Source organism: Nelumbo nucifera, chromosome 2 (assembly GCF_055504915.1).
Source record: "Nelumbo nucifera cultivar China Antique chromosome 2, China Antique-T2T, whole genome shotgun sequence".
NCBI lineage: Eukaryota > Viridiplantae > Streptophyta > Magnoliopsida > Proteales > Nelumbonaceae > Nelumbo > Nelumbo nucifera.
Genome location: NC_142650.1, coordinates 6,827,229 through 7,111,457, shown reverse-complemented (window position 1 = coordinate 7,111,457; position 284,229 = coordinate 6,827,229). Strand labels below are relative to the sequence as shown.

Genomic DNA, 284,229 nt, shown 5'->3' with positions numbered 1-284,229 from the left:
CTCAACCCTAATAAAAAGCCCGAAGCCCGAGCCCGAGCCCGAAGCCCGACCTAATAAAAAAAATTAGAAATTTTCCCTATTCAATAATCAATATAAATCAGAATTTATTCACATTAAAAAATATATATAAATTCAAAATTTATTTATATTAAAAAAAGAATATAAAGAAGGGAAAGAGGATGTGGAGAAGAAGGTTGGAAAAAGAAGGGAAGGAGGTGAAAAAAAGAGAGGTATTCAACTAGGGTTTTTAGGTTTAGTTATAGGTCGGGCCGAGCTATTTTGGCAAATCTCGAGCCCGGCTCGAATTTATTACGAGTCGGGCTTTTTGGCCCGAGGTTAAGCCCGCGGGCCTATATGCCTGTCCGGGGGTCGGGCTGGCCCGTCGGGCCACCCGGCTCATGAATAGGTCTAACATCTGCCCCGTCTTGTGCTTCACTGCTTCAACCGGAGATCGCATCCGGGCCCCTGATAGAGCACAACATATGTGAAAGTGAAACTCCTTCAAATCGGATCCAGGAATGATCCATCTGGGCCCATATGCTTATATTGAATGCATGGTTTTAAAAAACGATCTGGAAACGGAATCATTCCAGCTACCAATCTTTGGGTCGATGGTTCGATCGTTTGGTTCAAATAGATGATCCTTTCTGACAAAAAATAAAAATGGCCAAAACTGTTAAGCAAGCTAATGGGTTGACGGTTCAATCGTTCAGATCAATAGATTGTTAATTTTTTCAACGATTTTTTGCCAAAGACCAGATTTGGACTAAAATGGAACTGGTTGTCTGAACAATTCCCGAGACGAAATCCAACTATTCAGGTCAACAATAGTTCGAGAACCATGATTGAATGTATGATATTATGAGAATAGCTTTCATACAAAATATCATTTTATGTTTATTTTAAATGAAAACAAATATGTATACTGATGGTGCGCGATTTAGATACTCGTAGCTAGAAGATAATCCGAACTCCAGTTGGGCAACGAGCTGGACCAATCTGCAAAATAGTAGATTAGAGAACCTGGGGTAGCTGACCCAGCGAGGTCGCTCCAATGCTTAAGTCAGTACTTATACTATGAATGTGAGCTGAATCTTGAGTGCTTGAATGGTAGTGAGTAAAATAATCACGCATACCTTTGGCCTGAGATTTCATGTCCTTATATACTGGAGTAGTCGTGGGCCTTACGAAAGAGCTCTGTGAATTCTGGGCTATGCAGATAGGGTTTGTTCCATTTTTGAAGGAGAGCAATATGTTGATAAGGTTTATCGTTTACCTCCGATTCAGACGGAGCTAGGACGAGTCTCATCGTGATCTCGAGAAATTCGAGGTCTGTTGGAGAGGCCTTTGGAATCGATTATGTGGCGTTTCAGTTCTTTAACTCCGAACTGGCACTTCGATTCTTTATTCGTGAACTGTATGGGGTGTCGAGGTGGTGTTTTAGGCCGAGGTGGCTGGATACTCGAGCTTCGAATGTTGCGAAGTGGGTTCGTTTGGATGAGTTGTCATCCCTCGAGCAAATCGCGTCTACGTGTCCCCTTCTTACTAGGTTGTGCCAAATCATCCCTTATCAATTGCCCCCCACTCCTCGTGTCAGGGGTCCTAACCAGGTGTGGGGAGTTCATGACGAGTCCAAGTGGATTTGGCACGAAGTCTAGACGATTCGGAGCGCGAACCGTTGGTTGGGCCAGTTCAATCATTTGGCTCAACCACAAAATGACCCAGGTCGCGTCTCGGGCACGTGCGGACGTCACACTATTTATAAACTCCACGGATGCCAAAGGGCGCGCTCAATCGATTTCGTCTTCGGGTAGTGTGCAACCGGTTTTCATGGGAGCCGTCGGATCGTACAGGTCTCAACCGTTGATTGCCGAATGTGGTGGACTATAAATAGAGCTCCGAAGGGCCCATTACCTTTGCCATAAATCATGTAACTAAGCTCTCCTGAGATCGCGTCGAAGTCCTTCAGCTCGCCATTTTTTCCTTTGTGTCTGAGGTCGTTATCGTCTTTTTGGTGAGTTCATCTTCTTTCACTAGTTGTTCCCTTTTCCTTTTCTTGTCCACTATGTCTAGTGCTAGCACATATAGGCTACTTAGCGGTTATAGTGAGCTTGAGGGTGCCAAGGTGCGGTCCTCGGCTCCCGCCGGTGAGGCCAACTCTTCACTAGAGAGCTCCTCTTTACACCTTTTAGGGGAAACACCTTTACTTGACGTCAAGCCATCTTGGCGTGGGGAACCTGAACCTCAGGTAGAGAAAATTACCTCCGGAGAGGGGGTCCCATCTACTTCTCGAGGTCGGGATCCGAACAACATCGGCCCTTCCACGATGACCTCGGACAGATTGTTGTCCTTGATAGCCCGTTACCGTCTCCCCGACACTCTTGTCTTCAGTATTCCTCTGGGTCATTACCCTTGGGTTCACAGTCATCACGAGCTCGCGGTTTTTGAGGAGCAGCTCGTAGTTGGGTTGCGCTTCCCGCTCCACCCTTTAATCGTAGAAATCATTAAGTTCTTTAACATCACTATTGACCAGCTAGACCCGAACTCCATCCATACCATTGTTGGCACGATCTCACTTTCCCACGAGTATAACTGACGTCTTACCCTAGACATCTTTAGCTCGATTTGCTATATCAAGAAGAACTCTTCTTGCATGCGCGGGGACACCCGACAAAGCTATTATGTCTCCCCTCGCCCCGGGTTCAAGGTTCTGTTCGGTAACCCGAACAAAGTATCGACGTAGAAGAGGAGGTACTTCTTTGTTCGGAATCCTGAAGGATGACCATTCCCGACTCACTAGCGAGTGGCCATTAAGGACCCCGGGGTGAGGCTAGATGCTGAGACTAGGGCGGTCATCAACTCTTGAAGGGACCTCGGCCTTGCAATGAAAGATTTCCTGGCTGAGGAAAAGCTTGTGTGAGTTGGGCTGAGTCCTCCTGGTAGGCCTCCACCTCGGCACACACATTACTTCTCCTTTTTTTCTTTTCACACTTACTTCAGTTCGTAGATAACTTTATTTCTTCTCTCTTATAGAAGCTATGACGGGTGTTGACGCGGCTAACCTTCTGATGAGTGTTTAGAAGGGAAAGAAGAGAAAGGCCTCGAAGATGTCATGTCGAGAGGAGGCCGATTCTTCAATTCCTGCTGAACACGAGGTCGTAGCGCCAGAGCCGATCTCTATCGAGCTCCCGGGGGAGGAGGTTCACCCCCAGCCTCTGGTTGTTGACCTGGATGAGGAACAGTGTTATGGTCACACCATCCAGCGACGCACCGCGGCGCAGTCATAGGCAACAGTACGCACAGCAGCAGGCACCGCTTGGCAGCAGACACCGTGCACACACCCAGCACCGCATGACAGCGGCACCATGGCGCGCAGCACGCACCGCGCACACGCCCGGTACCGCACGACAGCGGCACCATGAGGCGCGCGCACGCATGGCAGCGGCACCCTGAGGCGCGCGCACGCACTGCGCGGCAGTCATAGGCAGCAGCACGCACCGCGCGTCAGCAGCACCATGAGCCGCGCGCATGCACCCGGTAGCAACAGCAGAGCGGGGCCCACACGACAGCTCATAGGGGTGGGCCCACCCTTATTTGGACACGTCAACTCGCCGCCAGCTTAATCTTATCCCTTATCCCTTATCTTATTCCTATCTTATTTTATCTTTTTAAGTAAGAGTTATGAGTTTTAGTTTAAGTAGGAAATTAGGAGTTTTAGTTTGAGTTGGATTACCGTAGCCTAGCTGAATCCAACAAGGAATTCTCTTTTGTAATCTCCTATTTAAGGAGCTACGAATTGAAATAAATCATTTAGTTTTCCAGTCAAGAAACGAGTGAGGAGAGTTTGGGTGGTCTCTTGGACAAATCACCCCAAGGGAGAGTTCGGGTGGTCTCTTGGACAAATCACCCATTAGATAAGCAAAATAGGGTCTATGCGCAAGGGAAGGCGCAAGGGAAAGCAGGGCTTTCGCACCGTGGACCGACCCGTGACGGGATCCTACGCACGGGACCGTAACAAATTGGTTTCAGAGCCAAACGTCATCGGCGATATGGAGCAGCTGCCTTCCAAGGTCCACGAACTGGAACGAACTTGCAAAAACTAGCATGGAGGTTCGTGAAGTCAGGGAAGACGTCCGGGAGATGCGACGCCTACTGGAAGCATTCCTCTCCAACAAGAGTTCTGTGGGAATCGCCAACACAAACAGTCGTCGTCCGGACTGAGCAGAGTCATTCAGCGAACAACAGATCGCTGCCCCTACAGCCGCAACTACTCCCAAGGACTAGCGCGCGGAGGATGAAACTGTAAAGTCTCCTCCTTTGGTCGGGGACAATGTCACGTACATTATAGTAGAACCTGCAGAAGGCGCTCCTAGAGTTATGGTTGCAGCACCACAGTATGGTAACTATGCAGGAAGCCAAGAAACAGGAGTGCACGAGAGATGTAAGGTGGAAGGGTAGGATATAGAGGTGACACACTCTCAAGCTTATACTGATGGCATGGATTTTGTGTTCATAGACAACCCTATGTCTCGCAATATTGAGGAAAATATATATGGGGGAGGCCGAGAGGATATGCTAAAACGCATGGGTCCCTTCAGTAAGGCTGCTCTTTAGGTTCCTTTCTGTAAGGATACCCGGTGCGTTCCTGTGAACCACAACATAGCACACCGGGGCCGTGGTCCAGTACGCGATTTTTGTTGTGTGGATCTTCCACAAAACTACTTCAAACTATATGACCCAGGAGGTAGAGAACACTTCAATGTCCTTTGCGGCTGGCCTGAGTGCAGGAGAGCGTGTAGTCACTATAAGTCAGGGCTACGCCTGGGAGTGGGAAACAAAAGAAGGTGGCTAGGGTCTGCATCAAATAATCCAGCGTGATGCACTGTGAGACGGGGCAGTTCCTGTTGTTCATACTGTTGGTGGACTGAGAAATTTTGTGCAGCCGTTTGATCCATTCACAGAATCCCAAGCCATGTATCTAGAACACGAGCTTGAGGACAAGCTCGTAGTCCGGGAGGGGTGTAATGTTATGGTCACACCATCCGGCGATGCACTGCGACACAGTCATAGGCAGCAACACGCATAGTAGGCCACACAGCAGCAGGCACCGCCGCACGACAGCACGCACCGTGCACACACCCAGCACCACACGACAGCGGCACCATGGCGCGCAACACGCACCGCCAGGCAACAACGTGCACCGCACGCACTGCACGGCAGCACGCACCGCGCACACGCCCGGTACCGCACGACAGCAGCACCATGAGGCACGCGCATGCATGGCAGCGGCACCTTGAGGCGCGCACGCACTGCGCGGCAGTCATAGGCAGCAGCACGCACTGCGCATCAGCGGCACCATGAGCCGCGCACACGCACCCGGCAGCAATAGCAGAGCGAGGCCCACACGACAGCTCATAGGGGTGGGCCCACCCTTATCTGGACACATCAACTCGCCGCCAGCTTAATCTTATCCCTTATCCCTTATCTTATTTTATCTTCTTAAGTAAGAGTTGTGAGTTTTAGTTTAAGTAGGAAATTAGGAGTTTTAGTTTGAGTTGGAATACCCTAGCCTAGCCGAATCCAACAAGGAATTCTCTTTTGTAATCTCCTATTTAAGGAGCTACGAATTGAAATAAAGCATTCAGTTTTCCAGTCAAGAAACAAGTGAGGAGAGTTTGGGTGGTCTCTTGGACAAATCACCCCAAGGGAGAGTTCGGGTGGTCTCTTGGACAAATCACCCACTAGATAAGCAAAATAGGGTCTGTGCGCAAGGCCAAAGGCAAGGGAAGATCAGGGGTTCCTGCCGTGGAACGACCCGTGACGCGATCCTATGCTCGGGCCCATAACAACCAGGATGAGGGGGCCCCACCTCGCGAGCCCGAGGGTACTTTGGTGCCCGAGCCTCAGCCCCCCTCAGTGAAGGAGAGCATAACGACTTTGCGGCTCGGGCTTCTTAAGAGCAAGGATGTCGTGTTTCCTACGGAGGTCGCGGAGTGGGATGACATGCTAACGAGTCAGCTCAGAGGGAGAGTGACTAGCTACTGTATGGTGGTAAGTAACCTGCCCCTTTGTTTACTTTCTTATTCTTCTGTAAATGGTACTTACACTTTCTTTCTATTTATTAGGTGAACTCCGCTATCCACTCACTCGTCTACCAGTTTGAGATCCGCTTAAAGTGAGCTTGGGAGGCCGAAGAAAATGCTCAAAAGCTTTACCGCGAGTTGGAATTAATTCGGGGTGAAGTTCTTATAGCCAAGAAGGGAGCTCGGTTCCAGGAGGAGCTGATCCTTGTGCTGATGGAGGAGAAGAAGAATCTCAAAGGGGAGAAGGAAGCTCTCCTCTGGGAGAACAAGAACCTCGAGGCGATGATCAAGGAGCGCACCGAGATCTTTGACACCGCCATCCAGGAGGCGTAGATTCAAGAGAGAGATCGCGCCGTCAAGGAGTTCAAGGAGTCCCCAGAGTTTCATGACCTTCAGGTCGAGTATGGCTTTGGCTCGTACCGGTCGGGCTTCAAGCTCTGCAAGTGGCTGATGCGATAGAAGTTTCTCAAGCTCAACTTCAGATCTATCTCTATGTCCACCGTCACTCTTGAGATGGCGAAGGAGGCTGACGAGGAACCTGACTCCTTCGAGGGAGAAAGTGATGATGAAATTCTCGAGGCGAGGCTGTCAGGGGAGGCAGGCCGAGATGATGTGGAGGAGGACCACATGGAAACCGACCTACCTACTAGAGGGGATTCCGACAGATCTGATGCTTAGACATGCCTCTTTTCTTGGACCCCCTATATATGATATATATCCCAGGCCTCTGAGCTCGGTTGTTGTTGCTGTTTTTTTTTTTGTACTCGGAACTTTTGTTAATGAAACACGATATTTCGAAAAGTCTCATGTGTGTGAGTACAACAAAATCTTTTTTGAGTATAATTTTTTTTTAAGTGTTGGTTATCCTGAAGTGCTGAGCTAACGAGCTAGACTCCAATTAGGAGTAACCTCATATCGTTGTATGCCAAGGTGGACGGACACTGTAGGGTACATACCCGACCTATCTACGCGCGGGCTACTCACTTGCCTAAGTGTAGGCTATCCCTTAGTGCCGAGCTAACGAGCTGGACTCCAGGTGGAATTAACCTGACGTTGTTGTACGCCGAGGTGGATAGACACCATAGGGTTTGCACCCGAGCTATCTATGCCTCATAGGCGACTAGGACTTGTCTGCCTATGCCGAAGAGGCGACTAAGACTTGTTTGCCTATGCCAAAGAGGCGACTAGGACTTATCGTAGTGTCGAGGTATTTTGTCAGTTCGGCGCCATAGCCCTTTGGCTCTTGGGTGTGACTCGCAGTCCTCTCTCTGGTCGGTTGTCTTTTTCGACCAGTTCGGTGTTCACATAGACTTAGAGAAATTTTGCCTTGGAGTCATGGGTTCATACGTAGTACCTTATTAGGTTATCGATATTCAATGCTCGAGGTACCTGCTTCCCTTCCAAAGTCTCGAGCTCATATGTGCCTTCCCCATATACCCGCTTTACATGGTACGGACCTTCCCAATTCAATCCGAGCTTACCTACACCAGGCTTAGGTACCATAACTTTCCGAAGGACCAGATCGCCGACACGGAATTGTCATTTTCTGACCCGGGCGTTATAGTACCGAGCTACTCTTTGTTGGTAGGCTGCGGTCCGAATGTAGGTCAGGTTTCGTACCTTAGGTCCAGGTTGGTACGGAGCTCGTCATCGTTCACTTCCCCATGCAAGCCTCCAATCGTAATGTGGGTACCTCAATTTCCGTGGGATCAATGCTTATGTGCCATAAGTGAGGTTGAAAGGGGTATCACCTGTTGCGGTCTTAATAGTAGTTCGGTAGGCCCAAAGGACACTAGGTAGCTCGTCCACCCACAATCCCTTGGCTTGAGCTAAACGAGCTTTCAATCCACGAAGTATCGCCCTATTAGTTACTTCTGCTTGCCTGTTTGCTTGGGGGTGTGCCACCGAGGTAAAGTTTTGTTGAATCCCCATCTTGGCACACCAGTTTTGAAACTTAACATCCTCGAACTGCTTCCCATTGTTGGATATCAGCACTCGGGGTAGTCCGAAGCGACATACTATGCTTTTCTCGAAGAAATTTTGTATATTGCAGGTTGTGATCGTTACCAAGGGTTCGGCTTCCACCCACTTCGTAAAATAATCTACTGCTACAACCAAGAAACTCCTCTTCCCTGTTGCTGGTGGGAAAAAATGAATGATGTCGATTCCCCATTGCACAAGGGGCCACGGGATGGTGAGGTATTTCATATCAGTAGTAGGTTAGTGGTGGATGTTGGTATGCCTCTAGCACTTATCACACTTTTTGACGAGTTCGAGTGCATCTGCCTTCATCGTGGGCCAATAATAGCTTTGTCTTAACACTTTCTGTGCGAAGGCTCTGCCCCCCAAGTGTCCATCGCACAAGCCTTCATGGGTGTTGCGAAGCACATGCTCAGCTTCTGAGGGTCGCAAGCAACGTAGGTAAGGGAACGTGAATGATCTTCTGTACAATTGTCCATCTATGAGGACATACTTGACTAACTGGCGCACTACCCTTTGAGCTGCATTGCATTCCGTAGGTAGGGTCCCGTGTAAAAGATAACTTGTAAGTGGTTCGATCCAGCTCGATTCTGCTTGTGATACGGGAGTGACCTCTTCTGCTCCCCCAAGAATGCTGGGCCGAGGTAAGTCCTCTATGTACACAATTTGCATGGTGTTGCTGCTCGTGCTAGCTAGTCGTGACAAGGCGTCGACCTCAGCGTTCTCAAACCTTGGAATTTGTCTGATAAAACAGGAGACGAAGCTGTGTAGAATCTCTCTGACTTTGGCCTAGTAAGCTGCCATAGTGGGGTCACGGGCTTCGTACTCACTAGTGACTTGGTTAACCACTAGTCGTGAATCGATGCATACGATGAGGTGCTTTGCTTTCATTTCCCTTGCTAAGGTTAGCCCGACGACCAGCGCTTCATATTTTGTCTCATTCTTCGACGCCTCAAATCTGAACCGGAGAGCATACTCCAGCTTCACCTCGCTTGGTCTGTACAGTATCAGTCCTGCACTGTTTCCCTACTAGTTGGATGAGGCGTCGACGTGGAGGATTCAGGGCTCCTCGTTCCAGGTCGGTTCCACTCTGACTGGGACTGGCACCGCACTGGTTAATGCTCCCGACGTGTGAGAGAGCTCGGTCAACTCGAGGGTCGTTGTGCTGAACGTGCACTCTACTAGAAAATCAGCCAAGACCTGAGCTTTGACTACCGGTCGTGGCTCATACTGGATATCATATTCGCTCAGCTCGATGGACCACTTCATTAATCTTCTAGACACCTCGAGCTTGAGCAGAATCTGCCTCAAGGGTTTGTTTGTGAGAACGACGATAGTATGGGCTTGTAAGTACGGGTGAAGTTTTCGGGCTGCTATGATTAGTGCGTATGCTAGGTTCTCGATCTTCGGATATCTAGTTTATGCGTCCTGCAAAATTTTGCTAACATAGTAGATGGGTCATTGGACCCGATATACTTCTTTGATCAGTACCGAACTAACCACTTCACCGCTCGTAGAGAGGTATAGCTTTAACACATCCCCTTCTTCGAGTCGAATTAAAACTGGGGCGGTACCTAAGTATCTTTTCAGCTCGTCAAAAGCAAGCTGGCATTCTTTAGTCCATTCAAAGTCCTTGCTCTTTTTTATAGCTTTAAAAAAGGGTAAGAATCGGTCTGCCGATTTAGACATGAAACGACTCAGGGCGGCTATCCGGCACGTCAGCCTCTGGACCTCTTTTATTTTCTGAGGTGGTCTCATATCTAAAATCACTTTTATTTTGTCCGGGTTGGCATCGATGCCGCGTCGATTGACTATATAGCCTAGAAATTTACCCGAAGTGACTCCAAAGACGCATTTATTCGGATTCAACTTCATGTTATATCTTCGTTAAATTTGAAAAACAATTTTTAAATCATTCAACAAAGAATTGAAAACTAGGTCTTCACGACCATGTCATCATCATAACATTCTACTTTATTGCCGATTAACGGCTCAAAAATCTTATTTACAAGGCGTTGGAATGTTGCCCCAACATTTTTCAATCCGAAGGGCATGACCTTGTAACAATATAACCCGAGCTCAGTTATGAAGCGGTCTTTTCCTCGTCAATGGAATCCATCATAATCTGGTTATAATCGGAATAGGCATCCAGGAAGCTCAGCAACTCAAGCCCTGAGGTCGCGTCCACCAAGCGGTCGATCTTGGGCAGCGGGAAACAGTCTTTCGGGCAGACTCTGTTCAGGTCGGTGTAGTCGATGCACATGTGCCATTTGCCATTGGCTTTTTTCACCAGAACTGGGTTAGCCACCCAACTCGGGTAATGGACTTCCCTGATGAAGTTTGCCGCGAGGAGCTTCCCAACCTCTTCATCGACTTCCCTCTAACGTTTCGGGGCGAGGTTTCGTTTCTTCTGCCTTACTGGACTGACTAAAGGGTCGGTATTAAGTTTGTGAGTTGTAATTTTTGGATCAATCCCGTGCATCTCTGCTGTGGACCGAGCAAAAATATCTAAATTTTCAAGTAAGAAACTTACTACCTAGGTTCAAAGTGGTTCGCTGATCGAGGCACCGATCCGAAGAGTTTTGGCTGGTTTGACGACAGAGACAGGTATGTGGACCGTCTCTTCTTTCGGGACAGCTCGTTCGTCGGTATACTCCACTGGTCGCTTGAGCTCGACATCCTCTACTAGCTTTGCTTTCCCTTTTAAGGCAGCCACGTAGCACTTGCGAGATTCGAGTTGGTCACATCGCACGACTCCCACTCTATAATCAGTTGGGAATTTTATCGTTAAGTAGTAAATGGATACTATCGCGCGTAAAACATGCATGATAGGCCAACCTACTATGGCATTGTGGGGGGAGGGTGTCGCAATTACCAGGAACGTGTGCTCGAATCGCATGATGTTTGGCCACGTGCCGGCTTCCACGGGTACTGTAATTTGACCAAGAGGTCTGACCTCCTCGTTGTTGAACCCTAGCAGAGGCGTATCTACCGGTTTTAGGTCGCTCTACTATAACTGTAGTTTGTCGAAAGTCTCCTTAAAGAGTATATTTGCTAAGTTGCTTGAGTCCACCAAGATGCATTTTACCTCGAAGTCGTCAATCCTTAGCTTCACACTAAGGCATCATCGTGAGGGTACTGGATCCCGCGCATATCGTCCTCAGTGAAGTATATCAGTTCTTCGAGCCGAGATTAGTTTGGCGGGTTTTCCTCTTTGTTCTCCAATTCGTGGACCGAGGTCCTCCCGGCTGCTGATGTACATCCGGCAATGATGGACCTGCTGGTGATCATGTTAATTACCCCGCAGACTAGTCTTTCCTCTGGCAACTATCGCAGTGGTTGCTCATTCTACCTGCTGACCTTGGGGCCATTCTCCTCTGGTCCCCCTGTCGATCTCTGCTGATCTGCTTGTACCCTCGCTTCTCGCAATATGAAGTTCTTCAGGTACCCGCAGCGGTTAAGTTCCTCGATCTCATCGCGGATATTCCTGCAATTCTCCGTGTTGTGTCCATGATCTCGATGGAAATAGCAGTAAACATTCAGGTTTCTTGTTGTCGGGTCTCCCCTTAACTTAGGAGGCCATTTGACGAAGGAGGAATCCTTAATAGCCATTAAGATCTCTCTTCGCTTAGCATTCAAAGGCGTATAACTCGTTTTCTCCACAGGCGGGGTCCTAGAGCGTCGACCTGACTTGCGGGTGCGCGAGGGGGACCGACTTCTTGACTTGCTTCTTCCCCTGCTCGGGGACTTGCTTTTCTTTCTTTTTTGCTCACCATTGCTCCTTCCTTCATTTTCTCTCTTCCTCTTTTCCGACGATAGGTTGTCTATCTTTTGGTTGATCTCCTCCTTGGTACCGATGAACTGATCTACCAACTTGAGGAATTCGCTGGATCGAGGTCCGGTATCTGCAAGCAAGTATTGTAGAAGCGCTTTATATAGTTTCTGATTGATTCTCCTTCCCTCTAAACCATGTTCAGGAGGCTTTATTGCAACTTCGGGCACTTCTTGCTGGTAATGAAGTGCGTAGTAAACAGGTCGACAAATTGGGACCAACTTTTGATGGAGCCCGGCGTGAGGTTCCGATACCAAGTTCGGACTACCCCCCTGAATGTAGTGGAGAAGGCTACACACATGCAGGAATCGTCAGCCCTAGCTAAGTGCATCTGAGATTGGAAGGAATCCACAAGATCGTTGGGGTCAAACGACTCGTCATACTTGTCTAACGGGGGTACCTTGAAATCTTTTGGCATCAGAGTTGCCAAGAGCTCGAGAGACAGAGGAGATGACCGGCAAAGTAATGGAGGCGCAGTCTTCGTAGCCGCCGAGCTCACTTCTTCCCTTTCTTTGGCTTGCTCTGCTTGCTGGCCTGGCTTCGCCGACAGATTATTTCTGGCCGAGGAGCGGCGTGTCGTGCGACGTCATTGCTGCTGTTTCTTCACCGGCTTGGCATTGGTATTGTTGATTTCGGTCTGGTCTGTTATTTCGGTATCACCACGGACATTGTCGCGAGGTAGATCCTGGTTCCTTCTTGGTAGGTTTCTTGTTTGTGGGGTTTGCATTAGCTATCGCGAGGGACGGAGGGGTCCTGCCTCGAGTTTGCACGTCAAACTCCGGGTTGGTTATTATCTCCTCACGAGCCGTCATTTTCCTATTGGGAGTGCCGAGGTGGATTGGCACTATCGAGCTAACTATCCCTGGACCTGTTTCTAAAATTTCCTTCCGAGGCCGGAGGAGTGTGGTGACCGTCTCTCCTCCCACGGGGTGAAACTTGACCCCTAGGAGGAATCAGTACTTGCGAGGTCCTCTCACCCTGATGGAGGGATCGGTTGACGTTCTGGCTGGTTCCAGGCCAATTCGGGTTTTGGCCTTGACGCAGCTTTGGGTGCCAGAGTGGAATCGGTTGCTGGTTCAGCTGCAGTGGTGGGAACTGTTGCTGGTACAGATAGTACTACTGATACTGTTGGAATTGTTGGACTTGTTGCATCTGGATCTATATTGTCTGGATGCACTGAACGGGGCCATGGAATTGGGAGTGCCCGATTCCAAGAGGGGCCAAACATGGCTCAGAGAAAGTCACGCCCACTGGGGGAAGCGGAATGCTCACTTCTATAGTGCCCTGTGGTACGAACAGTGACAGGACTCCTGACACTGTAAGAGGAATAGTAAACTGGCCAATGCATACCGTAGGGCCTTGGGAGAAGGTTGATTGCTGATCTTGCCCCTGGTAACGTTCATCTCGATACCTTTTTCGGTGTTGCTGGAAGAGTCCATTGGGATAAATAAAACTGCAACTAAAGTTGGGATGACCTTTCGATTGGTTCCCACAGACGACGCCAATTGATGGTGTGCGATCTAGATACTCCTAGCTAGAAGACGATCCGAACTCCAGTTGGGCGGCGAGTTTGACCAATCTATAGAATAGTAGATCAGAGAACCCGGGGTAGCTGATCCGGTGAGGTCGCTCCGATGCTTAAGTCAGTACTTATACTATGAATGCGACCCAAATCTTGAGTGCTTGAATGCTAGTGAGTAAAATAATCACGCATACCTTTGGCCGGAGGTTTCATGTCGTTATATACTAGAGTAGTCGTGGGCCTTATGAAAGAGCTTTGGGATCTCCGAGCTGTGCAGATAAGGTTTGCTCCATTTTTTAAAGAGAGCAATATGTTGATAAGGTTTATCATTTACCTCCGATTCAGGCAGAGCTAGGACGAGTCTCATCGTGATCCCGAGAAATTCGGGGTCTGTTGGAGAGGCCTTTGGAATCGATTATGTAGCGTTTTGGTTCTTTAGCTCTGAACTGGCACTTTGATTCTTAATTCCCGAACTGTATTAGGTGTCATGGTGTCTCTATGTCGAGGTAGTGTTTTAGGCCGAGGTGGCTGGATACTCGAGCTATGTTGCGAAATGGGTTCATTTGGCTAACTTATCATCCCTCGAGCATATAACATCTACGTATCCCCTTCTTACTAAGTCGTGGCAAATCATCCTTCATCATATACCATGCCTAACTAACACAAAAAAGCCTAGAATTACCTTACCCAATTTCAATGGCATGGCTGTTATCTATTAATAATACCAAGCATCACTCAAATATATTGGACAAATTAACAAATTGGAAAGACAAGCATCAATTTGGTTCACCTGCAACTTTTAGGGGGGTTTTAACTTTTAACTTTGTTTCAACTGCTTTCAATAAGCTACGTGGCCTCTAAAGCTCTATGTTACCTATTAATCCCCTGTTCATTTGTTGGTATTTAGCGGGGGGCCGGCAAGTCAGAATTAGTAAATTGACCACAATATTCATGCTCATTTGCCACTATATTGGATGCCATGATAATTTAGGATACGTGTGAGGTGGGTAAATAATTTTTCTTTTTTTGGTAAATAGGTGGGTAGACTACTTAGTGCATTCTCTTCTCACCTCTCTTTTTATATAACTTGTAGCGTATAGAATGCTGGAAACTTGCTTATCTATGCATGTTTTTACGAGAGAGAAACACATGCTGAGCAATCATACTTATCTAGATAAGCAAAAATAAATGGAACTTAAGGTTGTATTTGGAAACGATGCAAATAGAGTGTAAACTCTGGTTCAGGGTAAATTTGTACTTGGTCTGCATGTATTTTGCAATATTACATTTATGCATTGACAAATGACAGATTAATACATATTTTCATTGATAATAAGATATAAAAGTACACAAATAGAAAAGAATTAAATTTGAATTCAAGTGGGCTTGTGATAAAAAAAAGCATATGCTTTATTGGAATTCATATTTGCATCCGTTACGGTTAAAAGTCTGTTTTGGTAAGAAGATAAATTTGTCTGTGCAAAACTAACTCAACTTTACAATTTATATGAACTGTTTTACACTCTACATATTTGCATTCACACTTATTTGCATCGTTTCCAAACACAGCCTAAATAATTAACATGCTCAAATGTGCATTACTTTTGGGCATTTGGTAGAGGATCCCACCCTGATTTACCACCAACATTTATGGGTGCAAATGGGTTATCCCAATTTGAAGAATTTACATTGTGTTTGTTCAGGGCTTTTGAGTGAAGCATATTCAAATATTGACAAATTCTCAACTCTAACCAATCCAAATTGGACGACCCTATCAACATTTTGATTCAAATTACTTCTATTATGATTTATAGTTTGTTCGTTTTAAACATATTTGCCTATCTCTACAATATAAACATCCCAACATAACATGATCTATAATTATACACACCGCAAACATGTTTTGTACTTGTATATTGTCATTGATGGGCATAAAAAAATATATTGTCATTGATGGGTCATATTGTGGAGATGACAATTATGTTTGAGGTGTGGCTATAGACCATGTTGGAAGCAATATGTGATAGTAGATTGGTTTCCCGCTAAATAGGTAACCCACACATTTAAATTATATGGTTATATAGGGGTAGAGCCAAGTATAGTAAAGTATTAAACTTCAGATCTAGTACCCACAAGATCTCTACATAATAACATACAATTATAGGAGATATTCGTTATCTGGGGATGTGATGTCATGTGGGTAGGAAATTCATATTGATAGATCCTTGGCCCCAAACCTTTTGTTAAAACCATTATTTTATATAGTTAGTAAAGTGGAGGCAGGGTCGAAATAAAAGTGGGTCCTCTCCCCACACCACCCCCCTAAAAAGTACTTCAAATTCTTACTAAAATGTTAGATCAGTCTCTAAAAGAAACCAAAATATTATTTTTTGCTTATATTCCTAAAAAGAGCTGTAATAGACCCAAACCTTCTTGCTCCATCTCTATCTAAACCCAACCACCTTTACTCCTTATCTCATTTTCTTGTTTAGCTTTAACGCCCCCTCTCATTTTCTTGTTACTGACCGACTTTAGAGGTGAATTCTCTTCTTGAACTTGTGCGTCTTTTTCTTGTCATCCTCTGTAATTCAACACTCGGTTCTGCAATTCACAACCTTTTCTGTGGCTGGAATCTCCTTCCCCGATCCTTCTCTAGCACGGGGTTTTATTCTAGTTGAAATGATGCAAGCTAGAAAGTGCATGAGTGGTCATTGATGTTTCACATCTAACGATTTCATTAAGCAATAATTGATATGAACAAAGTCTAAGGACCATTTAATAACAGCTGAAGTGACTGAACTGAACTGAATGATACTTGTTGCCTTGTCCTTATATTCAGTCACTTCAGCCATTATCAATCGGCTAATTTGTCGGTATCAGTGTTTCTAGATCGTTGAGGAAATAGCAGTTGAGCAAGCAAAAGGAAAATAAATGGACTGACAAGATATTAAAAAACTTGAAGTAAACTCAAAGAAGTGATTGAATCACAGAAAATAGGGTAAATTTCATATTAGTAGCATGTATCTTGTGTCTAGTGTCACTTTGGCATCCGAATTTTAAAACATGTTAATTCCGTATTTGAACTTTTAAAAATGTCCTTAATTTAGGGGCAGACCAATTTTTGGTTTATTCCTGTTTGGTTCATGGAAGATCTATCGGAGTGTCAAAAAGATACGAGAAGTCCATTTTGGGCTGATTTTGGGAAGTTTTAAGTGAAGCTTTTTACATCTTTCATGTTTTATTCTCGTACGAAAAGACATATATCTGTCAAACTAGTTTCAGGCTGCTTAGATCTTCATGTAAAACTCAATGCAGTCAAAACTACCGGAAGATCTTTTGACATATAAAAGGATGCAAATGTCCTTCATGTGTCATATGATTTTTTTTATCAACCATATAAATGCCTAAATCCAAATGTCCGTTGTTTACCATTGCTTTTTTCAATCTTTGATTGTTGAGGAAGTAGATGAAAAATGCCTTATTTCAAGGATACTTTTAACATTTTCAAAAGTTAAAGTTTTAGGTCACACTTTTTCAAAAGTTTTGAGAGTTCAGGTCTGTCCGGATTGACAAGTTTTGATTCCGGTACAGGGCAATTTACCCCAAATTACAGGGCAATTTACCCCAAAAATAATAATACTCAATAGCGAGGAATTAAAACAATAGATAGAAGATTGGAGTTAATAGCTACAGTGGGTTCCTTTTCAACACACGAAATGTATAGAATTATTATTTGCTAGTTCGATAATGAATGACAATGACAAATGAGCAATCAGAGTTCATAATCTCACCGAATTAGAGAAGATCCCTGTTGTATTCTTAAGAAACACAGCAACACAATTCCATGCAACTTATTACATCAGCTGATGATGATTCAGCAGAACAGTGTGAGCTGAGTCGTTGCTATGTGGGTCCTCTTTCCTGCATATGAAAACCACACGCTGGATCGTAGTGGTTGCATTGCTTAATAAGAATCATTCAAAGAAAATTTAATTAGGTGATGGGTTTCAATCTCAACGACAATTTGGTGAGAGAAGCAGCTCAACTCTTTTCTTTAGCCCGAAGAGACGACCAAATTAAGCAACAGACCAATGGCACCAAGCAAACAGGGTTGCTCTCTCACCTAATGATTTGTTTCAAGGATATACACATTTTCTTTTTGGTCCGTCGGTACCAATCGCAGGTCCAATAGCTCCTGCTCTTTGTAAAATACCTCCAACGGAATCTCTTTCACGTTTCAAATATAAAATAAAATGTTCTGTTTTATGAGGTTGGAAGTCGCCAACTCCTTGTTACAATAGCTTACAAGGAGTTGAGCGACGAGATTATAATTAGTGGGAGCTGCGCTCGACAGTGCACCGCCGGAGAATTTCGATCGGTTCCGGTTTTGGTTCTTGTTTGGTTTTAGAGTGATGGGTTCGTTGGACAGATCGAAGAGGAGAGTTCAGTTATGGAAGAAGGCCGTCTTCCATTTCTTGTTGTGTTTCGTTATGGGTTTCTTCATGGGTTTTGCTCCCATTGGCAAGAATTCCAGCTCCTGGGGTCGCACTGCGTCGAATTTGCAGTCACGGGAGATTAGAGAGTTTTCGCCTCAGCCTGTAGAAACGTTACACCAACTGTCAAAGGTAGCGAATTTAAAAAGTAGTCTAATAGCAGAAACTCCGGTGGCGGTTCCGGCTGGTTCTTCCGGTGATTCAGAGGGAACATCTCTACTGGAAGAAGACGAAGCAGAGTTGATCCCCAGAAAGCAATTGATCCTAATAACCCCCACTCGATCAAACGATCCTACTCAAGGCGTGTTCCTGATGAAAATGGCTAACACATTGAAGCTGGTTCCTCCACCCCTTCTATGGATCGTCGTGGAGGGTCAGTCGGATTCTTCCGAATTCTCGGAAATGTTGAGAAAAACTGGAATCATGTACCGGCATTTGGTGTTCAAGGAGAATTTCACAGACCCAGAAGCCGAGCTGGATCATCAGATGAATGTTGCGCTTAATCACATCGAGCACCACCGGCTCAACGGGATCGTTCACTTCGCGGAAGCTTCAAACGTTTACGATCTTGATTTCTTCGAAGAGATCAGAGGACTCGAGTATGAAACTCCATACTTGTTGTCACCATTATTTTTCTGCAAAATAATTCATGCCACTCCGTTTTAGTTTAGTTCCAATTATTCTTGCCAAACACAGAGTCCGAAACTACAGTCAGTAAGTGTACTCCTACAGCCCTACTCCAACTTGAAGTGGGTTCTAAAGTCTAAACTCTAAACCCAATTGAATATGGGCTTGGATTAAAGCCCACGTTTCTTTGACAGTCTAAATCCATACATTCAATCCATCAACTAAACTTTTCTAGGTTGGTGGATACTGGATAGTGAATATAATATTGGATTAGGTTGGCTGATGCTAGAGTAGGTGAGTTGGTGTAGTTGGAGAGTATTAGCGATTTGAGTAAATATTATATGACTCCTCTTTATAAAGTTAGTGAGGGCATGTGCATGACAAAGCCTCCATAAAGTGAAGAACACCATCAATTAATTAGAAATCTCTACACTTGCATATTGCTGCTTGAATTAATAGCAAGAAATTGAGTGCAGGGTTTTTGGGACGTGGCCAGTGGCTTTGATTTCTGCAAATAGAAACAGGGTGGTGATCGAAGGACCTGTTTGTGACTTCTCCCAAGTTATAGGTTGGCATCTAAGGAGCGAGAACAACCAGATGGACACGACGCCTTCAATTCATATGTCAAGCTTCGCATTTAACAGCTCAATACTCTGGGATCCTGAGAGATGGGGCCGCCCATCTTCCGTTCAAGATAGCTCACAGGTTAGTAGCTTAACATTATATAATACATTTCTGAGTATATAGAACATTAATGGTTCTTGTGTGATGTGTGATTTGATTCAATCTTCACGTCAGTAGTACTCTGGGCCCCTTGAATCAAGTATTAGTTATGCTTTGAATTAATCATGCAAACCTACCCAAGGTTTGGCCAACTAATCAGCCATTAATTCCACTCGGCAATATTAGTGACATGTGCCCTTGCTGATTAGTAATTCACTATTTATGAGATGACCCATATTTTAACACAAGGTTCCAGTCCTATCAAATTCTGTCAATGGTCCACTGTCATCTGACTCAACTCAAAAGAACCGATTATGCCTGTAACATTTAGGTTTGAATATGCATCTTAATTTAATTGAAATTGTATATACCCTTTTGGGTCTAGATCAGAACTGAATGGTTTTTAGTAGTTAAAAAACCATTTACAACCAAACTCTCACTGTCAAGTATTTAATCACAGTACGTGTTGTTTCTTAAATGATAAAATCCGTGTTAAATTTAATAAAATCTTGTGTCAAATGCCCAATGCTCTTTTCTTATTTTGCTTTACTTATTAGTTGATAAAATGTTAATAGATGCAGAACTCGGTCAAGTTTGTTCAACAAGTGGTTAGTGAGGACGAGAGCAAGCTGAAGGGAATCCCGCAAGAAGATTGCTCCAAAATCATGCTTTGGCATCTCTACATACCATCTCGCATGATACCATTTCAACGCTCTCCTTCTCCTGTCGTTCAACCAGGAGGTACTCGTAGATAGCAACTCCAAAGAAAAGAACAAACAGGTGGAATGCATATAATTTTGATGTTTGAGTTTTCCCCAAATCTCGATTTTCTTTATATTTTTTTGATAATATAATTATACGTATATTAATTTGTAGAGTTCAGTATTTTTTATTCTGTAAACATTTATTTTATTAGTCTTATTATTGTTCTATGGAGAAATTCCATGCAATGGACGTATTTGATATTGGAAACGGAAGCTTCTTACTTCTTAGCTTCATGCCTGGTTAAAGCAGCCTAATGATCTAAAATTTCTACTGATCCGAGAAACGGAAGTTTTCCTTTCAAAAAAAAAAAAAAAAGAACTGAAGCCCTCTTATTCACAACTCAACAAGATAATAAGAAACAAGAAACCAAAACGGAGAACAAGGAAAAAACAAAGAAAAAGGAGAAGATGGCAGATACAAGATGCTCCTCAGAAAACGAGGCGCCCATGTCTCTTCCCCACATCTACAGTTCTCTGCATGAGCTCTAATCAAAGCCCATGATCATGTCGGATGCAAAGCTCTTGATATAAGAAGGTACACGCTTGGCCGATGATTCCTTGGGTTTCCGTGTCTTTGGTGGGGATGGCGATTTGTATGGGAGGATGACCGATTCTCTCTGTGCGTTGGTCAGGTTGCGGAACCTCTCTTCGCTCACATCGAATGCCGCGGCTAGCTCACTGCTGCTCATGGTCTGGAGGATAGAGCTCGCCCCCACCAAGAACTGGGGTCTGTTCTTTCGGGCCGATGTGGTGAATCCAAAGAATTCCATGGGTCCCATCTTGGATGCAATCTGGCAGAATGGGAAGTACCTGGGAACCCAGAATACGTCGCCCTCACTCACATCTGCGTTCATCGCCGAGGTCCCGTTCGGGAAAACAACCTCAATCGAACCGGTTCCACTCAACACTACCCCGTACTCTGTCGCCGTCGGATTGACGTGTGGCGCCATCATCGATCCCTAGAAATCGAACGGAAAGATGGAAAATGTCAAAACTTTTTCCATTAGTGATGTTAATTAGGAGTGAGCGCAGAGCTTATTACCGCAGAGAGGTTAACGAGATAGACGCCAATGCCGGAGTTGCTAAGGGGGGTGTAGTCGTCCTCGTCAAGAGCAATACTCCATCCATAGTCGTTCTTGAAATCAGGTTGCCTGTCGTAAAGGTTGTAGGAATCAGGCGATCGGACGGCTTTATTTGGAGTTGCAACCTTCTTCTCCATCCCCAGAACAGACGTCAAGAGCTTCCTCCACGTCCATGTCTCCTCCTCGACCTGCTCTTCTTGGTCGGCGTCATCGTCTTCTCCCATTCTCTTTTGTTGCTCTAGTCTCTCTTGTTGTTTCAGTTTCATGATCGAGGCCCATCTGCTGGTGTCTTGGGTGTCCTGCACGTATATGATCGGCCCTCCTTGTTGTCTGGTCATGAGTTCTTTCAATTCGCTCGAGGAGACCTGGCATAATCATGGCGTCAGTGTTATTGACCATTTATTTTTCGATGGATGAATGTTGATATAATTATATATCGCCGTAAACTTACGTTAAATGCAGTTGCAAGAGTCCTGGGATCAAACCCTGAGAGTACTGATGCGGGATAGGATCCTCCACCAATGAAGAACGACTGCAAAGAGAAACAACCTTGAGAAGTATTTATTTTACAGTTTACAGAATCACAGAGAGAGAGAGAGAGAGAGAGAGACCTGGAAGGGACCACGTCCAATACTCTCTGTTGAGTCAATGCTGCAAATGATCTCGAGATTCTGTCTATCGTGGACATTCACCATGTAGAAAGCTGAACCAGCAGGGATTCTGTAAATATCCCCATGCTTCAGTTCCCTTTCCACCAATTCATCCTTGTAGACCGATCCAATCTTTGCATTGCCTGCATTAAAAATATCAAATTAAGAAGCAGGGAAGATAAAAACAAGAAACATTGGAGATGATTTCTGCCAACAAAAAGTCTTGGGTACCTCTGCGAACGAAGAAGATCAAACCGGAATCAATGTACTGAGGGACGAAAAGAGTCTTTGGTTCCATGGTGATGAAGCCAATGTGCATTGGGTTCTCCACACCCTTTATTCTGAACCCTCTCACAACTCTCATCTCCCCAGCTTCAGTCTTGACAACTTGCTTAGAGTGCTGCAACAAGAATATTTCTCTTCTCTCTTCTCTTCTTTCATCTTCTCCTCCTCCTCCTCCTCCTGTGTGTCCCATAACCGTGGGAACTGAGAACAGCACCAGCAGTAGCAGCAATAACGTTGCTTCGCGTTTCATTATGGCCATAATTCCTTCTCTTTTCCCCTTCCCCTATCCTCCTTGTGGTTTTCTGTCTGTCACTGTGTGGAATGCTCGTTGCAGGGAAAGATGGGAGTTTATGAAGGGGAGGGTGGGGGATCTGTTGAAACACGTGTCAGTCATGCAGCGTTTGCAGTTTTGCTGGCTGTGTTCATCTCGTGCCACCTATGAGATTTTGATAAAGCTTCGATTCTCTCGTATTACGAGGAGACTAGTCTTCAAAACTCTCCTCTTTATGGCGAAGAACCGGGATTGTAGCAGTCGAAATTGTAAGGCTTTTAAGTTCTTCGGTTTTCCATTGCCCACGTTGCAGACTGAAAGGAGAAACAACGCTCCATCGTTGCGTAGTTGTACCACCACATGGCATTGGCAAAAGCAGTGCTATCAACGCGGAGGCCCATCGGTCGTTCAGAACAACACATAGAAGGCAGAGAATTCGAGAAACTTAACTGAACACATGTGAATCCGACGATGAGCATCTGCTGTGGAATCATGGCGTCGAAAAAAAAAATCAGGATGGAAGAACTGTTTTTTTATCGGTCTTCTTGGATTTCTCGGTCAAACCATGAGTCGAACAGTTAGTTCATGGAGAATTTGCCTGATAACGAGGTTATTACTTGGCGATGCGATCATCGGAACCTTGCCGGAAGACGTGCCGCGCGCCAAGAGGTTTGACCGGTTTTCTTGACGCATCAAATGGAGGGAGAGTTGAGTGAATACAAATTGCCAAATTCAGTTAATCAAACAGTTGCTGTTGTATCTGGAAGACTGGTGTAGAGCTACAAATGGATTGCATTTAGTCCGACTCGATTGATTCATTTCAAGCCCGATTCGGACATTCAACCATAATCGGTTTAATATGATCCGTTTATTAATTAGTTTAACTTCGGACTTATATAATATTATTTTAAGGATAGCGTTGAATTTTAAATTCAGATAAATTTATTTTTCAGTAAATTATATGTGACAATCACCTCTGAAATTTTTACTTTGGGTGTGTTTGGTTGCTGTGCAATTTTATTTAAATTATTAATAAAATATAACATGATAGTGCAAATGAAAAGAATGTAAATTCTATGTTAATTTTGTTTTGGTTTTTTTTTTTATATAAAATAAAGTAAATTTTGAAATAAAAATAAGGGAAAATTCTCGATCAATACCCTGTATTTTAGCTCGAGTGATGATTTGGTATTCAAACTTTAAAATGTGATAATCCAGTACTCGAATTTTCAAAATGTGACAATCCAGTACTTAAAATTTCAAAATGTGACAATTCAATAGTTATCGTTAACCAGTCCATTAATCAGTCGTTAAGTGACATCTGAAAAGTCAAAATTGTCCTTTAAATGCCATCTAATTCTCTTTATCAACCATCCAAACCTTGACAAAAAATTGAACAGTCCCAAATCCTAGCCTCTTCTATTCAAAAAAGTTGGTGATTGTTTAGAAGAATCTAGAATTTGGAACTGTTCATTTTATTGTCAATGTTTGGATGGTTGATAAAGAGAATTATATGGCATTCTTAGGGTATTTTTGACTTTTCAATATCACTTAATGGACTGGATTGTCATATTTTAAAAATTTGGGTATTGGATTATCACATTTTAAAGTTTGGATACCAAATTACACTCAAGGCAAAATATAGCATACTGATCGGAAAATTTCCCTAAAAATAAATCATAATTTTCATCTAAATCATTTGCATTATCATAATCGGCATTACAATCAAATATAACCTTTAATTTAGGTCAATTTAAAAAAAATATAAATATAAATATAAATATATACAGTACTGTATTCTACATGCTGGATATGGGGAGGTCCGGTACTGTATTCTACATCCTGGATAGGGGGAGGTCTTGTAGGGGTGCTTACTAAGGCCGAGTGGGCATCCCACAATCGCCCCTGATCACATCATCTTCGTGCCTTGGGAACATCTACGCATGTCAAATACCGAAGATGTTCACAATGCATGGAGGGATGTAGGGCGTTTGTGGTGTGCGTCCGGTTAGGAACCCGTCGAAACTCATGCCTACCGGGGTGTAGGCCGGACCTGGACAGACCTTAATACTGTTGATACCTTATAAAATCTTGGCCCAGACCGGCCCTATTCATGGCCATTTCTATTTCCAATGAGTCCGGATCTCTTGCCCATGAGAATCTTGTTCACTTCTATCTATAATATATTATCCCATGAATTAGGAACAGATTTCCTTGTATAATACTATACAAAGAATGAGATGTTCTCTATGTGTGACTATAATAAATATAGACATAATTTATATGAACAAGAGATCCGGACTCATTTCCAATACCCCCTAACCCTTAAATAGAACAAAATGGCAAAACAGGATTAATCGACCCAGGGACAAGGCATAGACAATGATGATTTTATACGCAACCAAACAAGAGCCTATGCTACTTTTTGATCCATGGTTCCTGACGTTTCATATACAAATATTATTTAAATATGTTCTATACTTTGGTCTCGTATTTGTGTTAATGACAATTTTGCACTTTAATCAAGTGATGTATATGAAATTGCAACCATCCATATAAAAAAGTGCATCATTATTCCACTTACAATAACGGTTGGAATTCTTGTTAGGAACAAATAACCTTAAGTTCTTATCAAAGATATTAGTATGAGAGGTCCAGCTGGCAATTGAACTTGTGTTCAAATGGCTACCACACCATTTATGTGAAGCTAGTTAATTAGGGCTGAACATTCGGTTAAAAATAAATGGAATAAATTGAAATTTTAAAATCAAAACAAAAAGATGAAAAGCAAACTGAAATCGAATTATAAGAAAATCGAAATAATCAAAATCGAAAATTTCAGTTATTTCGATTAAAAACCGAATTTAATTATAATATTATATATTATAACCTATAATATATAATATATGTTATAATATATATTATGAAATTGAATTTCATTATAATACATTATATATAATATATTAATATATAAATATAGAGCATATTATATATTATATGTTATATATTACATATTATATAATGAATTTAGATTAATTTGGTTTTTCCGGTTAACTGAATTTCTAACTCTAAAAACCGAAACCGAAATTCCTAAAAATTGAGCTAACTGAACCGAATTACCTAAAAATCGAAAAAATCGAACCAAAAAACTGAAACCAAAATTTTTTATTTTAATCGAATAATAGTAACCCTAGAGTTAACTTCTTGAGGAGAGATTAGGATTTAGGTGTGGTCATTTCCAACAGCTTGGCCTTAAGAAATTTTTGGGTTTGGGCCTATTTTTTGTGTTCAAGTATTGTCTTACTTGTAATATGTTATTTATATATTTATAAATATTTTATAATATATATGTCCAATATAATAAAATATTATATATTTTTTATTAAATTTAGGTGGTTTTTGGTAGCGTGTATATATCGTGGACAGGATCACAGTGAAATATGGCGTTCTGCTACGCGTGGACGGTCCTTGTCCATAAAATAGCGTGGATAGGGATGAGCTACTACATCTCAATTTATCGTCCATAGTATTTTCTCGTGGATGGTCCACACTATGGTGTGGACAATTTGTGGGAAGGTTTCAATGTAACGCATCCAGTTACTCTCATTTTATTTTATCTTTTAATAATTTTTCAATAAAATAATAATTTTTAATGTTAATTCTAGCACAAGTCCGACGCTTCTCCTTTTTAACTCTTTTTCATTATTTAAATATTAATTTTTTAATATTTTTATTAATAAAACAATATTTAAAATATTATTTTTTATTTTTTTGAAATGCAATTATTGTCTACATATTGATGCCTTTTTTCAATTTATTTATCATGTAAAATGCAAAAATTAGACATTTATGATCGACTGTGTAGATCTTTCATAAAATGTATATGAGATGCATGGAATCAAAAAGTGTGGTGTGGACTGGTCCGATCTATACAATCTATTCACAGTTCATAACAATTGTGAACTATGGTGTAGTGTGAATTAGCATTGCCATAGAGTGTAGTATGGACCACACCATACCGACCAATTTCCCTGCCATAGGGTGTGGTATAAACCACACCACACCCCTTTAATTGGTGACAAGCCCAACTCGGGCTTGGGCTTACATTTCAGATTCAGGTCCAAGCTACAACCCTTATGACCTAGCCCATCATGACCCCTAGACCCTAGGGAACATTGCGGTTAGTTTTCATACTTTTCAAACAGGTGAAGAGGGCCTTGAAACTAATGTAATGCCTCATACTTTTCATTTTCAAACATGCTACACAGGTATGCATACAACTAATCGAAATTAGCCGGTGAGCTTTTAACTAGATTTTCAGTCAATTTTTTTTTTCTTTTTTTTTTATTTCCTTGCTTGACATGGCAATTTGTCTGGTTATTAAAACAAGTCCTTATAACTTTCAGTCTTTCAACATCCGTTGCTTAGTGCAAAGATAAGACATTGTGTGAGAACAAAATTCGGATTTGCTCCTCACAAAATCAATTCTCACACTGACCTCACAGATGTTGCAGCCACACAAGAACATCTCCTAGTTGTATGTTTTTTTAATTCATGGGGAGATGTTTCCGATGCATGGCTGAAAGGACTGTAAAGTGGGTGTGGTGACCAATTTTGTTCCTGAGAAAACACTAATATATGTGAAAAATGCCAAAGGTCAGGTCCATTATCTAATCCTCCAAAGATCCTGCCCTTTTAGCCTTGATTGCTGTCATTTCGCTGAATTGGATAAAAAACAGTGTTCATAAAAGAAATGTTTGAGTAGATTTGTTGATTTCGGAGGTGTTCTGTAGTGTGGATGAGAAATTGGTGGGTGTGGATTGATCCACACCACACCCTGTGGCAAGGACCAATCCACACCACACCATAGTCCACAACTGTTCTGAACTGTGGATAGATTGTGTGGACCAGACTAGTCCACACCCACAGTAGCGCTTTATAGGTGTGGTGTGGACTAATCCACACCACCTTCTTTAATATGATGTATACATGCTATTGAATGCCTCCTTCATTAATATGGTGTGGTCAACTTGGGCAATAAGTCTTCTCACAAGCAATACCATAAAACATGAATTTTACCTCTTGTTATGAATGTAAATTATAAGGCTTTGCTTATTGGTGCAAATATAAAGGAGGGCAAATGGAATTGGTGCAAATTCTGATTTACTTTTGTTTCAGAATGAAGCTCTGGTTTGGAGACTTGATTTTAGCCAAAAGGCAGAGAAAAGTGCAAACTCCACTTTATGGATACTAATATACCATGAATCATAGCATAAAAAAGTTTGGACAATGGGCATGTCACAATAGAGAAAATCTATGATGCAGAAAAGATATGGTATGGAAAGAGTTTTGATCAATCAAAACCCATCCAAGAATTTTGATAAATAACACCTAATTGGCTACCATATTTATGATTCCAGTTGACTGATAAGTTTTTCAGATATCATATCTTTTTCATATCATTGTCGAACCCAACGAATTGAATTTGAATAATCATTAATGAAATTGAATTCGAATTCAAATTCAGACAATTTATCTAACTTTTGCAAACCTACCTCCAATTGGATGCTTTAGACCTTGTTTTGATTAACTTTCCAGGATGAAAACAACAGATGCATTTTGCTGGAATTCCTAATAATTAGTTCAGTGGCATATTCATTTACACATGCAAGACTATGGAGAGAAATAATAAATTAAAGTGTCATTTTATTGTTTTTTTTTTCAAAACAAAAGCAACTGCAACATAGACAAAATCAATATGTTTTTTGCTGATATGTATGGCAGTTCTTATTTTGCTTTGAACAATAAAATCATATACATTGACAAACACCCCCCAAAAATTTTGAGAGAGTTATTTTCATTGTACCAAAAAAGGAACTTCGGATGGTTATATGCATGTGAACCAAAGTAAAAATTGGCATTGTAAAGATGACAATAGATAATACTGTGACGGGTTTGGATATGATATGGAAAATATATGATATAAATGTGATAGCCAATTAGGTGTTATTTATCAAAAATTCATGGGTGGGTTTTGATTGGTAAAACTCTTCCCATACCATATCTTTTCCGCATCATAGATTTTCCTCAATTCATTATATTTGGATATATATGAATATGCTCCTATCCGATCCAGTATTTTCATATTATCAATAACCTAGGTGGTCTAACCATTTGAATCATCACTTGCCTTTAACGTTGGTTTGGGTTAGCCTCAAACCCGCCAATTGGTTAATAACTATTGACTTGATAAAAAATCGTTGACTTGGGCAATTGATCCACCAAACCATTTGGCCCAAGCAATGGGTCATAGGTCACAAATTACTATATACATAGGATGATAGAAAGCTTCTCATGGCCATAACTTTGCACTTAGGGGGCGCTCGTTTTTAGGATTTTGAGAGGGAGAAAGTTGGTCAAACCCATATTTTGCATATAATTATATTATATGCAAAATATAATTATATATAAATGCATATGCTTGTATAGTTATATATGTATGTATGCACATAATTTGTTTTTTTGCTAAATTATCATAGTAACATGCATATAAGTAAATTAATTTTGTTCATGAAATACAGTATCAAAGTCATTTTTAATTCATTTTACTAATGGTATATAATATTTTGATAATCTTTATTCAATATCCATTTGTGATCCCAATTCAATTCAAACCCGATATAAATCAAACAGATAAAATCTAATTCGAATTCGAACAAAAAAAAAATCAAGTTTGAATCTATGATATGGGCTTTCTGCATGCATGTGGCAGGTTTTAGACCGTTTGTCAATACACTTTCCTCACTTCCTGGGCATTTTGTTTCCTTTGCTTTGGAAGTTCCTTTCAAAAGAAGATGATGGATTTGGTTGACAATCTTCCTGGAACATAACCAACTGTAATGTTTTCTCTATATGCGTAATGCTAACAAGAAGATCCAAAATGGGAGCTACAAAGTGATGGTCCTCGTCTTCTTGGGCCCCCACTAGAGCCCATCCTTTGCCTCCGGCAGCCTTATTTTGTTAGTTGGTAAACAGTCTTATATGCCTAGATACATTATTGAGGAGATGTATGTGGCCATAACACTGTTCTGTTGTTATTTGGGCAGTCTGAACCAGAAGGGGAATCAGGAGATTTTTTTTGGGGGAGGAGAGATCGTAATTTGCAAAGGAATTGTAGCTTGTAGGACCCACCGAAGAAAGGACACCTTCTGCCCCTTCTTGGAACAAGCAATGTACCACAGCTTCCCAACCAAGTAGTCTGGTTGAACCAGTATCACATCTCCCAAGATTAATAAAGTTTTAGTGTAATTTTCAATATTTGATATTTAAGCTCTGTTTGTTTGCCAGGCAAATCCAAACTGATGGCAAAATCTGTACCTGTTTGGATTTGCGTGCATTTGCTTGTGACAATAATTTGCATCCCTATTCAATGCAAAGTTTGCACTTCTTTGTCTCATTTGTAATTATCGATAATGCAAATCTTATGTACCAATGGACTGATGCACAATTTGCACCTTCTTTCTATCTTTGTTTTTACACATATAATTTACTTTCCATTTTACTCCTCCGGCTCAATTTGGAAGGGTACAAATATAAATATGTACCATATAAATACATATAAAATAATATAAAATATAAGGTTTTACACTAATTATTTATATTTATACTCCTTCCAAACTGAGCTTCCCAGACAAACAACTTTCTTCCTATCTTGGTTTCTTCTCTTACAAACCAAGGGCCACATCAGGTTTCCATTTTACTCCTAGACAAACAAAACAAAGTAAAACCAGGCCATATGCATTCTCATGCATCTGTGCTCCACAAACAAATGGAACCTTAATTCCAGTTTCCAGAGTGCTGAAAAGGAAATATATAGATAAAAAAAAATTATATGATGTGAAGTAAAAAATGGAGAAGAAATAGGAAAAGTTATAGTTGTTTAAATGAGGTATTATTAAAAAAATGAGGTATTATTAAAAACAAATAAAGATGAAAATGAGATAAAAAATAGGAAAGGTAAAAAGAATTTCAATTACACAAGGTTGAAGTTCAAGTACAAGAGTGAGTGGAAATTAAATGCATCCATTGATTAAATATGGACAAGACAGATGATGGAAATTAAAAAAAAAAAAGCATATCATGTGATAGTTTTTAATTTTAATAAAGGCTGATGTGTAAATGTTTAAATGGGGTCGTAGGGAATTGCTATGACCATAATTTCTTTTGAAACACTCAAACACCAAACAACTAATCACTATATATTGATTAAGTTGTGGTATTTTATTTAATTAATGTAGACCGAAAGAACTTTCTCTTCCTGTTTTCAAGGTTACCCAGTCAAGTTTGAAGTGAAATATTTTGCCAAACTAGTCTCATGATTCAAAAGGTGGCTTATGCTGAGTGGACAATTTTGGGTTAAGACAAGGTTCCTAAATCATCCTATTGGTTTGTACTAGTCTATTCTTTTTGCTTATTTGGTTTAAATAAAAATCAGAATTAGAATTAGAATTAGTTGGAATGAGATTATCGATCATTTCTAAAAGAGGGGAGGAAATGATTATTTCCTCAAATAGAAGAATACCATTCCACCAGAAATGAGAATAGAATTCCAATTCAATTAAATCAAATGGTTGAATCAGATTTTAAATCCCTATTTCTACAAATCAAATTGCTCGAAAATTCTCATCATTTATTTATTATTTTTTTTTTCTACTTAGATCACAAGAATTGATGAACTAGCTAGTGGAAAACTAGTAAAGTCAAATGATCCAATGTGCGTTGTGGTTCAATCTTAATAAATTGCTTGCAAAATGCCAATTCCTCCATCTCTGTAGTCCATAGTCCATATACAAAAAGATGCTTCTTTAAGCTATCCTTTCACGTGGATCAAAAAGTTGTAAGCATTTCTTTTTGTCCTACTGCCACCAAATGACCATATATATATATGGTAATGCTGATTGCTTCAGCCGTAGTTAAAGTTTATGCGTTTTTAAAGTGGTTTTCAAGATGGGACACTGGTGTTATACAATATGAATATTTCCAATTTCATTTTTTAGCAGAATAAATGAAAATTACCTTGCTTAACTTGTGATTTATGGAATCAAATTTGGAATACTTTTCATTCCTAAAACCGATATTCCCCTTGTGATGCTTTTGAAATTATGAAACTGATTTTAATGCGTAGTTCAAAAAATTTATTGAGATACAAATATGTACAGTATAAATCTATACAAATTAATATAAAATATAAGGTTTTACGCTCTATATATTTGTGTTTGTACTCATTCCAAATGGAGCTTATAGGGAAGTCTAGGGCTTACAAAAATGAACATTCTCTCCCCTAAATTTATGGGCTCTTTTTTTGGTAAGTTTCACCCTTCAAATTCTCTCCGCTAAATTTGAAGTGATACACGCAATCAACATTTTAAAAAATGACTCAGAAACGGAACTGTTATGATCATCGGTTTTTGGGTTGGCGGCCCGATTATCCGGTTCAAATGAATAGCCTATTCTGACAAATAAATAAATAAATTAATTAAAAATAAGAAACGGTAAAAAAAATTGTTAAACGGGTCAACAGGTTATTGACTTTTTTAATAATTTTTTACCAAAAACCAGATTTTGAATAAAACAGAACCGATTGTTTGGATGGTTCCTAGGCCGAACGGTCCATCCGTTTGGATCAACAGCCGTTCGAAAACCTTGTACACAATTGATACTGGCTATGGTTACCCCGTGAGGGTACACAATTGATAGTGGATAAACACAATTGATAGTGGTTATGTAACTACCCCGTGAGGGTAGGTACTGGTAATGGTGAGAACCCAATTGAATGTGATGCATCAAAAGAAAACGATAACCATCCCAAATTCCCAATCAGAAGTTTAAAGATCGTCAAGAACAAATAAAGGTTATCATTCCCGTTATTTGTTATTCTGATTTGTCTTGGTTTTTTGCTTGGTTATAGGGCTTGTGGCTCGTTGTATAATTTTTGAGGGTCAGATCTTATACCCCTTTTTATGATCTTTAATAAAACCATTTTATTTTCTTTTTTCTTAAAAAAATCATTTATTCATATAGGAGGAAAATTCACCAAATTATATAGGATTAAAAATGCTACAAAGGTTATTTTGAAAAATTGTTTCATTTGTCCACCTAACATTTCTTAGGAAAATGATATAGATGAATGCATTTGCCCAATACAAGATAACACTTCTCCCGGTAAATGCATTTACTTAATAAACAACTTCACTACAAAAGAACGGGACTTAACTATGAAATAATCCCATTCAAGAATGCAATTACGGTCTTGCCAATTTAGGCTGCTAATGAAATTAGGAATCCTTTAAGGGAGTGTTCGACCACATGAATGATTTTATTTTTAAAAATAAAAACAATTGCCACAACAATAAAATTGTATTATTTTTGCTAATGTGACAGTTATTTTTATTTTCATAAACAAAACCAATATTTTGCTGATATATCAATTATTTCTGTTTTCAAAAATAAAACCAACCATATTTTCCAACACCCTTGAATTGGTCATGGAATCACTTTCTTGGTTCTTTACCGGCAACAAGTTCCCGATTTTGGACCACACGGCATAGTTTCTGTAATGGGCCAACAACTCATGAGACTTGGCCCAGGCCCAAAGCCTAACATGTGGGGCCCAGATTGCGGATTCTGTACGTCTGTAACCGCATTAACAGTTCATTAAAAGATGAATATGATGATTGTTCATTGATGACAAGATGTGATGACATTAATAATTTTGATTTTACCACCCCAAACATGCCCCAGTGTGAAATCTGAACTTCAGTTTTTTTTAACCGACGAATGAAGTTGAGATTTTTTGGCGTGTTTCATCCGCTATTTGCTTCCTTTCTTTGTAGAGACTGGAGAGAAAAAAAATAGGAATGATTTCTTCTTTTTAGTTATTTAAAAAAAAAAAAGTCTGAGGATAAGGATTCGGTCGTATTAAGTAAACCCCCGAAGAGACAGCGTAGTTTTGTTGTCCAAAAAATAAGTTCTAGTTCAACGGGACCCACTTGCCATCTGGGAAAATTCAGCTGTTATTCTCCAATTTCTTATCGTTGAAATTTCCTTCGCAAGATCTGCTTCTTCTTCTACTCTCTCAACACAACAGCGGTGCGTTCCAATCTTTCTCTTGTTGTTCTGTGGAGAGGAAGAGATACAGGGAGGGAAGAGGACGAGAAGATGTATTACAGAGATCTAGCAATTTTCATAAACAGGTATACTTGTTTATCTTTTGCTTTGAATTTTAATTCCAGTTTTCTTTTATTTTTTTCTTGGGATTTATTTTCTTCCCCTTTTCGTGGGTTTTAGTGCAATTCTTTTCTCCTTGTTTTCTTACACTCTCTTTTGTGGGTAGATGTTTAAAGTTTTCTTTCCTTCGAAGATCTTGCCATTTCTGCTTTTAGGTATTGAATTGGTTGGTTGGATTAGAGCAAAGTTTTGTCTGCCTCTGTTTCTCCGGTCCGACATTTGTTTCCAAATTGATTGTTTCATTAAATTTTCCATGTTCTAATTATAGTAGATTTGTTTTCCGTTTTGTTTTCTAACAGCATTTCTGTCTTTATTTGTTTTAGAGTCATTTTCTTTCACTTAGATCATAAATGATGTCTTATTGTAGTTGGGCTCGTGATATTTATTAGAAAGATGGTTCCTTTGAACTGATTCGGACAAGGAGATGGGGAAGAAAGGTAACTGGTTTGTTGCACTGAAGAAAGCTTTCAGCCCTGAACCCAAGGAGAAGAAAGATCAGGTATGGTGGTTTCCATTTCTTTCCTAGTTTTTGCTTATTGGGTTTCCTCTAATTTTGAATAGCGTTCTGATTGAAGTCATTAAACCATCTTTCTGTTTCTATTCCTCATGTTCTCATCCAGAAAACTAGTAAATCTAAGAAGAAATGGTTCAAGAAAGAGAAACACTCGGATCCCTCTTCCTCCGCAGTTGAAGCTACTGCGGCGCCTCCTCTGCCTCAATGTCCTACTCCCCCTCCCCCTCCCCCTCCTCCTGAGGAAGTAAAACTAACCGAAGCAGAGAATGAACAGAGCAAGCACGCATACTCTGTTGCACTTGCCACTGCTGTGGCCGCTGAGGCTGCCGTTGCTGCTGCTCAGGCCGCTGCAGAAGTTGTTCGCCTCACAGCGGTGACACGGTTCTCTGGCAAATCAAAGGAGGAAGTGGCGGCTATCAAGATTCAAACGGCATTCCGAGGATACCTGGTACTGGCGCAGTTTCTGTGAACTCAAAGTGTCCTTTTCCGTTCCTATTTCTTTCATTTGTCTAAGGATTTGTTATTATTATTATTATTATTATTATTATTATTATTATTATTATTGTACATTCTCCCACAGGGATTCGTCCAAAAGGTCTCTTAATTTGTTTTTGAGATCTTGAACAGTCTACTTTTTAATCATCCTTTCAAAGAGATCAATATATTACACGAAACTACATATGCTTGTTTTGTAAACTCATGAAGGTTTCATAAATTTTGTTTGGATTTGCTTGCTAAGTTGCTATGGCTTAGTTTGGAAGGAGTACATTACAAATACATACAAAATAATAGAAAATATAAGATTTTGTACTCTACAAATTTGTATTTGTACTCCTTCCAAACTGAGCCTATATGTACTATGAATCACAATCGGTTGTTGTTCTTGTACTTAAATTTTAGACCAATCTAAAGCATCTCCTAGGTGTTTGTGGAAGTGCTCGTGAAAGATTAGGAACTTACTCTCCTCTGGTATTTTGTCAGCTATATTCAAGCGAAATTAAGATCCCTTCATTGTATCAGCTATCATTGATATAAATTTTGTTCTTTTTGTGGATATGTCTAACAATATGCCAGCTATTTTGTGCACTAAGCATTCATGCCTTGGATTTTTCTTCTTAAAGACAGAGGGGGTGGGGATAGAATGCAAGGGAAAGGAAATTATTTCTTTGTTCTTTATTTTATTTTTTATTTTATGTTGATATCAAGTGTATTGTTTAATGTCTCAATGGGGTTGTTTTTTGTTACTTTTCCAGGCAAGGAGAACATTGAGGGCCTTGAGAGGGCTTGTTAGGTTGAAAACATTGATAAATGGAAATGCAGTTAAACGTCAAGTTGCAACCACTCTACAATGCATGCAGACCTTAGCCCGTGTTCAATCTCAAATCCGTTCAAGGAGGATTAGGATGTTGGAAGAGAACCAGGCTCACCAGCACCAACTCCAGCAGAAACGTGAAAAGGAGCTTGCGAATTTGAGAGCCTCTGTATGTACCATTTTTTTCTTTTCCTTTTTATTCTTCAGATACTTTTGGTTGTGTGTCTCTTCTAATCTTCTTGTCTAAGGGATTCTGGTCAGATTATTTTTAGGAAATAAAGTATTAGCAATGTGGCAAAAACATTTTTGGGGCGGGGGCTCTTCAATTGCTTCTGATTTGGAAACCATTTAAAACTTTTCTTTACCTAGATATTTTTCCCACATCTGCATTGAATGCTAGGCACCTGCTTGGTGATAGGGGTGTCAATTGGACTGGATTGGGTCCAATCCGATCCAGTCCAGTGTGAGTCCATTATAAATGGACCAGGTCCAATCCAATCCAATGAATGTTTTGGACCAATTTGGACTGGTCCAATTCAATGTCTGGACCGTCCAATCTGTTCAAATTCATTTTGATCTAGATTGGTTTCAACCCAAACCCGGTCTATTGACACTTATATTCTTATCTTACATCAATGGACCAGATATTGGCTTAATCCAACCCAATCCAATATCAATTTGTTATGGATGGACCATGTCCAATCCAATCTAATAAATATTTTGGACCGGATTGGTCCAATCCAACATGTCTTGTTGGTCCGTCCAATCTGTCCAAATTGATTTTGGACTGGACGGGGCCCAATCCAAAATTGGTCCATTGACACCCTTACTTGGTAATGACACTTTTATTGGGACTATTAGTGTTTTAGGCTTGGTTGCTCTTTAGATAAAGAAGTATCAACTTACATCCATTCAACTTTTGGAACTTTACAGCTGAAGATGGTTTTCATTTCTCTATCACCCTCTTTGTTGCAGATTTTAACCCATGATACTCAGATACTTGTACATGCCTAGCGTACCAGTATCATATCCAATGCTTATCAGATATGATACTGGATACTGAATGAATACTTTTGGATGTACTCTATAGCATTAAAATTTTTAAAATATGTAAAATGGTATGTTTTAGCAAATTATACTATAAGAGTATCAGCACATGTTAGAAAATTAGTCAAATTTGGCAAGACATAAGTATCGAGAAATGGATTTTAGCTTTAAAAACTAGATATAAATGCATGATATCAACATATTACATAGGATACATGCATCTTTATCTCTGTCCAAGATTTTAGGAAATGGAGAGTTGTCTCCCTATTTCCTGTATCCATATGTGGTCTGTACCCATATCTAGGCATTAGAGGTTTTAACCCGACCTATGCCAAATGGCAAGAAAAGTATTAGGAGCTGTTTGATGACATCTGAAATGGTTGTTTGATTACACGGGGGCTTGTAGGTGAATTGTTAAAAGTGGTTAGTATGAATAATTTTCCAGCATTACTGCTATTCTTTGTACTCCCACACCTACCTGTTTTGATGGTGGGTGTTGCATAGACATGGACATGGCCACACGGGAGTTGGAAGATGATGCTGGTACAAGAGTATGACTTGGCATGACAAGAAAACATGGACTGACAGACACATTTATAGAAAAGTATATAATATTAAAATAGTTTTTTTTTTTTTTTTAATTCTGATATTGCATACTTAAAAAATGGGCTTACAGTATTGTTTTTGTTACCAAAAACATTTAATATGAAAATAATGTTCATCTTGTACATTAGATGTTTATTTATGTCAAATAAGCCAGGGGATAAAGTGGAAACTTTACATGGAAGTAACCCTGAAGAATCCCTGGAGTGTCAGAATCCGGAGCATATTTGACACAGAAACATCGTCCATGAAACACTGTTTGCATGTATTGCAATAAAACTTTTTACTGTTATTCATAAAAGACAGCTAAAATGGCTGAATTAAATGACTTATTTCTTTGTCTTTTAGTGACCAGTTAATGGCTGGAACTGAAGTTAGGTTGATTACATTACTTTTAAATATTTCTTATTTAATTATTTTATCCACTAAAAGAGAGAACAATAATCATTCAGTTCAGCCACTTCAGCCATTATGAAATGATCCTTACTTTCACCTTCAGTTATATTTAATTTGTAGAATATTCAATTGTTGTGGTTAAGACAACTAGACACGTGGATGATTCAGAGGGTTCCTTATCAGTTGGAATGGTGGATGTCTGACAGATCCAGTGGCACCTCATCAGATGGAGGGTCTGGATCTACCAGACTTCCCACCATGTGAGCAAAGCTCCCTGTATGGATATAGCTTTTTATGTTTTTATTAGGTTTGCTTTCTCAAGAGATATTCATTTGTGAATTTCTATTTACCTTGGGTCCCATGTTTAGGCATTTCTATATTATATAGCTGTAGATTCATGAATGTTATTAGAACAGACATAAAACAGATGCCAGGAAGCTCTTGTTTGCTATGTAACTTACTGCTTCTATGGTAAATTCTTGTCAATCTAATTTTCATGTACTTCTCTGTACTCTGCAACAGATGGGAGAGGATTGGGATGACAGCCTGCAATCCAAGGAACAAATCGAATCAAACTTATTGAGCAAGCAAGTGGCTGCTATGAGAAGAGAAAGATCCCTTGCTTATGCATTCTCTCACCAGGTAAGCTCTACCTATGTTTTCTTACTCTTGTTCTCCAAGTGTAGGTTTCATATCTCTGATTTCTCATCTTGTCTAAACATTGTTTGAAATGATAAACAAGAGTTGGGATTTGGGAAACTTGGTGAACATGTGATGTTTGTGATTTAGCATGGGTTAAAGGGTGCCAAGGCCTGGTTGAGTTTTCTCTAAATTTTTATGATATAGTATTGGCTTCATTGAGTCATAAAATCTTTTATGGAAAAAGGAGTATAGACCAAAAAGGACTTGAATTCTTGAAGTTTGTCAAATTTCTTAACATTCAGTCATGTCTCTTGCATGGCATATTTTACCTGTAAGAAGAGCAAGCTTATTTGCCCAGTTCATAATTTAACAATGGGCAGACCAAAAATATGGGTAACAAATGATTTAAGCACTCATAATTTAATAATGGATATGGCACTAAACATAACTGAATGGGGGAAACAGGATTCATGTAGCCCACCACATATAGCTGGGATAAGACACAGATGATGATAATGATGAATCAAATTCTCTGTTTCACAAACTTCAGAGTTACTATATCATATGTATAACCCAGTATGGTGTCTCTGCAGCAAACATGGAAGAATTCTTCAAGATCTGTAAATCCAACATTCATGGACCCAAACAATCCTCACTGGGGATGGAGTTGGTTAGAACGATGGATGGCAGCCCGACCATGGGAGGTTCGAAGCATGGCAGAAAAAGAACTGAACGACCATGCATCTGTAAAAAGTGCAAGCCACAGTGCTGGAGGAGAAATAAGTAAAGCTTATGCTCGTCGTGACCTTAATGCTGAAAAGTCTTCACCAAAAGCCCCAAAACCAATCCGCCCTGCCAGCCGACAATCCCCATCAACTCCCCCTTCCAAAGCACCATCTTCATCTTCAGTAGCTGGGAAACTGAAGAAAGCAAGCCCAAGGGGAAATTTGTTTGGCCAGGATGATGACTCAAGGAGCATGCTCAGCATACAGTCAGAGAGGCATCGGCGGCACAGTATTGCAGGCTCATCAGTGAGAGATGATGAGAGCCTGGCAAGCTCTCCATCTGTCCCAAGCTACATGGCACTCACTGAGTCTGCCAAGGCTAAGACCCGGTTGCAGAGCCCATTGGGGCTAGAGAAGAATGGAACAGGAACCCCAGAGAAGGGATCAGCTGGGTCTGTGAAGAAGCGGCTGTCTTTCCCAGCTTCCCCGGCAGGGGTGAGGCGACATTCAGGTCCACCCAGGGTAGACAGCAACTCCATTAAAGACATTGGTGTACCTGCAGAAAATAGTGTGAGCAATGGAGGGAGCAGATAGTGCTTGTTCAATGGGAGAACATAAGACAAGACGTGTACGTTCATGGGTTAGGAAGGGGTCCCAAGAAGAGGAAAAATAGGAAGTGTAATTGGCTATGGATATGTACTACTTTAGAGCTCATATTTATTGTGTAGTTGGGTCTGGTTTGGGTGAAAAACTGAAAACTAGTCTCCCTCTACTGGAGTCTGTCTATGACTAGTTAATCTCTTTTCAGAGGTTTCGTCCTTGTTTTTGTTCTGTTTCCCTCATTATGTTGTTTGTGTTCCCTTGACACTTGGACGGGAACCCAATTCTTTGTATTGATTGTGACTCCAGACAAACGGCTGTGGTTTTGTTCCTTCGTTTTTCTCCATGTTCTTATTCGCTTGCTTGAAATCTTGAATAGAAGGAATCCATTTGTTGTAACAGTATGTAACTATGTATAGTATTACCCTGCATGGCTGATGGGTTTGTTGACCTGCGTCCTTTTTTCTTATTGCAGAACTTTAAATCCTTTTTATCTTAATCAATTTGCAATCAATTCAAATAGCCCACCCAGGGCAAAAAAAAAAAAAGGGGGACGATATCGACAATAGCCTGGGTCAAAATGGCTTCTTTTTTCTTAAAAATTCTCTCCATCATCTTTCCTCCTTAGGCTGTGTTTGGAAACGATGCAAGTAAGTGTGAATGCAAATATCTAGAGTGTAAAAAGGGTTCATATAAATTGTAAAGTTGGGTTAGTTTTGCATTGACAAATTTGTCTTTTTACTAAATAGATTTTTAACTGTAATGGATGCAAACACTAACTCCAATAAAGCATATGACTTTTTTTTTATTAAAAACCCACTTGAATACAAATTTAGGGTCCGTTTGGTTTGCAGGAATAGGGGTCTGGGATTGGAATCAGAACAGGCTATTCCGATTCCAACTGTTTGGTTGGGCGGAATCAGAATCCCATTCCCATTCCTACTGGAATGGCATTCCCCCATTTGAGGGAATGGCCATTCCTTGCTCCTCCCTTGGGAATGAAATCCCATTCCTATTGATTTTAATTCCCGTTTTCATTCTTGTCTGAACCAAACAGACTATGGGAATGGACCATTCCGATTTAGATTCCGATTCCGATTCCAATTTCAATTCTGACTATGAACCAAACAGACTCTTACTTCTTTTTTATTGATGTACTTTTACATCTTATTATCAATGTAAATATGCATTGGAAAATGTATTTCTTGTTATTTGTCGGTGCATAAATATAATGTTGCCAAACACACTCAAAAACTCAAAAACAAACCATAGTGCAAATTTACCCTGAACTAGCATTTTATACTCTATTTGCATCGTTTACAAACGCAGCCTTATGGTCTTATATTGGTTTTCTTTGTTCTTTTAACTGAATAAGGGTGTTTAAATTCAGTTATCAAAAATAAAATCGAACCAAATTAAATAAATCAATTCGGTTTGATTACTTTGATTTTTGGTTTGGTTTAATTTAAGAAAAAAAAACATTTGAGTTGAACCAAAAACTGAATTAATCAAAATATATATATATATATTTAATTACAAATATTAATATTAATATTAACATTGATAGCATATAAACGTTGGTTGTATTCGTGAACCATATAAAACATGAATGCAGTTATTATTCTGTAAATAACTAACTATTTAATGATGATCATGCGATCAAAATTGAATAGTCTTATGAGCACTAAAATTGATCTCACATCAAAGTTAGATAATGAAAATACATATACACATGAATCATAAAATTAATGCTCACAGATCAAGGTTCAAACTTTCAATGAACCACAAATAGAAACAACCTCTTTCACATTTTTTGCTCAAGAAAATGGTATTGAGGGAGAGAATTGGGAGGGAGGGGATAGGATTTTTAGACATGGAATATACGTCAGCCGGCCCGGCCAACAAAAAGCCAAACCACCCAGAAATTAGTGGATTGGGCCGGGTTAGAAATTTAAAGATAATAAAATTTTAGAATAATCACAAAAGATATTGGCAGAGTTTTGTTTTGATTTTTTTTGGGAAAAGTACGGAAACACACGATTTAGAATTCTAAATTCCAACACTGGCCCTCTCCCCCTATAAACCAAATCCTGCCTATGACTGGACTGGTATGCGACCATGCGTTATGCAAAGGTAGCAAGTCAGCGGGTGACCCGATATTCTCTTTGAGGGGTGGGAATAGTGAGCAAGGTTTTGGGGAAATTTTTTTGTAGTGGAAGAAAACGGATAATCAGAAGGTATTGCTCAATCGCGGTTGCTTAACGGTTAGTTAGTTCTAAAAACTGAACCCTAGATGAGATGACAGAATCACCGATCAAATCATCCCCCATTGACATTCCTGAAATCCCAGTTGAGATCGTGAGCGAAGAAGAAATGGCTCTCATCGAAGCTGCCTTGGCTGCTACTCGTTCTTCTCTCTCCTCCTCAGTTGCCCCGTCCTGCCCTTCTCGACTTTCTCTCTTATCTACAATTTCCTCCAGTCAATTCCAAAGTAATGCAAAATCAACTGAAACCATCACGTTTCATTCCAAAAGGCCATTATCAGGGTGTTCAGAGACCCAAACTATTAACGACGTCGAAGATTTGGGAAATTTAGGGCGTGCCCAGAAGAAAGTCAAGGTACCCAAATCGTTGTTATATCGATTTCGGAGGAAAAAGGGACTGGCGGTTACCGATATAACTTCCACGGTACGAATTTTTCCGCCACTTGTTTTCTCTTCTTTTTTGTTATTAACAGTTTAATTTGATTGAGATTCTTCTGTTAAGTAATGGACAGAAATTAAATTGATTGAACTGAAGTAATTTTATTTGTTTTTCCTTTTCCTGTTGCAAAATTTGGTATATAACTTAATGAAATGTGAAATGTCTTTTATCTCTTTGTTTGGGTCTATAGCATTCGTTGACGGTGATGGTATAGCATCTCCTATAGCTGCATATATTAGGTTTCCTTATTCATATTGTTTGTTGCCTCATGGAAACACCAAAGGTACGCGGGAAAACAAAACTTGAATGTTTGAAATGGCCACTATATTGACTGAACATAGTAAACTATAATGGGAACTTTGGGTTCAGATTTGCATTCATTCAGGACTTTCAAGTGCATATGATATCATTCTCCAGACAGGTGTTGGCCAAGCTTTAGATGAAGACACTTTATTTAATCGTATCCCATCTTTCCTTATTATTTCCTGGTCTTGAAGCATTTGTAAAGCTTGAAAAGTTTGGCATTTCTGTTCCTTCATTATCCTTTTTAAATATCTTTTGCACTGTTTTGGTCGATACAATGTACTTTTTTATTGTTTAGAAAAGTTAGCATAGGTGGTAGCATAAATTTAATTTTACAATTTCATTCAGTTCAATTAAAATTGATTTAATCAAGCTTCAATTTTCCTTTCTTGCTTATTTATGATAGTAGGAGTGGTGTGAAAAACAAATGGAATTTTCTCTCCTCCGTGGCAAGCCCAAAAAAACTAAAGCTATGGAAGCAGGCACTGCTCGACACGAGAAACTAGAAGAAGAGGTAAGCTTTCAAACTTAAAATAGAATAAAAATTTGTCTTGTGTTTGCACTACTCCATTGCCATTTTTCTCTCAGTTGTTTATCAGAAACTCATACTTATAAATCTTCAAGTCCTTTCCATCCCTAGCTTTAGAAATCGAGAAATTGATGGTACTATTTCTGTCATTCTGTGTGCTTCTTTTTCCATTCATCGCTAAATCTGATATGAGGAAACTTCATGGAAAATGCCATGTAAGTTAATAAATTTTCTCATTCAGGACAAGTATGCCATTCATCGAAATTACATGGGTTTCTGATTGATTAAAGTTTTTCAAGTATCATACATTTCTGGTATCATAGAAATTGTCTTTTTTTTTTCTTTTGCTAAGGTGTCATAAAAAGTGTAGTTCACCTTCACTTTTATGTTATTCCTTCATTGATGTCAGGTCATTGTGCAAATCAGTGAATTTTGTATTTTGGAGAAATGTAATCAAATCAAATATATAATTATAATTAGGAGCATAAGGGATGCATAAGTTTAGGGAGAGCAATTCCAAATATTGCCACCAATATTACAGAGCAATTCCAAATATTAGAACTATTCATAACACTAAAACCGACTAGTTAGTATGATACAGTATTGTTTGGTTATGCTTTCATAGGTATGCTGCACAGAGTATCTAAATGATTCTAAAATCTTATTTAGATTCCGAGTACAAGTAGAAGTGATCACAGACACATATTCAATTATTGATGTTACATATTATTAAACTTTCTTAATTACCGGTACCTTTACTTTTTTTTTATCAGTAACAGTAATTTTATTAAAAATATATGGAAATTACAACCAGATTGGAGGGGTAAGACATCTTAACCCTCACTTACAGACATCTTAACCCTCACATGACAAAACACCGTTACCTTTACTTTCAAAACATAAAATGCACATTTTCTTTCTTATATTTGCAAATGCTGTTGCTTATATTTGATCTTATATATAAGATGTAATATGTGATCCTAATATTGTCATGTGATAGGACAGGTTATTAAAAAAGTAAAAATTCATGTGAAGTCTGTTGAAGATATTTGGGCTTTGAAGCTCATGAACTTTATTGTTGGGGCAAATCAATTATTTTTTGAAGGAATGACCCGTGAGCTGCCGCTGTAAGTTGGGTACCATTGTGGTAATTTCTATTTTCATCCTTGGCTTTTGCTAGTAGAACTATTATCCAGTTGTTGCATGCCAATGCCCTTTTTGTGCATCAGTAATTGGATGAGGATTCAGTTGGGTATGGAATGGAATGTATTGCATCTGTATATCCGGTTGATCTTTATCTGTTGCTAATACGCATTTTTCCTTTATATTAGATTCTTTTCAGAAACGGACTTGGATAATGGATGATATGCAACATAAAGACCATCTAAACAACTCTAAAATTTCATTCATGTAAAATCAGTTTGGACCCTGTATCAACTGCTTTCTACTATGATCATATAACAAATGAACTAGGAGAAAAGAATATGGATTGATGAATATTGAGAGTCTGCTTTATTTCTCTGTTCCATTGCACTTAGAGGATGCCTCAGGCAATCCAAGCCAACCCAACTTTAACATGAATGTGCAAAATTTTTTAATATTATTACTACGACTACCATTGTAACAACAGTTTCTATTCTAGTTTGGTGGCGGCATGGTGCTAGTACTTCTTTTAAGTATATAACATGAGATCACTGGGCTGAGAATCTACTGCTGATTCTTTTGGTGGATTTGATTACAACTCAGTTTTTCAGGTTGTGCTTAAGTTGGATGCCAACCCCATCCAACTTGTCAGAGTTGCATCCTAGTTGGTGGGTAATCATTTGACTGGGTTGAGTTTCGTTGAGGGAGAGTATTGCCTAGGTGTGATGCATTAAATGGTTGGTTCCATTGTGTTCCTTCAAGCAAAGTAATCTTTTACTTGCACTACAAGTGCCCTTGTCTTCCCTGACAAAGTGAAAGGATGGGATTGGAAATTCCTTTGAAGTCAGCAGGTGAACCATATTGATAAATCATTCTAGGTGATTGATGGGTTCTAACTGCATGTTTTGTGCAAAATGGTGTTCAAGTTTCTTCCATTGCTTCAATAAGAATAATGGACCTTGGATTTTAACTTGCATTAATGCCAGATTTGGAACATTCTTGATGACTTTGTACTTGGCATTTCTACTGACAAGATTGATTACCCATTTAACATTTCAGGATAGGTTTTCTAGAAGGTGTGTGGACAGTCGGGGTAATTGATGAAATCCGAATGCCTTCAACCGGGAATATTAGAAATCCTTTATTAGTGGACACTAAAACTCGTTCTCAAGCTACACTTCCATCAGAAGCACAGAAGAGGAATGGAAGGTATGCACCTTTTTACCTTCTTTTTTATATACTTTTTTCCCCTCTTGGATGTGGATAGCATTTTTATCTTGAAAAATTGCTTGCTAATTTACTAGGATAATTTTTTTTTAATGAAGCAATCTCTAGTTTTTTGCTTTATTAGAAGCTGTTTATATCATAAGGATGACTTGGAAATTGATGAATTATGAAGTGTAATATTTTTCTGGCAGGCTTCAGTTAATGTGCTATAAGTATTTATGGGACAATGTAGTGAGCGATAATTTTCCCTCCGACCATTTCTTTGATTTCTTTCGGTTGAATCCTGAAATTACCTTATCCAAAGAAATTAAAGAGCAGACTGCTAGCTCGGGTTTCCCTGCACAGGTAAAGGATTTTCCCATCACCGATCAACGGTCTATTTCCATGCATTACAAGTTGGTCCTTTTCTTCATGTATCTGATACACACACACACACACACTTGGAGCCATTGTTGCTTGGACTCTCCTCAATGGATGATGCTTCCATGTTTGACACATGTCAGAGTCCAACAGCATGGATTCTTGAGGACAGTTGTATGTAATATTTCCTTTTTTTATCTCCTAAATTATTTGACATAAAAGATGATATACAATATAGATGCCACTTTTCATATCGAACTTTACTTGGTAACAAAGAAAAACATTTTAGACCCCTTTTTTATGGGATTTTTTTATTTATTTTATTTTTTATAAAAAATGAACTATTTTAATAGTATATACTTTTCCATGGACGTTCCAATGGGTCCATGTTTTCTCATCTTGTTGACTCAGACTCTTGGGCATGTGTTGGATTTGGACTCCTGTGTCTGGATCCATGCAACACTGACTGGAGCTTTTTTTTTTGATTGGAGCATAATTTTGAAAAGCTCAATATTTTAGTTGGCTGTAACTAAGAAGCTTATAAGATTCTTGAGCATTAATGTAATGGTAAAATCTCGTGTTGGCAAGCATGAGAATGTGGGTTTGAGTCTGAGGGCATCCACTTTATGCCAAAAAAAGCCAAAGGTTAGGACTGTACCCAGTTTACCCCTCTCAAGTCCCCAGATAGATGGGATGAACATTGGGTAGTGGCCTTTTTTAATTCTTTGTTTTATATCTTTTAAATTCTTGAGCATTGGTATGACCAATTTGATCTCCATAGTTGGCCTGGGCAGTGTCATTTTTGGGTTATGGTTGATCCAAGAGACAAAATGAATGAATTACATGGACCAATACATAAGTGCCAATCTACTTGACATCAAGTTGGTCATAAGACATCCCTTGTATTGAGGAGGTGTGGGTCTCCAAGTCGTGTGCACCCTGTTACTAACCCATTGACTGGGTCTATAGTGTTAGCACCTGGCCCCCTATGGGGGATAAAAGCTGCATCACCAATACCCCCCCCCCCCCCCCCCCCCGCAAAAAAAAATAGAAGCATGTCGGTGGCAGACTAATATAACTTCAACAGTTTTATACTCATCTTTCTCCCTTTTTTATTCTTTTGCATGTACAGACCCTCGAAGAAATAATGGTGTACTTCAGGAATACATGCTGTTCACTTCCTCCAGCTAATGACCAGCTTCTGTTGAGGTGATAAAAATGTTTAAGACTTGTGACAATTTCTAACTAATTGCACGTCCTTTGCACCAAAATAGTGCATGGGGAATGGCACTATATGTGGATGCATGTTTTATAGCTTGCAGAATTGGATGCTTTAAAGGTTTCCACATATTTTCCGCATCATCTTTTTATAGTGAGATTCAGCCCAACGATCTTGGCAAGCAGCCCAAAGAGTTCTGTTCATGGGTCGTATCGTATGGGTATCGGTGTACCCAGATACATTTAGATACACCGATACACAGTTTTTTTAAACATTTAAAACATCCCAGTCCTCTTCCCCAACCCCCTGATCATTATAAAATAAAAAAGAAAAAGAAGAAAAATAAAAAAAAAGGTGAGTATTGGCCATATCAATATGCACTGATACCCATGTTTGGGTATTGGGCTATCAATGTTTTAGTCCTTGGATGGATCAATGGCATAGAGCTGATTTGGATGTGTATTATAAGATGGTCTATCCAGAAGGTAATCAGATTGCCAAATCAAGGGGTTTAGTGACTTGGTCTCCTGGCTGGCTGGCTACACCAAAAATCCATGTGGCTTAAAAAGGGTGTCCCTACTGAGATTATTTTTTGACTTGCCTCCTTAAGACCTTTGCTTTGTAATACACCAATGAGAATAATTTGTCAAATACTGGTATAGGTAAAATGTAAGCATTGAACCACTCCTATCCGGGTATATCTCCCATGTTACAAATTGACCATTCAAGTGAATATAACCATCTGAATATTTCAGTGGATTTTGGATGGTTATGAACATTTCAGTGGTTTTTTTCCCCAGGGTACTGTTAACTGTATGTTCCCTTCCCATGCATAAGATGAATGCTTACGTACAGTCTTTCCTTTAATGTAAAACCAGTTTTTGATTGGTGCAGATATGAATTCCAAGGAGACAATTCATTGATTGGTGAAGATGAATTCATGTACAATCCCGAGTGGGTGAAGAGTCAGATTCAGTGCTGTCTTGAGTTCTGGTCAGGAGAGAGAGAAGCCAGGTATGTTCTGGTTGAGGAGCGTTGGAAGTGTCGGTTTTGTAAATTTTCTTCCATGTGTCCTGCAAAAAGCACCTCTGATACTGTAGTGAACTAGAAAGCAAGCGGCGGCATTCTCTTCTCGTCTTGGTTCAATAAGCTTCCATGGTCTTAGCTCTACTCATCACCAGGCAAATAAAACTGCTGTGTGCTGGTAGGAGGCATGGCCAATTGCTTTTTCATTGAGGGTTGGTGAAGCAGATGGTGATGGATGGGGGCCTCCTGGAAGGACGAAGCTTTCTGTAAGAATAAATGATATTGTTGTATGAAGAATTTGAAAGCTCTTTTTAATCATGTATGTATAATCCTGTTCTGTTCACGTATGCTGGTGCAGACCTCTTTATGATTATGTTATTTATTAGGAATTCGATTTCAATGAAGAATGACATATAAGTAAACGGGTAAAACATACTAACTTAAATTTTGAACTAGTGCATCGGCATCGCATGGATGGCATTCTGTCGAGGCTTTAAACTCCAGAATCAAGTTGCAGTTTGAAGATGGATTAGAGAGGGGAATCGTTTTTAGAAGTAGAAGGCGATTCTGCCTCTCCCTTACTTTTTCTTTGTTGAGCATTTTTAAACTGCTTCAAGCAACACTGAATGCTAGAGTGCAAAACCTTGTATTTTGTATGTATTTGTACTCCTTCCAAATTGAACTGTAAGAGCAAATTTTGAAAAAAAAAAACCCATCATTGATATTTTTGCAATAAAAATGTTTTTACCCTTTTGCCTATGTGGTGCTTAAGCTAAAACCAAATGACAATATAAAATATGCAAAGAACCTGGAGTTATTTTAATGAATTTTAAAGCATGGTTGTCTGAAAAACGATATAATCTCGGTCCTTCAAAACAATGTCATTTTTATGTGTAAATTGCAATTCGTAATTTGTGTATAAAAAGAGTTGCATGGTATTTTCCTTTCCTTCTCTCCCCTCTTATTCTTTGTAAGCTATATTGTCTCATATGATTGAAAGTCGGATTTGAGCATTTTCGATGTGAGGTGAGGTCTTTTGGACCTTGAAATAAGCCAATCACCAAATGATGGTGGCTAACTGGCTCAGGATCAAATCCTATAGAAAAAAAGTCATTCAAGTAGGGCTTCAAATAGTATTGTGCGAATTTGAGTTCCATTAAAGAAGGTGATCCAATATAAATATATATTTAAAATTTACATACTATCTATCTGTGAAATTGGTTTTAATGTTGCATTTTTATTATTCATTAGAACAAAATTCATACAAGTTATTTTTAATTCATTTCGTTTGTAAAATATAATATTAAAGTCATTTATTAGTTCATTTTATTAATTTTATTAATAGGGTAAAATGGTAAATCCCTTGAACCTTTTCTGGGTTTTCCAAAAAGGCCTTAAACCTCCCATGAACTTTGATTTGCCCAAACCTCCTTTCACTTTTGGGGATAAAGGGACTTATAGACTCCACCTGTTAAACTTTAACCTTTAATTTTAAAGCTATTAGCAACTATTGATGTCATGGATTTAAACATATTATAATACTAATTTTGCCCTTATATAAAAATCATCGAATGTTTGATGACTGAAATACCCGGAGAAGTACAGGGGATGCATCCTGACTGTGAATTGATGCTAAATTCACGGGCAGGATATGATTTATAGGGGGGCAGAGGGCTAATAGTAGGGGGGCTGGAATTCAGAATTCTGCATCGTGTGTTTTTGTACTTCTCCCTAGCCTCTATTCCAAAAAAAAAACCTTAAATCTTTAGGCTATGCTTGAAAGGAGTACAAATACAAATATGTAAAGTGTAAAATCTTGTATTTTGTATTATTTTATTTGTATTTATACTGTACATATTTACATTTATACTCCTTCCAAACTGAGCCTTAACAAAAAAAACCCCTTAAACCTCTCTTTACCTCTTCATTTTACATTATTCTTTCTTATTTCTTATGAAAGGAATGGAAGGATTTGTTTAATCTACCTAAAACGGGTTTGTTTTTGTGGTAAAAAAAGTCAAATACTAAAATATATTTTACTCATATTAACAGTGCAAGGGTAAAGCTGAAATTAGCAAAATCTACTAACTTGATTACCGATTATTAATTGGGACAAAATCATAGACCAAGAACAGTCATGATTAATAGTTGTGCCAATCAGGTCTGACCCGATTAGACTCGACTATACTAATAGCTATAATTGTTTAAATAAATAGCAACCTAAAATTGGTTTTGGATAATATAATTTCAATAAATATGATAATAAAATAATAAATTATTCATATATTAATGAATCAAGTTTTTTAATCAAAGTTTATCTTATATATTACCTCTCGAATTTTACTTTTACACATAAAATATAAATACAATAAAAATATAAAAATTAGGAAACCTTTATATATTATTTACAAAATAATGGATTTGGGTCTGAGCTGAGCTGATTAGAACAAGTGAAAACCATAACCGATCCAATTATTAACTGGGACAAAATCACAGAACTAAAACCACTATAATCAGTTTGGTCAAGCTGGGTCTGTCAAATAGAATGTAATCAGAACTGACCGTTGACAGCCCTACTTAAATGTGATAGAAGGATATCTAGTATGTGTTTGGTTCCGTGGGCGTTTATAGATATACTATTTATTTGTACTTTTTCGTTTTAAACATTTATTTATATTTTTTCACTTTAAATGTTTTTTTACTTTAAACATTTCATGTTTTTTACCTAAAACATTTCATGTTTTTGTTGTTTGGTTGGGTTTTACTTTAAATATTTTTTATTCTCTACCTCATATTAATACCCATTAAAGTATGCCACATTAGCATTTGGTTTCAAGAAATGCTAGGGCATTGGGGGAAACAAGAATTTGACATTTTCCCAAATGCTCCATGCACAAAAATCAAAGCGTTTCAATTTTGTACCGTTTATTTGATAAATGGTGAAACCAAACAGTTGTTTCACTTCGCTTCATCTGCAATAAATGTCAATGCTTATGTGGTGCTGATGTAGTGGTGTTTTTTCAATAAATGCCCACGAAACCAAACACAACCCTAATTTTTAATTAATTCCATTACATTAGATCAAACTTGAATTTGAATATATATGGATTTGACTGTAATGCTGGAAAGACATGATATTAGAAGAAATTGTAACCAATCAATGAGCATCATAAAAATAGTAACCAATCAGATGAATCTTCATCAAATTTGCAAGGGTTGTGATTGGTTAAAGTCTTTTTGATATCATGTCTTTCCAATATCATAAGATTTTTCTCATATTGTATGTGAATCTGATTCTTTTGGGACGATGATAGAACTAAAGGCTGTGTTTGGAAATGATGCAAATAAATGCGAATGCAAATATATGGAGTGTAAAACGGTTCATATAAATTGTAAAATTAGGTTGGTTTTGCACTGACAAATTTACCTTCTTACCAAATAGAATTTTAACTACAATGGATGCAAACATGAATCATAATAAAACATACACTTTTTTTCTTAATCAAAAGCCCACTTGAATGCAAATTTACTTATTTTTTATTGATGTACTTTTAATCTTATTATCAATGTAAATATGCATTGATCTATCATTTGTCAATACATAAATATAATGTTACCAGACACTAAAAATAAACCAAAATACAAATTTACCCTGAATTAGGATTTACACTCATCCCGAAACGCAGCCAAAATGTTTTCTCAGAACCTCCCCATAGTCCCCATATCACAGGCGTGCAGAAGTCTTTTGTGTACGCGGGGTCGGAGGCCGCAGAAGTCTCTGGATTTTCGGGTCGGAGGTCCAGATTCCTGAACCGGATACCGATTTTTCTATGGGCTTTTAGTTTTAGGCTTTAATTTACCCAGAAGGCAAGAACCGAGACCGTAAGGAGAGATTGATTTTACCAAACTAAAACAGAGATTGTTCCATCATCAACTTCACTCACATCTCTAGCGTGAAATGGTGAGTTCACTCTCTTCTTTTGCGTTTTTCTTTTCTTCAATGTTGTATGTTCTGTCAATTTCATCTATCAGAAAAAAGTCGTATCGATTCTGGGTTCTTGTACTTAACTGTTTCATCTCCGTTTTGTTGAGTTTGATTCGTCTTAGAGGGTAGGTCATCTACCAGCGATCATTCCTATTCCTAGAAGGGGAAAAATTTAACCTTTATCACCTGTTTATCTATTTGCGGTGATGATTTCCGGGATGAGTGTTGAGTATTCTTTTGTTTAGGGTTTTTTTTCCCTGACTATTTACTAGCGGAGGCTCGATGACATTGAGTTAGGTTTTCATTAGTTTTAACGTAGCTATTCATTTTGTTTCGTTTGTGAAATTTATACACATGCTCACATAAAGATAGATGGGCACAAACACAAGAGACACGCACGCTTGACAGCTTTAAATGATTTTTTTTTGGGTGCAGAAAGTGCTTCTAAACAATGTGTTTTAACCGAATGGAATTTGTGCAAATTTGTGGGCTGTCGCTGAAAGATTGACAGTATGTTATACATGAAGCTTCTGTTTCTAAATATTTTTAAGTTCTTTATGAGGCTTGATATGGAATGAGATTTGAACACCTTGGAAAAAACATCCCATGGTTGAAATTTGGATGTTGAAATACATTACTGACAAAATTAGGGAGGATAAAATTAGAAATGAACCTATGATTGGAACCTAAGGTTGTTCTAATAAATTGTTTTGTCAGCTATTCTGATGAAATTGATGAGAATAAATGATTTGGTGCACCTTAAAAGCTTTAAAACGGTGAGGGAAGTCCAAAGGACATTGGCTGAAAGTAATGAAAATACTTGAGGACTTATGTATCTAGAAAGGATGAGCTGGCAAAGTAGACTTTGTCAGTTAACATGGTTCAGATGGTTTATCCTTCATCTGTCTTGAAAGCTGGCTTCTTTCCTATCTACTTTGATTGATTGAGAATTTTTGCTAATAAATTTCTTGCAGTAGTTTTGTATAATAATCACCCTTCTTAAGAGAGAGTAGATATCTATCCAATCTTCTTAAGTTGGTAACCTCTTGGTCATTAGGACCATATGAACCTTGTTCCTTTAATGGAAAATCTACTAGCCCCATTTCTCTAGTCAATGTTTTTCATACTTGTTGATGGTGCTATCATTCTCCAACATCTGTTAAGAATCTTTTCCAAAGCCTTTATAACATTATTTGTTTGCTCATTTCTATTTCATCAGAAAATATTTTATTTTTTGATCAGTATCAGAAAGCATTTTATTTTCAGTGGTTCATTCAGAAATATTACTAGTAGATGATATCTGATAATTAAATATCATTTTTTGTCATAGTACTTGTCAACTGATTTACTTGACAAAATGAATAGGGAAGGGGACTAACTTTAATCTAGGATAGATAGTACAGCATTCCTCTTCTCAAGGTAAGCATTGACACTGCAGTAATTTTAACGAGAATAATGTTGATTCATGTGAATCAGGCTTCACCATTTCTAGCTGGACTTGCAGTAGCTGCTGCTGCTCTTGCAGGAAGATATGGAATCCAAGCTTGGCAAGCTTTCAAGGCACGTCCACCCACACCAAGGATTCGTAAATTTTATGATGGTGGTTTCCAACCTACCATGACAAAAAGGGAAGCAGCTCTTATTCTTGGCCTGAGGTAAATAATTGGTTATTTTGAAGTGTAGTAGAGCAGTGTTTTAAAAGTGTAATGGCCATTTTGTGCCTGAGATGCAAGGTGAGGCGTGTGCCTTTTTGAATCAAGGCACAAAATTAAAAAACTCAAAAATTGCAAAAAAATGTAAAATTTCAATAATAAATTAAGAAATTGTTAAAAAAAGTATTAATTAAAAAACTGAAACCTTAATTTAAACTGAATGTTTTAAAATGCTATTAACTCAAATTATAATACATAAATATAACATATAAAACATATTTAAAATGTAAAAAGCAAAAATAATAACCAATCGAGGGCTGGCTCGTTGGTGTGTTAGCTGGGTTGTCCCAGCATTGATGCGGAATCAAATCCTGCAATCAGCACTTTGGGAAAAAAAGGGGGGTAAAGGGGGAAGGTATTGTTGATTAATCAAAAAAAAAGAAGCAAAAATAAAGTAAAAAATAGCATACAAAACATATTCAAGCATGCCAAACTTTTAATTTCTTTATTTCTCTCCCAATTGCATTATTTCAAATAGATAATGTGATTTTAAACATCTTTCATTCTTAATTCTACAAGCAACCTTTGTACCAAGCCCCTTGAGGCAAGCCCAAACAAGTCCATTTTAAGTTCTTAAATTCTTAATCCCTACAAAAAAATGGCTTTATAATTTTAATTATCTTCTAATATATATCTTTTATTAGGTTATAAATAGAAAAACAGTACAAATTTCGAAAAGGTGCACGTTCTGGCTGAAGTGCGAGACACACTAGGTGCACACCTAGGTACACCAGGTGCGTACCTTTTGAAAGTGCTGTGCCTGGGGCCTAGGTGAGGCACATACCTTAAAATGTGCCTTGCCTGAGTGCCTAGCGCATTTTAAATCACTGTAATAGAGTGAAGATTTAAATTCAATTATACCAGTATGAAAAAAACAAGATCCTTGGGTACAAATGACAAAACAAAAGGCTATGTTCTGTGGAAGCTTCCCTAGTTCACTCAATTAGGGAACTTTTTCTCCAGAAATACATACGTCGCATGTCTGTAATCTGTATAGTTCTTGATAACATTCACCAACTTGGTGGATTCACCTAACCTTGAATAGTCATCTTTTGCCTAACTAATTTAATTATTCTCTATTGTTAGTAAACAACATAGTTTTCGAGGCGCCAAGATGAACCTAGGTGACAGGAGGTGCCTTGTTGCCTAGTTGCATAGGAATGGATTTTTTTTTTAAATAAGAAACATGAATCCTAAGGTAGTTCCCTGGGTTCCATAGAGACCGGAAACCATCATTCATTAATAATTATCTATAATCTTCATAACAAATATAAACTTTCGTATTAAAGTATAAAAATCAACATACACATGAGAAGAAAAAGAAGAAACAATAGGAAATTCATAAAATATAGGGGCTGAGACCCTCTTTTTGTCCTAGGAAAAGAAGAAGAATATGTTGATTGGATAAAATTTCAAGTTCTTCCTTGCGTATTGATTCAGGTTTTAAAGTCTTTGAGGGGTCAAGACAGCATACACCGATACATGTGTCAGTTGAACCCTAGTAAATGAGAAAATAATAAAAAGAAGCTAGCATGTAAACATACAAAATGGATATTTTAGTTTAGAAATGCCTATTTTGTTATTATAATCTCAAAGATATGAAAGTATTTCATTGTGCCGTATACAAATTAGCTTGGTGATTAAGTGAGGCAACTCTCCATGGGCATGTTGTTGCTAGGTGTTGCCTTGACTACGATGGTAAACAGGTGGTAATTTACAAATTACATAGGGCAAAACATGTCAACAGAAAATCATTGGGTATCTTTTTGTAGCTACTAACTACTTGATTTTTTTTTTCATGAAGTGGCTGCTCTGAGACTTCAACATTCTCATGCTTTCCAATCTGAGGTTTTATAATTATACCAAGCAATGGTCCATATTACGAAATTAGCACAACTCCAAATAACCAGTTCAATGCTTTCTTATTTAAATATCCTTGTGAAGAGGGAAATTCATCCAACAGAGGGAGCATTTGATGAATTGGGTGGACAAAAATGCCCAGTGAAGGATTAGCATGCTCACCTATGTGGTGAAGGTTTGAAAATTCTTATATATTCAAGTGGTAGCTCTTTTTTTTTCTTTATTTTTGGTATTCCAGTGTTTGGGTCAGTCTGTCAGTACGAGTTAGCGGGATTCACGGGTAGGGAACCACGGAGAGCCTGCAATTCTTTGGGTTTGATCCCATGCCTCCTCTTTTGGAGTGGTGTTGAGTGACCATCTCAACCATTGGATCATCAACATTTAAATGTTAGGTCAATTGATTATAAAAAAACTCTGCCAGTAAGCCTGCCTTACAGCACTGGTCCGAAGCCTGGATAGAGAAGGGTTGCATCAGAATGGTGGACGGCACAAAAACTTTTCCAAATTCTCATGATCACGGATGTCAACTCTTTGCAAGGCAGCTTTCTGAGTAGGTAAATAGAAAAAGTTCTTATTTTTTTGAAAGGGAAAGTAAGAAATTTATTGATAACAGATGAAAATATTACAACAGCTTCCCGGTGGATCTCACCAGGGAGAAAGCCAGCTTACAAATTCCATGCAGATTGAGAGCAAAGCAGCTGAAAAAGTTCTTTTACCCGGAAAAAAAAAACAAAAAGAAGTTCCATCAACACTTTTATCAACTTTTCATTAAATTTGCCTCGGATTCAAATAAATGGTACGTAGTAGCAGCGTGGATGTCAGCATGTTAGCATACTGACATGTCAGCATGTTATCCATGATTTTGAGAAATGGAGAGGTGTTTATATGTCAGTATCCTCATCTGCATCCCTATCGAATGTAATAAAACAAACTCCTATATTACTTCACCCGTTTTGTGCTTCAAAATGGTCAAACACTCGAACCATACTGTGTAGATATGGCAGTTATTCGTTATGTAAAATTTTCAGCTCGTTTCAGTCTATTTCTGACTCTTAACACATCCGACCATTGCACCTTACAGCAGAAGAATATAACCAACTTTTGCACGCGTGTGTGGGTGCATGTTTTATTTATTTATTTGTATGCCATGACAGGGAAAACGCAACTCCAGAAAAAGTGAAGGAGGCACACAGAAAAGTGATGGTTGCAAATCACCCAGATGCAGGCGGTAGTCATTACCTCGCTTCTAAAATTAATGAAGCAAAAGATGTAATGCTGGGAAAGACAAAGGGAAGTGGTTCTGCATTCTGATAAACTGGAAAATCCATACTGCAAGACCCTTTTGAAAGCTTGGATTATGTCCTCTGTGAAATTTGCAAATTAACGTGGTGGCTTCTTACGCTTGGGGAATTTTTTTGGTCATGGCATTAAGAAATTCACAACTCTTCATTGGAGGAATACCATTTATATTTGGTTTGGGGGAAGATTTTGATGGAATGGGATGGGATGAGAAATAGAAAATGGGTGTAAAATTTTTACGTTCTATTGTTTGGTTGTAAAAGACAAGTAGTGGGAGCATCAGCGCCAATAGCATTACTAATTAAATGAATAATTAATTAACATTTTATTTTAATTTTTATTAGTGAATAATTTGCTATTATCTAATAATTAATTATTAATATATTATATTAATAATTTACTTTTAATTTGTTAACTAATTAATTTAAACATTTTAGTTTTTATTAAATAATTAATAATTTATTAATGGGTCACTGTCTAATATTAATTCTTAAAAAATACAATGGAAATCTTTTTTTTAATGTTAAATAAGTTTCACTCACTTTTTCCACTTTTTTCACACCAAAATAATACTGATTTCACTTCCAAAGAATTGAGAGCTGCAATCCCACTTTTTTTTCTATCTCATCTTAAGGCATGTTACAAATCAAACATTGGAAATGAATAATATTCAATAATATTCCCTTTTCTTTCCACAATCCAAATGCAATTTGGCTTGGATTTTCGTAAAGAAATGCCAAGAGATAATACAGTGTGTGCAACTGGATCAAAATATTGATACACTTGATACTGTCAAGTGGGTATGAGACTATCATATGGATGATACTCATTTGTTTTTGTTTTTTCTTTTTATGGGTATTAAAGAGATGGTGACAGTCCTAAAATTTTGAAACCCCCAAACCTTTTCTGTATTGGTGTATTGTGTTGATGCCAAGGTTCAGATACGGGGTAGGTATGGAAATTGGGTGTCTTGTCTTTTTAATGTGTATCGGACCTGTATTGGACTGTATTGGGGGTGTATCGAGGGCGTATCTGGGGTGTATTAGTAGTGTATCGACAAAAAAATATGGTTAAAAACTGAAAAAATAAAAGGGGAAAGCAAGCTTCATTTTCTTGAAATAAGCCTTCTTTCACCATCAAATGACTTTAAAACTCCAAATCTCATTATTAGAGTGCTAGATTTGCTAAAATTTGCAAGAAACAAGTGTGAATGGTTACTTTTTTTGAAGATTTTTCAAATTTTGAAAAAATATGGCAAAAATAGATGTGTTTTTTTTTTTAATTTTTTTTATAATATCTTGTGATCTCTTTTCTTTTTCTTGAATGTTTAAATTTATGTTGATCTACAATTCTTACATTCAAAATCACATTTTTTTTTTTTGTTTTGTCAGTAGATTTATGGAAATTTCATGAAGATATTTGGGGAAAAAATAAATTAACAAAAAATTTGAAAATGTAATTTTTTTTCTTCCTATCAAGACTAAATATTTTTTAGATCTATGGATGATATATCATATCTATAGAGCAACTGAAATTTCTTATTTAATAACTATTTATTTTTATTTTTATATTATTAGAATTAAAAAATAAATAAATAATTAATTATATTTTATCATTTGATCACAATGATTGAATATATTATAATTCTATGGATCATCTATCATATCCACAAAGCAATTGAAATTTCTTCTTTAATAACTATTTTTTGAATATATTATATAATGTTTATTTATTTTTTATAGTTTTTGGAAATAAATAATAAATAAAAATTATTTAAATAATAAATAATTATTAATTATATTTTCACTAAAGTTGAGCCAATGTATGTTTTATGGTTGGATAAGAGAGTTGGGTTTTCCCATTCCATAAAATATTAAAACTTAAGAATTATAATTTATAAATTATAGTTAACCATGGGATTTTTAATGAAATTATAATTAACTAGAATATATTTCTTCATAAACCATTAATATCTTTTTTTTTTTTTTGGTTAATCACCCATAACTTTCCCTTTTACCCTCTTTTTTCCCCAAAGTACTGGGTTGCGGGACTTGATTCCAAGTCAATGCTGGAACAATCCAGCTAACACACCAATGAGCCAGCCCTTGATTGATTGTATCTATGCGTATCTTAGTTGATGCAAATACACCCCATATTTTGAACCTTGGTTTATCTCCTGGGCTGCTACGCCATATTGCATAAAACATTCGGCCGATTATTAGCACGCCAATTTTATGTTGTGAGCACTGCGTAGCGCTTCATCTTGATCATTCCTAGAAGCAAACTGCCTATTCTCTCTTTTTAGAACATAATGCTGCATTAGTAGAAATGGGAAATGTGGACAAATTGACACATTAAGATATTACGTATTTTGGATGTAACAAGTTGTCGGCTTTTTCTGTGATTTTGATTTGTAGGCATGGATCTGTGCCGCTTTAATGATCGATCGAGCCATTTAAAGTATGGATGTTCTGTTGAAGTATGCCGTTATTGAACAACTGACACTGTAATGCTGTATTTTAAACTTTATTAGAAGTCTCAAATTCCCTCTATTTGAATAATGCCAAAGTTCAAAATCAGACACAACTAGTATATCAAAATTATTTCTGTACAAAAAAAACAAGATTTCATGGACTATTAGCAAAATCATGAACAATTATATTATAATTTAAAAAAATGAAATTTGATTCATAGCAGCAGCATCAGCAGAAGTTCCAAACTATATCAATTTAATCTAATAATATAATCAGTTCAAAGTTTTTTTTTTCCTTTTTTTGGTAAACTCAGTATATGAAAATTTCTCAAATGATTATCAGCTTTTGCAATTAAACCCCATCAAATGAACATCAATCTATAGTTATATTAAGTGCACACTTGCCTTTGTTTCAGATTATAAAAATTAAATCCAAATACCATAAATCATATCTGGTTTAGTACTTATGCATGTGCTCTTATACTATGTGCAACGCGTGTGCCTTGGTGCTTGTATTAGAACAAGAAAAAGTGTTAATATCAAAATACACTATGGAGATAATGCCATCTACCGAGAAATTGTTATTCCTTTTCTCCTAAAAAGGATGGCCAGAAAGTGCCTGTTTCTTTATTCCTTCAACTCTTTTAATAGTTTTTTATAAAAATTCTCTATTTCCTTACATTTTCCAAATAACAAAATTTGTCCTTTTCTACATGACAAAACGTCTGTCAATATCAAAATTCCAAACCATTATTACAATTGAAAGTACATTAAATAATGTTAATCCTTTTTTCTTTCTATTATGTAACCTCTTTGTTTTCTTGCAGATACCATCTGATAAAATCTCAAGTAGGGATAATATGTAAATTACATGATCAATGATGCATTATTTAGTAGAAAAGACTTATGCCGTAAGAGAAGGCATGGGAATAGGAATCTTTTCTTATTCTCTGATAACTGAATTCCCCATTTTTTTTCTTTTTCTTTTTTTTTTTTCAACCCATAGGAACCTCATTTAGTACTACGATTATATGTCAGGTAGAGTAGCAAACAATGGAGAGAAACGAAGATATGGAAGCATTTATTTTTATCCTATAATAATTTTGCAAAACGTACACATCTATAAGATAGGAGGATTTGTAGTTCCTAACAAAATTCCCCCACTTCCCTTGACACCTTTCTATCCATATCTGCAAAATCCAAAGAAAAAGTGGTTCCAATTGCTGAGATAACGTCACTGATACAGGACCTTAAGCAGGCAGCACAAAACCAATTGATCAACACCCAGACGTTATATAAACTTGGCAACTCAATAAAATTCCAATGGTCCTGATACAGTGGTAGATGGGTCTATCTCAATGCGAGTTGCCTTCCCCTCGGAAAGGAGCTGTGGTAGCGTGTTGGCTTCCTTGGCTGCAACTCCCTCTCCAGTCCATAAAGTGACATGGGGCCATTGGTTTTTCGACGTTATCTTCTCACCATTAACAAAGCCAAGGTGAGCTTCGAATGCAGCCAATTTATCAGAAAAGAGAAGTGCAGTCAGATCAACAGGGACATTTTGGTGGAGGAACACGCCATAACTGGCAACAGCAGTGACACCATGGCTCCTCTTATGAGCAAGAGTCACATGAGCCTTCTTGAGGGAGTTCTCCAAATCTTTATCCTTGAGAAAACCTTCCACCTGGGGATACTGCTCCTTTATCTACATAGAGATGAGGACAAGAGAAAAAATTGCAGTTATTTTTTGATATTCCCATTAGAACTGGGAAGCAGTCACCACATACACCTGCCATGTAAATGATACTAGGTCGGAAAACCTAACGCTAATTTGAACACCCCATGAAGGCAATGGACATAAGTACTAAGGTCTGACCATAAGAACTAAGCCAATGCAACTTTTATATCTCTGATTCCAAAGGGGCGCGGGGGCTGTGGAGTTGAAGGATTTCAGACCAATAAGCTTAATTTGTAGTCCTTACAAATTATTAGCCAAGGTATCATCGAAAAAACTCAGAAAAATGTTGCATGAGGTTGTAGGAGAAAACCAGATGTCTTTTGTGGAAGGTAGACAGATTTTGGACAGAGTTCTAGTGGCAAGTGAATGTATTGACTCTAGGTTGAGGAGTGGAAAGGCAGGTTTGGTTTGCAACATAGACATTGAGAAGGCCTATGATCACGTAGAGTGGAGGCTTTTAGAAGAAATTCAAAGACTAATAGGATTTGGTGAGAAGTGGAGAAGCTGGATGTTTCCTTGTGTATCTTCAGTCTCATTATCAATACTTTTAAATGGGATATCATTGGAATTTTTCCACTTTCTCCCATGCTTTTTGTATTGGTAATGGAGATGCTGAACATGCTGTTGGAGAAAAGTGTTCAGTTGGGTCTGATAGAAGGGTTTCAAGGTGGGTGGAGATGGTCCTTGTAGCTGATGACACTTTGATTTTCCTAGATGCATCGGTCGAGCAGGTTTTAAACTTGAGAGCAATTCTGGCCAACTTTGAACTGTTAACAGGTCTAAAAGTGAATCTGTCCAAGAGCATGATGATTAGAGTTGGGGAAGTTGTGAGGGAGGTGTTAGTAGAATGTGCTGAAGCCTTTGAATGCAGAATAGGGGAGCTTCCATTTACTTATCTGGGTCTGCCGATTGGTGGAGTTTCGAACTCAAGTGTCGTTTGAAATCAAATTGTGGAGATTGAAAAAAGATTGGATGGTTGGAAAACCAAATATCTTTCTTTAGGGGGGAGAATAACTTTAATCGGAAGTGTTCTCTCAAATTTACCAACCTACCACATGTCCTTACTGAGGATTCCACCTTGGGTGGCTGAAAGGGTAGAAAAGCTTATGAGGGATTTCTTATGGAGAGGTGTGGGAGGGGATAAGAAGTTTCACCTGGTAAAATGGGAGAAAGTATGTAGGCTAAAGAAGAAGGGAGGTTTGGGGTTCAGAAGAATGAGGGTCTTCAATAAGACCTTGGTGGGTAAGTGGTTGTGGAGGTAGGAAAATTCACTGTGGAGAAGGGTGGTGGTGGGGAAATATGGGGTAGTGAGATTTGGGTGGGAGTCAAGGGAGGTGAGGGCTTCTTATGAGGTGAGTTTATGGAAAGGGATCATGAAGTTCAACCAGGAATTCAAAAATCTGACAAGCTTTCTAGTAGGAGACGGATCAAGGAATCAGGTTTTGGGAGGATGATTGGAGTGGGATAGGCAAATTGAATGAGCTGTGCCCAAGGCTAGATAGGCTGGCTGAACCTGAAGTTTCTATCAGCCTGTGTTATGAAAGGAGAGGAGATCAACTGGTCTGGTGCCCAAAATTCAGAAGACCTTTATTAGATAGAGAGGTTGAAGAATGCAATACATTATTGGAGAAATTGGAGGAGGTGAGAGTTTCATCAGCTCAGTCAAGGGGTGAATTGGAGTATGGGGAAATCGGATCCCTCCCAGGGTTGAAGCATTTGTATGGTTGGTGGCGATGGATAGTATCTTGACTGCGGATCATCTGAAATCCAGGGGTTTCAACTTGGCTAATATGTGCTTCACGTGCAAAGAGAAAGAGGAAGATGTTAGCCATTTATTTTTCTCATGCAAGATCTCTGGATTTTTGTGGAAGCTGTTTGCTGCCATGTTTGGAGTAAGAGACTATAGTCCAGTTTCTCCTGCTGAGATCTTTTCTTCATGGCCAAAGATAAAAGGAAGCAAGAAAGCAAAGGTGGTATGCAGCTGCATTCCATTTGCAATCTGCTGGAATATATGGAAGTAAAGCAAAGGTGATATGGAGCTGCATTCCATTTATAACCGCACAGTGTGGATAAAATTGTGGAAGCTGTCAGCAAATCTGTTGCAGATTGGGTATTAATATTACCAGAATTTAGACAAATCACAAGGGAGGATCTTGGGGTTTCAAATTTGTAATGTGGAAAATATCGGTTGAAGGCTTATTGTAGTTTTTTTATGCTGTCGTAAGTGGTGAATGGTGATACCTTATCACCTTTTGGGATGTTTATTTTTCTTTCTTTAATGAAATTTTATTTTACCTTCAAAAAAAAATCAGTCACAGACAGGTTAAATAAATTTGATGCTGCTCTCCCCAAGTTTATCTCAGCTCCTTAAGGCCTTGTTTAGTATCATTGCAATTTTCTCAAGAAACCGCCACGCCTTGGAATTTGTTAAAGTACCCCAGGTTCTATGCATATTTTATAATATTATTTGGTTCTAACTAGACACCATTAGGTGCAGCATAGGCAAAAAGGAGAAAACATTTTCTCCATTGCAAGAAATATCAAAATGACATTTTCTCTAGAAGTTGTTTTCAGTTTTCACATAACCCAAGGTAGGGGTGTTACTTGAAACAGTTTGAAAATGCTTAAAAAAACTCAATCAAACATGAAAAAGTAGAAAGGACAAAATGCCTATATGGCGCTGACATGGAGGAAACGACAATGATAGCAAATACATACTAGATTTCAGATGTAAGCATCCTTCAAAGAATTCAACTAATGGATATGTAATCAGTGAATGTCAACCTGAGAAAAAAAAATCAAGCCTTAATACAATGATGGGTACTGGGTATGTGTCCATCAGTAGGGTCTTCGAAGGACACTTGTGTCATTAATCAAGGTGCCATTTTTTGTTTTTGCTTCCCCCAACACACAGACATAAGAAAAAGATGGTTCAAGTTCAAACTTGGAACTTTCCAATATTGAGGCCCAGACCCAGAACCTAGTTCATATATATATATATATATGGATTTGGACAGAAAGGCCATTGTAAAGGCTTTGGTTATGAGTCTAAAGTTGCAGTAACCCCTAGTAGGTCCAGATAAGCAGCTTGTGGGGCTAGGCCGTTGATGCTCCTAAGATGAACTAGTAAACAAACAGTTGAACACCTTCCAGAAAAATGCAAAGAACAAAAGGTTCAGTTTTATGGCTTTAGCCTATTTATAAGAACATATAGAAAAGGAATAGTTACCTTATCCAGAAGGCTCCTGATTTCTGTAACAGGTAGAGTGACAGCTGCAAAGACAATTGTCCCAAACTTTCTCTTCTCGGTAATCGGTGTTGTACAATCACCTCCTGCAACAGCTTTTAATTGCTCCAGTGCTTGCTTGACAGCATAATCAAATGGAACCTGGAAAGGGACAACCCATGCAGGAGGTACACAATCAATGATAACAATGTACTGGCACTAGAAAAAACCATAATGTTGAAACCATTTGGTTGGAACGATGTGGTTTACTTTCTTTTCTATCCTGTCCACAGAAAGGGGGGGGGGGGGGGGGGGGGGGGCAGGGGAGGGGGTGGAGATGGGAGAGGTTGTCATAACTAGAAACAGATTAGGAGTAACTACTACAGTAATTATATCTCCGCCAGTTGATTACCAATTGATGGAACTGAACATACTCCACACAACATAGCAATTAATAAGATCAGCAAAATAAAACCACAAAGAAACTAAATATGGATACTTACCTGAACAGAACTAAGATAATTTGCATTTCCAATCAGGCTTTCTCTTAATTGCTTCTCCCAGTTAGCCCACGCCATTGCATATGGTCCTCTAGTGGAATCCAATCTAAGTTCAAGAATTTTAAGAATAGTAAATGTAATTGTCAAATGGATAACAATAAGGGCCTCTACGAAATTAGACTTAAAATCTTGGTATTAACAAGACAACAACATTTTATATTTTACTTTGTTGATAGTGTTTCATCACAATGAGTGCGCAAACTTAATATAAACTTCTAATTCTAAATTACAACCAATCCACATCAAGAGAAGGAAATTGTTAGATTTGAAATGGCTTGCTACACCCAAGGTTTGATAATAAGCATTGCTGAGTTTTAAAACTCATCAGTTTTCTTGGTCCATGACATCCCTTATCACCCCAAGTTATGAGGCACATGGTGCAGAGCTTTTTTATGTGCTTGTGTATCTAGTAGAATATAGAAGTAAACTAAAACATATCAACCCGCCAGGTAATCACAAGTTACAGATAAAAATAAGCTTTTGTATTTTGGTAGATTGATCTAAAGACAGGAAGACTGTTTTTTGCCCTGCTAATTACTAAACCTGTTGAATTACCTTCCATGCTTGAATATATGAAGCCTGTAAAGAGTCAACCCATCCTCTAATATTGATTTAACAGGATTAGGTAAAGGACTCCTGCAAATGTAAATGCATATGCAATCAAAAGGGGGAAAGTGATTAAAATGAAAGAAAGATTAATGACAACAATACGAAGTAATTGCATGTTCACAAGATGACTCTAAAATGTAAGGCAAATATGAAGCAAAATACTTCTCAGGAAAAGTTACATTTGATAGTTTTCTTAGTAACTTTAGAGGGAAACTGGACTTGCATCAAAATTGAGCTGCAACTACCATAATTTCATTATCTGAAAGGAAAATGTGAAGTTGTGAAATATAGATATGAAATAGGAAACTATCATTAAGGATTTTTGGAGTAAAACTACAAGTTATAAATGGTTTGTTTATGTTAGCCAAATACAGCATGGGCACAACAGGATATGGTATTGGATACAAAATTTACACTTAAAATTGAAGTATCCAACATGATGCAACACCCTTATAATGATATCTGGATATTATAGTGGTTTATTGATACGAGAAAGACATCAAGTCCTCTTGCTGTTGGATAAATGCATCTGTAGGCAAGTTTCTGGATGATTTAGATTTAAAAGGTGAAAGGCAAAAGTTTACTCACCCACAAGCCTTCTGAAATTAAAAGGACAGCCAGTGCATGAGGCTCACATCAATGCAGGGTCTGGGGAGGGACAGATTTATGCAGCCTTACCCCTGCACATGCAAAGAGGCTGTTTCCAAGATTTGAACCTTGGTCACCCAGGTTGCAATGGAGCAACCCAACCGTTGTGCCAAGGCCCACCCTCACATTGCTTCTGAAATTATAAATTTGAAATCCATAAATATGATCCCTAGAGATACACATAACTTTCACTGGAGAATGGAACCGGTCAGTTGTACAAAACCCCAGTCCTACCTCTCACAATTCATACATTTGAAAAATATCAAGTTTTTTTTTTTTCTTTTTCTATTACAACCCTTTTTGCTTTCTAAGCATTTGAATAAATTGATTTTAGTAAATCAGTAAGTTTGGGTACATGGAGGGAGATGCAAATCATGCCCCTTATGGGAGGAATGACAATCTCTGCTTGGTTCATTAACAAAGAAAAATCCCTATAAATCTATAGAATGAGTGTCATCAGAAAAATCTTGACAACAAAGACTGCTCAAGTATCCATTATCAAGTATATAAGAAGTCTACTAACCTATCTGCCTTGAGCAACGGCATCTTGACAAGTGCACCAAACCGATGAACCAAATTACTCTCAAATTCTTTACGATTCTAGAAAAGCAGTACAACAAGGAAGAAGATGAGAAAATGCTTAAATATATTTAACAAACACTCCATTGATAGCAAAATTATCATACCTTGCCCTCATAAAGGTGGTAAAACTTTAGCAGTACATAACCGGCATTTGGAGATGCATTGTCAAGATTTCCCTTTAATATGAACAATAATAAATTATATAAGCAAAATGGATGGATTGGGCCTTATTTACACTACCACCCCCTATATGAGAAATAACTAATAAGCTTGCTGGAAAGGAATTTTATTATCTGTTAATAAAATTTGTAAAGTACCTCATTTCATATTTCTTATGCATCAATACTTTAATGCTAAATATATTATGATAGCCTATGCTATATGAGCATTATCAACCTAACCAAATAAAGTAATTAGATATAGGCAAACAAGAAGGCTAGCATCAGAGTACTAATGCAGTGAGGCAATGACTAATCTTCTGGTCTCTCTAGGCAATATGGTGACTGGTCAAGTCAGTCAAAAAAGATATGTTCTAAATTTAAGATATGGATGCAGTTTCATAGTTTCATGTATAAACTAATAAAGATTACAAAGTATGCAATAAAGAGATAGAAAAACATAGAATATCAAGTATACAATCTTGGCTAGCATAAAAATAAAGGCTAAATAACTTGATAGATTTGGTCACCTTGTTTGTAGCAACTCATACAAGCAGACAACAGAGTTACAAATAACACTTTCATCATCATCATCATCATCATCCGAGCCTTATCCCAGCTATACAGGGTTGGCTACATGAATCCTGTTTCACCATTCCATTCTGTTTAATGCCACATTCATTGTTAAATTATTAGCACTTAAATCATTTCTTACTACTTTGATTCATTTCTGTTTAATGTCATATCCATTGTTAAATTATTAGCATTTCAATAATTTCTTACTACTTTGATCCATGCCCTTTTTGGTCCACCCCTACCCCTTCTAGTCCCTTCAACTTGCAAAAGATCACTTCTTATTAGTGGTGTCAAAGGTCTTCTATGCACATGACCAATCCATCTTAGTGATGACATATCCCCCATTAGTGTACAGTAATATAACTTAAAATAAGGAAGGCCATTACAACATAACAGAACAAAGTATGACATAACATAAATGGGCTGAAGTCCATACTTATTAAGTCCCACAACAGTCCCCCTCAAGCTGAGTATAGATGTCCATCATTCCCAACTTACATACTAATTCTCCAAATCTAGTTCTACCAAGATCCTTAGTAAAGACATCAGCAACTTGTCTTGCAAAGAGAATATAAGGACTACATAGTTCTGCAGACACAACCCTTTCTCTCACAAAGTGTCTACAATTTTGATGTGTTTGGTCCTATCATGCTGGATAGGATTGTTAGCAATGTTTGCTGCAGCTTGGTTATCGTAATAGATATTCAAAGGACCAGACATGACAATTCTCAGTTCATTTGGGAGTATCTTGATCCAAAGAAGTTCAGAAACTCCATGTGCCATGGTTCGGTATTCCGCTTCATCACTTGACCGATCCACCATGGTTTGTTTCTTGTTTCTCCAAGTTACTAAATTACAACCTACAAATGTGCAACATCCAATTGTAGATCTCCTATCACCAACAAACTCAGCCCAATAAGCATCAGTATAGGCTTCTACTTGGATATGTCTTCAAGTACCTCAAAATTCTTTCCATTGCCTTCATGTGTGAAGCTCGAGGAGAATGTATAAATTGGCTCATAACATGGACAACATATGCAATATCAGGTCTAGTGAGAGACAGAGAAGTTTACCCACAAGTCATTGGTATCTTTCCTTGTTTGGGTAAAGTTCCTCATCATTTTCCTGTAATTAGACTTGTTCACGGGCCGGGCTTCAGGCCCAACTTTACACTGCCTCAGGCTCGGGCTTCGGGCCAGGCCCATTAGAATTTTGACAAAAGCCAAGTCCGAGCCCGGCCCATGAACAGGTCTACTTGTAATCAATGGTTTTGCTCTATAGGGGTTTCAATAGGCCTATTTTCCAATTTCATTGTCTCCTTTAGGAGATATTTTTTTAGCCCCAAATTTTACTCTCAATCGAGGGTGACCATCATAAATTTTATTAAAATAATGATCAAGATAAAACCTATGAGGGAGGACATAAAAACCTTACCCCTCAAGAAAATCTGTACATCAAGTTTTCGGCTTATAAATATATACAACCACAATAAACAGATCCAAAAATGAGGAAAAATAAAAAAAAAAGCTCAAATATGAGGGAGACCATAACTATCGTCATAAAAAATCCTATGAACATGAGAGGGTATGGATAGAAGGGCATCATAAATCACTGAGGGTTGCTAATCAGATTAGCAAAGGCATCGACTAGTTGAACCTTCCCTGAACACATGCTGAATGATAAAGTCCATGTCTTCCAATGTCCCAAAAAGCTCATTCTCCCAATACTAGAGATAATGAGGCATAGAAGACTTGAGATTGACCATATTAACCAAAATCTACAAGTCCGAAAAGATGTGAACACGTCGATAACCTAGAGACCTTACCAGCATTATACCACCATGAAGAGCCAGGGATGCAACATACAAATTATAGTTCTCACCATAAAAATTTGCAAAAGCAGAAATGAAATCACCACTCTTTGCCCGAACTACACCTCCTCCTCCACAGACCCCGGGATTCCCATGAGAAGCACCGTTAACATTTAATTTTACATAGCCAAGATAAGGGGGCTGAACACAAACCAAACTGTACCTCACCGACTGAACTTGGAGAATAGGAAGATGAAGGCAACTAAGGGAGAGCCTTTGGTTATTAGACACCATCTTCCAAACTTTAGATGTGAAAGGAATCTCTCTAAGCCAAAGGATTATTCTTTGAATAACTGTATAGGAGCAGACAAATCTCCCTTCCCATCGATGCCTATTGCGTTCCTTCCATAACTCTCAAACAATAAACAATGGTCAAAGACCAACAAATGAGATCGTATTGGGAGATCCAAGGCATACTTTGACAAATATAAATTCCTTCCTTAGACCCGTCCACCTCTATACCTAGGAAGTACCTTAGAGATCCCAAGTCCTTTTATCTCAAATTCCGAGGCCAAAAACTATTTAAGCCTTTTGATTTTCTCTATACCTAAAAAGTACCTTAGAGATCCTAAGTCCTATATCTCAAATTTTGAGGCCAAAAACTATTTAAACCTTTTGATTTCCTCTAAATCATTTCCTATAACTATCATATCAACATACACAATTAGTGCCCAAGGAGAAAAAACAGCTCAATGATGCTTGCTAAGCTGACATGAATTACACTCAAAACTAGTGTTGGATGAAAGCGGAGGAACCATGACATGAAGACTCTACACTGAAGGATGACCTATCCGGCAATGAAGTTGAAAAGGAGACACATCAAAAGTAGAAGACTGAAGGGTAGTATGTCCTAAGCCACCTTGTAAATAGTAAAAGCCACCCGATTCAACTCCACCAATCTGCCTTTTTGTCTTTAAGTCCTGAAACACACAATAAGAAGGAAAAAGGTAACAAAACAATTAAGTGACTTTGTAAGCTTACTCATAGACATAAGATTGAAAGGGAATTGAGGAACATAAAGAACAAATGGTAATGAAAGTTGGGATGTTGGGTTAACATGTCTTATGCTAGATGTAGAGAAAATGGTTGACCATCTTGTGGTCCTCACCTGCTCATATGTTTTTCTTGTTTATAGTGCTGTTAGAATCTTTTTTTCTGTTGTTTCTTGTGACAGGGGCATTCCTGTCATTGTACACTTAATGTTGAAAACCTTATATTTTAAACATCATTTCGAGCGGTAGACTAAGCTAGCCGAACCCTCACAATCTTTTCTATTCTCTCTTCCTCTTCTTCTCTTCTCCTCTCTTTTCATCCTCTTCTCTTCTTTTCCTTTTTCTCCTCTTCATTTTCTGGTTTATTCTTCTTACTAGACAGCTCTGAACCTTCTTGGTTTCAGACAACTTGGTACCAGAGCAGGCCTGGACCTGGCTTGAGCTCTTATGTAGGTGTTGACTGGCCGACTACATGAGAGTTGTTCTAGGGCTGGAAGTTTCAGATTGAGTCGCCTGGTTCTTGGAGGTCATTGGAGATCGTAGAAGGTGCCCAAGATTCAAATCTCTTGGAGAGTTGTCTGGTGACCAGGAAGAACCGGAGAAAACAGGTTGGTTTCTGATTTAGAGCTTAAGTCAGAGATTGAGAGTTGTGACCAGTAGTGTCTGGGTTGTTTTTTGTTGTTCTGGACTGTTAAAAGTGTCCGAAAATTCTTTGAACTAGTACAGCTATTCGGCTGTTCTTTTAGATTGCTTTAGCCCAGAAATTTCTGGGTTGTTTCCATACTTTTTTGGACTGTCAAGTGGCTGAAATATCTCTGGAATCAGTACTTCTGGTTAATGTTTTTCTTGGACTGTTTTTGGGCACCTGTACGGACTGTTCTCTGGGCTGTTTTTATTTTTGACAGTGTGGTCTCCTCTACTGCCCACCTTGTGTTTGTAAAAAGGTCCCTTTACCAGTACGAACTGTTCTCTGCTTCTGAATGGGTACTGTTGGTCAGTACCTGGAATTTCTGCTTAGAAGAGGAGTTTGAGCAATGCTGTACCCCTCATTCAGTGTTCATTTTTGGACCACTTCAGCATGGAAATGGCTGGAAATGAGAACAAACCAAATGGAGATGGACTTGTTGGAGATGTAAACTCTACTGATAACAGTTCATTTCAGATTACTACAGTCAAGTTTGATGGATCAAACTATTTGGAATGGGCCCAATCAGCTGTGATGGCCATTGGAGGGAGGGAAAAACTAGGGTATGTGACGGGAGACACAAAGAAACCAGCATAGGAGGACCCTTCCCTTGCTAAAGGGGTTCAAGAAAACTATATGGTTATGACTTGGTTATGCAATTCCATGCAGCTTCATATCAGTAGAAACTATCTTTGGGCAAAGACAGCCAAGGAGATTTTGGACAATATGAAGGAAACCTATTCTCACCCCCTTAATGGTTCTAGAGCCTATGAACTGAAAATGGAAGTGAAGAACCTTAAATAGGGGGAGAAACCTGTGTCAGTATATTTCTCCACCTTGAAATCATTGTGGTATGAGATTGATCATCTTGAGACTATTGAGTGGGAGAGCCAAAAGGATCCTGCTACATACAGGAAATTGGTTGAGAAAAATAGAGTGTTTGAATTCCTGGCAAGGCTGAACTCTGACTATGATATTGTAAGACATCTTCTCACTAGAGAGTGTGACTCTTTATCTCAAGCCTACTCTCTGGTACACAATGAGGATAGTAGAAAGAAAGTTATGTTGCAGATCCCATCTGTGGAATCAGCTTTAGCAGCTATAAAACCAAAGATTGGAAGTGATAAGAAGAGAAGAGGATGAGAAGGGAGGAGAAGAGATGAAGAGGGAGAGAGAATAGAAAAGAATGTGAGGGTTCGGCTAGCTTAGTCTACCACCCCAAATGATGTTTAAAATATAAGGTTTTCAACATTAAGTGTACAATGACAAGAATGCCCCTGCCACTAGAAACAACAGAAAAAAAGATTCTGACAGTCTTCTAACAGCACTATAGACAAGAAAAACATACGAGTAGGTGGGGACCACAAGCTAGTCAACCATTTTCTCTACACTCCCCCTCAAGTTGGGAAAATATATTGATCATTCCCAACTTGCTTAAATCTGACTCAAGCTTGATTTTGTTGACTGCCTTGGTGAAGACATTGGCAAGTTGCATATTAGTGGCAACATAAGGAAGGCACACTTCTTGAGAGGCAACTTTCTCTCGGATGAAATGTATGTCCACTTCAATGTGTTTGGTTCTATCATGCTGTATTGGGTTGTGAGCAATGTTAATGGCCGCCTGATTATCACAATACAACATCAAGGGTCTTTCAAACTCAATTCCCAATTTTGTAAGGAGAGATTTCAGCCATAATATTTCAGCAACACCATTAGCCATAGACCTGTATTCAGCTTCAGCACTGGACTGAGCAACAACATTTTGCTTCTTGCTCCTCCATGAAACTAAATTTCCTCCAACAAAGGCATAATACCCAAAAGTAGATCTCCTACCATCAATACAACATGCCCAATCTACATCAGTGTATACTTCAATCTTCATATGACCACTGCTTTTAAAAGGTATACCTCAGCCTGGACACCTCTTCAAGTAGGCTAAAATTCTCTCAACAACAAGAAGGTGTGAGGTCTTGGGAGAGTGCATGTACTGACACACAACACTTGCAACATATGAAATGTCAGGGCGAGTCAGACATAGGTAGAGAAGTCTTCCTACAAGCCGTTGATACAAACCTTTATCTTCTAGAGGCTCACCATCCTCAGCATTAATCTTATGATTTTGCTCAATGGGAGTATCAGCAGGCTTAGCTCCTAGTTTTCTTGTCTCTTCCAAGAGATCAAGAACATACTTCCTCTGGGAAATAAAAGTGCCATGCTTGGACCTTGCCACTTCTATCCCAAGGAAATACTTCAACTCACCCAGGTTCTTTACTTCAAATTCTTGATTCAGCAGCTGTTTAAGAGAGTTGATCTCATCAATATCACTTCCTGTCACCACAATGTCATCCACATATACAGCTAAGAGAGTTAAAGAAGATTCTTTCTTCTTAAAGAACAAAGTGTGGTCAGATTTGGATTGGACATAGCCAAATCTTTCCAAAGCAAGTCTGAATCTATCAAACCATGCCCTTGGTGATTGCTTTAGACCATACAAAGCTTTCTTCAACTTGCAAACTTTCTTACCAGCCTTTTCACCATAGAAACCAGGAGGTAACTCTATATACACCTCCTCCTGCAAGTCACCATTTAGAAATGCATTCTTGACATCCATCTGAAACAGAGGCCAAGAGAAGTTAGCAGCAAGAGACAGTAAAACCCTGATGGTATTCATTTTTGCAATTGGTGCGAAAGTCTCCAAGTAGTCAATACCATAAGTTTGAGTGTATCCCTTAGCCACCAGTCTAGCTTTATACCTTTCAACTATACCATCAGCATTATACTTCACTATGAATATCCACCTACACCCAACAAGCTTCTCTCTTGGTTAATCAACTAGTTCCCAAGTATCATTCTTTATAAGGGCATCCATCTTAGCCTTCATTGCATCCTTCTACTCAGGGACAATAAGGGCCTCTTGAACTGTTCTAGGAATGGGAATGGCATCAATGGAGACTAAAAATGACTTATATGATGATGAAATGTAATCATAAGAAAGGAAATGAGAGATACAATGGGCAGAGGATGAGGTACACTGACGTTTCCCCTTACGTACTGCAATCAAAAGGTCAAGGTCATCTGAAGATGCAGAGGTATAGTAGTGGAAGGGGGGATGCCATTAGTAGTAGGAGGTAAGGAGGAAGCAATACCTGAATCTGATGTTATAGAAGAGATAGGAACTGGCCTGGACTGGTCATTACTAGAACCAACTTTCCACCACCATCTTCTGTGAAACACCCTTAATTCTTTACACTTTTGACAACTCCCTTCAATACATTCCTCACCACTTGCAGGAATGTGCAAAGGAACATCTCGAGCAAATACACCCTTCTCACCACTCTCCCCCTGAGGTGAAACCCTAGGGTAATAAGGAACATCTTCAAAGAAGGTGACATCCATGGATACAAATCTGGTTCTCGAGACTGGGTCATAGCAACAATACCCCCTTTGATTTTGTGCATACCCTAAGAAAATACATTTGGCAGCCTTTGAATCAAATTTTGAACAAGTAGGCCCAAGGATTTGGACAAAACAAGTGTAACCAAAGGTTTTTGGAAGAATAGAGAACTGCTCCTTATCAGGATACAACAAGTTAAAAGGAGCTTTCGTGTCCAAGACCCGTGAAGGAATCCTGTTAATCAGATAAACAACAGTAAGAATGGCATCCCCCAGAAACGAATAGGAACATTAGTATTCAGCATGATGCTTCTTGCAATTTCAAGGATGTGTCTGTTTTTTCTCTCAGCTACACCATTCTGCTAAGGTGTATGAGACAAGTGCTCTGATGAATCACTCCATGTTCAAGGATATAAGAGGATAGGGGTTTTGCAAAATGTTCTTTGGCATTATCAAATATGAGATTTTTTATTTTAACCCCAAAATGAGTCAGGATCATTTCATGAAAAATGCGGGTCAAAGTGGGAACCTTATCCCGAGAGCGCATGAGGTAAACCCATGAAAATCGAGAGTGGTCATCAACAAACAATAGACAGTATTTGTACCCATCCATAGCAGGAAGATGATAAGGTCCCCAAACATTAGTATGCACAATTTCAAAAAGAGCAGAACTTCTTTTATTACTTTGTGAATAAGTTGATCTACAATGCTTTTCCAACTCACAACACTCACACTTCAGACTGGACACTTGGATTGACTCAAAAAAATTAGGAAAAAGACTCCTTAAAGACCCAAAAGAAAGATGACCCAATCGATTATGCCAAAGCATAATCTGACTCACAGACTATGACACAAAAGACTTCCCATCTTCTTTCCTCTTCCCAAGTGGATGTTCAAGCAAGTAGATCCCATTCGTCTCACGACCAATCCCAATCACCTTCCTTGTAGCCAGATCCTGGAAAACATAATGATCAGGGAAAAAGGTTACTGAACAGTTCTGGTGTTTAGTGATAATACTAACAGAAAGTAGATTAGTGCTTAGTTTAGGAACATGCAAAAACTGAAATAGGGACAAGAGAGCCATTAGCAATAGACATTTTGTCTCTTCCAGAGGACAGGCAATAGGTGTGAAATAATGAAGATAAACTGGTCATATGATCAGATGCACCTGAATCAATAATCCAAAAATGGCTAGTGTTACCTGGGGTAGAGGCATGATAGGCAGAGGCCCTAGTACCTGATTGGGCAAAAGCAGAGGTGGAAGTAGTATGAGACTGTCCAGAGCCACCAACTTCACTCTCCAGCCGAGGCCCTTTTCTCCTCTTCATTTTCTGGTGTATTCTTCTTACTAGACAGGTCTGAACCTTCTTGGTTTCAGACAACTCTAGATGCTGAGGATTTATATCCATTAGAAAGAGTGATAAGCAGGAGAAGACAAAGGAGTTATGTGAGAAAAGTGGATGAAGTACCTTATATGTGAGTGATAGCTCCTAAGTCAATGACCCATGGGGATGATGAGGTAGAAAGAAGGAAAGTGGAGTCAATGCCTGATGTCTGGGCAAGAATAGCAGTGGAAGAAGATGAAGGGGAAAACAATCGATTATACTCTTCATTAAAAATAATTATCATCACCCCTTTTGGCTGATTACTCTTCCTTAGAAATAGTCATTGTCCCCCCTTCTAGCTAATTGTTTGTAGCAATGATCTGTGATTGGGATTGAGACATATTATCCTAATAGGTGACTTGGTTGGCATAACTTCCTGGTTTCTTCAACAAATGGCAATACTCATATGTCCCTCACGATGGTAGTGTGAGCAAAACCGAACCCCATACAAATCTCTATAGTAGCCAATTGTACATCCTTCCAATCCACAATGAGTGCAAAACTTAACATTACCACTCCTGCCTCGTCCACAGCCACCTCTACCAGCTGGAAATCTAGGAGGACCACAACCACCATTTCCACGTCCTCCTCCATAAGTACCACAACCACGTCCACTACTTCTAGATACAACAACTGTTGCTTGATCAAATGATTGGGTGGATTCAGATAGCTTGGCCCTTTGAAGTCTAGAACATACATCCTCCAAGTCAGGTAACTCTGGACTTCCCAAAACCTAAGCTCTCACTGATTCATACTCAGGTTTGATCCATGAAAGAAACTTAGCTACATATAATTCTTTTCTCTACTCCTGCATAACTGTAACATCACTGGTGATAAGTTGGTATATATTGAGCTCCTCACTTCTTCCCAAATCTGTTTTGAAGTATCAAGAGTGCTGCTGATTTTTGTTTCCATGGAATTCCACAGCCAAGTTTTAATTTGTGCATCTTCCTGTAACCACTCCAAATACTTGGAATTACAGTCCTGGGTTTCTTATCAATAAGATACTTCAATTTCCCAATAGCTGTGAGTGACACTTGTACAGTTTTTGTCCAAACAGCATAGTTTGCACTTCCATTCAACTTGATAGTAGTCAACATAAAGGTTGTGGGGGCCATAACACTTGATTTTACCTCCATTCTATCTCACTTTTCTAAGAAGGATGAGATCACCACTAGATTTTACCAACCTGATCACTCTCACAGTCACAAATCACATGTCGTGTCACTATTAAACACTTCACAGCATCAATCACCTTTCTAAATCATCACAGCATCAGTCACTAGTCCAAAAAAATCACTCTGCAGCATTCCATCTTGGTTTTGACCCACTAGAAGGACACACACTTCACTATTCACCTATCACAACAGCTGTGATGGTTAAAACCATCTTTAATCACCAAGAAAACTTTCTAAATCTGGTCTGATCCCCTGTAGCAGTGAGTACCAGTCCCCAAAAAGAAACCCTAGGTAGATCGACTATGAAAAGAATCCCTAACAGACCTCTTTCACGTTTCCTGCTCTGATACCATGTAAGATATGGTATTACAGAGGCACTAAACAACAAGGAACAGTGCTGAAAAGAGAAAGAAAGAAAGAGAGAAGAGAAGAGAAGAGAACCACCAAACTGTTTTGAGAGAGATTAGAATGTCTTAATCTCCTCTTAACGGCCCAGCTTTATGTTAACTTTAAATTATGGATAGACTTAAAAGTATGTCCTTCTTTATGAAAAACAGTGGACCCTAAGATAGAATTACTTAACTACCCTAATGCCCATGTATACCCAAAATAATGTTCTTTCAGTACTTTCAAACCAAACACAGCCTTAGAAGATAGACTATTAAATAGGTTGTGAGCTCCTTAATGATTGATTGGAATGTAGGGATAATTACTATACCCCTAAATATTTTATTGTATAACTATTTTATCCACTAAACGACAAAGCAATAAACCATTTAGTTCTATTGCTATGTATTAATTCACACATTGTACCATTTATATTCATTCAGCCTACCACCTACTCATACATTTTATATTTATATGCATTAGTAAATTAGTAATCCATCTTTATATAAAACCTTTGTCAAATAAGAACAAAGAATGTAAAATAGAGATACTCAAATGCAGGTAAATTAGGTGTGCATATACACCACTGAGCCACTTATACAATTACATGTATGAACTTTCAAAATCACATTTAACAGATTGCATAAATAAAATTGGGCCAGGCTGAGCTTGACCACGCTCTGAGGTACCTAACCCAAGAATGATCTGCCCTTGTCATGGTTTACAATGGGCTTGGGTGAGACCAAACCTTTATGCAAAAATTTAGGACCAGGAAGGGTGGCCATAAATCCATGATTACCCCTATTTGGTTGTTTATTTCTGCAGCTATTGAACAGGATCATCTTTCTATCCAACAATAATTCATAGATACACATTTTTCATAAGAGCCACTCAACATACACCATATGATTTTTTGTAGTGGGATTTATTTATTTCTTTCTCTTCATTTCATTTATCAATACAACTTATCCTTATAAAAACATGCCATGAATATGAAAATATATATGACACATATGTATTAATCTACTCTTGCAGGTTGCAAGTTATACTTGATAGTAGATATTGATAACACATAGAGCTTTCATTAACATATTAATAGCTAATAGAAACCAATAAACCATGAAATCAAATGGGTGCCTCAGAATGTTATAAGACATTAAAAGGTCATTTGATTGTAAAATATTTATTACAAAAACATTTATTGTGTACAAGTGCTTACTAAAGTTTAAGATTACAAAAGCGGAAAAAAGTTGAGATAAATACATACTGGATGATTAACTCTTTGAAGTACACGGAACATGAAAACAGCTAGTGCATCAAGTGAATAGGGATTTGAATAATTTCCTGCATGTTTCAAATAAAAAGGAACAGAAACATTTAAGAAAAAAACCCAACAGAGAATAAACATTGAATCAGTTGTACAATCTAGGTAATTTGGGTTTGTTGCTTCTCAGTGTTTTGGAAATAGTTTTGCTACTCAGGGGGTTCCAGTCATTTTTGAAAATGAGAAGGTCAGTGATGTATTCTTCTACTCCACTAATAATACTGAAACCATAGCCTGCACTGCAACTACAGTTTAGAATAAAGAACTGGCAAAGTAAGGGGGCATTCTACAACATGAATGTTTTGTTAGGGGTGTCCATGAAAAACCAAAAAACCGAACCACAAAATGCGGTTAACCGAACCGATAGGTTCGGTTTTGGTTTGGAATTTTTGAAAAACCGAAGGACCGGTTCGGTTTTTGGCTAACCTACAAAAAAATTGGCGGTTAACCGAATTGACCGGTATATATATTTTATGTATATTTTATATATATTTTTAATATATGCCACATATTTTCTATATATTATATAAACATATTCATTATATATAAATAAATACTTATATTATATTTATAAATATATTATATATTTTAAAAATATTTATAATATATTATGTTTCATTTATTATTTATAATATAATATTATACTGTCGGTAAATTAAGAAAGTTTGGATTTGATTGATTAGAGATTTGAATAAATTTAGGAAAGTCATATCCTAGGATTAAGGGAAAGATTTAGTCAATCCCTGATTGCGAGAGATTCTAGGGGTTTGTCTTTCCTATCTTTTCTTATTTAAGTTGTATGCTCAATATGTTAGTTGAAAAACAGCCCACTTGATGTATGGAACTGTTTGATATTAGATGCAAACCAGAAAATGAACAAACAAGAGAGGAAGAGAAGAGAGAGCTGGTGGCAATGAGTGTTAGAGAGTAAGAGGTTCGAACTTAACCCATCTCTAACACTCTAAACATCTTATTAATAAGTTAATCTTTTACAAACAGAGAGGCCCTTGAGTGAGTAGGAAAATACAAAAAACAGACTATTACAGAGTATGGGCCCAGAATAAGGCCCACAACAGAGAGAAACATAGCATAACATAAAATGACAGTCTATGGGCCATTCGGCCCATCTTCTCTACACTCCCCCTCAAGCTGAGCATAGATGTTAATCATGCCCAGCTTGCCAGTGTCATGTTGAAGCCTTGCCTTGGAAATGCCCTTGGTGAGAAAATCTGCCAATTGTCCTTCAGAAGTAATGAATGGAAGACACACTTCACCGGAGGAGACTCTTTCACGAATAAAGTGTCTATCAACCTCAATATGTTTGGTTCTATCATGTTGTACCGGGTTGTGAGCAATGTTGATGGCAGCCTGATTATCACAGTACAACATCATGGGTTTGTCATGATCTACCCCAAGTTCTTCCATTAAGGACCTTAGCCGCAACAATTCCGAGACTCCATGTGCCATGGCTCTATATTCTGCTTCTGCGGAGGATCGAGCTACAATTGTTTGTTTCTTACTCCTCCAAGAGACAACATTACCAGCCACCAGACTGCAATACCCTGAAGTAGATCTTCTATCATCAATATTTCCAGCCCAATCAGCATCAGTATAGGCTTCAAGTTTCAGATGACCATGTTTGGCAAATAGAATTCCTTTTCCTGGAGAGCCTTTCAGATAGCACAAAATCCGTTCTGCTGCTGCCATATGGGTATCTCTAGGAGCATGCATGAACTGGCTAATGCAACTGACAGCATACGCAATATCTGGCCTAGTCATGCACAGGTACAAAAGCTTCCCAAGAAGTCTCTGGAAGACCCCTTTGTCTTCCAACAAAGTTCCATCCGAAGCTGAAAGTTTGTGACTCATATCAATAGGAGTTGCAGCTGGTCTTGCACCCAATTTGCCAGTTTCAGACAACAAATCAAGGACATATTTCCTCTGGGAAATAAGAATCCCATCCCTGGATCTGGCAACTTCTATGCCAAGGAAATATCTCAACTCCCCCAGATCCTTAATCTCAAATTCTGTACGGAGGAAAGACTTAAGGCCCAAAATGCCTGAGGCATCATCACCAGTCACTATAATGTCATCAACATATACAATGAGATGCACTGCTAGAGACCCACTTTTCTTCACAAAAAGAGTATGATCTGACTGTGTCTGAACATAGCCAAATTTAACAAGTGCAGCTCTAAATCTCTCAAACCAGGCTCTAGGAGATTGTTTTAGGCCATAAAGAGATTTCTTCAGTTTACATACCTTTCCTTGCATATCTTTCCCATACATTCCTGGAGGAAGACACATGTAGACCTCCTCATGTAAGTCACCATTCAGAAATGCATTCTTTACATCTAACTGATAGAGAGGCCAATCAAAGTGAGCTGCCAGAGACAAAAGAACCCTCACAGATGTCATCTTAGCAACAGGGGCAAAAGTTTCCAGATAGTCAATCCCATATGTCTGTGTGTAGCCCTTTGCAACAAGTCTGGCCTTGTACCTCTCAATAGTCCCATCTGCCCTGTATTTAATGGTAAAAACCCACTTGCATCCAACTGGATCCTTCCCTTTAGGCAAATCCACCACCTCCCAAGTACCATTTTCATGTAGAGCATCCATTTCAGCCTGCATGGCATCTCTCCATTCTGGAATCCCAAGAGCTTCTGATACAGACCTAGGAATGGGGTTAGAAGCAACTGAAGAGAGGTAGGCACAATATGAAGGGGAAAGTAGGTCGTAAGAAAGGTGTTTGGAAATGCAGTGTGCAGTACACTTCCGCTTTCCTTTCCTAACAGCAATGGGGACATCAAGATCTGGGAAGGAGGATTCCAAGGGAGCTGAAGCAATACCTGTTATCTCATCTGTGATTGGGAGGGTATGAGCCTCATTTGTTGTAAGGGAAACCACTTGCTCATTCCTGGATCTCTGCCTTTGATACACTTTGGGATTATGGGTAGGACGAGGAGGTAAAGAGATAGGAGCACTAAGACAAGAAGAATGAAGTGGCTGATCCTCCTTTGATTCATTTTGGGAGGATACAGATTTGTCAAGAGACTGAACTGGGACAGGAAGGGGAAGAGCAAAAACTTGTGACAGACTCTCCCCCTGTTGACAATGTCCTTCCTGAGAGGAACCATAAAAAGGAAAAAGTTCATCAAAGGTAACACCCATAGAGACATGTCTGGTGCCAGTCTTTGGATCAAAACAACAATAACCCTTTTGTGTGGGGGAGTAACCAAGGAAGATGCATTTGTGGGCTTTTGGTTCAAACTTGTGTCTCTGCACACTTGGAATGTGTACATAACAGGTACAACCAAACACACGAAGAGGAATTGGGAAGAGATCCTTATCTGGATGAAGAAGACTGAAGGGGGATTTAAACCCTAAAACCCTGGATGGCATACGGTTTATTAGATAGGTAGCAATAAGTACAACATCACCCCAAAATCTTGTGGGAACATGTGAGGCAAATAAAAGGCTCCTTGCAACCTCAACAATATGTCTATTTTTCCTCTCAGCAACTCCATTTTGTTCAGGGGTTCTAACACAGGAGCTTTGATGAATAACCCCCATGTCAGAGAGATACAAGGATAAGCTCTTCTCAAAATACTCTTTTGCATTGTCGGATCTGAAAACCTTAATTCTGGTACCAAATTGAGTTAAAACAAGCTCATGAAATTGCCTCACAAGTCTCGGGACTTCGTCTCGGGATTTCATTAAGTATATCCAAGTGAATCTAGAAAAGTCATCAATAAACAGGATAAAGTATTTGTAGCCCCCCATAGAGGGTAAGTGGTAAGGCCCCCACACATCAGAGTGTACAATATGAAAAAGAAAAGAGGATCTTTTATTGCTCACAGGGTAATTTTTTTTACAATGCTTTGACAACTGACATGACTCACAATTGAGACTGGACACACTGACTCCCTTAAACAGTTTGGGAAACAAATGACTTAAAGCAGAAAAAGGTAAATGACCCAACCGACAATGACTCAACATAATTTGACTGACAGACTCTGAAGAAGTAGAACCAAAAGCAACATTCTTGGGATGATCAAAGCATTGGCCAGGGGTGTCAAGCAAGTATATTCCATTCGCTTCATGGCCACTCCCAATCACCTTCCGAGACTTCAGGTCCTGAAACACACAGTGAGAAGGGAAAAAGGTTACACAACAATCCAATGACTTGGTCAAGCTACTTACAGATAACAAGTTGGTATTTAACTTAGGTACATGAAGAGTGGAAGATAAAAGTAAAGAGTCTGTAGGCTTGACAGTTCCCTTGCCAGAAATGGGGGCAAGAGAACCATCAGCTAAGGTGATTTTGTCACGACCAGGAAGCAAATCATATGACACAAACAAAGTGGAATGGTTGGTCATGTGATCAGAAGCACCTGAGTCAATGATCCAAGGGGTCTTGGGATTACCTGAGGTAGATGCATGGTTAGCAGAAGCCCTTATACCTGAGTGAGCAAATGCAGTGGTGGCTGGACTTCCAGAAGGGTTGGATGATGAAGTTACACCTTCAAGCTAGCTGATCATCCTTCCAAACTTCTCATATTCAGCTTTCATGGCTGCCAATTGTGCACTTGCAGACTCAAACTTTGTATCTGTACTTGTGGCAGTATGTGCACTTCCTGTCTTTCTATTGTCATTCTTCTTCTGAAATCGGATAGGAACAAGACTGGGATGCAATTTCCAGCACTTGTCCTTGGTGTGTTTCGGCTTCTTGCAATATTCACACACCACCTCCTTTCCTGTGCCATTGGGAGCTCCTGTAACCCCTTTGGGTTTGATTCCCATATTTGCAAAATGATCATTGATACTGACCCCTTGAACCTGCACTTTCCTCCTACTTTCCTCACTGCTGACCAAAGCATATGCTTGAGACAATGAAACATCTTCCTTGGACAGGATGTTTTGCTTTGTAATGTCATATTCAGAATTGAGCCCTGTCAAGAACTCAAAGACCCTATTCCTTTCAACCAATTTCCTATATGTTTCAGCATCCTTAGGGGTATCCCATGTCACGACCTCTATCAAATCAATTTCTTGCCATATAGATTTTAGGGCTGAGAAGTATGCTGCAAGTGACTTCTCCCCCTGTCTTAGAATCTTCACATCACTTCTCAGTTTGTAAGCTCTGGCAACATTCAACTTCTGGGAGTAAGTTTCTGCAACACTATCCCAGATTTCTTTAGCCGAGTTCATCCACAAGTAATGTTGGCTAATCTGTGGCTGCATTGAGTTCACAAGCCACCCAATCACTGTGTAATTCTCCTGCACCCATTTCTCATAAGAGGGATCCTCCTCTGGGGGAGCTTTCTTGCTCCCAGAGATAAACCCCCACTTTCCTCTACTGCAAATATGAATTTTTACGGATTGTGACCAGGCCAAATAATTGGTTCCATCCAATTTAACTGTAGTTACAGCCAACAAGGAATCAGTTGTAGTTCCCAAATTATGTCCATATTCAGCAGTGCTCTTGTTCTCAATTTCTGAGAAGTCCATTATGTAACAGCTTCAATTAGGGTTTTGGCAGGCCTTTAAAAGTGATCTGATTTCAAAGAACTCAGATTGAGTTGAAATAGTAGCAAACAAAACCACTCACAAACTCAGTTCAGAACTGACAGCCGTGAGAACCAAGTTCGGTGGCAGCACTTTCAAAGGGGAGAAACCCTGATTCAGCCTTCAAGGAACAATCAGTAGGCCTCCAAACAATATGTATTCTTGGTTCCCAACAATAATTTCCCAAGGAGAACAAAGAAAACAGTCCACAGTACCTAAGAGGACCTTTTACAAACACTATGTATGCAACGGTCAACACTTCACTGTTAACAAGCAGAAATCGCTTCAAGAACACTTTGTCTAAGTCCAAGAAGCAACTGAACTAAGTAGAGGCTTGTACCACTTAATTTAGATCAGTTTTTTTTTAGCAGTTTGGAAGCCCAATAACAGCCGAGCCACACTTCCAGAATAACCCAGAAATCAGTCCAGCAACAGTGGGCCGAATGGAGGTGTTTTGAATGCTTTAACAGTCCTCCCAGATAACAAAAAATAACTCAGCAAAGAACTGAGAAAAGACTTACAGCAAGAGAGTCTCTGGTTTCAACTATAAACCAGGCCGAACACTTGTTCTCTGAGATAATTTCGAAAGTCCTTTTCTCTGATTTCAAATCAGGCCAAACAACTTGCTCTCTGATTCTTCCTGGTCACCGAACCCTTCTCCAAGTGTATAGAAACTTGGGCACCCTCCAATGACCTCCAAGAACCAGGCGGATGACTGTAAACTTTCAGCCCTAGAACCTCCTCATGTAGTTGGCTGAACTAGAACCACATGAGGGACACGCCAAGCAATGACCCGCTCTGATACCAAGTTGAAAAACAGCCCACTTGATGTATGGAACTGTTTGATATTAGATGCAAACCAGAAAATGAACAAACAAGAGAGGAAGAGAAGAGAGAGCTGGCGGCAATGAGTGTTAGAGAGTAAGAGGTTCGAACTTAACCCATCTCTAACACTCTAAACATCTTATTAATAAGTTAATCTTTTACAAATTACAGAGAGGCCCTTGAGTGAGCAAGAAAATACAAAAAACAGACTATTACAGAGTATGGGCCCAGAATAAGGCCCACAACAGAGAGAAACATAACATAACATAAAATGACAGTCTATGGGCCATTCGGCCCATTCTCTACAATGTTTTTGTATGAATAAAGAAAATTTTCTTCTGTTTCTCTCCCTCTATATTTCGCTACATGGTATCAGAGCCTTAGGGTTCGATCATGAATTTTAAGGCCGCCATGGTTGGCTCTAGTTCAGCCTCTTCGGATGCTACCAGCAGTATGACGTCTTCGAAGGGAGGTGTTCAGCCAGCGACTATCTCTTTCTGAGAATTCTCTTCAAATTACCATTCACAAATTGAATGGAAAAAATTATCTTGAATGGTCTCAGTCCGTGCGGTTGGTAATCAACGGCAAAGGGAAACTCGGCTATTTGAACGGTGAAGTGAAACCGCTAGCCACTAATGATCCAAAGTACAGGCAGTGGCGTTCCAAAAATTCGATGGTTATCGCCTGGTTGATCAACTCTATGGATCCGGTGGTTGGAAACCATTCATGTTCCTGCCGACGGCTCGCGATGTGTGGGAAGCAATTAGGGAAACCTATTCAGATTTGGACAATCATTCACAATTGTTCGAATTGAATACCCAAATGTAGAAGATGCAGCAAGGTGAATGTGAAGTAACAACTTATTATAATGAGATGATGGTTGTTTGGCAGGAGTTGGATTTATTTGAAGAAGAAGAATGGGAAAGTCCGAGTGGCAGTGCTCGATACAAAAAGAAGATAGAAAGAGGCCGGGTATTTGTTTTCTTGGCTGGTTTGAATAAAGAACTCGATGAGGTTCGGGGACGTATCTTAGGGCGAAAGCCCTTGTCGACTATAAGAGAAGTTTTTTCTGAAGTGCGTAGAGAAGAAGCACGGTGGCAAGTGATGTTGAAGAATGTTAGTGAAACAAAAACAGAGAATGAGGGGTCTGCTCTTGTGGCCCGAGGTGCAGACTTAGAAGGAGATAGACGAGGAGGAAAGCAGAGGCCTTGGTGTGACCATTGTAGAAAGTCGTGGCATACTCGGGAAGCCTGCTGGAAGTTGCATGGGAAACCGGCGGGTTGGAAGAAAAAACCAGGTAGTGACAACAAGTCGGGGGGAGATGTCTGCGCATTTCAAGTGAGCAATTCGGATCCAGGCAGCAATCATCCTCAAAATCTCTTCCTTTCACAAAGGAACAAATAGAGCACTTACATAAAATGTTTCCGTCTCAATCTTTAGGAAATTCTAACCCATCTTGTTCTCTAGCTCAGTCAGGTAATTTTTTCACTGCAGCCATTGCTTGTACCAAGTCTAATGGCTCCTGGATATTAGATTCAGGTGCCACTGATCATATGACCAGCACTTCACAATTCTTTTCTTCATATACACCCTGTGCAGGGAACCAAAAGGTTAAAATTGCAGATGGTTCCTTTGCTACTGTTGCTAGGAAAGAAACAATGTCTATTTCTCCTTCTCTAAACCTTAAAGATGTTCTGCATGTTCCTAACCTATCATACAATCTCTTGTCTGTCAGTAAACTAAGCCTTGATCATAATTGTCGAATTAATTTTTGGTCTTCTCGTTGTGAAATTCAGGATTTAACCTCGGGGGAGATGATTGGGGGTGCTAAACAGGATGGTGGCCTCTACCTCTTTAATAAAGGATCAACCTTTGGAAGGCAAGACCGACAGACTTGTTTCAATTTTGTTTCTGTTTCTAGTGACAGTGAAATTTTGTTATGACAATCGATTAGGACATCCTAGCTTTCAATATTTAAAGCATTTATTTCCCAAGTTATTCATGAATAAAAATTATTCAGTTTTCCAGTGTGAATCTTGTGAATTAGCAAAACATCATCATGCTGTTTTTCCGTCTCAACCATATAAACAAAGTCAAAACCATTTAGCATGATTCACAGTGATGTTTAGGGTCCTTCTAGAGTGACAACTCTTTCTGGAAAACGTTGGTTCATTACTTTTATTGATGATCATACTAGGGTCACTTGGGTTTTCCTTTTAAAAGAGAAATCTGATGCTGAAATTATGTTCAAAAATTTCTATAACATGGTTCAAACACAATTTCAGACTCAGATTAAAATTTTTCGAAGTGATAATGGAAAGGAATTTTTTAACAATGTGTTAGGAAATTTTTTTGCTGAAAAAGGAATTGTACACCAAAGTTCGTGTAATAATACACCTCAACAAAACAGGGTGGCTGAAAGGAAAAACAAACATCTCCTTGAAGTTGTTAGAGCTCTAAGTTTTAAAACTAAGGTTCCTAAGTATCTTTGGGGAGAAGCCGTTTTAACAACCACTTATTTGATTAATAGATTGCCTACATGAATTTTGGATTTTAAAACACTCATACAGGTTTTTAATGACTGTTTTCCAAACTCTTGGCTAGTGACAAACATTCCTTTAAAAAATTTTGGAAGTGTGGCTTTTGTTCATAACCATGATCCTAAATGTTCAAAAATTGATCCAAAAGCACATAAATGTATTTTTGTAGGCTATCCCACTAATCAGAGAGGTTACAAATGCTTTGATCCAGTTTTGAAAAAGATGTTTGTGTCTATGCATGTCACCTTCTTTAAAGGAACCTCGTACTACAGCAACTCCCATCTTCAGGGGGAGAGCAACACTAGTAAAGATGGTTTTTTAGATGGTTCTGATTTAATGTTTGAATTTGTCCATAATGATGTTCCTCACAACTGATCACTGAAAGAAAGTGAAGCAGAAAATACAAAATTAGTGGAAACAAATGAATTAAATATTGAAAATGTTGAGTTTACCAATGAACAATGCCATCTCAAAATGAAAAAGCTAAAACAACAGAGATGCGTGCGAAACGGTATAAAGGCCTTGTATATTCAAAGGAATATCTAGCACAGAAAAGGAGAGGCACTATTCCACAACATCAACAAGAATCTAATCAGAGGTTGAATCGTGATGATTCTTCAAAAGTTCTTGAAAATATTCCTCCAGGTAATTTTGAGTCAAACTCTTCTAGTCAGCTTGATCTTCCCATTGCTCTTAGGAAAGGTGTTAGGTTTTGTACAAAACATCCTCTGTCAAATTTTGTATCTTACAAAAACATTTCACCTTCATATTGTGCCTTTATTTCACAAGTGTCTAGTGTATCCATTCCTAACAGTATCCAGGAGGCTCTAAATGTTCCTGAGTGGAAAGAAGCTATTTTTGAGGAGATGAGAGCTTTGGAAAAGTGGATTTGCCGGATGGGAAGACAGTTGTTGGTTGTAAATGGGTGTTTACTCTGAAGTACAACTCAGATGGATCCTTGGAGAGATACAAAGCTCGCCTAGTAACTAAAGGCTTTACTTAGACATATGGAGTGGACTACTCTGAGAACTTTTCTCCAGTGGCGAAGCTAAATACAGTTCGAGTACTCTTATCTGTTGCAGCTAATCTTGATTGGCCACTGAGTTAGCTGGATGTAAAGAATGCCTTTTTGAATATAGACTTGGAGGAAGAAGTATATATGGAGCCTCCACCTAGTTTCACTGAGAAGTTTGGAACTAAGGTATGCAAGCTAAAAAAGTCTCTATATGGACTTAAACAGTCTCCCACAGCCTGGTTTGAAAGATTCACAAGGTTCGTTAAAAGTCAAGGCTATGGTCAAGGACAATCTGATCATACTCTTTTCACAAAGAGATCCATCAAAGACAAGGTCTCGGTTTTGATTATCTACGTAGATGACATAATCTTGACTGGAGATGATATTGAAGAGATGAGCAGACTGAAGCAGAGCTTAGCCAAGGAATTCAAGATTAAAGACTTGGGCCAGCTAAGGTACTTTTTTGGAATGGAAGTGGCAAGATCAAAGAAGGGCATTGTGGTTTCGCAACGAAAGTATATTCTAGATCTCTTGAAAGAAACTGGAATGAGTGGTTGCAAACCTTCAGACACTCCGATAGAAGTTAATGCTAAGCTTGGAGAAGTTAAAGATGGGGTTCCAGTAGACACGGGTAGATACCAAAGGCTGGTTGGAAGATTGATTTACTTGTTGCATACACGTCCTGATGTTGCCTTCGCTGTATGCATGGTGAGTCAATTTATCCACTCTCCGTACGAAGAACATCTTGAAGCTGTGTATCAAATTCTTAGGTATCTAAAAGGCACACCAGGAAAAGGACTTTTCTTCAAGAAAAATGAGAAGAGAGGGGTTGAGGTGTATACAGATGCGGATTGGGCAGGTTCGATTATTGATAGAAGGTCAACTTCGGGGTACTGCACGTTTCTTTGGGGCAATTTAGTTACTTGGAGGAGCAAGAAGCAAAGTGTAGTTGCTAGAAGTAGTGCTAAGGCTGAATTCAGATCAATGGCTCAAGGAGTGTGTGAGGTTCTTTGGCTAAAGAGGGTTCTAGCAGATCTTAAGAGACCAATGAGTTTTCCTATGAAATTGTATTGTGATAACAAGGCAGATATCAACATTGCTCATAATCCGGTTCTACATGACAGAACGAAACATGTTGAGATTGACAGACACTTTATAAAGGAGAAGCTTGAAGAAGGAATAATTTGCACTCTGTTTGTACCAACCACGCAGCAAGTTGCAGATGTTTTGACTAAGGGCTTGTCGAGACAGCCATTTGAGCTTCAAGTTAGCAAGTTGGGCATGATAGATATCTTTGCACCAACTTGAGGGGGAGTGTCGGAAAATTAAGAAAGTTTGGATTTGATTGATTAGAGATTTGAATAAATTTAGGAAAGTCATATCCTAGGATTAAGGGAAAGATTTAGTCAACCCCTGATTGTGAGAGATTCTAGGGGTTTGTCTTTCCTATCTTTTCTTATTTAAGTTGTATGCTCAATATGTTTTTGTATGAATAACGAAAATCTTCTTCTGTTTCTCTCCCTCTATATTTTTCTACATATACATATAATTATATAATATATATTATAAATATAAAAAACCAAAAAATCGAAGAACCAAGGTTAACCGGTGGTACCAGTTCAGTTTCGGCTTGGAGAAATGGAAAAACCGGTACCACCGGTTCGGTTTGCAAAATATGCCCATGGTTCAGTTTGAACTGTGGACACCCCTAGTTTTTGTTTTCATTGGTTTTTGGAATTGCCACATCATTTGTTTCCTTCACCTTCTGCACCTACTTCAATCGAAGGTAATTCTTCTAGAGTTATTACCGAGGAAAAGATGTGGCAACTAGTATCTTCAGCCATTTCTTTAGCTTTCTCTACTATTGGTCTATCTGGTGAGTCTTCTCTTTATTGTCTACACCTAGTCATCTGTGGGTAATTGACTTTGGTGCCTCCAATCATATGATGTTGGCATACTTTGGTCAGTATTTTAAACCTAAATCCTTGAATAGACATATCATTACAGCCAATGATGAGAAACTTGAGATTCTTGGTTACAATGACTTGAATTTACATCTCCTTCTTCTCAGTTTTCTCTTCCTAAAACCCTTTTTGTCCCAAAACTTACTACTAATTTGATTTCTGTTGGTCAGTTCATAGAGGATGGTAATATGGCTTTTTTTCTCATGATGGATGTTTTATCTAAGACTAGCAAACTGGGATGATGAAGGGGAAGGGGCGTAGACTAGGTTGGCTATTCGCTTTGGAGTTTGAGAAATCAAGACTTCACTTACTTCTTCATGTTTACTTTCTACTACTCCTAATAGTGAACTTGTTTGTAGAAATAACGAGTTTTATGTTTGGCATAGGTGCCTAGGTCACCCTTATGTTAAAAGACTTGAATCTTTATTTCATCCTGGTTGTTTGTCTTCTACAAATACTTATTTGGCCAATATTAATAAATCTTGCATTACATGTGGTGTGAGTAAGTGTCATGCTTTACCTTTTCCATCTGTTGCTGCACATTCTTCTATTCCTTTTAAGTTAATTTACAGTAATGTTTGGTCGTCTCCTGTACCCTCAAGTTTGGGATACCGATACTTTGTTATATTTGTCTTCCTTGAAAATGTTTCTTTCTTTGTTGATACTGTTAAACTTCCTGCACTTTCTTCGTCGACCCTTTTGCAATCTCTTCGCCAGTATGCAAGGAAGTGAATGGTTGCTCCAACACCTACTCCTCTGGTCCCTTCTCCACCAGCTCAAGGTTCTTCTCCTCCTCTTGATACTGTAAGGATTGCTACATAGCCTCCCTCCTCTGCTTGTGTTTTATTCTCTTCTACTCCTCTACATTGTTCTTCTCGTATTTCTAGACCCCCTGACCACAATGGTTTTCCCTCCGAGATTCAAGCACTTACAAAGAATGATACTTGGGATCTTGTTACAATGCCCCCATATGGCTTAATTATTAGCAGCTTATGGGTTTTTCCATCAAGCTGAAGTCAAATGGTAGTCTTGACAGATACAAAGCCTGCCTACTTGCACAGGGGTACAAGTAGGAGTATGGGATTGATTATGGGGAAACATTTACACCAGTTGCAAGGATGAATACAATATACTTAATCTTGGCTATCTTAGTAGCAAAACAATGGGACATCCATCAAATGGGTGTCAAGAATGCTTCCTACATGGTCACTTTAAGGAAACTGTGTTTATGAGACCTCCGTCTATATATTGTGATGATCCTACTTTGGTTTGTCGTCTTAAGAGGTTTCTTTATGGACTCAAACAGGAACCTTGGGATTGGTTTGATAGGTTCCGTTCTGTCATTACTCATTATAGAGGTTGGATTAATACAAAGCCCCTCTAATTATTTTCTCTTCATTCTAAAGTAGACTTAGGGAATCACTCTTCTTCTTCTTCTATATGTTGATGATATACTCATTCCAGGCGGTAACCATGATGGTATTACTCAACTCAAGAATCTCTTGAGTCAATTGTTCAAGATGAAGGATCTTAGTCCTTTGACCTACTTTTTAGGGCTAGAAGTTACTCGTTACTATCAAGGATATTTTGTAAATCAGAAAAAAAACTATGCTATGGACTTGATTCAGTTGGCTTGCTTCACCTATGAAAAATAAGTGGATACTCCTCTTGAGATATACCTCAAACTATCTAAGGATGATGGTGATCCTCTTCATGATGCTACCCTATATTGACAACTTGTTGGTAGTTTGATCCATCTCGTCATGACAAGGCCTGGTATCTCTTATGCAATTCAAGTTGTCAGCCAATTTATCTCTTCTCCTAGACAACCACACATGTCAGAAGTCCTCCAGATTATTTGATATGTCAGGGGTACTCTATCTCATGGACTTCTTTTCTTATCATCATCATCTCTGAATTTGGTAGCTTATGCTAATGTAGGCTGGGCTGGATGCCCAGACACTAGAAGATCCACCATGGGTTGGTGTGTATGCTTGGGTAACTTTCTTATTTCCTAGAAGTGCAAGAAACAATAGACTGTTTCCAAGTCCTCCACCAAGTCAAAGTATTGAGCTATGTCATTAGTTTGTAATGAAATTGTGTGTCCTCGGGCTCTCCTCAGTGACATACTGACATTCACATTCAGATTCCTTTTCTTATTCCCATCCATGCAGATAATGTCAATGCCATAAAGATCACCTCTAATCTTGTCTTTCATGATGCACTAAACACATAGAAGTTGATTGCCATTACATCAGGAGATTAGTATCTTGCTAGCATTATTACTCTTCCCCACATTTCGTCTGGTCTTCAACTTGCTAATATTTTCATGAAGGCTATGACCTGTCCTTGCCATAAGTTCTTAGTTGACAAATTGATGCTTCTACCTTGACATCAATTTGAGAGGGGTGTAGAGATACTATGGCTTGACTTGGGTGGGATCACCAATTTATCTTGTAACTTATGTACAATATCATTTGTTCATTCTTTGTTTACATAGTCTTTCCTTTTGTGTTTAAGAAGGGCACTGTTGAGCAAGGGCAAGAGAAGAGAGGAGGAAGAGAGGAAGAGAAGAGAGGAAGAGAAGAGAGGAGAGGTGAGAGGACTGAAAGCCCCAAAAGAATACTGCAGGCGTGTGCAGTAGTTATTATTTATACTAGTCAGGTCGTACAACATAAAATATGGGAAAATTACAACAGTACCCTTGCGGTACTAAACCTGTGTACAACAACATCTGTCAACACTCCCCCTCAAGTTGGAGCATAGATATCAATCATGCCCAACTTGTCACAGAGATCATGATGTCTGGAGTGGTTTAGCCCTTTTGTAAAGATGTCTGCAAGTTGGTTCTCAAAGCTGACATAGGGAGTACATACTTCACCTATGATGACTTTCTCTCTGATAAAATGCTTGTCAACTTCGATGTGTTTTGTTCTATCATGTAGCACTGGATTGGCAGCAATGCTTATAGCTGCTTTGTTAGCACAGAATAGAGTCATAGGTTTGTCCACTAGGAAACCCAACTCACTCAACAGATTCTTTATCCACATACCTTCAGCTACTCCGTGGGCCATAGCATGATATTCAGCTTCAGCACTGGATCTAGCCACCACGTTTTGCTTTTTATTCCTCCATGTAACAAGGTTCCCTCCTATAAAGGTGCAGTAGCCACTAGTAGACTTTCTGTCACTTTGAGATCCAACCCAATATGCATCTGTATAAACTTCAACTTTCAAATGCTCGTGCCTTTGAAGTAACAAGGCAGCACCTGGAAACTTCTTTAGATATCGGAGGATTCTCTCAGCTGCTTCAAGATGAGAGGACCTAGGTGCATGCATGAACTGACTGAGGACACCAACAACATATGCAATGTCTGGACGAGTCATAGAAAGGTATAACAATCTCCCTACAAGACTCTGAAACTGTTTCACATCCTTGAGAGGTTCACCTTGGCTGTCACCTAATTTATGGTTGGGGTCAATGGGAGAGTCAACTGGCTTCACCCCCATCTTTCCAGTGTCCTGAAGTAAATCTAGGACATATTTCCTTTGAGAAATGAAGATACCCCTTTTTGATCGGGCAACTTCAATTCCAAGGAAGTATCTGGCAAGTCCTAGATCCTTCACTTCAAACTGAGTGGCAAGAAAACCCTTCAACCTCTGAATTTCATCCTTCCAGTCACCAGTAACAATTATGTCATCTACATATACTATTAAGGCAGCAATTTTACCTTCTCCTCTTTTCACAAACAGTGTGTGATCTGATTGACATTGCTTGTATCCTTTCTGCTGAACCGCAACATGGAATCTGCTGAACCAAGCTCTTGGTGATTGTTTCAGCCCGTATAAAGACTTCTTCAATTTGCACACTTTCTGTTCATTGCCTTAAGCCAGAAAACCAGGGGGTTGAATCATGTAAACTTCCTCTTCAAGGTCGCCATTCAAGAATGCATTCTTGATGTCAAGCTGATGTAGATCCCAATCCAGATTAGCAGCAAAAGAGAAAAGAACTCTAATGGAGTTCATCTTGGCAACAGGGGCAAAAGTTTCTGCATAATCAACTCCATACACTTGAGTAAACCCCTTTGCCACTAAGCGAGCTTTATACCTCTCCACCATCCCATAAGCCCTATGCTTGATAGTGAACACCCATTTACATCCAACTGGAACCTTTCCCTTAGGAATATCAACAAGTTCCCATGTGCCATTTTTATGAAGGGCATTAATTTCTTCCTTCATGGCATTTGTCCATTCAGGTACAGAAAGAGCATCTGCCACATTCTTGGGGATAGGGACACTGTCAAGGTCATTAGCAACAGAGGAATCATTTTCAATAGAATCAGGAACATCATTGGGAGCCAAGTTACCTGAGTGGTATGATCCTCCCCCGAGGAGTTTGGTGGCACTAGAGGTATAGCTTCCGGATTCTCCACAGCTCTTGAATTTGGTTGGCCTTTGCGACGACGAGAAAAAACACGAAAAGGCGGAGGATCAGGAAGAGAAGGGAGCTGAACCAGTTTCTCCTCATGCCTACACTCCCCCTGAGGAGAAACAGGAAAAAAAGGCTCATCTTCAAAGAAAGAAACATCCATGGAGACAGAATTTTTGAGAAACAGGATCAAAACAACGGTACCCCTTTTGAGTGAAGGAGTAACCAAGAAATATGCAAGGGATAGCACAAGAATCCAATTTCCCACGGGTGGGAGAGATTTTGGACAAAGCACCAACAACCAAATACACGAGGAGGAATAGAAAGAAGGGGAGCTTTAGGAAAGAGAAGCTGATGTGGGGCTTTGTACTCTAACCAACGAGAGGGCATACGGTTTATGAGGTAAGTAGAACAAAGAACAACTTCAAGCCAAAAACGTTTGGGGACATTCATATGAAGTAGTAAACCCCGAGCCACTTCAAGGAGATGTCGGTTCTTCCGCTCGGCCACACCATTTTGTTGTGGTGTGCGGATAGAAGAGCTACGGTGAAGTGAACCATGCGAAGCAAAGAACTCCGTGAGATCACTATGAAAAAATTCTTTTGCATTGTCTGACTGAAAAATTTGGATTTCAGTCTGAAATTGAGTGAAGACCATCCGTTGGAAGTCTTGAATAATTTTTGGTACTTCCTCCCTGGTTCGCATCGGATATACCCAAGTATATCTAGAATAATCATCAATGAGGGTTATTGAGCAAAAGAAGAAGAAAAAGAAGAAGAGAAGAGGTTGTAGACTTAAGGCCTCGAAAGAACTGCTTCATGCGAGTGAAGCATTAGTATTTATACCATACTGGCCGTACAACACAAGAGGCCTACAAAATTACAAAAATACCCCTACGAGCACTAAACCTGCGTACAATACATATAATACACCTGAAACACTCCCCCTCAAGTTGGGGCATAGATATCAATCATGCCCAACTTGTCACAGAGACCTTGGTGTCTGGAATGGTTTAGCCCTTTTGTAAAGATGTCTGCTAGTTGGTCTTCAGAGCTGATGTATAGAGTGCATACTTCGCCTATGATGATTTTCTCTCTGATAAAGTGCTTGTCAACTTCAATGTGCTTTGTTCTATCATGTAGTACCAGGTTGGCAGCGATACTTATAGCTGCCTTGTTTTCACAGAGTAGAGTCATGGGTTTGTCAACTGGGAAACCCAACTCTCCCAATAGATTCTTTATCCACATACCTTCGGATACTCTGTGTGCCATTGCACGGTACTCAGCTTCAGCACTGGATCTAGCTACCACGGTTTGCTTCTTACTCCTCCAAGTAACAAGGTTCCTTCCTACAAAGGTGCAGTAACCACTAGTAGACCTTCTGTCACTTTGAGATCCAGCCCAATCCGCATCAGTGTAAATTTCAACTCTCAAATGTCCATGTTTCTGGAATAATAAGCCAACACCCGGGAACTTCTTAAGGTATTCTCTCCGCTGCTTCAAGATGAGTGGACCTAGGTGCATGCATGAACTGGCTGAGGACACCAACAACATATGCTATGTCTGGACAAGTCATAGAGAGGTACAACAATCTTCCTACAAGCCTCTGAAATTGCTTCACATCCTTAAGAGGTTCACCTTGGCTGTTACTTAACTTATGGTTGGGGTCAATGGGAGAGTCAGCTGGTTTAACCCCAATCCTTCCAATGTCCTTAAGCAAGTCTAGGACATATTTCCTTTGGGAGATGAAGATACCCTTTTTTGATCGGGCAACCTCAATTCCAAGGAAGTATTTGGCGGGTCCTAGATCTTTCACTTCGAACTGAGTGGCAAGGAAGCCCTTCAAACTTTGAATTTCATCCTTCTAGTCACCAGTAACAATTATGTCATCCACATATACTATTAGGGCAGCCATTTTACCTTCTACCCTTTTTACAAACAGTGTGTGATCTGACTGACATTGCTTGTATCCCCTCTGCTGAACTGCAGTATGAAATCTGCTAAACCAAGCTCTTGGTGATTGCTTCAGTCCATATAAAGACTTCTTTAACTTGCACACTTTCTGTTCACTTCCTTGAGCCAAAAAACCGGGGGGTTGAACCATATAAACTTCCTCTTCCAGGTCACCATTCAAGAAGGCATTCTTGATGTCGAGCTGATGTAGATCCCAATTCAGATTAGCAGCGAGAGAAAAGTACTCTAATAGAGTTCATTTTGGCAACAGGGGCAAAGGTTTCTACATAATCAACTCCATATACTTGAGTAAAACCCTTTGCCACTAAACGAGCTTTATACCTCTCCACAGTTCCATCAGCCCCATGCTTAACAGTGAACACCCATTTACATCCAACTGGATCCTTCCCTTAGGGAGATCAACAAGTTCCCACGTGCCATTCTTATGAAGAGCATCAATTTCTTCCTTCATGGCATTTGTCCATTCTGGTACTGAGAGAGCTTCTGCCACATTCTTGGGAATAGGGATACTATCAATGGAGGTAGGGAAGGCACGAAATGAAGGTGAGATGTTCTCATAGGAAACAAAGTTGGAAATGGGGTGTTTAGTGGTGCACAACCTAACACCTTTCCTGTGGGCAATTGGAAGGTCAAGATCATTAGCAACAGGGAGGTCAAGACCATCATTGGGAATCAAGTTACCTGAGTGAGTATGATCTTCCCCCGAGGAGTTTGATGGCACTTAAGGTACAACTTCTGGATTCTCCACAACACTTGAACTTGGTTGGCCTTTATGACGACGAGAAAAAACACGGAAAGGTGGAGGATCAGGAAGAGAAGAGGGAGAAGGATGTAATCTGAAGTGCTATACTCGAAGTAGCAAGGAAGAAAAGAGAATGACAGAAAAGAAGAGAATGTCGAACTGTACTAGCCAGTCGACCAGTTCTTTATTTATAGATGAATATAGTACAAGGTACAAGAAATTACTGGGATGCCCCTGATTAGTGATGGGACACCCAGATGACTTAAACATTAAACAGGATTAGGCCCATTAACACAAGCCCAGTTACAAGATAAGTTAAACATAAGAATGGGCTAATAAGAACTCTTATCAGCCGAACATAACTCTAATATTCTAACACTCCCCCTCAAGCTAAGCATAGATATCAATCATGTTTAGCTTGCCAAGTATGTCCCTGAACTTCGTTGATGCCAGTCCTTTAGTTAATACATCTGCAATCTGCATCTCTGATGGAGTATAAGGCACACAGAGTTCTCCTGAAATAATTCTCTCTCTGACAAAGTGTCGATCAATTTCAATATGTTTTGTCCTGTCATGCTGCACAGGATTGTTGGCAATGTTGATAGCAGCTTTATTATCACAATACAGCTTGAGAGGACCCTCTGTCTTGATACCAAGCTCATTAAGGAGAGTCCTGAGCCATAAGAGTTCAGCAACCCCGTGTGCCATAGCTCGGTATTCTGTTTCTGCACTTGATCTAGCCAAACATTCTGCTTCTTACTACGCCATGTGACTAGGTTTCCTCCCAAGAATGTATAGTAACCTGAGGTTGATTTTCTGTCTCCAACAGACCCAGCCCAATCAGCATCAGTGTAGGCTTCAATTTCAAGTCTGCTGTTTTTTCTGAATAAAATTCCTTTCCCTGGGCAAGTCTTCAAGTATCTAAGGATTCTTTCCACTGCTCTCATATGAGGGGTCTTTGGTGAGTGCATGAATTGACTGACAACATGCACTGCATAGGCAATGTCTGGCCGAGTAAGGGACAAGTATATCAGTTTTCCTACCAACTTTTGGTACCTTTCCTTATCACAGTATTCCTCACCCATTGATTCTTGTAATCCATGGCTTGGTTCTATTGGAGTGTCTGCTGGCCTGCACCCCATCATGCCTGTTTCCTCTAGGAGATCTAGCACATACTTTCTTTGACATATGTAGATTCCTTCTCTTGATCTAGCAACTTCAATTCCAAGAAAGTATCTCAGATTTCCCAGGTCTTTGATCTCAAATTCTGAAGCTAAGAACTCCTTCAGCCTCTTCATCTCTCTCACATCATTTCCAGTAATCACCATATCATCCACATACACAATGAGTGCTGTAAGTTTGTCATCCTGTCTCCTTGTAAACAATGTATGATCTGCACTGCTCTGAGTGTACCCTACTTTCTTCATGGCCAAACAAAGTCTCTCAAACCATGCCCGGGGAGATTGCTTCAAACCATATAATGCTTTCCTTAGTTTACATACCTTCTTTCCAACATCATATCCAGGTGGGGGTTCCATGAATACCTCTTCATGAAGATCACCATTTAGGAAGGCATTCTTCACATCCAGCTGATGAAGTTCCCAAGAGAATTTTGCTGCTAGTGACAGTAGAACCCTGATTGTGTTGAGCTTTGCTACTGGGGCAAAGGTTTCTTTGTAGTCAATTCCTTCCTTTTGTGTAAACCCCTTTGCCACGAGTTTGGCCTTGTACCTCTCAACTGACCCATCTTCCCTGTGCTTTACTGTGAATACCCACTTGCACCCAACAGTGCCTTTCCCTTCTGGCAGGTCCACCAATTCCCATGTCCTTGCTTTCATTAGGGCTTTCATCTCCTCATTCATGGCTTCTTTCCACCTTGGATCAGATGCCGCCTCTGAATACCTGGAAGGGACACATACAGAGGAAAGGGCAGACACAAAGGAATGATAGGCAGGGGATAAGTGTGAGTAAAAAACATAATCGGCTATGGGATGCCGAGTGGTACAAGAACGAACAGGCTTACGGAGAGCAATAGGAAGATCCAAATCTGAATTGAGTGAATCAGAATTACCTTGGATTGCAGAGACAGATTGATCTGAGTTCAACTGGTTGCAATCATGAGGTTGAGGGGCCTTCTTCCTTCTACTGTATGTAAGTATCTCTTTCTCTTGTTTACTGGAACCTTCAGAAGTATCAGCCGAATCTGGAGAAGCAACTGGCACAGTGGAAGTCTCACTAGGTTGACCCGGAATGTTATAGCTAGTAGTAGTGGAAGGTGCTGAAATGGGAACAAAAAAGAAGGGAGAATGAGAATCCTCTTCCAACCCACTACTCTCCCCCTGAAGAGGATTCTGAGAAGACCCGAAATAGGGTTGAAACTCAAAAAAGACTACATCCCTGGTGACATATTTTTTCTTGGAGACAGGATCATAACACTTATACCCCTTCTGCGTAGGAGAGTACCCCAAAAATATTCCCTTTGTAGCCTTAGGATCCAGCTTGGTCTTCTTTGGATCTTTCACATGTATGAAGCATGTACAACCAAAAACCCGCGGGGGAAGAGGAAATTCTGGAAGAGTGGGACACAAAACAGAGAAAGGGGTCTTCATACCCCTCAGTACATTGTGCTGGAAAAGAAGGGCTCGAGCTGTCTCCAATAGATGTCTGTTCTTGCGCTCAGCAACCCCATTTTGCTGAGGGGTGTAAGCACACGATGATTGATGTAACATGCCTGCATCTTCCATGAATGAGTTCAGGGATCTTTCAAAGTATTCAGCTGCATTGTCTGAACGGAATTGCTTGATCTTTTTATCAAATTGTGTTTCAACCATCTTGCAAAACATCATAGTTATCCGGGGAACTTCTTCACGTCCTTTCAACAGATAAATCCAAGTGCACCGAGAATAATTGTCAATAAAACTGATGAAGTAACGGAAGCCATCAATGGAAACAATGGGTGAAGGACCCCAAACATCAGAATGAACCAAGTCAAAAGGGGCTTGAATTTCATTACTAGAAATTGGATACATTGATCTACATTGTTTTGACATTTGACACACATCACAAATTAAACTCTGACTCGAAATGCCCTTACATAATTCGGGAAACAACATTGTTAAGGAAGAAAAGGACAAATGACCTAGCCTAGCATGCCACAAGTGCAGCCTAGCTATTGACTCCACACTCTCCGGACTAGTAGTAGAAGCTTGCATGGCTGAGCTGACATCTTCATCAAAGTAGTAGAGGCCCCCATACTCATGACCACTCCCAATCGTTCTCCTCGTCAATCTGTCCTGGAAGACACAATGAGAAGGAAAGAAAGTTATACTGCAGTTCAAGTTTTTTGTAAGCTTTGAAACAGACAACAGATTTGAAGTAAGACTAGGAACATGTAGGACTGATTTAAGAGAGAGATCCTTGCTTAGGTCAACCACCCCCTTTCCAGAGATGGTGGAGAGGGACCCATCAGCTACTCTCATCTTATCCTGGCCAGACAACAAATGATATGTGGAGAATAAGGAGGACATATGTGTCATATGGTCAGTGGCTCCGGAATCAATCACCCAAGAGGTAGAATTAATGGAACTAGATGCACTAAATGCAGAGGCTGTACCTGATTTGGCAAGAGAGGTGGAAGCTAAAGAATTGTTCTTCAGACGGGCTAATGCCCGACTGAGAACCTCTACCTCACTAGCTGTGAAGCCCAAAGTACTTGGTCCAGAGGAGTCGGCAGCCTGCCTTGCGGTGGAAGATGACACTGTCTGAATACTCTGTGAGTTGTCACTACTGTTGTTGGTGGCAAGATTCCCACTTGCTGTGTGGCCCTTCTGTTGCCTCTTGTCCTTTCTCAGAGCAGCTGGCTTCAGATGAGGGTACAGGACCCAACATTTCTCCTTTGTGTGTTTCTCACCACCACAATGTGTACACTTGAGGGACTTCTTGTCTGAAAATCTATTCCCCTTAGTGGAGACTAAGGCTGAATGTTCTCCAGGTTGTTCTGTTGACTGTGTCTGGGAGTCAATTTGCATCTCCTTTCTCCTTACTTTTTCATTCCTCACCAGGTAGTAGACATGGTGAAGCTTAGGTAATTCATCTCTCCCTAGAATCTGTGACCTTATACCTTCATATACAGGGTCAAGACCCGCCAGAAACTTGAAGGCTCTGCCCTCCTCAATCTGCTTATCATGCCTCCCCTTATCATTAGCATTTTCCCAATCCAAAATCAAATGGTGGTCAAGCTCTTCCCAGAGGCCTTCCAGTGTTGCAAAGTAGGTTGCCACGGACATGTCTCCTTGCCTTAGGGCTGCAATGTCTTGGTTCAGCCTGTAAATTCTAGCATTGTTCTTTTTCTGGCCATATGTCTTAGATACTTTCTCCCAAATTTTAGCAGCTGTGGGGAAGTGATGAACAGTTCTGGCCACCCTAGGAGTCATAGAGGCCAGCAACCAAGACATGACTGTGGCATTTTCCTTACGCCACACGGTGTATTCAGGACTGCCAATTTCTGGTTGTTTCTTGTCTCCATCCAAATAGCCTGTGAGGTCACGAGAGGTAATGAACAGCATTGCTTAGACAGACCACTCTCTGAAGTTATACTCATCTAGCAGCACACTTGTAATCTGCAAGCTGTGCAGATTAGGGTTTTCCAGGTTTGAGGACCTTGTAACAAGTCTGTTATCTCTAGAGGAAACTTCACCGGATAGTGAGGACATCTTGACTTCAGTCCAAGAGTTGTTCACAGTGCTGTAGGTGATTCTGTTTAGGACTGGCCGAAGTGGTCACAGTGTTCACCGTGCTGGTAGAAGTGTTCACAGTTCGGGTACTATGCAGTGCTGTTTAGGACTGGCCGAAGTAGCAAGTACAGGGCTGTAACTGAACCAGTTCACAATGCTAGTAACTGAAGTTACTTCAGTTAGGGCTTGTTGTGCAACTTGAAGTAACTGTGCAGTGCAGTAACTGAAGTTCACAAAGTAGGACTGATAACCGACCTGAAGAGAATCTGTAACTGAAGTTACCACAGTTCTACCCAAGTCTTGCTGGGGCACGAAGCTGCAACTGTAGAGAAGGCTAAGTCTTTACCACTTGTTCTGCGCAAGTCTTGCTGGAGCACGAAGCTGCAACTGTAGAGGAAGCTCTCCCTCTTTCGGCTAGTGCTAGGACTGCTGAAAACAGTCCTCAACTAGGTCTGTCCTATACAGACCTCTCTTAGTAGCCCAATAGCTACTATTTGCTGGAGATAATCTAGTAGGACATCTACTTCTGGGTCTTACTTCTCTTGAGTCCTACAACCAAGAGAAACCCTAGGTTCGAACTTGCTTTACTCTCTTACACTCCTAGGTCTTCACTGCAGCAACCCAGAAAAGGAAAAGAGAAGATGAAAAGACAGCAAGAGAAGAGAGTGCGCCTGCTGAAACCAGGAAGGAGCTAATGCTCTGATACCATGTAATCTGAAGTGCTATACTCGAAGTAGCAAGGAAGAAAAGAGAATGACAGAAAAGAAGAGAATGTCGAACTGTACTAGCCAGTCGACCAGTTCTTTATTTATAGATGAATATAGTACAAGGTACAAGAAATTACTGGGATGCCCCTGATTAGTGATGGGACACCCAGATGACTTAAACATTAAACAGGATTAGGCCCATTAACACAAGCCCAGTTACAAGATAAGTTAAACATAAGAATGGGCTAATAAGAACTCTTATCAGCCGAACATAACTCTAATATTCTAACAAAGGAGAAGGATTAGGAAGAGGAGGAAGCTGAACCAGTTTCTCCTCATGCCTACACTCCCCCTGAGGAGAAACAGGAAAGAAGGGCTCATCTTCAAAGAAGGTAACATCCATGGAGACATAGAATCTCCGAGAAACATGATCAAAGCAACGATACCCTTTCTGAGAGAATGAGTAGCCAAGAAATATGCATGGGATAGCACGAGAGTCCAATTTCCCCCGGGTGGGAGATAGGTTTTGGACAAAGCACCGACAACCAAAAACACGAGGAGGGATAGAAAGAAGAGGGGCCTTAGGAAAGAGAAGCTGATGTGGGGCTTTGTACTCTAACCAATGAGAGGGCATTCGGTTAATGAGGTATGTAGAACAAAGGACAACCTCAAGCCAAAATCGTTTGGGAACATTCATGTGGAGTAGTAAACCCCGTGCCACTTCAAGGAGGTGTCAGTTCTTCCGTTCAGCCACACCATTTTGTTGTGGCGTATGGGCACAAGAGCTCCGATGAAGAGAGCCATGTGAAGCAAAGAATTTCGTGAGGTCACTATGAAAAAACTCTTTTGCATTGTCTGATTGAAATATTTGAATCTCGGTCTGAAATTGGGTGAAGACCATCTGCTGAAAATCTTGGATAATTTTTGGTACTTCCTCACGGGTTCGCATTGGATATACCCAAGTGTATCTGGAATAAGTCAATGAAGGTAATGAAGTACTTGTAGCCACTCTCAGAAGGTAAAGTAACAGGGCCCCACACATCAGAATGCACAATGTGAAAAGGAAACTCAGATTTACTATTTCTTTGAGGAAATTGAGTTCTACAATGCTTGCTTAACTGACACGTTTGACAAGAAAAATTAGAAGCAGACACTGACTTACACAGTTATGGGAAAACAACTTTCAAGGTCTCAAAAGACAAATGACCCAGACGACAGTGCCACAAATACATTTTACTCTTTTTGAACTGACTCATAGATTCTGTAACATGAAGGCCAGCCGTATTCTCCAGCATGTAGAGTCCATCAACCATACGTCCCCTACCAATCGTCCTCCCCGAGGCCAGATCCTGAATCACACAATAGATAGGGAAAAAAGTCTCAGAACATTTTAAGGAATTTGTAACACTACTGATTGAGAACAAATTCATAGGGAATTTTGGAACATGAAGAACATCAGAAAGAGTAAGGCCGAGGGGAAGAGAGAGAGTTCCTTGACCAGCTATGGAAGTGTATGATCCATCAGCTAGTCTCACTTTATCTCTTCTGGAAAGAGGGTGATAAGTTTGAAAGTAAGAGGACATACCAGTCATGTGTTTTGACGCTCCATAATCAATGATCCATGGAGAGTCAAGGTTGTGAGAAGCAACATGGAAAGCTGTGGTGGTGGGAGGAGCATCCATCTGGCGAATTGCTCTACCATAAAGCTCCAAATGGTCACGGAAGGAGTTTACAATATCCTCCCTTGGGTCAAATCTAGAGTAGCTATGTTGGCCATGTGGTGTTTGAGTCACAGTAGAAGTGGAGGACTGATTCTCCCGAGTAACCATGTTGGCCATGTGGTGTTTCTTGGTACCTTGTTGCCCAGACCCTCTAATTACATCTGAGCCTTGCTTCTTAGGAAGATCCTGAGCCCACTTTGGTTTCCCATGGAGATCCCAACAAGTATCTTTGGTGTGCCGAGGCCTCTGACAATTAGTGCACCACAAATTTTCCTTATTCATGATTCTAGGTTTAGAAGTACTCAAAACCAAAGGCACACTGCCTTATAGAGCTGCTACAGTCCACAACTAGGCACTTGCTGATTTTTGGTTTCACAGAGAACCAAACACAAACACTGCAGCTGCAGTACTAGATTGTATGACCTACCCTTTGTAGGAGTCCACAAAACAATATACGAACACTGCACTTGCAGTGTAACCAGCTGCAGTACTAGATTGTATGACCTACCCTTTGTAGGAGTCCACAGAACAATATCGGCTGATATCCACTTTCCAAGGCAGCCGAACAGTCACTTAGGGTTTAGGGGTCAACAACAGTCCCTTAGAGAGCTGAATAGAGCAACACACAATCGGAGGAGGGGAAAACTTCAGTTCAGTACCCAGATTTTTAGGACATTAACAGTCCATCGAAAGAGTGCAAGAAGAGAACCATAAACAAAAAAACTTCAGTTCAGTACCCAGGTCACCCGAACTATGAATAGGCAGTACACTCATGGACCCAATCTTCTCTGCAGGCCAGAACCCTTCTTCGTACATCTGGGATGGTTTTCTACAGTCTTCTTAGCCGAGCAACCCCAGAAAACATGTAGCAGAACCCTTTTCTGCGCTAGGAAGTTGAACAGTCAGCTTTCTTGTAGTAGAACCCAACTCGGCAGTGGAGACAAACAATCAGCTTTCTTCCTTGTCTTCGAGCATCAGGACTGTAGCCTCTACGCAGCAGTGGAGAGAGACCTCAGCTGGTTGTTTTCCAGGCCTAGTCGGTCCTGCTCTGATACCATATTGAGCAAAAGAAGAAGAAGAAGAAGAAGAAGAAGAAGAAAGGAAGAAGAAGAAGAAGAAGAAGAAGAAGAAGAAAGGAAGAAGAAGAAGAAGAAGAGAGAAGAGGCTGCAGACTTAAGGCCTCAAAAGAACTGCTTCATGCGAGTGAAGCATTAGTATTTATACCATACTGGCCGTACAACACAAGAGGCCTACAAAATTACAAAAATACCCCTGCGGGCACTAAACCTGCGTACAGTACATATAATACACCTGACAACAAGGTTAATGAAATACTTGTAGCCACTCTCAGATGGTAAAGTAACAGGGTCCCATACATCAGAATGAACAATGTGAAAAGGAAATTCAGATTTACTATTTTTCTGAAGAAAATGAGTTCTACAATGTTTACTTAACTGACACGTTTGACAAGAAAAATCGGAAATAGACATTGACTTAAACAATTTTGGGAATACAACTTTCAAAGACTCAAAAGACAAATGACCAAGACGACAATGCCATAAATAAACTTTACTCTTACAGGACCGACTCATAGACTCTGTAGCATGAAGACCAACCTTATTCTCCAGCATGTAAAGTCCATCAACCATACATCCCCTACCAATCGTCCTCCCCGAGGCAAGATCCTGAATCACACAATGAGAAGGGAAAAAAGTCACGGAGCAATTTAAGGAATTAGTAACACTACTAACAGAGAACAAATTAATAGGAAATTTTGGAACATGAAGGACATCAGAAAGGGTAAGACCAAGAGGAAGAGAGAGGGTTCCTTGACCAGCTATGGAAGAGTATGATCCATCAGCTAGTCTCACCTTGTCTCTTCCAGAAAGGTGATAGGTTTGAAAGTAAGAGGGCGTACCAGTCATGTGTTTTGATGCTCCAGAATCAATGATCCATGGAGAGTCAGGGTTGTGAGAAGCAACATGGAAAGCTGTGGCAGGGTTACCTGATGTAGATGCAAATGAGGTTGAGGGAGGAGCATCCATTTGACGAATTGCTCTACCATAGAGCTCTAAATGGTCACGAAAGGAATTCATAATATCCTCCCTCGGGTCAGATTCAGTGAGATGTGTCCGAGTCACAGTAGAAATGGGGGGCTGATTCTCCCGAGTAACCATGTTGGCCATGTGGTATTTCTTTGTACCTTGCTGTCCGGACCTCTTATTCACATCTGAGCCTTGCTTCTTAGTCAGATCTTGAGCCCATTTTGGTTTCCCATGAAGATCCCAACAGGTATCTTTGGTGTGTCGGGGTTTCTGGCAATGGGTGCACCACAATTTTTCCTTATCTTCTGTTTTTTTCTGGAGATCTCCTTTCTTGGAAGAATATCCCACACTAGTAGAGACACCCCCTTTTGCTGCCAACACAACTGCATCCCCACCAGGGCTGTTCATCAAATTCCTTCTGCTCTCTTCAGATTGTACAAGAGCATAGACTTCCTGAATTGATGGGAGATCCTTAGAGCTGAGAATCTGTACTCTGATAGATTCATACATAGGATTCAGACCATGTAAGAAGGCAAACACTCTTTGCTGGGAGACAAGTTTCTTGTACATTTTGGCATCCTCATCACACTTCCAATCCACATTTTGGTAATGGTCCAACTCCTTCCAGACAGAAGTCAAGTCAGAGTAATATACTGATAAACATCTCTCACCCTGTCTACAAGTAGATGATGCTGCCTGCAGTTGATAGATCTTGGCATAGTGTTGCAATTCTGAATATGTGGACTTTGCTTGTTCCCAGATCTCATTTGCAGTTTCAGCCCACATGAAATTCTTCCTTATTTGAGGTTGCATGGAGACCAAGAGCCAAGACATAACCATATTGTTCTCCTGACTCCATCTATCATATTCAGCATTCCCAGAGGGTGGTTCTTTGATTCTCCCATTAATATAACCTATCTTCCCCCTTGCAGCGATGTATAACTTGATCCCTCTTGACCACTCTAAGTAATTTAAACCATCAAGAGGGACAACAGCCATAGGAAAGGATAGGTCACCCCCACCCATTCCATTCAGCATTGAGGAAACTCCAGATGTGGCTGAATCTTCACTACCCATGCTTTCAGGTTTAAGAAAAAAACAGCAACCAAAGGAGTACTGCCATACAGAGCTGTTACAGAAACAGGTCCTTATGACCTTCAGTCCACAAAAGAAAGAACACTTGCTATTCCAGCACACAAACAGGTCCTTCTGACCTACGGTTTCACTGGGAGCCAAGACTGAACACTGCTGTTGCAGTACTTGAACAGGTCTGTATGACCTATGGTTTTGTAGGAATCCAAAAAACCAACACTGCAGTTGCAGTACATAACCAGGTCTGTATGACCTACGATTTTACAGAGGTCATATGACCCCCCAACAGAATGGAAAATACAAGGTGAAGTTCACCACACACTTAATCGGCAGACCTGGTACAGTGCCAACTTCAGGGCAGCCGAACAGTCAATGAGATCAAAGAAAAAATAGGGCTACTTCAGTCCATCAACAGGGTAGCCGAACAGCAGTAACACAAAAAAGGACACACCACAGTCGGATCTTAGGGCATTAACAGTCCATCAAAAAGGTGCAAAGTAATACAAAAAAAATCAGTTGAATACCAGGGCACCCGAACAGTAGATGAACAGTACCTTCTTGAACATCAGATGATAGCCTCTCTGTAGACTAGAACTTCCTCTACGAACATCAGATGATAGCCTCTCTACAGTCGAACAGACAATGGATACAACTTTTGGGCTGGAAGATGAAAAGTCTCTATAACTAGAACCCTTTTCTGCACTGGAAGATGAAAAGTCAGGCAGGCATCTTCTTGCATAAGGTCGAACTGAACACAACAGATTTGCAGTTCGATGGATACAGCTCTGGGATATGAAGAGACTAACTGCTCGACATTGAACACAACAGATTTGCTTGGCACCACCCTTCAGGCCTGGACGACTTGCTTTGATACCATGTTGAGCAAGAGCAAGAGAAGAGAGGAGGAAGAGAGGAAGAGAAGAGAGGAGAGGCGAGAGGACTGAAAGCCCCAAAAGAATACTGCAGGCGTGTGCAGTAGTTATTATTTATACTAGTCAGGTCATACAACATAAAATATGGGGAAATTACAACAGTACCCTTGCGGTACTAAACCTGTGTACAACAACATCTGTCAACAGGCACAATGGCCCTTCTCCTTTATGTAATCCTCTGATATATAATACAAATCATTTTGGGTGTTTGACATGCTTGACATACCCGTTTCAAATTTCCTTGTCTCTTTTGAACTAACTCTGACAAGGTTTTGCATCGGTTGGAGGAGACCACTATCACTCCATCGACCTCATTTGCGTCTTCATTAGGTAACCAAGATGCCTTCCATGTATCATCTATTTCCACTGAGACTCACTGGATCATTGACTCAGGGGGCTAAAACCACATGACTAGTAAGCCCAACTTGTTTTCCACTTTTAACTTTTCTAGAAGGGACAAAGTGAGACTAGTTGATGGTTCTTTCTCCACCATTACTGGTCAAGGATATATTTCTCTCCCTGTAAGTCTTAATTTATCACCTATTCTTCATGTTCCTAAATTACCTATTAATCCCATACCTATTAGTAGTATTACAAACTCCTTAAATTGTTATGTAACTTTCTACCCTCACGTGTTTTTTAGGATTCAACTTCTAGGAGGACGATTGGTAGAGGGTTCATAGTTGATGTTTTATACACATTTGAAAGTGGAGATGGTGCAACATTGTCTAAGTTTGTTGGGTTTGTTAGTTAGTCAATGAGTCCTTGTAATAAAGATGATGTTTATGTTTGGCACCAGTGTCTTAGTCACTTGCCTTTTGAGTCATTAGAAGTTTGTTTCCAAACTTGTTTAAATTTGTTAATGTGTCATCTTTTCAGTGTCAATATGTCAATTGAGTAAGCATTGTAGATCCAATTTTTTGCCAAGTAATAAAAGAGCATCTTCTCCTTTCTAATTATTCAATTGATGTTTGGGGCCCTGTTTTCCTTTTAACTGATGTGGCTACAGATATTTTATTAGCTTTATTGATGATTTTTCTTGGTATACCTGAATTTATCCATTCCGGTCTAGAAAGGAGGTTCCAAAAATTATACAAAATTTTCACCGTATGTTTTTCAAGTGATTTCATATTGAGATAAAAAATTTTCAATTAGATAATGCTAAGAAGTATTTGAAGGGTGATCTTCAGGAATTTTTTGCCTCTTGTGGTTCTCTTCATTGAAGCTCATGTCCAAATACACCGCAAAAAAATGGCGTTGCAAAAGGAAAGAACTATCATCTTCTTGAATTTTCTTGCAATTTTCTTATTCATATGAATGCCCTAAAATTAGTTCTGGATAGATGCCACTCACTACCACTTATTTGATCAACAGGATGCTTTCTCGCCTCCAACAATACTAGGCCCAACATTAGGTGTTACTCCCTCGGTTCCCCTTGTTCTCTATTCCTCTTTGATGCTCAATCATTGAAGATCATGTTCTCTTCATTGATGCTCAATCTATTCCTTCTGTGCTCGTTGGGTATCTGTCCTCAAAGAAGGGATATAAGTGTTTTGACCTTAAGTCCCAATGCTATTTTGTTCCCATAGATGTATCATTTTCTAAAAGTGAATCGTTCTTTCATCCCTCTCCTCAGGGGGAGAATACTATACTTGAGGATAAGTAGGTTCAGATTACTTAGATGTCTCTCCCTATATTTATTCCTACTCCTGTTCCTACTTCTTGACCTACTCAGGCTCTTATCGTGACTGTTTCTGTCACCATTGGGACCATCGAAGCTTGCAAGATTTGGAAAAACCAGACCATGCAACCAAAACCAACAAGATCTTAGGAGGTAAATTCACAAGGAACTGTCATTCCTGTTGACTATCCCCACTAATGTTTTTTCTAGTGGTGTTCCTATTGCTATTGATGACCTTGATGCTCCTATTGCTATCTATAAGGATGTTTGTTGATATACCACAAAACACTCAATCGCACATTTTACTTCTTGCAGCCACTTGTCTCCTTTTTGTGTTTTTCTTATAGCCATTTCCCATGTCTCTTTTCCTAAGAATGTCATAGAAGCCTTGGTTTCACCTGAATGGACAAATGTTACGAGGGAGGAAATCTAGTCCCCTTACAAAAATGGAACATGGGAGTTAGTTGATTTTCCTTATGAGAAAGAGTTAGTTGGGTGTAAGTGGGTATTCACAGTTAAGCATGCACAGATGGTTTAAAGGAGAGATACAAGGCAAGGCTGGTAGGTAGCAAAAAGATTCAGACAAGTTTACAGGGTGGATTATGCTAAAATGTTTGCCCCAGTTGAAACTGAATTAAATAAGAGTTCTCTTATCCCTAACCCCCAAACTTAATTGGGATTTTCATCAACTTGATGTTAAAAATGCATTCTTGAACAAGGACTTGGAGGAAGAGGTATACAAGATTCAACCTCCAGGATTTTGTGTATAAGGAAATGAACAAAAGGTTTGTAAATGAAGAAGTCCTTGTACAGGCTGAAGCAATCTCCTAGAGATTGGTTTAGTAGATTTAATAGAGTTGTCCAACAGATGGGCTTCAAGCATTGCCAATTAGATCATCACTAGCAATTGGGAGTTAGAGACAATGAAGCTGAAGAAATTTTTGGCTTCTTAGTTTGATTTGAAGGATTTGGGCTCTTCCTGGTACTTTCTAGAATTGAGGTTTCCCACTCCAATGAAGGCATCTTAATCTCCCAAAGGAAGTATATCCTAGATCTACTGTAGGATTCTGGTATGTTGGGAGCCAAGCTAGCTGACACCCCCATTGAACAAAATCATAAGTTGGGAGATAGTGATGGGGAAGCTCTTTTAGATATTAAGCAGTACCAATGAATGGTTAGAAGGTTTTATACTTGTCCATGCCTAGGCCAGATATTGTCCATGTTGTAAGTGTTGTAAGCCAACATATGCATGCCCCAAAAAGAACCCATCTCTTGGTAGTAGAAAGGGTTCTTTGGTAGTTGAAGAAACATCTAGGAATATGAAAGTTGAAGTTCACACTAATGCAGATTGGGCCAGATCCGCGTATGATTGTATGTCTACCTCAAGATATTGTACTTTTGTTGGGGGTAACTTAGTGACATGGAGAAGAAAAAAACAGTATTGTGGCCAGATATGGTGTTGAAGCTGAGTATCGTGTCAAGGCACATAGTGTATCCAAGGTGTTGTGGATCAAGAACCTGCTTGAAGAGTTGGGGTTTAATGTGGAAGGACCTATGGCTCTCTACTATGATAACAAGACAGCTATATAGCTGCAAATTCTTGTTTTACATGATAGGACAAAGCACATAGATATCGACAAAAAATTTTATAAGAGGATTGAAAAGGAAGAAGTGTATACCCCTATGTAAGCTCTAAAGACCAATTAGCTAATTTTCTTACTAAAGGTGTGAATTCTCTGTGCCAAAATGACTTATGTAACATGTTGGAAATGATTGACCTCTACGACCCAACTTGAGGGGGATTGTTGAAGTGTTTGAATATGTAGGCACAAGGGCATTTATGTCCTTTCTTATATATTATGTCACCCTAATAATATAATAAAAGAAGTGGGTTCCACTAGAACTACATTATTGGAGTTTTCTCTCACACTTGGTTGTCTCTTTCTCTTCTTCTTCTTCTTCTTCTTCTTCTTCTTCTCTTCACTTCTTTTCTTCTTCACTTTTGCAGGTCTGAATCCATGTTTTATAGTTTCAGTGCTCCCATTCATCATTGGGGGGGATGCAGTCCATACAGCTGTATTTCTCATAAATAGAATTCCCTCTCAAATTCTGAGGTTTAAAACTCCTTTCAGCCTCTTATATCCCAATGATGACCATTTTGGTGTTCCTCTATGTGTTTTTGGCTACACACGTTTTGTTCATATTCTTAGTCACCTCAAGTCGAAGTTTGATCCCAAGGTTGTGAAATGCATTAATAAAAAAATAATACTATTGCTATGACCATGTAACTAGAAATAGATATGTACCTAATAGGGGTGCAACTCGGGTTGGCCTAAGTTAGCATTTTACACTACCTCCTGCTTGGGCCTTCAGGCTAGGCCCATTTGAATTTTGACAAAAGCCCAAACCTAGCTCACCCAAGTTGCATCCCTAGTGTCTATGGATGTATCCTTTTTTGAATCTACTCATTATTCCTAGGGGGAAAGAGGAGTGAGAGTGGTCTTAATAGTCTCAATATACCCTTTCCTACTAAGAAAAGGAAAGGTATGTCTACTCCCATCTCATTGCAGCCATTTCAGGTAAGATTTGAGAACGGTGATCCACTTGACACTTCAATCACATTACCACCTCCTCAAGTTAGTATAGGTACTGGTGGCCCAAGTACTAGTATGACCCTTGCTTCTAATGTTGTTACTGATGATATTACTCGAAATGTTGTTATTGCTCATTTTTCTGACATTGACCTTCCTATAAAGGGAAAAGGCATGCATTATCTTCTTCTACTGCTCATAGTTTGTCTTCTTACCTCTCTAATGACCATTTGCCTCCTGGATTCCTTTTTGGCTTCCAATTCTTTTATTCCTATTCCTAGGTCAGTGGCTAAGGCTATGGAAATACTTGAGTGAAGAGAAGTTATGCATGACGAAATGGATGCTCTGATGAGGAATAAGGAGTGAGAGGTTGTTGATCTGCCTAAGGGAAAGACTCCAGTTGGCTATAAGTGGGTTTTATAGTGAAGTACAGGTCATATGGTAGTATTGAAAGATACAAGGCCAAGTAAGTAGTAAAAGGATACACACAGATGCCATCAATGATGCCAGAGTAGAATACGAGGAGACTTTCTCTCCTGTTGCAAAGATGCCATCTTTTCATGCCTTGCTATCTTTGGTCATACAGTTTGATTGGTTACTATTGCAGGTTTTTTCACAAAGGAACAGGATAGTATGGTTTTACAAGCTTAAGAAGGCATTATATGGCTTGAAGCAGTCACCCTGTGTTTGGTTTGCCTGATTTAGGAAAGCACTGCAAAATATTGGTTTTGTGCAGTCCCAATCAGAACATACTTTATTTATGAAGAGGAGTGGCCAACTGATCACCTTTCTTATTGTGTATGTTGAAAACATTGTAGTGATAGGCGATGATACAGAGGGTATTGCACCCTTCAAGCAGTTTTGGGCCTCAGAATTTGAAATTAAGGACCTTGGAGAGTTTAGGTTCCTTGGTATTGAGGTAGCTAGGTCTAAGCATGGTATTTACATATCCTAGAGTAAGCATGTGTTCAGTGTTGGGTTTGCTTAGAGATACAAAAATCTAGGAGTTAAACCTATAAATACTCCTATTGATCCTGGTCATAAAATATGTGTTATTGAGGGGGAGATTCCAGAGGATCATTCCATGTATTAGAGACTAGCAAGGAGATTATCTTTGCATAACCTGGCCAAATATTTCCTATGCTGTCAATGTAGTAAGTCAGTACATATATGCTCCATGTACATGACATATGATGTAGTGATTCAGAATTTTTCTTACCTAAAGTGTAGTCCAGGTAAGGGTATCCTATACAGGAAGCATGATCATATAAAGGTGAAAATCTATATTGGTGCAGATTGGGTTGGGTCTCTGGATGATAAGAGATCTACCTCAGGGTATTGTACTTTTGTTGGTGGAAATATGGCGTCTTGGAAGTGTAAACAACAAAATATGGTGGCAAGGACTGATGCTAAGGCAAAGTATCGGGCTATGGCACATGGTCTATCCAAGGCTCTATGGTTGATATCTTTACCAGAGTTGGGTAGAGCTGTGCAAATGCCTTTATTACTGTATTGTGACAATAAGGATGCCATTAATATTGCACATAACCCTGTTCTATTCAGCATGATAGAACCAAAGCACATTGAAAAGTGGATAAACACTTTATATGAGAAAAGGTGATACTTGGTGATGTGTTCATTTCTCCTGTGAAGACGTACCGGTAGTGGGCAGATATGTTAATGAAAGGAATTCCCAAAGCAGCCCTGCAATTTACACTTGGCAAGCTGGGCATGATTGACATATATCCTCAGCTTGAGGAGTAGACTTGTAATTCTGTTTGTCATTACTTGAAGTATAAAAGGAATAGGAGCCTCAGTTGAGCCCCACAACTTGTTTTCATCTCTACTTCTCTTCTTCTTCTGCAACTACTCTCTTCAATTGAAACTACATAAGATTATTCAATCTGAAAACATTCTCTGATTGACAATTGTATGGACATTGCCAATGGAAACTTGCATGTGGATCCCATGAAAATCAAGCTTCCAATAACTTGGTGCTGCATAGGCAACATAACTGTAATGAGACTATCACAGTACATCTAATTAGATGGAATCTGCTAGTAGAGTAAAATCTGATGTGCAGTCACAGTTCTCTAATACTGAGGACTTCATGATGAATTTAAATCTATTTGTGCCTTAACTACCTACTTCATGTGATCTACTTCTGTGAGCTTCTGAAACCTGTAAGGTTAACTGCTAAATCTAGAAAGCAATTTCAAAGACTGACTGTAGTAGTAACTATGAACTATAGCGAGGAACTTCTTCCCCACTGGTTTGATTATTCCAATCTTTTAGTTGATATCTTCCCTCAAGCAAATACTAACAAAGGAGTCAATCTAACTGTAGTAAATTGCTGTTCCAGGAAAAGCAGACTCAATACAAAACTTGCACTTCCAGGGGCATAATAAGGTGACAACCTTCAGAATCAGGAATAATCGGAACAGCAGAGGCCCTTGTGCTTTGACACATGTCCTCAATCTGCAATTTTAGGAAGCATCTATCAGAATGAATCTCATGGTTGTGTTTATTTAGATGTAAAAGGGAAACAAAATTCAACCTCCAAAAAGGGTAAATAGTAAGTGAATTTCAGAGTGGCTTTCCTTTCCCTTGACATTGAAACAAGCAAAGCCTATAGGGAGAGAGTTAAAGCTTACCTGCCTCCAGACCTCTTCATTTGGTGCATTTTTGTCAGCAAGAGTTACAGAATATGGTCTTTTCCTGCGCTCTTCTGCAACTTTTGGCCAATATCTTCCTGTGGGCAATGAAGTTGAACCAAAATATATATAGCCTAATATTAATCACACATATATGACTTGAAAATTAAAAGGTTCTTATAAAGAAAACTACTGATAAATCATGGTATAACACTAATACAATGACATGCTTGGATGCTAATTTCTAAGGCAGTGATATGCCTTGTTTTTATAGTCTTATCTGCTTAGTGTTGTACTTGTTTCCTTATTTCAAAATCTTTGGGATATTGGATTTTTACATTATATTGAATTATTAAAAATGATTGTATATGTTTAGAAATTTAGATGTGTAAAATGAGGCCTACAGATATTCATAGACATGTAACCGGTTGCATACTTGTTTTCCTTCTATAAAGCCCAATCAAGTTGTCTGTAGTAAGAACTTTATTTAAAGTAGCTGACCATACAAAGAAGGGTACTTTGGTGAGACAACTGCACACCATATTTTTGTTCCAGAGAACTCCCCCTCTACATCTGGTCATAATGCTATAGAAGGATTTAACAGAGAAAAGACCACACTTCCCCCAAACCCAAATTCTTATTATCCCTGTTAAAGTTCACCTGAGAATTGTATAATTTCTGCAACAGTTCCATCAAAGGATTCAACTCGCAATTGTTCAAATTTCTTCTGAAGATGGGCTCCAAATAATATTATTGTTCTGTGCTTGGAAACAGTCTGCGACCTTGGTTTCCTTGTTAGCATCCAACTCAAACAGGTCTGAAGATATGTCCTCCACAATCTGAATTTTTGCCTATTTCCTACTACATACTTCAGACTATTTTCTGTAAATTCTCAATTCTTTCCACACTGTGCAACCACAAGGCTATCATACATCACCTGGATCCCATCCTATGTCTCTACACCCATATTTTTCTTTAATAACCCTACTCCATAAGCTGTTCTGATTCTTATTAAACCTCCAATACCACTTCCATAACATAGCCATGTTTATATCCCTCAAGCATACAGATTGATTCAGAGAGCATATAGAAATGAGATGTGGACTTTGATTAATATTCACATGCTTAATAGGAAAATTCAACAATAAGCCATTTCAATGGCTAATACAGATGAAAATTATACCTACAGTAATTCATGTAATGCAAAAAAAAAAAAAAAAAAAAAGAAAAGAGAGAAAGAGAAAGAGAAAGAAGAAGAAAAAAGTTTCAGCAATAGGTTGTGGAAGAAGAAAAGAAGGCCCATAAGACCCATAACTAAGAAACATAACTTTCAAACACTACTTAAAGGAAATAAAGAACACTAGGGCCCATTCGGCTTATTCTCCCCCTCAAGCTGAGCATAGATGTCAATCATGCTTAGCTTGCTTACGTAATGTTGAAGCATTGCCTTTGGGACTCTCTTAGTTAGAAAATTTGCTAGCTGCTCTTCTGATGCAATGAAAGGTAGGCACACCTCTCCAGAAGCCACTCTCCCCTGTCTACCTCAATGTGCTTAGTTCTATCATGCTGAATTGGATGGTGAGCAATGTTAATAGCAGCTTGGTTATCACAATACAACATAAGTGGCTTGTCACATGAAACACCCATCTCATTAAGGAGAGATCTAAGCCGTAACAACTTAGAAACACCATGGGCCATATCTCTATACTCTACCTCAGCTGAAGATCTAGCAATCACTGACTGCTTTTTGCTTTTCTAAGAAACAATATTTCCAACCACCATAACACAATATCCTGATGTGGATCTCCTGTCATCCACATTTCCTCCCCAATCAGCATATGTATGCTTCTACCTTCATGCGTCCATGTTTAGCAAATAATATACCCTTCCTAGGGTTCTCTTAAGGTAGCAAAACACCCTTTTTGCAACAGCCATATGTGTGTCTCTAGGAGCATGCATGAAATGGTCGATGACACTCACAACATATGAAATGTCTGGACAAGTCATATATAGATAAAGAAGTTTCCCCAGCAATCTCTAAAACACTCCCCTGTCAACTAAAAGTTCTCCATCATTAACTGAGAGTTTATGATTCACATCAATAGGGGTAAAGGCAGGCTTAACACCAAGTTTTCCAATCTCGATAAGAAGGTCTAGCACATACTTTCATTGAGAAATAAAGATACCTTCCTTGGACCTAGCAACCTCAATGCCCATAAAATACCGCAACTCCCCTAAATCTTTAAATTCAGATTTAGAACTAAGAAACTTCTTGAGAGCACTAACTTCTTCTGTATCACTGCTAGTAACCACAATATCATCTACATAAACTATAAGGAATGTCACCAAAGTGCCTTTTCTCTTAACAAAGAGGGAATGATTTGATTGAGTTTGAGTGTAGCCGAACTGAACCAGAGCAGTCCTAAACCTGTCAAACCAGGCACATGGAGATTGTTTCAAGCCATAAAGTGATTTCTTCAATTTACACACCTTACCCGGCATTTCCTTGCCATATATACCAGGAGGAAGGGACATATATACCTCTTTAGTGAGATCACCATTAAAAAATGCATTCTTAACATCAAATTGTTACAAAGGTCAATCATAGCTCACAACTAAGGATAAAAGAACTCTCACCGAAGTCATCTTAGCAACTGGAGAAAGGTCTCAGTGTAATCAATCCCTTACACCTAGGTATATCCCTTGGCAACAAGTCGAGCCTTATACCTCTCAATTGACCCATCTGCACGATACTTGATAGTGAAAACCCACTTGCACCCAACAGGTTCCTTCCCAATTAGAAAGTCAACAATATCCCAGGTATTGTTTTTATGAAGGGCTTCTATTTCAGTACTCATAGCATCCCTCCAATCTGGTGTGGATTAGACTTCTGAAACAGACTTTGGAATGGATTGAGAGGAAATGGAGGCTAGAAAGGCATAGTAGGATGGAGACAACAAGCTGTAGAAAAGGTGTTTGGAAATATAATGAGCTGTACATTTCCTCTTACCTTTTCCCAAAGCAATGGGTAGGTTAAGGTTTGGAAACAAGGGTGATGGTGGAGGAGGTGATGAACATGTCCTCTCTTCAGTAATCAAGAATGCCTGAGTCTCAACTGGAGGTGTGTGATAGACCTGTGTTTGCCTTAGCCTTTGCCGCTAGTACCACCTTTGGAGAATAGGATGAGCGGAAACAACTAGAGGACTAGTAGGAAGGCCTCAAAGGAGAGGATCCCTCCATGGGAATGGGGGTAATTGTGGAGGGCTTGACACAAGACTCAATTGGAGTTGGTAAAGGAAGGGATGAGGAAAACAACTCGAGAGATCTCTCCTCTTTAGAAGGATGACTATAAAAAGGAACTAATGTTTTCTGGATTACAACAGTCAAAGAAGAGGGAAAAGAAGAAGAAGAGAAGAAAATATAAGAGGCGGCATAATCTCTTCTGCCGACCCAACAAGTTTATATAGAAGATTATAAAATAATATTACATGAACAAACTAGAATGCCCAATAACTAAGAGGTTTGGGCCCAATAACTAAAGGCCCAATAACTAAGAGCATAAGGCACAACTAAGACCAACTTAAACACTAATAACAGCCGAACCAACACTCCCCCTCAAGCTAAGCATGGATGTCAATCATATTTAGCTTGCCAAGTAAGTCTGAGAACTTCGTTGAAGCTAGTCCTTTAGTTAACACATCTGCAATCTGCATCTCAGAAGGAGTATAAGGAATGCGGAGTTCTCCTGAGACAATTCTTTCTCTAACGAAGTGCCGGTCAATCTCAATGTGCTTCGTCCTATCATGTTGCACTGGATTATTTGCAATGTTGATAGCAGCCTTGTTGCCACAGTACAGCCTGAGAGGACACTCGACTTGTACCCCGAGCTCACCAAGAAGGGTTCTAAGCCATAGCAGTTTTGCAACACCATGGGCCATAGATTGATATTCAGCCTTTGCACTCGATTTGGCAACCACATTCTGCTTTTTACTTCGCCATGTAACCAGATTTCCTCCAACAAATGTGCAATACCCAGAAGTAGACCTCCTGTCCCCAATAGAACCAGCCCAATCTGCATCAGTATATGCTTCAATTTCAATTTTGTTGTGTTTTTTGAACAAAATTCCTTTTCCTGGGCAAGTCTTCAAGTACCTGAGAATTCTTTCCACTGCTCTCATATGAGGAATCTTTGGAGAGTGCATGGATTGGCTGACAACATGTATAGCATAAGCAATATCCGATCGAGTGAGACAGATATATCAACTTGCCAACCAGTTTTTGGTATCTTTCTTTATCAAATTAGTCCTCTCCAACTGATTCCTGTGGACTATGGTTCTTCTCTATTGGAGTATCTGCTTGCCTGCACCCCATCATACCTGTCTCCTTTAGTAGGTCAAGAACATACTTCCGTTGACATATATAGATGCCCTCTTTTGATCTAGCAACTTCAATTCCAAGGAAGTATCTTAGATGGCCCAAGTCTGATCTCAAACTCAGAAGCCAAGAACTCCTTTAATCTTTTTATCTCTTCTAGATTGTCCCCTGTAATCACCATATCATCCACATAGACAATTAACACCGTAAGTTGGCTATTTTGTTTCCTTATGAACAAAGTATGATCTGCACCACTCTGAGTGTATCCCACACTTTTCATGGCCCCACAAAGTCTCTCAAACCAAGCCCAAGGAGACTGCTTAAGACCATATAATGCTTTCCTCAGTTTACATACTTTCCCATCAAAGCCATAACATGGTGGAGGATCCATAAATACTTCTTCACGTAGATCACCATTTAGAAAAGCATTTTTTACATCCAACTGATGTAGCTCCCATGAGAAATTTGCAGCCAATGACAATAAGACCCGGATTGTGTTAAGCTTCGCGACTGGAGCAAAGGTCTCTTTGTAGTCAATCCCTTCCTTTTGAGTAAACCCCTTTGCCACAAGTCTGGCCTTGAATCTTTCAATGAACCCATCCTCCCTATGCTTTACAATGAACACCCACTTACATCCTACAGTGCTCTTCCCTTCTGGTAGATCCACTAATTCCCAAGTCTTTGCTTTCATTTCCTCATTCATAGCCTCTTTCCATCTTGGATCAGACACTGCCTCTGAGTACCTAGTAGGAACATGTACTGAGGAGAGAGCAGACACAAAGGAATAATAACGAGGAGATAAACATGAGTAAGAGACAAATTCAGCAATGGGGTGTCGGATAGTACAAGAGCGGGTAGACTTACGAAGAGCAATAGGGAGATCCAAATAAGAAGTATGAGGGATAGGATTACCTGAAGTTGCTGAGGCAGATTGATCCGAGTCCGATTGATTGCTTCCATGAGTTGGAGGGTCTTTTTTCCTTCTGTTGTAGGTGATTCTTATATCTTTCTGTTGCTTATTGGTGTCTCCAGTTACATCTGCAACATCAAGAGTAATGGGAGCCTCGCTAGTTTCACCCGGTATGCTACAACCAGGAGGATCAGGAGGAGAGGATGGAAGGCCCGAGGCAGAGAGAGGCACAAAACAGGAGGGGGGAGGAGAATCCAAAGAAGAATCCTCTTCCATCCCACTAGTCTCCCCCTGAAGAGGATTCTGGGAAGAATGAAAATAGGAGTGAAACTCAAAAAATATCACATCTTTTGTGACATACTTCTTGGTGATGGGATCATAACACTTGTAACCTTTCTGGGTAGGAGAGTACCCAAGAAAGATTCCTTTTGTAGCCCTAGGATCCAACTTGGACTTCTTCGGATCCTTAACATGTATAAAGCACACACAACCAAAGACTCTAGGTGGAAGAGGAAAAACTGGAAGATTAGGGCAAAGAACAGAGAAAGGAGTTTTCATACCCAACACCTTGGACGACATTCGATTTATCATATATGATGCGGTAAGGACAGCTTGAAACCAGTAGTGCTTGGGCACCTTGTGCTGAAATAATAAAGCTCGAGCGGTCTCCAATAAATGCCTATTTTTGCGCTCAGCAACCCCATTTTGTTGAGGGGTACTAGCACAAGACGACTAATGTATCATGCCAGCATCCTTCATGAACAGGTTCAAGGATCTTTCAAAATATTCCGCAGCATTGTCTGAACGGAATTGCTTAATCTTCTTGTCAAATTGAGTCTCAATCATTTTACAAAATGCCATGGTTATCTGTGGCATTTCATCACGTCCTTTTAACAAGTAGATCCATGCGCATCGTGAATAGTGATCAATAAAACTGATAAAGTAACGAAAGCCATCCATAGAAACAAGGGGTGAAGGGCCCCAAACATCATAATGGACCAAATCAAAAGGAGCTTGAATTTCATTACTAGAAATTGGATAAAGAGTTCTACATTGTTTTGACAACTGACACACTTCACAAACTAAACTTTGACTCGAAATACCCTTAAATAATTAAGGAAATAGCCCTTGCAAAGATGAAAAAGGTAAATGACCTAGCCTAGCATGCCACAAGTGTAACCTAGCTATTGACTCCCCATTATTCTGACTACTGGTAGCAAATGATTGTAAGGCCGAACTTATGTCTGCATCAAAATAGTAGAGACCTCCACACTCATGACCGCTCCCAATCGTTCTCTTCGTCAATCTGTCTTGAAAGACACAATGAGTAGGAAAGAAAGTTACACTACAGTTTAAATTCTTGGTAAGCTTTGAAACAGATAAGAGATTGGAAGTAAGATTGGGAACATGTAGAACAGATTGAAGAGAGAGGTTCTTGCTTAGGTCAACTCCCCCTTTCCCGGAGATGGTGGAGAAGGAACCGTCAACAACCCTCATCTTATCTTGGCTAGACATCAATTGGTAAGAAGAAAATAAAGAGGACATGTGTGTCATGTGGTCAGTGGCACCAGAATCAATAATCCAAGAAGTAGAGCCAATAGAACTAGTTGTACTATAAGCAGAGACAATACCTGATTTGGCAAGAGAGGTGGAAGCAAGAGAATTAGTCCTTAGACGGGTTAAGGCCCGGCTAAGGACCTCTACCTCATCAGCAGTGAAACCCAAGGATTTGGATGTGGGGAAATTAGCAGTCTGTCCCATGGGAGAAGATGCAACTATAGATGTGTTCTTCGAGCTATCATCACTGTTACTAGTAACATGATTCCCACTTGCTGTTTGATTCTTCTGGGGCTTCCTGTCTTTCCTTAGAGCAACTGGTTTCAGATGAGGATAAAGAACCCAACAAGTCTCTTTCACATGCCTTTCACCACCACAATGAGAGCACTAAAGATGCTTCTTGTCTGAATGCCTGTTCCCCTTTTGGCTTGAAGAAATTAGGGCTGAATGTTCAATAGGCTGTTCGGCTGGCTGTGTTTGAATGTCAACTTGCATCTCTTTCCTCCTAACCTCTTCATTCCTTACTAGATAATAGACATGATGTAAATCTGGCAGTTCATCCCTTCCCAAAATTTGAGACCTTATGCTCTCAAACATTGGGTCTAAGCCAGCCAAGAATTTAAAGGCTCTACCCTCCTCAATTTGTCTGTCATGCCTCTCCTTGTCTTTTGCATTCTCCCAATCAAGAATAAGATGGTGATCGAGTTCTTCCCATAATCCTTCTAGGGTTGCAAAATATGTTGCAACTGTCATGTCTCCTCTCAATGCAGCAATGTCTTGGTTCAGCCTATAAATTCTGGCATTGTTCTTTCTCTGTCCATAAGTTTTAGAGACTTTCTCCCAAATCTTAGCAGCAGTCGGAAAGTGCTGAACAGTCCTGGCCACTCTTGAAGTCATCAAAGCAAGCAGCCAGGACATAACGGTAGCATTTTCCCTACGCCATACTACATACTCAGCACTACCCACTACAGGTTCCTTCTTTTGTCCATCTAGATAAACCGTAAGATCCCGGGAAGTAATGAAGATCATGGCTGAAACAGACCATTCTCTGAAATTATATTCATCTAACAGTACACTGGTGATCTGCAAGCTGTGCAGATTTGGGTTTTCCAGATTAGGAGACCTCCCACCAGGTCTATTATCCCTAGAAGACACTTCCCCTGATATTGAAGACATATCCTTCCTCTTACAGTGATCACAATTGAAAAAACTCAGTACAATGAGCACAATTTCAGACTTACCGAAGCTGTTGCAGGCCTGAAAACCCCTTGTAACAGAACTGAAACCAAGAACACTCCACTTCTGTACAGTGCTGAACTCTTCTGGACTGGATTGGACTTCAATTTCTGCTGTAGTAGACTGTGACCAACTGTACGAACTGAACTAGGACTGTCGAAGTCAGCCCTTCCACCTAGATCTGTTCCACACAGATCTCTCTTAGCAGCCGAATGGCTACTACCTGCTGTAGGTGTCTAGTAGGGCATCTATTTCTGGAACAAAATCCCCTTGGGCCCTACAACCAAAGGAAACCCTAGATACAGACCTTGTTGTTCTCTACGGTCAGCCCTAGGGTTTCTTCACAGCGAACCTTGCTCTGTAATCAGACAAACGAACATTGCTCTGATACCATGTTTGCTGGATTACAGCAGTCAAATACGAGGGAGAAGAAGAAGAAGAGAAGAAAATCTGAGAGGCGGCATAATCTCTTCTGCCGACCCAACAAGTTTATATAGAAGATTATAAAATAATATTACATGAACAGACTAGAATGCCCCTGATTAGTGATGGGACACCTAGACAAATAAAACAATTAAAACATTAAACAGGTTTGGGCCCAATAACTAAGAACATAAGACACAACTAAGACCAACTTAAACACTAATAACAGCCGAACCAACAACTAACTTTGCAAAGGTGACATCCATGGAAACAAACTAGGTGCCACTAACGGGATCAAAACAACAATACCCTTTTTGTGTGGAGGCATAACCAAGGAAGAAACACTTTTGAGCCTTGGGGTGAAAGTTGTGTCTTTTGGAATTGGGAATGTGGACATAACAAGTGCAACCAAAGACCCTCAAAGGAATAGAGAAAATTTCAACATTAGGAAAGAGGACTCCAAAGGGAGATTTTAACCCCAAGACTGGAGAAGGCATGTGGTTAATAAGGTAGATAGCTATTAAAACTGCATCACCCCAAAACTTCAAAGGAACATGGGTAGCAAAAAGAATGCTCCTTGCAACTTCCACAATGTATCTATTTTTCCTCTCCGTTACTCCATTTTGTTGTGGAGTGTAGGCACAAGAACTCTGATGAATAACCCCAAACTTCTCAAGATAGAAGGTAAGGTCTTTCTCAAAATATTCCTTAGCATTGTCTGACCGGAATATTTTGATGCAGGTATTAAACTAAGTGTGTATGTGTTCATGGAACCATTGCACAAGTTTAGGCACTTCAAACCAAGAGTGCAAAATGTAAATCCAAGTATATCGTGAAAAATCATTAATAAACAGGATGAAATATTTATACCCACCCATACATGGTAAATGGTAAGGCCCCCGCACATCAGAGTAAACAATATTAAAAGGAATGGTTGATCTTTTATTACTTGAAGGATAAGAGCTCTTACAATGCATTGAGAACTCACAAGACTCACAATGAAGACTCGATAGACTAATTCCTTTAAATAACTCTGGAAACAACTGACTTAATGAAGAAAAGGGCAAATGACCCAAACGACTATGACATAACATAATACGACTAGTGGACTCTAAAACAAATGCGGTTCTCTTAGGTTGTACTTGGCTCTGCTCAAGCATGTCTAACAGATAGATCCCATTCGCCTCATGGCCACCTCCCAATCACCTTTTGAGATTCCATGTCCTAAAAATCACAATATAAAGGAAAAAAAAGGTCACACTGCAATTTGGAGGTTTAGTCAAATTACTAACTGAAAGCAAATTGATATTAAGTTTAGGTACATGAAGAACATATGATAAGGATAGGGCATTAGAAGTCCTAATGTCTCCCTTTCCCGTGATAGGGGCTAGGGAGCCATCAGCAACGAATAACATATCCTGGCCAGAAAGAAGTTGGTAAGAGGGAATAACTATGAAACACTGGTCATATGGTTAGAAGCACCAAAATCAATTATCCAAGGGGTTTTATGAGTACCTGAGACAAAAGCATGATGTGCAATGGCATGAATACCTGAGTGATATGCAAAGGAAGGCTCAATCTCTGAAGGAGCTATAGCAGTGGTCCAAGTGACTGATGATTTGGCCATACTTCTCATATTCAGCCTTGGCGGCTGCAAGATGTTCTCCCACTGACTTCTCTCCACTATGTCCTTGTTCACCTTGTGAAGAGGTGGCTACATTTGCATTTCCATCTTTTCCAGTTTCAACCCTTTTCTCACCATTTTCTTTCTTGAATATGGTAGAAACGAGCTCTGGATGCATCTTCCAAAATGTGTCTTTAGTGTGTTTAGGCTTCTTGCAATATTCACAAATAACATCTTTTTTCCCAGTGCTAATCTTTAGCTTCATCCCCGCATTAACATAGTTATCAACCTATGACTCAACATACTAAACCTATCTTCTGCTCTCCTCACTGCTCACCATAGCATATGCCTGAGACAAAGTCACCCCATCCTTTGATAAAACATTCTGCCTCACAATATCATACTCCGAGTTGAGTCCGGTGAGGAACTCAAATACCCGGTTTCTCTCCACCAACCTCCTATATGTTTCTGCATCCTTTTTGCAACCCCAAACAACAGTCTCCATCATATCAATCTCTTGCCAAAGAGATTTCAGCATAGAGAAGTAGACTGCTAAGGGCTTCTCTCCCTATCTAAATTATTCACATCATGCTTCAATTTGTAGGCTCGAACAACATTAAGCTTTTGGGAATAGGTCTCTGTGACACTATCCCACACTTCTTTTGCAGTTTCCATCCACAGGTAATGCTGACTAATGTGTGGTTGCATAGAATTCACTAACCAACCCACTACTGTGTAGTTTTCTTGCAAGCACCTTTCATAGGTAGGATCATCCTCCTTCGGTTTCTTCTTGCTCCCGATAATGTAACCCCATTTTCCTCTACTACACACGTGTATCCTAATATATTGAGACCAAGCTAGATAATTGGCCCCATCTAGCTTCACAATAGTCATATCCCCAAAAAGACTCTCCACTGACCCCCCACGTCCAAACCCGAAATCTGTGGAATATTTGGTCTCCCCTCCCGTTTGCTCCATTGAGTAAACAGATGCAAACATAAATCAAATTAGGGCTTTACTAGGCTAGATTTACTATTCTTAACAAAGAATAACCTCTCAACCCCCCAAAATTAGGGTTTCACAAGGTCCTACGAGGTGGGGAGAAAGGGGGAAACTTCAACTGCCCCTTCCAGAGGTTCCAGAATTCAATCCAACCAAAACCGCCCCTAATAGAAAACAAAAGGCTTACCTCTGATCCCCAAGCGCCTGGTTCAAACTGTCTCTACGACCTATAACAAGGTTTCTCCAGTTATCTAGGGTTTTTGGGAAAAATCTCCAAGAACCTACACTAGGCTTCAACTAAGGATGAAAAACCTCCACAAAACTCTTCAAAGACCTTCCTAACTGGGTTGCATAAGTATCTGATTGATCAACCGGTCAGTTCTCCATACACATTATGTATGGGAAAAGAAGGAGAAAAAAGTCGAAAGTAAGAACCCGCTCTGATACCAAGTTGAAAAGTACACCTACAGTAATTCAGATAATGCAAGAAAAGAAGAAAAGAGAGAAAGGGAAAGAAGAAGAAAAGAAGTTTCAGCAATAGGTTGTGGAAGAAGAAAAGAAGGGAAGAGAGAAAAGAAGAATTCAAACCTCTCTCTCTAGCCCCCTTTCATCACTTTTATTAATAATTCTAAGTACAATTACTTGGATGCCCTTAATGGGGTGTCCAGCACTAAAGAAATAATTAAAGAAAATAAAAGAAGGCCCGTAACTAAGAAACATAGCTTTTAAACACTATTTAAAGGAAATAAAGAACACTAGGGCCCATTCGGCCCATTCTCACTACAAATACAACGACCTTCCATAGTTGATTCAGAGAGCATCTTATTACAATGAATTAATATCCATATGACCAGACCACAAACCTTTGATAAGATCACCCATGAGACTACTGATAGGTCGGCCATCTCCAAGTCCACCTGGAACTTTCAGAATTGCCTTGCACAGTGAAGACTTGGCACAACCTGGTATTCCTGAAATAGAAATTAATTCAAGATGGTTAACGGGTGGATGCATAGAGTGCAAACAAAGAGATATGTAAAATTTTATAGTCATATACCTTTTGTTACCTTAAAGAAGTAGAAATTTTACAAATGTAGTACTAAGGAATAAAATAATACAGCAAAGTACACGAATAAAATAAAAGTTTAGAACCTATACTAGGTGAGTTTAAGGACAGGTCTTTTGGGTGGGAGTACCTACAACTGTCCAAAAATTCTTCAAATGTGAAACTACCTAAGATAGGATGGTCAACTGCATATTGGTAATTTGGCACTGTTCGATGAACAATATAGTACGTAAGCTAGAACTTAGAAGGTTTCAAACAAGCTACATTTTTTTGGTACAGAAACAAGCTACATTTGGTAACCAGTGTGCATTCCCTCATTTTATTCAGGTAGGCATAAAAGATTTGATAGACCATTCTACAACGGAGGAAAATGGAGAGATGTAAAGTGAAATGCATAATAAAAGTTCAGAACTTAGATATCTTAACATTACACATGCAATATGTGATATTCCAACCCTGAAGAATACTTGTTGAAGCTAGTCCTAATACACACAAGGCAATAAGAAGTGCAGAAATAGTGTTGTTATGCTTATGCATGCATTATTTTTTTATGATTGCATATAAAACACTAATCCAGCTTCAGGCCATACAGGGAAAACTTCACCTGGAAAGAATACAATAAGACCCTCCCTTTTAGGGGCTATGTCCTTGACTGTAGCACCTGGGCTTGAAGGCGTTGTTTCCTGCTCTCTATCAAGGTCACCCTCTTCATCCCTGCCTCCAATAATAGCCAAGAAGTCTTCAGCTCTTATTAAGTTCCCAGCAGATCCTATCAAAGACTGATTCAATGGACTGCGCTTTGCATATTGCTCCAGGAAAGGCTCTGCTTCGCTAAGATACATGGATGATGATGGTTCTTTGTTCCCACACTTCTTTCTTATGTATATAGCCCTGTATATGAAAGAACTATCTGCTTAACACAGTGATATAACTCACCACCCTAAAAAAAGAGAATGATACTTATATGATTTCTTTGGTGCAGAAAACACTGTTGCATTATTAAAAGTGCATGCACTTAAATGGAGCAGTCTGACATAGTGAGGCATGTGGATCCCATAATTGATGAAAAGTAATCAATCATATGCAACTATAGGATAAAGCATAACTTGCTGGTAAAAAATGCAAGTTACTTTTGTTGGTACTAGTACAGAAAAACATGCTTCATTAAAAATGCTCCAATACGAAAAACAGCAGCAGCAGCAACAACAACAATAATAGAGGCAGATGGTAGAAAACATAATTAAGAGATAAACGAGAATAACATACAGAGTAATATTGACATTACCATTCATCTAGCATTTTGCTGAGTTCTCTCTGCTTTGCAGCTGATGTGTTCCATATTTTCATTTGCCTGTCAATGTTGAGATAATGATCATATATACATTTGTCCAACATTGTAAGAACATTAATATTAGAGATTTGATGCAATCTAGCTAGCTTTAGATTTCTTAGAAAGATAGAATGTGTGAAGCAAATAAAAAAGGTGAAGGATTTAAACATTTAGTATTTTTTTGTTTTCCATGTTCTTATGTTTTGCCATCTATGTATATCACTTTGTTGAAGATTAATCAGTTTTATGATGTTTTTTATGAGTAGATGTTTTATGTTAGTTGTTAGATAGGAGGTGGGGACCACAGTAGTTATGTGAGTCCAAATTTCATTATGTTTTTGTGTCTTATATATGCTGTTTTATGTCTTGCCGCCCTATAAGGGCATAGTTGTCTTTGTACTGCTCTATAATTTTAATATAAATAATAAGTGAAGGGGGTGACCAGATTATTGCTCTCCTTTCTTTTCAACTTCTCTTCTTCTCCTTCTCTCTTCCTTCTTTCTTCAAGAAACTCCTTTTATTTCATATTTTTTAATTCAGCAAGCTTTCTACTTGGTATTAGAGCAGCGGATAGGGTTTCTAGAAGCATTCTCACGCAGCCCTAGATCAGCCGACTGCATGAAGTAATAAAGGGCTGATCTACTGTTTGGCATCAAAATTAGGAAGAATTGGAGTACGGGGAAGAGTCCTAGAAAAGTTGGACTCTTTGTTTTTTATCTGATCTTGGGCATCTAGGTATTGTTAGCTTTATTTTGATTTTCTGAAGAGTGCAGTTTGGTTTCTGGATTTTTCTAAGCCTCCTGAAGTGATCGATTCACTCTTCTCTATGTTGGGAGGCGTGGGGAGGAGAGAGATTTCTCTCCATCTAGGGTTTTCTTCTTCCGGAAGGGATTGTTTCTATGTGTGTGATATTAAATTGTTTTTGGAAGGTTTCCAATCTATTTTTTCTTACTGTTGAACTATTTGAAGTAACATGGAGAGTTGGAATATCAGGATTTGGGATGGAGTGACTGAAACCTACTCTCAGAAACAAAATGAAGCCAGAGTCTATCAGTTAAGGAATCAGGTGATAAGTATGAAACAGGGAGAAAAACCTCTTGCTGTGTATTTCTCCATGCTGAAAACCCTATGGCAGGAAATAGATCACTTAGAAACTGTGGTATGGGAAAGTGTAAATGATGCAACAACCTATCATAGACTGGTAGAGAGGAATAGGGTTTTTGAGTTCTTGGCAGGGATGAACCCTGAATTCGACATTGCTAGGCAACATATTCTTTCTAGGGATGGTGTGGCACTCTCTTAAGCCTATGACTTTGTCTCTAGAGAGGAGAGTAGGAGGAATGTAATGCTGAGACAGCCTGGGATTGACCAGTCGGCTATGGTTGGTACAACAAAACCTAAGCCGAATGGAGACAAGGAGAGTAGTGAGACTAGAAGGGAAGATAAGAAGGACTTGGTGTGTGATTGCAAGAAGCCTAAGCATAACAAGGACACTTGCTGGAAGCTTCATCCAAATCTTATGCCTGCCCAAATATGGAACAAAGGGAAATGCAAATGTAGCCACTACAAGAGACTCTTCGGTCCCTCTTTCCCAAACGGATTGGGAATCTATTGCAGTAGCAGTAGTGAGGACAGAATTGGAGAGGTTTGGACAACTTATGAGTAAGAAAGATTCACCTAGCACTAGCCTTCCAGATGGACCGCAAAATGCAGGAGCCAGCTACACCTCTTCCTTTGCACATACAGGTAGTTCATATGCAACTGCAAATCTTGCATCCACTTCAGGTAAGGAGGGACCTCCTTGGATTATAGACTCAGGAGCATCTGAGCACATGACTAATGCCCCTACCCTTTTCAGTTCCTATCAGTTGTGTTCTGGTAGAGACAGAGTCTCTACAACAGATGGTTCACATATTCCCATTGCTAGGAAAGGGACAGATAGAGTGACCAATGATATAACTCTGTCTTCTGTTTTACATGTCCCTAGACTTCATACCAACCTACTGTGTGTTAGTTCTTTGACAAAGAATTTGAATTGTTCTGTAACCTTTCTTCCCGGTAATTGTGTTTTGCAGGATCTGGAGTCAAAGAAGATGATTGGGAATGGTCATGAGGGGGAGTCTACCTTCTGGATGAGATTCTGAGACATCAGGGCCATCATGTTAGCAGCAACAGTAGTAGTGGGTCAGAGTCAATGAACCAGATTATGCTCTGGCACAATCGCTTGAGACACCTTTCTATTAGTTCTTTGAAATGTCTTTTCCCAAAGTTGTTTGAATCTGTTTAGTTATCTACTTTGGAGTGTGAGAGTAGTCAGTTAGGAAGCATTGTAGACAGTCTTTTAAACCAAGTAATAAAAGTACTTTTCCTTTTAATATTGTTCACACTGATGTATGGGGACCATATCATATCTCCCTTCCATGGGAGGATTCCGTTACTTTCTCTTGTTCGTGGATGATTATACACGATATTCTTGGATATATTTGATGAGATCACGTGATGAGGTTCCTAACTTGGTACGACAGTTCCACCAGATAGTTCTTACACAATTTGGAGTGAGAACTAAGGTTTTTAGATCAGATAATGCCAGAGAGTACTTTGAGAAGGAGCTGACCACGTATTTCCTAGAATATGGGGTAATTCATCAGAGTAGTTGTGCATATACACCACAATAGAATGGAGTTGCTGAGAGAAAAAACAAACACATTGTGGAGGTGGCAAGGAGTCTTATAGTGTGTGCTTCAGTTCCTGTGCAGTTCTGGGGAGATGTTGTTCTTACAGTCGTGCATTTGATTAACCGTGTTCCTTCACGGACTTTGGGGTTTAAGGTGCCATTTAGTCTGCTTTTTCTAGATGGGAAGATATTTCATATACCTCTGAGGGTTTTTGGGTGTGTTTCCTTTGTTCACATTCTTGGCCCTCGTCACAAGAAATTGGATCCTAAGGCCAAGAAATGTGTTTTTCTTGGGTATGCTCAGAACCAAAAGGGGTATTGCTGTTATGATCCAGTGTCGATGAGCAAATTTGTCACAATGAATTTTACCTTCTTCTTCTCGAGTGGTTCTCCTCAGGGGGAGAGTTTTGGGGAGGAGAACTCATAATCAGTTCCTCTTCCTGTTTCTTTGGTGCCTTCATCAGTTCAGCTAGCACCTTCATTAGTTCAGCTAGCACTTCCATCAGTTCAGCCAGCACCTGCACCTCCAGTTTCATTACCTGAGCCACTACGGGCAGCCTCACAAAAATATCAGCGCCGACAGATGATGGTTGACTCCACACATCCTCAACCCACACCATTCTCTATCAGTCCTTCTAGGTATTCCTCTTGAGCCTGAGCCTGTTATGTTTCCTGATGATAATGTTCCTATCCTTAACACCATTGTTGCAACTGGTCCCACTAACCTTGATCTTCCCATTGCATTTCGTAAGGGGAAGAGAAAGTGTACAACCCATTGCATTTCACACCATCTTTCCTACAGTGCCTTATCACCCTCCTACCGTGCTTTTCTTTCTTCCCTGGATTTTGTGTCTATACCCAGGAATGTTACTGAGGCTCTCTCTAAACCCGAGTGGAAAACAGCCATGCAAGATGAGATGGATGCTTTGGTTAAAAACCAAACTTGGGAAATAGTTGATCTCCCCCCAGACAAGGAGACAGTCGGATGTAGATGGGTATTCACAGTGAAGTATAGGGCTGATGGCAAGATAGAGAGGTACAAGGCAAGGTTGGTAGCAAAAGGGTATACTCAGACCTATGGTGTTGATTATCTAGAAACCTTTGCACCAGTAGCTAAGATGAGTTCAGTTCATATCCTTTTATCTCTAGCAGCCACTTATTCATGGCCTTTGTTCCAGCTTGGTGTAAAAAATGCCTTCCTCAATGGTGATTTACAGGAGGAGGTATATATGGACATTCCAATAGGCTCTTATGAGAATGCTGGTAAGGGAAAGGTGTGTAGACTCAGAAAATCTCTGTATGGACTGAAACAGTCACCTAGGGCTTGGTTTGACAGGTTCAGAGGGGCACTCATCCATTTTGGATACACACAGACACAGTCTGATCACACTCTTTTTGTGAAGAGGAGAGATGCTTTGGTGTCAATTCTGATTGTGTATGTGGATGATATAGTGGTGACAGGAAATGATCTGGAAGAGATTGATGATATCAAAAAATCATTGCAGCAAGAATTTGAGATCAAAGATCTTGGTGAGCTCAAATACCTCTTGGGGATTGAAGTTGCAAGATCCAAGCATGGTTCATTTCACAGAGGAAGTATGTACTTGACCTATTGCGGGAGACTGAGAGGTTGGGGACCAAACCAGCAGACACTCCTATTGATCCAAATCACAGAGTTAATGGTGTGGATGGTGAGTTGGTAAAGGATGTGGGGAGATATCAAACAATGGTGGGCCGATTGTTGTATTTGTGTATGATACAACTGGATATTTCTTATGCTATCAGTGTTGTGAGACAGTACATGCATGCACCTTGGGTTCAACACTGGGAAACTATTGAGAGGATACTTGCATATCTGAAAAAGCACCCTGACAGAGGCATTCTTTTCTCAAATCATGAGAATCTGAAGCTAGAGTCCTATACAGATGCAGACTGGGCAGGATGCTTAGATGACAGGAGGTCTACATTAGGAGTGTGTACCTTTGTAGGTGGAAACTTGATCTCCTGGAAGAGTAAGAAGCAAGCAGTTGTGGCAAGGTCAAGTGCAGACGCTGAGTATAGATCCATGGCTCATGGTGTCTCAGAACTTCTTTGGGTTAGATCTCTTTTGAGTGAGATTGGGGTGAAAGCAGAGGAACCTATGATGCTATAGTGTGACAATCAGGCTGCAATCAATATTGCCCACAATCCAATTCAGCATTATAGGACAAAACACATTGAAGTTGATAGACACTTTATAAGAGAAAGGGTAACAACCGGAAAAGTCTGTTTTATGTTTCTTCAGAGTCGTAACTGGCTGATGTTCTCATTAAAGGGGTGGCAAAGAACAAGCTTGAACATGATCTACGCAAGTTGGGAATGTGTGACATTTACTCTCAACTTGAGGGGGAGTGTTGAAGATTAATCGGTTTTATGATGTTTTCTATGAGTAGATGTTTTATGTTAGTTATTAGATAGGAGGTGGGGACCACAGTAGTTATGTGAGTCCAAATTTTATTATGTTTTTGTGTCTTATATATGCTGTTTTATGTCTTGACGCCCTATAAGGGCATAGTTGTCTTAGTACTGCTCTATTATTTTAATATAAATAATAAGTGAAAGGAGCGGCCAGATTATTGCTCTCCTTTCTTTTCAACTTCTCTTCTTCTCTTCTTCTCCTTCTCTCTTCCTTCTTTCTTCAAGAAACTCCTTTTATTTCATATTTTTTAATTCAGCAAGCTTTCTACTCATTTATATCTTAAAATTAACTTAAATTGTCATGTTACTATCATGTGCTCACTTGAAAGTAGGTCTGCCCAATTTTTCTGGAGAATCTTAATTTATGGTTTAAGTTATTTCAGAAGAAAAGACTGACATCTAAATTTATAGGATTTTCTTTTGGGAAACTATAGATGTGTTTTGTAAGCCTCTTGGAAACAGTTGTTGTTGAAGAGAATAAAAGATTTCTATTGTTCCAAGAAATTTGGAGAAAACAGCTTGCTATTCGATTTGTTTTGGGGGGGTGTCGAGCTGTTCTCACAGCCACATACTTACTCCTTGATTCTCTTTTCTTTATTGTTATTGTCTTCATCTTATTTTAGTATTCTCAGTAACATTCTTGTAACCTCAAGGCCTGGACCCACAAATGGTGGCTTACCATCTGTTTTTTAGGGGTGCAAGATGGGTACCTCATTTGAGGAATTTACACAGCATAAAGCCTGAACCCCTTCAAATTTTAACAAATATACAACCCAAGCCTTCTCAAGTTTCACCTTATTTCCTTTCCATTGTTACATGTCACGAAGACAATAAAAAGGACAAGTACAACAGCCATGGATCAATAAGGAATCTATGCTCAAGGGATAATAGCAACATAAAGGAGGCAAGTTGAAGTGCTAACTTGACTGATGATGGCATGATGGGTTGGAGGATAAATGTGGAAACCCATTTCATGACTAAGAACCACATAGAAAGCCATCTGAATTGGAAGCCTGAATTGGGGTTGAGGTTTCAAGATATAAATTCTAGAATGTCATGATGGTTTGCAAGCTGAGGAGTTCACCAGTTGGTTGGCCACCACTGATAAAATGTTTGAGCATAATTATGTGCCAGAAGATAAGAAGGCAGAGCTTGTTTCCTTAAAGTAAAGGTGTCAAACTTCTGGATGGTGGTACCAATTGCTAATCAGGTGTCAACAAAAAAAGAAAACCTAACATTGCAACTTGGGAAGATGAAGAAAAGGTTAATGGAGAATTTTTTTAATCATGTTCAGAACTTTAGATCACAAATCAGTGCATGGTCCTACTGCTCCAAGAAACCATCTTGCAATTCCTATAACTTGACTGACTAAATCTGGTCCAACTGATAGAAATCAGACCAGCAGTTCTTTTTTCTGTTGTTTAAAGTGCTATGAGTCTAGTCATGGGATTGTAGGAGGCTCATAGTTCTGAGAGAAAGAAGTTCTTGGTTATAGGAGACTATGATGATGAAAGAGATACTGATCCAAATGATATACCTCATTATGATGTGTATAATGATAGTGATGATGGGCAAAGTAATACCTATAGTTTCTTTAAAAGACAATGTCAATAAATTTGACCCCAATGAAAGATGAAAATGCACCCAAATCAAAGGTCAAGGCAAACTTGAACAGGCCTAGAACCTTGTATTCTATTGTCACTTCATCCACAACTTCAGCACCATAGTTCCTCCTATTAAGTCAAATTCAATGGACCCAAAAAGTCAAGGACAATATCAATCAAATAAAGAAGAAGATTTCAAAGACACCATTCCTAGCTCTACCTGATTTTTGAGGAAGTGTTTGAAGTAGATTGTGATGCATTGAGGATTGGCATAAATCTGTTTTCAGCCAAGATGGTAGCAGCCTTTGATATTGAACTTATAATATCAAACTCTATGCTATGGCATAATTGCTACAATTTGGACGGCATTATTTGGTATAGAAAGACTTCATCTTGTTTTCAGATCATGAAGCTTTAAGTCACATCAATGAGAAAAAATATATTAAACCACAGCCATGCAAGGTGGCAGCTCAAGAGTAAAATTCCACCTTGGCTGGAATACATGAAAAGGTAACTGATGCACCAATTAGGAGGTAGTCTTTATTATTATCTTTTGATTGGTAAAGATGAAAAACTATTAAATTATGAGTAAACGAATACAAAGAATAATATAAAAAGTAATGTGCCAACTGCCAATCACCCTAACTATACACTTTTTACGCATCTCCCCTGGTCAATTACACTCCAATACAAATAATCCCTAGTTGCACCCTGTTTTGCCTATCAACCAATGAGTTGGCTGATCTCAGAGCCCATATATAAACTATATGCAGCTATCTATCCAGCTCCTTAATTTCCTTCATAATGTGTCTATACTTCGAAGAAACTGTCCCCCTTTCTGTGAGCTACCTCACAATTACATCTGAGCCTCCCTTGACCACCAGGTTTTTAAGGTTTAATTCCAAGATTAACTTGGATGGATGCAGTTTAGAAAACACAGGATCATTAAGAATTGGAGGAGTGTTCCAAGTTTGTGAAGGGAATATAATTGCATTATTTTGGTCATGGTGACTCAACTTGTGCAGAATTCTTGGCACATACAAAGGGATTGAGACTTATCAGATATTTAAACCCAAGACCTGGCCCAAAGAGAATAAAGATTGATTATACATTTAAATGTAGATGCATAAATCAGTGCAAAAACGAATAAGAGAATAAAGATTGATTATATGTTTATCTAATTATATAGTATTAAAGATTTACCATTGGTGCCCCAAATATTACCATAAGGGCCAAGGTCCATTAATCACATATTACAGATGTGACAAACAGGAGAGTCCCCTCAAGTGTCATGATTCATGTCAAATCTTGCTAATTACATAATGCACACAAAGGGTAGTGAGGTTATGCAGAAATACCAATGACTGTGAGGTAGAGTCTTTTGTGCAAATGTTAACCTAACCCAAACAGAAATTTCTCTACTAAATCTTTCTTTTATATCTTCCATTTGTGGGCCTGATGTCCCTTTTCCATGGCATTGGGTATGGGCTCCCAATCCCCCCTAAAGTTTTCTTCTTTATGTGGATTTTTACTTTGGGAAACTCCTGTTCATAAATCATATGATACCCAAAGGGAAGAATGTGCTCCTTGTGTGAATCAAACGAGTTCATTGATCACTTTCTCATTTATTGCCCCTCTAGATGTATGGTGGCACTTTGTCAAGCTGTTTAAAAGACAATGCATTATCCCTGGCTTTCGCTCCTTGGTTGATGTCTGGCCAACTAGTGGTCACAGTAAAGAAGGAAGTGTTTTGTGGTGCATCAAACCTTTACCATTTGTTGGTGTATCAGGAAGGATCAGGAATAAGAGGATTTTTTAAGAAGAAACATTACTTGGTGGGTGCTGTCAAAGAAAATAATGAATGCCAATTCTTGGATCATATCATAGAGGATTCTAGGGGTATGAATTTCAGACATTTTTTTAATGATTAGAATGGAGTTATCTTTGAGGATCCACAAGGCACAAGTGTGGACTATATACTGATTGGCAAGACTTTGGGCATTGCTGTATATATGGGGCTACTGATAGTTTATATAGTAATACAATGAATACTTATCAAAAAAATAACAATAATGCATACAATACTGCCAGATATTATCCTCCAATTAATTGCATCATTTTGCTCTCAAACAAAACAACATAGGGACTCACCTCAAGTAGTATTCTTTGTAAGCAGCTGGACCTAATTTGAAGAGAATTGATAAGCCATTGCGTATCAAGAAAGTTCGTAACTGTGCATTGTAGACAACAAAGGCCAACCACCACAGTGTGAAATATGTCATCACATTGCACAAGAATTTAGATATTCATATAGAAGCAGAAAATTCCAATATGGCACATAAAATGAGACAAAAATTCTTATTCACCCATATAAGGTCACTGCCCTTCCACATGAAGTGCAAGTGCAAGTGCAAGTAGAAGATTTGGATATGGTTGTGGATTTTTGGTTGACATGAATAAAATGAGTGGATTATCACTTTTAGGAGGATTTTTCATGCTCAAGGGACTAAGGGAACAGACTTGAAGAAAAATCTGAAGATATGGGATGGTTGTAGGGTGCTTCCTAGAATCCAGTGAGGTTGATGGAAGAAGTTTAGTGACAGGGTGTCAAGCTGAGGACAGACTAAGGTGCTGGAGGGAAAGGAACTTTGGTATGTAGTTTTGTTTCTTTTGGTGGGGCATTTTGTACAGTGGAGTGGTAGCTCTAAAGTTTCTGGTTGTGGCAAATCTGGAATGGTCTAAGGTGTTCCTGGGCTTGGTTTTGATCCGGCTGTCCTATACTGAAGATGAGCCGATGAGGTTTACTAGTTGATTTCCACTGAGGTAGCTTTTCTATATGGAATCCTTTACTTATGCCACTCTATGATCTCTATTTTCTATTTTTTGGAACTTCTGGCCTTTGTATGAAGACAGATTTCTCCTGGAGACACATGCAGGACAGAGGAGTTTCTTGTTGTGCCAAATTTAATTAAACATTGAAACATATACAGATCCTTTATGCTATGGTTTATTATTGTTGGTTTGGCTGATATTTTGTTATCCTCTTGTCTGGGTTGGGTATTAAGTCTTTAGTTAATGGGCCTATTTTTATTTAGTGTCTTATTTGACTGGGTGTCCCATCACTAATCAGGGGCATCCTGGTCCTTTTATGTAACTTTATGTACTGTTATTATATAAGTGAACAGGGCCGGCTGATGAACAGTGCCCATTCGAACATTTCTTCCTTTCTCCTCTTCTTCTTCCTCTTCTTCTTCTCTGCTCACTTGACAGGTTCAGTTCGGCAAACATGGTATCAGACCACTAAAACTCGCCTGGTTACAGCAGCTGCCTCGCACCTTTCTCTCTCTCTCTCTCACCTTTCTCTCTATCTTGGTACTGCAAAGAAACCCTAGGTCTGGTCATAGAACCCAGCAGAAACTATATCGAGGGTTTCCCTTGGTTGTAGGGTCCAAGGGGAGTTAGTCCCAGTAGCTGATGCCCTAAGAGACACACACAGCAAGTTGTAGCCATTCAGCTAAGTGAGATCTGTGTAGAACAGATCTGGAAGAGAGGACTGATCTCAGCAGTCCTAGAACAGTTCGTGGGTGAGGGTTCAGCCTGCGATAGCAGTGGTTAGCGCGTGGTAGAAGCCACAACAGCAAGGTTCAGGATGCAGCAACAGTGGCTAAACACAGCAGAAGGGTTTCAGTTCGGTGCTTCAGCAGTTTGGTGGCAGCTTGCAACAGCAGTAGTTAGAGCAGTACAGCAGAGTGGAATTTGGTATTTCAGCCCTGATACGGACCCTCCGGTCTGAGTTTACAGTGCTGCAAGCTCCGTAAGTCTGAAGTGGTTTCATATAACTTGTGTGACAGTTTTTTGTACTCTTGCAAGTCGGAGAAGATGTCTTCCATATCCGGGGAAGTGTCTTCTAGAGATGTTAGGGCTAGTGGGAGGTCTCCTAATCTGGAGAACCCAAATCTGCACAGCCTACAGATAGCAAATGTGTTGCTAGACGAATACAACTTTAGGGAATGGTCTGTTTCAGCCATGCTCTTTATCACATCCCAGGATCTTACCGGCTACTTGGACAGGCAAAAGAAAGAACCCGAAATAGGGAGTGCTGAATATGCTATTTGGAGGAGAGAATGCTACAGTCATGTCCTGGCTACTTGCTTCAATGACTCCAAGGGTAGCTAGGACCGTTCAACACTTCTCCACAGCTGCCAAGATATGGGAAAAGGTGTCTAAGACCTATGGGTAGAAAAAAAATAATGCCCGAATCTATAGATTGAATCAAGATATTGCTGCCCTGAGGCAAGGAGATATGAGTGTTGCAACATACTTTGCTACATTAGAAGGACTATGGGAAGAACTGGATCATCACCTCATCAATGACTGGGAGAATGCTAGAGACAAGGAGAAACATGACAAACAAGTTGAAGAGGGTAGAGCATTCAAATTTTTGGCTGGCCTAGATCCAATATATGAGAACATAAGGTCCCAAATTCTGGGAAGAGATGAGATGCCCGACTTACATCATGTCTACTACCTTGTGAGAAATGAAGAGGTGAGAAGAAAAGAGATGCAAGTTGATGCTCAGACTAAACTAGCTGAACAGTCTATAGAACATTCAGCCCTAATTTCTACAAATCAAAGGGGGAACAAGTTCTCTGACAAGAGACACCTGAAGTGTACTCACTGTGGGGGAGAAAAGCATGTGAAAGAGACCTGATGGGTTCTCTATCCTCATCTGAAACCAGCTGCATTGAGGAAAGATAAAAAGCACCAGAAGGACCAATCTGCAAGTGGGAACCTGGCAGCAAGTCATAGTGATGGAGGTTCCAAACACTCATCCACAGTTGCTTCCTCTTCCATGGGACAAACTACTAGTTCCCAAGGACATGGGTCTATGGATTTCACAGCTGATGAGGTAGAGGTACTTAGCTGGGCACTGGCCCGCCTAAGGACAAATTCCATTGCTTCCACCTCCCTTGCCAGATCAGGTATTGTCTCTGCCTTTAGTGCAACTAGTTCCATTGATCCAGCCTCCTAGATTATTGATTCCGGTGTGACTGACCACATGACTCACATGTCTTCTTTATTTTCTTCCTATCATTTAATGTCTGGCCAAGACAAGATGAAGGTTGTTGATGGTTCCCTCTCTACCATATCTGGGAAAGGAGTGGTTGACCTAAGCAAGGACCTCTCACTCAAATCTGTCTTGCATGTTCCCAATCTCTCTTCAAACCTTTTATATGTTTCAAAACTCTTGAAAGTATAGCCGGCCAGAAATAAGAGGAAGAGAAGAAGAGGAGAGGAGAAGAAGAGAAGAGAGAAGAGAGAAGGGTTTTCCAATGTAACAGTGTTGGTGGCACCATCCTTTATTTTAATATATATAGGGCAGAAAAAATAACAAGGGAAAAGACCCTTGTGCCCCTGAGTACAATAACAGACATAACAGAAAGAAAAAACGAAATAAAAGAAGCACTTTAACTAGCCAAACAGACCCTAACAGCAACAATTAAATTATTTTAACACTCCCCCTCAAGTTGGAGCATAGATGTCAATCATGCCCAACTTGTCACACAACTCTTTGTGCCGCACATGATGAAGACCTTTGGTGAAGATATCTGCAAGTTGTTCTTCTGAGCTGACATATGGTGTACACACTTCTCCATTTTCAAGTTTCTCTCTAATAAAATGCTTGTCCACTTCAATGTGTTTCGTCCTATCATGCAGGACTGGATTAGCAGCAATATTGATGGCAGCTTTATTGTCACAGTAGAGTGACATAGGATTGCTCACTGCGAAACCCAGTTCACCTAACATATTTCTTATCCACATGATTTCCGCAACCCCATGAGCCATCGCTCTATACTCTGCTTCAGCACTGGATCTAGCCACCACACTTTGTTTTTTACTTCTCCATGTGACCAAGTTTCCTCCTACAAAGGCACAATACCCACTGGTAGATTTTCGGTCATTGACTGCTCTTGCTCAATCTGTATCAGTATATACTTCCACCTTTAAGTGACTGTGTTTCTAGAACAACAAACCAGCTCCAGGAAACTTCTTGAGATATCTCAAGATCCTCTCTACAGCTTCAAAGTGAGTTGTCCTAGAGCTGTGCATGAATTGACTAAGGACACCCACTGCATAGGCAATATCAGGCCTGGTCATAGACAAATACAAAAGTCTCCCCACGAGTCTCTGGAACTTCTTTACATCTTTCAAAAATTCTCCCTGACTGTCTCCCAGATGATGATTAGGTTCAATTGGTGAATCAAATGGTTTTACCCCCAACTTGCTTGTATCTTCTAGTAGATCTAGTACATATTTTCGTTGGGAAATAAAGATGCCCTTGTGAGAGCGGGCAACTTCAATTCCAAGGAAGTAACGTAAGGGGCCTAGATCCTTCACCTCAAATTGAGTGGCTAGGAATTTTTTGTCTCCGTATTTCAGGAAGCTCTTACCTCCCCAGGGTGGCGGCAAGCCATGGAAGAAGAACTCTCTGCTCTACAACATAATCACACGTGGGAACTCACCGCTCTTCCTCCCGGTAAAGCACACTGTTGGGTGTAAATGGGTCTACACAGTGAAGTATCTTCCTGATGGCAGTGTGGAGCGATTGAAGGTGAGGTTAGTGGCCAAGGGTTATTCTCAGTTGTATGGTGTGGACTATATGGAGACATTTTCTCTTGTGGCTAAGATTGGTTCAGTTCGGGTGTTGATTTCATTAGCTGTTATGTATGATTGGCCTCTTGTACAACTTGACATAAAAAATGCCTTCCTACATGGTGATCTCGTTGAGGAAGTGTATATGGAGCAACCACCAGGGTTTGTTGCTCAGGGGGAGGCTGGTAAGGTGTGTAGGCTCAAAAAGGCAATTTATGGACTGAAACAATCTCCACATGCTTGGTTTGGAAGGTTCAGTGAAGTGGTGAAAGCCTTTGGGATGAAACAGTGTCAGGTTGATCATTCTATGTTCAGCTATAACTCAAAGGATGGGAAAATCTTGCTAGTCGTGTATGTGGATGATATTGTCATAACTGGGAGTGACAGCAATGGAATCGACAGGTTGAAGAAATTCTTACAAGACCACTTCAACACGAAAGATTTGGGGAAGCTGAAGTATTTCCTGGGAATAGAGGTTGCGAGGTCAAAACATGGGATCAACCTATGTCAAAGAAAATATGTTCTTGATCTACTTGAAGAAACAGGGTTGTTAGGTGCTAAACTAGCAGAGACTCCTATGGAACTCAATGCCAAGTTGAGTGTTGATGCAGGTGAAGAGTTTGATGATCCTGGAAGATACAGAAGGTTGGTGGGAAAGTTGAACTACCTAACCATTACCCGACCAGATATATCATTTGCTGTGAGTGTGGTGAGTCAGTTTATGCAACATCCTCGGGTTCCTCATTGGGAAGTTGTTCTGAGAATTGTTAGGTACCTAAAGGGTGCTCTAGGTCGTGGTTTGTTATACCAAAATGGAGGAACTCTTGAGATAGTAGGATACACAGATGCTGACTAGGCTGGTTCTATATCAGACAAGAGATCAACTACAGGGTATTGTACCTTCCTTGGTGGCAATCTTGTAACTTGGAAGAGCAAGAAACAAACAGTGGTGGCAAGAAGTAGTGCAGAAGCAGAGTAGAGGGCTATGGCCCATACCACATGTGAACTAGTATGGCTAAAGAACTTGCTACAAGAGATGGGATTCTCAGTTGACAAATCCATGAAACTATACTGTGATAACCAAGCTGCTGTTCACATCTCTTCCAATCTCGTCTTCCATGAGAGAACTAAGCATATTGAGGTTGATTGTCACTTTGTAAGAGAGAAAGTGATAAGTGGGGTGATAACTACATCTCATGTGAGCTCAGGAAATCAGTGGGCAGATCTCTTCACAAAGGGATTGTCTCGAGGAAGAATAGATTACATTCGTAACAAGCTAGGACTATATGATATATACTCTCCAGCTTAAGGGGGAGTGTTAGAATGCTCGAGTCGGGGGTATTTTGATCATTCTGGTTTATCTGCTTAAGAGTGAAAGGTCTATTGTATCTGAGTTTAAGTTATGTGTCCCATCTCCTATGAGGGACAAAATGGTCTTTCTTGTAACTCTATGATTTTGAATAAATACAAGTGGGTCGGCTAGGGGAGAAGTGATTTTTACTCTCTTCTAATCTGGCCGAACTCTCTTTCTCTTCTTATTCTTCTTTCTCTTTTCTTTCTTCTCTACTTTGACCTAGAATCTACTAGGGTTTACTTACAATTCTAATGTTTGGGGCCTTGTTACTCTACCTACTGCGGCTGGATATAAGTATTTCATTACCTTGATCGATGATTACTCTAGATACACCTGGGTTTACCCTATGCAATATAGAGAGGAAGTGCCTAAAATTGTGAAAGACTTTGAACGCATGGTGTTCACTCAGTTCCAAACTGAAATCCTTATTTTCCAGTCGGACAATGCAAAGGAATACTTCCATAGTGATCTCACGGAATTCTTTGCTTCAAGTGGATCACTTCAACGAAGCTCTTGTGCTAGGACACCTCAACAAAACGGTGTTGTTGAAAGAAAAAACCGTCATCTTCTTGAAGTAGCTCGTGGCTTCTTAATCCATACGAATGTTCCGAAATGTTTTTGGATGGATGTTGTTCTGTGTGCTACATACATCATCAACCGTATGCCCTCTCGGTTACTAGAGTATAAGGCCCCACATCAGCTTTTGTTTCCTACAGCTCCGTTGTTCCCCATTCCAATGCATGTTTTTGGGTGTCGTTGCTTTGTTCATAACTTATCACCTACTCGGGGTAAACTTGATCCTCGTTCTATTCCTTGTGTCTTCCTTGGTTATCCTCTATCTCAAAAGGGGTATCGTTGCTATGATCTCGTCTCACATAAGTACTTTGTCTCAATAGATGTGTCCTTCTTTGAGAATCAACCTTTCTTCTTGGTTTCTCCTCAGGAGGAGAGTAGGGTTGAGGAGAAAAAGGCTCAAACTCAACTACCTCCTCTACCTAACCTCCATTCCGCATCTTTCTTCGCCGCCACAAAAGCCAGCAGAGTTCAAGAACCATGGAACCTGACACTATGCAACCAACATCATCGTCTTCACTGGAGGTTGATCCTTCCCATCAGCTAGGTACACTTGCTTCTATTGATATGCCTGCTCCTCTCAATGTTGATTCCCCTATCATTAATGATCTTGATGTTCCTATTGCTAAGAGAAAGGGTGTTAGATCTTGTACCACTAACCATCCTATCTCTCACTTTGTGTCCTATGATGAATGTAGAGAACACTGATGTGGGCCCCACAGCAGTGGTCCCCACTGTGTTCGTAGGACAGCATGTGTAGTTATTTGTTTCAGTTATAGTAGTGTCAGTTTGAGTCAGTTTGTTAATTCAGTTGTTATTTATTCAGTTTTTATTTACTTTATTTATCATGTAAGTACCAAGGGCAGATGTGTCCTTTCCATTATGTACTGAACATAAACTATAAATAATAAGAGAGTGGCGGCGGCAGATCTGTTAGAATTTGTCCCTCCTTTCAACCCCTTGTGTTCTCCTGTTTCTCTTCTATTCCTTCTCCTTTCTCTCACTTTTGTTCTGTTTTGTAAACCTAAAACCTATTAGGATTCAAGACTGATTATAGTCTTGATCTTCTACTATGATATTTCATCTTCATATCGTGCATTCCTCCCCTCTGTTGACAGTATCCCCGTTCCTAAGAATGTGGCAAAAGCTTTATCCAAACCTGAATGGACAGATGCAATGAAGGAAGAGATTGATGCATTACACAGAAATGGCACTTGGGAGTTGGTGGATCTTCCTGAAGGGAAGGAACCAGTGGGGTGCAAGTGGGTGTTCACAGTGAAACACAAGGCTGACGGAACTATTGAAAGGTACAAGGCCAGACTGGTGGCAAAAGGTTTTACACAAGTATATGGAGTAGACTATGCAGAGACTTTTGCCCCAGTAGCCAAGATGAACTCTATCAGAATTCTCCTTTCACTAGCAGCAAATATTAACTGGGAACTTCACCAATTCGACATCAAAAATGCTTTCTTGAATGGTGACCTAGAAGAGGAAGTGTACATGACCCAACCTCCAGGTTTTTGTGCTAAAGGCAGTGAATAAAAAGTGTGCAAGTTAAAAAAATCTTTATATGGGCTGAAACAATCTCCTCGGGCCTGGTTTAGTAAGTTCCACTTAGCAGTTCAACAGATGGGGTTCAAACAATGCCAGTCAGATCATGCATTATTTGTGAAGAAAGGTGAAGGGAAAATTGCAGCTCTAATTGTGTATGTGGATGACATAGTGATCACAGGAGATTGGGAGGCTGAAATACAAAGACTAAAAAAGTTCTTAGCCACTCAATTTGAGGTGAAAGATCTAGGACCCTTACGTTATTTCCTTGGAATTGAAGTTGCCCGCTCTCACAAGGGCATCTTTATTTCCCAACGGAAATATGTACTAGATCTACTAGAAGATACAGGCAAACTGGGGGTGAGACCAATTGAACCTAACCATCATCTGGGAGACAGTCAGGGAGAGTTCTTGAAAGATGTGAAGAAGTTTCAGAGACTTGTAGGGAGACTCTTGTATTTGTCTATGACCAGGCCTGATATTGCTTATGCAGTGGGTGTCCTTAGTCAGTTCATGCACAATCCTAGGACAACTCACTTTGAAGCTGCAGAGAGGATCCTCAAATACCTCAAGAAGTTTCCTGGAGCTGGTTTGCTGTTCCAGAAACATGGACATTTAAAGGTGGAGGTATATACTGATGCTGATTGGGCAGGGACAGTTGATGACCTAGGGGAAAACTAGTCACATGGAGAAGTAAGAAGCAAAGTGTGGTGGCTAGGTCTAGTGCTGAAGCAGAATACAAAGCTATGTCTCATGGATTTGCTGAAATCATGTGGATAAGAAATCTGTTAGGAGAACTGGGTTTTACAGTTAGCAGCCCTATGTCATTCTATTGCGACAACAAGGCTGCTATCAACATTGCAGCTAATCCAATCCTCCATGATAGGACGAAACACATTGAAGTGGACAAGCATTTTATTAGAGAGAAACTTGTAAATGGAGAAGTGTGCACCCCATATGTCAGCTCAGAAGAACAACTTGCAGACATCTTCACCAAAGGTCTTCATCATGTGCAGCATAATGATTTGTGTGACAAGTTGGGCATGATTGACATCTATGCTCCAACTTGAGGGGGAGTGTTGAAATAATTGATTTTATGTTTGTTAGGGTCTGTTTGTCTGATCAAAGCCTTTTTTATTTTAATATATTATTGTACCATCACTTAGTAGGGGCACAAGGGTCATTTCCCTTCTTATTTTTGTGCCCTATATATTATAATGAAGCGGGCGCTGCCAGCACTGTTCCATTGCCTCAATCCTTCTTCTTTCTTCCTTCTTCTCTTCTCTTCTCTCCTCTTCTCTTCTCTTCTCTTTTGCTGTAATCTTAAATCAGATTTACTGTCAAGAGCACTATATATGCTTCTTGGTAAAGTCAAACTCAGGATTCAATCTAGCTAGGAAATCAAAGAAACTTTTCTTCTCAATATACTTCCAGTACTGCTTCCATCTTCAAGATCCTTCCATTCCAAGGCTGCCAAGTGATCTATTTCTTCCTAGAGTGACTGTAGAGAAGAAAAACACATGGCCATTGTCCTCTCCCCCTAATGCATACTGCAAGCCTCTCTCCTAAGCTAATACACTCAGGTTGTATTTCTTGCCTAGGAATAGGTGGTAGTACCCAAATATCCTTGGCAATGGAGAGGAGTGTGTATTTATGGGTGTTATGTGACTGCATAGAGCAAACCAGCAAAGACATTACCAACAAACTGTCCTACTCCCACATGGGAAATTTTTGGTCTTCAGGCTTCAACTTCACTTCCTTCCCTGTAATGAAACCCCACTTATCTCTTCCTCTAATGGTAAGCTTGAAAAATTGGGACCATTCCAAAAAATTGGTCCCATCAAGTTTTATGGTGGTTATCATACCACTAGAAGTGTTGACATGTCTAATTAACACTGAAAACAACCTGTATATCCTTGGATGACTTCATGACCCACAGACTAGCATCTTGATCACCAACAACACTCCAACAACCAATCGGCACACAATAGACTTAAATAAAAAGGTCAAATCTTGGTTAAGAAACAAAAGGAGGCCAAAAAAACTGGCTGACAACAATAAAGGGAGAGACAAAATCTCCCAAAAATCATCCAGGGTTTAGAAATTGTGAAGAAACTTCCCATCACTAAAAAATGTGCACAGGGGAAATAAATCTCATGCAAGGAAAAAATTTTAGGTGCACAGAAAATCCTTAAACATCAAATATGTATTTCTACCATTTTTTATTAAAAAATCCAGGAATAAATCATAGAAGCTTCAAACCCCTATAAGAACCATAACAAAACTTCCTAAAATCATGGTGCATCCGACTATACCAGATTCAAGAGTTGGTGCTACCACCTATATGAGCTACTAACATCATCTGGCAGTGGGCTGATGTCAGTAGGTCTTCCTGGTATGAAGGTTAGTAGGGGAAGCTTTTTCCAAGACCCTCGGAGGGCTCTAATGTTGAAGAGAGGTATGTTATTATCCATACAAAAGGATGCAAAAGACAATAAGCCCATACATAAACATTCTCAACATGAGAAAAGAACCAAAAACCAATCTGGCCTTTCCCTCACTCTTATTGGGCGTGATGATTCAACCTACATTCTACTTCCTCTAATTAGATTATCTTGTTTACCAAACCATGTATTGCCAACAATGGTCCATTCCATACACTTATTTTCCAAAGGTTGCAGCTATAAGCCTATATCAAGTTGTTTCATTAACAAAAAAAAATGTGTATACCTTGTATGTAAGAAATTTTAATTTGATCATTAAATTTCCATCTTCATTATCCAAACCATATGCTCCTGATGTACTTCTGTTGTAGTTACCATTGATGTTCCTGACTAGCATGTTACTGTCTTTTGCAAATTCAGCAGCTTTCTCCTTATTCACCTTGAATAAGTTTATATCAACAAAAAAACCTGAGAGGAAAATAGATTTATTAACAATAGACCTATCCATAAGCTAGATACAGCAAACAATCTTATTGCACAAGCATGTATTGAAATAGTGATATGACAAAAGAAACAGAAGAGTACATAAATCTATTTGGCAAGTTAGAATAAAATAAAATACCCTCTTCTCCAGATGCACGATGGGGAAAAAATGTGAATGGGTTCTTTTTAGTCAAGTCTTTTTATGAAGCATTGATGAGAAATCATGTGGAACACTCATATATAAAGGGTGTTGGGTCAATCCAGCAAGAATAAAATGTGTCAGCATTCCTACTTTCACTTGATAATATTCTGATAGTGGACCATTTGAAGAATAGGCAATTTTTGAATTACAAGATAGCTTCATGTGCAACAATCATGAAGAATATGTATCACATGTATTTAATGTCCAGACCTGCTCATCTTCATGATGTCTTCTCTTTCTGTGGTTTTCGTTATGCAGGTGTTATATGGTAAAATATTTTTTGTAGTACTACTCAAATTGGCATTTATTGGGGAATATAGGATGTAAGTAAAACAAGAGTTTTTAAAGGGAAAAGAAGGGATAATATAAACACTTCTTATGATATAGGACATAGGATCACTCTTTGTGGACTGGTTGATAGATCAACTTATGTTGGAAGATGTAAATCACTCACCTTTTGACTCAAATATTTTGTCTACCTTGGATATTTTAGTTGTGAATGTATAGATGCTGTCATGCTTGGTGTAGTTACTTTTCTTGTCCAAAATAAGCATCTCATTCAAAGGGAAGACCAACCAATATGCTAGCTTATAAAAGAACCACTACCCAATGTTTTGGGAGGGGTGGATCAAATAGTCTTTCTAAAAATGGTGTGTAGTGTGGATAGGCCTTTTCTAGGGATCAGCCCTCCAACCCAAATTGGCTATGGTTATTGATTAGACAGTGTATGCCATTGGCTACATCAGTTTGATGTATACTAACATTTGTTGTTGAATAAAATCAGTACATTTTATTTCATGCGTGTTATGGTGTGTTTCCATGAATTACCCCTTAGTTGTACATTTATGAGACTTGTAATCTTAAGTGTTCTCAGCCAAATGATGAACTTGGGGGAGTTTTATCATATCAAGGTTGACACTCCTGTACTGTTGTAGTGGTGAAGCAGTTTGTCTCAACTGCTCGGGTTAGACCTAAGGTATAGTGGGTGGGTGTTTAAGAAATACAGAACATGACCATTTCCAATTTTACCTTGGACCTTGGAGACAGAGGTCTGCTTTTGATGTGTTAGACCGGCCTGCTTTTGATGTACCAACTAATGAGATCCTTTTGGGGTCAAATACTTGAGTATGTTGGACCAGAACTAGATTAAGAAGCCACTTGAGTGAGTGATCATTGTGATAGAATTAGCCATTTTGTCAAACAAAGAGAATATCCCAGAGTACACTCTCTCTTATGGAAACCTAAAAATGCCGACAATGGATTTCAACTTGTTTTGAAATCGGATTTGCAAAATGTACTTATACTTATAAATAGTTTATTCTGGTAAAGAGTTTGCAAAATGGTTTTAATCCCGGGATCTATTTGAGTAGAGGGCTCATAGGATGGCTGAAGTTCAAGACAATTTTATGACACTTGTTGGGACAAATTTGGGCCTAAGTTAGACATACACTTAGTGTAGGGACAATTCACTAAGTTAGACCTAGTGAATGCAGCCCATGTACTTTAGTATGTGGGCTGAACCCTGTTGGTTTAAATTGAGATATATGTGGGTCCTACACTACACAACGATAAGTTTCAATAGCTGGTCAATGTTGTGAGAGAATAGTGTAGAGAAGATGGGCCAAATGGCCCATAGGTTGTTTATTCTTTCTTGTTATTTATGTTTTTCTGTAATGGGCCTTATTCTGGGCCCATCCTGTCTATATTAAGTTCTTTGTAAATTCTTGCCCAACTAAGGGCCTCCTTGTAATTATTCAAATATATCTTAATAAAATAGTGTTAGGGTGCTGAGAGAGTGTAGGTTCGAAACTCTCATTCTCAGACCCTCATTGCCGAACTCTCAAGCTCTCCTCTCTTCAGTTTTCTTCATGGTATCAGAGCATACCCGAACTTCAATATTCTAGGGCCGGAAGCTTAGGCTCGTATTGCCTGATTCTTGGAGGTCATTGGAAGTGCCCAAGACTAGAATCTCTTGGAGAAGTGGTTCGGTGGCCAGGAAGAATCAGAGAAAAAAAAAAAGGAAGGGGAACAGCTCGGTTCTGTTTTGAAGCTCGAACTGTAAGTTGTGCTCAGTTTTCTGGTTGTTCTGTATTACTTTTGACTGTGTTTGGACTGTTGAAGTGTCCGAAAATCTCTGGTTGTTCTGTATTACTCTCGGCTGTGTTTGGACTGTTGAAGTGTCCGAAAACTCTGGTTGTTCTGTACTACCTTCGGCTACCATTGAATCTGGTTTAACCCAGAAATTTCTGGGCTGTTTTTCACTCCTTCTTGGACTGTCAAAACTGCCGAAACATCATTGTAACAAGACTGTGGATTGTTACTTATATTTGGCTGTTTTTGGGGGCTGTACGAACTGTTCTTGAGGCCTTTTTCTTTTTGATAGTGGGGTTGTCTCTATTGCCCACACTGTGTTTGTAAAAAGGGCTATTTCAGCAATACCAAGTGGTATTTACCTTGAAGTCCAGATTTGAAAAGGTACTTCGGCTGAGTGCCGAGAAGTTTATGTTTACTTCTTGAAGGCTGAACTCAGTGTATTGCCTTCTTGTGGTCGGCTGAACTCAGTGTGTTGCCTTCTTGTCCTCATTCAGTATACTTGTAGAAGTCATCTGAAATCATATTTGGAGTGTTTATATGATGTACTCCTCAGAGTTTGAAAACAAAAGTGGTGCTGAATATGGACTGGTTCAGGGGACTCCAAGTGATTCCTTATTGACTGTGACCACAGTTAAACTAGATGGAACTAATTATCTGGCATGGTCACAATCAATAAAGATTCATGTATGTAGTAGAGGAAAGTGGGGGTTCATTTCCGGGAGTAAGAAGGCTCCCCCAGAAGATGATCCATCCTATGAGAAGTGGATGCAAGAAAATTACACTGTCATTGGGTGGCTTGTGAACTCAATGCAGCCACAAATCAACCAACACTACCTATGGATGAATTCAGCAAAAGAAATTTGGGACAGTGTTGCAGAAACCAATTCCCAAAAACTCAATGTGGCCCGGGCATATAAATTGAGAAGTGATGTAAAGAATTTAAGGCAAGGGGAGAAACCTCTTGCTGTATATTTCTCAACCCTGAAGTTCCTATGGCAAGAGATTGACCTAATAGAAGCTGTAACTTGGGACACCACCAATGATGCAGAGACCAACAGAAAATTGGTTGAAAGGAACAGGGTATTTGAGTTCTTAACTGGACTAAACCCAGAATATGATATCACAAAACAGAATATTCTTTCCAAGGAGTGTGTCTCTTTATCACAAGCTTATGCATTGGTGAGTAGTGAAGAGAGCAGAAGGGTTGTCCAGGTTCAAGGGGCTGATATTAATGATCACTTTGCCAATATAGGGATTAAACCTAAAGGGAATGTTGGAACTTCTGGTGGCATAGGAAAGAAAGAAGTTATATGTGAATACTACAAGAAGCTGAAACACACCAAAGACAAGTGCTGGAAATTACATCCTAATCTTGTTCCCATTCGGTTTCAGGAAAAACATGATAGTAAAAGATCAGGAAGTGCAAATGTAGCTGCCGGACCAGATAGTGAAGAGATGTCTGCTTCTGCACAGTTGGCAGCCATGAGAGCAGAATATGAAAAGTTTAGGAAGATGATCAGTCAGCTGAGTGATGTAATCTCTCCTTCCAACCCTTCAGGAAATTTTGTTGCTTCAGCATTTGCTCATTCAGGTATAAGGGCTTCTGCCAATCATGCTACCACTTCAGGTAATTTCAAGATCCCTTGGATTATTGACTCAGGAGCTTCTGACCATATGACCAATCTGTCTACCTTGTTTGTTTCATATGACTTGCTTCCTGGACGTGATAAAATCACTTTAGCTGATGGTTCACTTGCCCCTATCTCTAGTAAGGGAACCATCAAGGCTACGGATTCCTTGTTCCTACCTTCTGCCCTCCATGTACCTAAACTAAATACAAATCTGTTGTCTGTGAGTAGTTTAACCAAGTCACTAAACTGTTGTGTAACATTTTTTCCTTCCTACTGTGTTTTTCAGGATCTGGAGTCTCAAAAGGTGATTGGGAGTGGCCATGAGGCGAACGGAATATACCTGCTTGATACTCCGGGACAATGCACTGATCATCTTGGGAATGTTGCTCTCGAATCTATCTCTTCAGAGTCTGTTAGTCGGATTATGTTGTGTCATCGTCGTTTTGGTCATCTGTCTTTTTCTGCCTTGAGTCATCTATTCCCTGAACTGTTTAAGGGAATTAGTTTGTCCAGTCTTCATTGTGAGTCTTGTGAATTGTCTGTTGGATTGAAGTCTTTGTATGTAAGAGTATTCGGCTGATAAGAGTTCTTATTAGCCTATACTTAAGTTTAAGTTGTCCTGTACTGGGCTTTTGTTAACAGGCCTAATCCTGTTTAATGTTTTAAGTTGTCTGGGTGTCCCATCACTAATCAAGGGCATTCTAGTAACTTCCTGTATCATTGTACTACATCATAATATAAATAATAGTACTGTCGACTGAGCAGTAGAGTTCGACATTCCAGCATCTCTTCTTCTTCTTCTTCTCTTTTCTGCTACTTCGGCTACAGTAATTTAGCTTTCATGGTATGAGAGCATTAGCTTCTTCCTGGTTTCAGCCGGCACACACTCTCTTCTCTTGCTGTCTTTTCATCTTCTCTCTTCCTTTTCTGGGTTGCTGCAGTGAAGACCTAGGGGTGTAAGAGAGTAAAGCAAGTTTGAACCTAGGGTTTCTCTTGGTTGTAGGACTCAAGGGAAGTAAGACCCAGAAGTAGATGTCCTACTAGGTTATTTCCAGCAAATAGTAGTTATTTGGCTACTGAGAGAGGTCTGGGTAGGACAGACCTAGTTGAGGACTGATTTCAGCAGTCCTAGCACTAGCCGAAAGGGGCTTAGCTACTTCTACAGTTGCAGCTTCGGTGCTCCAGCAAGACTCGCACAGATTTAGCTTCTTCTACAGAACCCACTGTTCACTTGCTACTGTTGCAGCCTCGAACTGTTCACTCGCTACTGTACCCGAACTGTTGCAGTTTTTGGTTCAGCCCAAGTGAAGTCTATCTAGTGTTCTACCAGCACTGTGAACACTTCTACCAGCATAGCAATGTGGCAAACAGCTCCAAGTTCAGGGTGGTTATCAGTCCAAAACCCCTCACCACTGCTGTGAGATTACCTAGGGAGCTGCCAGCTCCAGATTGTTCAGCACTGTGAACCCTAGTTGAGGACTGATGTCAGCAGTCCTAGTATTGGCCGCAAGGAAGGGCACTCTCTTTACAGTTGCAGTACTCGAAGTTCAAGTGGAGTCTGCATAGCACAATAGTTGAGAACCCTTAGCTTCAGGTCGGTTACCAGCCCAGAACTCCTTGCTTGCTGTTGTAACTGAACTGTTTCAGAACTGTGACAGTCTCGGCAAGTCTGAAACTGTGTCAAGTGCTGTCAGAACCTGATGTGATCATTTCAGCTAATCAGATCTGCTCCAGAACTGGTTCAGAACCTTCAGAACTGCTTCGGCTAGTCTTAATCAGTGTCACCTACACAGTGGCTGCAGTCAAGATGTCTTCAATACCCAGAGATGTTTCTTCTAGAGATAACAGGCCTGCGGCAAGTGGGAATTTTGTCACCAGCAACAATGATGACAACTCACAAAATACACCAACAGTGTCTTCTTCTCCTATGGGACAGGTTGCTGATTCCTCTAGAACTGGTACTTTGGGCTTCACTGCTAGTGAGGTTGAGGCCCTTAGCAGGGCATTAGCCCGTCTAAGAAATAATTCATTTGCTTCTACATCTCTTGCTAGATCAGGTACAGCCTCTGCCTTCAGTGCCACAGGCTCTATTGACTCTACTTCTTAGGTTATTGATTCCGGTGCTACTGACCATATGACACATGTCTTCTCTATTCTCTTCATATCATTTGTTGTCTGGTCAGGATAAGATGAGAGTTGCTGACGGGTCTTTTTCTACTATCTTTGGAAAGGGAATTGTTGACATAAGCAAGGACCTCTCTCTTAAATCAGTTTTACATGTTCCCAGTCTTACCTCAAATCTTTTGTCTGTTTCAAAACTTACCAAAAATTTGAACTGTAGTATAACATTTTTTCCTACTCATTGTGTCTTCCAGGACAGATTGACAAGGAGAACGATTGGGTGCGGTCATGAGTATGGAGGCCTCTACTACCTTGATGCAGACATCGGCTCAGCCTTACAAGCATCTGCTGCTAGTAATCCGGAAAGTGTGGAGTCAATAGCTAAGCTGCATCTTTGGCATGCTAGGCTAGGTCATGTGTCTTTCTCCTCATTAGAAATGTTGTTTCCCAAATTGTTTAAGGGCATTCCAAGTCAGAGTCTAACCTGTGAAGTATGTCAAATGTCAAAACAATGTAGAACTGTGTATCCAATTTCCAGCAATGAAATTTGTGCTCCTTTTGATTTGGTTCATTCTGATGTCTGGGGCCCTTCACCCATTGTTTCCTTTGATGGCTTCCGGTACTTTATCAGTTTTATTGACCACTACTCTCGTTGTACATGGATTTACCTATTAAAAGGACGGGATGAAGTACCACGGATAACCATGGCATTTTGCAAGATGACTGAAACACAGTTTAATAAGAAGGTTAAGCAATTCAGGTCAGACAATGCTGTTGAATACTTTGAAAAATCCTTGAACTTATTCATGGAAGATGCTGGCATACTACATCAGTCATCCTGTGCTTATACTCCTCAGTAGAATGGGGTTGTTGAGCGCAAGAATAGACATCTATTGGAGACAGTTCGAGCCTTACTATTCCAGCACAAAGTCCCCAAGCAATACTGGTCTCAAGCTGTACTTTCTGCATCATATCTGATAAACCGGATGCCATCTAAGGTGTTGGGTATGAAAACCCCTTTTTCTGTTTTGTGCGCCACTCTTCCAGACTTTCCCCTTCCTCCTCGGGTATTTGGCTGTATATGTTTCATACATGTGAAGGATCCAAAGAAGACCAAGCTGGATCCTAAGGCTACAAAGGGAATATTCTTGGGGTGCTCTCCTACACAAAAGGGTTACAAGTGTTATGACCCTGTTTCCAAGAGAAAGTATGTCACCAAAGATGTGGTCTTCTTTGAGTCTCAACCCTATTTTCAGTCTTCTCAGAATCCTCTTCAGGGGGAGACTAGTGGGATGGAAGAGGATTCTCATTCTCCCTCCTTTTTTGTTCCTCTATATGCCTCGGGTCTTCCATCCTCTCCTCCTACTCCTTGTTGTGACATTCCGGGTCAACCCAGTAAGGCTCCCACTGTTCCAGTTACCTCTCCTGATGCTGCAGATGTTCTTGAAGGCTCCAGTAGGCAACAAAAAGAGATACTTACATACAACAGAAGGAAAAGGGGTTCTCAACCTCATGACAACAACCAGTTGGACTCGGATCAATCTGTCTCTACAATCCAAGGTAATTTCAACTCTCATACTTCTGATTTGGATCTTCCTATTGCTCTCCGTAAGCCTATCCGCTCTTGCACCACCCAACACCCCATTGTTGATTTTGTTTCTTACTCACATTTATCTCCTACCTATCACTCCTTTGTGTCTGCTCTTTCCTCTGTGCGTGTTCCTTCTAGGTACTCAGAGGTTGTGTCTGATCCAAGGTGGAAAGAAGCTATGAATGAAGAGATGAAAGCCCTAATGAAAGCAAGAACTTGGGAATTGGTGGATCTGCCAGAGGGGAAGACCACTGTTGGGTGCAAGTGGGTGTTTACTGTAAAGCATAGGGAGGACGGGTCCATCGAAAGGTACAAGGCCAGACTTGTGGCAAAGGGGTTTACTCAGAAAGAAGGGATTGACTACAAAGAAACCTTTGCCCCGGTAGCAAAGCTCAATACAATTCGGGTTCTATCTCTTTATGGACTAAAACAGTCCCCTAGAGCATGGTTTGAGAGATTTAGAACAGCACTTGTTAACTTTGGTTATGTGCAGACATAGTCCGATCATACTCTTTTTGTGAAGAGGAGTGGACCTCTAGCAATATACCTCATTGTGTATGTAGATGATATTGTAGTGACTGGTAATGATGTTTCAGGAATTCATGATCTAAAATCTTTTCTCCATACAAAGTTTGAGATTAAAGATTTGGGGGAATTGAGATACTTTCTTGGCATAGAAGTGGCTCGATCCAAGGATGGGATTTTTATCTCCCAAAGGAAGTATGTTCTTGACTTGCTCTCTGAAACTAGAAAGACGGGTGCTAGACCAGTTGCTACTCCTATTGATATGAGTCATAAACTCAGCCTCAGAAGGGACATTGTTAGAAGACAAAGGAATCTTTCAGAGACTTTTTGGGAAACTTTTGTACCTATTCATGACTCGGCCATATATTGCATATGCAGTCAGCTGCATTAGCCAATTCATGCATGCTCCCCGAGACACTCGATCTTTAGATGGTCATGATTGGAATACAACGTCCCTTTACTAGGGCATCCTTTCTGATAGGCTAAGATTCTATTAACTACTTGTAGTGTTGTCAATGGTACCCGAAAATCCGAGACCCGATCTGACATCCGATTTGATTAAAATTCGAATCTGATTATAATATAACATTCACTAATTTTAATATATAAGTTTTATATAATTATATATTTAAACTTATAAAAAATATATTCTATATATTATATTATATGTGAATTTATGTATATAATAAGTTTAGTGTGTTATGTTTATATTAATTTATTATATATAAAGGTTAAAAAATAAATAAATTTTCAATGTTTCTAATATTTTAAAAAGTTTGTAGCAGAGTCGAATTAAATCCGAATCCGATCCAAGTTTGTTAGGAATTAGATTCGAATCCGAGTCTTTAAATCCGATCAAATTTCAGATTGGATTCGGATATATGCTATCAATAATTGGATTGGATGCAGATTTTGCTGCATCTGATCCGAGTCCGAACTGATTACAACCCTAACTACCTACATATTAGAGGTCCTAGGTTCATGCATATATTGGCTAACCACTCCAACAACATAGGATATGTTAGGTCTAGTCAAGTAGAGATACAAAAGGTGGCCCACCAATCTCTGATATACCCCTCTATCTAGAATAGCTTCTCCTTCAGTAAAGTAGAAATTGCAGAAAGTTGTTTTTGATATGATCTTTGTGAAGAAAAGAAAAGAAGCTGAAAGATTTCAGCAAGAGAAAGGAAAAGAAGAAGAGGTAGAAGAGAATGGGATGTCGCCAGAATTGAATTGATCTGGCCACCCCCCCCCCTTTTGATTTATATACTTATAAAAAAGAATGAAGAAGTACAATAATACCCTTAGTAGTTCGGCTACTTTAAGTAGCTGAACAATTACAACTTAACTTAACATAAACTAATGGGCCTAAGGCCCAATAACTTCCTAACTGAATAAAGAAAATAAAAATAAAACAAAGCTGGGCCAAACAACTTATCATCGGCCCAAATTCAACACTCCCCCTCAAGTTGGGAGTAAATGTCACACATTCCCAACTTGCATAGATCATGCTCCAGCTTATTTCTTACAACACCTTTTGTAAGAACATCAGCAAATTGCAAATCAGAAGCAACATATGGAAGATAAACTTCCCCTGAAGTCACCCTCTCTCTTATGAAATGTCTGTCCACTTCAATGTGCTTTGTCCTATCATGCTGAAATGGGTTGTGTGCAATGTTAATTGTTGCTTGATTATCATAGTATAGCATCATAGGTTCTTCTGCCTCAATCCCAATTTCTCCTAGCAAGGAACGGATCAAGAGGAGCTCTGAAACTCCGTGTGCCATAGCTCTGTATTCAGCTTCTGCACTTGACCTTGCCACAACTGTTTGTTTCTTACTTTTCCACGAAATCAGATTGCCTCCAACAAGAGTGCAGACTCCTGATGTAGATCTCTTGTCATCTAGGCATCCTACCCAATCAGTACCTATGTAAGCCTCAAGCTTCAACTATCCATGGTCAACAAAAAGTATGCGTCTACCTGGGTGTCCCTTCAGGTAAGCAAGAATCCTGTCAACAGCCTCCTAGTGCTGAAATCGTGGGGCCTGCATGTATTGACTCACCACACCCACTACATAAGAGATGTCTGGTCGTGTCATACATAAATATAACAACCGCCCCACTAGTCTCTAATATCTCCCAATGTCCTTCACCAGCTCACTTTCTGGTGCATTAATTTTGTGATTCTGATCAATAGGAGTACTAGCTGCCTTTGTTCCAAGTTTCCTTGTCTCTTGTAAAAGGTCCAGAACATACTTCCTTTGTGAGATAGAAATTCCATGCTTTGATCTTGCTACATCAATGCCCAAGAAATACCTCAACTCCCCAAGATCCTTAATTTCAAATTCTCTGTGCAGATTCTTCTTCAAACTATCAATCTCACTCAGGTCATTTTTTGTAACCACAATGTCATCCACATAGACTATCAGAAAAGATACCAGGGACCCCATCCGCTTCACAGACAAAGTATGGTCTGATTGAGTCTAAGTATAGCCAAAAGCAATCAAGGTCTTTCTAAACCTGTCAAACCATGCTCTGGGTAATTGTTTCAAACCATAAAGAGACTTCTTCAATCTGCATACCTTTCCCTTTTCAGCATCTCTATAGAAACCAACAGGAAGATCCATATATACCTCTTTTTACAGGTCCCCATTAAGAAAGGCATTTTTCACATCAAGTTGGAAAAGGGGCCAAGAGAATGTAGCAGCAAGAGAGAGAAGGATCTGAATAGAATTCATTTTTGTAGCTGGTGCAAAAGTCTCTAAGTAGTCAATCCCATAGGTTTGAGTGTACCCTTTGGCAACCAGTCTTGCCTTATACCTTTCTATACTTCCATCTGCCTTGTATTTAATTGTATAAACCCATCTGCATCTAACTGTCTCCTTGCCCTCTGGTAAATCCACAATCTCTCACATCATATTTTTAATTAAAGCTTCCATTTCTTCCTGCATAGTTTTCCTCCACTTAGGTTTGGAGAAAGCCTCATCGACACCCTTGGGTATAGACACAAAGTCGAGAAAAGAAAGGAAGGATCGATAAGAAGGAGAAAGTCCACTATAGGAGAGAGACTGTGAGGTACAATGATAGTACACTTTCTCTTCCCTTTTCTGAGTGCAATAAGAACGTCAAGGTCATTTGTAATGGGGTTAGTGGAATCAATAGGAACTAAAACATCAGAGGGAGCAAGAGGAATACCTGAGTCAATGTCAGCCGAACCTAGAGTCTCCAAGGAGTCGATAGGAAGTGATGTGGGTTCTTTTGCTATGGAATCAACCTCCCCGTGAAGTCGTAGGCGATGTCGTGAGAAGCACTGAGAAACAAGATGCAAGGGAGGTGGTAAAGTAGGTGACATAAGAGGATTAGACATAAGAAGGTCAAGCACAAGAGTTGAACACAAGGACTAGAACCGGAGGAATAGACTACTCACTTCCTTCCCCAAAACACTCCCCTTGAGAAGAACCCCTCTGAAAGAAAGGTGTGGATTCAAAAAAGGTGACATCCATAGTAACATACCGACTCCCAGAGACTGGGTCATAGCAACAGTATCCTTTCTGATTTTCTGCATACCCAAGAAAAACACACTTCTTTGCCTTCGGATCAAGCTTCAAGCAGTGAGAACCAAGAACATGAACAAAGCAAACATAGCCAAAAACCTTGAGAGGAATGTGGAACATCTCCCCCTCAGGAAAAAGAAGGCTGAATGGGGTGCTACATCCAAGAACACGAGAAGGCACCCTATTAATCACAAAAACTGCTGTGAAAACAACATCACCCCAAAATCGAACTGGAACAGTAGATGTTATCATCATGCTCCTCGCAATCTCTACAATGTGTTTGTTCTTCCTTTCTACCACACCATTTTGCTGTGGAGTGTAAGAATAACTGCTTTGATGAATTACTCCATACTCTGATAGATATGAAGCAAAGTTCTTTCCAAAATATTCCTTGGCATTGTCTGACCTGAATAACTCGTACCCCAAACCATGTTAGCACCATCTGATGAAACTGTCGAACCAAGGATGGCACCTCATCACGGGATCTCATCAAGTAAATCTAAGAATATCGAGAAAAATCATCGACAAATAAAAGGAAGTACTGATAGCCACCCATAGAAGGAACATGGTATGGTCCCCACACATCAGTATGGACAACATCAAAAGCATATGAGCATCTTTTATTACTAGCTATAAAGGAATGTCTACAATGTTTTCCAAGTTGACAACCTTCACACACTAAACTGGACAAATTAACAGACTCAAATAACTTTGGAAATAAGAAACGCAAAGAAGGAAAAGACAAATGCCCCAACTGATTATGCCAAAGCATAATTTGACCCACAGACTCTAACTCAATATCCATTCACCTTACGACCACTCCCAATCATCCTCTTTGAAACCAGATCCTGCAAAATATAATGCCCAAGAGAAAAAATCACTGACCAATTCAAAATCTTAACCAAACTACTAATAGATAACAAGTTAGTACTTAATCTGGGTACATGGAGGACAGAGGGTAGGGAAATGGAGTCAATTATCTAGACAGACCCCTTCCCAGTAGTGGGAATATGAGATCCATCAGCTATGGAAACTCTATCTCTGCCAGAGCAAAGTTGGTAAGAGGAGAAAATGGTGGAAATATGAGCCATATGCTCTGAGGCTCTAGAATCTATAATCCAAGGAGGTCCCTCCTTACCTGTAGGAGAAACATAGTTTGCAGTGGCATGTGAACTACCTGTATGGACAAAAGAAGTAAAATGTCCACCACCATATCCACCTATACCTAGTTGTCCACCTGATAATGGATTAAAGTTGAATGTACCTCGTTGATTAAGTAACTGCCCATATCTCTCCAATTCGGCCCTCACTGCAGCAGCTACAACAGACTCCAAAGTAGTTGTAGTAGGAGGTCCAAGCAAGTCACTAGTTACTTCCATGTTCACATTTCCCTTCTTGTTTTTGAGTCTATTCAGCACAAAGTGAGGGTGAAGCTTCCAACAGGTATCTCTCGTGTGTTTAGGCTTCTTACAGTAGTCACAGATCAAATCCTTCTTATCTTCCTTCTTGATTTCATTTCCACCCCTGTTTCTGCTCTATTTAGGTTTCACAGTACTAACCATAGCCAACTACTCAAGACCCGAATTCTTCATCATCACATTCCTCCTACTCTCTTCTCCTGATACAAAGGCATATGCCTGAGAGAGAGTAACACTATCTCTGGAAAGGATATGTTGCCTTGCGATGTCATACTCTAGGTTAAGACCAACAAGAAATTCAAAGACTCTATTCTTCTCTAAGAGCTTCTGATAGGTTGTTGCATCCTTGCTACTTTCCCAAACCACCGTCTCCAAATGATCAATCTCCTGCCATAGGGTTTTAAGATCCAAAAAATAAACAACAATAGGTTTATCTCCCCGACTGGTAGCAATAACCTAGTTTCTCAACTAGTAGGCCCTAAAAACATTCTCACTCTGTGAATAGGTTTCTGCAACCCCATCCCAAATTTCCTTAGTTGTGTTAGCCCACAAAAAGTTTTTACTTATATAGGAAAGCATAGAATTACACAACCAAGTCATTACCATATAATTCTCTTGTACCCATCGGGAGTAGTTAGTCTCAGGTTTCACTTCCTTACCAGTGATATACCCCAACTTCCCACAAGCACCAATGGCCATCTTGGCAGATTGTGACCATTCTAAATAGTTTGTACCATCTAACTTAACTGTAGTGATGGTCCCAACCCTGAAAAGGTCTCTGAAACCTCCTTCCCCTTGTCCCATCTCACTCCCCGATTTGTTTTCAACTCTATGACCCTCCATTATTCACAAAAAAGGGTTAGAAAATCACTTTAAGATGGAAAAATATGTAATAATCTCCTTCAGGCACCACAGACACCCTTCTGGTACCCTACAAGAGAGAGAAGAAGCAACTGCTCCCTCCAAAGGCCTCCAAAATAGATGGGACTTGAACCGCCCTCTTCAGAAAACTTCAAGAAACCCTAAAAAACTGGGGCACCACTTCCTAGGTCAAAATTGAAGAGTCCTACAAAAATAGGACTCTCCCCCTTTTCCAGTTCTTCCTGAATTTGGTGGAAAACCCTAAACCAGCTACAAGGCAATATAGATCCACCAAAAAATCCAAAAACTGGGCTTAACTGAGGTCTTCGATCAGCCTCTCACCTCACCATGCAATCGGCCAATCTAGGGCTGCATGATGGAGCAGCTCAAGTAGCTTTCAGCCTACTCCGGTACCAAGTAGAAATTGCAGAAAGTTGTTTTTGATATGATCTTTGTGAAGAAAAGAAAAGAAGCTGAAAGGTTTCAGCAAGAGAAAGGAAGAGAAGAAGAAGTAGAAGAGAATGGGATGTCACCAGAATTGAATTGATCTCCCCCCCCCTTTTTGATTTATATACTTATAAAAAAAGAATGAAGAAGTACAATAATACCCTTAGTAGGTCGGCTACTTGAAGTAGCTGAACAGTCACAACTTAACATAACTAATGGACCTAAGGCCCAATAACTTCCTAATTGAATAAAGAAAATAAAAATAAAACAAAGTTGGGCCAAACAATCGGCCCAAACTCAACAAGTCACACTCAACTTGTGGTTGGGATCAATTAGAGTTTCTACAAGTTTACACCCTAATTTCCCAACTTCATGAAGCAAGTGTACATATTTCCTTTGTGACAAAAAAAATTCCCTTCTTAGATCTTGCAGCTTCAATGCCAAGAAAGTATTGGAGATCACCAAAGTCCTTAATCTCAGGTTATGAAGCAAGGAATGACTTTAACTAGGAGATACCTGTGATATTGCCGCCTGTCACAACAATGTCATCAACATATACTATCAACGTTGTTACTCTTTCATCAACTTTTCTAATGAATAAAGTATGATCTACCTGAGATTGAGAAAACCCAGTCTTTAAGATAGCATTTTTGAACTTATCAAACCAGGCTCTAGGAGATTGCTTGAACCCATACAAGGACTTCTTCAAGCGGCAAACTTTTCCTTCACTGTTAGGAAAGCTTACCCCAAGTGGTAAGTCCATATACACTTCCTCTTGTAAGTCCCCATTAAGGAAGGCATTCTTCACACCCATTTGATATAAAGGCCAAGAGTAATGGGAAGCAAGAGACATAATCACACGAATAGAGTTCATTTTAGCAAATGGAGCAAAGGTTTCCAAATAATCAATGCCATAAGTTTGTGTGTATCCTTTGGCTACAAGTTGAGCCTTGTACCTTTCAATTGAGCCATCTGCCTTGTGCTTAACGGTGTAGACCCACTTATACCCAATAGGAATCTTATCCTTAGGACAAGGAACAACCTCCTAAGTCTAGTTCTTTATTAGGCCTCCATCTCTTGGTTTATAGCTTCCTTCCGGCGAGGGGACTGCATTGCCTCTGTAACACTGTAAGGGATGGAAACAGAAGAAATAGTAGAAATATAGGCACAATAAAAAGGTGGGAGCATCATAAGACACATAGTTAGTAATAGGATACTTGCTACATGTCCTCTTCCCTTTTCAAATGGCAATAGGAAGGCCAAGGTCAAGATCAGTAATAGAATTATCAAGAGGTTCAAGATTACCTGAGTCTGAGAGATCAGATTGTGATGAGCATTCAATTTCAAGAGCCACCCTCTTACTGTGCAAGATAAAAAATTGCTGCCAGGACCGAGGCCAATACACAAGAGAAAGAGGAGAAGGAGAAGGAATACCGTCGTTACAGAGAGAGAGGGAAGAGGAGGAGTAGAAGAGACAAGGACAGGAAGGCAGAAAGGAGTCCGATCTTCACTTGCATTCTCCCCGTGAAAAGAAGGACGAGATGATTGGAAAAAAGAGGACTCCAAAAAGGTAACATCCTTAGAGACATCTCTTTCCAAAGAGAGCATCAAAGCATTTATAACCTTTCTGGATAGGAGAGTAACCAAGAAAGACACATTTAACTGACTTAGGGTCAAACTTACACCGAGAAGGACTCATATAATGAAAAAAACAAACACAACCAAAGATTTAAGGGGGAGATTAAAAGGAGGTTCATCAGGAAAGAGAAGTTGATAAGGAGGCTGAAGATTAAGGATTCTTGAAGGAAGTCTATTGATGAGATACACAACTGTCTCAATAGCATCACACCAAAAACGGGTTAGAACATGAGTCTGGAACGATAAACCTCGAACAACTTCAACCACATGCCTATTCTTCCTTTCAGCTACCCGATTTTGTTGTGGAGTATGGCTACATGAACTTTGGTGAATAATGCTCCAATCTTCAAGAAATCTATGCAAACAATGTTCAATGTATTCCTTGGCATTGTCAAATCTTATTATCTTAACTCTTTTCTCAAACTGTATCTCTACCATATTCATGAAGTTTTGGACCATCATAGGAACTTCATCTTAACTTTTCATCAAGTAGAGCCATGTATACTGACTGTAGTCATCAATGAAGAGGATGAAGTATTTATACCCACCCATGCAAGGGATAGCATATGGGCCCCAAACATCAGTATGGGTCAAATGAAAAGCAACATTACTCCTTTTACTACTCGCAAAATATGTAGTTCTACATTGTTTTGATAGATAACGAACTTTACATTCAATGTTCAACTTTGACACTGAGTCAAATAAATTTGGAAACAAAAGTTTTACAGAATTGAAAGACATATAACCAAGACGACAATGCCATAATTTCATAAGACTCTATTAACAGCCAAATAGAGGACAAGAGAGGAAGGAGAAGAGAAGAGGAAGAGAGGAGAAAAGAGAGAGATTTGGAGTCAACAACTATGACTAGAGGTGCCAGTTTATATTGATATATATAGGGCGACCATAATTATAAGGGAAAGGACCATTATGCCCCTACTTAAGTTACAGCATAAAAAAAAACAAAAGAAAAAACTATTCTAACTAGTCCAAACGGACCCTAACTCAGCAGAATATAAACATAAGAAATAAAACTAACATTCCAACACTCCCCCTCAAGTTGGGACATGGAGGTCAATCATGCCCAACTTGTCACACAAATTATTGTGCCGCACATGATGAAGGCCCTTGGTGAAAATGTCTGCAAGTTGTTCCTCTAAACTGACATAAGGAGTGCACACTTCTCCGCTCACAAGTTTTTCTCTAATAAAATGCTTGTCCACTTCAATATGTTTTGTTCTATCAAGGAGGACTATGTTAGCAGCGATATTGATAGCAGCTTTCTTGTCACAGTAGACATAGGTTTATTAACTACAAAATCTAGCTCTCCTAACAAGTTTTTTATCCACATAATTTCAGCAACTCCATGAGACATAGCTCTGTATTCTGCCTCAGCACTGGATCTAGCCACCGCACTTTGCTTCTTACTTCTCCAAGTGACTAGGTCTCCTCCCACAAAAGTACAATACCCACTGGTAGATTTTCTATCATCGATTGCCTCTGCCCAACCAGCATTTGTATACACCTCCACTTTCAAATGCCCATGTTTTTGGAAAAGCAAACCAGCTCCTGGGAACTTCTTGAGGTATCTAAGGATTCTTTCTATAGCTTCAAAGTGAGTTGTATTAGGGTTATGCATGAACTAAGGACACCCATTGCATAGGCAATATCAAGTCTGGTCATAGACAAATATAAGAGTCTCCCTACAAGTCTCTGGAACTTTTTCACATCTTTCAAACATTCCTGACTGTCTCCTAGCTGATGGTTGGGTTCAATGGGTGAATCAATTGGTTTCACTCCCAACTTGTCTGTATCCTCTAATAGATCCAATACATATTTCCTTTGGGAAATAAAGATGCCCTTTTTTGAGAGGGCAACTTCAATTCCAGGGAAATAACGTAAGGGACCTAGATCTTTCACCTCAAATTGAGTGGCTAGGAATTTCTTCAGCTTCTGTATTTCAATATTCCAGTCTCCGGTGATTACTGTCATCAACATACACAATTAAAGCTGCAACTTTCCTTTCACCTTTCTTCACAAACAAAGTATGATCTGACTGACATTGCTTGAATCCCATCTGTTGTACAGCTAAATGAAACCTACTAAACCAGGCCTGAGGTGATTGCTTCAACCCATAAAATGATTTTTTTAACTTGCACACATTCTACTCACTACCTTTGGCACAGAAACCAGGAGGTTGAGTCATGTAAACCTCCTCCTCTAGGTCACCATTCAAAAATGCATTCTTGATATCCAACTGATGAAGTTCCCAGTCAAGGCTAGCTGCCAGTGAGAGGAGGAATCTAATTGAATTCATCTTGGCTACTGGAGCAAAGGTCTCTACATAGTCTACTCCACACACTTGTGTAAACCCTTTGGCCACCAATCTAGTTTTGTACATTTCTACTGAACCATCAATTCTATGCTTTACAGTGAATACCCACTAGTTCCTTCCCTTCAAGAAGATCCACTAACTCCCAGGTGTCATTTTTGTGTAAGGCATTAATTTCTTCTTTCATTGCATCTGTCCATTCAAGTTTGGATAGAGCTTCTACTACATTCTTAAGAACAGAGACACTGTCAATAGAGGAAAGGAATGCACAATATGAAGGTGAACTATGATCATAGGAACAAAGTGAGAGATAGGATGATTAGTAGTACGAGATCTAACACCATTTCTCTTAGCAATAATAACATCAAGATCATTAACAACAGGAGGATCAATGTTAAGAGGTTTAGGCATATCAATGGGAACAAGTGTACCTGGCTGATGAGAAGGATCTACCTCTAGAGAGTCTGATGATATTGGTTGCATAGTTTCATGTTCCACGGATCTTGAACTAAGAGACCGAAATGGTCAGGAAGAGGAGGTAGTTGAACCTGAGTGTGTTTCTCCTCAAACCTACTCTCCCCCTGAGGAGAAACCGAGAAGAAAGGTTGACTCTCAAAGAATGATACATCCATGGATACATAGTACTTGCGTGAAGTAGGATCATAGCAATGGTAACCCTTTTGAGATAATGGATAACCAAGAAAAACACAAGGATTGGCACGGGGATCGAGTTTACCGCGAGTAGGAGACAAGTCATGAACGAAGCAACGACACCCAAAGACACGCATTGGAGTGGGGGATAGCGGAGCTATAGGAAACAAAAGTTGATGTGGGGCCTTATACTATTGTAATCGAGATGGCATACGATTGATGATATATGCAGCACACATAACAGCATCCATCCAAAAACATTTCAGAACATTCATATGAAGTAATATACCACAAGCTACATCGAGTAGAAGACGATTTTTCCTTTCAGCAACACTGTTTTGTTGAGGTATCCTGGCACACGAGCTTCGATGAAGGGATCCACACGAAGCAAAGAACTCTGTAAGATCACTATGGAAGTACTCTTTTGCATTGTCCGACTGGAAAATATGAATTTCAGTTTGGAACTGAGTGAAAACCATTCGTTGAAAGTCTTTCACAATCTTTAACACTTCATCTCTAGATCGCATAGGATAAACCCAAGTATATCTAGAGTAGTCATCAATCAAAATAATGAAATATTTATATCCAGTCTTAGTAGGTAGAGAAATAGGGCCCTAAACATCAAAATAGACAATATGAAAAGAAAATTCAGATCTTTTATTTCTTAAAGGAAAGGAATTTCTACAATGTTTGCTCAATTGATACGTCTAACACTGCAGTTTACTAACTGACAAAGACTTGAATAACTCAGGAAACACAAGTTTTAAAGACTCAAACGAAAGGTGACCAAGACGACTATGCCACAAATAGGCATGACTCTCACTAGATGAACTTAAGGACTCTATGGCCATAGGACCGGCTTTTATTCTCCAACACGTAGAGGCCATCCACCATGCTTCCTCTACCAATCGTCTCCCCTGAGGTCAAATCCTAAAACACACAGGAAGAAGGAAAGAAGGTCACTAAACAATTCAAGGAATGAGTAATACTGCTAATGAAAAGTAAATTGATAGGTAATTTAGGAACATGCAACACATTAGAGAGGGTAAGACCAAGAGGAAGGGAGATGGTTCCTTGACCAGTTATGGTGACAAAAGACCCATCAGCCAGCCTCACCTTATCTCTCCCAAAGAGGAGGCTATATGCCTAAAATAAATTTGACTTACCAGTCATATGGTTTGAGGCTCCAGAATCAATAATGCAAGGGGAATCAGATGTATGAGATGACACATGGAAAGCAGTGGCAATGTTACTTGATGTAAACGCAAAGGAGGTAAAAGGAATAGGGCCAGAATCCATCTGGCGAAGTTTCCTACCATATAATTCCAAGTGGTCATGAAAGGAGTTGATGATCTCTTCCTTGGGGTCAGAACCAGAGTTTCACTCTTGGGGTACCATGGGACTAGTCTCTTGAGATGCCACATTTGCTGAGTTATATTTCTTCTGACTCTGCTGGGTTGGCTTCTTACTCGGATCAGACTTCTTACTCAATTCCTAAGCCCATTTAGGCTTGCCATGAAGATCCCAACATGTGTCTCTAGTGTGCCTAGACTTTTGACAATGAGTGCACCAAAGTTTGTCTTTGTCATCCACTCTCTTCTACGAATCACCCTTTTTAAAAGAACCTTCAATATTTGAACTTGTATCCCCTTGGACAGCTAGTGCAATCGGTTCCCCTTCTGTACAATTCATCACACTTCTTCTACTCTCTTTAGACTGAACTAGGGCATAAACTTCTTGAACTGAAGGTAGGTTCTTACTTCCTAAGATTTGTACCCTCATGGATTCATATGTAGGATTCTGCCCCAAAAGAAAAGCAAACACCCGTTGCTAGGAAACAAGTGATTTGTAGGCCTTTGCATCCTCATCACACTTCCAATTCACATTTTGATAATGATCCAATTCCTTCCAAATTAATGTCAGATCTGAATAGTACACCGAGAGACTCCTCTCCCCCTACTTTCAAGTAGAGGATTCAGCTTGTAATTGACATATCTTTGCAAAGTATCTTTGTTCTGAATAGGTAGACCTTACACACACCTTATGATCCCTCCTATCACCAAAAAACAGTCGTAGAAACACACCAAGGATGAAGCCCACATGCACACACTGCAATATGGACACAATCTGACCACAAACCAGCTTAGATTGTCCAAAAAAGGCAAGATTTAGGGTGATCTCAGAGCTGAATTGACCTAGTAGTCACACTCCACCAACTTCTAGACCACCCAAGCACATCAACTGCTAGGAGGGGTCATAGACCAGTACGGTTACACCACAAGGGGTAAAAAATCAGGTCATCCACGACCTACAGATCTGAATTCTCAGATATGGGATCATACAATCTATAAAAAAAAAAGAGGTTCAAACCTCACAGCTTCTCAGAAGACATTCAGCAATCTGGATTCATATGGTTTCTTCTTGGTACACAACCAAGATAAAAAAAATACTAAAAAAAATCTGTACCAGTTATAGGTCTGTACTTTTGATCTCAGTTGAAGAAGACAACAGGTTGAAACTTGTTCTATCTGCTCATAGGCCTAGCAAAACCGCTCTGATACCATATTAACAATTGAACAGAGGAGAAGAGAGGAAGGAGAAGAGAAGAGGAAGAGAGGAGAGAAGAGAGAAGAGAAGAGAGAGATTTGAAGTCAACAACTATGACTGGTGGCGCCAGTTTATATTAATAAATATACGGCGACCATAATTAGAAGGGAAAGGACCCTTATGCCCCTACTTAAGTTACAGCATAAAAAAAAAGAAAAAAACCGTTTTAACTAGTCCAAACGGACCCTAACTCAGCAAGATACAAACATAAGAAACAAAACTAACATTCCAACGGACTCATTTTCTCATTTGAGCAAGACTCAGTCTGGCTCGATAATCCATGCTCTGAAGGTCCATCAAAGATGTAGACTCCATCAACTTCATGCCCACTTCCAATTATCTTCCCTGTGCTCAGGTCCTGAAAAACACAATGGGAAGGAAAAAAAAGGTCACTAAGAAATTATGGGATTTTGTTAGAGAGCTAACAGACAACAAACTCTTATGTAACTGGGACACATGAACAACAGACAACAAACTCTTATGAGTGAGTTTGACTTCACCCTAACCTGAAATAAGGGGTCTGAGACCCATAAGCAATAATAAACTTGCCCTTCCCTGGGGTTAATTTATATGAGGTAAAATGTGAAGGCTTACTAGTCATATGGGCACTGGCCCCAGAGTCTACAATCCATGGACTAAAAGATGTGGAACAAGCAAGTGCCAATACCTGTCTTGATGTATGAACTAGAGGGATTACTAGATCTAGAACCAGATGAGGAGGATGTACCACCCTTTTCCAACTGCAAGAGTATATTCTTGAGTTTGTCCATTACATCAGAGGAGTCAAGAACATCAGAAGGTTGAGAATCATTACCAACTATAGCCAAGTGAGCATTTCCCTTCTTCCCATTTTGTATTTTTTCGGTTTTAAATGAGGATTGAGCTTCCAACTCCTTAGTATATCTTGGCTTCTTGCAATAATCACAAACCACATCCTCAACCTTCTTAGTAATAGGGTGATTATTAGTATTTTGCTTGGATCGAGATGACATAAAGGCAAAGTGATCAATCATAGGAGGTTAAATTATGGTTGTCCTTCTACTCTCTTCCCCTTGTACAAGGGAGTGCACAGAGGCAAGAGAGGCAATTCCGGCACTAAGAATAGATTGCTTGACAAAATCAAACTCTAGATTCAAGCCAACCAAGAAATCAAAGACTATTCTCCTTTATGTACTTTCGATATTTCACCATCTTTAGGTGATCCATTTCTTCCCAGATAGAATGTAGAAGAGAAATACATAGCAACAAATCTCTCCCCCTGACGCATACTGCAAGCTTCCCTCCAAAGCTGGGACACTCTAGTAGTATTGTTAACACGGGAATAGGTGGCAACAACTCTATCCCAAATATCTTTAGTCGTCGGAAGAAACATGTAGTTTTGGGCAATATGAGGTTGCATTGAGCAAATCAACCATGACATTACAAGGAAGTTATCCTATTCCCATTTTGCATATTTCGGATCTTCCAGGTTTGGCTTCACCTCCTTTCCTGTGATGAATCCCAGTTTACCACTCCCAGTGATGGTAAGTTTGGCAGATTGGGACCACTCTAAAAAGTTGGTTCCATCAAGTTTAATAGTAGTTATCATACCACTAGAAATGTCAACACTTCGCATCTGTACACCCTTAGATGATTCCATATTTTATCAAACACTTACACATCAACCAAAAAGGAGCCCCCAATACTTAACCATAGTTAAGGACCCAAGAAACTAGGTCACCACACGGTTAAGAGAAAAAAAGCCAAAAAAAACTAGGTTGGCAGCAAAATAAAGGGAGAAGAAAATCTCCCAAATATTGTCCAGGGCTTAGAAATTATGTGACCAGTTCCCGTTTCTCCCAAAGTGAAAAACAACCTGAGTGGTCTAGGTTTTGCAGTAAAAAAACTGGTTAAACATAGTGTATAAGGCTCGACATCACATTTGGAATTTCTACAATTTTCTACTTGAAAAGGCCACTAAGAATCATAGAAGCTTCGAACAGAGACAAGAGTCATACCAAAAATCTTCTAAGATCAGGGCGAATCAAACCATGTAGGATTCATGTACTACCGCTGACACTTGTACAAACTGCTGACATCATCCGGCAGTAGTCTGACATCAGCAGTTCATCTCGTGGAAGAGAGTCAGCAAGGAAGGTATTCCCAAGTGCCTTTACCTGCTCTGGTACCAAGTTGTGAAACTAGTGTTGCAAATCTAGGGTTTGTATGAGAGAGAGAAAGAAGAAGAAGAAGAAGAAGAAGAATGTGTCGAGAGGTGTGGTTCAGTTACTATTCACACCCTCAAAAGGCACTTTATATTTTGAAACAAAAAATTACAAGGAGTTCCTACTGAAAGAATGGTAGGATCCATCTAATGGATGCCATAAAGGTTGCGGAATGGGTGGGCGAATTTCAAAAAAAATTTCCTACCTTCTCCCAACTGGGAATCATATTCCCTAAATTTAGAATACAATATTCAAGGATCCTACTTAAACCATAATCAAACAAGATCTGTACCAAAAGGTAAATGGGAGGAATATACCTGATCCGGAGAAACAGTATCTCCCAAAGTTGGTGTTCACGCCCAAAGAATGCTCCAAGATCTGTTCCTGCTGAAGATGACACAGCTGTGGATGGAACAGAACCAACAGGGTGCGTCCTACACACTGGATCTTTCACAAGAATCCTCTGGAAGAACTAAACACTGTAACCTTTTCAGTCTTTCTTGCAAGACTGATGTCAAGAACAGATTTCTTGACTTTCTTTTCTGCAAAGATCCAATCTTGCAATGGCAGATGGCGGCGGCAGGAGAGAACCAAAACCGAAAAAGCTGAACTGCTTTTTCTCCTTTTTTTGGAGAGTATGAGATCTGATCTCAAAAATTCGCAGAAGGTATCCCTTGTGTATCCAAAAAGGTGGTTCGAAATCTGATGTATTTTCTTAGGGTTTCTCCTCTTTTCTTCTTGATTAAGAAACCTCCTAAATCAGGAGTTATCCCAATCCAAATCAGTATTTGGATAGGGGATAATCTTAATCCTTTCTACAGATAAAGTTAGTTTACTCCTGATCTTATCAGGAGGTTACCAGATTCAAATCTGATTTGAATTTGGTCTCCCAGAGTGGATAAGGTTAAAAGCCCCATCCTTTTCACTAACATTAATCTCAGATTCGCCCCATCTTTGGGTGATCATATCAGCCCAGTTCGAAATGGGCTTTTGGCCCATTAAGTATTCAGTGTTTAATTAGTTTCCAATCTGCTGCCCAGTTGGGCTTCTTTGTATGGCGTGGGACCCAAGCATTGATCTACACACCAGCCACATGGGTTCGGCCCAGCCTTTAATACAAGGCCCAGCCGAATTCACTGAAAAGCTCAATGAACCCCTTGAGTCCATCATATGGACCCCATGGGCCCAACACTTACATTAAGTGGTCCCTGGGCCAAGCCATCTTATAAAAATCCAGGGACTGTGGGCAGGTGCAAGATTAGCCCATCAGGTATTATCCTAAATGGTCTTACACTTAACCTCTCAGCCCTTAATGATCAAGCACTGCCCGACAAGAGAGGACCTCTCCCTCGGCTGCAAGGAACAGTGCCGCACCTCCCTCTCACATGGATCCCGGGAATTAAAACCATTTGCAAACATTTTGAAACCGTACATATAATATAAGTATATTAATTTTGCAAAACAAAATTCCAACGATTGAAATCCACTGCCGGCAGTTTGGTTTCCATCAGAGAGAGTGCATTCCCGATCATTACCCTTTGTCCGACAAAGTGGCTGATTCTGTCACTATGACCACCCACTCAGATGAATTCTCAAACTGCCCCAACATACCCAGGTTTTGATCCCCGCTAAGGATCTCACTGATTGGCATATCAAAGGCAGCCTAATCCAGCACCTAGTGAAGTGTCATAATCAAGTCTAGGGGTCAGGTGTAACTTTCCAGTTTTGCCCATCTATCTCCAAGGTCCAGGGCAAGACTAGAAATCTAGTCCGGTTCAAGGATTCAAGTAATCCCATACTGCATGTGCCTCGGGTCCTACCCTGATGGCTGAGACAGGCCATCCCAACACTTGGTGGCACACCAGCATCAGCCTTGGCAGGATAAATCTCCCCAGACTTATCCAACGGCTCTGAACATTTAAAACTAACATGAATCTCTATAAATGTCCAGTTTTAGGGTTTTGCACAGAATTAAACCAAACAACATGAATCAAACATGCACTTTATTTATTTCCACTAAATAACAAAAGTACATCAAATCAGATTGAAGCTAAGGGCATACATAAACTGTCTAACACCTACTTGGGCACCCAAATACAAAGAGAAGAGGAAAAGACTAAAAACACCCTTGCCTCAACTTTCTCAACAACAATCAAGAAGAGATTTCTTGCTAGAACAACCCTAATTCAATCCAAGGGAAAAGGCGCACCTTTCTTCTTCTCCCACCTCAGTCTTTACAGAAAAGAGCCTTTTGAGTGAAAAAGACAAAGCACCATTGTTGGATTTGATCAAGCTTGGAGGGTGTAAAGCTGTTAACATCAATTCTCACTTTGAACTAGCAATTTGATCTCCAATTTTGGGCTGTGCCATCTTCAGATTTGGGGATCTTTTGGACTTGATTCTTTGGGCATGACTACCACCTAGGGAGTTGCTTTTGTGGACTTTGTATGAGGTAAAATTCCACCCAATTACAGGAATTAATTTGGCATGATATTCTAGATCGATCCTAGGGGAAAATTGTTTCTCATGAGAGATCCAATCTCTCTTGGGTTGATTTCAAGAATTTTTGAAATTCACCTTTCCCACAATAAAGGTTTGACATTTATGGTTCTTCCTCAACCTATTCTTCAGAAGCAGACACCAAGAACTTTTTCTAGCCACCTATGAACCCTTGTGGCTAATCTCTCAAATTCCACTTAATAGTCTAGAACTGGTCCAACTTGTCATACTTTGGATAGTGCCTCATCAAAGTCTTCAAAGCTGGAAGGTCCAAACCAGTGGATTGCTTTTCTATCCATATGAATTAAGGCCATCGCCACTCATTAATGGCTTGGTACCTCCTGAAACTCAAAGCATCTCTTTGCACAATAGATCCAAGAGAGAAGACCCTAGCTAGTGAAGGTTGGAAAATCCATCTTGACTGATCAAGAAGATTTTCCACCAAACCTTCGTGCACTGCCCTAATTGGATCCTTTTGAATGGCTCTCCTTACCTCCTATTGTAGTGTCCATCTTCTCACACTATGACATGATCACTGACAGAATCTCCATTTCACATAGATCTCCAATGAACTTAAGCAAATCTACCTTGATCCGGTCAACTCGCTCCTCCATGGGCGTTGATCTAGTGATGGTCATCTCAAATCTAGCTCTGATACCAAAATTTATGAGATACTGCTGATCTCAAGAGTCTTCTTTGAAGGAAACTCTTCCTCCTGAAATAGAGAGAGAGAGAGAGAGAGATTTAGAGGGAAAACTCTTCTATGCATTTCCATTACTCGGTGACCTATTTATACATTTCTGATTACATCACAAGCAAGTATTGGGTCTGTTTGCGAGGTCCTCAAGTATATCCGTACTTAATGGGCTGGGCCTAATGGATCCTTATGGTTTATAGGCAGCTCCATCAGTCCTGCAGCAAACTCATGGCAACTACACCATCCACTAAAGACCATAATGATAGGGATATTAAGAATCTCATTCAATCTATGATCTGAGCATACCCTTAGGAGAATAGGGGAATCCTGTTGTAGCTTGGTAGAGGTAGATATAGTGAAGCAAACCCTTCGAAACATGAGGGTATCAATTATAAAGGTTCACAGTGAAAACCCTGAGAAAATTCTACGGATGATCTAAGTGTTTCATGGAGGGATAAGTTCTAAAGTTTGGTTGCTGCCGAGCTTGGAGAAGGAGCTATTGGGGTCAGTGGCAAAAAGAAGAATATCATGATGTGACAGGGCACGGGCCACATGGCGAAGTCAGATTAGCAAATTTTAATTACAGTCAAATTTCACAAGAAAAGAAACTAGAAAAGAGAAAGTGAAAGATTCCTACTCAAAAATATTTGAGAATGGAGCAGTCAAAATGTCAAGGTTTACAATAAATCGGAAGATAAATCATATGTAGCTTGCTGTATATGCAGCAGTAGGCTGTCAGCTATATGTCCTGTATGTCTCAACTAAAGGGGTATTGTTCCTAAAGGATTTCAAAGAGATCGATTCTGATCTGGGTTACAAAGATAATAAGGAGAAAAAAGTGATTTTAACAATTCCTTGATTCCATGAACACATGGAGGAAAACGTACTAGCTGTAATTCTTCTACCTAATCAGATCACAAGTGTTATCTTTTTTTAAACCACCTCCCTAAAAAAAGTCCTTATTTCAGCAGGAGAATGACCTCCCACACATTCCATGAAGAAAAAGAGATTAGACAAAGTTATTGGCAGTAATTTGACTTCAAAAAAGAAGGATTGAGATGACAATTTTTTTTACCAGAAACAACTCAACATTTTATTAAGTATTGTTAAAGAATAATGTACAAATCAAGTGTTCCAATTAATTGGGTTAGTCCTGCTACCCAACCATTTTTGAAATACTTTACAAGTCCTCCCTTGTGTAACCCCAAAACAATTGATTCCATGTTGCTTCTTGTTATTATCCCCCAATGATACTCCTAAGTCCACTATCTACCTCATCAATCACTTAAGAAAACACTTTACAATTTGGTAATAGCTTCAAAGTTATCAAACTAGAAAAATTAATTATTTACATCGTCGAGACCATGATAATTTGATAATAACTTCAAGACCATCAAGCTAAAAAAATGATGCTTAAATGATAACCAGCTTAATCGAATCTTAAAAGACAGATATCTTACCCCTATACAATGGCCATAATCCCTGATTGTACCTGGAACACACCAAATTTTTTTAATCTAAAAAAAAACAAAAATGGACTATTCATGATGGAGAGATAAGGAATTATTAAATTAAATTTGATATAGACAAATATGAGTAATCATTTCAGATTTTCAGTTAGTTCTTAGACAATAAAAATAGTTGATTGCTGTTATGGAAAATCTGTTGTAATCAGTAGAAGATGAAAAGAAAAAGAAGAGAGAAAGATATTGAATAGGGTGTGTTAGTCCTTAGAGATTGGCCCACCCTAGATCATATACTTATGCATTTAAACAAATGAAAATTACAGTATTTCCCTCTCTTAGTAATACAATACAGCAGGTTATTTCTAAATTCTAAACACTTCTACAGTAGTAAAAAATGTAAATTAAAATTTGACCTCATCTCCTTCTGATATCGTCGGAAAGCTGAATCACTGTGTACATGAATAACCATTTTAAAGTGAAGATTATCATCTGCCATAAAGTCCAACTTGTGAAAGTTACAGTAACACTTAAAAGCAGCTGGATAATGTTTTGATTTCATCATATGAATCATTTCCTGGAATAATTGAAAAACAAATACATTGTTAGAAGGCCAATGAAGAGCCTAGCCACCAACAAGTGAGGCCTTACAATAGGAGGCTGGTTTATAATGGATGTGGCCTGACCTGCAATTTGATGGTAGAAAAATTGGCTGGGTGAGCCTTTAAAAATTTTGAAATGACAGATCGATCAGCATTTCTTGAACGGACACAACCATTTCCATTTCCAAACCAGTCTGAGTAGTTAGAACAGAAGGAGGTCCCAACACTTTGGAGTAGTGCTTTTATTTGCTACAAAAAGCAAGAAGGAAATGACGGAATAATAATAGTCATCCCAATTTTCAAGACCATGAGACAAAATAAGTCAAAGCAAAATATATATGTACATAGAGACAGAGAAGAAAATAGAGAGACCATATTCCATATAAGAAAGCAGACAAATTTTACCTGCTTTTCATCCGACCGATTAGCTGCACATATGTCACGCAGACTTGGTCCCAAGTCATGACCATCTGGAGTTCAAGACAGAATTTTAAAAGATATATGACACAAATCCCAAAATTAAAATATAGTGCTTATTCCAAAGAAATATTCATTCAGAGATGGAACATATGAAAAGAATTAAATATGTTCTTCTGTTCCCAATTTTATATGTCAATACAGGAAGAAATTTTAAACCAAGGGAAAAAAGTGATCATTGCACAGGGCTCTAACAAACAAAAGAATTGTTTATTTGATAAGTAAAATCAAGCTTCATTAATCAAGAGATAAAGGCATTACAAGCATACCTTAGAGAGGCACAAATCTACCTCTCCCAAGTACAGTTACATTATTATTTGAGCCCAATACAAACAGTTTCTATTCATCCCATTCCATTTGCCAATTTCCTCACCCATTGTATCCTCAAATTCATATTTCTAGTGATACATTTAAATTTCTTCATCTAATCTCTATAGCACCAAATTATATAATCTAGATAAATCAGCCACCCCACCACCAGTTTTGAATCCCCTTCAATGACCATGTTTAAGATATTCAATTCATTTGCATTCTGTATTCCTTGCAGGGCAACAAGAAATTCAGCCATAACAAACCAATGAATTGTTATAAAATGAAATAAAAATAAAGAAGAAAATACATGTATATAAAGGAATTATTTCTCCTTTAAGTGCAAAAAAAAAACTCTTTCGTGGATCAGTCATGGTCTCTGCGTTTAATGTAAATTGCAAATCTGCATCTTGATAAAGGTTGACTAAATGTTCATTATTTTATTCTTGAGTATAAGTTTCAAGCAGAAAATTCAGGTTTAAAAAATCTGTTTATGTTCTTTTATTGGAAAGTGGGTGGAGTTTCTTGCAGAAGGTTGATCAGATAGGAATAATGATATTTTGAGAGGTATTTCTTGCTCCAGTTGTTAGAAAATCTTGAATTTGATAACTGTTGTGATCTAGATAGCCTTGGGATGAATGAATCTCCATAAATACAATAACAACAACAACAACAACAAATAGAGATGTTGAAAATGAGAATGATATTAAGATAAAGGAATCACACCCATCTTCTCAAATCAAGTATGGATTATGGAATCACATCAAACTTAATATGAGACCTTCGATCACAACAAAGTAAAAATCTTGAGGGTCACACGGAAAAAAGGCAATATAATTTGAATGACTTCAAAACATACTAGAACTGCAAAAAGACCTTCTAACTTGTCTTTAGAAGAAAAACGGTCCTTGAGAATAGAGGACTGTTTAGAATAGATGCAGAAATCAAGAAGAACCAGCAGAAAATACTTCTTCTAAGAATAGAGGGTGAAGAAGAAGATGGCAGCAAGAAAGGGTTCAGAGAGAGAGAGTTTTGAACCTTACCCTCTTCTCTTACACCCTAACACTGTTTTATTAAGTTAACCTTGAATAATTTACAAGAAGGCCCTCAGTTGGGCAAGAAATTAAAAGAACATACCATTAGAAAGAATGGGCCCAGAATAAGGCCCACTACAGAAAGGAATACAAACAGTAAAAAAGGATAAACAACCTATGGGCTATTCGGCCCATCTTCTCTACACTCCCCCTCAAGCTGAGCATAGATGTCAATCATGCCAAGCTTGCCAGTATCATGCTGAAGTTTTGCCTTGGGAATGCCCTTGGTGAGAAAATCTGCTAACTGTCCTTCAGAGGTGATGAAAGGAAGACATACTTCACCCGAAAAGACTCTTTCTCGAATAAAGTGTCTATCGACTTCAATATGCTTAGTTCTATCATGTTGCACTGGGTTGTGACCAATGTTGATGGCAGCCTGATTATCACAGTATAACATCATTGGCTTGTCATGCTCGATCCCCAGTTCCTCCATCAATGATTTTAATCATAACAGTTCAGAAACTCCATGTGCCATGGCTCTGTATTCTGCTTCTGCTGAAGATCGAGCAACAATAGATTGTTTCTTGCTTCTCCAAGAAACAATATTACCAGCCACCAAGCTGCAATACCCAGAAGTAGATCTTCTGTCATCAATGTTTCCAGCCCAGTCAGCATCAGTATAGGCTTCAAGTTTCATATGACCATGTTTGGCAAATAGAATTCCCTTTCCTAGGGAGCCCTTCAAATAACACAGGATCCGCTCTGCTGCTACCATATGAGTGTCTCGGGGAGCATGCATGAATTGGCTGATGCAACTGACAGCATATGCAATGCCTGGCCGAGTCATGCATAGGTACGGAAGTTTCCCTAGAAGTCTCTGGAAGACTCCTTTGTCTTCTAACAATGTTCCATCTAAAGCAGAGAGTTTTTTACTCATATCAATAGGAGTAGCAACTGGTCTAGCACCCATCTTCCCTGTTTCAGAGAGCAAGTCAAGAACATACTTCCTTTGGGAGATAAAAATCCCATCCTTGGATCTAACAACTTCTATGCAAAGAAAGTATCTCAATTCCCCCAAATCTTTAATCTCAAACTCTGTATGGAGGAAAGATTTGAGATCATTAATTCCTGAAACATCATTACCAGTCACAACAATATCATCTACATACACAATTAGGTATACTGTCAGGGGTCCACTCCTCTTCACAAAGAGAGTATGATCAGACTGTGTCTGTACATAGCCAAAGTTAACAACGGCAGTTCTAAATCTCTCAAACCATGCTCTAGGGACTGTTTTAGTCCATAAAGAGATTTCTTCAGCCTGCATACCTTTCCTTTCATATCTGTTTCATACATCCCTGGAGGAAGAGACATATAAACCTCCTCATGTAATTCACCATTCAGAAATGCATTCTTTACATCCAATTGATACAGGGACCAGTCAGAGTTTGCAGCTAAAGATAAAAGAACCCTCACAGATGTCATCTTGGCAACAGGTGCAAAGGTCTCCAGATAATCAACCCCATATGTCTATGTATAGCCTTTTGCAACCAGCCTAGCCTTGTACCTCTCAATGGTGCCATCAGCCTGATATTTGATGGTAAAGACCCACTTGCAACCAACTGGATCCTTCCCTTCAGGCAGATCAACAACTTCCCAAGTGTCATTCTTGTGCAAGGCATCAATTTCGGATCGCATAGCATCCCTTCATTCTGGAATATTAAGAGCTTTTGACACAGACCTGGGAATAGGGTTAGAGGCAACAGAAAAGAGATAGGCAAAGTATGAAGGGGAAAGCAGACTATAAGAAAGGTGTTTGGAAATGCAATGTGCAGTACACTTCCGTTTTCCTTTCCTAACAGCAATGGGAATATCAAGGTCAAGGAAAGATGGCTCCAAAGGGGCTGAAACAGTACTTGTTGTCTCATCTGTAACTGGAAGTGCATGAGGCTCATTTGTTGTAAGGGAAACAACCTGCTCATTTCTGGATCTTTGCCTCTGATACACCCTGGGATTAAAGAGAGGACGAGGAGGTAAAGGGGGGATGAACACTGGGATAGGGAGAGTGGAAAGATTGATCCTCCTTTGATTCATGTGAGGAAGAAGGAGGCTCAGTAGGAGATTCAACAGGTACAGGAAGAGGAAGATCAAAAACCTGTGACAAATCCTCCCCCTTTTGACAATGCCCATCCCTAGAGGGACCATAAAAGGGAGAAAGCTCATCAAAGGTGACATCCATTGTGTCATATCGAGTGCCAGTCTTTGGATCAAAGCAACAGTAACCCTTCTGTGTAGGGGAATAGCCAAGAATTTGGTTCAAATTTATGTCTTTGGACACTAGGAATATGTACATAGCAAGTGCAGCCAAATACACAAAGAGGAATAGACAAAAGGTCCTTGTCCGGATGAAGGAGACTAAAAGGAGACTGAAAGAATAAACAGCCTATGGGCCATTCGGCCCATCTTCTCTACACTCCCCCTCAAGCTGAGCATAGATGTCAATCATGCCAAGCTTGCCAGTATCATGCTGAAGTTTTGCCTTGGGAATGCCCTTGGTGAGAAAATCTGCTAACTGTCCTTCAGAGGTTATGAAATGAAGACATACTTCACCCGAAGAGACTCTTTCTCGAATAAAGTGTCTATCGACTTTAATATGCTTAGTTCTATCATGTTGCACTGGGTTGTGACCAATGTTGATGGCAGCCTGATTATCACAATATAACATCATTGGCTTGTCATGCTCAACCACCAGTTCCTCCATCAATGATTTTAGCCACAATAGTTTAGAAACTCCATGTGCCATGGCTCTGTATTCTGCTTCTACTGAAGATCGAGCAACAACCGATTGTTTCTTGCTTCTCCAAGAAACAATATTACCAGCCACCAAGCGGTAATACCCAGAAGTAGATCTTCTGTCATCAATGTTTCCAGCCCAGTTAGCATCAGTATAGGCTTCAAGTTTCATATGACCATGTTTGGCAAATAGAATTCCCTTTCCTGGGGAGCCCTTCAAATAACACAGGATTCGCTCTGCTGCTGCCATATGAGTGTCTCGGGGAGCATGCATGAATTGGCTGATGCAACTAACAGCACAAGCAATGTCTGGACGAGTCATGCATAGGTATAGAAATTTTCCAAGAAGTCTTTGGAAGACTCCTTTGTCTTCTAACAATGTTCCATCTGAAGCAGAGAGTTTATTACTCATATCAATAGGAGTAGCAACTGGTCTAGCACCCATCTTCCCTGTTTCAGAGAGAAAGTCAAGAACATACTTCCTTTAGGAGATAAGAATCCCATCCTTGGATCTAACAACTTCTATGTCAAAAAGTATCTCAATTCCCCTAAATCTTTAATCTCAAACTTTGTATGGAGAAAAGATTTGAGATCATGAATTCCTGAAACATCATTACCAGTCACAACAATACCATCTACATACACAATGAGGTATACTGCCAGAGGTCCACTCCTCTTCACAAAAAGAGTATGATCAGACTGTGTCTGTACATAGCCAAAGTTAACAAGGGCAGTTCTAAATCTCTCAAACCATGCTCTAGGGATTGTTTTAGTCCATAAAGAGATTTCTTCAGCCTGCATACCTTTCCTTTCATATCTGTTCCATACATCCCTGGAGGAAGAGACATATAAACCTCCTCATGTAATTCACCATTCAGAAATGCATTCTTTACATCCAATTGATAAAGGGGCCAGTCAGAGTGAGTAGCTAAAGATAGAAGAACCCTCACAGATGTCATCTTGGCAACAAGTGCAAAGGTCTCTAGATAATCAATCCCATATGTCTGTGTATAGCCTTTTGCAACCAGCCTGGCCTTGTACCTCTCAATGGTGCCATCAGATTTGATGGTAAAGACCCACTTGCAACCAACTGGATCATTCCCTTCAGGCAAATCAACCACTTCCCAAGTGTCATTCTTGTGTAGGGCATCAATTTCGGATCTCATAGCATCCCTCCATTCTGGAATATTTAGAGCTTCTGACACAGACCTGGGAATAGGGTTAGAGGCAACAAAAGAGAGATAGGCAAAGTATGAAGGGGATAACAGACTATAAGAAAGGTGTTTGGAAATGCAATGTGCAGTACACTTCCGTTTTCCTTTCCTAACAGCAATGGGAATATCAAGATCAGGGAAAGATGGCTCCAAGGGGGGCTGAAACAGTACCTGTTGTCTCATCTGTAACTGGAAGTGCATGAGGCTCATTTGTTGTAAGGGAAACAACCTGCTCATTTCTGGATCTTTGCCTTTGATACACCCTAGGATTAAAGAGAGGACGAGGAGGTAAAAGGGGATGAACACTGGGATAGGGAGAGTGGAATGATTGATCCTCCTTTGATTCATGTGAGGAAGGAGGCTCAATAGGAGATTCAACAGGTACAGGAAGCGGAAGAGCAAAGACCTGTGACAAATCCTCCCCCTTTGGACATTGTCCTTCTAGGGAAGAACCATAAAGGGGAGAAAGCTCATCAAAGGTGACATCCATTGAGACATACTGAGTGCCAGTGTTTGGATCAAAACAACAATAACCCTTCTGTGTGGGGGAATAACCAAGGAAGATACACTTGTGGGCTTTTGGTTCAAATTTATGCCTTTGGACACTTGGAATATGTACATAACAGGTGCAGCCAAAGACACGAAGAGGAATAGGAAAAAGGTCCTTGTCCGGATGAAGGAGACTAAAGGGAGACTTAAACCCTAAAACCCTGGATGGCATACGGTTTATAAGGTAGGTAGCAGTGAGAACAGCATCACCCCAAAACCTTGTAGGAACATGTGAGGCAAACAAAATACTTCTTGCAACTTCAACAATATGCCTATTTTTTCTTTCAACAACTTCATTCTATTCTAGGGTCCTAACACAGGAACTGTGATGAATAACCCCCATGTCTGAGAGATAGCAGGATAAGTTCTCAAAATATTCTTTTGCATTGTCAGATCTGAAAATTTTAGTCCTGGTATCAAACTGGGTTAGAACAAATTCATGGAATTGTCTCACGAGTCTTGGAACTTCATCAGGAATCCAAGTGAACCGAGAAAAATCATCAATAAACAGGATAAAGAATCCATCCAGCTTGACTGTGGTCACAGTCAATAAAGAATCAATCGGAGTCCCCTAAACTTGTCCGAATTCAGCAGCATTCTTATTTTCAATCTCTGAGGAGTCCATCCCTTTAAACACTTCAAATAAGATTTCGACCAACTTCAACAAAAGTACTGAATGAGGATGAGAAAGGGCTGTGTTAAACCAGCCTCAAAGCAGCAATACACAAAACCAAATCACACCTGGAAGCTGTGAGAACCAAGACTAAAGCAGCACCTTGTTGACTACACAAGACACTAAACAGCTTGGTTCGGCCTTCAAGAAATAATCAGAAAACCTCCAAACACTGTGAACCCAGTCCAAGCTCCTTTTCTAAACAGAAATTCCAGGTACTTACCAAAAAGTACCCCAAAAAGAGCAAAGAACAGTCTGTATTGATGAAGAGGCCTTTTTACAAACACAGTGTGGGCAACAGAGAAGACCCCATTGTCAAAGGTGAAAAAACTGCTTAGGAACAGTCCGTACAGGTGCCCAAACACAACTCAAGGAAGCAACAACCCGCAGCACTGAATCCCAAGGAATTTTGGCAACTTGACAGTCCAGAAAAGGAATGAAAACAACCCAGAAATCTCTGGGTTAAACCAGATTAAAAACAGCTGAATAGCTGTACAATTTTCAAAAAACCTTCGAGCACTTCAACAGTCCAGAACAAAAAAGATAACCCAGAAATAACTGAGCACAACTTACAATCTCTGACTTAAGCTCCAAATCAGAAACCGACCTGTTTTCTCTGATTCTTCCTGGTCACCGAACCACTCTCCAAGAGATTTGAATCTTGGGCACTTTCTTCAATCTCCAATGACCTCCAAGAATCTGGCGACACAAGTTGAAACTTCCAACCCTAGAACACTCTCATGTAGTCAGCTGGACTACATGAGAGCGCAAGCCAAGTTTAGGCCTGCTCTGATACCAAGAAGAAAAAACAGTCCTTAAGAATGGGGGACTGTTTAGAATAGATGCAGAAATCAAAAAGGAACAGCAGAAAATACTTCTTCTATGGAGTAGAAGGTGAAGAAGAAGATGGCGGCAATAAGGGTTCAAAGAATGAGAGTTTCGAACCTTACTCTCTTCTCTTACACCCTAACACTATTTTATTAAGTTAAACTTGAATAATTACAAGGAGGCCCTTAGTTGGGCAAGAAAATAAAAGAACATAACATAGAAAGGATAGGCCCACTGTGTTCGTAGGGTAGAATGTGTTCTAGTCATCCTAAGGTTAGCTGGTGGTCAATCGGTTATTTCAGTTTTATTTTGTTCTATTTGTTATGTAAATACTAAGGGCAGATCTGTCCTTTCCATGTAATGAGTAGAAGTGGTGGCGGCAAAATATTCAGATTCTGTCCCTCCTTTCAACCCTTTGTGTTCTACAGTTCTCTCTTCTCTTTCTCTTCTCTTCTCTACATTTTCCTTCTATTTTCGAACCTGAAATCTATTAGGGTTCAAGGCTGATAGCAGTCTTGAACTTCTACATGGTATCAAAGCAAGGTTAGGGTTTCTCATGTGAATCTAGTCCAACCGACCACATTAGAACCATCTAGGGTTGGAAGCTGAGAAAGTAGAGTTCGTTGACTGATTCTTGGAGATCGCCAGAGGGTTTAGCAGCTGCTAAAGACTTGCCACGGTTGCAAAGTGTTGGTGATCAGGAAGAATCAGAGAAGACTAGGGTTCGGGTAACCTTGGAAGGCAGTGAACAACATTCTCTTCATATCAGATCATTCTCCAAACTGCATTCAGATCTTTTTTGGGGTTTCAAACTCTTTTAAGGAGTGAAAACTGTACGGACTGTTACTGTTGTGTTCGCTAATTGGTTTCAGATCAGACTTATACTAGTTTCATGCACATATACCGTGAAAACAGATTAGTTCTATACTAATCTTTGATTGTGATTGATAGTCCAAGTGTTGTTCTTCGACTGTAGTAACCCTAATTTTTGAGACTACTGGTTCTTGAACGAAATGGAGTTTAAAAATCAGACAGAAGGCAGTTCTGGGAACAGCAGTTATGGTAGTGTTTCTGAGACAGGTTTTCAGATTACAACCGTAAGATTTGATGGATCAAACTATTTGGAATGGGCCCAATCAGCCATGATGGCTATTGAGGGAAGGGGTAAATTAGGGTATCTCTTGGGAGATGTGAAAGAACCTTCCAAGGGAGACCCCATGTATACCAAGTGGGTCCAAGAAAACTACTTGGTTATGACATGGCTGTGTAATTCTATGCAGCCTCATATCAGCCGAAATTACTTGTGGGCAAAGACAGCCAAGGAGATATGGGATGTTATGAAAGAAACTTATTCCCAACCCCTTAATGTTGCCAGAGCTTATGAATTGAAATGTGAAGTGAACACTCTTAAACAAGGAGAGAAACCGGTTTCGGTCTACTTCTCTACCTTGAAGTCCCTGTGACATGAGATTGATCACTTAGAGACTCTTGAGTGGGAGAGTCCCAAAGATGCACAGACCCACAGAAAGCAAGTCGAGACAAACAGGGCGTTTGAGTTTCTAGCAGGTCTGAATTCAGAGTATGGTATTGTGCGGCAACAGATATTGACCAGAGATAATGTGACTCTCTCCCAGGCATACTCCTTAGTGCATAGTGAAGAGACCAGGAGGAAAGTCATGATGCAACCTCAGCCTCTTACACCAGCCCTTGTATTTGTTAAACCCAAATCAAGAGGTGATTCAGAAAGGGACAGAAAGAAGGAAGATAAAAGAGATGTGGTATGTGAGCATTGTAAGAAACCCATACACACAAAAGAAACATGTTGGAAACTGCATCCTCATTTGGTCCCGACAAAGTTGAGAAGCAAGAAGGGTAATGCTCATGTGGCCGTGAAAACTGATTCAGCATCCTCGTCTGGCACAAAAGGCACACCTTTAGAGACCTTAGCTGCAGTTCGGGCTGCTTTAATACAGTTGGAAAGGGAAGTTGGGAACTCAGCTCAGCCACCGCAGTCACCATCAGCCCCTGCCACATCTGCTTTTGCACATTCAGGTACTCGAGCCTCAGCCTACCATGCCTCAGCTCCAGGTACTACTGAACCCTATTGGGTAATAGATTCAGGTGCATCCGACCATATGACTAGCTTGCCTTCATTGTTTACCACTTATCATTTGTCTTCTGGTAGGGTTAAAGTATCTATTGCTGATGGTTCTCTTGTCCCCATTTCTGGCAAGGATGACATCAAGCTATCGGATACTATCTCCTTGTCTTCTGTCTTGCATGTTCCTAAGCTTGATACTAACCTTCTTTCAGTTAGTAGTATTACCAAACATATGAATTGCTCAGTAACTTTCTTCCCTGACCGATGTGTTTTTCAGGACTTGGAGACGAAGAAGGTGATTGGGACTGGCCGTGAGACGAATGGGATCTATCTGCTCGGGGAGAGTTCTCGTCGGGAAGAGTCAGTGGATAAGAAGTCACTTGTTTCTCAGATTGTGAGTCCGGTTATGCTTTGGCATAACCAATTGGGTCATTTGTCTTTTCGGTCCTTAAAGAGTCTGTTTCCTACTTTGTTTGAGTCTGTTGAGTTGTCCCAATTGAAATGTGAAAGTTGTGAGTTTGCTAAACATTGTAGAAAATCTTATTCATTGAGTAATAAAAGGAGTAATAGTTCTTTTGATATTGTGCATACTGATGTTTGGGGGCCATATCACATCCCTTCTATGGGTGGGTACAAATATTTTTTATTATTTATTGATGACCATACTCGGTTTTCTTGGGTTTATCTTATGCGTTCACGAGATGAGGTTCCCGCCCTGACCCAAAACTTCCACCAAATGATCCTAACCCAGTTTGATGCCAAGATCAAAGTTCTTAGATCTGATAATGCAAAGGAATACTTTGCTAAGCCATTGGCATCTTACCTTCTTAATCATGGGGTTATCCACCAGAGCACTTGCCCTCATACACCTCAGCAGAATGGGGTTGTAGAAAGGAAGAATAGGCACATCTTGGAGGTGGCTAAAAGTATTATGTTTTCCTCCAATGTCCCTATTCGCTTCTGGGGTGATGCTATCCTCACGGCGGTATATCTTATTAATCGGGTTCCTTCCCGGGTTCTTTATATGAAATCTCCTTTTTCCCTTCTATACCCAAATGAGGAATTGTTTATTGTTCCCCTTAAAACATTTGGTTGTACCTATTTTGTTCAGCTTCTCGAACCCCATCACTCCAAGTTCGAACCAAAAGCCTCCAAATGCATCTTTCTTGGTTATGCACAAACTCAAAAGGGTTATTGATGCTATGATCCTGTCTCAGGGAAGAAGTTTGTCTCCATGGATGTCACTTTCTTTGAGGAGACACCCTATTATTCCCGGGTTTCTCCTCAGGGGGAGAGCAGTGAGAGTGGTCCTTTTCTTCAGGGGGAGCGTAGTGAGGATAGGGTTAATACTTTTGGGGCTGTTCCCTTACCTATTCCATTGGGTGATGAGGGCTGCAATAGTGAGGGTGGTCAGAGGGATCAGGAGTTGAAAGTCTATCACAGGCGATGCAGGCAGGTTGATCCCGGTCATCAACAGCCCAGGCCAGCTCCAACCTCTTCTGCGGCTCCAAGTCCAGGTATTACAGTCCCAGGGCCCACAGAGACTCCTTCCATTGTTGCCACTTCACCTCCTGCAGACGACCTTGACCTTCCCATTGTCGTCTGTAAAGGGAAACGGCATTGTACCACATCTACAGCCCACTGCATTTCCCAATTTTTATCCTATGATCGCCTATCTCCCTCCTACAGGTCCTATCTTACTTCTGTTGCCAATGTCACTAATCCAAGAACAATGCAAGAAGCCCTATCAGTCCCGAAGTGGAAAGATGCAATGCAAGTTGAAATGGATGCCCTGTTGAAAAATAATACCTGGGAGCTAGTTGATCTGCCAAAGGAAAGAAACCAGTTGGATGCAGATGGGTATTTACTATGAAGCACAATGCGGATGGCTCCATTGAGAGGTACAAAGCTCGGCTAGTTGCAAAAGGGTTCACCCAGACTTATGGTATAGATTACTTGGAGACCTTTGCCCTGGTAGCCAAGATGACCACCATTTGAGTTCTATTATCTCTTGCAGCAAGCCACACTTGGCCTTTGTACCAAATGGACATTAAAAATGCTTTTTGGAATGGAGACCTGCAAGAAGAGGTTTACATGCGGTTGCCTCCTGGATTCTATGATACAGAGACAGGTAAGAAGGTCTGCTGGCTCAATAAGGCATTGTATGGTTTAAAGCAATCACCTAGAGCTTGGTTTGATAGATTCAGACTAGCCCTTGGGAAGTTCGGTTATGTACAGGCCCAATCAGATCATACATTGTTCATCAAGAGGGTGGAGTCCTCTCTGACACTACTTGCAGTATATGTTGATGATATTGTGGTGACAGGAAATGATAGCCATGAGATTGAGTCCCTCAAACAGCTCCTTCATCAAGAGTTTGAGGTGAAAGATCTTGGTGCACTACACTATTTTTTGGGTATTGAGGTTGCTAGATCTAAACAAGTGATCTTTGTCTCTCAGAGGAAATATGTTCTAGATCTGTTGGCGGAAACTGGAAAGTTAGGTGTCAAGCCTGCGGATACACCCATTGAACAGAACCACAAGATTAGTGCAGAGAGTGAGGAGCCTCTTAAAGACAAAGTTATGTTCCAGCGATTAGTGGGAAAGCTCCTATATCTCTGCCTCACTAGGCCAAATATCAGTTATGCAGTTAGTGTTGTCAGCCAGTACATGCATTCTCCTAGAACCACGCATCTTCTTGCAGCAGAAAGAATATTAGCATACTTGAAGAGATGCCCGGGTAGAGGTATACTGTTCAAGAACAATGACCACATGAAGGTGGAGGTCTATACGGATGTCAATTGGGCTGGGAGTATTGATACAGAAGGTCTACCTCTGGATATTGTGCCCTTGTGGGAGGTAACCTTGTCTCTTGGAGGAGTAAAAAACAGAGTGTTGTCTCCCGATCTAGTGCTGAAGCTGAATACAGGTCAATGGCTAACGGAGTGGCTGAAATTCTATGGCTGAGATCACTACTTGAGGAGTTGGGTATTGAGTATGAGAAGCCCTTGATGCTGTATTGTAATAATCAAGCGGCTATTAATATAGCACACAATCCGATGCAGCATGACAGAACTAAACATATTGAAGTTGATCGACATTTTGTACGAGAAAGGGTCTCATCACAAGTGTGTCTCCCGTACATCACATCCAACATGCAGCTAGCGGATATCCTCACCAAAGTTGTACCAAGGAAGAAGCTAGAGCCGGATCTATCCAAGTTGGGAATGATAAACATTTATTGCCAACTTGAGGGGGAGTGTAGAGAACACTGATGTGGGCCCCACAGCTATGGTCCCACTGTGTTCGTAGGGTAGAATGTGTTTTAGTCATCCTAGGGTTAGCTGGTGGTCAGTCAGTTATTTCAGTTGTTATTTATTTCAGTTTTATTTTGTTCTATTTGTTATGTAAATACTAAGGGCAGATCTATCCTTTCCATGTAATGAGCATAACCTATAAATACTAAATAGAAGTAGCGGCGGCAGAATATTCAGATTTTGTCCCTCATTTCAACCCTTTGTGTTCTACAGTTCTCTCTTCTCTTTCTCTTCTCTTCTCTACATTTTCCTTCTATTTTCGAACCTGAAATCTATTAGGGTTCAAGGCTGATAGCAGTCTTGAACTTCTACACAAATCATATGAAACAAACAAGGTAGAAAGATTGGTCATATGATCAAAAGCACCTGAATCGATAATCCAAGGGATCTTGAGATTACCTGACATGGTTGCATGATTGGCAGAAGCCCTTATACATGAATGAGCAAATGTAGAAAAGGTTGAATTCCCTGAAGGGTTGGAAGATGAAGTCACACCCTCTAGGTGACTGATCATCTTCCCAAACTTCTCATATTCTGCTTTCATGGCTGCTAGCTATGCACAAGCAGACATCTCTTCAGTATGGTACTTGTCACTATCTGGACCAGAAGCCGCATTTGCTGTCCCTGCCCTTTTACTGTCATGCTTTTTCTGAAACCGAAGAGGAACAAGATCAGGATGTAATTTACAGCACTTGTCTTTGGTGTGTTTTGGCCTTTTGCAGTACTCACATACAACCTCTTTCTTTCCAGAGCCACTACAAGTCCCTGCAACTCCTTTGGGTTTTACTCCCATATTAGCAAAGTGATCACTTATACCAGCCCCTTGAACCTGGACAATCCTTCTGCTCTCTTCACTACTTACCAATGCATATGCTTGTGACAATGAGACACTCTCCTTGGATAAAATATTCTGTTTTGTTATATCATACTCTAGGTTTAATCCGGTTAAGAACTCAAACACCCTGTTTCTTTCAACCAGTTTCTTGTAGGTCTCTGCATCATTAGTGGTGTCCCAAGTTACAGCTTCTATCCAGTCTATTTCTTGCCACAAAGACTTTAAGGTTGAGAAGTATACAGATAATGGTTTCTCCCCCTGTCTCAAATTCTTCACGTCACTTCTCAACTTGTAAGCTCTAGCCACATTTAGTTTTTGGGAATAGGTTTCGGCAACACTATCCCAGATTTCCTTCGCTGAATTCATCCATAGATAGTGTTGGCTGATCTGTGGCTGCATTGAGTTCACAAGCCGCCCAATAACAGTGTAATTCTCTTGCATCCACTTCTCATAAGATGGATCATCTTCTGGGGGAGCCTTCTTGTTCCCGAAGATAAAACCCCACTTTCCTCTACTACATATATAAATCTTTACCGATTGTGACCATGCTAGATAATTAGTTCCATCTAGCTTGATTGTTGTAAGAGCCAATAAAGAGTCAACAGGAGCTCCCGGAACCTGTTCGAATTCAGCAACATTATTGTTTTCAATCTCTGATGAGTCCATCTTTTTAACCACTTCAAATAAGATTTCAATCAACTTCAAACAAACAACACCGGATGAGGATGAACAAGGGCTGTGTTAAACCAGCCTCAAAGCAGCAATACACAAAGCTGAGTCACACCCGAAGCTGTGAGAACCAAAAAGACAGAAGCAGCACCTTGTTGACTGCACGAGACACCAACCAACTTGGTTCGGCCTTCAAGAATAAATCAGAAAACCTCCAAACACTGTGCACCCAGTCCAAGCTCCTTTTCTAAACAGAAATTCCAGGTACTTGCCAAACAGTACCCCAAAAGAGCAGAGAACAGTCCGTACTGATGAAGAGACATTTTTACAAACATAGAGTGGGCAGTAGAGAAGACCTCACTGTCAAAGATGAAAACAGCCCAAAGAACAGTCTGTACAGGGGCCCAAAAACAATCCAAAAGAAACAATAACCAGCAGTAGTGATTCCAGAGGTATTTCGGCTACTTGACAGTCCAGAAAAGAAATGAAAAACAACCCAGAAATCTGTGGATTAAACCAGACCAGAGGATAGCCGAATAGAGGGTTCGGCCTTGAGAATAGAGAACTGTTTAGAATAGATGCAGAAATCAAGAAGAACCAGCAAAAAATACTTCTTCTAAGAATAGAGGGTGAAGAAGAAGATGGCGCAAGAAAGGGTTCGGAGAGAGAGAGTTTCGAACCTTGCCCTCTTCTCTTACACCCTAACACTATTTTATTAAGTTAACCTTGAATAATTTACAAGAAGGCCCTCAGTTGGGCAAGAAATTAAAAGAACATACTATAGAAAGAATGGGCCCAGAATAAGGCCCACTACAGAAAGGAATACAAACAGTAAAAAAGGATAAACAACTTATGGGCCATTCGGCCCATCTTCTCTACATCTTTTTCACCGATTACAAAAAATAACATGAACTTCTAAAACAGATTTCCACCAAAATAAGTCCTAAAACTACTAGAACTCTAATTCAAAAACTCAAGTAACCCAAAAGGTAGAAATCCCATCACAGATTTATTAACTTTCATAAATTGGCCATATTCAATTGGTCATGAAACTTGACGTTGGTGGATAACTAATGTAGAGAACACTGATGTGGGCCCCACGGCTGTGGTCCCCACTGTGTTCGTATGACAGCACATGTAATCTTTGTTAGTTATATCAGTGTTAGTTGGTAGTTATTTCAGACAGCTTGTTATTTCAGCTTATTATTGTTTTATTTGCCATGTAAGCATTAAGGGCAATTCTGCCTTTTTCTACAATTAGTGAACATAGCATATAAATATGAAGAGTGGGGCGGCAGATTCATTAGATCTGTCCCTCTCCTTTCTAAACCCTTGTGTACTTCTGCTTCTCCTCTTTTCTCCTTCTTTTCTTCTTCTTTTCTCCATCCGAAACCTTTTTGAATTAAGACTGACTGTAGTCTTGATCGATTACTTGGTATTAGAGCCTATCTAGGGTTTCTCATGTGTGTCTAGTCCAGCCGACCACATGAGAACTGCCTAGGGCTAGAAGCTTGCAAAGAACTGTTCGTTGGCTGATTCTTGGAGGTTACCAGAAGGGTTTAGCAGCTGTCCGAAGGCTTGTAGAGGCTTGGAGAGTGTTTTGGTAATCAGGAAGAATCAGAGAAGGTCAAAAGGATCAGTATTAGGGTTCAGGCCGAGACTGAAGGTGGCGATCAGAGTTTTCTGGGTAAGTTTTTATTTTTCCTTGAGATCGTCGTCAGTCAAAGATAGGTTGGACCTATCTAGGAGGAGCGGCTGAACTCTCCTTTATTTTCTCAGAGGCGATCAGGTTTTTCTGATTTTTTTTTAGGGTTTGTCATTAACCCTACGACTAGTTTGACTCTGAACCTATTTGGAAGGTGTGGCTGAGCACTGTTTATGTTCTCACAAAGGTTTCCTTAACCCTACGATCAAACCCTAAATCTGCTTCAGCATTACAGATTGTTTTCTAAGTGGTTTCTAGACCTGTTTTGGCTTCACAGCCTGTTTTGAGGTGAGAACCTTTATTGGATTGCTTACATTCTGAACTGCCGATTGGTTTCAGATCAGATCCAAACTGAATTCATACAGAATTCTGACTGTGATCAGTTATTTAAGTGTTGTTTTCTATTGTAGTAGCTCTAATAGTTCTTAATTACTGATTCTTAACCAAGAATGGAGTTCAAGAATCAGGGGGAAGGTGTTTTTGGGAACAGCAGTTCTGGTAATATGTCTGAGACTGCGTTTCAGATTACAACTGTGAGATTTGACGGATCCAATTACTTAGAATGGGCCCAATCGGCCATGATGGCTATTGGGGGAAGATGAAAACTTAGCTACCTATTGGGAGATGTGAAAGAACCATCCAAGGAGGACCCAATGTATACCAAGTGGGTTCAAGAGAACTACTTGGTTATGACATGGTTGTGCAACTCTATGCAGCCACATATCAGCCGAAATTATTTGTGGGCAAAAACAACCAAGGAGATCTGGGATGTCATGAAAGAGACCTACTCCCAACCCCTTAATGTTGCTAGAGCCTATGAATTGAAGTGTGAGGTAAATAACCTCAAACAAGGTGAGAAACCAGTCTCTGTTTATTTCTCTACTTTGAAATCTCTGTGGCATCAAATTGACCATCTGGAGACTCTTGAGTGGGAAAGTCCGAAAGATGCACAGACCCATAGAAAGCAAGTTGAGACCAATAGGGTGTTTGAATTCCTGGCTGGTCTGAACTCTGATTATGACATTGTGAGACAGCAGATACTGACAAGAGACAATGTGACCTTATCTCAAGCCTACTCCTTGGTGCATAGTGAAGAGACTAGGAGAAAAGTTATGATGCAGCATCAGCCCTTCCCCTTAGCCCTAGTAGCAGTTAAACCTAAGTCTGGGGGTGATACAAAAAAGGACATGAAAAAGGAAGATAAGCGGGATCTAGTGTGTGAACATTGCAAGAAACCCAAGTACACTAAAGATACATGTTGGAAGTTGCACCCTCAATTAGTCCCAACAAAACTAAGGAACAAAAGGGGTAATGCTCATATGGTTGTTAATATCGATTCCGCATCCTCATCGGGCACAAAAGGCACGCCCCTAGACACCTTAGCTGTTGTTCGGGCTGCCCTAATACAATTGGAAAAGGAGGTTGGGAATTCAGCTCAATCATCTCAGTCATCATCAGCCCTTGCCACATCAGCTTTTGCTCATTTAGGTACTCGGGCCTCAGCTTACCATGCTTCAACTCCAGGTAACACTGAACATTGTTGGGTAATAGACTCAGGTGCATCTGACCATATGACTAGCTTGCCATCACTATTCACTACCTATCACTTATCTTCTGGTAGAGATAAAGTATCCATTGTTGATGGTTCCCTTGTTCCCATTTCTGGCAAGGGAGACATCAAGTTGTCTGATACTATCTCCTTATCCTCAGTCTTGCATGTTCCTAAACTTAATACTAATTTACTTTCAGTCAGTAGTATTACAAAACACCAGAACTGTTCAGTAACATTTTTCCCCGACTGATGTGTTTTTCAGGATTTGGAGACAGGGAAGGTGATTGGGACTGGTCGTGAGACGAATGGGATCTATCTGCTTGGAGAGAGTTCTCATTGGAAAGAGCATGTGGATAAGAAGTCTTTTGTTTCTCATTCTATGAGACCAGTTATGCTTTGGCATAATCGGTTAGGCCATTTATCATTTCGGTCTTTGAAGAGTCTGTTTCCTAGTTTGTTTGAGTCCGTTGAGATGTCAAATTTGAGATGTGAGAGTTGTGAGCTTGTAAAACATTGTAGAACATCTTATTCCTTGAGTAATAAAAGAAGTAGTAATTCTTTTGATGTTGTGCACACCGATGTTTGGGGCCCGTATCACATCCCTTCTATGGGGGGGGTACAGATATTTCCTGTTGTTTGTTGATGACTATACCCGTTTTTCTTGGGTCTACCTTATGCGTTCTCGAGATGAGGTTCTCGCTCTGACCCAGACCTTTCATCAGATGATTTTAACCCAGTTCGGGGTCAAAATCAAAATCCTCAGATCTGATAATGCAAAAGAATACTTTGCCAAGCCACTGGCCTCTTATCTACTCGATCATGGAGTTATTCACCAGAGCACTTGTCCTTATACACCACAGAAGAATGGGGTTGCCGAGAGGAAGAATAGGCACATTTTGGAGGTGGCTAGAAGCATTATGTTTACCTCCAATGTGCCTATCCGTTTCTGGGGCGATGCTATTCTCACGGCAGTGTATCTCATTAATCGGGTTCCCTCACGGGTTCTTGATATGAAGCCTCTGTTTACCCTTCTATACCCAGATGCGGAATTATTTACTGTTCCCCTTAAAACCTTTGGTTGCACCTGCTTTGTTCAGATTCTTGGCCCTCAGCATTCCAAATTTGATCCTAAGGCCTCCAAATGCATTTTTCTCGGTTATGCACAAACTCAAAAGCGTTATTGCTGCTATGAACCTATTTCTAGGAGAAGATTTGTCTCGATGGATGTCACTTTATTTGAGGAGGTACCCTATTACCCTAGGGTTTCTCCTCAGGGGGAGAGTAGTGAGAATTTGGGCCTTTTTCCTTAGGGGGAGAGCAGTGAGAGTGGGGTTCCCTTACCCATTCCATTGAGTGATGAGGGTTGTAATGGGGAGGGTTGTCAGAGGTGTCAGGAGTTGAAAGTCTATCGCAGGCGGTGGAGGCAGGTTGATTTCGGTCATCAGCAGTCCAGGCCAACCCCAGTTCCTTCTGCGGATCCAGATCCAAGTACTACAGTCCCCTTATCAGATCCAGGCGATGGAGGCGGGTTGATTTCGGTCATCAGCAGCCCAGGCCAGCCCCAGTTCCTTCTGCGGATCCAGATCCAAGTACTACAGTCCCCTTATCAGATCCAGGTCTCACTGAGATACCTTCCACTGTTGCTACTTCCATTCCTTCGGATGACCTTGACCTCCCCATTGCAGTCCGTAAAGGGAAACGACGTTGCACCACATCCACAGCTCACTACATTTCCCAGTTTCTGTCCTATGATCACATGTCTCCCTCTTACAGGTCCTTTCTCACTTCCATTGCTGATACTCCTATCTCCAGAATAGTGCAAGAAGCCTTGTCAGTTCTTGAGTGGAAGGATGCAATGAAGGTTGAAATGGATGCCCTTTTGAGAAATAATACTTGGGAGCTAGTTGACCAACCCAAAGGAAAGAAACTGGTTGGATGTAGATGGGTGTTTACTGTGAAACATAATGCTGATGGTTCCATTGAAAGGTATAAAGCCCGGTTGGTTGCAAAAGGATTTACTTAGACTTATGGTATAGACTACTTTGAGACTTTTGCCCCACTAACAAAAATGACCACTATTCGAGTTTTGTTAGCCCTTGTAGCGAGTTATTCTTGGCCTTTGTTCCAGATGGATGTTAAAAATGTCTTTCTGAATGGAGAGTTACAGAAAGAAGTCTACATGCAAATTACCCCCTGGATTTTATGATGCAGAGACAGGTAAGAAGGTTTGCCGACTGAATAAAGCATTGTATGGACTAAAACAGTCCCCCAGAGCTTGGAATGATAGATTCATACTAGCCCTTGGAAAATTCGGCTATGTACAGGCCCAGTTAGACCATACATTGTTCGTTAAAAGAGTGAACTCTTCTTTAACCTTGCTTGTTGTATATGTGGATGATATTGTAGTGACAGGGAATGATAATAGTGAGATTGAGTCCCTCAAACGACTCCTTCACCAAGAGTTTGAGGTGAAAGATCTTGGTGCACTACGATACTTTTTGGGTATTGAGGTTGCTAGATCTAAACATGGGATCTTTATTTTTCAAAGGAAGTATGTTCTAGATCTGTTAGCAGAAACTAGAAAGTTAGGTGTCAAGCCTGCAGATACACCCATTGAACAGAATCACAAGATCAGTGCAGAGGGTGGAGAGCCTCTTGAAGACAAAGCTATGTTCCAACGGTTGGTTGGAAAACTCCTATATCTTTGTCTCACACGACCAGACATCAGTTATGCAGTCAGTGTTGTCAGCCAGTACATGCATTCCCCTAGAACTACTCATCTCCTTGCAGTTGAGAGAATATTAGCATACTTGAAGAGATGTCCAGGTAGAGGTATATTGTTCAAGAATAATGATCACATGAAGGTAGAGGTCTATACAGATGCTGATTGGGCTAGGAGTGCTGATGACAGGAGGTTGACCTCTGGATATTGTGCCTTTTTAGGAGGTAACCTTGTCTCTTGGAGGAGTAAGAAACAAAGTGTTGTTTCTCGCTCTAGTGCTGAAGCTGAATACAGATCGATGGCTAATGGAGTGGCTGAAATCCTATGGCTGAAGTCACTACTTGAAGAGTTGGGTATTAATTATGAGAAACCCTTGATGTTGTATTGTGATAATCAGGCGGCTATTAATATAGCTCACAATCCGGTGCAGCATGACAGAACTAAACACATCGAAGTTGATCGACATTTTGTCAGAGAAAGAGTCTCATCTCAAGAAGTGTGTCTCCCGTATATCACCTCCAACATGCAGTTCGCAGATCTTCTCACCAAGGCTGTTCCAAGGAAGAAGTTAGAGGCATACCTATGCAAGTTGGGAATGACAAATATCTATTCCCAACTTGAGGGGGAGTGTAGAGAACACTGATGTGGGCCCCACGGCTGTGGTCCCCACTGTGTTCGTATGACAGCACATGTAATCTTTGTTAGTTATATCAGTGTTAGTTGGTAGTTATTTCAGACAGCTTGTTATTTCAGCTTATTATTGTTTTATTTGCCATGTAAGCATTAAGGGCAATTCTGCCTTTTTCTACAATTAGTGAACATAACATATAAATATGAAGAGTGGGGCGGCAGATTCATTAGATCTGTCCCTCTCCTTTCTAAACCCTTGTGTACTTCTGCTTCTCCTCTTTTCTCCTTCTTTTCTCCATCCGAAACCTTTTTGAATTCAAGACTGACTGTAGTCTTGATCGACTACTACTAACTAGTATCCAATCAAATGGAACCAAATCAAGTCAAAATTTAGGCCGCAATTTGAGCGAAAAACATGAGACAGCTTTCTCTCCACTTCATGTTTAGGCCTAAAAAATTGCAAAACACATTGAGTTATCATCTCCTTTACATCCTGCATCACATTTTCAGCAACTCATTTGGTTCAAGACCTTCAGGTTTTTGGCCTAGTTTTGATTTAATTGTGGAGTGTGGACAATGTATAAAAGAATGTTTCTGTTTTTTTTTTCTATAGTGAGAATCACATTCTTTTTCTAGGGTTTTTTAAAACACTCCCTCATACTTCTCACCTATTGTTTTTTTTTCTTTATAAAATACTACAAGCACTTAAGCCATCAAAAAGAACCTCACCCCCAAATTACATATGCTTTTCCATACCCAACTTGCGGTGGCTTGGTTGGTAAGTTCTCTGGCTAGTTGTAGCAGAGACTTGGGATCAAATCCCATTGTCACCAGGATTGGGGGCGTTTATGGATATGGAGGATGGGCTACCCCCATTGTGTGGCTCCATGAAGCCAAAAAGATACCTCAAAAAAGAAAGCATACAAGAAATAAAATATTAAACGAAATTCGGACATTAATTGCAGAGTTTGAAACATAAATGGATTGAAGAACATGCTACATTACTCTGAATACAGACCATGGTTGGTGAAAAAAAAGAACCCAGTTACAAAAGATGGAATATGTGATGGATAAAGAAATGGATCAAACCACAACAGAAATGCTATTATTTGTACCTCCATCTGATGGCGGTGGAGGAATATCTCTCAAAACTTCCTCCATATGTTTTGAGCTCTCAGGGCTAACTATGCGAGCTACAAGACCCTCCAAGATTTCACCTTGTACCTTGACATGATCTTTTGATCCTGTACATTGATTCCAAGAGAAAAAGCAACTAAAGCTAATTATGTTTACTACTAACATAAAAAGAAAAATGGAAACTAGCTTCATTAACCTGAAAGAAGAGGATAAAGAACGAAAACTGATTTAGTAAAAATTTTAGTCAAATGTTAAGCTTCAAAAAAATACATAGATTTTGAAGAATCAACATCATACTAAACAATTTCCTTTTTAATTTCAACTATTGATCGATGGAGATTATTCGGTCTCATTTCCTCACTTTTGATTATGAAAGCAGATAAATATTTTTTTTTTAAAAGGTAAGGTAATTTTATTAAATATCATATAAAATACAAAGGGCCCGACTGAAGGGCTACATACCAGACTTAAAGGCCCTACAAAGATTACAGATCAAACAGACTAGTAGACCTCAGCTGGGTGCCCAGCACCCTGACCTGCAGACCCTTAGCTGTGGCAGTCCAAGAGACCAGTTTGCCAAAGCAGATAAAGATAATTGTACTAGCATAAGAAGAAACAAAACATTCCAAACCAGTATTTATGGACCACATAATATAGTTTGGAGGAGTTGTGAATGAAGTATCTTTTAGAAAAAAAAAAAAAAAAAACTATTCTTTCGCTTCACTTCTTCAGTGGTTCTTGCACCCCTACAAGAATACACTTTGCTGTTATTATCATCCTTCTTTGTTTCACTGCTGTGGCAGTCCTTTTTCATAGGATCGTGTTCTCTTTGATTGATGTTGTTCCTGACTCTCTTTTATTTATTAAGACATCAATTTCACTATCAAACATGGAAAAACCTGGCATTTAAACCAACATGAGAAATAGTAAGGAAAAACAAAACAGTACTTTGGATTCTTAGTTTCTTAAACCAAATTTCACTTAGAGGCTCAACCTGGCACAGAGATATCAGCAACTTGATCAAGAGCTCTACATATAGGTGTTGCAGTTCCTTCCTCACATAATGCATCATATGCAGCAAAAAAAGAAGTCACAGATTTCCTTCAGTAACCAAAAAACAACAATCAGAAACTAAGAACTTTGATCTGACAAAATAAATTAGCATTTCAGAACAAGAATGTTTTTTTTGTGAAAGTTAAGAACAACTTTTATCTCAAAGTAAACTGGACATCATTTTAAAAAACAATAATCCAGAGTGTTTTTATTGTTTTGCTACATCACCTTCCCAGGATCAATCATCACCATGTTTAATGAAAACCAAAGGAAAACGTTCTTGTTTCAAAAGAAGAACTAGATGAAAAACAAACTTGGTGATAAAAAAAAATAGGAAACCATAACTTCAAAGAAAGCCCAGCCACTTAAGTTTAAAATATTAGCTTTTATCACCTAAACCATATATTGATTCTAAATCATTGCATAACGTGTGAGAAGGACGATGAGGGATATCATTACATCTTTTCATTATGGTGGAGTAATTAGTGATTTATCTTCCCAACTTTGGTGGCCAAGAGAAACTTTCTGATGCTTCCATTTGCTATCTGTTGGATTATTCCAAATGAGCACAAGAAAGAATCTTTCAATATGAAAAGAGCGATCCTAATTATTTCTATGGATGGGAACTTCCATTTCTTTTAGTCATCCAACATAGTAAGAAAGTTGAGGAATCTCAAATAGGAATTCCTTGAAAAGGATCAGAATAAAGTCATTCTATAAATCATTTTTGTGTACCTATCATTATACTTTCACACTTCCTATAAATCCATCTGGCAGTTATTTATTGGGGAAGGAAGTCAGCATTAGTGTATTACCAAACAATCAAGATTAATTGGGATTAATACACGCTTTCCAGCATTTGCATCAATTTTAGTTACAAGTAACACCATGATTTATATCAGAGATCCTCACCTTGTTGAGAATAACCAAACATGATTGGTAGGTAGGCGCCATTTTCTACAAAAAGCAATTATATCAGGAGTAGAGTAAAATTTTGGTCTCCCATTTCCCAATTCTGTGACTGCTGTTACCACAACTGCTCAGAAGAAAGACAGTTTGCAAGCAATTAGATAAATTATATTAAAGGGACAATTCCATTCAGAGAATCCTAAAGACAAAAATTCAACAACTTTTTAATGGAAACAATTCTTCCAAATGGATTTACTAGCCCCTGCACCCAACAAAACCCAAACACCCCATGGAAACTAAAAAAAATATGGAAATGAGTAAGTTTTCTCCCCTTTACTTGTTGAACTCCAGGGCCGAAGGTTCTATTAGAACAATTAACTTGGGACTCTGCAAATAAATGTGAAAGAAATACAAAAACAGAGCATAATACAAGTAATAAAGATTTCAATCAACTTCCTTATTTACTGAAAACCCCAAGTTTTAACAATGATGGATCAAACATAAGCAGAAATCAAAGCTCAACAGTTCACATGTCAATATAAGCAATCAAGAGTTGTATTAGAAAAAGTTTCAGCACAAGAAAACAAAGACATGAAAAGAAAACTTTAGGGCCACTCGCTTCTCCTTTCTATTTAACGCTTTCAGGATCCTAACAACTCCCACCAGATTATAACCACAAACTGCCAACAGAAGTTCCCTAGTGTTGGCATTTTTTATTATCTATACTACTATATCAAGCAAAGAAATCTTCCTCTTCTCAATGAGACTCCATGTTGTAAATCTGTTAGTATAAGCCACAGGGGTCTTTTTGTCCTTTTACCTTTCTTTTATTTTATTGTAAGTTGTCACATCTGTCGCCCTAGTGTATATTCTAGTTCGGGTGCCACCAGCTTGACTTTTTGGTGCCTTTCCAATCTCTTTTCTTCTCTTCTCTCTTCTCTCTTCTCTTCTTCCCTTTCTTCAATTGGCCTGATCTGAGAGCTCTTTTTTCTTCTTCATTCCTTTTTCTCTTGGTCATAGGACCAAGGTGAAGTACCCGTGGTACTCTCTGTGACAGACAGGTGCTCATAGAAAGGGTGTTGGGTCATGTACCACTAAACACCCAACCTTCCCCGACCCACATATTGTTGGAAAACATATGAACTTTATGTATTAGGTGTTGAATTTAATAATATTTTGAATTTTATGTGAAGGATAATTGATAGTTTATGTGTTTTTTACATGTCTTAATCAAATAATTGGAAATTTTGTTGTTTGTTCATGTTATTTTACTTATTTATTGCCTATATATAACACCAAATAATAGGAATTAGATGCGGGTTCTAAACCCAACCCACCCTACACTTGAAGTAGGTAGGATAGGGTCAAGGAGGGTTTTGCATCTTCATATGTAGGGAGGGTTTGGATTCTCAAAATACAATCCGTTACGGGTCTTGGGGCAGGTATAAGTTTGGAGGTTTAGGGAGGTGGGTAGGGTTTAGAATTTACAAAACCCACTTCGAACCCACCCCGTTGCCATCCCTACCTATAAAAATGTTTCACCTTCTTCTTGGGCCTTTTTGTCTACTATTGAGAGTGTTTCTATTCCCAAGAGTGTTGCAAAAGCTTTATCTATACCTGAATGGAAAAATGTAATGAAGGAAGAGATTTGTGCTCTTCATAAAAATAATACTTGGTAGTTGGCAGGTATTCCTAAAGGCAAAGAGCCAGTAGGGTTTAAATGGGTATTCATAGTAAAACTCAAGGTAGATAGCGCAATGAAAAGACACAAGGCAAGGTTAGTAGCAAAAGGATACACCCAAGTGTATGGGGTTGATTATGCTAAGACATTTTCTCCAATTGCCAAAATGAACTCCATCCAGATTCTCTTGTCATTAGCTGCTAACTTTGATTGGGAACCTCACCAATTAGATATTAAAAATGCTTTTCTACATCGAGATTTGGAAGAGGAAGTGTATATGGTTCAGCCACTAGGATTCTTGCAAAAGGAAGTGAAGGAAAAGTTTGCAATTTAAAGAAATCCTTGTATGGTTTGAAGCAATCATCTAGGGCCTGGTTCAATAGGTTTAACTGACTCTCCAACAAATTGGGTTCAAGCAATTCTGGTCAAACCATACTCTCTTTTTCAAGAGAGATCAAGAAAAGATTGTAGTCCTCATAGTGTACGTGGATGATATTGTTATTAGAGGAAATTACAACTCTAATATCCAAGCAATAAAAGGATTTCTTGCTTCACAATTTGAAGTCAAGGATCTAGGTCCCCTATGTTATTTTCTTGGAATTGAGGTTGTTCGTTCACAAAAGGGTATCTTCATTTCTCAAAGGAAATACACTCTAGATCTATTGCAAGATTCAGGTAAATTGGGGGCAAGGCCAGCAGACACTCCCATTGATGCCAATCATAGACTTGGTGACTGTGCTTGGAAGCGTGTAAAGGATGTTAAGAAATTCCAAAGTTTGGTAGGAAGACTCCTCTACTTGTTAATGACTCGGCCGATATTGTATATGTAGTGGGGGTTCTTAGTCAGTTCATGCATGCTCCTAAGACTTCACATCTAGAAGCTACGGAGAGGATTCTCAGATACATAAAAAAATATCCAAGGTTGACATATTGTTTAAAAAGCATGCTCACTTGAAGGTAGAAATGTATACTAATGTTGATTGGGCAAGTTCAATTGATGACAGAAAGTCAACCAATGGATACTGTACTTTTGTTGGTGGAAATTTAGTCACTTGGAGGAGCAAAAAACAGAGTATGGTGGTCAGATCATGCTAAAGTTGAATACAAGGCAATGACACATGGAGTTGCTGAAGTTCTTCAGGTGAAAAATCTAATTGGTGAAATGGGCTTTAACATTGATAGTTCTATGTCACTTTATTGCAACAATAAGGCAGCCATTAATATTGCTGCTAACCCAGTTCTCCATGACAAAGCCAAGCACATTGAAATTGACAAGAACTTCATAAAAAACTTGAGAAGGGTGAAGTTTGTACACTGTATGTTAGCTCCAAAGAGCAACTAGCTCATGATGTTCTTACAAAGGGCCTTCACTTCTCGTGGCACAATGAATTATGTGACAAGTTGGGGATGATTGAATCCATGACCCAACTTGAGGGGGAGTGTTGTAAATCTGTTAGTATAAGCCACAGGGGTCTTTTTGTCTTTTTACCTTTCTTTTATTTAACTGTAAGTTGTCACAGCTGCCGCCCTTAAATATTCTGGTTTGGGCACTGCCAACTTGACTTTTTGGTGCCTTCTTCCCCTCTTCTTCTCTTCTTCCCTCTTCTCTTCTCTCTTCTTTCTCATTTTCTAATCTGATTACACTCCACTCATATTTTTCAACTTTGTTCTTTAGTTACCATTACTTCAAAAACAATGAAAATTAAATAGGTGAGGATAAAGTAGATCAGGGATTGACTAAAACTTCTACCATGAAGCAAATGTAAGCACAAATTAATGCAATAATTATAACTAAAGAAAATCCTGCAAACATGCAATTCATGTAAACCTGAGTAAAAAGTTCTGTAGAAAACACCACAGACCAGTAATCAAAGCAAACTAAGAGTCATAATTTGACATTTTCACTGGACCATAATACGTCTTCACAACTTCCCTTCACACTTAGGTGCTCCCAGCTTTTACAGGCTTCATTTGTGATTAACTCCTCAATTGGGTGGTGAGAGAGAGAGAGAGAATACCATAATCATCCCTAGGCCGTTGTCCATGGTCTCCTAGAACAGAAGTTACTAATTCCATCGATATGCACATATGATTCCTCTGGAAACAAAGTAAAAATTAGGTGATCTTTAGAATTTTCACAAAAGTTACTGCAATATAAAAAAAAAATTATTGTACACCATTCATTTCCTCAAAAGATGTTTATATGTATACAATGATCACATATTTCCTAATAAGAACAATTAATAGTTCCATTGATGTGAACATATCATTCCTCTTGATGAATGGTTGGTAGTAGGTGTATTTCAATATGAAATTACTAATATAAACAAAACAACTGCAGGCCATGAACTATGTGAATATAGACATGCGATGGCAATTCAATAGCAAGTATACAGAAATGAGCACACACCTAAGTATGCATAACTTGCAATTAAGAAAGGATTTGCCTTTAATTAGGAAGCTATTTTGGGTATAATATAAAGGCCTTTTAGAGCCTTGCTACCCTACTTTTGTGCAATTAATAAATTTTATAAGCACATCAAGAAAAAAAGTAAGTTGATTACTTTCTATTCATCTAAGCAATATCTTTGTATCTGGACTGTTCATCCCTCTGGATCTTTTTATTGTGCCTCCTTTTTTCAGGTAATCTGTTTTTCCCTTCCTTCTATGCATCCTTGTCCAGTTAAAGAAATTCAGAGTAGACCTATGCCCCATAATGTTAGGTCTTTTTGCTGATAGTGTCCAATGAGAAAATTAATAACTGTGATATTCTTCATAAGAGGAGACTAGCTGGTGTTTATTCCCACATATTTGCCTTTTCTATTAAGCTAGTGGGAAGATTTCTTACCATTTACTCCTATTCATTTGTTACTTCCATGTTGGAGTTGTTTACTCTTTTTGATTGTATGTGGAATCTTCCATCAGATATGGTTTGTTGTTCAGCCCATCAACATTCAGTTAGCCAAGAAAAAGAGGGGGAATCATGTGGCACTGTACTAGGGCAGTGGTTATATGTATGATTTGGGAAGAAACGAATGCAAGGTTATTCAATGAGCAAAGATGCACCAAGGAAGCAATTATGTAGTATATCATGGTGAGAGTGGTGCATTGGCCAAAAACTATTGATAATTTCACAGCATTCTCAATGGATGGAATATTTAGAGGTGTAGAGAAGATGGAGGGTAGTGTTGTACTTTTACTCTCTTTATTGTATATTATTAGGCATGTATATTTATGTACTGCCTTGTCTCTTTATTTTTATTTCTTTTGTAAGGGAAATCTTGTCCATTCACCTTTTAATATAAATTCATATTTCTGGGTTGGTTCAATCATACTGATCAACCCTAACAGATCTGAAGTTTCTTTTCTCTCTCTTGTTGGCTTCTCTTTCTCACAGATTAACATGGTACCAGAGCGGGTTGTTCTCTGATTCATCTGGCAATATTTTCAGACTGTTTAGGTTTTCTTTACCCTTGCAATTGATTCTTGACTGTTTTGATCAATCCAAGAACCAGTTTTCTCTGTTCAGCACAACCAGCAAGAGAAATCTTAAAACTTCAAAGGAGGTGCCGCCTGGTCATTTTCTACATATCTGAAAGTCCCATCAGCTGGACAAGGATTGAAGGAGATCAATCCATCTCTTTTGGGCAGCAGCAGTCTTTCTTTCCTTTTTTGGACTGCAATTTCAGATCTCAGTCTTGCTATTTTTTGGACATCTTCATTTGACTGTAAGAGGTTTTTCTTTTCTCTTTCAACTCTCCCAGATTGGTTCCTGAGTTTATACTACTTGCTTCAGCTGTTTTTTCTGTGTTTCATTCACTATGGGACTTAAAAGGGTGAAATCATTTCAGTAAAATGTGATGGAAGCAACTATGCACTTTGGAAGTTACACTTCAAACATTTTGTTGAAAGGAAGGGTATGTGGAACTATATTGATGGTTCCACATCCATGCCTAACGCTGCTGATGTCAAAGGACTAAAACAATGGAAAACTGAGAATGCACAAGTTGTGTCTTGGATCCTTGGTTCTGTCACAATGGATGTTAGTATCCTAATGAGGGGACTCAAATCTGCCCATGACATGTTTGAATATCTTGAAAAGGTTTATTAGCAATCAAACATGTCTAGGAAATATCAAATTGAGGTTGACATATTTTCATATGTTCAAGGAGAGAAACGGATTCAAGAGATTATGCTGGTTTCGTGAACCTCTGGACTGAATATGAGCTGGTTCACTTTGGAGATATTTCTACAGATTGTTGTGTAAAAACTATAAAGAAACACCTTAATAAGAGGAAAATTAGGCATTTTTGATGCACCTCATACCTGATCATGAAACTGTGCAATCAAACATACTTAGTAGAGAGCCTGTTCCTGGCCTTGACATAATTCTTGGAGAGTTATTAAGAGAGGAAACCCAACTCCATACTTAGTTCTTGACCTTGACATAATTTTTTGATCCACTCTTGATGGTTCCACTTATGTTCTTCTCCTTCACATACGTGGGTTATTGACTTTGGGGCATCAAAGCACATCACTGGGGCTTTCTTCGATCAGTCTTCTAAACCTTACATCTCAGTTAGCCACATATTTCTACTAATGGTGTTCTCTTCTTATATGTGGTTGTGAAGATTTATTCTATCCACCTCTCAGTCTACACCATTACATCTCCCCAAAACCTTTTTTGTGCCTAAGTTGACTACTAGTCTTATTTCTGTTGGATAACTTGTGGATGATGGCAATATTGTTTTGTTTACTCGTGATGGTTGTTTTATCTAGAACCAACACATTGGGGAGATGAAGGGGAAGGGGCGTAGACTTGGGAGGTCTGCCTATGAATGTTTCTTCATCTAAAAATATTGATAAATCTTGCTTAACCTGATGCTATAGTAAAAGTCATGTTTTGCCTTTTCCATCTTCTACTAAACATGCTTCTACACCTTTTACCTCATTCGCAGTGATGTTTGGTCGTCTCCTGTTATTTCATGCTTGGGTTATAGATATTTTGTGTTATTTATTGATGATTGCACTAGATTCACGTGGGTTTATTTTCTTCATATTAACAACAGAATAGAGGAGAAGAAAGGAAGAAGAAGAGAAGGGAAAGAGAGGAGAGAAGGGAGAAGAGAAGAAAATGTTTTTGGAGTCAACTTAACTGGCTGGCGGTGCCAACTTATATTAATATATATAAGGCAACCATAATTATAAGGGAAAGAACACTTATGCCCCTACTTAAGTTATAGAACATAAATAAAGAAAAAAAAAGCTACTTTAACTAGTCCAAACGGAGCCTATATCAGCAGAATACAAACATAAGAAATAAAGTGAACATTCCAACACTCCCCCTCAAGTTGGGACATGGATGTCAATCATGTCCAACTTGTCACACAAATTATTATGCCGCACATGATGAAAGCCCTTGGTGAAGATGTCTACAAGTTGTTCCTCTGAACTGACATATGGAGTGCACACTTCTCCGCTCACAAGTTTTCTCTAATAAAATGCTTGTCCACTTCAATATATTTTGTTCTATCATGGAGGACTGGGTTAGCAACAATATTGATAGCAGTTTTTTTGTCACAAAAGAGTGACTTAGATTTTAACTGCAAAACCCAACTCTCCTAACAAGTTTTTTATCCACATGATTTCAGAAACTCCATGAGACATAGCTCTGTATTCTGCTTCAGCATTGGATCTAGCAATTACACTTTGCTTCTTACTTCTCCAAGTGACTAGGTTTCCCCCCACAAAGGTACAATATCCACTGGTAGATTTTTTTGTCATCGATTGCCCATGCCCAATCAGCATCTATATACACCTCCACTTTCAAATGCCCATGTTTCTGGAATAGCAAACCAGCTCTTAGGAACTTCTTGAGGTATCCAAGGATTCTTTCTACAGTTTCAAAGTGAGTTGTCTTAGGGTTATGCATGAACTGACTAAGGACACCCACTACTTAGGCAATATCAGGTCTGGTCATAGACAGATATAAAAGTCTCCCTACAAGTCTCTAAACTTCTTCACATCTTTCAAACACTCCCCCTTACTGTCTCCTAGCTAATGGTTGGGTTCAATGGGTGAATCAATTGGTTTCACTCCTAACTTTTCCTGTATCCTCTAATAGATCTAGTACATATTTCCTTTGGGAAATAAAGATGCCCTTTTTAGAGCGAACAACTTCAACCCCAAGGAAATAACATAAGGGGATCTTTCACCTCAAATTGAGTGGCTAAGAATTTCTTCAGCTTCTGTATTTCAGTCTTCCAATCTCCGATGACTACTATGTCATCAATATACACAATTAAAGCTACAATTTTCCCTTTACCTTTCTTCACAAATAGAGTATGATCTGACTGGCATTGTTTGAATCCCATCTGTTGTACAGCTAAATGAAACCTACTAAACCATGTCTAAGGTGATTGTTTCAACCCATATAATGATTTTTTTTAACCTACACACCTTTTGCTCACTACCTTTGGCACAAAAACCTGGAGGTTGAGTCATGTAAACATACTCCTCTAGGTCACCATTCAAGAATGCATTTTTAATACCCAACCGGTGAAGTTCCCAATCAAGATTAGCTGCCAGTGAAAGGAGGATTCTGATCGAATTCATCTTAGCTACTAGAGCAAAGGTCTTTGCATAGTTTACTCCACACACTCGTGTAAACCCTTTGTCCACCAATCTATCTTTGTACCTTTCTACTGAACCACTAGCCCTATGCTTTATTGTGAATACCCACTGGTTCCTTCCCTTCAAGAAGATCCACCAACTCCCAGGTGCCATTTTTGTGGGAGGCATTAATTTCTCCCTTCATTGCATTTGTCCATTCAAGACAATTTGCACGGGTTACTAGATGAACTCTATCAAAGTCCTTTTTTTTCCTTAGCCGCTAATCTTAATTGGAACCTTCAACAGTTAGATATCAAAATGCCTTCCTGAATGGTGATCTTGAAGAAGAAGTGCATATGGTCTTATATGACCTAAAACAACCACCAAGGGCCTGGTTCAATAGGGTTTCATTTAGTTGTACAAAAAAGAGGTTACAAACAGTGCCAGTCTAACCATACATTGTTTGTAAAAAGAGGGGAAGGTAAAATTGCAGCCCTGATAGTATATGTCAATGATATAGTTATCACTAGTGATTAGGAAGATGAAATTCAAAAGCTAAAGGAGTTCCTTGCCACTCGGTTTGAGGTGAAAGATCTAGGTCCTTTAAGGTATTTTCTTGGAATTGGATTGTATATGTCAAACATTTGTCGTGGTCCTCAAAAAAAAGATATTATCTATAAATTACCTCTAGAAATTCATTGAATTCTGCTTGCTTTTTCCTCGCTTCAATGCCCCATGCCTCGCAAAATATCCGTCCGAGAACAAAAACACCAACAGCTGTGTATCTGCACCAGAAATAGATTTGTTGATCTTTTTCAACTCATTTTAGAAACTGAAACTATCAAACAACCAAAGGAAGGAAAAAATGAGAAAAAGGAAACAAGTTGATTAATACAAATACATACCAACAACCAAGTATCAAATTACAAGCTTAAGATAAAATCAATTAACGAATAGAAGTAAGGAGCTATCCAAATCATGGGCTTACATATTTCCATAGCTATTCTTGGCATATGCTCCACCCTCATGCCCCGCATACATGAAAAGTGATCCAGAGTGTTTAAGTGAAACCTGTAGAAGATATTTTCTATCAAATTACATGTATAACTTTTAACTAGATCACTTGAATATTAATGACACAATATTTTCTCATTCAAACACAATGTAATCATTTAACAAATAACAACTTATTTTGAACAGAAATATAATATAATAAGTTAAAAAAGGAAGTGGAACAACATTGCTTCTTTGCTTGTATATTATATGGAGTATGGGGTTTATATCTGCTCTTTCTCCATTGCCCTAATAAAAGGTTTACTTTAGTAAATGTCCCCAAATAAGCTAACTATGAAGCCAATTTGCAATCTATCATAAAAAGTTGCCTATCTTGGGTGCCTAGGCTGCTTCTCTGCTACGATTTTTTCTTATGATAGATAGAGAAGAAAATTTTATTATAGAAGCAAAAATACAAGACAGGGAGTATGAGGTAACAATGCAGCAATAAACACTGCATCATGAAGAAACATTAGAAAAAGGAGACTGCAAACTAATCAATCAATCAATACAAATCAACTATACCAAATCCCAACCCAAATGCATCTAAACCAATATCTTTGAATTCTAGGTAAGCTAGTGTCAGAGTTGGTCAAGTAAGGGTAGATTAGTCTTTTCATTATGTTTTAAGTTATGTGATGATGTGGCAATTCTGTTTTAGTTCTTTTAGTTTACGTGTCCCATGCTTAAGTAGGGGTATATTTGACCTTGTACCCTAATTATAATATAATAGAGATTATGGTCAACTAGTAGGGTTAATCTCTCTAGTTCGACAGCTTCTTCTTCTTCATTAAAACATGGTATCAGAGCACTAAATACAGGAGAAGAAGGTTCTGGTTTCAAGTACCTGGACCTGCGATCTCCTATTCTTCTTTTTCTTATTTTCTGGGCTGTGATCTAAGGTGCACAGGTAGAAGGCTGCAGCAAGTTTTTTTGGTAATCCAGGACAGCCGCAATCTTCATTACAGGTGTTAGGAAGGTGTGGCAGCCCTAGGTTAGTAGTTCTAATACTGCTGTCACCATGAATGACAGCCCTAGTGGTCGTGTAGTGGTGTTTGTGGTGTTCCAGATCCTCTACTGAGAAGTTTCAAGAGGGTTCTTGGTGGTTGTTGAGTAACAGCCATGGTGGTTAGTTACCAGTAGTGGTTTGGAGAAAAAAAATTGGTGCTGAAAGAGTGGCCAAATGTGTCTAAATGGTGGTTTACATCAAGCTCTTTGATTGTGGCTGGTTGAGAGATTGTTGTAAGTGATGTGGAGACTGCTGTAGTGTTGACTTGACAGCAGTATATTTTAGTGGTTGTCTGGTTGATAATTCAGAATTAGAAATCGTATTGGGGAGCACAATGGCAGCAACTGGAGATGGTGGTAGTGATCAGAAATCTAGTGTGATGATCCCCTCAGACTATCTAGGTGTGCAGATAAACATCAATTAAACTTAATGGTGAAAATTATGTGCCATGGGCCAAGTCAATGGAAGTTTTTCTCAAGGCGAAGAAGAAGGTGAAACATGTGAAGGAGGATAAACCATCAGCTGAATCTCCAGGGTTTGATGACTGGGAACAAGAAGATGCCCAAATCATGACATGGTTGTGCAACAGTATGGAACCCAAAATAAGTGTCAACTTTATGTTCTTAGATACAACCAAGGAAATATGGGAACATTCCAAGAAACTTTATTCTGGACAGGATAATACTACAAGAGTATATTAGCTCTATCAGGAGTATTTCAATTTACAGCAAGGAAATCAAACCCTAGAAGAGTATTATGCCAGTATGAGAAACCTTAGAAATGAACTCAACGTCTATCATCCCCTAACTCCAGATGTTAAAATTCAGCAATAACAAAGGGAGCAACTAGATGCAACCAGGTTCTTAGTAGGGCTGAAATCAAAGTATGAACCAAATAGAGCACAAATATTGGGAGGTTCTGCTCTTCCTACACTTGAGGAAGTATTTGCTCGTCTTCGTGGGATTTCATTAGGACCCACAGAGAATACCACAACGTCTAACAGATCATGTTTATTGCGGCAAGAGGAGGTGGACATGGTAATAGAGGGGGAGGACATGCATTTCAAGGAGGCCGTGGTGGTCCCATGTTTGGTCATGATGGTGGAAGTGGTGGAGGTCGTGACTCAAGGGGAGGTCGTGGTAGAGGAAGGGGAACACTACTAGAAAGTGTACACATTGTGGTAAGACGAACATACGATTAATTTCTGTTATGCTCTCCATGGCCCACCCTCTACATGGGCTAATCATGCAGTTGCTAGTGGGGGTGATGGAGTGATAACTAACAGACAGACCAAACACCTTCCACGTCTACATCTGCTTCCGGGAAGGAGATGATGAGTATACCACGAGATGAGTATGAGAGGTTCCTTCAGGCCACTTCACAACATACCACTGCTACTCTTGCACACTGAAGTATGGCCTGTCTAACATCCAAACCTTCTCCTTGGATTATTGATTCTGGAGCCTCTGATCATATGACCAGGACTACATGTGTGTTTTCTTCCCTCTGAAACTTCTACATCACACACTGTTACCTTGGCCAATGGTTCTTCTTCACCCATTGGTGGTGTTGGTAATGTTGATACTACATCTCTTTTTTTATCATTTGTTCTATACGTGCCTAAATTTCCATTCAACCTCTTGTCAGTTAGTAAATTAACTAAGGCCCTTAATTGCTCTATCACATTTTACCCTTCATCTTGTGTTTTTCAAGATCTCGAGACGGGGAAGAAGATTGGTGGGGGGCATGAGGCCGGTGGATTGTATTATCTTGACGGTGGTGGATCTTTAGTTGCACTTCAAACTTCCTTAACTCCTCTCCAATGGCATTGCCAGTTGGGACATCCATCTCTTGAGGCACTCAAGCTACTGGTTCCTTCTTTGAGTCATTTGTCTTCTTTACAATGTGAGTTGTGTCAGTATGGGAAACACCATCGGGTTTCCTTCAGTCCTAGGGTTGATAGCCGTATGTTGAGTCCTTTTGCTTTAGTGCACTCAAATGTTTGGGGTCCAATTAAAGTTGAAACCTATAATGGTTACAAGTATTTTGTCATTTTTATTGATGATTGTTCAAGGATGACATGGATTTATTTAATAAATAAATGAGTAATTGTTTTCTATTTTTCAAAAAAATCCATGTTAAAATGCGTACGCAATTTAGGGTTCCAATAAAAGTTCTTCGTTCAGATAATGGTCGTAAATACTTTCTTACTTCCTTTCAACAATATTTGGAACAACATGGCATCATTCATTAGACTTCGTGTGCATCCACCCCTCATCCTAGTTACTTTCTTTCCATAAGAACTGCATCCTAGTTGCCTTTTTCAATCTAGTTACTTCCTTTCCATCATTCACCATATATCGTGTGCATCCATCGCAAATACTTTCTTCGTCCATATGTGTAGATTGCTACAAGGGCTGAAGATAGCTAAGCAACTAGGAATTAGGCATATTGAGAAGTGGAAAAGGTTGCAAGGGAGGTAGAGGCTGAACTCAAATGGGTTAGAAGGAGTGCAAATGGGCTAGCTGATTATCTTGCTAAACAAGGGGTTGTGAGGTAACAATTGTTTTGGGCTGCAATGTAAAGTGTGATAGAAATATGTAATAGTGTGGGAGCATTAATCCCATACACAAAGCTGTAAAACTTTATTTTAACCCTAACTTCAAATAAAATTCTCTTTTGTTGATAAAAAAAGGTAATTTATGGAGTGAAACAATCTCCTCGTGCTTGGTTTGGGAAGTTTAGTGAAGTGGTGAAAAATTTTGAAATGAAACAATGTCAAGTCGACCACTCAATGTTCAGCTATAATTCTGAAGTTAGGAAGATTTTATTAATAGTTTATGTAGATGATATAGTCATAACTAGCAATGACAGATTAGGGATTGACAAACTAAAGGCCTTTCTACAAACCATTTTCAAATAAAAGATCTTGGGAAGTTGAACAATTTCTTGGGTATAGAAGTTCCCAGGTCGAAACAAGGTGTAAACTTGTGCCAAAGAAAATATGTTCTTGATTTGTTGGACGAAACGGGACTGTTAGGTGCGAAACCAACTGAAACACCCATGAAACCAAATGCTAAATTGAGCTGTAATGTTAGGTGAAATATTTGATGACCCTGGAAGACATAGACGGCTAGTGGGGAAGTTGAACTACTTAACCATTACAAGACCAGACATCTCCTTTGTTGTTAGTGTGGTGAGCCAATTTATGCAAAATCCCCGAGTACCTCACTAGTTCTTCTTCTTCTTCTTCTAATCTCTCTCTCAGAACATAACTTGTCTGAACCATTAAAGCAGCTTCAAAAATCCTCCTTTCTTTCCAAATGCCCCAGCAGACATCAAATGGAACATGAAATAGGTATGAAAACTGGTTTCTGAAATAATGAAAAGAAAAATGTACAACTAGAATATGCAGCGCAACATAAAAGGTTATGCACATCCTCTTCCTTTTTGTTTCACATGAAATACAGAATAGTCATCTGAAATCAATGGCTCTTTAAGTGAACCACTGTTAGTACACTACCCAATAAAAATGCTGCCAAAAAAAAATACATCTACTATTGGTGGAACAGGACTACACCATATTCCTAACTTCAGAATAAACCACCTGATTTTTAATCAAATCAGCATAGAATGACCTGACTGAAAAGCTTCCCATTCCTGCTCTCATTCTACCATTTTGCATCTGGAACTGATGTAGAAATTTGTGTTGCTTCCAACCATAAAAATAATCCTTCTCTGCTATGGGTTTATTATTGAACAAGAACTGATCAAAGAGTCAATTATCCCAGGAATCCCCTTCAACCCCCACTCTCTCAAATCCTAATTAAGAAATAATATCACACAACATTGTTAGCATCATCAACTGTGTCCTTCACAAAGTCCTTAAATTACAACAGGACAAAACTATTGTATCATCACTTTGTATTTGAACAAAAAACCCTATTTCCATTTTTCCTTTGTAATTTAATGGATTGTAGCAGTCCATGCCCATAAAACTAGGATAGCTCAAACTATTTTAGAAATCTTTCAAGATCCAGTGCCATCACAGAAATTCAAGGGAGGGATAGATTTAATAATTGAGATCAAGGGTTTACTGAGATGAGAGAAGGAGAGAGGGGAAGAAGGGAAGAAGGGAGGTTCTGCATCAAATTTTAGGAGCAGCTGTTCCAATGCAACCAATCTTACACCACCAGCCCCAAGCCCAGACAAAGGAGGAGGGTTGTGCCACACTGGCAGCTGGCACTGGAATCTTTGCCAAATTCTCATGGTCATGAAATGGAAAAACAGGATTCATGTAGCCAACTCCATATAGTTGGGACAAGGTTGTTGTTGATGATGATGATGATGATGATGAACTGATCATAGATTTAGATATAAAAAGAATAAGAACATCAGAAATGTCCAAGAGAGCATGCAGTGTTTTAAAAGAAAGAAGAGCAAGGAAAAACACAAGGGCCTTCTAGCACCCAAGGTGCAAGGCGATGCACACACCAGAATGAAGCCAGGTGCAAATAGTTGAAAACTTAAAATACAAAAAACATGAATACATTAAAACATGGAATCTAGAATTGAAAAAAAAAAAAAAAAAAAACTTTAAAAAGCTTATTAACTCAAGCCCAAATACATAAGCATAAAATAAAACAAATTCAAAGTGAAAGAAAACAGACATGGAACTCCCAAAAAGGTGGGTTTGGGTTAAACAGAACAAAAAATCTGTCCATGTGCCAGGTTAGTTAGTCTGACCATCCGATTCAACCACAAGTTGAAAACGTTGATTTAAACTACAAGTAGGAAGATTTGAAGTTAGGTCTTTAGGTTCAAAGAAAATAAATCCACCACTACATTATGATTCAATCACATATTTTTATTGCCTTTGTTACTTGTCTTTATTATTGCCATACGCAAATGCACATGAACATTTACTAGTTTACAAAAGAAGAAGATAGTACATTAAGTGAAACAAGGAAGGGACAGAATCACATATATAGCGACATCACTACCTCTAACGTAGCCAGGCCATGAGAGACCATCTCAATCATCCTTGTTCTAACCTGCCAGTATAGAACAAAATAATCAATCACCAGTACTCATGAACAATAATTCTCAGATGATCATTTCCAGTATCAGGAAGAATAAAGTGAACAAAAGAAGAAAAGAATTTATCATTTGAAAATTATCCTTGAAATCAAATGTAAACAAGGTGTGAAATTATCAATAATAGCCCAAAGGATTTTTCCAATGATAATAAATCAGAAGCATGTGACTTTCAATTTCTAAATCACAATCGCAATAATTCTACTAACATAAAATAATGAAAAGATGGTCACACTTGTTTTTTTATCAGTAATCAATTCATTTCATTAAGATAAAATTGAAACGTACAATGAGATTCTGTTACAAGAAACCCCTTTTACCAATTAGTTCACCCAAATCACAAATTCACAATGTCACCCAAAACAGTTGCTCCCTGTACACCCCTTGTTTTGCCAAAATATCAGCCATCCCATTGGCTGTTCTCTTTACCCATCTGGTTGTTGCCCCTATCTCCTTTACTAGTTTTGTCTCCTACAAAGATGGTCAAACTTGTTTTATCTCCTACTAAGAGACAGTTCTATTCTTTTGTATCAGGAGTGTTCTGTCCACACTCTTTCCATGTATATTGTCCTTTACTTCTTAACAATTTTTCATATTACTATTAAAAAATGTTAACAGCCTATGTGGGCGCGCATGCAAGACTAAACTCTTAGATTTCTACTTTTCCTCTATTGAATACTGAAAAGACTTTTCCAATAAAGGTTTTCTGCAAAGTGCAAACGCTGGGTTAGTTTCTATTGTACTAGAATTTGTGCCATTATATTTAATATTCCTAATCCAGCTTAGTTACAAGAACATCTGGAGCAACAAGAAGAAATGGTGATCCATGGAATGGAACTTGTTAAATGAACAAACAAATAGAAGGGCCAAATCAAAATCATGGTGTAAATTGATTGAAGCACCCACTAGAATGTAATGGTCTTTAAAATTGTATAAATTAATGTGGGCCAAGATAAAGAATGCATAGAGATATAAGAATGTAAGTAATTTCTAAGCTATATGTATTAAGGAATTTCATGATAGAGGAATCATGGATCAACATATGACAATAACTCTACTGTTCTTACTCCCAAGAAAGCTGGGCTGGAGTCCAAGAGAATATCATAGAATAAAATCACTTATTGACTGCAGGAAAAATGTCAACACATATGGAAATAAAATATTGCAAGTATAAGAATAGCAATCCTATATAGCACGAATAGTTTCTTTATAAAAACAAGTAAAATTTTACTCTTTGATGGAATCACTCCCTTTCAAAGTCTACTGTCCTGTATAATCAGACTTCATCGGTTTGACTGACTGCAATATGGAGTTTTCCTTGGCACAAGTATTAGTAGTTTTTAATCTAGAAAGGAACCCCCAGACTATGCAATACAAGCAAAATGTAAGTATGCTTCCCCTGTTTCATGTAACTAATTAACAGCATGGGCTGGAGAGAGACAAATTTTCATCTGTAATCAAAGTAGGAAATTCTGTTCCAATGTGCTACATTACCAAGAAGAATAGAGAGGCAAGATTAATACCTCTTGGTCTGACTTCTCATTCTCAAATTTTGGATAGAAGGTGGCTCTAATTTGTGCCGAAGTGTACGTGAAGTTGTCAACGGAGAAATTTGCACCCAGAAGACCTTTGAATAATTTATTCAATCCAGTTCTACTCTTGTCAACTTTCATTTTTTCGGCATAATCTTCCCCAATATCAACAGCCACGGAAGTTTGTTCTGGAGTTGCAGTTTCAACTTCAACAGCCATAGCTCTGCACACTGTTCCATGTGACTTATGCTTCAAGATGGCTGTCTGACCTTTCACAGGAGCTTGATTCGAGAATGGAACGCTCCCAAATTGTATCGGTGAGATTGGAGAAGAGGCTTGTCCACCAGTTTCGTTAATACGCAACGCAGTCAGCCTATCTGCAATAGATTCAGCATTCGCTGGTGTACCCTCAGTGGACATAGATGGTCTGTCAAATTTTGGCTTCTCTTTCCATCTTTGTTCTCTTATTCCATCTTTTCCCTGCACAAAGATTCAAGGAAGGTTAGAAAATATTATCAAGGAAAAATACCATTATCCTTCCTTCCCTGCATTATTAACAAAAAGCTGATAGGAGTAGAGGGAACAGAATAAGGCAAGTGATCATCTTAAGCACTTCATTAGTTGATCATTGTATTTCAGACCATAAAGAAGAGGAACCAAGGAAAAGATTCTTGAAGATTAAAATCCAGCATTCAGATAACATTTCGTGAATAACAACTAAAAATCATCGTGTTTGAGGAACCAACATCGTTTATGAGAAATCAAACCCATCAAAATTCAAGGGAAACAACGGAATCGTCACAAGGAGAACACATTGAACATAAAAGGCGCTCTAAACAGAATAAGATCGTCATCTTCATCTCCTTATCCTGCCTAAGTGGACTCAATGGAATGAACGATGTCCCTCCACTTTGCACTAAATAAGGCCATAGAAGAAGAGCAAGATGGCCATAACAACAACGACGACGACAAATAAACCATCACCAGTTCCAACTCATCTAAGAAGGTAGTGATACATTTCCTAGATAATCCTTCGAATAAACCGTAATATAACGAAAACTTGTATAGCCGAAGCTTGTAAGAGAAACTGGTCGTCGTACCCTATGATTCGGCATTGATGAATCAGATACAGAGCTGGAATATCTGAGAGCTTCAGCTAAAGCAGTAGGAGCTGATCAAGAAAATGAAGAAGAACGATTGAATAAAAGAAAACTCTGGAGATTGATTGTCCTTTACAGTGCTGGCATTCATAGAGAGCTCCTTTGGCGAGAAAGATATATTATATACACGAAATGAGAGGAGCGAGGTTTGCAGAGAGAAAGAGAGAGAGATGAGGGAGAGGAAGAGTAGGTCAGCAAAATAACGGGTCAACAAATCTCTCATGCTGTTGATTTTGGTTCCTCTTTACTTACGGTACTCTCTCGAATAACTCCTCGCTCTCCGTTGTGTGTACACTGATTGAATGACAAAATGATGGAACTGCCTCGTGAGTAATATTGGTTCACGCAGGGAATTTCTTGGTTCCTCGCGACTTGTTACTATTTTGAAGTTCATAGTGGCAAGTAATGGTTTCATTCACCTGCAGCTGCAACATGCCAAATGGATCGTTTGCAATGTCACCTGTTCGAATCCCACCTTCACCCGGGTTTGGGTTATGGGCTTATGATTTGACTCCGGATCTCTTACCTAAAGAACTTCATCCATGTCTATCCACAAAACACTATTTTCTGCATTTGGAATATCTCTCCATGCATAATAATATGCAAGAGGATGAGATATTCTCTATGTGTGATTATGTAAGGGACTTGTGGCCTTATGCAGTTTGGGTTGGGGGCGGGCTTCCCCTATTTGTGTAGTCCCGTGGAGGATGGAGCAAAAAACGGTTTCATTCGGTTGCACATCTCTCCTCGAGAGTGCTCGCATCTTCAGATCTCCTCGCAAAAAAATGCGCCAAAACGCAAAAACTCGTCGGCATTTGACAAATGTTGGCAAACTTGGCATGTGTCAAGGTAAATACGGGCTCGAGAATTAGGCCCTGTTTGGTTAGTAGGAATAAAAGTCTAAAATTGGAATAGACATTTTCGATTCAAGTGTTTGGTGGGACAAAATTAGAATCTCATTGCCATTTTTGGGTAAAATTGTATTCTCCCATGGACATTCCCTCCCCTTCTCATGGGAATGAAATCCCATTCTAGCTAATAATGATTCCCATTTTGATTCCTCTCTAAACCAAATGGATTATGGAAATAGACCATTCTGATTCTGATTGTGAGGGATTTCAATTTTGATTTCAATTGCAAACCAAAAAGATCCTTAATGGTTTCATGGAAAACTAAGACTAGATTTGAAAGAGTGCAAATATAAATATATACAGTCTGAATATAAATTTAAAAATACAAAATGCAAAGCTTTGCACTGTACATATTTGTATTTGTACTCTTTCTAAATCGGGCCTAAATGAAAAATAACAAAATATACATTACCCAAGGGGGTATTCTATAATGTGAACCATTTTTATTGTTGTCAGTTTCAAAAACAAATCAAAACTATTTAATTTGAAAATAATTTATTTTTCAAAATAAAAACACAAAAAATATATTCTTGATTGTGTATATATTTTTTGTTTTCATAACTGAACTAAAAAAGCATGTTCTTGAATTGGAATTTTATGATTTTAAAAACATATTTTCATATTTTTTTAATCTCATGTTATATAAATCATATAATTTCTAGGTTAAAATTATAAAAAAAAAAAACTTTTGATTGTTCCAAAAATATATATTTTTGTTCATGCGACGACTCCAAAAAACTAATAAACACATTACCTTATAAATATTTAATATTGAAGCATATTTGGTCTCTTCATCTATAGCATAAGCTAGAATCGGATCCACAGTCCACACCACTCCCAATTATGACACATATCCAGCTCTACACTCTAATTTGTTTTGCCTTTGTTTTTGCATTTTCTTCTTTATGGACTAGCGCAACACCTAGCCCCGCTCTGTTTTTAGAAAACTCTGTTGATCTGAATAGTCAGATGCCCTTGATTCAGAATAACCTTGGTGTATGGATAAATATATGGCCGATAGCATAGCATACACCACTGTATGAATATCTTTGACTTGTCTTCCATCTCAGGCCTGTTTACAGTCAATCAAACTAATGCCATATCAGCAAATTATTTGCTTGGTGTGGCCAAAGTTTGGCAAGATAGTTGAGAAAATCTGGGCAACTAATCCTACCTTATGGAACACTTATCCCTTGATCCAAGAGGTTGAACAAGTCCAAGTGGTTGGTAAATTCTCGAATAAAAAGGGCTATCCCTTCCAACAGTAAAATTTGGTACCGTTGTGTGCTAGAAGACCCAATATAAATATGGCACTCTAGTCTAACAACAGGATACAAGAAATATCATGAGAAAACCTCCTTGGTTTATATTCATAGTTTCCGGTTTCGTATTAGAGTAACTGAGCAAATTGTCATGGGGGTAGTTCTACAGCGGAAGAAACCCATGCGGCATCCTAGCCAAGGCAGGCTAGGACAAGCCTTTATGCGCTTAGAGGCTAGGAGTTGCCCGATGGGATGGCTCCACCAAAGTCAGTAGCACTAGATCATGACCTCAAGTCCAATGGCCGGGGCACTCTCCTAGCTCAGACCGGTCCATGGGAGGCGCCGCTTACGTGCTAAAGGGGGACAACCATAATGGAAGGCGACCATGCGCCGATGAGGTGACTTGGCACCGATGTGAAGGGTCTCCTGTATGCCGATGATGACAGGCACCTGTGTGCCATGATGATAGGCAACCGCTTGGGCCGGAACACACCCGTGCGCTAGGGGCAACGGGATAGCTCAATCAGCTTGGGCAAGGGGCTGGCGAGGTGAAGGGACATGCTTGAGCCAGGCCCGCATGCCAAGCCTCCCTTGAGTATTAGTAGCGCAGTGCCGGTCCAACACTGTCCCCATGAGCAAGTGTGCGCCCATGAGGAACCCTGGTAGCCATGCTAGCCATTAACCAGGGCCGCCCCGCAAGGGGATGAAGGTCTAGGAGTGCCAAGGTTAGGCACCCAAGGAGGTCGACCACCCCTCCTCAAAGAGTACGTTAAGCTTTTGGTGGTCTGCCTGAAGATGACATCAGTTCTCCCAAAAATCTTACAGGCGAAAATGACGAGCATGTCCCTAATGTAAGCCTGCCAAGCGTAGGCAAGGCTAAGCCTGTGCTGAACCGTTACAGGCTCCCCCACTCAATTCATTGTCGTCCTCAACAATGACTCCTTCCGTGAATGGGCGTCTGTGTCCCGTGCCATCCACTTCCTTGCCAGTTCCAGGGCTCGTCTGGCTAGCCCGGGTCTTGCCTATGTTGGTGTCCATTTATGGGGACGGAACCGTTTCACCATGCCGGCCTGCCTGGACTTCACCCCCAGTGTCGAGGTTACTCAAACCGCGCAATGGCTATGCCATTGAATGTGAAAGAAGGGCCCTCGAAGAAATGTGTGTGGTGCTTCGCGGAGGTCCACCCCATGTATCATCTTACCTCAAGGCTCAACCGTCTTCTTGGTAGCTTTTCAGTGATGCTACCGAACATGCTGATAGATCTACTCCTGCTGTTGGTGATGGATGTTGGGTGTACCCTTTCACCATGCTGGCCTGCGGTCTTCACCTCGCCCTATGCGGGTTACTCAAACCTAGTCATGGCTTATGCTCTCACGGCCCTCGAAACTACGCTTCACCTCGCTGGTCTGGGCTACATGTTCGCTCTGAGGGGGCCCCACTGTTGCTGCCTCAAGGAGACCTGACCGCAATCTGTGCGAGTGTGGCAACTTTTACCCATGAGTTGCTGAACATGCACTCGCCTTGTGATGAGCTTCTACTGCTACAAGTGTTCCACCTGAAAACTAAGCATGTCCACCTGATACTTTGCCGGTGTAGGGCCGCCATGCTCCAACGGCTAGCGTAACCACATTCCTAACAAGGCCCACGCGTCTGCCCCCGCATGAGGACAACAACCAATGCGTCTGCAACCGCAAGGGAAGCTATTTTAGGGTCATTGGAATGGGAACGCAAATATTGAACGGCCTCTTGCTAGGCCTGATGAACAATCTGCCCGAGTAGTGTACCCACATTCCTATCAAGGCTCACGCGTCTGCCACCGCATGAGGACAGCGACCATTGCGTCTGCAACCGCAAGGGAAGTTGTTTTAATGTCATTGGAATGGGGACACGAACTATGAAATGGCCTCTTGCCAGGCCAGATCTGAATTCTGCTCGATCCTGGGTGGAAGTGCCTAGGGACCGCACCCCACAAAATGCTGCTTGTCAAAATGACCGCTTCAACTGGCTTTGGGCTAATCTGCTGAAAACCAACTACGGCTGCAATTGGCCAATTCGCTCTGATACCAACTGTCACGGGGGTAGTTCTACAGCGGAAGAAACCTGTGCGGCGTCCTGGCCAAGGCAGGCCAGGACAAGCCTTTATGCGCTTAGAGGCTAGGAGTTGCCCGATGGGATGGCTCCACCAAAGTCAGTAGCACTGGATCATGACCTCAAGTCCAATGGCCGGGGCGCTCTCCTAGCTCAGACCGGTCCATGGGAGGCGCCGCTTACGTGCTAAAGGGGGACAACCATAATGGAAGGCGACCATGCGCCGATGAGGTGACTTGGCACCAATGTGAAGGGTCTCCTGTATGCCGATGATGACAAGCACCTGTGTGCCATGATGATAGGCAACCGCTTGGACCGGAACACACCCGTGCGCTAGGGGCAACGGGATAGCTCAATCAGTTTGGGCAAGGGGCTGGCGAGGTGAAGGGACATGCTTGAGCCAGGCCCGCATGCCAAGCCTCCCTTGAGTATTAGTAGCGCAGTGCCGGTCCAACACTGTCCCCATGAGCAAGTGTGCGCCCATGAGGAACCCTGGTAGTCATGCTAGCCATTAACCAGGGCCGCCCCGCAAGGGGATGAAGGTCTAGGAGTGCCAAGGTTAGGCACCCAAGGAGGTCGACCACCCCTCCTCAAAGAGTACGTTAAGCTTTTGGTGGTCTGCCTGAAGATGACATCAGTTCTCCCAAAAATCTTACAGGCAAAAATGACAGGCATGTCCCTAACGTAAGCCTGCCAAGCGTAGGCAAGGCTAAGCCTGTGCTGAACCGTCACAAAATGGCACAGCCCATTTATCTTTGTGTTTGCTTCTGCTTTGCAGGGTTTTTCGAACTCACGATGCAGTAGTGATCATTGGCAGCCTGGCCCCGCCCATACAGATCCGGGCCTGGCCTATAGCTCTTGACATATGTGTTAAATCCAGTTAGGGCACAGACTGGCCCAGCCCATAATCATCGATACTCATGATCCACTAAGTCGCTTACCTTCCTAATTCCTTCAAAAATGTCTACGACCTTTCTTGTTGAATCCAGATTTCCTATTCACTTTTCCAATCCACTCTCTACCCGTAGTGAATTGCAGCCACACATCCCTCAATTCATAAAAGAGATGTGTGGTTGCAATTCACGATGGGTAGAGAGTGAGTAGGAAATCCCGTTTGTTTCTTGTCATATTCACTTTTTAGTTTTTTTTTTTCTTATCTAACAGGGGTGCAACTTGATCCCCATTAACCTGAACCCAACTTGGAGTAGGCCTCATGTAGCGGAAAGTATTTCTAGCCCAGCCTAGCCTGCCTTGCAAAAAAACCCAAGCTTGGGCCTAAGTTTTGTGTTCTGGCCCAGCCCAGGCACACATATCAAGCCTCAAAGTTTGCAGGCCTTGCACACTATATATATACAACATATTATAAATGATACTAGCGGGGGACCCGTGCGATGCACGAGATTTATTAAGTGAAAGCTAAATAATAGAAATGGCCATTTACTAAAATACCCCTTATAGTTTCGTGGATTTACTAAAATCTACCATATAGTTAGCATTTTACTAAAACACCACTTATAATTTGCGATGGATTTAATCAATCTTTCATTAGATGATAGTGGAAAATGACAGTATTGATCAAAAGAAAATAAAAATAAAATTACCATTTTTTGCCCTTAATAAGACACGGACAACCATTATATTAGCTATATTTGGTCAATTTTGTTTTCTACACAAAAAAAAAGTGTTAAGGGTATTTTTAGAATAAAAAAAAACATGGGCCTAATGGCAAAATAAACACTCCTTAATTAAAGGTTGATTAAATAAATAAGTTGTAAAATATATAGGATGTTTTAATAAAATGAAAATTATAAGGTAGGTTTAAGTAAATACGTAAAACTATAAGGTGTGTTCTAGTAAATGACCCTAATAGAAACACATATGCGTATACAATTGTTTTATATTTTCAACTTTTTAAATAATTAATAATTATTCATATTTTATATACTACTTTTAATAATTTTTTTATAATACAAAAATAACAATAATTAATTTCAATTAAGTTTATTCATCAAACTAATGAAACCGACTAACTCGATTAACTCAACTTGAGTTGGTCGGTTTTCTAGTATTTTAGGTCGGCTTTGGTTCAAAAAATTCCCAATTCAACCAAGTTGGATCAGTTTCACTTTGGCCATTTGTAAACCGACCAAAATTGAACGACTTAACCATGGAAATAAATTAATATTTAATATTTTAAATATAATTTGTAATATAAAAAAGTAGAAAATTTCCCATATTTCATAGTCTAAAATGTTATATATCATAAATCTAATTTTTAAATTTATTTTTTAATAATTGCACTATAATTTTTAAAAATAAATTAAATTATTTAGTTTAAATCTTTTGAACTGACTGGCCAAACCAAAAAATCGACCCAAACGACACAACTTGATTGGGTTGGTTTTCACAAAAGGTCAGTCAGTTTCAGCTGACCAACTCCCCAACCTGACCAGGTCAATTTGATTGGCCAAATAGCCTACAACCAAACCGAACCAACTCATAAACACTCATAGTTTAAGCTAAATTAATAGTATTGTCTCTAATAAATAACAATAGTTTAATCTCTAATAATTGTTGAAAACTTATAGCGAAAATACACAATTATTGAAAATATATTGATAATGAAAAAATATAATAATTGCAAAAATACAATAAGTACTAAAAATATATTAACTTAGTCAATAAATAGTATAATATCAAATAATAGTTTAATATTAATAAATATTAATCAATAAGTTATAACTAAAATACAATAAGTACAATAAATTAAATTTAAAATTTTCAATAATAGTAGTTTAATCTCTAACAATTATTGAAAGTTTTATGTTAAATAACAAAACAAAATAAATTTATACCTAATCATTGAAAATACATTTATTACAAAAAACAATAAATAATTGCTGAAATACAATAAATATTAATTTTAGTATATATAATTATATAATAAATACAGATTAATAGTTTAAAATTATTATTAATAAATATTATTTTTTTTTGAAAGTTATTTTCTCAAATTATTACTTGATATAAGTGAAATTAGTTATTTTCAACATTATGAAAATATTAAATTATTATTAATTTCAATATTATGTTATAATTATTTTTCTACTTTTTAGATTTTTTTAAAATTTATTACATAATTTGTTTATTTTAACTATTTAAAATCTAGTTGTGTTAAATATTTTGTTATTTAAAATATTTAATTATTTAAATACTTAAATAATATGTTAAATATTTAAATTTTAAATATTAAATATTTATTGAATTTAATTATCCATAAAATCATAATTTATATTATTATTATTATTATATAATTTCAGTATTAATTTTGTAATATATTAAATTATTATTTATTTCAATATTATGTTATAATATTTTTCTACTTTAAAGATTTTTATTTTAATTTATTACTTAAATATACAAAATTGTCAATTTTTTTGTTATTTGAATTTTATTTATTTAAAGCTATTACATATTATTAAATATTTGAAAAACATTTAAATTGATAATTCGAAAAAACATAATTTAAATTGTTAGTACATAATTTCATGATATTTTTTATAAAAATATAAAATTATTTTTATATTTTTAATAAATATTTTAAATTTATTATATAATTTTGTTAAAATATTTAAATAATTCCTAAATTTTTTAATCAAAACTTTCTTTAGATAGATATAGATAAAAAGTAGGGGAGAGAATAAATAGGAATTATAGATAATTTAGGAGATAAACTCTCTACTAAATTAGAGATAATTTTGGAGATAAATAGGAATTAGAGATAATTTAGAAGATAATTAGGAATTAGAGATAACTTTGGAGAAAGTGGGGGATAGTGGGGGAGGTAGTTTAGGAAAAATTTTAGAATAAGAGATTATTTACGTTATTGGGAAAATGCATCGTTGTTTCAAAAATGACATGAAATTAAAAAAATAAAAAATTAAAATAATGAAAAAATTTCTAGACTTCCTTATTTTAATATAAATATAAATATATATATATATATTTGTATATTTATTACAAATATTTTATACATATTACTTCAAATAATATAAAATATTACAAATTAAATATGATGTATTAAAAACTTTGGGTCAAAACATGTTTTCAAACCAGAAATTCAAGAAACATGTTTTTGTTTCAGTTTTAGAAACCATAAAAAAAGGAAGACAAGTACAACCCGAAAACATGCTTTCCATGTTTTTAGCCAATCTGTGTTTCCAAATCAGATGGTTCGGATTTGATTTTTGAACTCACAACAAGAAAAACAATGCACCAAAGGTTAATGGCTTGTTTGCAACGGCTTTTTCTAACTTAAAACTGCTAGAATTTCAAAATAGAATCACCGAAGTTTAATGATAAACACTTACAAAAAGGACAATGGTTTACTTTTTAGACAATAAAAACGTGCACTTCCAATGCATTAGCCGATCCATTAAAAATTAACGGCAAATTGATATAGATGAGGATATTTTCAAATGAGAAGTGAATTTAAATGCAATGAAAACCCAAAGTGGAATTGATTTATTTTATTTGGTTTACCAAAAAAACAGATCGTATTATATGGTTCACCGTATCAAAGTGGAATTGACAAGTGAAGAGTTTCTATATGCTGCAATGGGCACAAAAATAACTTTAACAGGTCGTATTATATGGTAACTGCATTCCACTTTTGTTCCTTAAGAACCTTGCAGTACAGAAATGCTTGTCGAATTCAAAATTTTACAAGAATATAATAAGAGCTGCGAATTAGAATAACCATTTCTATGACAAGGAAGCAACACAGATTGAAATTGCTCCAATTCTTCTGACTTTGCTTGATATCTCATTCAAAACTCTCCATGTAGTCCATGCTCATCACCCGCCCGTGAGGATGTAGAAATGGGAAAAAATGACTAAACTTGTAGGCACTTTTGCTCCATGAGAAAATGAAGCACAACAGTGGTATTTACACAAGTTCCTTTTCTTTCCTTGTTGATTCAGATCTATACCAGAAAATTTGAAGTTAAACCAAGTTATACTTCAGTACGTGGTAGAATCAATCGTAAGGGACACCTCATCAGGTGCATCCATTCCCCCAAAAGAGGTTTGATCCAATTCCATTGTCCTGTTGAGTGGACCTTGTGGTGTTCCAAAAAGAGTAGAGAATATCTGCCTATGACATTCATCGCAGAAACAGAAATATGAAAAGTGGCCCTCACCAAAGAGCTTATGCACTGTGGCTTCTGGTAGAACCCGACGTACAAAGTCGGTCATTGATGGTGGCACAACCCCATCATCCATCCCCTGTTCAGCATTGGAACATTATTCAACAAATTACCCTTGATATATACTACCCATTTTGCATTCTACTGAACTACTGAACAGTAAGAAGAAAGGCAAGGAGGATACCTCTCAAACTAACATTTCTGGTAAGATAAATAACCTTTTAACACTTGTAGTAACTATTCTAAACTTTAGCCAAAAGAAACATAAATTGGAAAGGAAGATGCACAGACCTGCCATATGTGTACTGGTCCAAGAAATCCTGTCAACTCCAGGTCAGCTTGACTGTAAATGGATTTCAGCCAAGGGAGGATACCTCTCCCTTGACGCTTCTTCTGTACCTGAAGGTCTGCAAGGCTAAAACCCCAATTTGACACCTGTAATACTGCTTCTTCCACAAATGGTCTTGGATTTCTTTGGCAGATCGATTCCTCCACATCCCTTTGCCAATATTCTTCAAAGTTTGGGTCCTCTATCAGAATCCTGTCCTGAATATTGTAACAGACCAGACAAGTAATCTTCTGTCAATCTGTAATATTAGCCTTTCCAGCTGAGGAAAGCATAATGAAAAATTATAATGACAACTGAAAACATTGGAATTTAGTATTGGCATTACAATTAGTTAATATTGAAAGGTTTTAGATCAAATGGAATGAAGTGAAAGTGGTAATGCAGTCACCTTCTTTCCTAGTGACAGTGATAACCACTTGTCAAGTTGACCATGCTTTCCAGATAGGAAGCTCTGCCTGTAGAAGTAAGGAAGAAATCTTGGGAACCTCCGGGCTAGAAAGTACATCATTTTCCTTCTAAATGTCCATTTTTCCCAAGTTCTTTGTCTCTCTTCCTTACTCATTGCTGAATCATAAGGATTAACCATTGGAGCAAACATGGCTGCACCTGCAGGTTTGGTTGCAGATGCATCAAAAACAAAATTGTTGCCAGAATGCACAAAACACCTTAAATTTTGTGACAAATAGTGCATCTTGAGCCAGTGAAAGTAATGTCAAAACCTTCTCAACTGACAAAGGGTTCTGAAAACAGCTATATTTTTACCCCACATGCATTTTTGAAGTCTATGCATCTACTCCCTCAGTACAATCCATTAACCAACCATCAACATCCCAACTGAAATCATTAAAACATCAGATGAACAACACTGGCAACACTAAATTTATAGGGGGAATCTAATATAACATGTCATTTAGGCTAACCATGTCTTTGCAGTTTAATGTTGAGTTCCTTGAAGACTGGAAATTTTCGTCACTTCCATACTGATGACAAAAAAAATAACTAGCAACATAATAACTTTTCCCATTGATCCAAGACCAATGTACAGTTGCAATAAATTTTTGAGCTAGATGGAAACAATACAAGAAATGTAACCATTATCCACTAGAAACCAGCAAACAAAAGAGAACAGAAGGAAAGGAAGAGAGGAGAGAGAGGAAGAGAAAAGATTGAGAGGCAAAAAATCTATGCTGGTGGCGCCCTCTTGAATATTTATATTTAAGTGACAGTAAATAAAAAAGGGAAAAATTACAGAATGCCCTTACAGCACAAGTTATTATAAAAACACATAAAATCCCAACAGTAACCAAAGGTGGCAGCAAAATATTTCACTGGTAAAAAAACTTGTTGAAAGTCTACTCCAGGAAGCTGAACTTTTAGGTTGAGTTCACATATCTAATTTTACTACTGGATGGAATTTTTTGTGAAGAGTTACACAAGTAAGCCCAGAGTTTGCCTGTGTATCCTGGAAATTTCAAGCAGGTAATAAGATACTTCAGGAGAAAAATATTAACTTGTATTTTCTGATTTTTCGTTGGAATAAGGTGTAGATGATGATAATTTTATGATTTTTGGTACTTGGTAGGCATTATAGGCACAAATCAAGGCATGACCAAAACAATTTTCCTTTATGATAATCTGTTCGACTTCAAGGCAAAGCCTCTTTCATAGTTATGTACTAAAATAACCAAAACATGGAGCAGGAACTTGAATGGATATAGAGCAGGATCATAGGAGTTGGAAATTTGAATGCATAAGCCCATTTAGAGAGAAGACTACCTAGAGAAGAGCCCATTCATATAGAATCTCAACAGACAACTACCATGCCACTACCACTCCATGAATGGATTAATTGAGTGACTACTGACTAAGACTCGCTTTGATATCCATCACTAAACTAAACAAAGTAACAAAAATCATAAGAGAATAAATGTAAAGGAATATGCCCAGTTTACTGGGTTCTACCACTGCAGGGCCCAAGGTTCAAAGTATTGATACACCCAATACACATGAACATGCATATTGGGTGTTTCTTCACTATCAAAAACTATTCATTTTATTATATTTTTTTCTTTGGGATTATCACAGAGGACCAGTGTTTATGTTACTTGACACTTAAAAAAAGCATATTGAAGACCTCCCGATATGGTAAGATACATCTGATACGGGTGTATCATGTCAAAATTTCGAACCTTAGCAGGGCCCGATCATACTCAAAGAATAGCTTGATCTACCAAAGCAAAGTGAAGAGGGCTTTGATTTGGTTACTGTGTAATTGTATCTGTCAATTAGGGGGAGATAGTCATGTTAGAAGGATGAGGACAGAGAGTTACAAAAGGGAGGGAAAGAAGGAGAAAGGAGAGGGTTAAAATAGGGAGAGATAATGTGTTAACCACGTGTCTGTGTGAATATTTGTGTGTGTGTGTGTGTGAGAGAGAGAGAGGTACAAACCTACTAGGGATTGGCTTATTGCTTTGTGTGGTATATGATAGTAGAAGATCAAGACTGTAATCAGTCTTGAATCCTAATAGGTTTTAGGTTTACAAAATAGAAGAAAAGTGAGAGAAAGAAGAGAGAATAGAAGAGGAACAGGAGAACACAAGTGGTTGAAAGGAGGAACAGATTCTAACAGATCTGCCGCCACCACTTTCTTATTATTTATAGGTTATGTTTAGTACACAATGGAAATGACACATCTGCCCTTAGTACTTACATAATAAATAAAGTAAATAAAGCTGAAATAAATAACAATTGAATTAACAAACTGACTCAAACTGACACTACTATAACTGAAACAAATAACTACACATTCTGTCCTACGAACACAGTGGGAACCACTGCAGTGGGGCCCACATCAGTGTTCTCTATACTCCCCCTCAAGTTGGGAGTAGATATCTATCATTCCCAACTTGGATAGGTCTGTCTCTAACTTCTTCCTTGGTACAGCCTTGGTGAGGATATCCGCGAGCTGCATATTAGATGTGATGTACGGAAGACACACTTCTTGTGATGTGACCCTTTCTCGCACAAAATGTCGATCAACTTCGATGTGTTTAGTTCTGTCATGCTGCACTGGGTTGTGGGCTATATTAATAGCTGCATGATTATCACAATACAGCATTAAGGGCTTTTCATAGTCAATACCCAACTCTTCAAGTAGTGACCTCAGCCATAAGATTTCAGCCACTCCATTAGCCATTGACCTGTATTCCGCTTCAGCACTGGAGCGGGAAACAACACTCTGCTTCTTACTCCTCCAAGAGACAAGGTTACCTCCCACAATGGCACAATATCCAGAGGTAGACCTTCTGTCATCAACACTCCCAGCCCAATCGGCATTTGTATAGACTTCCACCCTCATGTGATTATTGTTCTTGAGCAGTATACCTCTACCCGGGCATCTCTTCAAATATGCTAATATTCTCTCTACCGCAAGAAGATGAGAAGTTATAGGGGAGTGCATGTACTGGCTAACAACACTAACTGCATAGCTGATATCTGGCCGAGTGAGGCAGAGATATAGGAGCTTTCCAACCAACCGTTGGAACATAACTTTGTCTTCAAGAGGCTCCCCGCCCTCTGCACTAATCTTGTGATTTTGTTCGATGGGTGTATCAGCCGGCTTAACCCCCAACTTTCCAGTTTCCGCCAACAGATCTAGAACATATTTTCTCTGAGAGATAAAAATCCCCTGCTTGGATCTAGTAACCTCAATACCCAAAAAGTATCATAGTGCACCAAGATCTTTCACCTCAAACTCTTGATGAAGGAGCTGTTTGAGGGACTCAATCTCATGATTGTCATTTCCTGTCACCACAATATCATCAACATATACTGCAAGTAGTGTCAGAGAGGACCCCACCCTCTTGATGAATAGTGTATGATCTGACTGAGCCTGTACATAACCAAACTTTCCAAGGGCTAATCTGAACCTATCAAACCAGGCTCTAGGTGACTGCTTCAAACCATACAATGCCTTGTTTAGTCGGCAAACCTTCTTACCTGTCTTAGTATCATAGAATCCAGGAAGCAACTGCATGTAAACCTCTTCTTGTAAATCTCCATTCAGAAAGGCATTTTTAACATCCATCTGAAACAAGGGCCAAGAATGATTTGCTGCAAGGGATAACAGAACTCGGATGGTGGTCATCTTGGCTACTGGGGCAAAGGTCTCCAAGTAGTCTATACCATAAGTCTGAGTGAACCCCTTTGCAACCAGCCGGGCTTTGTACCTTTCAATAGAGCCATCAGCATTATGCTTCACAGTGAACACCCATCTGCATCCCACCGGTTTCTTTCCTTTTGGTGGGTCAACCAGTGCCCAAGTATTATTCTTCAACAGGGCATCCATTTCAACTTGCATTGCATCTTTCCATTCTGGAACTGATAAGGCTTCTTGCACTGTTCTTGGAATAGGGACACCGACAATGGAAGTAAGATAGGACTGGTAAGATGGAGACAGACGATCATAGGATAAGAACTGTGAGATGCTGTGAGCTGTAGAAGTGGTGCAATGTCGTTTCCCTTTGCGAATGGCAATAGGGAGATCAAGGTCATCCACAAGAGAGGAAGTGGCAACAATGAGGGGTATCTCAGTAGGCTCTGGATCTGGAGCCGCAAAAGGAACTGGAGCTGGCCGGGACTGGGATCAACCTACCTGCATCGCCTATGATAGACTCTCAACTCCGGCTCCCTCTGACCACCCTCACCACTACAGCCTTCATCATCCAGTGGAATAGGTAAAGGAACAACCCCACTCAAAACAACCCCACTTCCACTCTCACTGCTCTCCCCCTGAGGAAAGAAACTCAAAACAGCCCCACTTCCACTCTCACTGCTCTCCCCCTGAGGAGAAACCCTAGGATAATAGGGTGTCTCCTCAAAGAAGGTGACATCCATGGAGACAAACCGTTTCCCTGAAACCGGATCATAGCAGCAATAACCCTTTTGAGTTTGTGCATAACCAAGGAAAATGCATTTGGAGGCCTTAGGTTCAAACTTGGAATGATGAGGCCCGAGAAGCTGAACGAAACAGGTACAACCAAAGGTTTTAAGGGTAACAATGAACAACTCCTCGTCTAGGTATAGAAGGGAAAAGGGGGTTCTCATATCAAGAACCCGGGAAGGAACTCGATTAATGAGATAAACTGCCGTGAGGATAGCATCACCCCATAAGCGAATAGGTACATTGGAGGTAAACATAATGCTTCTAGCCACCTCCAAGATATGCCTATTCTTCCTTTCAGCAACGTCGTTCTGCTGTGGTGTACAAGGGCAAGTGCTCTGGTGAATAACTCCATGGCTAAGAAGGTAGGAGGTCAATGGCTGAGCAAAGTATTCCTTTGCATTATCAGATCTATGGACTTTGATTTTGGTCCCAAACTGAGTGAGAACCATCTGATGGAGGTTTTGGGTCAGAGCAGAAACCTCATCCCGAGAGCGCATAAGATAGACCCAAGAAAACCGGGTATGGTCATCAACAAACAATAGAAAATATCTGTACCCACCCATCGAAGAGATATGATATGGTCCCCAAACATCAGTATGCACAATATCAAAAGAGGAATTACTCCTTTTATTACTTAAAGAATAAGAGGTTCTACAATGTTTGGCAAACTCACAACTCTCACACCTCAACTTTGATAACTCAACAGACTCAAATAAAGCAGGAAACAGACTTTTCAAAGACTTAAAAGACAAATGACCTAATCGGTTATGCCAAAGCATAACCGAACTCACAGACTGGGAAACAAAAGACTTCTTATCCACTGACTCCTCCCGACGAGAACTCTCTCCAAGCAGATAGATCCCGTTCGTCTCACGGCCAGTCCCAATCACCTTCCTCGTCTCCAAATCCTGAAAAACACATCGGTCAGGGAAAAAGGTTACTGAACAGTTCAAGTGTTTGGTAATACTACTAACTGAAAGCAGGTTAGTATCAAGTTTAAAAACATGCAAGACAGAAGATAAAGAGATAGTATCCGACAGCTTGATGTCCCCCTTGCCCGAAATGGGAACAAGAGAGCCATCAGCAATGGACACTCTATCTCGGCCAGAGGACAAGTGATAAGAAGTGAACAAAGATGGCAAGCTAGTCATATGGTCAAATGCACCTGAATCTATTACCCAGCAGTGGTCAGTATTACCTGGAGCTGAAGCATGGTAAGCTGAGGCTCGAGTACCTGAATGTGCAAATGCAGATGTGGCAGGAGCTGATGGTGACTGAGATGGCTGAGCTGAACTCCCAACTTCCTTTTCCAACTGTATGAGGGCAGCCCGAACAGCAGCTAAAGTCTCTAGGGATGTGCCTGATGAGGATGCTGAATCAGTGTTCACGACCACATGAGCATTACCCTTCTTATTTCTTAGTTTTGCTGGGACCAAGTGAGGATGTAGCTTCTAACAAGTATCTTTTGTGTGCTTGGGTTTCTTGCAATGTTCACATACCAGATCCCGTTTATCTTCCTTCTTCCGGTCCCTTTCTGAGTCACCCCCTGGCTTAGGTTTAATAGTTGTCAAGGCTGGGAAAGAGAGCTGAGGCTGCATCATGACTTTCCTCCTGGTCTCTTCACTATGCACTAGGGAGTATGCTTGAGAAAGGGTCACACTATCTCTTGTCAATATCTATTGTCACACAATGTCATAATCTGAATTCAAACCAGCCAGAAACTCAAATACCCTATTCGTCTCGACTTGGTTTCTGTGAGTCTGTGCATCTTTGGGACTCTCCCACTCAAGGGTCTCTAGATAGTCAATCTCATGCCACAAGGATTTCAAGGTAGAGAAGTAGACAGAAACTGGCTTCTCTCCTTGTTTAAGGCTGTTCACCTCACACTTCAGTTCATAGGCTCTGGCAACATTAAGGGGTTGGGAATAGGTTTCTTTCACAACATCCCATATCTCTTTGGCTGTCTTTGCCCACAAGAAATTTCGATTGATATGTGGCTGCATAGAATTACACAGCCATGCCATAACCAAATAGTTCTCTTAAACCCACTTGGTGTATGTTGGGTCCTCCTTGGAAGGTTCTTTCACATCTCCCAAGAGGTAACCCAGTTTTCCCCTTCCTCCAATAGCCATCATGGCTGATTGAGCCCACTCCAAGTAATTTGACCCATCAAATCTCATAGTTGTAATCTGAAACCCGGTTTCAGATACACCACCAAAACTGTTGTTTCCAAAACTACTTTCTCCCTGACCCTTAAACTCCATCTTTGATCAAGAATTAGTGGCTACAAACTGTTAGAGCCACTACTGTTGTACTAGGAAACAGAGTAAAACAAGCAGGTCTGAAATCTGATTTGAAACCAACACAAAACTGATCTGAAATCTGATCTGATCTTATCCGAAATCTGATCTGAAAACAATCGCCTATCACAGTATATGCAAGAAATCAACTCAAATCTGATCTGAAATCAATCGGCATGCACAGTACCAAGCAACCTGTCAATCTGAGATGCTATTTTCTGAAATCACTACTGTGGGGCCCACTGTTGCGAGAGCAAAATTAGGGTTTCAACTGTAGGTCTGAAATAAGTGCGCAGCTGCACTCTCCAAACAGTCCGCACAAGTGGGACTTATTGTAGGGCAATATGAAACCCTAAAAACTAATCACCTCTGAGAGGGGGGGTTCGGCCCAACAGTCAAACCCTAGAAACAAACTTAAACACAGTTCGGCAAGTCAAACCCTAGAAACAAACTGGAACACAGTTCGGTCCCTCCTTCTAGATAGGTTTAACCTATCTCGACTGATTGCAGTCTCTGAAACTCAATAAAAAAAACTTACTTATGTACTTTTGGTTTACTGTCTTCTAGGGTTACCTGAACCCTAACCTTCGCTGCTTCTTCCTGATTACCAACTCTCTGCAAGCCGCGGCAAGTCTTCAACTGTTGCAAACCTCTTCTGGTAATCTCCAAGATTCAGCCACCGAATACTTCTTCAAAGCTTCCAGCCCTAGCTAGTTCTCATGTGGTCGGCTGGACTAGACACACATGAGAAGCCCTAGATAGGCTCTGATACCAAGTAGAAGATCAAGACTGTAATCAGTCTTGAATCCTAATAGGTTTTAGGTTTACAAAATAGAAGAAAAGTGAGAGAAAAAGAGAGAATAGAAGAGGAACAGGAGAACAGGTTGAAAGGAGGAACAGATTCTAACAGATCTGCCGCCGCCACTTTCTTATTATTTATAGGTTATGTTTAGTACACAATGGAAAGGACACATCTGCCCTTAGTACTTACATAATAAATAAAGTAAATAAAGCTGAAATAAATAACAAACTGACTCAAACTGACACTACTATAACTGAAACAAATAACTACACATGCTGTCCTATGAACACAGTGGGGACCACTGCAGTGGGGCCCACATCAGTGTTCTCTACAATGATTAGCCTAGATCTTGGAGGGGAAATTTCCTCCAACCTACACTATATAAAAGGAGCCTAAGCTGTTACTCTTCTCATAAGAACATAACTATGAAATTAGGATCATTTCATAGCATGCAGTTCTGGTTACTCTGGTTTTGTAAAATTACTGGAAAATAATTTCCCTTTTGTTGTACCAATAAACCCATAATAAGAAAAGGATCAGTTCTCCCAAGGATGGTTTCTTTTTTGACTAATTTTCATTGATTATGCAATTATATCAAATAAACTCTGTTAACTATATAAGTTCAATTTCTCGAAGGAAATATGCACTATCCTTTAGGTGCTACTGCAGACTGATGAAGAAAAGTACAACAATACCAGCTGCAATTTAAGAAAGAAGTTCAGGAATCCATAATTGCAAAGTAAAAGAGAAAGCAGAAATACCAGCAATTTTATCAGGAATATATCTCAGTGCAGCCCAAGCATGGATGCTTCCACTTGAGTGACCCACCACCCAGAACTTGTCAGTAACACCAACAGCATTTGCTATGGACAAAATATCCCAGGCAGATGAATTAAGATTCCTGTCAGGATGAGGATCACTCTCTCCAAAACCAGGAAGATCATATGTGACCATGTGAATACCAAACTCCTCTAGAAGTGATGTTTTAATTCCAGGTATCCCTGTAGGGGGATGGTATGGAAAAAAACATGACAAAACTTCATCAGCAGAAAAAAAAAAAACACTTAGACCACTTTGCACAATGCAGTAATACCATACTGAAACAATTGATTCACCTCCAAATCGGGAAGAAAGAAAGGAATGTGGAGCAATCAGAGAGAATCTAGCCCGGTCAGCTGAAACGCCTTGCTCATGATATGCCATGTACCTTCCATCCAGAAGTTGAAAGCGTGTAGCACTTGGGGGATGTATTTTTACTTTCTTTGTCACTGGAATTGTACTATCATGTCCAGTATTTATGCCCAATGCTGCACATATGACATGTCAGAAAATTCTAGGCAGAAACAAAAAATAAAAGTCAAAACATCATATTATTGGGTATTACTATACAGAGAAAAGGAAGGGATAAGAAATTAAACATCAAATTGATGGAAGCGTTAGTTTTAGTTGCCTCTTCTAAATTAGGACATCAACAAGTATACTGTACTTTTCAATAGGCTTGAAAAATTGCGCAGGTTTTATTTCAACTATCTCAATTTTCCTTCTTCATTGGGCTTTTCCTTTAGATATTACTCCAAACTTTGTGCATATGATCTAATAAAAGTTCAGAATTTTTTTCTTCTTTTCTTTTCTCAACAACAAAAGAATCTATTAAAAAAAATGTTAAACCCAAGTCACTATTAACAGAAGTGGAAAAGGGAAGATACAAAAAAAGAGTTAAAAATGGCATATGCAAACTTATGACACTATACAAGACATGCATGGCATACTCTTCACAAGATTTTGTGCACTAGCATGTGCTTTGGCATGTGATAGCAAGTATTTCAAGAAGACAACCAGTATATGGATTTCTCTGATATTTTTGGGTGATATCTAAGTAACTCCCTTCCTATTGGCAACACTGCTAGGTGACCTTGATTTCCACCACAACCAAACTCTTTTTTTTTCCTTTCCTTTTTAAGTGCTTTGAGGCTTGGTAAAGAGCTTTAATTTCTTTTCGTTTCCTGTTAGTATATGTACCCTCGTTAGCAGTATGGTAGCCTCTCGTTTTATAGGTCAGGATGCTAGGCACTCCAAACCCTTTTTTTCCCGGGTATATGAACTCCAGAGTCCAGGTACCTGTTCCAATCAACAATCTATTTTCCTCCCTTAATGTTTTTGTAAGTGCCTTATACATTGTTGGGAAGTTCAACAAATTGTCTGTTTAGTTACAGTGATTGGACTAAGTGCTAAAGTTAGGAAATTCCACTGATCCTCACAGAGATAACAGAAGTTACTTATGATGCTTGACACCCCTGTGGCCCTGCCACATAAGGACATTGGCTTAAAATACGATAATGGAATCAAATATTTAACTATAGTTGATGTTTCAACAAACAGGTGTACCATTACTCCCGCAAGTAATCTGCTATGTGAGTATGTGTGCTTTTTTTTTTTTTACTGTGGATGGTACTCTCTTTCGAAGATGTACCAGAGTGAGATTTTAGGAATCTGAATGGTGTGGGGAAGGAAGACTAGGTGACATTTGTCCAAGATTGTAAAGGCCGTGCACGAGAGCATCACAGTTAGTCAATGCTTCGAAAAGAGTGGTGTGAATAAGTTGTGTGGAGTCTGATATTCAGGCATATTATATTAGATAGAGAATTGGAAGAGTTTTCTGTTTTATTTTTAATATTAGAGGCACTGAAGGTGGATACTAATGAACTAAATGCAAGATTGTGGAAAGAATGTGTGGATGAGAATTTTTCTGTTAAGCTGTTTTACAAGGTGGTTACAAGAAGTTAGGTTGAAGGATCTGATGTTAAGAGGGTATTGGGAAATCCAGTTCTTCCTACATTTGAGGCTCTTGCATGGTTATTGTTCTTGAGTAGTATTTTGATGTTAGGTTATTTGAAATCAAGGGGTTTCCGGTTTCCAAGTATTTGTTTGATGTATAAAGAAGTAAAGAACATGAGGAAGACATGAAACACTTGTTCATTTGATGTAGTATGACAAAATTTATGTGGGATTTCTTCTTTTCTATGTTCAAGCGAGATATTATCAACCTCTCCAAATATTAGGTGTCGTAAGAAGGTCAAAGGAGAGAGAGAGAGAGAGAGATTTTAACACCATATAAAGAGAGAAATAGACACATTTTTTAAGATAAAGCAATGTCTAAAAGCAAGCTAATTGCAGAATTTTGCTCATTGATTGTGAACAGGTTGCTAGCATATCCAGAATTAAAGGTGTAAACAGAAAGGTGTGGTTACAACTTGTGGGCAATGTTGGGTCTTTGTAATGAGGGATCTTAAATTGGATGTGGGGAGTGTCATTGTACTTAATTTTCGGTGAAGTTTGCTTGTTATTTGTTAAGAGCACTTCACAAAAGATTATATCTTCTTCTTTTTCCTATTTATGAAAGCAGTCCACCAGGAGTAAATCTTCTCCATTTCCAGGTAGAGCACTTTTCACTGCATGTATCAATTTATTTGGGAAGCTGATTGCCACATTTTTGGCTTTTTTTTATTTGCCTCTCTCTCCTTCATCTGTGTTCTTCTTGGATGATTTTTTTATTTATTCTACATTGCTGATCAAAAGAAAAAAAAAAGGGAAATGCAAATCCATAGAGATAAAATTATTTTCTTTGTCTGAAGGTTTCTAAATAAGCTGATCTTCTTTGTACGACATACCATAATGACTAGTCAGTAGATAACCAACCAAATGTTATCATCCTAACTAATAACTAAGGTACAGCTATTGCAGTTGGTAGCATACACCATTGACAGGATTTTGCATATGCTCAGGTTCAGCGTGAATGAGCCACCGTGGTCTATAACAGGGTAGGATTAAAAATCTTCCTTATAGAAAAGCAGGAGTTTTTACAACATAACAATCAGATTATGAGGTAATTACACCCACAGCGAGGGAGGGAGGGGAGAGAGAGAGAGAGAGTACGAAGCTGATAAATCAGTTATGGACAACTAATCGTAAATAACAAATTTCTGATTCAAGAGCAATAGGAGGGTGCAAGAACTTAAAATTAGTATAACTACTGAAGCCCTGTAAAAGTAATATCTTAAGCATCTGATGCCTTCTAACAAGATTTGAATTATGCAACAGAATTTATTCAGCTTTATAATGGGTTGATGATACAGAAAAACCTGAACTACCTGCAAGTGCAAGGATGAAGACGAAGAACACCACCGGCCAGGCATGAGCAGGATCCCGGTCCTCCGGCAAGAATTCGTTCATGAAGCTTAGCCTACTAGAAACCTTCGCCCAAGGCCCTCCCAACTTCTTAACAATATACGAGTCCTCATTCCCAAGATTCTGTTGCACTATATCCCTGCAACCCCTGGCCAACTCCTGAAGCATTTCGGCTACAGACTTCAGAAATCCTTTAACCTGATCCTTTAGGCTCTCTATTTCAGCACCATCACCTTCGAGCCCCTCGACACCTATAAAATCCGCCCTTCTCGTTTCCAGAGCAGCTGGAGTGGTTCCAATTCCGTCGCCGGCGTATCTTATCCCTGTGTCCTCCACAAGGCTTGCGAGCTCCTCTCGCCATGACTTCGATGCTGTAACTTCTGGCATTTATACAACATACACCTACAAACACCTAATTGCAGGATCACAACATCAAGTTCTCAGAATCCGCTTTCATGAATTTAACACAGAGACGACGCAGAGATGCCAAGTCGATCGCTAGAACTCATTTTAAAGCAGAAGTCGTACATCAACCATCGCAGTGGTTCCAAACCCCTATAAAACAAAACTAATATCGGAACTCCATTGGCGTGATCCGAAAAGACATTGTTTAATAGCAGAAACCCTAGCCGACCAGCAATTAACGGACTAGATCCCTCCAAGTAAGTCAATACAAAATGGCTAAAAGGCAAAAGTATCGACACTCTTTTTTTTCCCTTTAGACAGACGGACAGAGACGTGGATGCTGAAATCGTTGCTGGTTTGCTGCAGGTCTATTCGTATCGAATACCGATACGAATAGGCACTTTAACCGTCATCGCCATTAATGGTCGTTTAAGCTCTTCAACGCTCTGAACTAGACTTGCCGAGGACCATGAACCACAGTGGTTATGACTTGTGAAAGCACCGGTTTTGTTGATTCCCTTCGGCTGGAAATCGAGGGCTGTCGTGTAATTAACTGCCTGGCCACAGGCTAATTGGTGGGTGATGGAGTGTTTTTAACGGTTTGTCACCTGTAATCGCCGGTTAAAGTGTAAAGGCTCCTTGACGCTGTGGAGTGACGTGCGGTGTGTGCATGTGACGAGGAATGTTTTTTTCTTTACTTCAATCCTTTTTTTAAAGCTCGGTGTTGAAAACCGGGAAAGATACTCTGCTTCTCTCCTAGCTTCCATTCCAGTGCAGATGGCTGAAGTGGAATATCTTAACCGTCCACTGATGATGGTCATTTTGGATTGGATGAATCAAGTCAACAACAGGCCGTTAGGATGAACCAACGAATAGTTTCCTTTTGGCTCATCATCTGCCACGTGTAAAGGCATGTTGAAACAGAAACCTAGTGCTGTTAATCAACACAGGCAAGCTTGACATCGCGATAGTGAGAGCAATGATTTTTGGAAGGGTAGTTGTGGAAATCGGGGGGAGTACCGATGGCAGGTTACTTGGGAAACGAGCGGATCCTCTCTTTCGCTTTTTTTTATTTTTTTTGGGGTAGTGGGCTGGTGGTTGGTGGGCCCCAATTGTCTTTCACCGATCAACGCCTTAGATTTGGTAGATGGTGGGACCGGGGGACCTCGATTTCGTAAAGAGAATTTGTTGATTCAAAGTGGAAATGGAAGATGAAACTTAGGGGTAGGGGGTTAAAAAAGGAATAGTTGGATTTGGACGGTTGACTTGAACTATTGGTGAGTGAGCTGAGATGAGGTTAGTAGGTTGGTGGTCTACATCCATTGGAAATGAGTCTTTCTTACCGAACAGATGACAGGTATGCGATGTTTCTAGACCGACGGAGGAAGCGATAGCCACGCACCACGTGCCTGGCGAGTGGCGTGGGTGTTTCGTCAATGCATCGATGAAAATTAGGGATATTTTGGTCAATAAAAATAATTGGTGTTTTTGTCTTTGTGCGGATGAAACTACTCGAGTTTGCTTAGCAATTCCCTACCATAAATTACGAAGAAGAAGAGTCGGTGGTTACAGACTTACAAGTAACAATAGTCAATAGTGTGTAGGATGACATAGACAAATGGATGGTCCCAGATCCAGGACATGGTTTGGTTGCTTGGGGCACGTGGATGCAATATGAGTGGTGGTTAGGGAGTTGGATTTGACTCATAGTCGTAGTATTTGAGGTGTATTTTCTCTCTCAATAATACAGATTATTTGCAAGTTGAGCCATCAACAGGTTGGAAGAATCTCTAACAATGCATCCAACTCGTACACGTATCTCTGCCTCTGTCTTTATAATTTGGCCCTACTATTGGACCCCGAGCAAGTGAATAGATTCCTCTAGATAAAAAGATGATGTAAAGCTAGCGTGGAGATGAACTACTGCGAGCTGAGAGCGACTAACCGTATAAGGATAGAATGTCCTTCAGTATTGCAAATCTTATATAAAAGAGAACATTAATAAAAGATTTGTAACATCCGAAACCCTTACGCACTGTGAAAGAATGGACCAGATAGCATCAATTGATTGGAGGAGACATGCCAGAAATCTTATGAATGATAAATTTGTAGTTGAGGTTGTTTGATGAAGCCGTGAGGAATCAAATGGGCATTTAATATTCATTGGACCGACTAAAAGTGGTTGAAATCAATATTGTTTTCGGTTGATGGATTTATAGGTACTTTTCACTCATGAACGCTTATTAATTTGCGAGGATAAAAGATTGACTCGATCAATAATCCAATCACCTAACCAGTTGAAACGCTAAAATTTTAAAATTTTCAATCAGGTTAGTTGGTCACGGATTAAATATCAATTAATTTCTCTTTTTTCTTTTGTATTTTTAGTCATTTTCATCATTAATAATAATAATAATAAATATCATTTATAACACTTCTTTTTTTATAATTAATAAATGTGTATGTGCTTTGTACTTAGTAATTTTTATGATTATAGTAAATAATATGTTTCTAAAATTTTTTATAATTTTTTATATTTCTTTGCCTATAAAATATATTATTGTTTATCACATTTATTTTTCTTTAATATTGTTAATTGATATAGGATTCCATGAAAGATTAGGAATTAATACCCTAAATATAAGACTTAGTGATAGGAAACTTAATGATGAAAAATATAGTAGTTCAAATTACATTTTGTATCCCCCACAATTAGAGAGAAAGAATAAATTCAAAAATAAAGGTATTATAGTCAATAATATGATCTAATAAATGTTAATGGGACTATGGGAGTCAATACCTTAAATATAAAATTTTATTAGAGGGATTGAAATGGGGAGAAAAGTAACTATTCAAATTACATATTTGTCCTTACAATTAGAGAGGGACCAAATTCAAGCAATCAAAACAATATTGAGTTCTTCTGAAATTTTTTCATGTGCTTTTATAATTTTGTTTGTTTTTATATTTGCACTATTTGATTTATCACATCATAGGTTGACTTATTTGACCGGATAGTTAAACCAGCCACACTTGAAATAGTTTCATTTCCATATCAGCTTTTTTAAAATAATGGTTAGAGTGATTTTCCATATTTTACTTATTGCAACATTAGTGTCATTGCTCACATTTGAATTGCAATTAATTGATCTATATGCTCAATTTGGAAGGAGCACAAATACAAATATATAGTGCAAAATATTGTATTTGTGTATTATTTTTGTATGTATTTGAATTATACACACTTGTATTTGTACTCTTTTCAAATTGAACCACGATGCCAAAAAGACATGCACTAAAGAGCTTTATCCAATCAATATGAAATTTGATAAATACCACTTGATTAGTTAATACCTTTTATGATACCTGTTGATTGGTTACATATTTTTCTAGCATCGTGACTTTTCAATGTTATAGTTGAACCCTTATAAGATAGGGTAACATTTGATAAAAAAAAAAAAAAAACTAAGGGAATTTGAATGGGGAATGGGAATGCTCCATTCCCATTGTTTGGTTTAGATATGAATGGGGAATGGGAATTTGAATAAGCATGAATGGGATTTCATTCCCAATGGAGAGGCAGGGAATGTCCATTCCCTCATATAGAAGAATGTTATTCCAATAGGAATGGGAGTGAGATTCCAATTCCGCTCAACCAAATAGTTGGAACTGGAATAGCCTATTCTAATTCCGATTCCAGACCCCTATTCCCACGAACCAAACAGGGCCTAAATTTATTCATGCACATAAGGGAGAAATGGAGGGGTGCATCCGAAGTCTTTATGCAATGGGTGAATTGTAAACAATTCTACAAAACAAATTTGAGGCTAATTAAGGAACCTATGTATAGCTCCAATGGGTGATAAAAATTAGATAAACTAGCTTGAGATGGTTTAATCACGTGCATGGAACACTATCAACAATACCATTTAAAAGGAGTTAGGTACACTGCAACCCAATGCAGAATTCTTAATGACAGCCCCCCATAGTCTATTAGTAGCCCTCTATAAACCGCATCATACCTATGAATTTGGTATCAATTCATGGTCAAGATTCATCCCCCCTGTACAGTGGGGCTAAAAAAATATGTTCTGGATTGATCAATTATTCTCTCTTAATCTATTACAAGTTGAAGATGTTAGAAGAACGATGGACAAACTGAAAATAACTTTGTAGAAGAGCAAGAAGCTACCCAACGTAGCAAAAAACGTAACAAAAGTGGTTTGTAAAATGAGAAAGGTGCAAAAATGGAGTTAAGATCTCTTACCCACACCTCAGCTGACATTGAGAACATCTCCCATATTTGCATGTTACCATTCATGGGGAGATATTCTCAATGTTAGAGGTGCAAGTTGGGTGGGTTGAGTCGAGTTTATGGTCAACCCGGGCCCAATCCTAAAATTTGGGTATAAAGCCCAAGCTTGAGGTCAAGCCCGATTTTCTCAATCCGAGCCTAGTCCGCACTGTAATTTGATGCACTCGGATTGGTCAATGAACCCACTCTAAAATTATACGTATATATGTATTTATGCAAATACATATGCAATTAAGTATGTATATAAATGTATATATATACAAATACGTATGTATGTATATATATGTAAAGATGTATGCAAAATTAACATATATACATATTTGTATAGTTGGGCTGGGTTTGGGCTAGGGGTGGCCACGAGTCGAACTCTTCACAAGCTATTCGAGTTCACTCATGAGAAGCTTGGCTCGGCTCAGTTTCAACCGAGCTTCAGTCGAGCTCGAATAGCTACATATATAATAATAATAATAATAATAATAATAATAATAATAATAATAATAATAATAATAATAATAATAATAATTGATGAAGGGAAATTTGGCCCGACCTCGTAATCACCCGACACGTGGCAAAAGCAAGCAACTCGGGGTAGCAGAGCGCCCAAAACGAGCACCGAAAGTAACGAAGTCCAAGCTCACTGCTGAGCCCGAACTCCACCAGACCGGATTCTCTACTAGGAGCCCGAGCTCCCCACTGGGAGTCCGAGCTCCCTACTGGGAGTCCGAGCTCCCTATTAAGAACTCGAGCTCCCTGCAAAGAGCCCGAACTATCTCGGGTCCTAAGTCTCACAAAGCCGTGACCCGAGCTGGCCCATGGCAGCTCGGAACACTCCCCAAACCGAACTCAAGACATCTCGCTCGCCACTCCAGCACTTCGCTTCCGTCACACCAGACTGGCCAAACATACCTGACACCAAGGACGTCCGTATCCAAGGGCGGCGCACCTGACTGATTTGGGATCTAACGCCTGACAGCCGCACTTCAAACGGCCTCCTGCTACCGCCACCTGCCACCGTCATTACCAGCTGCAGAGACGGCTCCGACAAAAGGAGCAGTGGCAGTTATGTCCGACTAGAGGAAATGACATCCGAACTGGCAGGAGCTCAGAGATAATCATGCCCGATCTGGCAGAAGCCTGGAAGTGAGTGCGCGAGATGGTTATAAAAGGCTCCTACCCCCCAAGAACAAGGTATGCTAACTTTTGCGCTATCTGGTTTATCTTGCCTTTGAAAGACTCTAACTTGAGCTTCGGAGCCCTTATGCCGGGTTCTCCCCGGAGCTTCTTCACTCCCTCCGTCTCAGGTCCCTGCCACTCAGTTCAAAGGCAAGATCGTTGACAGCTAAGATCGGCCGGATTGTGCACCATCAATTGGCGCCGTCTGTGGGAACGCTTCAAAAGGCCTCCCTCCAAACTCTCATACCCCTTTCTTCTCCTTTGAAAAACTCAACACTCAAGCAACGCCGGACGCGGCACAGAGACAAACACCACCGGGGAACAGCCTCAAGCTCCCGTGGTGTAAGTTGGGCAGTTCACCATCCCCCTCTCGGTGGACGGAATTCCCAATCTGAATACGCCACAAGCAATGGCGCCTGTAAACCTTCCTGCCACAAACATCCCCTTTCCTCCCCCCATCGAGACTACCTTCGCTGAACCAACCGCCGTCCCCTTGGCAGCTAGCCAAAATCGGTTGGACGACCTGATGCAGTGCATGCAGGCAATGCAAGCCCAGATGCAACAGTTCCAGCAACACCAGCTTCACCAGCACCAAGTGTTGCACAACCTCTCCCAGTATCACTATCAACAGCAGTTCCCCCAACTGCCACCGAACCAACCACTACTTCCACCTCGCCACCCTGCTCCGGAGCCAGTCAAGGCCTCTCCGCAGGATGGGCGCCCCCACCAAGGAATGGCCTCCAGGCCCCAGAACCCCCCAAACAGCCAGGCCTCGTCCCCAGGCCGGAGAGAGAGAAAAGTCATCCCCGCCTCGCAGCTCGCAGGCGGGTCGGGAACCTCGCCCGCGAGATCGGCACCTCGGGGCTCCAAACCGGAGTTCCCACTCGTGGAAAACCGATTCGGCGCACTGGCAGCAGTGGACTACCAGCACTCCGGGCCCATCGAGCTCGGCAACACGGAGGCCAGCAGCGCCAGTACAAGGCCCACTCAACAGCAAAGGCGTCGTTGAGGTCAACGAACCGCCACCCGCGTCCTGTCAGAGCGCAGAGGCAAAGGCGAGACAAGCTCGGACGAGGTAGGAGTTGCCCCGATTCTCTCAGTTCCTTCCCCCCTCGCGTCAGAACTCCTGGCAGTCCCCTTGCCCAGAGATTTCAAGCTCCCACCTCTAGACAAGTATGACGGGTCCTTCGACCCCAACGACCACGTTGACGCTTTCCAGTCCCAAATGCACCTCGTCAAAGCCAGCGAATCATGCATGTGCGTGGCTTTCACCACCACCCTCAGGGGGGTAGCCCGCACTTGGTACAAAAACCTGACCCCCGGGTCGATAAAGTGCTGGGCTCAGTTCGTGCAGGTCTTCACTGCACACTTTGTCACCAGCAAACGGTGCCCCAGAGCAGAGGAAAGCATCTTCGGGGTAGTCCAAAGGGAAGGAGAACCCATACGGGGCTACATCAAACGATTCAATGAAGCATGCTTACAGATACCACGGTTAGACCCCGCGGTGCAGCTCGCGGCAGCAAAAAGAGGGGTGACGCATGGTAGCTAACCAGCCCGCGACCGTGGCCAAGTTTCTCAAGCTCGCAGACAAGTTCATGAGGACGGAGGAGGAAATCAACCAACGAACCGAGGGCGGAAACGAGAAAAGAAAGAGGGATGGCGAGCCCTCTAACTCAGCCGACCGAAAAAACCCGGCCCGGGACCCAAAACCGAACCAGTCGTTCCGATCTCCCCTACCAGTTCGGACGGATTACACGCCACTAAACACAAGGCGGACCGAGATCTTAATGACGATCAAGGACGCCCCGTACGTGAAATGGCCACCTCGCCTAAAGGGAAATCCGAACGAAAGAAACGAGAATTTGTATTGTAGTTTCCATAGGGACCATGGTCACAGTACCGAGCAGTGCAATAATCTCCGAGACGAAATAGAGGGGCCCATCCGTCGCGGATACTTGAGAAACTTTGTACAGCACAACAATAATAACAATAAAGCGGATCGGCCAGGCGAGCACAAAAAGGACACCCCCGAATCTAGCAGCAGGCCTGCCGAACGGTTGCAGCGACGGCCTCCGGTAGAGAGGCCAATTCGGGGAACCATCCATGTAATTGTGGGAGGTTCGGTGGTAGCAGGGTGTACCTCGGCAGCAGCCCGGACTTTAGTTCGCGAAGCGGTCCTCGAGGAGCAGAACCCTCCGAAAAGGCCAAAGACCGAAGAGCCAATCCTCTTCACGGAAGACGACGCGCGAGGAGTTCGCTACCCCCACGATGACGTGCTTGTCATTAAACTAAGGATCAGCGACTTCGAGGTCAGACGCGTACTCGTAGATTCGAGTAGCTCGGCGGACATCCTCTTCAAATCAACGTTTGATCGGCTACAGCTGCCGAGGAGCGAACTAAAGCCCGCAAACACTCCCCTGGTGGGCTTCAGCGGAGAGGAAGTCAGGCCCCTCGGAAAAATAACGATACATGTGGAAGTCGGCACGTGACCTTGTGCGGTCAGACACAACCACGACTTTCTGGTGGTCACGACCCCCTCCCTATACAATGCCATAATAGGGTGGCTAATCACGCATATCCTACGAGCGGTGGTCTCCACCTACTATTTGGCCATGAAGTTCCCTACGGACTTCGGTGTGGGGGTAGCGCGGGGCGACCAGCTCGAGTCCCGCAAGTGCTACATTGCTGCCCTAAAGGGAAAGACCAAGGCAGCCGGCGACCTCGATCAGGAGCGGCCCGCGGAACAAGGCGAAAAACGAGCCTCGCCCACAGAGGAAACAGTCGTGATTCCAACCTCGCCTACGGACCCAGCTCGCACACTCCAGATCGGTGCTTCCGTCAAAGAACACCTACGGACCGAACTGGTAAGTTTTTTACTTCAAAATTTAGATATTTTTGCATGGTCCGCGGCCGATATGCCCGGTATTGACCCTGGCCTTATAACTCACAAACTTAACACTAACCCTTTATTCAGATCCGTTAGACAGAAGAAACGGAACTTAGCCCTAGAGCACTGGAAGGCGGTCGACGAGGAAGTCGAGAAGCTCCTCGCGGCAGACTTCATAAGGGAAGTCCATTACCCGAGCTGGGTGGCCAACCCTGTGCTGGTGAAAAAGGCGAACGGCAAGTGGCGCATGTGCGTCGACTACACCGACCTGAACCGAGCTTGCCCGAAAGACTGCTTCCCCCTTCCCAGTATCGACCGCCTAGTGGACGCGACCTCGGGACATGAATTGTTAAGCTTTCCAGATGCCTACTCAGGCTACAACCAAATCCGGATGGACCAGTCCGACGAGGAAAAAACCAGCTTCATAACCGAGTTCGGTCTGTACTGTTACAAGGTCATGCCCTTCGGGTTAAAAAATGCCAGGGCGACCTTCCAAAGACTTGTAAATAGGCTGTTTCGACCCCTGATTGGCACGAAGATAGAGTGTTATGTAGACGACATGGTCGTCAAGACACGGTTTTCACAAGAACTAATAAAAGACTTGGACTCTGTCTTCCAAATCCTGCGTCAGTTTAGCATGAAATTGAACCCCAACAAATGTGTCTTTGGCGTAACCTGGGGCAAATTCCTTGGCTACGTTGTCAATCGGCGCAGTATCGAGGCCAACCCAGACAAGATAAAAGCCATCCTAGATATGAGACCGCCTCGGAAAGTAAAAGAAGTTCAGAGGCTAAACGGCCGCATAGCCGCTCTAAGCCGCTTCATGTCCAAGTCGGCAGATCGCTGCCGACCTCAAATACCTCACCAGCCCATGGCCCTTCGCCCAATGGGGCATCGACCTCCTGGGGCCATTCCCACCAGCGACAGGCGGGAGAAAATTCCTAGTGGTGGCAGTAGATTACTTCACAAAGTGGATAGAAGCTGAACCCCTGGCAATAGTTACAGCTCGAAACATACAGAACTTCTTTTGGAAGAACATTGTATGTCGCTTCGGGCTACCTCGGGTACTGATCTCTGACAACGGCAAACAGTTCGAAGATATCAAGGTCCAAGAATGGTACCAAAGTATGGGAATTAGTCAGAACTTCACGTCGGTCACACACCCGCAGGCAAATGGCCAAACAAAAGTAATGAACAGAGCCATCCTCCGCGGACTGAAAGCACGATTAGACCGAGCCAAAGGTTTGTGGGCAGACGAACTACCAAGTGTTCTATGGGCTCACCGAACCACGGAAAAAACCACCATAGGAGAGACCCCCTTTAACCTCACCTACGACACCAAGGCGGTGATCCCGGCGGAAATCGAAGTGCCTACGTTGCGACTAGAAGCGTATGACGAACAGACAAACGAGGGCGAGTTACGCACCAACCTCGACCTACTGGACGAAGTGAGAGACCTCGCGCACATCCGAACTGCGGCCTACCAGCAAAAGGTAGTTCGGTATTATAACGCGTGAGTAAAGAAGAGGAACTTCCGCGTCGGCGACCTGGTTCTCTGTAAGGTCATGGTGCCCAAACCCGACGTAGGGAAACTTGGACCAAACTGGGAAGGACCCTACAGAGTAAAGAAAGCACTCGGTGGGGGGGCATACGAGCTCGAAACCCTAGAAGGGAAACAAGTACCCCGAGCATGGAACGTCGTCAACTTAAGAAGATACTACCTATAAACCACCAAGGCAAGTACCCCGAAGCCTAGGTAAAAAATGAACTGAAGGACCGAAATGGTCAGTTCGGCAAAAAATGCAGCTCGAAGACAGGACAACCAGCACTTAAACAAAAAAGCCATTTCATTTCAGATAAAGGTGTACATTCAAAAAAAAAAAAGAGAAGCAAAAGCCACTTCATCTTTTACAAGCCAGGGGCTACTTCATCATTATCAGAAGCCACTTCGACAACACCCGAAGGACCTGCCTCCCCCTCGGAGCCCGGTTCGGCATCCGCAGCATTAGTCATCTCTTGAGTAATGCGCGAAGTAGATATGGCGCTGGTATCGAGCTCGGGGTACGTATTCCGGATCATCCACCAGCTTAGCTTGAAACCCCTCCTGTAGGAGTCCACCATCAGATCATCGAAATCTGGCGAAGCAATATAATCACTGACAGTTTTTTTCTTCGCGTCTTCGATGCATTGAGAGAAGATCTGAGTCCTCTCCCTGATATCCTCCTGAAGATACTCGACCTGATGCTGCAGGTCCAGCTTCAATTTCGCCATATGCTTCACCACCACTCCCATGGCCTCAACATCTCTCTGAGACCTCGCCTGCCTAGACCGCGCGAGGCGAGCAGCCTCCTCGACAGCATGAGCAGCCTCCTCGGCAGCACGAGCAGCCTCCTTGGCGGCTTGCGCCTGCCTCGAGCACTTCTGCACCTCGTTCGCCAAGGCGTGAATAGAAGAGTTCACCTACCAAAGGGAAACAAGGGGTCAAAGGAACGAATAGAATAATAAAGGCCGAAGAACTCTAAAGAAGGGAGCACTTACCACCATGGCATGGGTAACGGCACGGCAGGCCACTTGGTGCAGAGGGAGCTCGGTCAACGCCGCGACTTCCTCGGGAAACATGGCCTCCTTACTCTGTTGAAGAGCGTGAATAGGCGACAACACACTCCTGAAGTCCCCTGGGGCCTCCGAGCCCGATGGCCCAGCTCGCGTATGGGCAGACTCGGAGTAAGCGGGAGCCCCTGTGTGAGTAGTTTCGGCATAAGGAGCCCCCGCCGGCTCCTCCATAGGAGGAACCATCTCAGGCTCCATAGGCTGATCCTCCGCCGGGTACTCCGGCACCTCGGGCTCCGCACCCTGGGGTGGTTCGGCGCGAGCTCGCTTAGCCACCCGCTTTCTCCTCTTCATGCCCTGGAACAAGTGCCCACCTCGGGTCCCTCGAGAGTCCATCGTACCTGCGAAAAGGAGATTCGACATCAGTAAAACAAGTAAAAGAAGAGCAAGACAGGATCGCTAGGGGAAGAACCTACCCGAACTCAGGACAGCAGCAATAAGCTTGGCCTCCGTCAGATACCGTTGACACTCCAGCCCAAGCCGCGCCCATTGCCGGAGACCCTTCGCCGTCTCCTTATCGAGTGTGACGCCGGAGTCGGGAGCGGCCATCCCCCAGCCGGTCTGAAACGGCCACCCCAGCGCACTTCGCACCCCGAAATAGTCCCGCTTCCACGCCGGGACCTTATTAGGGAGTCCGTGTAAGAGCTTGAAGCCTAGGCGAGAAGACAGGTAGTATGCCCGTCTACGCCCAGGAAGGGGACCCGCTTGCTTTTTCAGCATTAAAATAGAGGAGAAAATCTCCAGATCCAAAGGAAAGTTCTCGTCACAGAATAAGGAGATCGTCCCCACTAAATTCCTAATGGAGTTCGGGTGAAGCTGGCCGACCGTCACACCAAAGTGGTTTAGAACCTCGACGAGAAGAGGATGAAAAGGCAGTCGCAGCCCCGTAGCAAGCTGCTCCCGGAAAATCACGATCTCATCAGGACCGTGTTCCCAAGGGAAGCTACCCGTAGGGAAGAAGTAGGTGTGCTCCCCGGGCAAGTTGTAGTAGTATATGAGGGATTGAAGTCCCTCAGGCGTCATAGTCAAAGGGCCGAACTGATCTAAAGCCCGGCCACGACGGGAGGTGGACGCCGACCTACCCGAGGCTCCTCGACGTGTAGGTTTAACCCCTTCCTCAGGACCTACATCGGGCTCACTTGAACTACCGGGGGACGCAAATTGGTTCGTAGAACCTGCATCAGACCCGCTTGAACTGTCTGAACCCTCCGAACTAGACATCAGGGAATGGAACGGGATTCCAAGAGCACTCACCCGGGAAGAAGACCGATGTAGACCACGAAAGCTCGAACAAGCAAGGAACCTGGGACGCGAGTTGAAGAACCTGGATGCGAACTGAAACTTAGGCGCGAGCTCAAGAGGTACAGTAGCAAGGACTGGGGCCCCCCCCGCTATTTATATCCACAGCGGCCGGAAAGCGACGGCCCAGATCGAAGCCAATCCAACGGCCCACAGCCGCGCTAAACCGCAGTCTTCCGAGGCCGACCAGCGCACGTCTTTCCGAAACTGACGAGGCGTCGCGCATGTCCTGTCAGAGGACGGGGCGTCAGCACGCATCTTCTCGAAACTGACAGGGTGTCGGCGCACGTCTCCTCGCAATAAAAGCATCTGCAGCACGACTCCCGAACGGCTACCATCACGTCTCCCAAACGCGCGCCCTTTTTTGAAAATCAAATTAAAGCGAGCGCCCTCAATACGGACCAAAACCCTCCTGCTACCTTACGAACTCCCCGCGCCAAGACAGGACCCTTGTCGCAGGGAGTGGGGGGCAATTGATGAAGGGAAATTTGACCCGATCTCGCAATCACCCGACACGTGGCAAAAGCAAGCAACTCGGGGTAGCAGAGCGCCCAAAACGAGCACCGAAAGTAACGAAGTCCAAGCTCACTGCTGAGCCCGAACTCCACCAAACCGAATTCTCTACTAGGAGCCCGAGCTCCCTACCAAGAACCCGAGCTCCCCACTGGGAGTCCAAGCTCCCTACTGGGAGTCCGAGCTCCCTATTAAGAACCCGAGATCCCTACTGAGAACCCGAGCTCCCTGCAAGGAGCCCGAACTATCTCGGGTCCTAAGTCTCACAAAGCCGTGACTCGAGCTGGCCCATGGCAGCTCAGAACACTCCCCAAACCGAACTCAAGACATCTCGCTCGCCACTCCAGCACTTCGCTTCCGTCACACCAGACTGGCCAAACGTACTTGACACCAAGGACGTCCGTATCCAAGGGCGGCGCACCTGACTGATTTGGGATCTGACGCCTGACAGCCGCACTTCAAACGGCCTCCTGCTACCGCCACCTACCACCATCGTTACCAGCTGCAGAGACGGCTCCGACAAAAGGAGTAGTGGCAGTTATGTCCGACTAGAGGAAATGACATCCGAACTGGCAGGAGCTCAGAGATAATCATGCCCGATCTGGCAGAAGCCTGGAAGTGAGTGCGCGAGATGGTTATAAAAGGCTCCTACCCCCCAAGAACAAGGTATGCTAACTTTTGCGCTATCTGGTTTATCTTGCCTTTGAAAGACTCTAACTTGAGCTTCGGAGCCCTTATGCCGGGTTCTCCCCGGAGCTTCTTCACTCCCTCCGTCTCAGGTCCCTGCCACTCAGTTCAAAGGCAAGATCGTTGACAGCTAAGATCGGCCGGATTGTGCATCATCAATAATAATAATAATAATAATAATAATAATAATAATAATAATAATAATAATAATAATAATAATAATAATAATAATAATAATAATAATAATAATAATAATAATAACAATAATAATAATAAATATAAAATTATAGAAAATAATAAATATAATATTTTATTTATATATACAATAATAACTAATTATTATAATTCTTATTTTTTATATCAAATATAATTATTTTTTGTATATAATTTTTTTATTTTTGTAAAACAATTTTTCTCAAGTCGAGCTCGAGCTTACGAGTTTTTGACTCGAGCTCAAGGTTCTAGCTCGAGCCTCGCACTATTCGGCTCGAATCCACCCCTAGTTCGGGCTACCTAAGGGCCAAACCCAAGCCCAACCCAAAAAAATAAAAAGCTTGATTTCTTGGGCTCAAACCTAGCCTGAAGACCGAAAATCCAAGCCCAATCCATATAAAATTTCAGGCTTGGGTTGAACCCGCCCAAGTTGCACCCCTACTCAATATACAGCTGTGGTGTCATGGGGGTAAGTGTGGGTAGGAGATCTGAATTCACAACAATTTGAAGGATTTTACTCACCCTCATGATAATTGGGCTGTGCATGCATTTGGTTGCAATGCAAAATTCGACCAGGTGTAAAATTTGTACTTGGTTCAATACCTTCATTTGTTCGTAATTATGATTTGCACTCACACCTAGAGGTGAGCATAGTTCGGTTGAAACTGAATAACTGAACCGAAATTTTGGATTCAATTATTTCAAGTAAACGGTTCGATTAAGGTTTTTAATTACGGTTTTGGTAATATCAGTTTCGATTTTGATTGTGGTGTTTAGAGGCTCGGTTCATCGAAATAACCAAATTTCTAGGATATAAATGGGTAATTATACAGGCCATTACCACTTACCAGATGGTAGGCGCTACTTGATCGGATTGCAGTTGCGAATGTTTATCGGTCATCACCACTTCACCGATGGGTTTGCTTCTCCAAATGGAATGATGCAGTGAAGAATATCTGCAATCCATTTTCAGGAGAAGTCCCAATGTAGTGTTTGTCTGCAAAAACACTAAGTGGAAGGTCTATTTCAACTTTAACAAGCAGAGTTACAATGTCGAGAGCAGGACCTCTTGTTTACTTTTAGGGGGCGTTTTCTCTGCAAATCGTTCACCTCTATTGTGGGAGCGACGCCTCTGGAACTATGGGTATGTAAAGATCAGTACTAACTGCTTTTTCCATGGCTGTCCCATGTTCATTATCATAAACTCAAATCCTTCCTATTTTCATGTGTCTCTCTGCTTTCAAGTGCTGTAAATTCCAAATTCCAAATTTCTGCTTTTCGACCTAAAAGACTGGGCCTAACACAGTGGAAATTCAAGCGCGAAGCCCGAAGCCCGGCCCATATAGAGGTATCGGGGATAATGCATTATTCCATCTTGCGCTGCTTTCACCATCGAAGTATTGGGGATATGGGGAGACAATTCATTTTCATGACTAATCTTGAGAAGCCCACCTCATCCTTTCAATCTTTGTCCAAGCAAGGGAACTTCTTCTAACTGCGCATTTTAGAATCATGTCGGTAGTCAATTCACACCAAACCCATTAGGGATGGCAAAAGCCCTGATTTGGGGAGGGTTTTGTAAATTACATTCTCTACTTGTCTCCTTAATTATCTCAATTTATACTTATCTCAGAACTAGGGGCGCAAATGAGTGGGATCTTGATCCCAAATCCGATCCTATTTGGTCAAATTCAATAATTTCTATTCGGATTTTCGGATTGGATTGGATAAAATGATCCAACCAGAAATCGGATTGGATTCAGGTCACCCCTAACTGATACGAGAAGATCCAATCTGATATATATTATGTATTTATAAATATATATATATATAATACATATATATGCTATTTATTTATTTATAAGTATTATTTATATTATATTTTTATAAATTTGTCATATTATTTATTTTTTTATAAAAACATGTATATATGATGAAAATAATTAAAAATACTTGTATTTTTTGTTTTTATTTAAATGAGTATATTTAATTTTCTTTTAATAATTTATTAATTTTAAAGAAAACAAGTAAGATCGGATCAGATCCGAAGCTCCGACTTACAAATAGGATTCGAATTCAAATCGAGTCCTATCAGATTTGACCGGATCAAATCCAACAAGAACAATGTTGGATCACATTCGAATATACCTTGATTTGAATCCGATCCGATGTATTTGCATCTCTACTCAAAACCCATAACAATTTGGTTTTTAGAATCTAAACCCTCTTCACACATAAAAATACAAAACCCTCCGTGACCTTATCCTCCTCACATTCAAGAGTAGGATGAATTGGGTTTAGGATATGCATTTAATATCTTATTAATTTTTATTACATATAAACAATAAATAAATAGAATAACACAAGCAAACAACAAAAATTTCAATTATTTGATTACAACATGTAAAAAATAAACTATCAATTATCACTCACAAAAAAATTAAAATATTATTAAGTTCAACACATAATAAAGTTTACGACAATTTTTTAGATTATCCTTCTCATTACTAAGTCTTATTGTTTATAAATTATCCTAAAATATCCCTAAGCTTAATTTTCCCTAACATTTGATCACATATAACATCACGTCACTGTGACTGATACTTCTCTCTTTTTTTTTTTTAATTTCAAAAAATACCCTTTCGAATCTCCCTCTCTCTCCTCACCTCCTTCCCGGACTATCGACGAAGGTATTGTCGCCGCTGCAACCTTAAGCTGTGGTTCTTCTCTCATTTCGTCCCTCGTTCTGCTCCTCTTATTTGGTGTGGCCCTATCTCTTCCCGAGAAAGTCAAAGACGCCTCCGGTGGCTCCATCTCTATCGTTCTCTTCACCCACGGCTATAATGAGCGGAGAAACAGAGCATCACCGCACCCCTGATTTTCTTCATTGGTCGAACTGATATGGTGATGATGGCCACCAGTTAAATATATTTTCCTATCGTTCTTCTTTTAACCAAAATTCCCACCTAATATATTTTCTTATCGTTCTTTTAACCAAAATTCCCACCTAAAATGTCGCCTCTTCTTGCTAATCTCCTGGTTACAAGCCCGAGTCAGCATTGCAGTTTGAGAAAAAAAGAATGGTTCGGGACGATAATAACTGAGACCCCCTGTTGCAGTGATCGTTTTAGGCCAAAACACGATTCAGATTTATTGAGATGACTGATCATAGCCATACTCGGGCAATAGTTATCCTTCTATCGGCGTTGCAACTCTAGCTCCAAAGTTGGTGACCTTGATCGGAGAGATAAACCACAAGAGCGCAGAGGTGCGTCCGTGAGTTGCTCCACTAGAAAAGAGGCCCGCCATAGCTTACATCACGTATTGGCAAAAAATTGGGGTTTAGGGTTTAAACCCAAAAAGGATATGTCAACACTAAAACCAGAAAGGATTTAATAAATTAATGGTTAAAAAATAAATAAAAGCAAAGAATCAACGACAAGTACGTACAGGTCCAAAGCAAAATTCTGATTTCAACTGAGCTATAAACATTAAAAAGGTCAAAAACCCCTATTTTATACTCCAATACCATTAACATCCACTCCAAGGCCTACAAATTCTGAGTCTGGGCTGCTCGGTCATTCTCCCAAGAATCAATGCTTACCAAAAGAAAATAATCGATTTGATCGTGCAATACGCATTTGGGAGAAAGGGATTTCATTCTACCTCCCCTATCACCTGGTGGACGTCCCCGCTCCTTCTAACTCCCCCATCACCCTTGCCCCCATCGTCACTTCCGTCTGTTGGACCCCAAAATCCCTCCATTGTGACCTCAATTTCAATCTCCTTTTAGTTGTATGCATGTAACAAAAAAACGATTCAACCCCCGTTCTTCCTCGTATTGCAAAACTGCTAACACCGTAACACAAGAATGGCCCAACCCCTTGTAGTCACATCTCTCTCACTTGCTTTTCCCCATAGATCGTCAGAAAGGAAGTGGAGCATTAAAGATTCATTCCTTCATATTCAAGGGCGTGATTCCGTTTTCTACTTGATGAACGTAGTTGGTGGCAACTGTAGCGACGATTCCGTAGGTTGATGTTGTCGAACTATATAGGTTTGAATCCGTTAATACTTCGTTTTGAAAATTTGAAGGATAATAATTGATAAAATAGTCTTTTTATTATTTCCGTTAACGCATGTCAATGGCAAGGACATAGTCAACTATCGGATTAGACAATACATAAACAGTAATGTTAAAATTAGTCAATTAGCTAAATTATAAGGATAATTTAAAAAATTTGTTACTTTTCAACAATATATATCTTAGTTATATTCCATACGAATTGTAAAATCTCAAAACTTGTCCCTGCCCCAAACCATCATTCAATTAAAAAAAAGAAAAAAAAAACACCCACTACATAACAAATACCAACGGGGTATGATAAAAATTGCCATCTCTACAGCCCACCCATAGCATTGGCATTCAGCTTTGCAAAGTGGGCCTGCCCAAACAACCTATATGGCTGCGTTTAAAAGAAGTGTAAAACTTGATCGATGTAAAAGCTTACTATTGGTTTAATTTTGTCGAAGCTTATTTGGAGTATAAATCAACATCGATGTAAAACTCTACTTTGATTTAGGTTTGTAAGTGTTTGGATGGAATAGAGTTTTATACATTATAAATCAATATAAACGTCATTTATGATAAGATTTTATATCAATTATCAATGTAAAAACTACATATAAACACATTTAACGGTTTGGTGTGAGTTTTACACCACTTCCAAACGCAGTCTTACCATGCTTGACGAAACAACGAAGCCCCCTGCGTTCAATTAATCACTAGGGCCTAATGATCTTTACTCTTTTTCAAATGGACCGAACCCCACCTCCCAAAGCCAAAAGCCAGAGAGTGACTAGAGGTGTAGTTTAAAGAGGGGGTTCGTGAGCGGCCCATGCAAAGTGCGGGTCTTGCTGCTCTCCCTAGTGAAAAATTTGGGGGTCGGCTTGACATAACCCATGGCCCAGGCCCATATGGGTCCATACTATGCCATGGGCTGGGCTGGCCTGTGGGTCGAGCCTTGGGCTAGGTCGGGTTATGTATCGGGCCAAAGCTATTTATTTAAAAAAATTTGATAAAAAACTTAAAATTTTAATTTTATATGAATTTTATGTATCAAATTACTTATATATACAATAATTAAATAAATTAGTATAATAAAATTAAAAAAATATTTTATTAATATATTATATATATATGGGCCGTGTCACGGGCCGTGATGGGCTGCGGACGGCACAGCCCGCTTGGTTGTGCTGTGGCATGCCGACCTGTAGACCTAAAACCTGAGGCCCCGCCGACCGTCATGCCGGGCCGCGGGCAGCACGCCCCGATTTATGACCCCCAAACGCTACCCACACTGAGGGTATCAGATCCGTATTGCTCCCGAACGGGCACTATACATGTTTTGAAGAAGCTGATGGCGTTAGTTTTGGCGGGTGGGGGGCAGGGTATACGGCCTGGTTTGCCATGGCAACTGATACAAATCAAAGCGTTTCAGATCAGAAGAGACGCACGTTGGAAGCATTGGAGAGGAGATTTGCAGTAGCTAAAGCCGAACTTCTTCAACAGCAACAGAAGAGTAGAAAGCGGTCTCGTGAAGAAGAAGAAGAAATAAGACATAACAATAATTCTTCTTCTGTCACATCGTCTCATGATGCACCCGTTATAACTTATTCAACGCAATCTTCCAAGAAAGGTTTTTATACCTTCTTCCTTTTTATGCTTGGATACTTTATGCTTGCTCTCTAGGGTTTTTGATTGATTATGATTCGTATATATTTTGCCAGCTCTTTCTCTTTCTTTTTCTCCTGTTTGTTTTTTGCTTTTCTAATTATCTATTGCAAATTATGATATTGTTTTGTTGTTTCTAAAGTTGGGTAAATCCCCAATGAAGCTGGAAAAAATAAGTAAATTAGAAAACTATTAGGGAACTTTGTTTATTCCTAAGTCATCTAAAACTTTAGAACACCCCCTATGAACCTCGATTGAGACATGATTGTAGAGTGGGTGGAACATGGTCACCACTTTTATCTTATTGCCGTGATTAGATTTTTAGGTTGATTCTGTTATACTGGAGGGGAAAAATGTTATGTCTTTGTTATGAAAGAAATTGCTTGAAACTAGTTATCATTTTACTACTTTAAGGGTCATTTGAGTGAATCCTTAGGCTCACTTTGGAAGGAGTACAAATACAAACATGTAGAGTGCAATTGTGCAAAACCCTGTATTTTGTATGTACTTGTATTTGTACTCTTTCCAAACTGAGCCTTAAGTACAGTACTATTCCCTACATTTGGATGGAAGTAATTTTGAACCTTGATAACTTGCACTGTCAATGTATTCTTCTGGCATGGATACATGTGTTGTTTTGCAGGCGATTATGATCTCTCTCTCTCTGCCCCCATGACTGTCTACTGGTGACTTTATTGGTTACTTATATGCCTTGCAGGTCTTGATACAACCTCCGCTTTGCTGACTGTATATTTTTTGTTATAATGTGCCCGCATAAATTTATAAAAGCACATACATTTATATTCTTAAGCTTTACTGATTTTCAGTCAAACTTCAGGCCATTTTGCATTCTCTAGTCGTACTCCTTCACGAGGAACTCCTCGAGTACCAGGTAGATGTTCTTGGCATGCTTCTGGTTTATAGAGTGGGAATACAGCCGGCCAATTCTAAGGTGCTTATATTGTACAGATGTTGAAGCTGACGGCCTTACATATTCTCATCTTTGTCAACCTTTACATGGAAACCTGCTTAGTTCTGGTTCTGAGGTATGTATTTGCATTATAGCTGAGCAATGCTACAGATACACTGTTTTTTCTTGTACTTCTTATAACCACATCACTAGACCACACATTTGGCACGTTGTATCAGTTCAGTTGACCCCAGATGGGACCCCAGACAATGTTCCAGATGTCTAGTGCAAGATGCGTAACATGCGTTTGTAAAGAATACAAGAAAAACTTTGTATGGTGACATTTCTCTTCATAGGCAGCATGAATACAAGAAATAATAGCTATTTTGGTCCTTATATTTGAGATATACATGGAAAATGCAGCTATCTTGTAAAAAAGGGAGAACAGTTGATAATGTTATACATGAACTGCTCCAAAGTGGTGATTCGGCCCAGAAGTACATGCAGGGATCTAGAAGCAAGAAAATAGACAATTGGATCCTTCTTGATAACTTTGTACAAAGTCGTGGTATATCAGTTAGTGCTCGTATCAGGGCTTTACAGAGTCATTCAAAACGTTCCAAAAGTCATATGTCAATGAAGCAACTTAAGAAGTGTGGGTCATTTGATCTACCCTCAGAGTTTCATAGGTAAGCTTTATGGTTTCTTTGTAGCTAGCATATAGTTACTTTTGCCTTCAATACTGTGCTTTATTTGTTCGTTTAACCCAGTTTTTCTCTTCTCTTATTACCTAGTTCTGTCATGTAAGGCATTTCAGTTTTACCTTATACTGTCGTATTAGCTGTTATTTTTTACCATGCCAGTCTACCATGTATTATTGACCAAAGGAGATGCTCCTTAGTGAAATTGACTTTTTGAAATTCAACTTACTTTGCTTTGCTTATGGGAAAGCACATAGGGGTGTAAATGTCCTGTTTAAATTTTGTATGAGTTTGGATAAAGAGTGTTTGGATCCTGAAAATTTTGTAGGTATAGGCCAATCCTCCATATCTCAAAGTTGATTGCTTTTCTTTATAATAAGTTCATAACAGAGATCTGCCTTGATATTCCTTTTTTATTCAGGACAGGAAATGCCCTAACTGAGATTTCCAAGTTAAAATGATCTGTGTATATTATATTATATTATCACACTTTATATATAATGTGATAGTTATTATTTTTCATTATTTATAATATAATAGGTGTCAAGGCACTAAGATGAGGATAGGTGCCAATCCAGGCATGCCTAGGCAATAGTTTCTCATAAAAAAGCTTGGTTACATTTTCCAAGGTTTCTTTAAATGACTTGGCTTGTTTCCCAACTTGAAGTATCAATTATCAAGCCTTAGAAGTAGAAGTAGTACCACATGGAAAAGAGTAATAAACAATAAAAGTACCAATAATAAAATCAAACAAAAAAAGTAGAATGAAATGTTACATAGCCTATGGGGAAAAGAATCAAGAGGACAGAACTTCTATTCTGTTAATGCTAGGGGGAGATACAAAGAGAATGTATGTGTTTGTAAATCAAAGAATGTGAAAAAAGCAAGTTTATTAAGTCAGCTGCATTGGTATTAACTTTTCTGAATTGTGTAATTCAAATATTGTCAGTTACTGGTGGAAGCATAATGGGATATAGGGACTCTCTATGAATCTTATCACATACATCTGAGTGATGTTGTTGATAATGATATCTGATAAAAGAAAATGTTATAGATATTGATATATCTTGCTACTAGGAACTTCCTGTAGTAGGTTAGTCTATGCCATGCATGCAAATATGAAAAGAATAAAGAGTGAAGTGAGATATATCATGCCAGAGTCCATGGTACTGGTAGTGTCCATATTCCAAAATGACATATAACTTTTGTGCTTGAACCATCTACAAAAGTCTGTCAACATACATTTGCTCTGAAATTCGGCCCCTTCAGGCCTTCACACAACTAAGATAAGCTTCCATTGTGCATCCCCAGTTCCAATTTCCTTACTTCCATAATTTATAAATCAGCATTTTCATCATCTAAGAGAGAGAAATGAAGTTTATAAGCTTCTCTTTCCCATTGGTTCTTATCTGATTAATTCTTTATTAAGACTTGTGTCTAGGATCTATTCAGTCGTATCCTATTTTTCTAGTCTTTGGCTTGTGAAGTCCACATATAAACAAGACTATCAGGTAGTGGCTTCTCTATGCTGCATCGGCTATAGGGATCTCTATCTTATTAATAGATTCATTTCTATTTCTTACGAGGAGAACAGAGGACTGATGAAAACTGATATGTTTGGTGTGAGGACCCATGGCTTCCCAGATGTATGTTGCACACATGGCCCATAAGGTCATGGTCAAGGTCATTGTTGGGCAAAATGAATTTTCGTTTACTCTCATTCTACTCGAGTGGCAAAGCATTTGGACTCTCTAGAATACAGCTTGATCAGCATTTATGCCATTTTAGTTGTTCTTCCAGAAGATGGATGAAAATGACAATAGTTCCAGTTAGTTAGGGTTCATGAATCTTAATTTATTGGTATTTCAGAATGCTGTGGAAATTGAAAAATAAACAATTCTTTAACTCTTTAATTTTACTTTTGTTTGAATTTCTCTTCAATCACTTTCAACCTTGTCCATTGGGTTTCTCTTGCAGATTCGATATTTTCAAGTCAATGCATGAAATGTGGAAAGGCTATATCATGCAACTTGTTAAGATTATGGGGTGAGATATTTCTAGTGGATGCGTAACATTGTTGTGACTGTGAAGTTTCTGTTATTCTTGCCTTGCTGCTTATCTTGTTCCCATTTAGTGTACATACTTTGCTTTTTAAACCATTTCTTATCATATTTGTTTGCATATAATATTGCAGGAAAAGCGAGTTGGCGCAGTGTTTTCTTACCGCAGACTTACATGGTGCTATACTTCTAGGTTATATGTTAGAACTTTGCAGTAACTTCCACTTAATCATATATCAAAAGCTCTTTTTGAGGAAATGTTTTTTGAGCATGAAGGATATGAGTTTTGTCATGCCACAAATACAAAATTGTTCCCCCCTTTCTGAACAAATTAGAGCCATCCAATATGTGGACCACTTCCTCAATCTTAGAAGTGATACAAATGTACCAATTTTTTATCTTTAGCATCACTCTAGGTTTATCCTCTTTCATTGGGCTGAGCTCAAAACTCATACAATGGACATTCTTAAAGTGTCATAGCATTGTCTTGGATGCCTATCACTTATTATGTGGTTGTCCAAATCACTGTTCAATTTTGCATTGGCATGGATGGTTGGATAGCTTATTTATATATGATATATCTTTAGACTAGGGCCTAATGACCTTACAAGAGGTGAACCACTAATAGAATGATATAAGTTTTGTGCATATGTAGATAAAATGTCATAGGCCAAACTTTCTTTAGTAACATTAACCTACTATACTCCTATCAAAAAAAGGAAAAAAAAACTACTATACTTTGTTTAATGTATATTGGGTAATGATGGATCTCTCATCTTATTTTTTATTTATTTATCTTTTTTTGTAGTTGCCGAGTGTAAAGTAACTGCTTTCAGTGGAATTAGTGGCATCATGATTAGAGAAACTGCTGAAACATTTGGAATAATCACACAAGATAATAAGCTCCGAGGTATTTCGCTTCTGATTTTAAGTTATAATCTTATTTGTTCACATATTACTTAAATGTTCATTGATGGTAAGGGAAATAATGGTTTGACTTGATTTTGATGTGCTTGTGTTAATTATTGGTAACAATGTTAATTTATTTGCTTAGTCCTATGAACTTTTATATGTCAACTAGCAAAATGAATGTATAAATGCCGTGAGTAAAACTTGCAAATGAACATATTCATGAAGATACCATCTATTTGTATATCCATTAAAAATAAAAAGAAAGCACATTTGCCATGGTGATATGGTTCCGAAATACATTGACATTTGTGGTTATCTCCTAAACTGCCCTTTTTCTCAAAAGAGGGGCTATGACTTCTGAGAGAAGCCAAATATCTTATTTTTTCCAAATCTTTATTCATATATTTTGTTACAATAAGGAGAAAATGTCAAAATCTCCTTCAAATTGCTGTATGTTCCTATTTTCCACTTTCTTTTAGTGAGCATGTTGAAGAAATCGAGTTCTAATAAAATTGGTGATATATCATTAATGATTTTGTATTTGTGAATACTACAGTATTGCTTGTAAGAGGAATAAGGATTTCCCAGAGCTCCAGAAATGTTTTGGTACATGTTATTTGAATGGAAGCCCTCTACGAGGAAGGCTTATTCAATCCTAATATATGTCCTATATCTGATTTTTTTTTTTTTTTGCAAAATTTTTTATACTCTAAAATGAAGAATCTACAATTGTTCTTTTGCGTCATGTATGAGAATTTATGGAAAAGTGGGCATTTTGAGTCAATTTTAGCACTAAACTTATTTACTGTTTATTTGTTTCTTCCATATTTGAATGGGATTAGATAATCATGTAGAGAGTTGGATGAGCCACTTGTGGGACTCATGAGATTGTTTATGTCATTTGCAGCGGTTCCCAAAAAGTCTTCTGTTTTTATATTTCAAGCTGGTTGCTGGAAAATTACATTACATGGAGACAAACTCATTTCAAGAAATTTCGGCTTATAATTTTGTTCGCGGCCAAGTCATCCAAGTATAGTAAATTAATCCTATTTAGTAGTTTGATTAATAGCCGAGTTTGTTTTTCCCTTGTTTTAAAATGGTATAAATACTCAATTGAATACTATTTGAACAAGATATCAATCTTGATGGCAAGGATTTAGCTTCTTCAAGTGAAAAACATTGACCGGGTGATATCTCATACATCCATCCCAGGAACAAGGTACGATAATCTCAATATGTGATTTTCATGTATTCGGTATTCCAACAATCGATGCTTGCTAAAAATCTAAATTTCACCTATTGCCCAGTTTGATACGTGGTTTCCACATCTACTGCTAAAAATCTCAATATGGATACTTTGCTCTTTGCATCCATCTCATAATATTCCATCACCTAACATATCCATTTATGCTAGTTTCATATTCCACCTTTAACCCTTCCTGCAAGTCCACTGTTTATTTGATAAATGGGGAAATATAACTGTGACCGAATGTCTCACTATTTCTGAGAGAGTGGTCATCAAAATCCAGGTTCAAAGTATCAACATGCTTGAGCATATAACTAGGAGTTTGGATTTTCAACCCATAAGACACTTAAAGTCGTACATTGTGAACATCTTCCCATGAATGACAACATATAAGTATGGATGTTCCAGATGTGTGGCTGCAATGTCTTGTGGGTAGGTGTCAGTAGCATCTTTGTGTGTAGCAGATCAAGCTCTGTAATTAGTTTGATACTTTTTGTCAGATGAATCACTAAAGCTATGTTTGGTTTGAAGGAAAAGGTAGGCAAACCATACAAGGTTTTTATAGGTTTCCCTACCTTTCCTTTCCTTTCCTTTCCCTACTTTTTTCCTTTAAACCAAACATAGAATAAATGAAACCGAAACCTATTGGTCTTTTCTATAATTGGTGAATGATGCTTAGTGGTTATTAATTTCCCCCAAACTTGATAGGGACAATAGGAATAGCAACGAGGCGGGGCAAGAAATTCTAACCCCATTCCCGTCCTCATGGGGAATAGGGATCCCCAATGTTACATAATATAGTTGGGGCGGGTTCCATGACAAGGCTGGGGTGGGGTGGACAAATACCATCCCCGAACCTCAATCAGTAGAGTGGGGCCCTGCAGGGACAGGTCAAATTGCATCTCTAACCTAATTTCAAGGTTATTGGATTGATAAGGAGCACTCGGGAAGAGTTTATTAGTATGGTATTACTCAAACGATTGAAGAAATATGGCCTGAAGGAGGTGATGGATGGACTTGGGAAATACAAGCTATAGATTTCAATGAGGAAGACATGTTTTTTAAGGCTCAGTTTGGAAAGAGTACAAATACAAATATGTAGTGTAAAACCTTTACAAATACAAATATATAGAGTGAAACCTTGTATTTTGTATTATTTTTTATCTATTTGTATTGTACATATTTGTATTTGCATTTTGTACTCCTTTCAAATGGAGCCTAAGAGTTTACATTGATTGATAAATGTAATAATGATGTTTCACTGGATCCGAATGCACTCCAAACCCTCTACTAACAGTCATGATACCAGAGGAGCTTTTGTCAATCAAAACTCTCCATGAATTTTGATGAATACCACTTTAACTTAGAGGCAGATTCTCCTCACTGGCCAGTTGCTTGCATTCCTGGATCATCATTGCGTTTTTGCAAAAAAACAAGTGACACAGTGCCTCTTTAGGAGGGCGCTTGTTAGGCCCATCCAAAAAGCCCATAAACAGTGTTTGCTAAGATATCAAAGTGGAAAGCCTTATGTGCTGATTTCGGTCAAGCTTCTTGTGAAAGGAAGATGAGAAAGTTGGGGGTTTCAGCAATAGACAGAGGAAAGGGGAGAAAAGGAGAAGAAGATCGACTAGGATAGTGATGCATAACCCTAGCCGCCAGTCCCTCATTCTATTTATAATTAACTTAAATATGAGATATTACAAAGATGCCCCTAGTAGGGTGGCAATTCAACTAAGTACTTACAATTCTTTTAAAAATAAAAGACTAATGGGCCCAAGGCCCAATAACTTCTTAATTTAAAAGAAAACAAACTAAACATAAATCAGCTCACTCAACAATCAAGAAAGCCAAAATTTGGTCATAGTAACATGACTCTTTGTAGAATTGTCTCGGGAAAGAAAAAAAGAAAAGAAAAGACCAAAAAAAGGAGGTTTTTTGTACAAGCTTCTTCAAAGCAGCCGAGTTAAATTTAAGCTCTCAGAAACAAGCTGTAAATGCCTGGTTGGGAGGGTTTTCTACTCTAGTTGCTACTTTTTGGTTTTATGAGGTAGGATCCACTCAGAAAGCCTATAACAATGCTTTGTGAAAATTTTCACAAATCTCAAATTTGACTATTGTTCAATCACTTAGATGATTCTTTGTTTTTGCTGCGAAGAAAAAAAAGGTTCTTTTGATGAATTTACATGTCCCTCCATTCTCCACTAAAACTTCTTTTTTCTTTTAGTAGCTTCCTTTTTTATGTGTTTTTTTGAAAGGATTTAGTAGCTTTCCAGTCTCCACTAAAGCTTCTTATTTATTTTTGTAGCTTTCTGTTCTCCATTAAAGCTTCTTAGGGCCCATTTGGGAGGGCTTCAGAAAGCTGCTTTCACTGAGCTGCTTTGAAGAAGCTATTTCTTGGTTGGATGAAATAATGGTTGGGTTTTCCAGGTTTTTCACTAAACATAGCTTCTAGGCTTTCCATGTGGGGTTCACATTTCAGAGCCAGAAGATGTTGCATGAAAGCCCTCCCAAATGGGCACTTATTTCTTTTAGTATCTTTTCAGAAATGGCTCACAAAGCCCTTCCAAACAGCTAGCTAATACATTTACCAAAAAAGGGGATTATTAGCTAAAGCTCACCTTATGTTAGGCCACCATAGTAAACCATTAACATAAGTTGTCCAGTTAGGCCATTAATTATTTTTATTTTTAATGACAAAACTAACTATAATCTTATGTTAAATAATTGTTTTGAAGAGTTAGGATAAATTTAAGAGAAATGGAAAGGTGAAGGGAAATTTTAGATAACAACCCAAATAAACAAAACAACTTAATACGTGCCGGCGGAGGACATGTCATATTTTCATCATTCACCGCTGCAAAAGTAAGATGAGCAATGATCCGTAAACGCAACCATGATGAAAGATATTGATCGTTCTACCTATATTGATGTTTTCTTAGGCTGTTCCATAATGGATGAAGTTGCTGAACTTAAAGATTTATTGCTTTGTTTTAAGTTGTTAAAATAAATAAATAGATAATTCAAAGGTATGATTATCTATCCAACCGTAAAAAACCCACAATCTCATTAAAAACTTATTCAGTAAGGCTGTGTGTTTAGTTGTAATGCGAATTTATTTGCACTGATGCAAAATTATGGTAGTACAAATGATTTTAATGTAAATTATGATTTTTTTTTATTTCAAAATTTAACTTTTTTTATTTGACTGCAGTATAAATGAAGTAGAGCAAAACTTGAAGCAAAACAAAGTAACACCAAAACAAAATTAAACTAGAATTTGCATTATTTTTCATTTGCACTCTCATGCATTTATAATAGTGCAAATAAAATTGCACTGCAACCAAACATAGCCTAAAGATTAAACACAAAGGCTGTGTTTGATTGCAGTGCAATTTTATTTGCACTAGTACAAATGCATGGGAGTGCAAATGTAAAAAATGCAAATTCTTGTTTAATTTTGTTTTGAATTTTACTTTATTCTACTTCATGTCTTCATTTATTTCATTTGTACCATAATGAAATAAAATAAACTAAAATTGGTCAGAATTTACATTCAAATTATTTGCACTGCTATGATTTTGCACCAGTGAAAATTTATAATATATATATATCGTTAGTTTTACCAAATTGCCCCAGCTTTCATAATCAGATTCACCATTGAAAGGGTCAGATAAGCAACGCTTCGAAAATACAGTCGAGACAAAAGATATTTTTTTCTTTTACAGTTCTACCCAAAGAAAAAAAAAAAAATCGTAGTTGTAAAAAGTTGATAGGGAGTCAAATTTGTTCAACCGTTCAATTTATAATAATTGATTGGTACCTTGAATGATATACTTCTCAACTTTTTTATATTGAATGCGATCCGTCCAATTGACAAATGAGAATATGACAAATGAGGAGCGTTTATTCTTCTGTTAAGTTTGCCGACCACACATATGCCAACCATAACACACCAGAGTCGCATATTAGGAATATCTCACATTTTTTGTATCTTGTCATTCATGGAATGGGAGGTGTTCCTGATGTGTGACTGCAGTATGTTGTGGTCAGGATGTTCTCAGTAGATAAAACATGAAATGAGAGAATAACATTTCATTTTCTTGTTTAACTTGGCCCCCCTAAAAAAATTCCTGGCCATATCAAATGTAACACATGGTTGGTATGGTCAATAGTTTGGCTAGGTAATTAAGAAATATGGGACGTATAACCCTATCTAGTGGGACACTTGTCCTTGACCCAACAAGCTAAACTGGAAACTGGTCCATGTGAGAATCAAAAAATTATCTTATTACTATTGGGGTGCTCAAAAAAAAAAAACACAGTAATATTCTTTTTATGGATTCTACACATATAAATAGGTGGCCCTCTCCTAAAGTAAAACGATCTCTAATTAATCAAGCTTTAGATGATAAAAGCCACATTGGACCTCTGCCAAGCTCTTGGGTCATTTTAGATTTTTTAATCAACTGCCCTTTATATATAATACTAGTGGGGACTCGTATGATTTGTTAAGCAGAACCTAAACAATAGAAACATATAAGAGTATACAATTAATTTATAATTTTAACGTTTTAAATAATTAATAATTATTTGTATTTTATATACTACTTTTAATAAGTTTTTACAATACAGAAATAACAATAATTAATTTCATCTATGGTTGTTCATCAAACTGATAAAACCAACCAACCCGACCAAGTTTGATCAATTTCGCTTTGCCCATTTGTAAACTAACCAAAATTGAATGACCTTACTATATATATAATTTTAAATATAAATTTATGATATAATTTTTATAACATAAATTTATATATTTTTTAATTTTAATTTATTTTTTAATAATGTCATCATAATTTTTTAAATTAAATTTAATTTTTTAAATCTAAATCTTTTGAACCGATTGACCAAATCAAAAATCGACCCAAATCGATATGACCTAAGTTGGCTAGTTTTCACTAATGGTTAATTGGTTTCAAGTGACCAACTCCCCAACCTGACCAGGTCGATTTGGTTGGCAAAACAAACTACAACCGAATCGAACCAACCCATGAACACTCATAATTTCAACTAAATCAATATTCTAATCTCTAATAAATAACAATAATTTAATCTCCAACAATTATTAAAAATTTAAAGCAAAAATTACAATTATTGAAAATATATTTGCTCCTGCCTGGAATGGACATGTGCACCTACATCAATATTGATAATGAAAATACAATAAATAATAAAAAATATATTAAATTAGTCAAAAAATAGTGTAATCTCAAAAAATAGTTTAATCTCTAACAAATATTAATCAAAAAATTATAACAAATATAATAAGTAAAATAAATTAAATTAAAAAGTTAAGTAACAGTAGTTTAATCTCAAATAATTATTGAAAATTTTCTGTTAAACAACAAAACAAAAGTAGATTTATAGATAATTATTGATATATTTATCACAAAAAAAACAATAAATAATTACTGAAAATACAATAAATGTTATTTTTATTATATATAAATATATAGTAAATATAGATTAATATTTGAAAATTATTATTAATAAATTTTATTTTTTGAAAGTTATTTTCTAGAATTATTAATTGATATAAGTGAAATTTGTTATTTACAATATTATTTAGTCATTTAAATAAATTTAAAATATTAATTATTTATTGAATTTAACAAGCCATAAAATTCTAATTTATACTATTATTACATAATTTTGTTGTTAATTTTGTAAAATAATAAATTATTATTAGTTTGAGTTTTATGTTATAATTATATTTCTACTTTAAGATTTTTTTTTAAATATATTACATACTTTCATTATTTTAACTATTTAAAATCTAGTTATGTTAAATATTTAGTTATTTAAATATTTAAATAATATGTAAGACATTTAAAACTTTTCATCATTTGAATTTTATTTATTTTAGAGTTATTACATAATAGTAAATATTTTGTTATATAATTATTTATCTATTTTTTATTTTTTATTTATTCAAATATTTACATAATATTTTATTTTTTTAATATTTAAATACCATTTAAATTGAATAATTCAGAAAATCATAAAATCATAATTTATATTGTGACTTGTGAGTACATACTTTCGTGATGAATTTTGTAAAAATATAAAATTATTAATAACATGAATATTATTAAGTCTATTATAGTTATTTTTTTTGTGTTTCTAATAAAAATATAAATAAAAAATGATATTGATGGTGTGCAATCCGGCTGGTCCTACCTGTCAACGACCTTGCCTCTGAACGGAGCTACAGGGAGCCTGAAACAGAGAAGATGAGGAAGCTCCGGGGGGAACCCGGTATGAATGCTCCGAAGCTCAAGTTAGAATTCTTAGGCAAGATAAAACCAGATGGTGCAAAGTTCACGTACCTTGTTCTTGGGGGGTAGGGAGCCTTTTATAGCCACCTCGTGCACTCACTCCTAAGCTTCTGTCAGGTCGGGTATGATTACCTCTGGGCTCCTGCCAGTTCGGGTGTCATCCCCTTTGCTGGACAGAACCGCCACTGCTCCCTTTTGTCGGAGCCGTCTCTGCGACTGGCAATGACGGTGGCAGGTGACCGTTGAAGTGCGTCTGTCAAGCGTCAAATCCCAAGTCAGTCAGGTGCGTCGCCCTTGGATACGGACCTCCTCAGTGTCAGGTATGGTACGTTTGTTCAATTCGGCGTCTTGGAGGCGAAGTGCTGGAGTGGCGAGCGAGGTGAAGTCTTGAGTTCGGATAGGAGAGTGTCTCGAACTGCCATGAGGCGGGCCAGTTCGGGTCATTGCCTTGTGTGGCTCGGGGCCTAAGGGAGAGTCCGGGCTCCTTGTAGGGAGTTTCGGGCTCCTAGTAAGGAGTTCGGGCTCTTAGTAGGGAGATCGGGCTCTTAGTAGGGAGATTGGGCTCCCCGTAGGGAGTTCAGGCTCCTAGTAGGAAGTTCGGACTGCTGGTTTCCTCCCTTTGGTGCTTGCGCCCTGGGTGCGCTGTTGTGCCGAGCTGTTTGCCTTTACCATGTGTTGAGTGATTACGAGGTCGGACCAAATCTTCTTTCATCAGATATAAAATAAAACTAAAAAATTCAAAAAAGAGAAAATTTCAAAACCGCTAAATATATATATACTGAAATGGTGAAACGATAGGCATAAAATCAACTAACCTCCCAATTATTTGCTACAAAACTAGGTAGAAACTTGAAAGAAAGATTAGGAAACTGCTAATTCCTACTTCATCCCCAACCCAAACAGGCAAACACAACCTGACAGCCGTAAAGGTGACTCCCATCTGCTGATTCAAGCAAATCATCCATTGAAATATCCCATTTGGATTTTTAATTCATTGGGCCCAATTTGTAGAATGAAAACGTTCTTTTTGTTAACATGTGGACCAGTCAACAGACGGATAAGTAGTAGGACACCAGATAACAACGACATATCAACGATGATCCAACGCTCACATGATGATAAAAAGGTGATCCGATACAGTGTGAATGTGTTTTAACCCATTAAATTCTCCAGTGGTTCTTTATTGCTCCAGCGTAGGGTATGAGGCTGAGAATCTCCTGGAGTCTTGGGTGGGATTAATAATGGGTCTACAATCTACATCCACAAAGAAAATGAGGGTAGGAGATGTTCTAAACATACAACCGTAGTATCTATGGGAACAATTTGTAGGTAGGAGATCCAAACTCGTTCATCTGTGTTCCGACCTTTCATCCTTATCCCATCCGTGTGGGGTATTTCCGGGTCAAATGGATCGATTATTTGGTTTCAATGGATGATCTATTTTAACGAAAAAAATAAAAATGGCCAAAAATCATTATCTAGATTGACAGTTTAACAGTTTGATTGCCTGGGTTAGTGGGTCATTAATCAAATTAATATTTTTTTTTCATCAAAAAGCAATTTTAGTTTGAAATAGAATCAATTACCTGACTGGTTCTCGGATTTTCCAATCCAACTGTAAGGTGCGGTCTGATTTTGAAAACCATGGGTAGGAGATCCTATCTCGTCCATCCATATTCCGACAATCCGGCCTTTCATCCTCATCTCATCTATTGAAAAGGGTGCTTTTTGATCATCTGAAGTGCCAAATAGTAGGCCACGTGGTATAGCCTTGTCCCAATTTTTGGGGGTCATCCACCACCTCACATCTATTACCTAGGTTTTCTACATTTGTTCTTTCTTTCCTTTTTCATATTTTTTATCAAATTTAATTTGTTCTTTCTAAGTTCTCCAAAACCGACTTGCCAAGTTTTACATGATGTACCAATCTCTAATTGGCCCACATTATACATGGTGGAATGTGCCTATGAGGTCAGAAACGTCATGAAACAAATTGAAAGTGTAAATTAGTAAATTCCACCAACATACCTTATATTTTCCGAAAACTCCACTACGCTTTCCTATTTTCTTATAATTTACCTTTTCTTCTTATTAGTTGTGTGTTAATAATGTCTCAATGAACTTTTGCCAATCATCTTCAATGCTTCATCATTATCAAACAAGGCTAATATGGGATCAGCTAATGATTACATATTTCATCATTTTTTACTACTTCAACCTATATTCTCTTTCATCTACCTTGATCCTTCTAATATCTTCAACTTGGAACACAGCTTAAAAAGGTTGATAGTGCCCTTCTTAAATGATTCAAAAACTTCAAACTAACTTAACATGTAATTACAATATTTGGCATGACAAGAGTGCCCCTGATATGGTTTAGCCTATTTTAGCAACTTGTACCACCATTAGTGTAATGTTGTCATTTTCTTTACATGTACTGTTGATCTGTTGACTGTTGTCACTTTATGGTTTATACTAAAAATAGTAGAGGTTGCTGAAAATTTCTGAATATGAGGGATGTGGGCGTAATTTACTGTAAAAATTAAAAAACATGAATATAAGAAATCAAAGTTTTCAACTCGCCGTTGATTTGGCTAGTTCAACCGCTCAAACCGTTATACGGTCAAGATTTTGGGTTTAGTTTGAGTAAAATTTGGAGAAGGTCAAAAAATTGTTGACTTAGATGGTGTTTGGTATCGATTTAGTTTTTGGAAGAAACAGTGTCAGCTCAGCATTGGAGATGTGTTTAACAGAAAAACACCTAAAAAGTTATTTGGTTGAGCCGTTTAATAGCTCAGCATTGAAAGAAATGTCTCTCTCGAAAATCGTATGAACTGTTTATTAAAAACACCAATTTTGACTTTTTTCATTTTTAAGACCGGTTTTTCACTATTTGGCTTATATAGTGGTGCCTATTGGCACTGAGGTGTAAAAAAATCGTACAAAACGTTTAAAGCAGATTGTTGACCCATTTGACCTGGTGGTTGGGTCATAGGTAGCATACTAATTGTGTATGTGTCCTAGGCACCTTACCCCGTTATTTTTTCAAAAAAAAAACCCTTTTGTTGTTTCAAATTACAATTTTAATATTTTTATAAATAAAAATTTTAAAACTGAATTAAAAACATAAATTAAATATAAAATATTTTATATATTACATATAAAATATTTTATATATTACATATAAAATATAATCATACCTTATTTATTGATAAAATACATATTTATATAAAATATAAAGTATTTTATATATTTCATATGGCTGATGTGGCACAATTTGACCCATCCGACCTGGCCAATTAAATTGGTGACCTGCAACCCAGAGGCTCCAATCAGTTTTTAAAACAGTGTAAGAGACATAAAAAGAAAGAAAGAAAAACAATTAAGGAATCGGCAGTACTAATGGCTCTCCTTTTTTTAGGTCCTCCTTTGGCTATGTTTGGTTTGAAGGAAAAAGAAAGGAAAAGAAGGGAAAGGTAGAAAAACTCATATAAGGTTTGTAAAGGTTTTCCACTTTTCCCTACTTTTTCCTTCAAACCAAACACAGCCTTTGTTTTTTGGTTTTCCCTTTCCGTCTCTTTTCTATTGGCAAAATCCAAGTGCATATGTTGCACCGTGCAGCATAAAATGTGATTGGTTGAACATAGTGATGAATTTATGATTACATTTTGTGATGATAAATCACTTAAACGTCTTTTATAATTTTTGATACTTGTGGTTCATTATTCTGTTTATATTAATAGAATTGGGATATGTAACTCACATATTGCTCCTCACAGCTCCCTCCCATTGTGTATTGGCAATATCTTCTCATGAATATTAAATGCAAATACGCTCTCAATGTGCGGCTAAGACATGCTATAAGGTCAATGTGACGAGCATTCTCTAAGGAGCAGATCCACACTCATGTTAATAGAACTGTCCTTTCCTAAGCTTTCTGATATTGTTGCATCTACACCTCTTCATTGTATTAAGCTAATAGAAGTGGGCAAAATTATCAAAATATATAGTTTTGACCATTTGAATGGTAAATTGGCTTCTAAATATGTCTTTCCCTATTACACTGACCATAAAATTCATAAAATTTGTGTTTTTTTTCTACAATTTCTGTATAGTTTGTTGCATTGAATATTTATTTTTGATTTTTTTTTAATTTTATGTATTTCCTACATTTTATAATTTTTATGGAAATATATACTTTTAGTTTTTTTTTATCATATTCTTTGTTTTCTGCAAATCTTGCCTTTTTTTCTTGCGACATATTTTTATTAAAATTTTATCATTTTATGTATTTTTCTACAATTTGTTGAAATATATTTTTGAAAAAACATAACATTTTTATCTGTTTTTTTTTTTGAAAATTTGACTTATTTGTTAATATAGTTTTTATTTTATTTTTATCAATTTTCATGCCTCCTACTTTTTTTGTGTGTTTTGAGAACAATATGGAGTGTGTGGGTATGTGGATCAAAACCGGTGTGTTGAAGTGGGTGAGGGTCAAGGTGGGCTCTAACCCACTATCCAAGCAAGGTATAGATGATTCTTTTCAGGGTATTTTGGTTAGTGTAAAATCATATGTTCTCATGTCGAGTTAATGGAGGGGGTGTAGATGTAAAAATGTAGAAAAAAAAAAAAAGTTAAAAGGAGGAAAATGTTATTATCATAAAGTAGAATACTGAACTGCAATTGTTTGGAGGTACAGCGAAAGTTTTAGCAATTTACCCTTTTGTTAAATATGAATTAATAAAAATAAATAAATTTTACATGAATGTTGAGATTTGGATTTAATGTGCAACCTAAATGTATGTAGCTGAACTTTTTTGTTAATGGGGTAATAGCCTTGTGTTGCTACTGTGTTTTTGGTTAGTCAATACAAATTTGTAAAAAAAATTGTATTCTCATATCACATGCCATTTTAATTAGGAAAATGCATGTTTAAGAAACATCAATTTTGATGTTTTAGATAGAAATAGTAATTTGTATTGATCAATTCAAAACACTTGAAATAGAAAAATCTTTTTCATACAAATCTATATTGATCAACTTTAAACATAATGGCAACACAACACCACATCACCAAACACCCCCTTAATTATTAGGGGAAATATCTTAGGCTACGTTTTGCCGGGCTTCTTGCCTCTAAACAGGCTTTTTTAGAAGCGCCTTTTCGATAAGCGCATCTAAAAAATACTTAACATCCACTTTGGTAATGAAAATTCAATCAATCAAATGAGAAAACATATTAAACATACCTATTTCATTGTAAAACCCATTGTTGGGGGCGTTTGATAATAAGTAAAGAAGGGGTGAGATGGGGTGGCGAGAATCAATATTTGGGCAATTTTTTTAGGAAACGCAAGAAAAAACAGCTGAAATGGAACCTAAATTGTAACTTGTAACTTGATGCCACTACAAGTGATGATAAGTGAAAATGGAAAGCCAGAAATGAAAAGTGAGGAAGATGGGGTGAGGGATTTAGAGTCATGAGGGGCACTTTGGGTATTAAGAAAGGTTTATATAGGCAAAACTAGGATGGAAAATAAGAAGCAGCATTTCTTGAAAGTGAGAGAAGCCAAAAGCTGCCCATCAACTGCTTTTTTTAATGGACTTTTTGGATGGAAAAAGCCTATTTGCTGGTTTTTCACTAAATGCTTTTTGGAGTTACTTTTGACTTCTAAAATGTAAAAAAACACTAGAAGCACTTATTTTAAGCCCTACTAAACATGTCCTTCAATTACCACCATGTTTTAGGAAATTAACTAAAATTACCCTTGATGTTTGTAAAATCCCTTAAGGCACCTCCTAGTTTTTTTTTTATACAATTAACATCATGGTTAAACATAAATATATATTAAAATTGATTATTTTACCTTTCAATTATTCTTCAAACCTTCAAAATACATACGACACCTTTTCTAAGTTCTAACTAGTGACCCATGCCACATGTGATATAATGCCTTCTTTTCGCATCTTCTTCTCTCCTTCAACTTATCCTCCATAACATTAGAAGTCAATTGTTAGAAAGGGTATGAATACTTTAGGGTTACTTATGTTCTGTTTGATTTCACTTAGAATAAGCACTTATTTTAACAAGTGCTTATTCTAAGTGTTGGGACAACACATTAATTGGCAATTAAGTGCTTATGCATGTTCGGTAAAAAAGTCACTCAGAAATTTTTTTTTTTTTTTTAAAGAAGCACTTATACAAAAAGTGACATGGGAGTTGCTTTTTTCAGCACTTATTGGAGAAATGCTTATTCGAATAACATGAGATGATTCAGACCCTAGTTTTTTAATCCCCATTATACTCACGCTCGAGGGTTTTCTTCCCTCTTATTCTATTCGAAGGCAAGAGATGCGGGGATGGCACACAAACTACCTTGGCGACCGACAATGACCGGTGGTGAGAAAAAAGATTGGCGAACCAGTCGTTTTGCCATTGTGTACCATTTTATGCATTTTTCCCTCTGATTTGAACTAGTTTTGTGGGTTTTTTAATGCCTAAAACTCCTCTCTTTTTTTTTGTGTTCTCATGTCTGTTTTGGGCAAGTTTAACGGCGAGAACCCACCGTCCAAACACTGGCGAACGAAGGTTAGTTAGCCCAAACAAACCCCCTCCATGTTCTATGTTGATTTTTGTTTTTTTATGAATATTTGGTTGAATCGATTTTTTTTTTCAAATTTTCATAGATGAGAAATCCAAAATATTTATGTTGGGTTTTTTTGTGCATTGTCTATGCAATGATTCCTATGAATAAGTAGGATTTTTTGGGGCATTTTTTGTTGAAGATCATGCAAAAAATATGCTAAAATATGTGGTTATAGAGTGTTTATTGATTTTTTGGTATGAATAATTAGTTAAATGTTTGCATTTTTTCTTTACTTTTTATATGAATAATTGTGTTTTTTTTTTATATTTTGTTGTGATTAATAATTAGTTAAATGTTTGCATGTTTTCTTGATTTGTGATTGCATTTTTTCTTTATTTTTTATATGAATATTTGTGATGCTTTTTATATGTTGTTGTGATTAATAATATGGAGAAGATGTTTGTTTTTTTTATTAATTTTCTATTGCATTTTTTCATGATTTTTTATATGAATATTTGTTAAGTTCACATTGCATTTTTTTTATTTGTTAAATGTAATGGTGATACTTTTGTAACTTTTTTTGAATAATCTAAAATTTCATTTATTGTTTTATTACTAATATGTATAATAAATTTTATCCTATTTTATTTTCAACTCATCATTGCATATCAGGGATGTTTTTTGTATTTTATTTTTGAATAATCAGAATTTTCATTAATTATTTTATTATTAATATGCATCCTATTTTATTTTTTAAAATTCTCATTGCATATTGATGTTTTTATATTTTTTTGAATAATCTGAATTTTCTTTTATTGCTTTATTAATAATATATAGTAAATTTATACATATTATTATTAATTGGGTCTACATGGCACTCCATGTGTGGGCCCACGTGAGCTCTCATGTGTCACGATGCGGTGATGTGGCGATTTTTCATTGAAATGTATAGTATAACTAGTGAATGACCCATAAACATTAATGATTTTTTATTACCATTTTTTATTACTATTTATAATTTGCCATTTTTTAAGACATTCATACAATCTACGGATCTACATAAATTGACCTTTATATGTCAAACCCATAAAATTATATGGGTTATTAAATTCAACATGAACCATTTATTACATTAATTTAACCATTATTATTATTATTAATTTATTTTAGTATTTAATTTAAAATTTTTGTTATATAGTAATAATAATAACCAAATTTGTAATTATTTAAATATTTATTTAAAATATTTTTTTCCAACCGAGTATAATTATTATATAATAGATTTGCTAATTCATATTTTGCATTTAAGAAAAAACATTAATGATTTGGCTTAACAATTTTAATGACTATTAATAAATATTGATTCTTATTGAAGGTTTAATTGTGTTCGGTAATTATTACGGGGCATGCTTTGAATAAACATTAATGATAACTGATGATTGTTATTTCGTTTTTTATTATTTACTTAATTAAGTACTTGATGATTGTTATTATTATTTACTTAATCCAGTAATTTTCAGCAAGTCATTACTTGATTTAATTTGAATTATTTCATTTTTTAATTATTTATAATAGACATTTAGGGTAGGCTCTTTATTTGATTTAAGAGACTTACAATGTTTTATTTAGACAATGACCTCATACTAAGTAAGGGGCAACTATAGTATTATTTAATTTGAAATTTACTATTTAACAATAAAAAATCAATGTCCTATTGAGCAACCCACCCCCAAAAAAGTATCAATAACTTTGAAATCATTAATCTATTTATAAAATAGTAAAATTAGATGGATGTTTACAACAATATCACCAATACTACTTAATATTTAGGGACATATGAATGGATTAAAAACATTTAAATGATATCTATTCAAAGAGGCAAAGAAGGAAGAAAATCATTCAAAGAGATCTGCTAAGAAAAGTAATCCATGCCAAACAACATTTGTAGATGTATCCATCATATGAAGTAAGAGATGAAAAATATATAACTACAATCAAATCATTATCATGCATGGCTACAATCAACTGATAATATAATCAAGACTCCAAAGCCCGTCCAACAGAGGAAACATGAAAGAAAGGAGAATAATGGGACCATCCTGAGTATGGAAGTTACCTCCAAATTAGGTGGCAACACTTCTTTTGGTCAATCATGGTTATGGATTTTAAGTCTAAGCTCCCTACGGTGAATGTACATTGGCTAGAATTTATTTTTAGGAAAAAAGGTAGGGAAACCTGTACATAACCTAATGGTATGTTTGAATTATGGGAATTGGGAGATAGAAATAGGAAATGTAGGTTGACATTATAATTTTGGGCATGCCGATGTGTCAAATTCAAGTCAATTAGAATACTCATAGTTTTTAGTTCATTCATTTAGTGGTAATTTGATTTTTTTTATTCCATGTCTTTATTCAGTAATATAGATTAATAATTATGGAATTAGTAATAATAATAATAAGTATATTATTATTACTATTATTTACTAATATTATATTCTTATTATGTGTGTATTGATTTTGGATTAAGTAATATTATATTATTATTATTATTTATTTTTATTATGAAGTAATTAATTTGTTATAATTACGATTTTTAGTTAATTCCTGAAATAGTATTTGCTTTTATAATTCTTTTAGTTTAACAATAATGAATAATTGAAAGTTTATAATTTAACTTTCACTAAATGAA

At 39.4% G+C, this 284,229-nt stretch overlaps 8 protein-coding genes across 14 annotated transcripts; 5 read left to right on the top strand and 3 right to left on the bottom strand.

Annotated features, from left to right (window-relative positions):
- Positions 1–17,589: 17,589 nt before the first annotated feature.
- LOC104594780 (beta-1,4-xylosyltransferase IRX9-like) lies at positions 17,590–20,232 on the top strand. Of its 2 annotated transcripts, none has more exons than XM_010255253.3 (3): positions 17,590–18,509; positions 19,014–19,242; positions 19,842–20,232. In XM_010255253.3, exons 1-3 carry the CDS (start codon positions 17,830–17,832, stop codon positions 20,013–20,015), a joined length of 1,083 nt encoding a protein of 360 aa, XP_010253555.1. In that variant the 5' UTR covers positions 17,590–17,829; the 3' UTR covers positions 20,016–20,232. The 2 variants fall into 2 exon arrangements, with proteins under 2 accessions (XP_010253555.1, XP_010253554.1); XM_010255252.3 differs by having other exon boundaries at positions 19,836–20,232.
- An 82-nt stretch (positions 20,233–20,314) lies between these two features.
- Positions 20,315–22,301, bottom strand: LOC104594779 (vicilin-like seed storage protein At2g28490). The gene is made up of 5 exons (XM_010255251.3): positions 21,988–22,301; positions 21,718–21,899; positions 21,558–21,638; positions 21,067–21,471; positions 20,315–20,983 (listed from the first exon to the last, which is right to left on the bottom strand). Exons 1-5 carry the CDS (start codon positions 22,298–22,300, stop codon positions 20,510–20,512), a joined length of 1,455 nt encoding a protein of 484 aa, XP_010253553.1. The 5' UTR covers position 22,301; the 3' UTR covers positions 20,315–20,509.
- Positions 22,302–33,281: 10,980 nt separating this feature from the next.
- On the top strand, positions 33,282–39,841 carry LOC104594778 (protein IQ-DOMAIN 3-like). Of its 2 annotated transcripts, none has more exons than XM_010255249.3 (6): positions 33,282–33,564; positions 33,966–34,097; positions 34,219–34,560; positions 35,366–35,593; positions 37,993–38,112; positions 38,706–39,841. In XM_010255249.3, the coding sequence occupies exons 2-6, from the start codon at positions 34,023–34,025 to the stop codon at positions 39,429–39,431; spliced, it is 1,491 nt and encodes a 496-aa protein (XP_010253551.1). In that variant the 5' UTR covers positions 33,282–33,564; positions 33,966–34,022; the 3' UTR covers positions 39,432–39,841. The 2 variants fall into 2 exon arrangements, with proteins under 2 accessions (XP_010253551.1, XP_010253552.1); XM_010255250.2 differs by having other exon boundaries at positions 33,417–33,564; positions 33,988–34,097.
- A 1,589-nt stretch (positions 39,842–41,430) lies between these two features.
- LOC104594777 (exonuclease V-like protein) lies at positions 41,431–48,369 on the top strand. The gene is made up of 7 exons (XM_010255247.3): positions 41,431–42,125; positions 42,853–42,957; positions 43,978–44,099; positions 45,175–45,324; positions 45,534–45,687; positions 46,835–46,911; positions 47,816–48,369. Exons 1-7 carry the CDS (start codon positions 41,736–41,738, stop codon positions 48,027–48,029), a joined length of 1,212 nt encoding a protein of 403 aa, XP_010253549.1. The 5' UTR covers positions 41,431–41,735; the 3' UTR covers positions 48,030–48,369.
- Positions 48,370–51,760: 3,391 nt separating this feature from the next.
- Positions 51,761–57,137, top strand: LOC104594776 (mitochondrial import inner membrane translocase subunit TIM14-1). Its single transcript, XM_010255246.2, has 3 exons — positions 51,761–51,908; positions 53,409–53,587; positions 56,659–57,137. Exons 1-3 carry the CDS (start codon positions 51,906–51,908, stop codon positions 56,813–56,815), a joined length of 339 nt encoding a protein of 112 aa, XP_010253548.1. The 5' UTR covers positions 51,761–51,905; the 3' UTR covers positions 56,816–57,137.
- A 3,211-nt stretch (positions 57,138–60,348) lies between these two features.
- Positions 60,349–221,316, bottom strand: LOC104594775 (tRNA ligase 1). 2 transcript variants are annotated; one of them, XM_010255245.3, is made up of 27 exons: positions 220,840–221,307; positions 219,731–220,219; positions 218,114–218,164; positions 212,037–212,119; positions 211,734–211,833; positions 206,455–206,533; positions 202,759–202,882; positions 201,788–201,894; positions 200,772–200,900; positions 178,654–178,718; positions 178,333–178,497; positions 178,063–178,223; positions 177,644–177,675; positions 148,915–149,096; positions 138,204–138,283; positions 129,273–129,338; positions 128,592–128,878; positions 127,785–127,892; positions 115,796–115,893; positions 115,559–115,619; positions 78,528–78,604; positions 66,741–66,812; positions 66,578–66,654; positions 65,353–65,433; positions 64,741–64,843; positions 64,241–64,399; positions 60,349–60,978 (listed from the first exon to the last, which is right to left on the bottom strand). In XM_010255245.3, exons 1-27 carry the CDS (start codon positions 220,852–220,854, stop codon positions 60,586–60,588), a joined length of 3,444 nt encoding a protein of 1,147 aa, XP_010253547.1. In that variant the 5' UTR covers positions 220,855–221,307; the 3' UTR covers positions 60,349–60,585. The 2 variants fall into 2 exon arrangements, 1 of the variants encoding a protein (XP_010253547.1); XR_016082738.1 differs by lacking the exons at positions 60,349–60,978; positions 64,241–64,399; positions 64,741–64,843 and adding an exon at positions 65,995–66,086 and having other exon boundaries at positions 220,840–221,316.
- Positions 221,317–229,778: 8,462 nt separating this feature from the next.
- Positions 229,779–243,914, bottom strand: LOC104594774 (uncharacterized). 2 transcript variants are annotated; one of them, XM_010255244.3, is made up of 6 exons: positions 242,912–243,914; positions 239,879–240,070; positions 239,525–239,764; positions 231,105–231,322; positions 230,659–230,913; positions 229,779–230,446 (listed from the first exon to the last, which is right to left on the bottom strand). In XM_010255244.3, the coding sequence occupies exons 1-6, from the start codon at positions 243,333–243,335 to the stop codon at positions 230,183–230,185; spliced, it is 1,593 nt and encodes a 530-aa protein (XP_010253546.1). In that variant the 5' UTR covers positions 243,336–243,914; the 3' UTR covers positions 229,779–230,182. The 2 variants fall into 2 exon arrangements, with proteins under 2 accessions (XP_010253546.1, XP_088753598.1); XM_088897472.1 differs by having other exon boundaries at positions 239,525–239,800; positions 242,912–243,913.
- An 18,388-nt stretch (positions 243,915–262,302) lies between these two features.
- POP4 (ribonuclease P family protein) lies at positions 262,303–268,681 on the top strand. Of its 3 annotated transcripts, none has more exons than XM_088896954.1 (9): positions 262,303–262,749; positions 263,623–263,676; positions 263,754–263,830; positions 264,118–264,383; positions 266,373–266,441; positions 266,590–266,648; positions 267,264–267,365; positions 268,275–268,397; positions 268,521–268,681. In XM_088896954.1, the coding sequence occupies exons 1-8, from the start codon at positions 262,521–262,523 to the stop codon at positions 268,370–268,372; spliced, it is 954 nt and encodes a 317-aa protein (XP_088753080.1). In that variant the 5' UTR covers positions 262,303–262,520; the 3' UTR covers positions 268,373–268,397; positions 268,521–268,681. The 3 variants fall into 3 exon arrangements, with proteins under 3 accessions (XP_088753080.1, XP_088753079.1, XP_010253545.1); XM_088896953.1 differs by having other exon boundaries at positions 268,501–268,681; XM_010255243.3 differs by having other exon boundaries at positions 262,304–262,749; positions 268,275–268,681.
- Positions 268,682–284,229: the final 15,548 nt, after the last annotated feature.

Excerpts from the sequence above, each read along its gene's own strand:
- LOC104594775 (XM_010255245.3), bottom strand. Across the intron at positions 201,895-202,758 it reads GTTTGGTTATTCTCAACAAG|GAAATCTGTGACTTCTTTTT; the intron begins GTGAGGATCTCT and ends TGGTTACTGAAG. Across the intron at positions 178,224-178,332 it reads TTTCTACCATCAAATTGCAG|GAAATGATTCATATGATGAA; the intron begins GTCAGGCCACAT and ends CAATTATTCCAG.
- POP4 (XM_088896954.1), top strand. The coding sequence starts at position 262,521 with ATGGCAACTGATACAAATCAAAGCGTTTCAGATCAGAAGAGACGCACG. Across the intron at positions 262,750-263,622 it reads AACGCAATCTTCCAAGAAAG|GCCATTTTGCATTCTCTAGT; the intron begins GTTTTTATACCT and ends GTCAAACTTCAG. Across the intron at positions 267,366-268,274 it reads ACAAGATAATAAGCTCCGAG|CGGTTCCCAAAAAGTCTTCT; the intron begins GTATTTCGCTTC and ends TGTCATTTGCAG.
- LOC104594776 (XM_010255246.2), top strand. Across the intron at positions 53,588-56,658 it reads GCTCTTATTCTTGGCCTGAG|GGAAAACGCAACTCCAGAAA; the intron begins GTAAATAATTGG and ends ATGCCATGACAG.
- LOC104594778 (XM_010255249.3), top strand. The coding sequence starts at position 34,023 with ATGGGGAAGAAAGGTAACTGGTTTGTTGCACTGAAGAAAGCTTTCAGC. Across the intron at positions 34,098-34,218 it reads CCAAGGAGAAGAAAGATCAG|AAAACTAGTAAATCTAAGAA; the intron begins GTATGGTGGTTT and ends GTTCTCATCCAG. Across the intron at positions 38,113-38,705 it reads CTTATGCATTCTCTCACCAG|CAAACATGGAAGAATTCTTC; the intron begins GTAAGCTCTACC and ends GTGTCTCTGCAG.
- LOC104594780 (XM_010255252.3), top strand. The coding sequence starts at position 17,830 with ATGGGTTCGTTGGACAGATCGAAGAGGAGAGTTCAGTTATGGAAGAAG. Across the intron at positions 18,510-19,013 it reads GAAGAGATCAGAGGACTCGA|GGTTTTTGGGACGTGGCCAG; the intron begins GTATGAAACTCC and ends AATTGAGTGCAG. Across the intron at positions 19,243-19,835 it reads CCGTTCAAGATAGCTCACAG|ATGCAGAACTCGGTCAAGTT; the intron begins GTTAGTAGCTTA and ends AAATGTTAATAG.
- LOC104594777 (XM_010255247.3), top strand. The coding sequence starts at position 41,736 with ATGACAGAATCACCGATCAAATCATCCCCCATTGACATTCCTGAAATC. Across the intron at positions 45,325-45,533 it reads GCACAGAAGAGGAATGGAAG|GCTTCAGTTAATGTGCTATA; the intron begins GTATGCACCTTT and ends TTTTTCTGGCAG. Across the intron at positions 46,912-47,815 it reads AATGACCAGCTTCTGTTGAG|ATATGAATTCCAAGGAGACA; the intron begins GTGATAAAAATG and ends TGATTGGTGCAG.
- LOC104594779 (XM_010255251.3), bottom strand. The coding sequence starts at position 22,300 with ATGGCCATAATGAAACGCGAAGCAACGTTATTGCTGCTACTGCTGGTG. Across the intron at positions 21,472-21,557 it reads CTCTTGCAACTGCATTTAAC|GTCTCCTCGAGCGAATTGAA; the intron begins GTAAGTTTACGG and ends TGATTATGCCAG. Across the intron at positions 20,984-21,066 it reads ATCTCGTTAACCTCTCTGCG|GGATCGATGATGGCGCCACA; the intron begins GTAATAAGCTCT and ends TTCGATTTCTAG.
- LOC104594774 (XM_088897472.1), bottom strand. The coding sequence starts at position 243,335 with ATGCCAGAAGTTACAGCATCGAAGTCATGGCGAGAGGAGCTCGCAAGC. Across the intron at positions 240,071-242,911 it reads CTTCATCCTTGCACTTGCAG|CATTGGGCATAAATACTGGA; the intron begins GTAGTTCAGGTT and ends TCATATGTGCAG. Across the intron at positions 230,914-231,104 it reads CACTGTCACTAGGAAAGAAG|GACAGGATTCTGATAGAGGA; the intron begins GTGACTGCATTA and ends TACAATATTCAG.